This window comes from Macaca nemestrina, chromosome 12 (assembly GCF_043159975.1).
Source record: "Macaca nemestrina isolate mMacNem1 chromosome 12, mMacNem.hap1, whole genome shotgun sequence".
Lineage (NCBI taxonomy): Eukaryota > Metazoa > Chordata > Mammalia > Primates > Cercopithecidae > Macaca > Macaca nemestrina.
Window position 1 is genome coordinate 119,174,973 of NC_092136.1, and position 271,497 is coordinate 119,446,469.

The window sequence follows — 271,497 nt, forward strand, 5'->3', positions numbered from 1 at the left end:
CTGGGTGACAGAGAGATACTTTGTCTCAAAAAAAAAAAAAAAAAAAAAGTAAAGCTATGGTTTTTGTATGATCCAAAGTCAACAAAATATCCAAGATAAGTTAACTTAGCTATTATTGCATATATTATTACATATATTATGCCTGGGTACCCTTATGATGGACTAGCAATATTTAGATGAGTAATAAAGTGATACACAATTCATAATTATCTATTTATTCCATAAATTAATTTTCCTTGCCTTCACTTCAGGAAATTCCTTAATTATGTTGTTATAATAAAACATTTCTCATAATTCATGTTCTATTGCCAGTAATGCCAAATTAATTGGCCTTTCTTGAGTCATAGTTGTTCTGAGGTCTTTAAAAAAATAATATCTATATATTTCTTGAGACAGTCTCGCTCTGTTGCCCAGGCTGGACTGCAGTGTGTGTGACCTCAGCTCACTGCACCCTCTGCCTTCCAGGTTCAAGTGATTCTCCTGCTTCAGCCTCCCAAGTAGCTGGGATTACAGGCACATGCCACCATGCCCTACTAATTTTTTGTGTTTTTGGTAGAGACAAGGTTTCACCATGTTGGCCAGGCAGGTCTCCAACTCCTGACCTCAAGTGATACACCTGCTTTGGCCTCCCAAACTGCTGGGATTACAGGCATGTGCCACCGCGCCCCGGGCAATTTGTTTTTGTTTTTGTTTTTGAGACAGGGTCTCACTCTGTCACCAGACTGGAATGCAGTGGTGCCATCTCAGCTCACTGCAACATCTGCACAGCAGTGCAACCTCTGCAACATGGGCTCAAGTGAGTCTCCCACCTCAGCCTCCCAAGTAGCTGCGATCACTGTGCCACTGCACTCAGCTAATTTTTGTTTTTGTTTTTTTTTTTTTTGTTTTTTTTGTTTTTTTTTTTTTGAGACGGAGTCTCGCTCTGTCGCCCAGGCTGGAGTGCAGTCGCGCAATCTCGGCTCACTGCAAGCTCCGCCTCCCGGGTTCACGCCATTCTTCTGCCTCAGCCTCCCAAGTAGCTGGGACTACAGGCGCCCGCCCCTGCGCCCGGCTAATTTTTTCTATTTTTAGTAGAGACGGGGTTTCACCATGGTCTCGATCTCCTGACCTTGTGATCCGCCCACCTCGGCCTCCCAAAGTGCTGGGATTACAGGCGTGAGCCACCACGCCCGGCCTGTTTTTGTTTTTTTGGTAGTGATGGGGTTTTACCATGTTGCCCAGGCTGGTCTTGAGCTCCTGGGCTCAAGTGATTTGCCCGCCTCTGCCTCCCAAAATGCTGGGATTACAAGTGTGAGCCACAGTGCTCGGCCTTAAATAATTAATTAATTATTATTATTATTTTTTGAGATGGAGTCTCATTCTGTCACCCAGGCTAGAGGGCAATGGCACGATCTTGGCTTACTGTAATCTCTGCCTCCTGGTTTCAAGCGATTCTCCCACTTCGGCCTCCTGAGTAGCTGGGATTACAGGTAACCACCATCATGCCCAGCTACTTTCTGTATTTTTTTTTTTTTTCATTTTGATTAAACCAGTATTTATTAACAGCATGCCTGATTCTGCGGAAAGCAGACTTGAACCCTGGTCATTCCTACTCTCAGGGGCAGCATGTTAAGGATAGCAGCCTGCAAGTCTATCTCTTAAACTCCACTTGTGTGTACACCTTGGTGACGTCACTGTACTTGCCTTCAGGGGGCTGGTAGTTAGGGATCGGTGGTGTGTAACATGGCCCTTCCCTCTCAAAGGGGAACAGGTTGGGATCCCGCTTGATGGCCTCAGCATGGAGCTTCGGGGACTCGAGTCGCAGTTCCTCCAGAGCTTCCTGCTGGGCTTCTAGCATGGCCCTGATGGTGTCCCTCTCCATCTTATGCTCTTGCTGCTTGTACAAGGACCACTTCTTCAGAAGCAGAGCTCTCCTCTCAGTCTCCTCAAAGGTGGGCTCCACCTGAGGCCGCTGTCTTGCTTTATCCGAGAACTTTAGAGGGGTAATAAAATCTTCAATAGGAATTAGCTCTTGACTAGCCTTTTCCAGTTTTCGGATCCTTCTTTTCAAGCGCTCCTTTGCTGCTTGGTCTTTTTTAGGATCTACCTTCTTCTTCTTTCGAAGAGGTTCTGATCTCATGGGAATGAGTTCCCAGAAAGACAACAATGATGCTCGCTGGTGAGTATTTCTAATCTGCGTCTGCCAAGTTCCCAGAAGCCCACTCATCGGGCGCAGGGTTACTTTCTGTATTTTTGTAGAGAGGGGGTTTCACCATGTTGGCCAGGCTGGTCTTGAACTCCTGACCTTAGGTGATCCACCTGCCTCGGCCTCCCAAAGTTCTGGGATTACAGGCGCGAGCCACTGCGCCCGGCCAAAAAATTAATTTTAATATGGAGAAACTGCTCTGCTGAGGCCTTAGCAAATAAAATTATTACTAATATGTTAAGCAAGACTTAGATTCAGAAAGGAATCATAAATTTTGTATGTCATGTTCAAATATTTTAAGGAGGCTACATATAATAAATATTTGATCCCAGAAAATATTTGAAATATTTTTTTTTCTTCTTATTATTAGTTTTTTGAAACAAAGTCTCGCTCTGCCACCCATGCTGGAGGGTAGTAGTGCAGTCTCAGCTCACTGCAGCCTTGAACTTCCAGGCTCAAAGTGATCCTCCCACCTCAGCCTCCCAAGTAGCTGGGACTCACAGCATGCGCCGTCACACTTGGCTAATTTATTTACTTATTATTTTAACATTTATAACAAACCTGCACATATGTTTTATTTATTTATTTATGTATTTATTTAGTAGACACAGCGTTTCACCATGTTGCCCAGTCTGATCTTGAACTCCTGGCCTCAAGTAATCCACCCACCTTGGCCTCCCAAAGTTTTGGGATTATAAGCATGGGCCACTGCACCCGGACTCATTTTAAAATTTTTTGTAGTGTTGGGGTCTCTCTCATTATGTTGCCCAGGCTGTAAAATTGTTTAATCATATATAAATCTTTATCGTTTATGGTGTAATTCTTTTTGCCATCTCTTAAATCATTTCTTAGGTTTTACTTATTTCAAATTCTTTAATGCTGAGTTATTATAAAGAAAACCTCAAAAGGGAGTATGTGGCTACATTTCTTCAAATCTCTCTTCATTTGTGACTGCAACTTGGTGTTGGCCAGAAAATTAGTTTGGTAATTATTGGCATGTGGATTTTTTCCTTCATAGGTTATGGAATATATGGAGAAAGAGAGAGAGAGAGATTGAGAGATAAATGACATCAAACTTAGAGAAAAGTTGCAAGGATAGTATGAAGAGTCCTCAGAGACGCTTTACCTAGAGTCACCAACTAATAACAGTTTTTGCTTTTTATTCATCACCATATCATATGTGTGTGCAACATGTGTATTTTTTTTAATGAATTACCTGAGAGTAGGTTGCATACATCATGTCTCTATACCCCTTAATACTTCAGTATTTCCTAAAAACAAGGATTTTCTCCAATATAACCATGGTACAGTTACCAGATTTTAAAAATTTAACTTACCCAGGCGCAGAGGCTCATGCCTGTAATCCTAGCACTTTGGGAGGCTGAGGTGGTGGATCACCTGAGGTCAGGAGTTCGAGACCAGCCTGACCAACATGGTAAAAGCCCGTCTCTACTAAAAACAAAACAAAACAAAACAAAACAAAATTAGCTGGGCATGGTGGTGTGCACCTGTAATCCCAGCTACTCGGGAGGCTGAGGCAGGAGAATTCCTTGAACCCAGGAGGCGGAGGTTGCAGTGTGTCGAGATTGCACCACTGCATTCCAGCCTAGGTGACAAGAGCAAAACTCCATCTCAAAAAAAAAAAAAAAAAAAAAAAGAAAATTAACTTAATGCAATAGTTATTTCTAATCTATAGTCCTTATTCCAGTTTGACAAGAATACCAATAGTGTTGGCATTCTTGATACTTTTCCCTCTGGTACTGTACCCAGTCTAGAGTTCTCTGCTGCATTTAGTTGGCAGGTCTCATTTACTTTCCTTTAGTCCAGAAAAATTTCTCAGACTTTGTCTTCCATGTTTGTCAATTTGGATTTGCCTGATGTATCCTTATGCTTAGATTATGGCTGTGTACTTCAGGTTGGAGCAATGCGTAAGTAACATGTAGATTTAGCATCCCTTGGTGGTTCTAGCCTGAGCCAGTCTTTACTAGGATGGCTGTAAAATGGTGATTTTTTTTTTTTTTTCCTGAGATGGAATTTCGTTCTTGTCGCCCAGGCTGGAGTGCAGTGGTGCGATCTCGGCTCATTGCATCCTCCGCCTCTCAGGTTTAAATGATTCTCATGCTTCAGCCTCCCAAGTAGCTGGGATTACAGAAGCTCACCACCACACCCAGCTAATTTTTGTATTTTTAGTAGAGACGGGGTTTCACCGTGTTAGCCATGATGGTCTCGAACTCCTAACCTTAGGTGATCCACCTGCTGCGGCCTCCCAAAGTGCTGGGATTACAGGCGTGAGCCACTGTGCCCAGCCTAACATGGTGGTTTTAACCTCCAGCATGTTCCTCCATACATGCCAGCCCACATTTGACTATAAAGAAGAGCCCTCTCTTCTCGTTTGTTTATTGGTATCTTTTTATAATCAGTTTGGACTCATGGACTCCTATGTTATTAAATGGGTTTTAGTCCTTGACTCTTTATTTCTTTTGATGCTGAAATCAACCCAGATCGGGCCACCTCTGAGCTGGCTCCTATGTCCTTTGATGCCCCCCACCCCTTCCCCCAATAATTTTTGGGATCACTTTTTTTCTTTCTGGCACACTCGATGTTCCAAGCTTACCTTGTTCCTTCTCTGCCCCAGCCCTGGAATCACCCATTTTCCCAAGGAACCCTGGTTTCTTTTTAGGGGGAATGGTAATTAGAAATTAAGATCTGGAAGCCGGGCACGGTGGCTCAAGCCTGTAATCCCAGCACTTTGGGAGGCCGAGACGGGCGGATCACGAGATCAGGAGATCGAGACCATCCTGGCTAACACGGTGAAACCCCGTCTCTACTAAAAAATACAAAAAAACTAGCCGGGCGAGGTGGCGGGCGCCTGTAGTCCCAGCTACTCAGGAGGCTGAGGCAGGAGAATGGCGTGAACCCAGGAGGCGGAGCTTGCAGTGAGCTGAGATCCGGCCACTGCACTCCAGCCTGGGTGACAGAGCAAGACTGTCTCAAAAAAAAAAAAAAAAAAAAAAAAAAAAAAAAAAAAAAGATGTGCAGAATTGCTGAAGAGCTTCTTCGGCCCTGAACCGTGTTGTTTGCAGAGCTGATGTTTGGGGTTATAGGCTTTTCCATACCAGTAACGAACACTGGATCCTGACTGACAGAGGACCCCAGGTGCTCCTTTATGGAGACATTTTTGGCTATGTTTGTAATACTTGGGGTCCTCTGAAGCTTGGATGGCACTGGGAGGGAACAGGGTAGAGAGTACAAGGATGAGGCCGGGCGCGGTGGCTCAAGCCTGTAATCCCAGCACTTTGGGAGGCCGAGACGGGCGGATCACGAGGTCAGGAGATCGAGACCATCCTGGCGAACACGGTGAAACCCCGTCTCTACTAAAAATAATACAAAAAACTAGCCGGGCGAGGTGGCGGACGCCTGTAGTCCCAGCTACTCCGGAGGCTGAGGCAGGAGAATGGCGTAAACCCGGGAGGCGGAGCTTGCAGTGAGCTGAGATCGCCCCACTGCACTCCAGCCTGGGCGACAGAGCGAGACTCCGTCTCAAAAAAAAAAAAAAAGAGAGAGTACAAGGATGAAAGCAAACCTTCTGTGACTATATCTTTTTATAAAGTTTTGACTTTGGGACTCTGTAAATGATTTGCATAATTAAAAAAGAAAATATAAAAGACCAACCTAAAACCATGGCAATAATATAGATTTTACTGAATGATTGATGAGGAGACGATGGGGAGGGCCATAATCACACAATAGCACAAAACAAAAGCCCTGAATTAGACATTCTTTTCTGGTTTTTCCAATCTCTTAATCCTCAATCCTCATAGTCTCTGAAAATCCCTTCTATTGTCCCAGCTAGAATCTTACGCTGAGCAAAACAAAACAAAACAAAACAAAACAAAACAAACCATGAAGTTAGCACAACAGCAGAAATCAACTGCCGCCAGAGCAGGCTTCCAGAGGGCTTTACACTGCATCTTCCATTAGAAAATACTGCAAGGATAGAGCTTCAAGGTGTTCAGCTTTCTCAATATCTGGCTTATTTTCTTCTCAATCCCTGGGACTAACATTGTTAAACAATTTGAACTTCCTCCCTAAAGCTAGTTGGAGTGTTTGTCCCTGCCCAAAGCAGGATTACCTGCTAGGTTTCCTGGGAGTCAAGGGTTGTGGCTCATTAAAGATGGCTTTGCATTAGTGAGTCTCAGATCACTCAGTGGGGAGGTCTTGGTCCTAAACAAATGGAAATACTCTCTTAGAGGATCCTGCCAACTCTGAGAAGGCCTTTACATGCTTCTTGGTGTGGAAAACTGGCCAGTTAATTGCACATAGTGCAGGCACAGCACGTTTGCCAGGTTTGACTTTGGACATAATGAGTAGGAAGCACCAGTGGGATACCCAGGAACTCTTCATGTCCAGGAAGCAGCTGGAGCCTGAACTTTGCAGGACAGGTTCAGGCTGAAGACACAAATTTAGAAATTATTGTGTGTACAGGAGAGGAGGCTATGATGGAAACAGAAAGAATATAGGAAAGGGTAATGCCTCTGAGGCAGGAAGTGGTCAGTGGTGTCAAGTGCTGCAGGAAGATTGATTAATAACAACACAGTGTTCACTGGACAAGTAAGATCCCTGAAGAGGAGATGGTACGGGTGATGAGATCAAGTGTCTTGAAAGGGAAGTGGGCACATTCTCCAAGATTTGACACTGGCAGGAGGATGCAAGTGGGAAAATAAAAACATCAGCAACACATCACAACACAACAAACCATAACCTGGGCAGGGCCTGAGAGCAGCGAGAGAGAAAGGGTAGGAAGAAGCCAGAGGAGTTTCAGAGCCTGCAGTCCTTCCTCTGCACCGTAGCGTAGCCCCTACCACGACCCCACGGCCTCAGTAAAGGTTTGCTGCACACCTCAGCTTCTTATCAGTGATGCTTTGGAGAATGAAGGACTCCGAGGCAGTGTTCAGGGCAGAGTGAAGGGGGATGGACAATTTGAGGAGCCCAGGAGTGGAGATGGAGAATTCAACCCAAGTAGGAAATTCAGCAAAGGTAACCAGGGAAAAGATAAGTCCGCTAGGAGTCCGCTAAGTATCCTTGGAGTTAGTAGAAAATCCCAGGATTCCCAATATATTTGGGATGGGGTTTCAAATATATTTTGACTATTGTTTGAGTATTAAAGAAAAGGGCAGGGCCAGGCTTGGTGGCTGACGCCTGTAATCTCAGCACTTCGGGAGGCCGAGGCGCCTGGATCACGAGGTTCAGGAGCTGGAGGCCAGCCTGGCCAACATGGTGAAACCCCGTCTCTACTAAAAATACAAAAATTAGCCGGGTGAGGTGGTGGGCGCCTGTACTACCCGGGAGGCTGAAGCAGGAGAGAATCGCTTGAACCCAGGAGGCAGAGGTTGCAGTAAGCCGAGATCGCGCCACTGCACTCTAGGGTAGGAAGGCCCAGGGTAGCAAGCTGAGCTGTTTCGAAATCTGCAGCCACCTTTTCTCAATGACAATGAAGTAATCTTCCAAGATGTTGAAAAACCTGGTGCGGAAAGTTTGGAGTAGCAGTTTGGGAATCCCCTGTAATAATCCGCTTTCCCTTGTGAACCTCAGGCACTGTCTTAAAATTTTTTGTATCCTCAATGCACTGTAGGAGCTCAACAAATGATAGAATAGATGAATAAATAGAGGAGAATGAGGAGACGGATCTGAACAGGCTGCGAAGGAGGTGCTATTCCAAAGCCCAGCCCAGAGGCAGTGACCTCGGACTCAAACCAAAAAAAACAGCTCGCGTTCAGAGGCGGGGAGAAAGAACAGCTCCCAAATTAAGGGGAGTCCAAGGTCTTGCTCTTTTAGAGGGCGGGGCTAGGAGAACGTATTCCGACGCTGCCCGTCAACAAGCCAATCCCCGCCTCAAGGGGGAGGGGATTTAATCTGTCGCCGCTCCTTCCCTTTGGAAAGTAAATACGTTCGTGCGCCATTCAAACGGACCAATGAGTGATTGACGTTGTTGCGCTTGGCCCTCACCGATTGGCTGGAGTTTGTCGTCCCTCCCTCCTCGTCATCCCTCTGGCTCCACCCCTTTGCACACAAGATGGCGGCGCCCAGCGGAATAGGGGCTGCGCTTGGGGTTTGCTGAAGCTGGTTGCCTCTCCCACTCCCCTTTTGGGTGCAAAGCGCCGCTAACGGGAGGACGGGGGCCGGGCGGGGACAGGGGCACCTGCGTAGCTGGACTGCGAGCCCGCGCCCAGCTTGCGTCGACCCCACCCGGCCCCGGCCCGACCCGACCCGACCCGACCCGATCCGATCCAATCCGATCCCATTCCATCTGTTCCCCGTCTCCTCCCGGTCTGACCCATTGCCCGGCCGTGGTTCGCCACACCAGGCATCCAAAGCTGAGGTCGCTCCTACGGCCTGGGCTCGCCTTCGCTTTGGAGATGTTTGGGCTCTTCCCTCCCAAACAGCCCATCTTCAAAACCTGGACTCTTGGACTGGCACCTGGCCCCCTTTCCCTCTACCAAGACTCCTCTTCCCTCTTACCCACTTCTTCCTCAGATTCTTGGTACCGCCTGTGTTGGAGACTGCTCATTTTCCTTCCAAATTAATCCCAGACCCCCTAAAATATTGACAACCTTGACAACCCCACAACCGAGGAGCCAGACTTTCTTTTGGACTAACCTCCATAGCCCTATCATGGAGGCAGTGTACCTGGTAGTGAATGGGGTGGGCCTGGTGCTGGACGTGCTGACCTTGGTGTTGGACCTCAACTTCCTGCTGGTGTCCTCCCTCCTGGCTTCCCTGGCCTGGCTCCTGGCCTTCGTCTACAACCTGCCGCACACGGTACTGACTAGTCTTCTGCACTTGGGCCGCGGAGTCCTGCTTTCATTGCTGGCCTTGATCGAAGCCGTGGTCCGGTTCACATGTGGGGGCTTGCAGGCCTTGTGTACCCTGCTCTATAGCTGCTGCTCTGGCCTGGAGAGCCTAAAGCTCCTGGGGCACCTGGCCTCTCACGGGGCACTGCGGAGCAGGGAAATACTGCACCGGGGCGTCCTCAGTGTGGTCTCCAATGGCCATGCTTTGCTGCGCCAGGCCTGTGACATCTGTGCCATTGCCATGAGCCTGGTGGCTTATGTGATCAACAGCCTGGTCAACATCTGCCTCATCGGCACTCAGAACCTCTTTTCCCTGGTGCTGGCCCTGTGGGATACAGTGACCGGGCCTCTGTGGAGGATGACGGATGTAGTGGCTGCCTTCCTAGCCCACATTTCCAGCAGTGCTGTGGCCATGGCCATCCTCCTTTGGACACCCTGCCAACTAGCCCTGGAGCTGCTGGCCTCAGCTGCCCGCCTCCTGGCCAGCTTTGTGCTTGTCAATCTCACTGGCCTGGTGTTGCTGGCTTGCGTGCTGGCAGTGACGGTGACTGTGTTGCATCCGGACTTGACCCTGAGACTGGCTACCCAGGCACTCAGCCAGCTCCATGCCCGGCCATCCTACCACCGTCTTCGAGAGGATGTCATGCGGCTCTCTCGCCTAGCACTGGGCTCAGAGGCCTGGCGCCGAGTCTGGAGCCGCAGCCTGCAGCTGGCGAGTTGGCCGAACCGCGGAGGGGCACCTGGAGCCCCCCAGGGTGACCCTATGAGGGTGTTCTCAGTTAGGACCCGGAGACAGGACACTTTTCCTGAAGCGGGGCGCAGATCAGAGGCAGAAGAGGAGGAGGCCAGGACCATCAGAGCGACACCTGCCAGGGGCCGAGAGAGGCTCAACGATGAGGAGCCTCCAGGCGGGCAAGACCCGTGGAAGTTGCTGAAGGAGCAAGAGGAGCGGAAGAAGTGTGTCATCTGCCAGGACCAGAGCAAGACGGTGTTGCTCCTGCCCTGCAGGCATCTGTGCCTGTGCCAGGCCTGCACTGAAATCTTGATGCGCCACCCCGTCTACCACCGCAACTGCCCGCTGTGCCGCCGGGGCATCCTGCAGACCCTCAATGTCTACCTCTGAAGACTCCTTCCCTACCTGCCCACCCCTCCACGCTCCACGCAGGCACTCACGCTAGGACAGCATTAACAGCTCATCTCCGGGTCCTGGTCTGAATCCCTCCTACCCCTGTGGCTGTCCTGCCAAGCCTCCAAGCCATACATCCAGGACATTGAGATGGAAGACTATGATCTGGGTGGGGGCAGGATAACATAGCTTCTCCTTACCCAGTGGGTCCCTTCGATGCTGAGGGTGGTGAGTATGTCACTATGCAAGGGCCTTGAGACTGTTTGCTGTGGGCTCTCCTCCAGCTTGCCCAGGGCCCACCCAGCTGCCTCTGGGGTTACCCCTCTCTGCTTGTGGTTTTTCTGTTGGAGATCTGTAGGTCCTTTTCCTGCCTCCTTCACATTTCCTCCCCAGCTTTTGTGGCCACAACATATCAGTGTTATTTGGGTGTTTTGGCAACTCAGGGGCCTTCGGATGATCTTGAACCTTTGTGTTCAGCCAGAGCCCCTGTGCCCTGGTAGGCTTTGGGGTTAGTATCTCTCAGGTACCCTCAGAGCCACCTCTGCCTGTCATCGTCTGATGAGGCTCCCTCCCAACCTGATCCAAAAGCTGGGCTCACGAGTTTACCCCTGGGATGGGGGATGCATCTGCACTTGACTTTGGGACCATGTGCTCTCTGGCACCCCAGCTCACTGCAAGTCTCAGGAGGGATAACCAGATTTCTACTCATTCCCCTTTCACTCCCACATCACACAGAAAAATGGCATTCCTCTCTGTCTCTCCCTGGCATTGGAGAGGGCAGACTGTGCACAGTTCACTAGGGTCCAAATACAGAAGGGGCCAGGGCCCAGGGGCTTGCAGCTTCCTGAGGGGTCTCTGGCCCAGTTTCCTATGAATAAAGTTATCTTGACAGCTCTGACAGTCTCTTGTGCGTCCCTGCAAGGGAGCAGTTGGTCAAGGCAACAGACCCTGCATCAGGGTCCTTCAGCCCTGCCGGAGTCAGAAGTGTGGGCTGTGGGAGTACCTGGGCTTTAGCGGGGGAGACAGGGAAGGAGCTAAGATAGGCTGGGAAGACTGTGTCATGGGGAGAGTGCATGCCAGGCGTGGCTCTGTGAGCTGTCATCCCTTCTGATTTGTCCCCTTGCACACGTGGCTTTCGAAAAGCCTTCTGTATTTTTTCTATTTTTGCCCAAATTAAGCCCTTGTAGAGAGGAATGTGAACCATCTCACCCCTTGAGTCAGCCTTCCCAGCCCCTCCCCTCCCCGGACCAGTCTTCCTGGGAGGGAGCATGGGGTTCCTGCTGCCTGGATCCCAGGAGGAGCTGGTGTGTGTCCCTGTGTGTCTTAGCATGGGGTCTGGTGCAGGGCTGGGTTGGAGTGTGGCTGCGGGACCTCCTGATGGAGGCTGCCTGAGGCCTGTCTCTAGCTCACATTTGGGCTCAGTCCCCATTGGCCGTATCTGCCCTCACATGACCAGCGGAAGAGCAGGGGCACTCCCCCATAATTGTATGTTCTGTCTGGGACCACAGTGCCTGGGACTGCCTTCAGGAAGGGGGCGCCGGTAGCTCAGGAAGAACTCTGAGGAGAGGCCCCCCTTCCTTGGGTTGAGGCTGTGCAGATGGGGCTGGGCAGTCCTGGTTTGTTAGTCATTGGGTTGGAGGTGGGCCCCCCGGGTGGGGGAGCCTTGAGGGGCTTTGTGGCTAGCCTCAGACACAGTGGCTTGGCCCACCCAGGCTATGCCCAGAGCAGTGGGGGAGGGCTCCTCATCTCCACCTCAGAACTGGGAGGCCTAGGGAGGGTTTGGCACTTGCTCTTTCCTTCCCTCAATCCGGGACAGGGAGCTGAGCAAGGGGAGGACCGGCTCCTTCCAGTCTCTGTTTAATGTGGGGATAAACATTTTATGATAGAAGATAAACTTCCTGAGTTGGGAGTAAAGGACTCCCCTTTTCTTCCATCTGCATCTGGAATTCCTTTGGCCGACCTCAATACCCCTCCTCCCCCTCACCACCCATAGTCAGGAGCTCAAGCTTCCCAGTATCCCTGCGGCATTCTGGGGCCAGGGCACCCCCTTGTGGTCATCTCAGAAACTACTTATCTCTAGACGCCCAGGGAGGCCACTCACTCGGGTTACAGAGCAATAGCTTTCCAGTCATCTGGGGACCAGGCAAGCAGCCAGGGCAGTCATAGACGAAAGTCCTCGGCTCTTTTTTGTTGGATCAGGGCAGGGGCATGTGTGGTGCAGGCAGTCCCTATGTGGTTTAGTTGGCATCTTTGAATTAGAAAAAGGTACCCCCTTTCTTAAGGGTGGCTGGAGCCCTACACCAGGAGGGCATCCCGCTGTCAGACACTCCTACTCACAACCTAGGTGGTGGCTCTGTGGAGCAGCCTCTCATTCCCCTGGGCCGGCTTCCTGTATATCTGTCCCATATCTCTATTTCATCCAAGAACCCTGCCTTCTGCCTGAGCACCCCTCCACACCATGATCCCAGAAACAGAAGCCCCGCCACCAAAGAAGAAAGGCTGGAGCCAGTAGGAGTGTTCTCAGATTTATTGAGTGATCTCTGAGTAAAGGGCCGGCCCCATGCGCAGGAGGGGGTGAGGAGGATCCAGAGAAGCAGAGGACCAGGAAGAGAGCACCCCACCATGGGCTCCTGGGCCAGAGCAACTGGAGGACTCACACTTGCCAGCACAGCACACTCCTCTGGTCTTGGGCAGAAATCCAGTCACTGCCCCATGCTGCCATACCTGATTGCAGACAGCCACTGTCCCCATTCCTTGCCAGCGGCAGGACGGAGAGGCCCCTACCCCACCTCCCTAGTCATTCACAATATTCCAGGGGGGCCAGCCCTCCTGGATGACCTGGTTGTCAGCGTCACACCCTCCTCCTAGGAGTGAGCGTGAGCCCACTTTGCAGTGGCATTAAGCGAAGACTGGGGAGCTGTGCCAGTCAGAGTACACCAGAAATCCGGAGAAGGTGCTGTCTGTCTTGATGCTGGCATAGATGCCAATGTAGTCACCCACACCCACCTGCACCCACACTTGGTCCTCGGGCTCCAGCCTCACCATGGCGCCCCCCGAGAGTGAGGCTGGTTTGGGCCAACCCCCGAAAAACTGGAAGAAAGAGGCAATGGATTCGCCGTTCTTCACCAGATCAAACTGCAGGCTGGCCCGGTAGACAGTGGCATGGACGGCGAAGTAGTAGACCCCAGGCACCTGGCAGGTGAACTTGCCGGTGACGGCGTCGTAATGTCCCTGCTCGTTCACCAGCACGCGGTCGAAGGGCAGGGGAGCATCAGACGGCGGAGGCAGCCGGCTCTCGGAGCGCTTGGCGCTGAAGGCGGATCGCGGAGGCACCGAGCACTCCCCTGCAGGCCCGGTGGGCCCCGCGGGTCCCGCCTCTCCTCGCGGCCCGGGCTCCCCTCGAGGTCCCGGCAGCCCTGCGGGGTAAGCGGGGCGGCAGGTTGAGCGTAGCGGCCGGGTCAGCCCGCAACGGGGCGGCGACTCTAAGGTCACCGTACCCCTCCCCGCCCCTGCCTGAGCTTCGGCCAGCGCCTCCTCCCGCACGGGTACCTCCTCCACCCATTCCCGCAGGGCAGATCTAGGGGGCTGGCCAAGGGGGCGCCCGCCGCCTGGGCCCTTCCCCCGCTCTGGGCTGCAAAGCTCAGGGAGTGGCGCCCCCTGGCGGGAGCCCCGAGCCCCGGGCACTGGGAGTGGGAGCTGCGGCGGAGCCTGCTCGGACGTCGCCACCTACAGCTGCTGCGGTTCCTTCTTACCCGGCCTCCCGCCCTCGCCTTTCTCTCCCGGAGCCCCGGGCGCGCCGTCGCGGCCGTCGCGGCCATCGCGGCCCGGCAAGCCCTGGCTGCCGTGGTGGCCCGGCGTGCCTGGAAGGCCGGGGTGCCCCGGGCACAGGCTGGGGATCTTGTTGTCGTCCAGTGGGGGCGAGCCGGCCGCCAGGCCCAGGAGCAGCAGGACAAGGAGCGGCCTCATAGCGTTGGCACCGGGAGCCCGAACGCCGGGGTCCTCTCGCAGTCTGTGGGCCAGGCAGGACTGGAGTCGGGACCCAGAATCCTGGGACCTACCTCGATCCCCACCCCAGCGCGGCCCAGTCGGTCCCCACCCCACTGCTGTGCCCCTGAGGCTGAGCGCCCGCAGGGCCGAACACCCGGAGAGCACAGGCAGGGGAGAGCGGGTAGGAGCGGCCAGCCCTCCCTCCCACCGCCGGCCCGCGCCAGCCTTTCCCACAGTCCCCTCCCCAGCCCCTTTCCCCTCCTCCGCCAGACTCACCCCCCCTCCCGGCTCCCTGATGGCCTCCTTCGGGGCGCTCGCTGCTCCGGACCCTCCAGTCGGTGGTGCTCCAGCCCCCGCGCCTCTCCCCGGCGAGGCGCCCCCCGCCCTGCCGTCACCCCAGTCCTGGTTCGCTGCCTGCCGGCTCCGCTCTTCTCCTCCCAGACTCCAAGAGGAAACCAGTTGTTCGGGGGCCAAGAGCTCCCGGACCGGGAAATAGCTGGGAAATAACTCGTGGTGTCGCCCGGCGGCCGGCCAAAGTTTAGGGGGAGAAAGGAGGGGTAGAAAGACTTGAGCTGGGCACAGAGAGGCAGAACTTCGAGAGACGGACACACAGGGCACCTCCTGTTCCCAGGGCCGGAGGAGAGGCGGGGCAGTGGCAGAGACCAAGGACCAGACCCCATTTCAGGGAGAAATACGTAGGGAGATGAGGGTGGAGAGTTCTAGAGGCAGACAGCCAGTTGGATCCCTAAGGCCTAGGACAGGGCCTGCCACATGAGTAGATGCTCAGTACATTTCTGTTGAATCAAGGAAAAGGTCAGAAGGCAGGCGATAGAGAAGCTGAAAAAGCAGAAGGAAAGGGGAAGAGGCAGAAGGCGGGAAGTCTGGGTCAGAGGCCTGGATGGGAAGCGGTCTCGATTGTCCAGTGGCACAGTGTGGGGCCAGTCAGCAGCCTGGGGCCAGTAAGGGGACAGGAAGGTGCAGGGAGGGTCCCATGAGCCCCAGCTGAGGACTTCTCCTCCCCCTCCCTGGGAGCCCCAGAGAAGATAGTTAGAGACCCTGCTGGTGCCCCTTCCTTTTTCCCCTGTGTGCCAGTCCTGACGGGCAAAAGAGGACGGGCAGAAAGAGGGCAGGGGCTGGCTTCAGGGTCAGGGCTGGGAGCAAGCTTCCAGACCAGCTGCCTCTGGCAGTCTGTTGCAGTTGAAGGGCCAGGGGGTGCCCAGTAGTGCCAGGCCAGACTGGCACTGGTGCTCTGCCTCCTGGCAGACAGAGCGGCAAGGGGGCAGAACACTGCCTAGTGGGGTGCAACGGGGCACAAGCAGCCCACACAGGAGCCTCCGGAAATTCTGGTAGCAGGGCAGGCTTGTCAGGCTCTGCGGAGGGACAGCGGCCTTTAGGCACCTGCTCCCAGGCTCCCTCCCCTCCCAGGCCTGCCCTCCTTCCCTCCACCCAGAAGACCTTGTAACCGCTGAGGACTTCTACCACCTCCTCCTGAGTGGCCATGCCCACCCAGATGTTAGGGAAGGCCGTGGTGTTGTAGCTCAGACCGAGGCACATCTCCACCTGGACAGGCTCACAGGCCAGCTCTGCAGGGGTGGAGGGGAAGGCCACTGTGGGGACTGCTCACTGGCTGTGTGGCCTGTGGCAAGTCACCGAATCACTTGGTCCTGTGTGTACGTGGGTCCAATGGGGGTGGTTGTGAGGAAGCAAGAGGATAACAAGGAGAGAGGCTGTACACACACTGAGGATCCCTGCCATCCCTGAGAGCCTGCTCCAGCATCAGTTGCCGGCCCTGGGCATCATGCAGGCACGTCTTTGATCTCAGGGAACATGGGGCACCTGCGTTTGCAGGGACCGCTTGGGCATCTGGAAGAAACCCCCTGCTCCGTGTAAGAGGATGCCTTCATCTTACATGGGCTGTGGAAAGGGGCTCTGGGTGACAGAAGGGACTGGTTCTTGGAGTCCCACCACTGATTCCCAGATTCCCATTTCCCTTGGGGTGACACTCAGTGCCATTGCCACCACCAGCCGAGTGTCTTCCAGGACTCTGCGAAGTGGTCCCAGAGTCAGCTGGCCCCGCCCCCTCAGGGAGGATGGGATGGGACGGGACGCTATTCAGTACAGCAGCAGGGTTCTGTGAAGTGAGCACCCAGCCTATTCAGGGTCCCCAGGGGCAGGCTTCTCACCTGGGGGTGGGAACAAGGGGTGGCTGCAGTTGTCGTCGCTGCCATCGGTGCAGTCTCTCCACATGTCACACATCCACTGCACACCCTTACACCCTCCTGCCTGGCAGGAGAGCTCACTGGGCCCACAGGGGTCTGCAGGCACAAGGGGCATGGCAGTGCCCGGGGACATACCTACACTCCCAGTACCCCCAGAGTGTCTTGACCAGGGTCCAGAACCCTTCTCTGTCCCCCTGGAGGTGCCTCTACTGCCCACACCCACTTGCCCAGGGGCACCTACTCTCCGTGGCATTGAAGGCCAGGTAGGTGGCTGAGAAGCCTCCACTGTTGATGCCATGATCTGTCCTAAAAAGCACAGCCAGCTCATGGTGTGAGGAGACGAGGTGGGGGGGTGGCTCTGCTCCACAGAACCTGCCCAAAGCAGATAGCAGTTCTGGGCACCAGCCCTGGCTGACTGAGGGGGCACTGCAGCCTCCCACAGGCCTGGCTCTGAGCTGGAGCCCTGGATGATGCCAAAGTTGATGGGAGACACAGGGTTAGGGTCTGGTGAGGAAGACACACATATTCAGCAGACAAAACATTAAACAAACTGCTTGAACTTGAGCCACTTCCAGATGGGGAAAAATCAGCGGGGCAGCCTGGCGTTGTGGCTCACACCTGTCATCCCAGCATTTTGGGAAGCCAAGTCGGGAGGATCACTTGAGCCCAGGAGTTTGAAACCAGCCTGGGCGATATAGTAAGACCTTGTCTTTACAAAAAAAATTAAAAAAATAAATTATCTGGGCGTGGTGGCATGTGCCTGTGGTCCCAGCTACTTGGGAGGCTGAGGTGGAAGGAGCGCTTGAACCTGGGAGGTCAAGGCAGCAGTGAGCCATGATAGTGTTACTGCACTCCTGCCTGGGTGACAAAGTGAGATTCTGCCTCAAAAAAAGAAGAACAAGAAAAATCAATGAGGGTTTGTAAGGGAGGTGGAGGTGGCCCCTGCCGGTGGGGAGAAACTGGGGCAGGGAGAGGTTTGGGGAAGGACCTCCTGGGGACAGGGAGAGTGTGGGGTGAAGGTTTTGAGGTGAGAGCTGTCTTTAGGGTAATGGTGAAGAGACCCCCGGCCTAGAGTAGCAGAAGAAAGTGAAGCTGGGGAATGTGCTGGGCCGACATGGAAGGCGGGGCTGGCAGACTGTGAGGATGGAGTTGTCCGTGGCTCTTCCCTGGCTCCTGTACCTGCCCAGGAGGCTGAAGGCCCCTGAGCTGCTGGTCTCATACACCTCCACGTAGTCAAACTTGCACTCATCCTGAGCCTCCAGGCTGAAGTTGTGGAACTGCAGTTCTATGCTGTGTCCAGCCGGCACCGAGATATGCCAGGTGCAGAGCTGGGGGAGGGCACAGGTGGGCAATTCATGACCCCTTCTGTCTCATCCTGGGCACCCAGGCTGAGCTCCAGAAGGGTCTTCTTCCCCCACTGCTGGCTGGGGGGTGGGGTCGCGCTTTCATCATTGGTGGCTCTTAAGGGCCTGGTTTCAGAGGTGAGTTGACCCATTGTGGGCACATCTGGGTACACATCAGGCACTTACTAATATCCCCCATCCCCCGTCTGCTTGATCTGTGAGCTTCCCAAGTAGAAGGTAGTGTCTATCATGCCATTCCCATTACACTGACTTGGGTGCTCAGGTGCTTCCACGTGTGCCCCTCCCCCTCTGCATGGAGCACCGTGCTTACCTGTTGGTGAGGGTACTGCTGCAGGTAGTTGGGAGTAGAGAAAGTGCCCTGGAGCCCAGTCAGATTCCCCCCACACCCTGTAGAGAGATGAAAGGGCTCATGAGTTTGCTAGGATCCGTGCTTCCATCCAATAGTGATTGTGGGCAGTGACTGCAGAGCAAGAGTTTTGGCCATGCCCATGGGAAGCAAGTTCTGGGCCAAAGAATGACAAAGGAGGAAATGCTGGCAGAGGCCCTGGTTTGAGGCTGGACCAGAGCTGGGGGGCCCAATTTGAACCCAGATCAGATGCCTGAAGAGAGGACCCCCCATGCCTGGCCCGTACCTGAGAACTTGGCACTGCAGTTGGTCTCATCGCTGCCGTCAGCGCAGTTGGCAAAGCCATCACACACTGAGTCAGGTAGCAGACAGATGAGCTGGTCACAGCGGAACTCATCATGGGCACAGCTCCCTGGGTGTGGGCACCAGGAGTCAGGGAGGCCCCGAGTCTCCACCCCTTTGGCAGGGCTGGGAGTGGGTGGAGGGGAAGAAAGTGGACACTCAACAGGCAGCTGGGGACATGGTGGGAACACACTCACCATGCCCAGGGGCCACAGCCTGGTACCAGGCATGGAAACCAAATCCTTCCACACTGCTGTCAGAGATGAAGGCCACCAGGAGGTGGCTGGCATTGGTGTTGAGCGTGGGGGGAGGCACCCTCCCACAAATCCTGCAAGAAGCCGGGTTGGGGGTGATGGAGGCTCCAGGAGCAGGGCCAGCCAGAGAGGAGCTTGCCTGGGCCTTGCAGTCCTATTTTCTTAACCCCCAAACTGGTGACCATGTGGTCAAAAAGTCTCCTCTGATGTCCCAGGGAGCTCTGACCTTCTTAGCATCTGCACATTTATCCTTGTAGCATTTACTCATAGGAAGATAGAAAGGAGATCCATGTTACAGACTAGGAAACAGGTCAGAGAGGGGAAGTGATCCTCCTCACGGCACACAGCAAGGTGGTGGCAGAGCTGGGCCCAGAGGTCTAGTCGCTCAGTTTCTTCCTCGGTTAGCCCTTCCCCCTGCCACTCCCTGATTCTGCTCTTTAGATAGTGGTTCAGGACACGGTGGGATGTCCTGGGGACAGAGGGACCTACCTGAGGAGGGAGCCTTCAGGCTCAGGGGAGATTTCCAAGCGATCAAAAAGGCAAGAGGCCACACTCTCTATGCTGAGGGCTTCGATTTTGAGCTGTATTGCATGGTCTGTGGCCACCTGGATGCGCCACATGCAGTGGGTGTTGGGGGGGTAAGGGTCTGGGTAGTTGGGACTGCTGAAGAAGCCCCTTGGACCAGAGAGGAGGCCTCCACAGGCTGCGGAGATGGAGGTCAGAGTTCAGAGGTCAAAACGAGTGAGGTCCTTTATTCTCCAAGGTACCTCTTCCTCACCCTCCCCTCGCCCCCACCCCATCATCTTGGGCCCTTCTCCGGGAAGACCTGCCCTGAGTACTCACTGGCCTGTGGGGAGGGGCTCACACCTGACTCCTGCTGCCCTTTAGGGGTCCCAGCTGCCTGAGAGGTGGTGATGGTGGGGGTGGTGGTGGTGGTGGTAAGGCCTCCGGCAGGCAGTGGGCTATGGGAGGCCCCAGGTGGGGGTGCAGCCTGCAGCTCTGGAGGTGGGAAGATGGTGGGTGGCGTTCAGAGGAGCTGGATCCTGGGAGGCTGGGAGAGCGGCTGATGGAATTTCATTCCAAAGCCCTCCTTTCAAGTTGTCCCCAGGTACTTACGGGCTAGGATGATGGCCACCAGCAGCCCGAGCAGCAGGAGCAGCAGGCTGGCGAGCAGGAGGACACAGAGCCAGGAGAAACGGCAGTCTGGCCGCAGCCCTCGAGGATGCCGACCTGTGAGCCGGCAGGTGGGGTTTTGAGAGCCCCTTCTGTTGGGCATTTCTCATGCTGCCCTTGGCTCCTGGGCCTCTCTGTCCTCCCCCAGGTCACCCCCTGGGATGGTTACCGTGCCAGGGAGCTGGGACACTATAGCTGGCATCCTCTGGGAAAGCTGGGGGAGGGCAGGATGGCCCAGACTCAGGCTCGAAGGCAGGATTGCAGAACTCGGTCTGGAAGGGAGAGACTTGAGGGCTGAGGCAGTGGTGACCACTGGGGTGCTGGGTCTTAGGAGCACGATTCTATGTGGCCCTTACCTTGCTCGATTCTGTTGCCTCCACGCAGAGGATGACATCTGAGTAGTCCTTCATGGCCCAAGGCTCTGCATGGCTTTCTGGAGTCCCTGTGACAGCCCAAGACCCCCCAAGGGCCCACTCTCTGACCACAAACTCCCTATCAAAGGGGCAGCCTCTACTACCCAAGGGAAAAGGTTGCCAGGCTAGACCAGCTCTTGGGCTGTCCTTGGTAGAGTGGTTTGGCCTATGGGCTACTCCGTCTCTGTGTGAGGGAAGGGATGGCAGCCAGGAAGAATTCACAAAGGCACGAAATGGTCCCTTAATCCCACTCAGCTGAGGATGCCGAGGCCAAGTCCCTGGCACAGGGTGGCCGTTCTTAAAGGCACAGGCGGTGGCTGAGAACACCCAGCAGAGGTAACTAGGTACTCTGTGCGGGGGTGTGACGAGGGGAGCTCTCCATCCCCAGCACCCAAGGCACTGAGTGAGCACTTGGGGGGTCGCTGGGAGGGGAGAGAAGTTGCAGGCAGAAGGGAACCTTGGGTGGTCTGAGAAAGAAGCAGGGTGGAGGGGGTGGACAAAGCCAGCTGCCCACCTTTCCTCCCCACCAGGGTTACAGGGGCACTGGCCAGGTCGGGTCTTTGGAAGGGCCCTGGTAGATCACCAGTGGGTGTGACCAGGACAAGGAGAGAAGGACATGGCGTGAGCCAGGGACTGACTGCTCATTCCTGGGACCCCTAAACCCGCAGGAGAAAGGACAGGGAAGGGGGAGAAGGTGCCCAGGTCTTAGGGAGGGTTGGGGTGTGGAGTCTAGCCATCGGGACTGTTGCACGGTTGGAAACCCACACACTGCAAACAAGATTACTGCACGCCTCTTTCTCCATGGGCGAAGTCCTCTTGGAAAATCCCAGCCTAGCCCTGCTGTCCTCAGGGAGAAAGGAAAGGGATTGGTAATCTGTTTTGTGTTAGCCATGCTTAGGCCGAGAGTTTGGCAGGGAGGGAAGTGGGGAGAGAGCCTCATATTTCTGGCTACTATTTGTAGAATGTCTGGGCAAGAGGGCTACATGCAGTTTCTCTCCTTTCATAACTATAAGGTAGCGTCACCATTTTACAAATGCTGGTGCTGGGCTCTGAGAGGTTACATCACTTTCCCAAGGTCACACAGCTGGTAAGATACAGAGATGAGAGTTGAGCCTAGGACTGGATAGAGCTTAGGCTCACGTTTTCTATGATGTACCTCTTTCACCCCACGTTGGGGCTGAGGCATGCTGGGGTAGCAGAGGGATCAGAGTGACACGGGGGCAGAGTGAGGAACCCCTTGGGGTTGGAAGCAAAGAGGGCAGGCTGCCCTCCTTGCACTCAGGAAAGAAGATGCCTCCACCCACACGTTTTTCTCCATTTGTTACTGGAGGGCCTTAGTTTGCTTTTGTCTAGGAGGTCAAGCTGTTTCCTGGAACCTTGGAAGTCTAATGGTACTTGGTCTTTAGGGAAGAGACTTTTTGGGAGCTGTAGGGACAGGTGCTCTTGGAGAGGATCAGACAGTTCCTGACCACAAAGTACTTCTCATTCTGGCTGGATCAAGACAGAGCAGGATCCCCTGTCACACAGTATGTGAAGAGCCTTGCCACAGGGGCAGCTTCATGGACACAGTGGCCCTGCGCTGAGCTTTGAGGATGATTGGCTGGGCGAGCCATGCCCCTGGGTCTGCTCCTCTGAAGCCGCTCGTTCGCTGTCATCATTGAGAGAGAGGCTGCTGTGCCGGGGTTTGGCTGGGCACTGGGCTCTTGGAGCTGACTGAGACAAGGTGCCCTCGTCTCAAGGAGCCCCTACTCTGCTGTGACAGCTCTCAAAGTGGGGCCCGGGGCCTTCTTTTAGAGGGCTTGAGAGCTTAGAACTAGGCTCATAATAACACTAAGACATGATGTGCCTTTTTCACACTCATTCATGTTTTCCAGACGCTCCGTGACATGTGATATGACATCGGGTTGAATGCTGAAGGAGACGCAAGTCCAGCTGCCTTCTATTAAGCCAGATGCTAAAGAGATTTGCACAAATGTAAAACGATGCTGCCATTCTTACTAATTTTTTTTTTTTTTTTTTTTTTTGAGACGGAGTTTTGCTCTGTTGCCCAGGCTGGAGTGCAATGGTGAGATCTCAGCTCACTGCAACCTCTGCCTCCCGAGTTCAAGTGATTCTCCCACCTCAGCCTCCTGAGTAGCTGGGATTACAGGCGTGCACCACCAAGCCCAGCTAATTTTGTATTTTTAGTAGTGACAGGGTTTCTCCATGTTGGTCAGGCTGGTCTCATACTCCTGACCTCAGGTGATCCGCCTGCCCAGCCTTCCAAAGTGCCAGGATTACAGGCATGAGCCACTGCGCCTGGCCCATTCTTGCTAATTTTTTGTTTGTTTGTTTCAGAAAATATAGGTGGTTGTTTAAAAAAATTATTATTTTTATTTTTTTTTAGTTATACTTTTAGTAGAGACAGGGTCTCACTATGTTGCCCAGGCTGGTCTCAAACTCCTGGACTCAAGTAATCCTCCTACCTCAGCCTCCCAAAGTGCTGGGATTATATGGTTTTTAAAAAAATTATTGGCCGGGCACGGTGGCTCACGCCTGTAATCCCAGCACTTTGGGAGGCCAAGGCGAGTGGATCACGAGGTCAGGAGATTGAGACCATCCTGGCTAACATGGTGAAACCCTATCATCTCTACTAAAAATACAAAAAAGTTAGCCGGGCGTGGTGGCAGACGCCTGTAGTCCCAGCTACTTTGGAGGCTGAGGCAGGAGAATGGTGTGAACCCAGGAGGCAGAGCTTGCAGTGAGCCGAGATCGTGCCACTGTACTCCGGCCTGGGTGACAGAGCAAGACTCTGTCTCAAAAAAAAAAAAAAAAAAAGAAAAAAAGAAAAAAGAACGTAAGGGGGTTGGCCGGGTGCGGTGGCTCATGCCTGTAATCCCAGCACTTTGGGAGGCTGAGGTGGGTGGATCACCTGAGGTCAGAAGTTCAAGACCAGCTTGGCCAACATGGTGAAAGCCCATCTCTACTAAAAATACAAAAATTAGCCGGGTGTGGTGGTGAACGCCTGTATTCCTGGCTACTTAAGAGGCTCAGACAGAAGAATAGATTCTGTCTCAAAAAAAAAAAAAAAAAAAAAAAAAGAAAGAAAGAATGTAAGGGAGTCTTTTGAGAAGTGTGGTTCACTGGACAGAGATGAAGACAGTTTACTGGGCCGTAAGTCCGGAGATTAAATGCTGTGTAAACTGAAGAAGCAATGGCTTCCTCTGATGGGGCCAGCAGGAGGACTTCCTGGAAGAGATGAGCCTTTAAAGTTTGAGGGTTGAAAAGGATTTGAATAGGCAGAACTTGGGGGTTGGGTAGGAAATTCCAGGAAGGAGGAGAGGCTTAGCACTGCGACCTGAGGAACTTGGTCACAACTGGCCTGTGAGTGGGGGGACAACAGAAGGGAGGCCAAGGGAAGGCCTGGAAGACCAGGAAGTTTTTCTCTGCTTTGCTGTTGCCCACGGCCATCCTGGACTACACCCAGGACTCTGCGGGCACACGCACTCCTGCACCTGGCTGTGTTATGAAGGGGTTTCTGGAGGAAAGGAAGGAAGCCAGAGGCCAGCTCAGGGTTGGGGAGTGGCACACCTGAAACACACTGAGAGTGAAATCCACTGCAGACCCCTCAGCTCATCGCCTCATTTCACCCTTATTCCAGCCCTGACGGCAAGAGGAGGGAGGTATTTTCCTCTCATTTTCTGGATGTCACCAAGGCTCCTGGACGTTAAATGCCTTTGCCCAGAGTTGTACAGCTGCCCAGGGGCAGGGCTGGGTTGCAGAGCTGGGGCTGTTGGAGTCCTGATTTCCACTTTTTTTGTTTTTGCTTTTTGAGACAGGGTCTTGCTGTGTCACACAGGTTGGAGTGTGATCACAACTCACAGCGGCCTCCACCTCCCAGGCTAAAGCAATCCTCCTACCTAAGCCTCCCAAGTAGCTAAGACTACATGTGTGCACCACCATGCTTGACTCACTTTGTAGAGAAGGGGCCCCCTATGTTGCCAGGTCTTGAATTCCTGGGCTCAAGCAATTCTCCTGCCAAAGTGCTGGCATTATAGGCTTCCCTGGTCTTTAGAAGCGTGGGACCTAGGAGCTCAATCCCATTACTACCTCCAAGAGGCAGGTGCCCCCAAATATCGGGAAATTGGAAAAGCCAATTCCTTGATTTTGGAATGCCTATTTAATGGGCATTCTGTTTAGTTTGGGCAGTGCCATACTTACCTACATCAAGTGTATTGTTCCGGAAAAGAAGGTAGAAGCATCCAGAGAGATGAGAGGAACTAAATATTTGCTAAATAGGGACAGTGTTGGTTAAAAAAAAAAATTTGCTGAGGATCACCCACCATGAGAATCTCAATGGAGCTTCAATGGCGTAGTCCTGGAAATGGAAGTGGGGGAAATGGACATTTGTGGAGTTGCTGAGTACCTACTATGTGCCAGACACCCACCCCTCCCCTCCCCTCCCTTCCCTCCCTCTCTCCTCCCCTCTTTCCTTTTTCCCTTTCCTTTCCTCTCTCCCCACTTCCTTCAGGGTGTGTGTGTGTGACAGGGTCTTGTTCTGTTGCTTAGGCTAGAGTGTACTGGTGTGACCATGGTTCACTGCAGCCTCAACCTCCTGGTCAATTGATCCTCCCACCTCAGCCTCCCAAGTGGCTGGTACTATGCCTGGCTAATTTTTGTACTTTTTGTAGTGACGGGGTTTCACCATGTTACCCAGGCCGGTTTCAAACTCCTGGGTGAAAGTTATCTGCCCATCCTGGCCTCCCAAAATGTTGGAATTACAGGCATGAGCCACCGTGCCTGGCCAGACACTGTTTTTCTTAACTGGCACTCACAACTCTGAATAGGTAATGTTATGCTCAGATTACAGATGAGGAAATTGAGGCTCAGAGAGATTAAGTAACTTGCTTGGGCTGTGAATGCCAGTCTCTTTCTGCTGCCTCCTGCATTCCTGCACAGGTGCTTGTTTCTGCTCTTACAGCAATGAAGGATGGGGACCCTCAGAGGTGCCCAGCTCAGACAGTCCTACTAGGGCCCAGGTAGGAGGCAGATCATGCTGGTTTTGCTGTTGGATGTGTGTGAATGTCACACTGCTGTTTGGCTCAGCTCCTAATAGACGCAGGCTTGGAAAATTTGCTGCAGAAAGTCCTGCAAAATGCTGTCAATTATTCAAACTAAAGGCAGAGTACTCAGATGGAAAGAGAACTGGATAGGCAGTCAAGATACCCAGGTTCCATCCTGTCTCTGCTCCTGACATGCTATGTGGCCTTGAGCAAGCCTTACTCTAGGGCTCAGTATCCTCACTGCCAAATCAAGATCATGGACAAGGTGACCTCTATGATCTAACTCTAAAGCTTTATAGAGGCCGGGCATGGTGGCTTAGGTCTGTAATCCCAGCAGTTTGGGAGGTCAAAGTGGGCAGATCACCTGAGGTCAGGAGTTCGAGACCAGCCTGGCCAACATGGCGAAACCCCATCTCTACTAAAAATACAAAATTAGTCGGGCATGGTGGTGCATGCCTGTAATCCCAGCTACTCGGGAGGCTGAGGCAGGAGAATCGCTTGAACCTGGGAGGTGGAGGTTGCAGGGTTGCAGTGAGCCAAGATTGCGCGACTGCACTCTCAGCCTGAGTGACAGAGTGAGACTCTATCTCAAAAAAAAAAAAAGAAAAAAGTATATGTATATATATATATATATATATATATATATATATATATATATATATACACGACTTTACAGAAAGAAACAAGCATTCTGAGCATTGGTCACTTAAATAAATTCTGTAAACTGGAACCAGGGAACTAGAGCTAAGTTCCCTATCTTGGGACTTGAGCATGTATTTAGAGAAAAGTGACATAGAATGATTGATAACACGGGAGTGGAGAACTTCAAGACCCACAAGTCCCATCTCAGTAATTTGCAGATGAGGCACAGAGGCCCAGAAAGAGGGAGGTTCCTGTTCAAGGTCACACAAGAGCAGTCGAAGGGGAAGCCCCTCCCCTAGGGAGAGGCCAGCTGGATCAAGAGCAAACAATGAGGGAAGAGAGCCAAGTTGCTAGGAGGCAAAGCTTGATGGACAAAAAAACGTGGGGGCAGACCTGTGTGTGTTTGTGGTCTGTGTAACACTAGGACCTGTTGCCATGGGGATGAGAAAGCACCACAGATTAATTACTGAAGAGCTGGGAGCAAGGGTGGCGGGCCTGAGTGGAGCCCCTGCCCTCAATGTCACCTAGAGTCCATCTGTTCCCCAGTGGAAGACAACAAAAATTATAGGGCTGCTTCTACCTCCAGTGAAGAACTAGTCAGAGTACAGCTATTCACTTTGCTACAAGCCTAATGTTTTTATTTTGAGGGGATCCTGTTTGCCTGTGGCTTGGGGGCAATCATCAGGTTAAGATTTCCAATCACACCCTGGATCAGGCCACCCTCAGGGCAGGCCAGGGAAGTTTGGGTCCCTCAGGAAGAAATTCCAAGTTTTAAGTCACTTATTTTCAATCCCTCTTCTTCACTCTTGGGAAATGCTTAGAAAAATGCCTGTCTCCCTCCATGCGGCGGGTTTGATAGCAGCACACAGGCCTTAAGTGACAGCAGGTGCTTCTGTCTCAGCAAGGATGGAATAGTCAGGCCTTTATTTTTTAGTGTCTGGAGCAGTGGAGGCAGTGAGGAAGAATCCTCATGAAACACTCTAGGCTCACCTGGTGGAGCCTTCGGCTTCCCTACTTCTAAGACCAGCAGCAGAAATGGAAAAACTGAACAGTGCTAATGAAGAGGTGAGACCAAAGGAGACATGGGTCACCGAGTGCACCAAAGACATCACCTCTTCAGGGGTTAAATCTGAAGTCTTGAGAAAAAGCACTTTAGGGAACAAATCCTATAACATAAAGGTAACTGTTTCTAAGTATTAGGGGGGAAAGCTGAGATCTTTGATCAAAGACTAAGCCCTGGCTGGGTGCAGTGGCTCACGCCTGTAATCCCAGCATTTTGGGAGGCCGAGGCAGGCAGATCACCTGAGGTCAGGAGTTCGAGACCAGCCTGACCAACATGGAGAAACCCCGTCTCTACTAAAAATACAAAATTAGCTGGGTGTGGTGGCGCATGCCTGTAATCTCAGTTACTTGGGAGGCTGAGGCAGGAGAATCGCTTGAACCCAGGAGGCGGAGGTTGTGGTGAGCCGAGATTGTGTCACTGCACTCCAGCCTGGGCAACAAGAGTGAAACTCTATCTCAAAAAAAAAAAAAAAAAAAAAAAGAAAAGAAAAAAGACTAAGCCCTGGTCACTCCACATCCAGGTAATGATACTCGACTCTAACAGCAAGTTTTGCTATATTTGACATCTGCTGGAGAGATGTATTTTATCTCATCATAGGTCTGTGAAGACACCCAAGTGTTTCTTTTTTCATAGAGACAGGGTCTCACTATGTTGCCCAGGCTGGTCTCAAACTCCTGGCCTTAAGCCATCCTCTCACTTCAACCTCTTGAATTACTGGTGTGAGCCACCATGCCCGGCCCCAAGAGTTTCAACAAAGAAGACAGTAGCCCATACCAACATTAAAAAGTAGACAGTTCATTAAAAAAAAATGGATATGTAAAAACCGTGTCACATAGGAGAATGTCCTGATTCTTAGGAGATGTATACTCAAGTATTTAGAAGTGGTGATATAACACCTCACCTGTAAATGTTTCGGCAGAGAGAATAAAGTACAGTTGACCTTTGAGCAATGTAGGCTTGAACTGTGCGGGTGGATTTTTTCAACCAAATAAGGATAGAAAATACTGCATTTGTGAGATGCAAAACCCACGTATATAGAAGGCTGATTTTCATATATGCAGGTTCTGCTGGGGTGACCTCAGGACTTGAGTATGGTGCAGATTTTGGTATGTATATCTTGGAACCAATCTCTCTGTGTGTACTGGGGGATGGCTATATATTTAAACGTGTATGTAAACAAGTGGTGAATCCAGATGAAGAATATAGTGTCCAAAAGATGTATTGTTTCAGTTTTTAAAAAATTAAACTTAAATGTTCAAACTAAAAAGTGGGTAACTTTTTCCAGAAACTTGGAATTTACAAACTGGTTGAAGCAATTAAATAGATGGCCCCTAATACACTAGGAGTCCTTCCTAGGTTCAAACACTCCCAAATCAAGATTCCAACATCTGCCAACTGATTTCTCAAAGCTATTATTTATTCTGTACAAGGTTCCACTGTACATTAGACATTCTTCTACTCTTGCTTACACAGTAAACAAGTGTACACTTGCCCTTGGGCTCAGGTTCACAGGTCTTCCCTGGAGAAGGGTGTCAGGCCAGTAAAACTCAGGGTGTCTTTCTCTGATGCCTCCACCTGGGGGCCTGGAACGTGCCAGGCTCCACGGGGCACAAGCCGGGCCCAGCTGTGTGGGTGAACAGCTTTACTCGCTAGGACAGCACAGAGTTTTGTCCAACTATGTAGGGCAAAATTGAGCCCACAGGTAAGAACCATACAACTGAGGCAAGATGGCCCCAAATACCCAGACTCCAGCTCCCAGGGCAGGACTGGAGACCAACGCCAAGAAGGGCTGAGGGGCGGCCTAGGCATCCCTGAGAAACTCGGTCCAAAGGGCCTATTGTCTAGGAGGCTCTGAGAAAGGGGCGGGGGCAGGAAGGCCGGAGGGAAAGGGGTATTAAGAGAATAAATAAAAGGGGAGAGAAGCTCTAGGGACGAGGGGCTTGTGCTATCCTTCAAACAGCTGGGGAGCAGACCAGGGGTGGGTTAGAGGACTTAGGCGGGAAGAACTTGATGCACCGTTGGAAGGAATCTCCTACCTGCTTTCTTCTTCGCCTCACTGCAATGCACAACGAGCCAGGGCTAAGGGCAGGATCCCTTTCCCGGGCGGGTGTGAACATGGCACTGGGGAAAAGGGAAGAGGCTGAGGGATATTTCAGGGAGGGGCAGTTACCCCCTGGTCCCCAAATGCTATAAGGCACAATTCTTGGAGGCAACTAAATTCCATTCATAACATTAAAAAAAAAAAAAAAAAAAAAAAAAATCCCAAACCCCCCAAACAGAAACTTGTTTTAGATCCCAGGTCTACTGTGGCTGTGCTTGGGGCCTGGCCAACGCCCACCTAGCACCATGGCTAGCATTAGAAAAGTTGTACTTGGAAAAACAAAGGACCAGTGCAATGTCCCAGCTATGAAGAGGCCTGAAGGAGAGCACTCCAGTCTGAACACTTTAGTTATGGAAATTAAAAAAAAAAAGTTGGACTTTTTAAAAACCAAAACCAGCGTTTTCCAAAGATGTCCTTTCGTCTGTCCCCTGGAGTTAGCAGCGTGAAGAGGGCTCTTGGCTCATGGGTGTTTTCGGGCTCTGGACCGGCGAGCGGTGCGGGTGGAGATGGGCGCCGGCTCCTCCGCGGCGCGGGCGTCCAGGCGGCGATGCTCCCAGCAAGCTCCAGAGGGCGCTGTCCCCTCGGAGGCGCGGGCACTGCGGCGGGCAGCGGCGCAGCGAGGGCCTGCTCTCCACAGACGCGGTTGTTTCTGACACATAGGAAGCCCACAAGTTTACAAATGCAAACGGAGACGCCGAGGGCACGGGGCGACGCTGGCTCCACGTCCAGGCGATCTTCCCTGCCGGGCCACAGCTCATGAACGCCCGGCTGCTTGCTCCAGACCCTGACCAGGCTGCGTCCACTCCTGCTCGGCAGCTTCAGGTTTGTTTTTCTCGTCAGGTTTGTGTGTTGTTGTTGTTGTTGTTGTTTTTGTCTTTTTAAGAAACTTAGGGAGCGGGGCCACCACGGGGAAGGGAGAAGGGACGTGGCTCCTGGCGCTACATTCGGGAGGGCGGGCTGGCCAGTTCGTAGAAGAGCAGGTAGGCGTCGCTGGTGCGCACTTGGCTGGAGGACATGGGAGTGACGCTGCGGAGAGTGGGGAGTCAGCCCGGAGAGGGGGCAGGACCCGGAGACCCCGCGCCGGCCTCTTCCGGTGCCCCCGAAGCCGGCCGGCCTTTCAGGGAGGCTCCCCACGGGCAGCGGCTTCGTGGCCCTGAACTTTCCCATCCATTCTAGGTGTAAGCCGTGGGGGGTTGGGGGTGGGGGAGGGTGGTGGGGGTGGGGGAGGGTGGTGGGGGTGGGGGAGGGTGGTGGGGGTGGGGGAGGGTGGTGGGGGTGGGGGAGGGTGGCTGGCTCCAGCCAGGGGCTTCCAGCCCTGCCCTGGCTCTCACCTGGAGTCGTTGAAAGTGTGCCACTCGCCTGTCCCTGGGCTGCGACAGTAGGCTGTATAGTGGCCACCCATGGTGGTTCCGGAGTGATTGGACACAGCATACAGGTTGTAAACAGCATGGTCTGAGGAGGAGGCAGCCGTCAAGCCCCAGAGGCCCCCCTGCCCAGACTTCCTCCCTCCAGCCTCTCCTTCCGCGTCTCTCAGCAGCTGGTGCTGGCAGCGCCCCTTCCTCCTGCCCTCCCTCCGGCCTTGCACACCTGCGTCTTCATTCTGCCCTGTCTACTGGAAGATACTCACTGGTGTTTTCTGAGGCAAATTCTCTTAAGTCCAGGTCTCTTAGGGGGAAGTTCACAAATGTTGTGAGCTTGCTGGTTCGGATCCTGGATTCTGAGAACCGCTTCAGATCTGGCATTGACGTGAGTCAAGGACAGTCAAACCAATGCAGAAGGGCAGACAACAAAAGGAAAGCCTACACGGTCTGTTTCTTCCGACTCTGCTCCCCTCACCTGTTGGCCCCTTGTCATCAGTCCCCCTTGAAAGTCATGTCCCAGCCCTGATGGATCTTAAGGATACGGAGCACCAAGATCTTTGGGAACCTCTGGATGGAGAACTTCTTTATACACCGTTTTCTGCCTCGGCAGCGACAGCATGTCTGAGAGAGAAGACAAACAGAAAGAACTTGTGGGGGAAGTCAGAGGGCCCCAGTCCAGTCACTCCTCAGCTGGATCTGCTGGTATCAGCCTCTTCCCAGTAGGTCCCATGGAAATTTGTTCTTGCTATTACTGAAGGGTGACTTACTGGCTTTTCATCTCCATCAAGCACATCCTCTTTGGTGAAGAGCCTCATGCAATCCATTAATGTCACCTCAGGATAACCTCGCTGGGAAGGGGAAAAAAGCAAAGGTCAGAGGTCAACATGAAAGGACGGGAGAGGGAGTTCAACAAGGTGGGCAACTGGGGTGCATACCTTAGCAATGGGCAGTGAGAGGTCCCAGAAGGGGTCGAAGACTGTAGAACAGTAACCACAATCTGTACACGTCAGGGAGCTCTTTAGCTGCCCAACAAAGAGATCTGGGGAAGAAGAGAAGGCCATGAGATGCTGAAATACAGGAAACAGAGCATGGGCTTCTGCACAGCATCTTTTATTTTTTTTTGAGATGGAGTTTCGCTCTGTCCCCTAGACTGGAGTGCAGTGGCGCAATCTCGGCTCACAATAACCTCTGCCTCCTGGGTTCAAGTGATTCTCCTGCCTTAGCCTCCCAAGTAGCTGGGATTACAGGTTCCCACCACAGCTCCTGGCTAATTTTTGTATTTTTAGTAGAGATGGGGTTTCGCCATGTTGGCCAGGCTGGTCTTGAACTCCTGACCTCAGGTGATCTACCCGCCTTGGCCTCCCAAAGTGCAGGGATTACAGGCATGAGCCACCATGCCTGGCCTGCACAGCATCTTCTTTCTTGCTGTTCCTGCTTTGGTTTGTTGGACACTGGGCAGAAACAGGCTTCCCTGGGAGAGTGATTCTTAGGGCTTTTTATGCTCCACTCAGGCAAGAGCAGGCAACAGTGAAAATAAGCATCTTCTCTTCCATGCGCTTACCCCCGATCCTACTGTCTTCCCGTTCTAGATATTTTCTCCACATCTGTCGGCCTTTCTCGTCATCACTGGGAACCGGAGAGAGAAGACAATTCGGTCAAAGCTCAAAACTTAAGTTTAAGGGTCTGTCAATCTAGATCCTTCATCTTCAAAAGTAAATCAGATTCTTCCCAAATCATTAACCCCAAAGTGGTGGGTAAAAATCTCGAGTTCACAAAAGTTTTGCTTCCCCACAGCATCTCCTCTTACTTACGGAAGATGATCGAGGTTCTCAGGGTTGGACTTAGGCCTCATTGTCACTCGGTTCACCTCATTATGGAGCCCATCCAGAAGAAAGCGAAGGAACTCCTGAGCGTCCTGCTGACTGAACCCAAAGGAAGGAGGGTGAGCAACACCTCTTATCCTAAGAACCTGCTCCTGCTGCCACCCACCCTGGAGGACATGTCTGCAAGGCCCTTACTTATAGCCGACAAAGCGTGGTGCGTATCTCTGGATCTGGGTCTTGAACTCAGATGGGCTCACCACATCATTGGGGGATGAAGTCCATATGGTCTGAATTAGTTTTGCAAACTCTATTGGAAGGAGAGAGTGTATAGGACAGCTAAGATATTTTCTATAAGAAACTCTGAAACTAGAATCCCAACAAAAAGCAAGCAGAGAAAGAAAGACAGGATAGGAGTGTCTAAGACACAACTCCTAGAACAGCCCCAGTGGAATGGAGGACCATCCAGGGGTAGGCAGGGGCATGTGACAGAGGGCCCCTCACCTTCCATGAGGGCTGTGTGTGCATTGCTGCTGTGGTGCAGGTCCCGCATGTAGAGCCTCTGGAGGCAGTAATCTCTCAACTCTCGGGTGTTGCTCAGGCACTGCAGAATTGAGTTCATGAAGCACTGCAAGAGATGACCAGGCAATCAGTGGGGAGATGAGAGTCCCACCTTCACCTCTGTTACTTACTACCAGAGGCTCTCTGGTTCATCTACCTAGAAATGAATCCTTTCATAGCCTCAAGTTCCTTTTTTCATAAGTGAAAGGGGTGAAGTGAGGCAAATCCCCACTCCAGGCATAGGTAACGTAATTGGTTATTTACTATAGGGGTGCACAAAAGGGCATGGACGCGACGGACAGAAGTGTGTGGGAAGTGATGGGTGTCCTTGAGGGGAAGGATCCAGGAGAAGAGCAGGCTGACGGGTAAAAGGGCAACTCCCTTTTAGCAGTGCTTCCTGCTGGGGATGGGTAAAGCACAGCCCAGCAATTCTGTGAAACACCAGCCGGCAAGGGCGAGTGCCAACTGGCTAAATGGGTAGGGAGTCAGCCACAACCAGGAGGGAACTCTGGTTATATGGCTCCAGTCAGGATAGTAGGGGGTGGGCCTGGGGAAGAAGCAGGCCAGGAGGAACTCACCGTGTTCCCAAGGTTTCGAAGACCAGCCAGACCCTGGGCACTCTTAGAATTCTGCAAGCAAAGAACACATGGCGATAAGGTGGAAGCAAAGATGATAGGCCTGTGCTGGGCTCTCCTGTTCAATTTTCTAACCAGCTGGGGTCACAGGCAGCAGGCCACACATAATATTCTTTCTTCAACTTTACCCGTCTATGTACTTTGTAGGAAAGAGAATTGAGGAATGCCTGTTATTTTCTTTCTTTTTTTTGAGACAGAATCTCACTCTGTCACCTAGGCTGGAATGCAGTGGTGTGATCTCAGCTCACTGCAACCTCTACCTTGTGGATTCAAGCGATTTTCCTCAGCCTCCTGAGTAGCTGGGACTACAGGTGTGTGCCATGACGCCCAGCTAATTTTTTGTATTTTTAGTAGAGATGGGGTTTCGCAATATTGGCCAGGCTGATCTTGAACTCCTGACCTCAGGTGATCCAACCGCCTCGGCTTCCCAAAGTGCTGGGATTATAGGCGTGAGCCACCGTGCCTGGCCTAAATGCCTGTTATTTTCAACACCCAACAAAAATATTCTTCAGGGCTTTGCTTTATTGAGTATGTATTGACTATGTATCTCCCTGTCCCCCGTATTTATGTTATTCTCCATTCTCTGCTATAGTGGAGACTGGGAATTCACATATTTGGTACATATTGACTCCTTACTATAAGAAATTTCGAGTCCCAAATCCAGGTGCTATCTCAAATGACCTATATTTGTACTCCTAGAAGTCCAATATATAAAGTAGCTCTCATAATAGACACTTTGAGGAGGTTTTGAAAAGTTAAATAACAAAACACCTTGAGTTTCGATCTTCATTTGGGAAAAACTCAAGCAAGCCTGCCATTCTGAATTGCCAGAGACAGGTGAAATTCCTTCCAGCTGAGATCAGCTCCTAAGGGCTGATTAAAGGCTGGGAGAATCCTCCCTGCCTGGCTCAGGTTTCAACATCCTGACTGGCCACCGGCTGGGAATCCTGGAGATGGCAGATCGGGCCCGCAGAGGCAAGGGCCTGGCTGAAAGTGCCACTCTTGCTGTTGGCCCTATAGCGGAGGCGGGTGAGGGGGCTGGAGAGAGAACAGGTGCTGGATCGAGGACTCTGAGCTTATTTGTCAAGGTCTCTTGGCTAATCCTGGGCATATCTCCAAGGAGTCAGAAAACCTTCAGGCTCAAAGGGTTAAAGAAACAGTTTGCAGATGAGTCTGCCACCCCCTCTCTCAGGGAGGGGACTGGGAGCAGGCAACTCTGGAGCAACACTGGGGCATGCGTGGGGCCAGCTCAGCCCTGATCAGAACAGGAGCCTGAAATAACTCAGCTAAAATTACTCATGCCGTGTGCTGACAGCCTATGAGGCTGTCAGCAGCTCAAAGCCCATGAGGTTGTCAGCTGGGGGGGGGCGGGGAGGGGGGTGGGTGGGGGAGGAGTAGGCTGAAGGAGGGCTTTTCTCAAGAACTGCCTTACCGATCCCACAAGTAAGAGGATCCCTTCCTGGCCAGCTGTCAGGGCTAGCCCTAACAGGTAGGGAAAAAAAATATACCCAGAAAAGAGACCCAGTTTAAACCTGCAGCTAGAGAGAAAAGCCAATTGGCAGCAGGTGGGATATAAGCATCCTTGGAGAACTTGGCTAGGGCTGGCAGTATATGGCCCCAAACAACATCTGAATCTGACTTATTGACAGTAACAAGAGGGCCGCAACAGAGATAATTCCCTGGGACAAAGACCTTCTCAGCATTTTCCAGAATAGGTGAAATGCTGCGAAAGTCTCCATGTTGCCCACTCGGAACTAAATGTTAAAGCTTGCCCCCAACAGAATACCCACCCTTACGTCTATTTTTGGCAGTGCTTTATTAGTTCTTAGCCCCCGTGCCTCAGATGACATCTGTCTAAACAGGCTGCAGGGGAAAGCATTCTACCACTGGTGACCATGTCAATGTTCACCAAAGCAGGCCCTCAGCTGAGACAACAGTCACTCAGCGCTAATGGGGGTGGGGAAATGGGAAAACGGAGTCATCTGTCTACAGAAGCACTCCTGTGGTGTTTTAAGATGTTGACACTTAATTCTCACCCAGCAGTGAGGGGCAAGAAGGACACCTTGTCACCCACGATTACTATTCTTGACGATCTAACCCCTCTGTTGGCCTGGGGAGTGGGGAGAAGGGAGAAGCTCCTTTAAGGCATCGTTAGGGCCCTTAGTTGTTATGTTTTAGGGTGGGAGTTGATGCCTTTGTCTAAAATTTCCTGAGCTGAAAACCACATGCCAATTTCTAGGTGCTCTGTGTAGAAGGTGGGTGGATAACAGGAGTGGGGGCGACAGAGGATGGGGGAGCGGGGCTGCTCTATGCCCAGCCAGATATTCTTCTGCCAAGAATAGGAAATCAGGAGCTCCAGGGAAAGTCAGCACTTTTCATTTCAGAGGGGAACAGAATGTCCCCAGAGTGACCTTTCTTACAGGACAAACAATCCTACCTCAGGGTCGACAGAGAGAAAAGGGGCTAGAACTTCAGAAGGTGGGAGACCCTGCACAGCCAGCCTCTTTTGGCGAAAGCCAGAGAAGGGAATGACCCCAGGTGTGTTATACTGGGACACATGTGCAAAGAGTTGAGAAAGTTTGGACCCAGTCTTCCTTCCGCTGAGCCATCAGCAAACCTAGTTTTGACTCAGTAGCAAGCACTGTTGCAGGGAGCAGATGGCACCTCCACCGTCAGCAAATAGCATTCACCTCTAGAGGAGGAGCGGGGGCTCAGGAGAGCCCTGCCTGGGTGAATGCGGAGGTAGCATCTGGGCACCCTTCGGTAGGAGAGGCCGAGGTTTGTGTCTTCACACTCGAGACCCCAGTCAAGGGCTTTCCCGCCTACCTCACCTGTGTGGTGAGGGTCGCCTCAAGTCCTGGCTGCAGCTAGGAAGCCTGGTGTGGCCCTGGCACGGGGCAGGGCACGCACTGCCAGCATGGGAGCTGGTGCCTGTTACATAAGACCTGTCAAGCTCGGGCCCCTTATCCCTTCCCCAGGCCGCAGCGCCCAGCCTCGGCCCTGGCATTCCCCTGGGGGCTGCTTCCTCGGAGGGACCCGCTGCCCGCTGCAGAAATGGAGAGGACGGAAGGAAGGGGAAGTTACCCTCTGTCACCTGTCTGCACCTCCTCTGCCCTTCACAGGGTCAAAGGACCCCCGTCACCAACCCTTGGGAAAGAGTCCTTGGTGGACAGTGAGGGGGAGGCGGCCCCTTTCTGCCCAGCCTTCCTGGCCGGGGTTTGGCCTCGGAGGAATACCCCCGCAGGGTCCAGCGTGCTGCCCTAGCACACCGACCGAGACCCAGTCAAGGTTATGCTTTCCTGCACCTGTCCTGATAGGTGCCAGGAATTGAGAGGCCAAGAGCCACCACCTGGTGCCGGGGTCACCGAGAGGGAGGGGGAAAGTGGGGCTCGTCGGACATCCACCAGGGGAGGGGACCGCGAGTAAGCGTGCGATCACCTGGGGAGGGGGCATTCCTTGCCAGGAGACCCTGGGAAAGGAGGGGTGGGGGCTGGGAAGAATCCGTCCCTTCACCTAGGGGCGCGTGGCGGGCAGGGGCCAGGGAGAAGGCGGGACCCCAGGCTCTCGGCGCGGGGGTCCCGGAAAAGGGCCCGCGTACCTTGGCTTTGTTGAGCAGGAGCCCCACGAAGGTGGAGAGCAGCAGGGACGGGGAGAGAGGGGAGCGCGGCCGCAGCTCCTTGGCGAGGGCGGGAAAGGGGGCGGCGGGGGGCTCCTCGGGCAGGGTCACGGTGTACGAGGTGCGCATGCTGGGGGGCGGGCGGCGGGCTTTGGCCCTCGCTTAACGTTGGCAGCTGGGGCGCGGGGGGAGTCCCCGCGCGGTGCCACAGTCCAGACGCCGAAGCCGGCGGGACCGCCACAGGACACTGTCCGCGGCGCCCGGAGGTAACCGTTACCGCGGGGCCCGAACGCGCGCTCTTCCGCCTCAACCTCCCCGGCGTGCGCCGCCAACCGCCCGGGTCCCTGCTCTCGCGCTCCGGCCGACTGGCTGCCGAGCCGGCGCCTCGGGCTCAGCGACGTCAGCGCTGGGGCGGGGCTAGGCCCGCAGCCCCGCCCCACCCCGCCTCCGTCCCGCCCCCGGCGCCAGCACGCGGACCCGAACAAGGCAGCAAGGTCGGTCCTCCCCCGCCGGGCCTTCCCCGCGCTCCGCGGTCCCCCCAGCCCGCTGACCCCCGGCGAGGCAGGCCCGCGGGGGAGGCAGGACCGGAGCCCGGAGGCCCTGGCCGGCCTCGGGGTTGAGGCTTAGCTCAGGATAAGTGATCTTTGGGGCCCGTAGAGGACGTCTCCCCAAGACCCAGTGTCAACCGGGTGAACTTCCCCGAAGGCAGCGTTACACTTCCTAACTCTTGGGGGGCTGCAAACCATTTGGAGAACGTGATGAAAGCTTTTCTCTCTTCAGGGCGAAATACGCATATGCACAAGCTTTTGTCTAGCGTTCTGGGGGTGCTCAGGCCCTGGTGAAGCCCAAATTCATGCAGTCAGTGGAGGTCAGTGGGCCCAGGTTAAGAAGATAGACCTGCACGGCCTAGGGGCTCAGCTGCCCTCCTCGTAACAGTCCTGTCTGGCCTCTTTCAAGAGAGGCAGTGCCCATATTTTATAAGGCCCAATAGGTCACCTTCTCACTTGGCTTCTTTTCTGGTCTCTTCTAACCAATTACCCAGCTCCAGCTCTACCCACTCTCAAATTTGACTTGTTGGGGAGCTGGGAAGAAAGTAATAAATAGTGGGGAAATAGGCGCTCAGCTGGCACGGGGGCGAGTGTTCTACTCTGACCCTAAGCACAGCCATGCTTGAAGATCAGGGGTCTTTAGGCTTCATTTCTGATGCTCCACCCCTCCACCTAACAGGGAAGCTCACGAATCTGCCTAGAGAAAGTGTCTTGTTTGGAGCTTGCTGGCTATTTTTAGCCAGTATTTTTAGCATTTAAAAATACTCCAAGAGGCAGCAGTGTATGCTGTTACTCATCTGTGGGCTCCTTCTGTTCCTTCTGGTGTGCTCATCCCCACATGTACACGCACACATGACCACAGCTACATGGGGACTGTGTCCAGGACACATGTATGGCGGTACCCTAGGCCACCCACAAAGCAGCAATTTCATGCCAATGAGAGAGGAGTGGGGACAGTTGCCCCCTCCCCTGTGTGCCAGCAGTGTGGTGGGAGGAGGGGGCAGGGGACAGGAACCACAGGCAGTCTGCTTGTGATCAGTGAGAGTGGGCATGTGAGGACGGGTGATCTCTACAGTCACTGTCCTCACCCAGACTCTGACTGAACCTGGACCGTGGACAAACTGCAGCAGCCTTTCTCCAAGCCTCCTTTCCAGCCAGACGCTTTCAAGCCAGCCCTACACCATCTGAAGCAATGTTTGCATCTGATCATCTGATCACAACTAGAGCACCTGCCCTTGCATCCAGTCCCGAAGCCTCAGGTAGCCTTTCTCCAAGGCTGTCTGTCCAAAGGCCCACCACCCTCAGTCTTCTCTGACCACTGCTCTCGACCAGCCTGTGCTTATCCTCTGCTGAAAAACCAAAACTGCCACTCATTAAGTACTTATTAGATCCCAGGAACTGGGTTAAGGGTTTTATATATATTATCCCAGTTAATTTCTATAATAACATCATGCTGTAGTAACTACTACCTCTATTTTATTTATTTTTTATTTTATTTTATTTTTTGAGACAGAGTCTCGCTCTGTCACCCAGGCTGGAGTGCAGAGGCACAATCTTGGCTCACTGTAACCTCCGCCTCCCGGGTTCAAACAATTCTCCTGCCTCAGCTTCCAGAGCAGCTGGGATTACAGGTGCGCACCACCATGCCTGGCTAATTTTTGTATTTTTAGTAGAGATGGGGTTTCACCATGTTGGCCAGGCTGGTCATGAACTCCTGACCTCAAGTGATCCGCCCATCTCAGCCTCCCAGAGTGCTGGGATTACAGGTGTGAGTCACCGCGCCCGGCCTATTACCTCTGTTTTATAGGTGAAGGACCTTAAGCCTAGAGAGGTCAAATGAATTTCCAGGACTGCAAAGTTAATAAATGACAATGTGGGGCTTTGTCTTACAGCAAAACCCACGCTTTTAACAGGAAATTCTGAGATGTACTTCTTGCTCTCTGCCAATTACCTACTTGTAAATTCTGCCTAAAATTTGCATCTTCCAAAAGACTTCCCTAATTAACTCCACCCAGCTCTAAACTCTCCATTACTGCATATCTTCAGTCTATGCGCATTCAGTTTGCATGGTGTTAATTTATCTTAATATGTTTATCTTTGTTTTATAAGTGTTTCAAAGAGTCCTATAAATGGTCTTAGATTGCGTGTGGCTTGTCATGGTTGTGCCAGCACACCGAAACCTCCTCAAGGGCAGGGTTGTGGGTTCGGTTCTCTTAGTGGGTTCTTAAAAAACGGTGTTGATCTTGTCTCTAAAGAGGGCCAGACCAGGCTCTGCTGGGAATCCTGGGAGTCCCACTAAGCCTCAGAGGGTGGGGTGTGAGTCTGGTTTTGCATGTTGAACACATGTGCTGCTGGGCTTGGGGGGACCTGCCCAAGAGGTGCTCACCCACTATAGCATTTGGCCTGTTTCCCCATGACTTAGACACAGTGATGTAAGCACTCCCACCCAGGACATCTGGGTGTTCTGCTAGCTTGCTCTCCCTCTTCCCTGGGATTTAGGAGGTTAGAGGGGTTGCTAGGAGCAGGGAGGGCCAGAGGCGAAAGCTTTAGTGTGGGAGCACTTTGAGAAGTCTGGGGTGGGAGGAAAGAATCCACACAGGGTCCAGTCTAGTCAAGCAGGTCTGACTGCTGCAGGACACGGCCACAAAGGACCTTGGCTCATCTCTCAGCCAGCCAGGTCTCTGTGAGACCCTTTCTCTTCACTGCCATTCTTGGAGTGGGATGGATACAAAGGATAGAGGCTTCTGGCATCTGAATCCGGCTCTGGCTCAGTGACTCTCTGTACTTCAAATACACTAAGCTAATCTGAGCTGGGCTCATTCCTGCATCCGGACTGCTGTTCCTCAGAACCTGGGCTTGGCCTGCTTCCCCTGTAGGATAAGTAATTGTTTTCACCTTAAGTCCTTCCTGGCATGAGATGGAGTGATATAAATGAAAGTCAGGGCTAGCTCTATGAGGGCTGGGACTGAGAGTATCCTGCTTCTCTCAGATCTGCGTGGGCAGCTTGGGCCAGGGTTTGGGGACACTGCTGGGGCTAAGGCAGATGTCTCAAAGCCTGGCTCCCAGCATGTGCCTGCGATTACCACAGCAAATGGACAGACCGGTGGCCTGATTGATTGATGGATGAAAAGGTAGGGGCTCTGAGTCCTTGTTAAGGGTTGGGCTTTTGCCCCACAGTGCACCTTGGGGAGAGAGGGTCAGCCTATCCTCCCCACTCTGTGTAGGAAGGTCTGCTTCCCTGCATGACATGGACCCCAAGAGGCCAAAAGCTCTGCACTCCTTTGAGGCCAGGCAGTCTGGCCTGAACCAGCTGGATTCCAGAGGCCCACACACCTCCTTCTTTTGCATATATCTCTGTCCGGGGTGCTGGTTTTATGTATATATTGAGGTGAGAAGGTACAAGGGGCCACGTGTGCAGCTGTGGGCTCTGAACATGGCGTTCATTTCTGCAGCCGGTGGTCAGTGGAGCGGCTCCCCCAGGGGCAAGGAACATTTTGCCAGGCTTGGATTAACTTCTGCATTGCTGAGCCCCACCCCAGCATCACATTAACTCATGAAGACATCCTGGAGTGGGGGTGGAGGAGGAGGCGGGAGGATGGTGCTGGGCACCGATTGAGAAATTGAGCCTGGATAAGGCAGCACCAAGGCTAACAGCCAGGATACAGCCCACAGCCGGTCTGCAAGGGATGGCGACATCAGTGTCTTGCTGATTCTAGTCACAAACCACAAACCCACTGCCCTTTCCTTCGCAGCAGCTAGGATAGCTCCTGGTCAAGGGGTCCCTCTGGCTTAAGGTCCTTTAGTGACCTTCTCATGCTGCCAACACAGATTCATGACTTCAGGAAGTTCAACCTCCTCAGGGTGGCTGAGTGAACCTGGTTTTGTGGGAGTAGGCGAGGACAGACCCCAGGATCTCAGGCTGCCAAGCTGGACAAACAAGGCAGCAGGGATGCAGGCCAGTATGGCTGCGTGAACGGAGCGAGAACACGAGGAACGAGAGGCGAGTTGTACTTCTCACCTAGGAGCTCCAGGACAGCCCCTGCTATCCACAACTTGTTCTCTTTGGAGTAACCTCCGCTCACTGCAGGGCAGCATTCAAGTCCAAAGTCCCACCCGAGGGAAAAATCACATGACCTCAGCTTATATAATCTCTCTGTCACTGAACAGCTGGAACCCAAGGCTTCTGAAGATGAGTCAGCAGCCCCAGTGGCAAATAGGACCCAGGTATTCAGTTTCCCAGACCTTTTGCTCCTAGAAACAGGTCCTGGAGCAGAGGGTAAGGGTGTTGAAGAGACTGGGTGGGTGAGAATAGGCTGGGCCAGACTCTGAGCCTCAGCCCTGGCTCTGCGTCCGAGTTGCAGGTGCCCAGCTTGCTGACTGTGCTCTGGAGGGCCCTGGGCCAACCCCTGGCTCTTCTTGGGGAGAGGAGAGGGTAGCCTGGGCAGGGCGGGGCAAGGGCTGGGCAGAGGCCAGCGGGCAGAATGCCAGGACTAGGGAGGAGCAGCTGGAAGGGTGGAGCAGAGGGGGATTAGGAAGGATTGTAGGGGTTAAAGCGCAGCCCTGGCAGGGCTCAGTGGGAACAGCTTGTCCTTCCATAGGCCCCGGGAACAGGAGAGGTGGGGCGGAGTGGGGAGATGACAGGGTTGGGACTGGGGCTCCTGGCTCTCTGCAGGGCTGAACCACCTGGACTGACTTGGAGTCCCCACTGGCGGTAGTGAATGCTTTTTTTCCACCATCACTTTTCCTCCTCTCTGCATTTTAAGCAGAAGGTGGAGTCTCAGGAGAGGCCCTCGTTATACAAGTGCTGAGCTGCACCCCCCTGGCCTGGCATTTTGTTGGTGCTTACACAAGCATGGGGAGGGGATAATTCTGAATTTATGTGGTGCCCCCTCCCCCCCGCCCCCGCCAGCTCTGTACTCATGCTCAGCTGAGTCTGTGATATTCAAAGGTTCGTTTTGAATGTTACTGTTAATGAGGGAAAGAAGTCTGGCTAGAACCGTTCTCCCTGGTCACAGCCTGCTGTTGACCTCCCTTAATGAATGCCAGCTGTCGCTCCGGTCAGCTACCCTGAGAACCCCCTGGGACACAGGATGTACTTTTTTACCTCTGTTTCTCCCACGGGGTTGGTACGGGGGGGACTTCCTACTCTAGTCAGCTGCCAAATGACCCCTTTCTATGATCTCTTTTCCCCCCTTAAGTTTAAATGACCTCTTCCGCAGCATTTTATTGATTTCACATTCCTCCACCTTCATTATTTGCTTTGAGCCTCACGGCATGCTTGTGAGGTGGGCAGGGCAGGCGTGATTGTTCCCTTTTATAGTCTGGGAAATACAGCCCAGCTGATAGGTATCCAAGGTTAGAGCAGCCAACTGTTCCTTCCACTGGTCACGAGCAGCCTGTCCCAGCCTCAGATGACCTCTCCCTTTCCCTCCACCTGTGACACTCAAGAACACCCAGGGCTGCCTTCCCATTGTACCTATTTAATAACTTATTTCTCGGCCAGGTGTGGTGGCTCGCACCTGTAATCTCAGCGCTTTGGGAGGCCAAGGCGGGTGGATCACCTGAGGTCAGAAGTTCAAGACCAGCCTGGCCAGCATGGTGAAACCCCGTCTCACTAAAAACACAAAATTAGCCTGGTGTGGTGGTACATGCCGCTAGTCCTAGCTACTTGGGAGGCTGAGACAGGAGAATCACTTGAACCCGGGAGGTGGAGGTTGCAGTGAGCTGAGATCACACCACTGCAGTCCAGCCTGGGTGTGACAGAGCGAGGCTCCATCTCCAAAAAAACAAAACAAACTTATTTCCCTAAGTGAATTGTGAAGGCACTGAGGGCAGGGACTGTTGCTCACACACATCTCTTGCCTCCCAAAGCACCGGAAGGGTACAAGGAGGACTAACATTTATAAGGCAACGTGCCAGGCCCTTTGACATACATTATATTTTCATTCCTCAAGTAATCTATGAAGTGGGAACTATGATCACTCATTTTATAGAGGAGGACACAGCTTCAGAAGCTAAGGGGCCTATCTGAGGTCACACTGCTAGTCAACTGAGCACCACAAATGAGTGCCTCAGAAGGCAAGATCCCCAGATGGAGATCTAGAAAGAAACTGGACCCAGTTTTAGAAAGAAGTGATCCAGGCCCCACTAGCAGGGTTGTTCTCACCTCAGCAAGATGCACTCTGCTCCAGGAAATGAGGATAAGAGGGGTGGAGAGAGCGGGGTGAGGTTAAATAAAGGTCTTGTACCATTGACCCTGGAGAGGCCTCTGCTGGTTGGCAGTATCTTCTGGGGCATGAGCTCAGAATGAAACACTAGCTCAACTGCAGGGCATTCCCGGCTAAAGCGCCTTATGAGTTGCTTCTGGATGAGGGTGGCAGAGTTTGTCCCAGGGCAATCTGCCACTTCTTTGAGATCCTCTCTCAAAATTCCCTTCACCTTGGCCCTGGAGCCGTGGGGAGGAGCCAGGGTTGTCCCTTCTGGAGAGGTGGAGGGCAGCAGACTCCCAGGAGGGTTGGGCCATGCCTGTGCCGGGAGGAGGCAGATTCCCAGTGGAATCTGACCCCCAGTAAAGGGGAATACTGACTGCTCTCATGGTTGGGGCTGAGGATGGGTCTGTAGTTTAGTCTGTGGTGAGGTTTTCCATCTCAGCAGGCCTAGAGATCACCCAAAGAGCTTGTGGAAAGAGCGGCTTCCCAGGCCCCATCCCGAGAGAGTTTGTGTCAGTGGGTTTGGGTGAATCGTTAAGCCCTGCAGTGACTCTGACACAGGCAGTCTGCAGACCCCACTTTAAGGAGCACTGCTGACCATGCAACAACCCTTCTCTTCTGAGCAAGGGGAGGGAGCCCTGCAGAGGCTTCTAGGACCCAAACCCCTCTGAGGAGAGCCATATTCTAATTGCCCTGGGGATGAACAGCACCAGCCGAGTCCAAGTGACTCCTGCTCCACCACAAGCCCAGCATGTGGCCCCCTGAGAGCTGATACTTTCCCCCCAGGCCAGCTGTGTTGTGACACATGTCTCTTCTCCACTCCTTTCTACAGTGGATCCAGCCCTGCCTTGTCAGGTTCTGAAAGTTCTGGGAGGCACCAGCATTTCTATCTCCTGTGCCACTTCACAGATGGCACAGCAAAGCCAAGACTCCCTAAGTAATATTATCAAAGTTGCCCTCTCAAGATGTTTACTTATGCAAGCTTCAAGGTCCTGCCCCTAGTCCTGAACCCCTGCTGCATTTGTCTGGATCAGCCCTCCAAGCAGCATTTCTTGCTGTGGCAGGCTGTTGTTTTCAAAATGTACTTGTCCTAGCAGTAGGGAGGGGTATGTAAGGTAATGGAGGAGACACAGCACCCAGCCCTTCTGTCCATATGCTTGCCTGTGCATCTGTCCACCTGCCACTACCCATGTATCCACCCACCCACCTATCCCACCACCCACCCATCCATCCATCCATGCAATCAGCAGGTCAGCTCCCGTTGTGGGAGGCACGTGGCAGGGGATCTAGAGATAGGATTTCGTTTTCCTCCTCTGAGAGCTTGCCACCTAATGGGCACACTAATAACTACAGAAAGGCAGATGTCGTCAGTGCCCCAAGAGAGGTGCGTTCAGAGATTAGTTGCGAGCAAGGCCATGCCAGCCCTTGGTCAGTCTCCAGCAGAGCCTCTTCTCTCATTCCAGCTGAGGCAGGGCTGGAATAGAGGTATTGGATTGTCTCAAGCCCTAGATAAAAATTTCTCCACTACTTTCTCCAAAGCCAGATGATAAGCCTTGCTGTCTGATACCCTAGTCCTGAGCATGCCAGTGTCACTCAGAGGAGAGTCCCTCTTCCCCTAATGTCTTATGTCCAAATATAAAGCCAGGCCTCGGGGCTAGGGAATAAAACCTGCACAAGAGGGGAGATGTAACCGCAGCAAGGACGCCCTCCTGCTACTGGGTGCACTGGTGGTCTGGGGCCCCTGCATCCAGCCCAGGTCGGGGCAGGGCCTGCAGGAGGCACTGGCATCTCAGATGGAAAAGGAGAAGGTGAGAAGAGTGGTTCACTGGGGGCAGCGGAGCATTCCTGAGAACACTACTGGACTGTCCTCGAGTGCACAGGCCCTGAGTGGGCTTTCTAGGCAGAGCAGGAAAGCCCCTCCCCTCGGCACGGAGCCCCAGGGGCACCAGACGTGCTGGGATGACCTCTCTTGTTTGTCTCCACCAGGAGCAGCCACCGGCTGCCGTCAATCAGTCAGGTTGGGAGTCAAGCCCTCAGCCTGGCTGTTCTGCAACAGTGGCTGCCTCCCCAGCCCATCCCCGGTCCCCAAGGGTAAACTCACCATGCTGTCTCTCCCCGGGGAGCTGGAGCGGCTGGGCCCAGGGGCCTGACCCTTTCCCTTCTCCCACAGCGTGTAGCGGCCAATGGGTCGGAAGGTTGGGCTGAGGATTTCAGGGACTCGTGAAGGAGGGGTCTGGGAGGGCACCTGAGATGCACTGCCCTTGCGACCATAGTTCTCCAGGTAGTCCACCAGGTACTCAGGGCGGCTGGCTGCCTGGTAGAGCCCCTGCAGGGTGCAGAGCTCCTTGCGCGTCCGGGCCAGCATGGGGCTGCGACCCAGATTCCCGGGGTCTATCCGGTAGTTATCTGAGGTCCGGAGGCTGGAGAAATCCCGGGCCAGGTCTGATTGGCTGTCCGACTTCTGGGTTAGGGTCACCCCCTGGTCATAGGCATTCATGGGCAGGTAGCTGAGGCAGTTGTTGCTCACTCCATAAGGGAATCCACTGCCCCCACTGAGGCCACTGCCTGAAGGCCGCTCAGTACCCCGGGTCTGGCTCTCTGCCCGCTTACCTCCCCCAGTGATGTTGGGTCTCAGCAGGGGGCGGCCCCGGTCATAGTCCAGGATGGAGGAGGGGCCATAGGTACGGGGACGGGTGAGGAAGCTGCTGGCGGGGACCGGCTTGAAACCAAATTTCTCTTTCTCCAGTAAGGAGGCAGCCAGGTTGGCCCCGTAGGAGGAGGGGGTATAGGCACCATAGCCCGACTTGGAATAGTGGGCATCTGTGTAGCGGGCTGATTCTGTGTAGCGCTTCAGGGTGGAGGAGAGCTGGGACATCCTTCAGGGTCGCACTCAGTGGGGACTGGGAGCCTCATGGGCTGAAAGACAAGGAGAGTAGTTGTCAGAGGGCCCTGCCAGGTGTCAGGCTCCCACAGACCCGCTCCCCATCCCTAGCTGGGCCAGAACCTAAGAGCTCCTAGTCCATTTCCACAAGAGACAGGCTGGCTGCTGAGAAACACACATGCACACAGGTGTGCACAAGGGCTTGCTTGCACCTGTGTGTTCACGCCTCAGTGAGAGTGCAAGGGATGAGGTGGCTTTTATATGCCACACAGGGAATCAGCGCATCCTGGCCATTCAAAGACTCAAACACACAAGCAGGGGCTACCCGACGTCCACAGCCCACCAAGCCGTGCAGTCTTCCAGCTCAAATCCCATTGCCTCAGCAACTGCAGAAACTCTTGAGCTGGGGGGATGCCACAGACCCCTGGGTTGAGAATGCTGGATATTTCAGGAGTTAAGACCACTTCTGTCCCTTCTGACTTATGTGATGAGCAGGTGTCTTTTTGGAAACCTAGACTGTGCTGGAATGACCTGAAGATCATTTGGTCAGATCCCCTGTGAGGCCAAGGAGGCTCAGGAGAGGAAGTAATGGGGTGTGGGTGGGCAGGGGAGGCCGTGAGTGAGCATGCAACAGCGAGGGGCCAGAACGTGGTCTCCAGACCTTTTCCCCAGACACCAGCATCTGCTGCTGGTCCCACAGTGAGGGACACTCGTGAAGTAGAACCCTCTCATGTCACTGAGCTAAGCTTCTGTTCTAAGTGGAGTTAGGGCCCTGGGCCTCCCAAGAGTTCCTCTACCAACACAGGGTTCCTCTACCGACATGGATCCGGATCCCAAATTGGTCCTGGTGATGTTTGTGCAAAGGGGGCCCCCTACAGTCCCAAATCTTGCACTGCACGTGGCATTCCCAGTCCTTCCCTGTTCCAGTCCAGCAGCTGGGGAGGGTCTAGTGAAGGAACTGCTGAATGTGGAGCTTTGAAAGCCCCAGAGGATCATGAATTTTAATCTATCTGTTGTACAGATGGGAAAAGTGGTGCTTATTTCTCCCCAGCCACACACCATTAGAGCCAGGACTGGAATCCAGGTCTTTGAAATCCTGGCCAGTGTTCTTTCCACTTAACCTTGAGTTACCACCCCCTCATCAGATTTAGGGTCAGTTGGGGACCCCCGGAGGCCTTCCATTGCCGTAAACATGCAGCCTGTATCCAATAGAGCTGGAGTGGCAGAGGAGCAAGTAGGGTCAGAAGCCTGTCCTCAAGGGCATCAGGGGCTCTTGGGGGGCTCTCTAGGGGGACGGAAGCAGAGCCATCCAGGACTCTCAGAGTGGTGGGACTTGCCCTGTGATAGACTAGCTGGGTGATTTTGCACTAATCATGCAACCTCTCTGAGCCCCAACTTCCTCATCTGTAAATGAGTAAAACCACCATCCTCATAATTCCTACCTCACAGGGCTGTTGTGAGGAATAAATGAGATAACAACACGTGAAGGGCTCCACAATGACAGTGGTTACCATCTCCTCCCCGAGCTACTGCGAGGCAGCCTGGCTCTGCCCTCTGCAGGTCTATGATAATATCAGGGCTGGCTGTCTCCCAGCCTGGCCAGCCTCTAGCCTCAGCTTGGGACACCAGGCCTCCCCATGCAGCCCCCAGCGAGAGAAGCAGGCAGTGGGCAGACATCTGGCCACTCAGCAGACACTGGCTGGGCAACCCAGCCCATCAGGGCAGAGAGGAGATGGTGCCAAACCCCAAATGCAAGGGCTTGGCAGAAAGCTCTAGAATCCCAGTCCACACAAGGCTTTGGGGTAGGTACAGGGGTGAGAGATGAGCAGGTAGCTTCTATATAGGACCCAGAACAGCATTTCTTGACCCTGCCTGAGAACTCCAGCAGTTTTCAGCCCAGGCTGACATCAGAAAGGCCTGGTCCATCTTATTGTCCTTTTGCCACCTGGCCCAGGGGGCCCCGGCCCTCCATGTATACTTCTTTGCCCACTGTGCCCAGCACAACTTTCACCCCTTTCTAGGGAAAGGTAACTGGGGGATGACATTACACAGGGTTAGAGGGAAACCGTAGCGGGAGAGACAGACAGAGGCACAAGGTGGGGGTGGGAGGCCCAGTCCTGCTCTATTTCGCTTTGGAGAACTCTATCAATAATGCAAAGTCAAAGAGATTCCAGGTCTCAGGAGCTGGGCTCTGGGACACCAGGCAGCCAATCAGATACAACCCCCACAACAAGGGTATGAGCTCATGGCTCCTCCCCACAGCTCTCCCTCCCCCTCCTCCACACTAAGGCTCTCAGGGAATTGGTATTCTACGGGCAGCGCCCCAAGCCCGTGACATCCCTTGGCCCTGCTGATGACGCAGAAGTGCTGGGGCCAAACAAGGTCCAGAGGACAGCGACAGACAGCTCTGAAAGGCTTTAGAGCTGGAGTTGGGGCCACACCTCTGGCCCACAGATTCCCAGGAAGGCTCCCAAATCCCCACTCTCCTTTCCATCTGGCAGGTGATTGCCAGACCCCTCCCCCTCCTCCCAGCGGCCCTAAGAGTCATGCCATCACTAATACTCCATGGAAGCTGCTTCTCGGCTCTGACATCTAGCTACAGTTCCCACGTCTGGGGAGAGGGTTCCTATTGGGGTGGGGGCCTTCCGCATGTCTCTCCCCTCCCACAACCCCCAGTTTCACTCTCAAAGGTCCTAGCACCTTCCAGGTGAAGGCACAGCCTGGGTTGGTGCCCCTTGGCATTACCTGCACAGCTGTCCCTGGAGGCCACAGAATGCACTATGGGCAGGAGAGCGGGCTGAGGCCCTGGTCGGAGTCTCGCCGCGCAAGACAGGGACAGGATGGGCACTCACATGGCTGCGAGTCTCCCTGTTGCCACAGGAACAGCCTGAACTGAATGGCCCTTTCATGGGACAGTGGGAGGCAAGCCGATTGGCTGGGATCCCCCATACCCCTCCCTGCCCAGTGCGGGGCCCCTGCTGCCCAGCTTCTTTCACTGTTTACCCAGAGCTGGCAAGTACAGGCACGCAGCTCCAGGCAGCGCCTCCCCAGGTGTCCGCCACCTTGGACAACGGGGGCAGTCCCCTGCCCAGCTCCTCTTCCTGGCCATCTTCACTGAGGTGTCTGGACCCTTCCTTCTCTGTCAGAGATTCCTGTCATTTTGCACAGTTTCCCTCTCCTGGGAGGTGCAGCAGCACTCCTCTGCACAGAGGCCTGGGCTTCCTGTCAGGACATGTGAGCCAAGCAGCTGTCACCCCAGCCGGCTGGTGCTGGTCACCTCTGAACCAGGCCCCAGGCATGCTGAGTACTTCACATGCAGCTTCTGAGTCCATCTTCTCTGCGGCCTCACATCAGCTCTCATGGGCCCTCGCCATGTAACACATTCTTCTAGGTGTGCTTCATACACAGAGCACCCCAAAAAGTCTTAGTGTGGGTTTAAGCTGGAGTTCTTTCAGACATAAATGTCTCCAACTTACACACCTCTTTGGACAGATTAAATTATTTAAATTAAAATTAAAAAAACATTCACAATTAGAAAATAAATATATAAGACATTTAAATATGGAAACTTTCAAATGAAGTTTTTAGCATTTGTATTTCTGAAGTTATTAAAGCTTAAAACTGCACTAAGGCTTGGGACACAGTGTATTAACTCACTGAACCCTCCCGACTCCTTTAAGCGGTAGGTGCTGTTATAATATCCATTTGCAGATGAGGAAATTGGCGATGCTGGGAGTGATGTGGATTTCCCAAAGTCACACTGGGACCAGTGGCAGAGCTGGGCTGGACCTGTGCTCTATGCTCTGTCCGCTATAGCTGGCCTGAAGCCCAGACCCCTGCTTCACTCTTCCCTGGCTCTCCATGGGACGAGTCGGGACTGGGACCTGTAGGTGGGGTTTGAGGGAAGGACCTCCACAGGATCCAGGTGTCCGCCCTCCGGCATCTCTACACTTCCAAGACAAGGCAAAGAAATGGGCCTCCAGGCAGTCCTGGATCCTTAAATTCTCTTTTCCAACCACCTCTGCACAAGTACTCTCCTGGCGTCCCCTCCCCACGGGAGAGCCCTGGTCTCCTTCCCTCTCCTCTAGGTACATGGGGTGTACAGACTCCGGCAGGAGCAGCCCTCTGGATTTTCCACTGCAGGCGAATGAAAGTGAAGCCAGGTGCAACTCGAGCCCTAGAACAATACTGATCGGCCGCGAGATGGTCCAGGAAGCCTCCATTTCACCTACTGTGCCAAGCCCCTGTGTGTTCCCTGGCAGCAGCATCTACCCCAGCTCAGAGCCTTGGGTCCCTGGCCTGGTTATGAGCAAGTCCCTAGCCTCCTACCCTGGCTGCAGCTTGGCCCACTCCTCAAGGTACCCATGCTGGGTGAGTCAGGGTTTAAAATGAACCCCGTCCCCCTGGGGCAGCCAACCCCTTTGCTTCAGCCACTGTCACTTCCTGTTGCTCATGTGAAGGGCTCCCTAACCTGCCAAGCCAGGGGAGGAACTTGCTCCCCAGGAATTCCAGGCACTCCTGGCCCTGGGGGCAGGGGATGGGTGATGCCCCACATCACCCATCCCCTGCCCCCAGGCTTCTCTCTGCCTTCATGGCTTCTCTCTGCCCAGATCTGCTTGGCTTTCTGAGGGTGAAAGCCTGCTTTGCTACTGGGGCCTGGATAGAGAACCTCTAGCTGAGTTTCAGAAGCATGCCTAAACAGGGTTAAGTCTTCCCTCCTACTCAGGTGCCCAGAAAAGGTGAGTGGGGAGTCCCAGCCAGTCCCGCCAGGTGGCTGGGAGTCTCCACAGTGGTGACCTCAGAGCCTCCTGAAGCCACTTGCTAACAGCATCAGAATGTGCTGACCTTGAAGGACAAGGCGGGTGAGAGGGGCCCTGTCTCCTTCCATCTGCACTTTGACCCGCCCTCCCAGCTGCTCCGGTCACCTGCTGCACTATCTGGGCACAAGTGTCTGGTCCTAGAGGATGGGATGAGGGAATCCTGGCAGGTGTAGAGGACGTGGGTAGAGTAGGGGATTGTGGGGGCAGGGGCATATTTATGCTCAAACAGTCCTTGAACTCAGCCTACTCCTCTCAGGCCCCAGGGCCTCGGCTGGCCCACTCCTCTCCAGCCTGTCACTAGGCTCTGTCTATCAGGGGCTAGCACCCACTGATCCACCAGCTTAATCCTCTTGCCTGCCCTGGCAAGGGGTCATCCAAGGGAATTTGGGTCCATTTCTCTTTCTCCTGCTCCCAGTAGTTACCCAAGAGCTGGGGGAGGGGAGGAGGTAAGATAAAGAGATTGGAGATTAAGGCAAGAATCCTGACTGGTGGAGAAGAAGTGGGTGGGCCCAGGGCAGTTTCTATAGGGTGCTCCTTGATTTGGGGTTGTGAGTGGGGTGGGCATCTCTATGCTTCCAAGACAAAGCAAAGAAATGGGCCTCTAGGCAGTATTGGGATCCTTAAATTCTCTTTTCCAACCACCTCTGCCCAGGTACTCTCCTGGTGTCCCTTCCCCAGGGGAGAACTCTGGTCTCCTTCCCTCTCCTCTAGGGCCTTATCTTTCCTCTGTTCTCAGCCTCCGGAGGAGCCTTTGGTCTTGCCCCTGACACCCACCAGGCCCAGTGGAGTGGCCTCTTACATGCTATCCTAGATACACTGATGTCTTTCCTCTAGGTAGAGTCCCAGAGAAGCTCAGATACCAAAGGGGCAGCTACTGACCTGTGTCCAGGGGCACTGGATGGGAGCTGGGGGCTTCTTCTTCCACAGCAGGGCAGGGAATGCAGTGGAAAGTCCAGAAGCTGGAGCCTGACTCCGGGCTGGGTAATCCGGAGCTCAGGTTACTGACTCCGATATATATAGTATCTTATCTGACCTCGCACACTCGCAGAGATGGTGAGCGCAACTCACTTGCATTCCAAGCCCCGGGAGAATTAAAGGGGCAGTGGCGTACCCACCCTTGAGGGGCTGCCCTTTCAGGCCAGTGCCAGCCAAGGAGGTCTGTAAGGACTCTTGGAAGGGGGGCATTTTGAAGGGGAACAATGGGGAGATTCAAGAGGAAAGAGGACTGAAAAGAGCACGGAGGGGTGGGGGTGGAACTTGAGACAAAAAGACGGAGAAAGTGGATTTTCCAGAGCAGTCAGTCACAGGATTAGAGAACAGGAAGAAGCCATACTGTTAGCCCCACTCTTAATTTTGAGATAGAGTAGACCTAAAGAAAGAAAGCAGCTTGCTCAAGGGCATATACAGATAGCCAGAAGCAGAAAGGGGACTAGTACTCAGGTTTCAGTCCAACGTTCTTTTCTAATGGACTTCTCGGCCTGGGCTTGGAGGCTAGTTCTTTCCCTTATTGGCTCCAAAATAGTGGATAAGTCACTTAAGTTCTCTGAATCTTAGCTATTTAATCTACAAAACAGGAATAATAATAATAATGGTCTATCTCAGTTGTGAGGATTAGATAAATTAATATTTGTAAATTTCCTGGCCCATAGTAAGAGTTCAATAAACATGATGATTATATTGAATACTTCCACTTATTATAATTAGTGGTATTATTAGTAATGGCACCTTACCAGGAGAACTTTCCTAGGGAGAAAAGGAAGGTTACTCCTGGGGAAGGGTTCTTTTCTGTCTTTCTTTCTTTTCTTTTCTTTTCTTTCTTTCTTTTTTTTTTTGAGACAGAGTCTCCCTCTGTCTCCCAGGCTGCAGTGTAGTGGCATGATCTCGCCTCACTGCAAGCTCTGCTTCCTGGGTTCACGCCATTCTCCTGCCTCAGCCTCCCGAGTAGCTGGGACTACAAGTGCCTGCTACCATGCCCAGCTAATTTTTTTGTATTTTTAGTAGAGACGGGGTTTCACCATGTTAGCCAGGATGGTCTCGATCTCTTGACCGCGTGATCCGCCCGCCTCGGCCTCCCAAAGTACTGGGATTACAGGCATGAGCCACTGCTCCTGACCGGACGTGTGCCTTTCTAATGCCAGAGAACAGTCCCAAGGTTTTTTGAACTGACCATGTCCCATAACCGGGAAGGGCAAACAAGGCTTGCCATCTTCCTAGATGTCCAGTCCACCAAGCAGAGAAAGGCCAAGCCCATTTGGGCTCCTTCCCCCTTTGCCTAGAAAAATACGGCAAGCACAGCTTCCCCCAGACCACCAGGAGAATGCTTGGCCCCTCTGGGGTGGTTCCACTCTACCTGTGGGAGGGCTCAGGATTCCAGGGCCACAGAGCCGGGCTGGGCAGGGTCACAAGAGGAAGGAACAGGGTTCTTAGCCTCTCTGGCCTTGGTGCACTTGTCTGCTCCCAGGACGTTTTCTCGATGGCTCTCCCCCAGGACTGGGAGTACCCAGCTTGGTGCCTCCACCCTGTCTTAGCACAGGCTACTGACTCAGCCCAGGTCCTGATGATGCACTTCAGAGGACGCCCTCATTCCAGTCCTCATTCTGACTCTAGTCTGACTTGCATCTACAGCATCAAAGGAAGGGGCCTGCCTCGACCTTAGTCCAGTCAGTTCTCCTTTCCTCTGCTTTACCGGGGTCCATCTGGGGGATGTTCTCATGCCCATTCCGGGGGAGGTGAGCAGCCCCTACCACTACCTCCAGCTCAGTCCCATTCTAAAGGCAGCCAGGTCAGGAGGTAGGATGTTCACTCTTCAGGGAAGGGCTGGAATGGGTTGGCTAGGGCTTCCCTTGACTGTTGAGAAGTTGCTCTCTTCGGAACACCGCGTGCATGCTTCTGGTTTGGGATTGGTGAGAATTTCAAAGCTGCCTTTTTCTGGTTAGGGATTGGTGGAAAATCTCCCCTTCCGCTTAATTGTTGCACACCCCATGCCCCCAACCCCCTTTAGCAAACTGACCAGATACAACCCGGGGAGCTTTAAGAGCAGCGAGTGAGCTGCACGCACACATGGGGAGGGGTGTCAGTGTCACTCTCGGGCCACATACCACCGATATACCAGGGCACAGCGAGGAGGACCCGCCGAAGCAGCATTTCCTTAGAATACACTGATCAACACACAGATGGCTTTTCCTGGCACCCTGGGCTGTCAGCAGGCAGCCCTCACACAACTGGCAGACACAGCTGGAGCGTCCCTGCACAGCCGGCTCTCTCCCTATATTTCTAGTGTTCACTCTGCCCAGGCTGTCGTGAACACCTTACTTTCTGAGCCCCAAACCGGCACTGATCCCCGAATCCCCCCTCCCCGATTCCCGACAGGTGGCACGTACCTGCCTCTTCTTGGAGGATGGACGAGTCGAACCGGGCACAAGCATGGAGCTGCGGGTGAGTCCCGGCTGGCGCTGGCGCTGGCGCTGGCGCGGCGCAGTCCGCAGCTGACGCAGAGAGCTCCCCGGCCTCGGCTCCTGCCTGCCTCTCTCCCACCTCCGCCGGGGTCCCAGAAGGGACCTCCCCGGGAAATCGGCGCCACCCAGCGGGCAGCCGCCTCATCGCGCCTGGGCCGGCAGAGCCACACCCCCGCGTCTCGCGTCACTGAGTCGCGTCACGGCTATTGGCTTGTTCCTATTGTGGCGTCATTAGAGCCCGGCCCGGCTGGGGTCTCCCAGGCAACCGATATACACAGAGAACCACGTGGAGGAAAAGCACGCGAGTTTGGAGTGGGTGGAACAGGAACAGAGGTGGACTGGAATGTCACACGACGGGGCAGCTGGAAGGTATTGGGAAAGAAGAGGGGTCATGGGAGAAGGCTCGGAACTTGAGCCCCGGGGCATATCAACTTCCAGTTTTTAGGGAAGGCTAAACATCCCCCACTCCCCTTCTCACCGGACTGGGGGAGGTCCTGTTCCTCAGCCTCTTCTCTTTTTCTTTACTCTCAAAGACACTCGCCGCTCATTTTACTTCCATGGGACCAGTGATTAGTGATGAGTGCCCGAGTGGGTAAATGGAGGCACTGAGTCAATGGAAGGAATTCTCTTTGGTCTTTTCAAGAAAAAGCCGAGACAACACTTGAATTTTTGCTGATCCCGTTACTTTTGTGTAACCTTCTCCCCACTCCCCGGATGTTGATGAGGAAAACTGCACAACCAGGTAGCTGGGTACCAAGGCAAATCCAGGTTTTCAACTTCAGCTGCTCCATCAACCCTTGCAGGTGCCCTTAACGCCTCCCATCTTCACCATAGACCTCTCTCTCCATTGCTACTCTCCTCAAGTCCTTCCTTCTCTTCTATTTCCCAGAGAAATCAGACGCAATCAGGAGGAGAATACTTAAATTTCTACCTGCAAACATGTTTGAATCCATTCTTTTTTTTTTTTTTTTTTTTTTGAGACGGAGTCTCACGCTGTTGCCCAGACTGGAGTGCAGTGGCGCGATCTCGGCTCACTGCAAGCTCCACCTCCCGGGTACCCGCCATTCTCCTGCCTCAGCCTCCTGAGTAGCTGGGACTACAGGCGCCCGCCACCGCGCCCGGCTAATTTTTTGTATTTTTAGTAGAGACGGGGTTTCACTGTGGTCTCGATCTCCTGACCTTGTGATCCGCCCGCCTCGGCCTCCCAAAGTGCTGGGATTACAGGCTTGAGCCACCGCGCCCGGCCTGAATCCATTCTTACCAGGAACAGTGAAAGAGGCACCCCTGTTCTTGTCCAAGACGATTCCCTTCTCGATTTCAACTCTTTTTTTTTTTTTTTTTGAGACGGAATGTCGCTCTTGTTGCCCAGGCTGGAGTGCAATGGCGTAATTTCAGCTCACTGCAACCTCTGGGTTCAAGCAGTTCTCCTGCCTCAGCCTCCCAAGTAGCTGGAATTACAGTCACACACCACCACACCCGGCTGTTTTTTTTCTTTCTTTTCTTTTCTTTTTTTTTTGACAGAGTCTTGCTCTGTTGTCCAGGCTGGAGTGCAATGGCACAATCTCAGCTCACTGCAACCTCCTCCTCCTGGGTTCAAGTGATTCTTGTGCCTCAGCCTCCCGAGTAGCTGGGATTACAGGCACCCACCACCATGCCTGGCTAATTTTTGTATTTTTAGTAGAGACAGGGTTTCACCGTGTTGGTCAGGCTGGTCTCGAACTCCTGACCTCAGGTGATCCACCAGCCTCAGACCCCCAAAGTGCTAAGATTACAGGCGTGAGCCAGTGGGCCTGGCCCCAGCTAATTTTTTGTATTTAGTAGAGATGGGGTTTCACCATGTTATATTTCCTTAGGGCCCTCATTCCATCACTTCATTTTACAGATGGATATTGGACATGCCAGTCACTCGTCTAGAAACTGGAGATATAGCAGGGAACAAAACAGGCACAATCCCTGCCCTCAGGGAGCTTACATTCTAGTAGAAGCAGGACAATAAATAAGTAGAATATGTAATATGTTAGATGGTGCTAAGAGCTATGGGGGCACATCAAGCAAGGAGGAAGTGTGTTCAGAGAAGGTAACATTCAAGTGACCTGAGGGAGGCTAGGCGTGAACCACATGTAAATGTAGGGAAAGAATCTTCTAGGCAGAGGGAAGAGTAAAAACAAAGGTCCTGAGGTGGGAGCAACCTGCCACTTTCGAGGAAGAACAAAGTCAATGTGGCTGGAGTGAAGAGACAGAAAGATAGGGAAAGAGTGGGAGATGTGATCAGAGAGGTAAGGGAAGGACCAAACCTGCATGTCCCCAAGGTCTTTCTGAGGACTTTGGCTTTTATGGAGCTATTGAAAGGTTTTGAAATAGGGGTGTCCAATCTTTTGGCTTCCCTGGGTTATGGTGGAAGAAGAATTATTGTCTTGGGCCACATATAAAATACACTTAACATTAAAGATAGCTGATGAGCTTTAAAAAAATCACTAAAGGCCGGGTGCGGTGGCTCACGCCTGTAATCCCAGCACTTTGGGAGGCCGAGGCGGGCGGATCACGAGGTCAGGAGATCGAGACCATCCTGGCTAACATGGTGAAACCCCGTCTCTACTAAAAATGCAAAAAATTAGCCGGGCGAGGCGGCGGGTGCCTGTAGTCCCAGCTACTCGGGAGGCTGAGGCAGGAGAATGGGGTGAACCCGGGAGGCGGAGCTTGCAGTGAGCCGAGATCGCGCCACTGCACTCCGGCCCGGGCGACAGAGCGAGACTCCGTCTCAAAAAAAAAAAAAAAAAAAAACCACTAAAAAACCTCATAATTTTTTTCTTTTTTTTTTAAGAGACAGAGTCTTGCTCTGTCGCCCAGGCTGGAGTACAGTGCCCCAATCTTGGTCCACTGCAAGTTCTGCCTCCCGGGTTCACGCCATTCTCCTGCCTCAGCCTCCCAGGTAGCTGGGACTATAGGCGTCTGCCACCACACCCAGCTAATTTTTTGTATTTTTAGTAGAGACGGGGTTTTACTGTGTTAGCCAGGATGGTCTTGATCTCCTAACCTCATGGTCCGCCCACCTCGGCCTCCCAAAGTGCTAGGATTACAGGCGTGAGCCACTGGGCCGGGCAAAACCTCATAATGTTTTAAGAAAGTTTATGAATTTGTGTTGGGCCACATATGGCCCGCAGACTGCGGGTTGGACAAGCTTGTTTTGAGCAGAGGAGGGACAGGGTTCCTACCTTTCGCTACTGTGTAGAGAACAGATCTGAAGACAGCAGAAGCGCGAGACCATTGCTGAAGAGAGCAGAAGCAGGAGACCATTTAGGAGGTCATTGTGAGCCTCTGGTTAGTGTGGTAGCAGAAGAGGTGATTCAAAGTGGTGGATTTTAGAAGTATTTTGAATGTGGACTAACAGGATTTTCTGATGGATTAGGCAGTGTGGGGAGGAGGGAGGAATTTTTCACCTGAACTTTAACTGAGAAGGGGAAGGCTGTGGTAAGAGAATCGCTGGAACCTGGGAGGCAGCGGTTTCGGTGACCCGAGATGGTGCCACTATACTCCAGCCTGGGTGACAGAGCGAGACACAGCCTCAAAAAAACAAAAAACAAAAAACGTATGTCTCCTAGGCATCCAAATGGAGATGTCAAGAAAGCAGCTCATGTGCAAGTTTGGTGTGGTCTGGGCTGGCGATAAAAGATTGAGAGTCATCAGCATATGGAAGTTATTTAAAGCCAGGAGATGAGAAGAATTACCAAGGGAGCAAGTGTAGATAGAAAAGACGTGCAAGGACTAAATTCTGGAGCTCTCCAATATGAGCTTGAGATCAGTTGGAACCATCAGAGAGACGGAGGCATAGGTCAGTGTAGTGAGGAAAAAAACCCCAAGAGATGGTGGTATGCTGAAGGCCAAGAGAAGGAAACTTACTGAGGAGGAGGGAAAGGTCAATTGTGTCAAATGTGGCCCATAAAGTAAGTAAGATGAGTTTGAGAATTGAATGATTGATTTTTTTTTTGTTTTATGTTTTGTCCCTCCCTTGCCCCCCCACTGGAAATTATATAGAGCAAAGATAATTGATTGAAGGTCATTGGTGATTTTGACAAGAAGAGTTTTGGTGGAGTGGTGGGGGTAAAAGTCTGATCGCTGATAAGTTTAAGAAAGAATGGGAGGAGAGGGATGGAAACAACTCTTTGGAGGCAACTCTTTGGAGGAGTTGTGTTGTAAAGGAAGGAGAGAAATTGGCTGGGAGCTAAAAGGAGAAGTGAGGTCAAGAAAACTTCTTAAGTGGGAAAAAATAGTTATATGTTATATGCTGATGGGGAAGAGCCAGTAGAGAGTGAAAATTGACAATGCAGTGGGGAGTGAGGAGAACGTCTGGAGAAATGTCCCTGATGAGGGGAGAAGGGATTGGACAGAGTCCAGAAGCAGAGGGGCTGGCTTTGGTTAGAGGACTGATGGCTCATGCAAAGTAAAAAGAGAGAAGGCATGATATTTGGGCATAGATGTGGGAAGGCGGATTGATGTGGGAGAAGCTGGTGGATATTATCTCTTCGAGGCCTTTTTTTTTTTTTTTCCTCTTTGTGAATTAGGAAGCAGGGTCAGCTGACTGTGAGGATGAAGGGAAAGGCTTAGAAGTTTGAACCTGGAGGAGGAGTTCTAAAAAAGTCACTGAGAGCAGTGATTCTCAAACTTTAGTGTGTACCAAAACCACCTAGAGAGCCTATTAAAGCCCTCCCACAGTCTGGGCAACATAGAGCGACCCTATCTCTTCAAAAAATAAAAAAATTAGCCAGGTGTGGTGGTGTGCGCCTATGGTCCAGCTACTCAGGAGGCTGAGATGGGAGGATTGCTTGAGCCTGGGAGGTCAAGGCTTCAATGGGCTGTGATTGTGCCACTGCACTCCAGCCTGAGCTACAGAGTGAGATGCTATCTCAAAAGAAAAAAAAAAAAGGCCCTCCCTTCCCCCAGACATTCTGATTCAGTAGGTCTAGGATGGGCCCGGGAATCTGCATTTCTAACAAGTGCCAGGTGATGCTGCAGTCGCCCGTACGGGGATGACCCTTTGAGAACTGCTGTGTGAGAGAGTGGGGCAGTGACTGGACTCGAATTCCCACAAATGCAGTGTGGTTGTCAGGCAGCATCAGGGGCCCAGCTGAGGTTAGAAATCATGACTTGAAAGTGTCTCCAATCACATCCCACTCACAATTGCTTGCACGTGTTTGGAGTCCTATCTCTTTAAAACTTCCATTTTCTACTGACTTTTCCTTTGCCGTGTAAAAGGCTCCACACCCTTCCTCTTTAAAAAATGAAAATCTTTAACTTAGGTTCTAGCTCTCCCCTCTTCACAATTTTCTTGGCAGAGTTGTGCATGCTGTATTTCCCCACCTCCTAGTCTATGCAGCATCTGCAACACGTCTGCTCTCCCTCCAACCTCAAGACACTTCTGTTAGGCATCATCACTGATCTAGATGCTAATTCCAATGGGCACTTTTTAGTTGTAATCAGTCACTTGACCACCTACAAATCTGATACCTCCAACCATTTCCTCCCTCAGCTGTCTCCTCCTTTAGGTTTTGTGGACACACTGCTTTTCTGGTTTTCCTCCTGACAGCTGTCACCTCCTCATTCTCCTTTTCCCCTGGTGTTCCTTTATCCTCCTTTAAGGCAGTATAGCACAGTGGTTGTTATATGTGCAGGTTGTAGATTTACTGGGATAACTTCTGATTTCTCTGGTTCCTAGCTGTGAGACCTGAAACATTTATATCCATTTCTTCATATATTTACCAAAGTGAGGCTGGGCATGGTAGCATGTGCCTGTGGTCCCAGCAGCCTGGGAGGCTGAGGTGGGAGGATGGCTTGAGCTCAGGAGTTCTAGTCCAGCTTGGGCAACATAAGGAGACATCGCCACTTAAAAAAGAAAGATAGGCTGGGCGCAGTGGCTCACACCTGTAATCCCAGCATTTTGGGAGGCCGAGGTGGGCGGATCACGAGGTCAGGAGATAGAGACCATCCTGGCTAACACAGTGAAACTCTGTCTTTACTGAAAATACAAAAAAATTAGCCAGGCGTGGTGGCGTAGTCCCAGCTACTTGGGAGGCTGAAGGCAGGAGAATAGTGTGAACCTGGGAGGCAGAGCTTGCAGTGAGCTGAGATCGCACCACCGTGCTCCAGCCTGGGCAACAGAGCGAGACTCTGTCCCAAAAACAAACAAGCAAACAAACAAAACCCAACATAGTCGTAATACCTGCTTCACAGGGTTCTCATTTGAGGATCCAATGAGTCAGTAGGCATAAAAAGCTTACAACAATGCCTGGCTCATACTGAGTATGTAAGGTCATCACTCGGAGCTACTACTCATCTGTCAGGTGCTATTTGTATAGGCGGATGATGCAAAAAATCTGTATTTTCAAGCAGGCCTCATTCCTGAGCAGCAGTCATAATTATCCACCTGCCTCCTGACATCCCTAGATGCCTCATCAGCATCTCAGCCTTGGCATGGCCAAACCTTCAACTCAGCATTTTTCACTCAGTTTGCCCCCTTTCTTTATTCCCCCACATCCATGAATGGCCCCACCATCTGTCCAGTTCCCTGGCCAGAAATTTGGTAGTTTCTAGCTTCTCTCAGTCCCTTGATTCTTTTCTTTTCTTTTCTTTTTTTGGAGATGGAGTCTTGCTCTGCTGCCCAGGCTGGAGTTCAGTGGCGTGACCTCAGCTCACTGCAACCTTCACCTTCCCGATTCAAGTGATTCTCCTGCCTCAGCCTCCTGAGTAGCTGGGATTACTGGCACCTGCCATCATGCCTGGCTAATTTTTGTATTTTTGTAGAGATGGGGTTTCGCCATGTTGGCCAGGCTGGTCTCGAACTCCTGACCTCAGGTGATCCACCCGCCTTGGCCTCCCAAAGTGCTGGGATTACAGATGTGAGCCATTGCGCCTGGCCACAGTCCCTTGATTCTTATAGTGGTATTACCTTATTCTACAGACTCAGATATGTGGGAGCATACATATAACATTGTTTTTCTATAATATAACTATGTTTGTAAATTTTTTTTACACATTTTTTATTTTTCTGGGACTGAGTCTCGCTATGTTGCGCAGGCTAGTCTCGAACTCCAGGGTTTAAGGGATCCTCTGACTTCAGCCTCCAAGTAGCTAGGATTACAGATGTATGCCACAGTGCCTAGCTCTTATGTTTCTATTCTGAGCCAGCTCCTGTTCTCCTGGAATGTTGGATGCTTAATTTTAATCCATTGGTGGAATCTCCCCTCTCTCCAGGGATTGCCTTAATTCTGGGAGGCTGTCTCTTATGTATGTATTTTGCCAAAGCACTGGCGGAAGTGGGTCCTGTTATTAAGTGGCCACCCAATGTCCTCTGACATATCCTCTGCCTGGCTCCTGCTTGCATGGCCTCTTTAGGTCTGGTGTCTCTGTGCTACCTCTCAGTTGCTCTTGGACACAGGGTTCATTCTGCTGCTCCCATGCCCTGGGGTAGCATGAGACAGTGTGGCACTGTCCATGGTTCAAGCTGCCTCCACAACAGGCTACACTCTGCAGCCATGTCTTCTTTTGGAGGTCTTGTCTCCTTAGGTCTGGGGTTCCACTGCCATCAGATCTCGAAAACCTACTTGGGGGTTTTGCTGTCTGTCTGCACTCAGGTGCCTGAGGACAGAACCTACCACTGTCCGTGCTGTCACTGCATTCCCGTTGGCTCTTGCCTGTGAGTTGTGCTCGTGCCATGGAACTGGGGTGAAATCAATGCGAGGCCTTGCTTTATCCAGAATATTTCCTGCACATCTTCTATCCAGACTGGGGGTCCTTTCTGTTTTCCTAAGGGCCTGCCTAGGCGATTGAAATTCAAAAGTCAGAAGTGGATTTCCATTTCCCCTCGTTTTTGTTGTTGTGTCTTTTCACTAAGGCATCAGCACAAAAGCTGGGCTGCTCAAAGTGAGGCTATAGGGGAGAAGGGGAAGAAACCACAAATAATATTGTAAGATGTCATCATATTCCCTATATCCAGTGGGGGCCATGGATTCTACATCTTTAGCCCCCCCCTAAAATTTCCCCCTTTTCACCCACATTGCTTCTGTCGTAGTTTGGGGTTTTATTGTTATACTTCTCCTGGTTTGAGAGTATTCCCTTCCTAATCACAGGGTTAGGTTGCTGAAACAGTGGGAGGTTTTGCAGGTGAAGATTCTTGATAAAAGATAAGATTCAGAAAACTGAATGACCTATGAAATGCCTGATAAATACTCGATCTTCACTAAAATCACAACTAAAATTTTGCACAGTAAATAAATTATCAACAACAGATCTGAAATTAGCAGTAGTGTGTATTGTGTAATTTCCACGTATACCTGGGTGATTTAATGTTTTTAGGATTTCCCTGCAGTTACCGTTCTCGTAAATCCAGTTTGTTTTGATGCAGATGATGTATAGTTAGATGTTCTCTTTGGGTCAAGTTGTTAATCCAGACATCCAGTACCTTCTGATTTGAGGATTTCCAGTTATTGCCCTCACTGGCCCCATCATGGTCTTCAAAACAGCTTTTGGGGGACCTGGCTTGAGATTAGATCCTATGATTTTCAAAACCTTGGTAAGGGGAAGCAGGAAAAACTATTTAAAAGTTGCAGGCTGGGCGCGGTGGCTCACACCTGTAATCCCAGCACTTTGGGAGGCCGAGGCATGTGGATCACAAGGTCAAGAGATCAAGACCATCCTGGCCAACATAGTGAAACCCCATCTCTACTAAAAATACAAAAAATTAGCTGGGCATGGTGGCGGGCGCCTGTAGTCACACCTATTTGGGAGGCTGAGGCAGGAGAATCACCTGAACCCGGGAGGCAGAGGTTGCAGTGAGCCGCGATCGCGCCACTGCACTCCAGCCTGGCAACAGAGTGAGACTCCATCTCAAAAAAAAAAAAAAAAAAAAAAGAAAAGCTGCAGCCAGGAGTGGTGACTCACGCCTATAATCCCAGCACTTTGGGAGGCCGAGGTGGGTGGATTGCTTGAGCCCAGTAGTTTGAGGCCAACCGGGGCAACATGGAGTAACCCTGTCTTTACAAAAAATTAGCCAGGAGTGGTGGCACAGGCCTGTAGCCTCAGCTACTTGGAAGGCTGAGGTGGAAGGATCACTTGAGCCCAGAAGGAAGAGGTTGCAGTGAGCCGTGATCATGCCACTGCACTCCAGCCTGGATGACACAACGAGGCCCTGTCTCAAAAAAAAAAAAAAAAAAAAAAAAAAAAAAAAAAAAAAGATGCAAGCACTTTTCACTTTCTAGAGGAGGAGACTTCGGTTTTTCAGTTCTTCTTGGGGCTGACTGTTCTTTGCTTTGGGAAAATCACTACAAACGGCTTTATTTCCTAAGTACAAAGCCAAAGCCATATCCACCAGTGATCTGAGCGCAGAATGTTAAATGCGTGAGTGGGAATTGTGTTTTTGTGGCTTCTTGCTTTTTAGACGGTGATGGGGGAGAGAGGCGTTTCTTCTCCCCGAGTGTCCAGTGCGCTGGGTGGAACACTGTTGCCAGGGCTTAGCCCAGCAGGTGTTCACAGGAGCTGAGGAGCAAGACAGAGAGGGCTAGGGAGGGCTTCGCCTCGTCAGAGAGCCAGAGGTGAGAAAGAACTGGGTGGTCTCTAGATGTAGGGACCCGATAGACATTTCTGGATGTTCTGACTTGACATGTGCTGTGAGCACGTGAGTGGTTTGCTGGGGCGGGGGCGCTGTGCCTGTGCGATGTCCGTGCTCCTCTGGTGGAAGTGGACTTCTGCTGTCAGCTGTGCTGAGGCAGGAAATAAGGAATGGGGGAAGTGGTGGGCCTTGGGCTAGCTGTAAAGAGAAACCTCCGGCCGGGCACGGTGGCTCATGCCTGTAATCCCAGCACTTTGGGAGGCCAAGGCGGGCAGATCATGAGGTCAGGAGATTGAGACCATCCTGGCTAACACGGTGAAACCCTGTCTCTACTAAAAATACAAAAAATTAGCTGGGCGTGGTGGCGGGCGCCTGTAGTCCCAGCTACTCCGGAGGCTGAGGCAGGAGAATGGCGTGAACCCGGGAGGCGGAGCTTGCAGTGAGCCGATATCGCGCCACTGCACTCCAGCCTGGGTGAGAGTGCGAGACTCTGTCTCAAAAAAGAAAAAAAAAGAAAAACCTCCCCCTCTTCGGGCCTCATGGCGCTGTGTCCTGGACTCTGAGGTGGGGGTGCGTTCAGAGCATTCCTGGGCTGAAGGTAAGCTGACCTTTGTCTCAGGGAGCCAGGCAGAGAGGTTCCTACAAGGGCCCTTACCTCTTGTTCCGCCTCCCTACATGAGTGCAGCGACCACGGAGCAGCTCTGCCTTGAGAAGGCAGTGGTTCAGACACCCCATATGCACGGTCTAGTCCAGCGCTGTCCAGTAGAACTTTCTGTGATGACGGAAAATGATTTCCGCTCTATCCAGGACGTCAACCACTAGTCTCATGTGGCCACTGAGCACTTGAAATGTGGCTGGTGTGACTGAGGAACTGAATTTTAAATGTATGTAAATTTAATTGGTTTAAGTTTAGTCTCATGTAGCTAGTGGCTACCATATTGTACAGCAACATGGATGGCAGGAACTATAAAGCTGTAAAGTTCCAAAGTCTGAGCCCAGAGTAGTCTGGGCTGATGATGGCCATCATCAGAGATCACAGAGGATCAAAGAGGCTGAGTCACAGCTGAGTAAATGGTGGAGCTGCCTCAGAAGGCCCTGCAGCAGGAGGGTGCAGTCTCCTGACCATGCCAGGGCCCCTCTCTGCAGGTGACCACACCACAGAAGGTGCAGCGACTCCCACATGGTGGAAAAAGTATCAGGCCTGTACTGTAAATGGATTACCTGTCCTCTCAGTGACTGTCTCACTTGACTCTGTCATACGGGTCCTCCCTGTCCATCTCAGTCGCTATGAGTCTGGAGAGCCCAGGTAATCCATAATCACCACAGCTCGCGTCTCTCCTGTTGCATCTCCTTATTTGAGCCAGGCCTCACCCTTTCCTCTCCCCCTGCACCCTCTCATGGCCTTGGCACTGCTCTGGGCTGAGCAAGCCCCACTTTGTCCTCAAGCCCTCCTCCAAAGCTTCTCTTGATTTTCTTGGCTTAAGTGAAACTCACTTTCCCCTAAGGACATTATTCCCCCCGAAGCCCTCTGAAACAGAGCCTGCTTTTCTCTCACCCTCACATGCCACAGAGTCAGGAGGTGGGATATTTGTTTGCATGGGCTGCCATACAAATTACCACGACCAGGTGGTTTAAAATGACAGCTTCATTCTCTCCTAGTTCTGGAGGCTGGAAGTCTGCAATCAAGGTGTCAGAAGGGCCATGCTCCCTCTGAAGCCTCCAGGGGAGATCCTTCCTTGCCTCTTCCAGCTTCTGGAGCCTCAGGTGTTTGTTGATTTGTGACTGCATCACTCCAATCTCCGCCTCCATCTTCACATGGCCTTCTTTTCTCTGTCTCCTGTTTCCCTGTGTCCAACTTTCCCTTGTTTTATGATATTAGTCATTAGATTAGGGCCCACCTCATCTTAACTTGATTCCACCTGCAGAGCCCGCTTCTAGGTGAGGTCACATTGACAGGTGATGGGGATAAGTGTCTTGCTTACCTCTCTTCTGGTAAGCAGCCCTGCTCTCTGGAGCTCCTGGTGTTTGGTTTTGGCATCGCCATCTTTTGTTGCTGGCAGCTGCTGGCTTCAGGGAACTTCATCTCCTTTACAACTGGCTCCTGGCCCATTGTCTTCCTCTCTGCCCTTCTCCTTCGTCATCTTGGGATGTCTGCAGCCATGTGGACGATCCTTCCAGCTCTCTGGCCTGCCACTTTGGACCTCTTGAGTCGCTTTCTCATTGTGGGTCATCTGCCCACCTGTCAGCATCTTCACATCCTTACACAGCAGACTCTACAATGCCTCATTAGACTCTCTCCTTTGCCAACTTCCTTCATTTTTTGCCCCTCCTTCTCTCTGCTGCTCTTGCCCAGAAACACCTGGACCCTTGCTGAAGCCATCTTCTCCACCTCCCTGTGCTTGCACTCATGCAGTTGGAAGATACAGATCACCTGATTAGGTCCACTTTATGTTCACGACCACAGACCTCAGATGGACGTACTCAGCACTGCCCAGCATTTCTATTATGTTTTCCTGGTTCATTTATTTTCCCACCATGTTTTCTATTGCTGTATAACACATGCCCCAAAATCTAGTGGCTAAAAAACAATACCCATTTATTTTATTATCATTATTTTTTAAAAAAATGATAGAGATGAGGTCTCATATGTTGCCCAGGCTGGTTTCAAACTCCTTAGTTCAAGCAATCCTCCTGCCTCAGCCTCCCAAAGTACTAGGATTACAGGTATGAGCCACCGCACTTGGACAATATCTATTTCTTATCTTACAGGTCAGAAGTCCTGGTGGGCTCAGCTGGTTCTCTGGTCAGGGTCCCACAAGACCAAAATCAAGGTGTCAGCTGGGCTGGACTCATGTCTGGAGGCTTGGGGCAAGGATCCACTTCCAAGTTCATTCAGGTTGTTGGTAGACTCCAATTCCTCATGGCTGCAGGTGTGTGGCCCCTAATTCCTTGCGTTAAAGAAAAATCTGAGGCACGATAATATTTTTGAGTTTATTTGAGTAAGAAGCAATTGATGAATTGGCAAACACCAAACTGAAGAAGTCTGTTCTGGCGGCAAGCCATCAGGGGCAAGTATTTATGGGGTAAATGCAGAAGCAAAATCAATACATTATTTGATTGGTTGCAATTATACAATTGCCTTATTTGGCCTATCCTGTTGGAAAGTCCTTGGTTATATAGTATAAGTGTGTTGGCTATTTCTGACTGGTTGAGCTTATGATTTGTTTTTCCTTAATATAGGCATTTATAAGAAAAACGTCAAGTTCCACTTATGTTTGCAAATCAAGCAAGGTTTAGGTCTCGTAACGAAGCCTCACTGGTTTTGTCTGCTCGGGGATTCTTCAGGCCTAGTATCCCTTTAAATTTACTTTAACAGTTCCCCGCTTTTGGTCATTCTCCCAGCAAGCTGAGAGTATGACCAAACAGTATAGCATTACTCTCAGTAACCAGGTTACCATTATTGACTAGTTACTGGAACAAAGAATTGTGTAGATGTCATTCTCATCAGTTGCGTTGGAATGGAAGGTCAGGTAGTCATCATTATCTGCAGTTGCAGAGTCATCATAGGCTTGAGTGGTGGGGTTGTTGAGTTCTTCTAGTTGTCTAATCCTGATAGCAATTATTTGATGTGTGAGTGGTTAGGGTCTCACACCTGAATGCTGCTGGAAAGCATTCAAACCCCTTGAGAGGATACAATGGACTACAGAGCTGGAAATCATGATTATAAGGAGAATAACAGCCAAGAATTGAAAAATTCTCTGGAGCAGACACTGAGCTCAGGAGTTCAAGACCAGCCTGGCCAGTATGGTGAAATCCTGTCTCTACTAAAAATACAAAAAGCCAAGAGTTAATCAATTAAATAAATCAGTGGATCAGGTAGACCACACCTATCTGATGAGGAACTTAAATTTGTTTAAGATCCTTTGAATTGGGGGCAATAATTTCTTTTTTGAACAATTTATTTCCATAGGTTTTTGGGGGAACAGGTGGTATTTGGTTACATGAGTAGTTCTTTAGTGATGATTTGCGGTATTTTGCTGCATCCATCACCTGAGCAGTGTACACGCAACCCAGTTGGTGGTCTTTTATCCCTCACCTTCCTCCCACCCTTTTCCCTGAGTCCCCAAAGTCCATCGTATCATTCTTGTGCCTTTGCATCCTCATAGTTTAGCTCCCACTTACGAGTGAGAACATATGATATTTGGTTTTCCATTCCTGAGTTACTTCACTTAGAATAATAGTCTCCAGTTCCATCCAGGTTGCTACAAATCCATTAACTCCTTTTTATGACTGAGTAGTATTCCATCACATATATCCACTCATTGATTGATGGGCATTTGGGTTGGTTCCATATTTCTGCAATTGTGAATTCTGTTGCTATAAACGTGTGTGCAAGTATCTTTTTTGTATAATGACTTATTTTCTGGGTACTCAGTGGTGGGATTGCTGGATCAAATGGTAGTTCTACTTTTAGCTCTTTAAGGAATTTCCACTCGGTTTTCCACAGTGGTTGTACTAGTTTACATTCCCACCAGCAGTGTAGAAGTGTTCCCTGATCACCGCATCCACACCAACATCTATTATTTTTTGATTATGGCCATTCTTGCAACAATAAGGATGTATCACGCTGGGTTTTAATTTGCATTTCCCTGATCATTAGTGATGTTGAGCATTTTTTCATATGTTTGTTGGCCATTTGTATATCTTCTTTTGAGAATTGTCTATTCATGTCCTTAGCCCACTTTTTGATGGGATAGTTTGTTTTTTTCTTGCTAATTTGTTTGAGTTCCCTGTAGATTCTGGATATTAGTCCTTTTTTGGATGTATAGATTGTGAAGGTTTTCTCCCACTCTGTGGGTTGTCTGTTTACTCTGCTGACTGTTCCTTTTGCTGTGCAGGAGCTCTTTAGTTTAATTAAGTCCCACCTATTTATCTTTGTTTTTGTTGCATTCGCTTTTGGGTTCTTAGTAATGAAGTCTTTGCCTAAGCCAATGTCTAGAAGGGTTTTTTCCCCAGTGTTATCTTCTAGAATTTTTATAGTTTCAGGTCTTAAGATTTAAGTCCCTGATCTATCTTGAGTTGTTTTTTGTTTAAGATGAGAGATGAGGATTCAGTTTCATTCTCCTTTATGTGGCTTTCTAGTTATCCTGTGGGGCAATAATTTCTAATTTATTGACATAGAAACAACATTTTTTTTTTTGAGACAGAGTCTCACTCTGTTACCCAGGCTAGAGTGCAGTGGTGCAATCAAGGCTCATTGCAACCTTGACCTCCTAGGCACAAGGGATCCTCCCACCTCAGCCTCCCAAGTAGCTAGGATTACAGGCATGTGCCACCACACCTGGCTAATTTTTGTATTTTTTTTGGAGATGGGGTTTCGCCACGGTGCCCAGCCTGGTCTCAAAGCTCTAGGCTCAAATGATCTGCCCACCTTGGCCTCCCAAAGTGCTGGGATTATAAGTGTGAGCCACCATCCGTGGTAAAACTTTTTTTAAATCAATAAAAGCACAAGCTCTTCTTTGTTAAACTGTGCGGTGTCAAGCACTTCTGTTTTGGAGTACTTTTGAGGCTAAATTGTTCATTTCAGATTATATTGCTTGAAGAGAATTCAAGTTATTATTCTATGAAAACAAAGGAAAAACAAAGATTAATATTTGGAGCAAATTATGACCTTCGTCTTTGTGTCTGGAGGGTCAAGATTTATAGATTTGAGTTTGAAGTATCTAGATGGTGGAATGGAGATGGCATTTGAGAGCTGGTTGTGTCATCAGCTGGTGTTCTGGTGAACTCATATAGCGGCAGGCATAAAGGCTGTCTATACATGGTCTGTTGCAGTGATTTTTTCTGAAGTTTGAAGTCATTCAGTTTCAGCTTTTAGGACTTGAGAAAAGGGCAGTTTTAGTTTTTAATGAAACTAGAGAACTTCAGGATTCAACCCAGTTTATAGATGGATAACAAATCTTAAACAGGACTAGAATTTGGTAATTGGTGCTCTACAGTTTTCTATTGAAATGTAGTCTTTTTAATAGTCACTCTCATTTTTATAAAAAATAGTCACAGTTAAATTTTTTTTAACAGAATAAGTCTAGTTTCATCAAGGTAGATCTGTTTATATAAATGCAACACAGGTATTAATTCTATGTAAGTTTTAAAATATGATATTTTAGTCAGAGCTTTGGTAATATCCAAGGGGCTTTACTGACTTTATATCCATCAACTTTAGTTTTTTAAAACTGCCTGGTATCAACACTCCCTTAGCCACCCCAGCTGATGTCTCAGTAAGTTGTGTGTCTCCGCAGTCCAATGACTTTGGGCTCAGTTCAGCACTAGGACTCGCCTAGGAGTTGCAGTCCTTGTAGCCTAGACTGCCTTTCAAGTTTCTTTAGAGCCCCAGAGCACTTTAGCCCATTGTGGCGAGGCTTGCAGGGACTCAAGTTCACACTGCTGGGATTGGCAATTCCCCTCTGGCTAGGGCTGCTTTAAACGCTCCCCCCATGGGTGGGCATTAACTGAGTTTGGTCTGGTTTTGTTTTCTGCTATAACAGGGCACCACGGAGTTAGGTACTTCAAAATTGCTGTGCTCTCCCTCTCCCCAGTGCACAGAAACACTCTCCACACCATGCTGCTGCTGCTGGGGGATGGAGGGATGGCGTCAGCGATTTAAGACTGTTTTTCCTACCTGTTCAGCCCTTCTTTCAGCAATATGAAGTTAAATCCAGGTACTATGAGTGCTCACCTGATTTTTAGTTCTAATGAAGGTGCTTTTTGTGTGTTTAGATAGTTGTTAAATTGGTATGCTTGCCAGAGAGGAGGGGACAATTAGTGGTCTCCTATTCTGCCATCTTGCTCTTCCCTCAATATGCCCTTTCTTGCAGATCTTTTACAACTCTCTATATTTGTTCAGTTTGTGTCTTACTTGTTTTCTTCTTTATTATTCTGGAACAATCATCTTGTTTTCAAGATAACACCATTCTCTTTTTCCTTTAAAGGAAACACATTCCTTACATACTTTTTCTTGCTGAAAACACACCTACTTTTAAAATACATTTTTAATATACAGTTGCTTTCTTTCTTTCTTCTTCTTCTTTTTTTTTTTTTTGATACAGAGTCTTCCTTTGTCACCCAGGCTGGAATTCAGTGGTTCAATCTCAGCAGTTCACTGCAGCCTCTGCCTCTCAGGTTCAAATGATTCTTGTCCTTCAGCCTCCCAAGTAGCTGGGATTACAGGTGTGTGCCACCACACCCAGCTAATTTTTTTTTTCTATTTTTAGTAGAGAGAGGGTTTTGCCATGTTGGCCAGGCTGGTCTTGAACTCCTGGCCTTAAGTGATTCACCTGCCTTGGCCTCCCAAAGTGCTAGAATTACAGGCTTGAGCCATCACACCCGGCTGAGTTATTTTCTTTCATCTTTACTACATCTGGTAGTCTTTATTACATATATTAATTAGAATTCTTTTTTATTAATTTTTTTTTTTGAGATGAAGTCTGTGTCACGCGGACTGGGAGTGCAATGGTGTGATCTTGCCTCACTGTAACCTCTGCCTTCTGGGCTCAAGTAGTCCTCCTACTTCAGCCTCCTGAGTAGCTGGGACTACAGATGTATGCCACCAAGCTGGGCTTATTTTTTTTCTTTTTTTTTGTATTTTTGGTTGAAAAGGGGTTTTACCATGGTGCCTAAGTGTTTTGTTTTTTTTTCCCCCTTTGAGACAGGGTCTCATGCTAGAGTGCAATGGCATGATCTTGGCTCACTGAACCTCTGCCTCTGGGGCTCAAACCATCTTCCCACCTCAGTCTCCCAAGTAGCTGGGACAACAGGCACGTGCCACCAAGCCTGGCTAATTTTAAAAATTTTTTGTAGAGATGGGGTCTCACTATGTTGCACAGGTTGGTCTTGAACTCCTGGGCTCAAGCAAATTAGAATTCTTAAACATTTGTTTTTTAGAGACAGGGTCTTGCTCTGTCACCCAGGCTGGAGTGTAGTGGTGTGATCATGGCTTAAGTGCAGCCTCAACATCCTGGACTCAAGCAATCCTTCCACATCACCCTCCTAAGTAGCTGGGACTACAGGTGCACGCCACCGCACCCAGCTATTTAAACATTTTTTTTTTTGGTAGACAGGGTCTCATTATGTTACCCAGGCCGGTTTCAAACTCCTGGGCTCAAGTGATCCTCTTGCTTTGGCCTCCCAAAGTGCTAGGATTACAGATGTGACCCACCACACCTAGCCTAAAATTCTTAACCCCTAGTAACCTTAATATCTAGTGAAAATTCCTTTCTAGTGAAAAGGAAGCACGTGATTTTGTAATTTTGATTTTTACATTTTTATTTATTTTTATATTTTATTTTTGGCCTTTATTATTAGTTTTAATTGACAAATAATGATTGTTTAAACATTTCTCTCATATAGATATATAAAGTGTATATATGTAAAGTATGTAACATATAAAAGTATATATATAAAGTATATATAGAACTATTTCTTGATTTTTTCAGTGTTAAGTATGATCTATTGACTTTTTTTTTTTTTTGAGATGGAGTTTCGCTCTTGTCATCTAGGCTGGAGTGCGATGGCATGATCTAGCTCACTGCAACCTACACCTCCCGGGTTCAAGTGGTTCTCCTGCCTCAGCCTCCTGAGTAGCTGGAATTACAGGCATCTGCCACCACACCCAGCTAATTTTTGTATTTTTAGTAAAGATGGGGGTTTCACCACGTTGGCCAGGCTGGTCTCGAACACCTGACCTCAGGTGATCCGCCTGCCTTGGCCTCTCAAAATGCTGGGATTACAGGTGTGAACCACTGCGCCCGGCCTTTATTGACTTTCAACTATTGGAACTGTGGTTTTAGCTTTCTTATATGCCCATTTTCTGCTTCACCAAATACATACACTTAACCTTTTCCCATCCTTCAATATATCATCATCATAATTTTTGGTTAAAATCGTTATTTAATGTTACCTTAGTTCATTCATACTGCTGTGACAGAATACCACAAACCGGGCAGCTTATAAACAACAGAAATTTATTTCTCAGAGTTCCAGAGGCTGGGAAGTGTAAGAGCTGTTATATCCACCAGCAGTTGTGTATTAACCTAGAGAGGGGCTAAGGCCTGTCCTCAGACTGAACCCACGATGGCTTCCTCTCCCTTTTCCCTGATTTTGCAGAGTATAGAAGAAATAACATAAAATTTCTTTTTTTGCAATTAGTTTACAAAATAGTAGAGACTGCTTTTTGCCCTCTTACTCATGACTTCTCCTCTGGGAAGCTACTTTTGCCTGGCAAAAGGGCCCTACATATGTGTTCCCATAGCACTTTGATAAGGTGTAATTTATATTCAATGAAATTCACCTATTTTAAGTGCGCAGTTTGATGAGTTTTGATAAAGAGTTTCCTGGTACCTTGGCTTATTCTATTTATTTAATATTGTGATAAAATACACTGAATATAAAATTTACCATCTCAGTCACCTTTAAGTGTACGATTCAGGCTGGGTGTGGTGGCTTACACCTGCAATCCCAGCACTTTGGCAGGCTGAGGGGGAGGATCACTTCAGCCCAGGAGTTTGAAACCAGCCTGGGCAACATAGTAAAACCCCATCTCTATTTTTTAAAAAGTGTATGGTTCAGTGGCATTATGTACATTCGCACTGTCGTGCTACCATCCCCACCACCCATCCATGGAACTGTTTTCATCTTGCAAAACCAAAACTCTGTGCCCATTAAACAATAACTCCCCATTCCCTCTCCCCACAGCCCCTGGCAACCACCATTCTATTTTCTGTTTCTATTAATTTGACCTTTGACTTTTTAAACAAAGTTGTGGTTAAAAAGTCATAAATTACTATCTTAACCATTGTTAAGTGTACAATTCAGCAGTGTTAAGTAGCAGCTTCTTTTTTTGTTTTTTGAAGACAGGGTCTCATTCTGTCACCCTGGATTGCGGTGGTATGATCTTGGTCACTGAAGCCTCAACCTTCCAGGCTCAATTGATCCTCCCACCTCAGCCACCCAAGTAGCTGGGACTATAGGCGGGTGCCATCATGCCCAGCTAATTTTTGTATTTTTTTTGTGGAGATGGGGTTTTACCACCTTGCCCAGGCTGATTTTGAACTCCTGGGCTCAAGCAATCCACCGGCCTCAGCCTCCCAAAGTGCTGAGATTACAGGCGTCAGCCACTGTGCCTGGCCTGCAGATTATTTTTAAGGTAGTTTTAGGTTTAGTTAATGATGAATGCAGAAAAGCCCAAATAACAGTCACTTTAAAAAGGTTGGCCGGGCGTGGTGGCTCACGCCTGTAATCCCAGCACTTTGGGAGGCCGAGGCGGGCGGATCACAAGGTCAGGAGATCGAGACCACGGTGAAACCCTGTCTCTACTAAAAATACAAAAAATTAGCCGGGCGCGGTTGTGGGTGCCTGTAGTCCCAGCTACTCGGGAGGCTGAGGCAGGAGAATGGCGTGAACCCGGGAGGCGGAGCTTGCAGTGAGCCGAGATCGCGCCACTGCACTCCGGCCTGGGCGACAGAGCCAGACTCCATCTCAAAAAAAAAAAAAAAAAAAAAAAAAAAAGGTTGTCCATGGCTGCCCTGACAGCTCCACCATCACCAAGGACTCAGGCTTCTATTTTGTGCTTTGTCATTTGCAACACACAAATTCCATCTATCTCTTAGTCCAAAATAGCTGTTCCAGTTCCAGCCATCACCTCCACATTCCAGCTAGCATAAGGCGAAAGTGGGGAGAAAGGCACACTTTCTCTCTTCTAGAGCCCTTCATAGAAATTACACATACTATTTTGTGCTTATATCCCACTGGACAGAACTTAATCACATAGGCCCATCTCACTGCAGTGGAACTGGGAAATAGAGTCTTTCTTCTGGATCACACGTTTCAGTTCTAGTTTATGGGTCCCATTGCTGAGAAGTAAGAAGATAATGCAAGACACCCGCACTGGTGTCTTCCACAACTTCCCTTCCTCATAGTGCTTGCTGATCACTGCACTGAAATTGATTCCTCCATCTTGTTGGGCTGTGGACCCCTTCAGTCAGGGGCTTGTGTCTTTTATAGCTTAGCACAGAGCCAGGTGCATTTAGGTGCTTAATGTTTGTTGTACAAATACATGATTTCAGCCCAACCAGCTTATTGTTGGTTTTTAAGAGTTATTGTTTTATTATTTTTTTGAGACAAGGTCTCGCAGTGTTGCTTAGGATGGCCTCAAACTTCTGGGCTCAAGGGGGCCTCCCAGCTCAGCTTCTCAAGAAGTTGAGATTACAGGTGCCTGCCACCGCACCAAGCTCTAATACTTTTTTTTTTAAGACTGAATCTCACTCTGCCACCCAGGCTGGAGTGTAGTGGCCCACTGTAACCTCTACCTCCTGGGTCAAGCGATTCTCCTGCCTTAGCCTCCCAAGTAGCTGGGATTACAGGCGTGTGCCACCACACCTAGCTAATATTTGTTTGTTTGTTTATTTATTTATTTATTTTTTAGTAGAGACAGGATTTCTCCATGTTGGCCAGGATGGTCTCAAACTCTTGACCTCAAGTGATCCACCTGCCTTGGCCTCCCAAAGTGCTGGGATTACAGGCGTGAGCTACCACACCCTCATTTTAAGACTTACTGAAGTGAAGCCCTAAAGGGGGAAGAGACTAGAGTCCTCTAGTCCATGTTGTCACCAAATTCAGGAAACTGCTTTACTGCACACTTGGCAGGTGGCCTCCACCTGGCCACGCCCGCTGCCAGGCACTCCCCGCCTGCACTGCTGGGCACCTCCAGCCATCACAGCCCCTTCCTGGTGCAGAGTCACACTTGGCCTCCATGGAGCTGCTACATTGGTCCTGCACCACCCTCCATATGGTGTGTCTACATCCACAGGTCCCACTGACCCCAGCTCTTCCTTGTGCTGGGCAAAGATGCCTCCTATGGGTCTGCATAGGACATGTTTCTCCTTGAGTGTGTTGGGGACATTCCAGGCCTGAGAGTGTCCTGAGGCTGAGAGCCCCTGTTGAGCAGAAGTGAGCTGATGGCCCTCTTGCCTGGCCAGGACTCTCTGAAGGACTCCAGCTCCAACATTTTCTCACCAGTGAATGAGGTGATTTACTCTTGACTTGGGATTTATTTCTTTCACATGTAAAGACACCTTCACAGCACGAAAGCTGCAGATTCAGAGAGGGACATCAGGTTGAGGAGGCGGGAGGGATGTGTGTCACAGGTCCCTGGATGCTGTGTAGATTTCTTTGTTGGCCAGTGAAAGTCCCCACATTTCACGGAGATCCCCATGCCCTACCCGAGGAAGCCTCTAGATGTCAGAGGTGCAGACATTGCACTTCTCAGTGGACAATCCAGTCCAGAAATGGGGGTGCAGAGAGGGGCTTCTGTTGCTCTTGAGCGGGAATTCCACAGCCCTAGGTATAGACTTAGGTGCTGAAGGGGGACCCAGGAAAGAGGTGAGGACTGGCGAGGGAGTGGATGGGGAGGGGTTTGGGGCATGTGCACAGGAACCAGGGCTGGCCCCAGCCCTCTATAATTACCTGAGTTACCACAGACACCCCACAACCCCACAGGGCCTGCTGACTTGACCACAGAGGGACCCATGGCTGTCGCGGACTGTGGCTGAAAGTCTGCGGGCTGCCAGCCCTCAGCATGGTCATTCTGGATAGGTTTATTTTATTTTTTATTTTTTTGACACAGAGTGTCACTCTGTCACCCAGGCTGGAGTGCAGTGGCACAACCTTGGCTTACTGCAACCTCCGCTTCCTGGGTTCAAGTGATTCTCCCGCCTCAGACTCCTGAGTAGCTGGGATTACAGGTGCACGCCACCATGCCTGGCATTTTCGTATTTTTAGTAGAGATAGAGATGGGGTTTCGAAGCTAGTCTGGAACTTCTGACCTCAAGCGATCCACCTCCTCCAAAAGTGCTGGGATTACAGGCGTGAGCCACCGCGCGCAGCTCTGGGTAGGTTTGTGTTGTGAGGCCTGATGCTCTGTTCTTCTCTTCTTTCCTAAAGTCCGTGGCCCTCTGGTGGCCTCTGTGGCTTCTTGAGCTAACCTCACCCACTGTGGGACTCAGGTTCTGCTCCCCTAAACATGGCTGCAGAGGGTAATACCATCTCCCAGCACCCTTCAGAGTGTGGCTGCTAAACTCTTCAGGGACACAGTACTAGAGTGTGACAAAGACCCCATAGGAGGAGTCACACAGGTGCGAGGCTCACATGGTGCCACTCATTTCCTTCCAGAAACACCTCCATACTCTCTTACTACCCTGAGGGTGGTGCTCCCCACATTTCTCTGGCATTTGATCTCCCTTCCCCCACAGCAGCTCTTTTCACCAAGATGCCTTTCCTTGGCACGGCGCTGGCAGCCCAAGCAGGGCTGAAGGAGAGGGGCCTGTGTCTCAGGGGTGTTCCTCCCTTTGGAGCACTCTGGGTTGGCAGCATCTTGCTAAGGGGCTGTCAGCCTCCCAGCCTGGGACAGGGACAGCTCCTCCTCCTCTCTTTGTGCATGGTAACTACAGGGGTGGAAGGCAAGGCAGAGAGGTTGACAGGAGGTAGCAAGAGTGGGAGCCGGTGGCATAATTTAGATCTGAGGCCTTTAAGAAAAATGCTCAGAAATAATCATCCTACCCAGTGCTAAATTATCAGATGAGTCAGCTTCTGGGCAGCTGTCACCTTCCTCCCCCAAATTCCCTGGCAAAGCAGGGAGGCTGGCTTGGGGCTGTCTCTCTAACTCTGAAAGCAACTGGAACCCACAGTTGCCCTGCGATCCCCCTCTAGCCCTCAATCCCAGGATGCTCGCTCCCATTTTACTCTACTTTTAGGGGAGGAGCCAGGGATGGGGCTCAGTGTTCCCTCCCTACTCCCAAAGGGACAGTATTTGTCCCCAGTCCTTTCTCCTGCCAATGCTTTTGGATTTAGGAAGCGATGCCTCGAGGACATGGACGTCTCCCAGTAGCGGATGTGCCTGGAGGGGGCATTTCTGAAGAACTACCAGAGCTGAGAATTAAAAGCAGACTGCGTAACTTAGCGTAGGTTCACGCAAAGCCACTTGTGCATTCAAGAGCCAGGGCCAAGTGGTTCGGCCCATGTGTTGGCAGGTAAGCGTGTTGTTCTAGCCAGGTGAGTCAGCAGACATGGGATGTTTGTTTATTTGGGCAAATGTGTCTCATTAGGGTCATTCTGAAAATAAGCCCAGTGTGCAGTCATTAGCCCCTGGGGCAGCGTCGCTACTAAGTGGTTGGGGAGAAGTCAGGAAAGAGGAAGAGGTGGCATCCCCCAGCCTCACCTGTGGAGGCCCCAGCGAAGCAGGGCAGGCAGGCACTGCTGGAGGAGCAAAGGCCAGGTGGACACGAGGACAGATTCCAGAGGCTTGGTTTTATTGTGCAGTTTTCTTTTTCCTCAATGAGATGCCATAAGCTGTGGTGGCACTATGCACAGTCACAGAACAGGAAGAACCACCGGGCGGGGGCTGAGGGTTGGGAAAAGCCATTTCCCGAGAAGTGTCCAGCTCCTGGGTCTCACTCCATGGCCTGCCTCAGGCCCCACAGAGGTCCCTGAGAAGGCAGGCCTGCGGGGCAGGGGGCTGTCTGAGGGGCTCAGGCACCAGCCAGCAGGGGCTGGCACTGATGGGCGAGGGGAGGAAGTACCTCCCTTAGAAACTTGGGCCAAACTCTGTGCAGCTCTGGGACTCCACCCCACCTGACTTGGAGGCTGTGGGTCAGAGCTCTGGAAGCTCTTGGGAGCTTGGGACAGCCTGAGAGGGTCTTGTCCTCCTCTGTAGCCCTCTCCACTGTGGGTGGAGGCAGGGAGGGGCAGCAGGCCCATGCTTTTAGCTTCCTTAGGCAGGGAGGGATGATGAACCCTCATCCTTTACTTCCTCCTCCAACCCTCTACTAGCGCTGCTTTCCTGGTCAAACCTGCATCTTCACCGGCTCATGCCCCAAAGCCCTTGGGGAACTTGCACAGTGGTAAGGAGGGCTGGTTTTATTTTTATTTTTTGGTTGTGGCTGAGAATGCTGGAGATGCTCAGTTCTCTCCCTCACAAGGTAGGCCACAAATTCTTGGTGGTGCCCTCACATCTGGGGTCTTCAGGCACCAGCCATGCCTGCTGAGGAGTGCTCTCAGGACAGACTGTGTCCGTGCTAGGTTTAGGCACAGCCCAACCACTCCTCATCCAAGTCTCTCCCAGGTCTCTGGTCCCAATGGGCAAGGATGACCCCTCCAGTGGCTGGTACCCCACCATCCCACTACCCCTCACATGCTCTCACTCTCTATCAGGTCCCCAATCCTGGCTTCCCTCTTCACGAACTCTCAAAGAAAAGGAAGGATAAACCCTAAATAAACCAGACAGAAGCAGCTCTGGAACAAAGAGTACAAAAAGACAGCCAGAGGTGTGTGGAGAGGGTGAGGTGCCGCGGGGATGTGGGTAGATAATCGCATGCAGCACTGGGACTCCTGATGAGGGATGGGGTCCCCACTTCTCCTCGAGGTGTGAGGGACTGTGGGGAGGGGGTCAGCCGATTCAGAGAAGTAGGATCTCTGCACTGGAATTTGAGGCTTCCTATCTCCTCCATGGGCCCCACCAGTCACAGGGACATGAAATCCGTGGCCTGGAGAAGGGAGAGGGAGAGCAGGAGCAGAAGCAGCCACGAGGTGTTCTGAGCCAGCAGGCTGATGCCCTCACACTTGACCAGTTTGTCTGCCGAAAGAGAAGAGGGCCGGGGGAGGGGTAGGAAGGAAGAGGGATCAGGACTCAGTAAGGCACAGGCCCAAAGCAAGGGTATACTCCCTTTGAGAGGCAGGTAGCGTCACGTCTTAGGTGGGACCAGGAGCAGCCTGGCCTCAGAACCAGCCATCTTTCCCGTTTGTAAATTACTTACCTCTTGCACACATATCATCTTATGAAAACCTTACTAAACATCATCACAAGAAAACTGGCTGAGGGAAGTGGTGTCATCCCTGTTTTCCCGTTGGGGAGAGGGAAGATTAGGGAGGCCCAGGGCCTTGCCCACAGTTCTGGTGGAAGCATCTACCACACTACTCTGCCTGTCTGACTGGCCCTGAGCTTTTCACCCCATTCACACTGAAGGCAATGGTTCCCCAGTTGACCAGGCAGCAGTTGGGAGAGGGTGAGAGAGTTATGGGGCTATTCTCCTCTCCAGCCCAGCCAAGGAAACTGCCTGCTGTCCCCGAGCCTGGCTCTCCCAGTTCACTTGGCCTTTTTAGGAGTTTGCCTCACCTCTGAGCACAGTGACGTTCTGGGAGGAGATGGGCGGGGAATGGCCAGAGTGGTGGAGTGCACACGTGTAGGTCCCCTCATCCTTGCTGGTGAAGGCGGATAAGTAGAGGACCTTCATGTTGTATTTGCTGGTGAAGTTGGTTCGGGAGCGGTATGTGTGCTCAGGCACCCCCACGGTGCCAAAGAGCACGTGCTTCTTTGTCTCACGGGTCAGGCTGAACTCGTACTGGATGGGTGAGCTGGTGGTATTCTCATGGCGGCAGTCCAGACGAAGGCTCTGGTCCACTAGGCAGGCCGTTAGGCTGGTCACCTTCTGCCCTCGGGAGACCTGCAAGACTGGCACCAGCAGTGCCTCCTTCAAATTGGAGGGGCCTACAGCGTAGGGGCCTCCCACCCACCTGAAGTGGAGAGATGGGCCTGGCTAGGGAGGGGACTGGGGTCTGCTCTCTGAGTGCCTTTCCCCACTCCAGGGATCCCACTTCTCCTTTGCAGACCCCAGTCTTCCTCCCAAGTCTGCTTGAGCCTTGGATCCTATCAATGTGTTTCAAGGACAGGAGATTTTGGGGAATTGATACAGGTTCTGGGTTCTCAATTGGGGATTTTAGTTCAATATGAGGGAGGGCTCAGCAAACTGTGTTTCCAAAAACCACCTCAGGCTGTCAGAGTATCAGCGAGGTGGGTTGGCTGACTTTGGGATGAAAAGAGCCCTCTGAAAAACAGTCACCTGCGCTTTTCTGAGACTGTGAGGGAGAAGCCACTTCTCTGGAAGGAAGGAAGCCAGGGTGCCTGGAGCCCCAGCCCTGCCCCATGCCGGGTACCTGTTAGCAGGAGAGCGATGCTGATGGCCGGGTTCATGGTTCTGGGAGCTCAGTCCTGGATCTGGGTTGGGAACAGGATGGGAATCAGCCAAGGTGTGCCACACTTACTGCCAGGGCTGGGGGTCCCTGGGAACATGACATAATGGCTATGGCAGACATCTAAGTCCCTCTCTCCATCCCCCCTCTTGTCCCTACTTCTCATTGAACATGATACAGCCACTGGCTCTTTCCTGCTCAGGGAAAGCAAGTAAGGAGGGAGAACAAGCCCTGTCATGGTGTGTTTCTGTGCTTGGCCATGGAGCACTGACCAGCTGGGTGCCTTTAAGTGACTTTACCACTCTTTCTCCTCTTCTTACATTAACACAGTGTATGGTAATGTAAGACCTATGAGGGCTGGGGCTTCCTATTTTAAAAAAAAATTTAATCGTGGTAAAATACAAAAAGCATAATAATTACTATTTTAACCATCTCCAGAACTCTTTTTGTCTTTCAAATTAAAACTCTGGATCTGTTAAACAAAGACTCCCCATTTAGGGACTTCCCATTTCCTGTTCAGAAGAAAATCCCCAATGCTCAAAACCATTTCCATTTGCAGATTACTGGCATATAGCATACACTCCAAAGATATTTATTGTGAATGAATGAATGAATCTCTCTGAATCTTACATACCCACCGGGTTATGATGGGAGTTAAGAAAAACAACCAACATCTGGCGATGACTGCTTCATATAAGTGAGCCACAAATCCCTAAGTCATTCGCCGTCCCCAGTGGATGGCTAGAGACCATCCACCATGGCTAAGGATGCTCCCAGATAGGGAGCATCTATTCCTATCTGGATAGGGCACAGGCTAAGCGTGTTCCCGGAGGAGAGAAAGCCACAGTGATCTCCAATTGTATGTGAGTCAAGGACTCTTCCCAATGTCCAGCTCTCTGGAGTTCCTGGGACTGCAGTTTTCCAGCCCAGTTTTAACAGCCACCCTGGCTAGGCTGTCTGGTCTTTTTGTTTTTGCAGCCTTGGCTGAACCAACCCTTGGCGAGGCGAGGCGACGCGGAGCCGGTAGCCCAGCCTGTCCGCAGAGCAGTGCTCGCCCAGGAGAGGCCACAGAAGGGGCGTGCACCCGCGAGCGCGCGCAGGGCATTGCCTCGGTAGAGTGCGCCCGGGTGCGCAGGGTGCGCCACTCGCCGAGTTCAGGGTCCCTGGCGCTCAGCCCCTTGACGGGTGAGGCTAGGATCCTGCGGCGGCTGCAGCTACAATCAATGCTCTCTCTGTCCCGGGGTGGAGCTGCTGCCCTGAGTCAGATCCAGGAGGAAGGGGGGTCTGCATCTGGCTTTTGATTCGAGGACTCTTGTTTGAGATGATGTGCGGGCTTGGGATCTAGGAGGGGAAGGGGGAACAGTGGCAAGAGCAAGAAAGGGAAGAATTGGGTCTGGGGCTGGAGAGGGTAGAAGAGCCAGGAGAGGGGTGGAGAGCGGCTGGGGAGGTTCAGTCTGTATTCATTTCCTCTGATTTGTGTCCTCAGGCGGCTCCAGACCCGGAGAAGGTCTACTCTTCCTCCCTCTCAAGCCCACGGCGGGCCTCACCCTTATTCCATTTCCGTATTCCAATCCTCTCCTTTCTCAGCTGAGTCCCCCTTCCCCCTCTCTCATCCTTTTCCAGTTCTCCCCTCCCCCGTCCGCCCGCCTTCCACCCAGTCCCCGCCTGCGGCATTGCGGCTTCCTTCTCCTCCGGTGCCCCGCACCCAGCCCGCCGCGAGGTCACCGGGCAGATTCCCTCCACTCGCCATCCTTCGTCCTCTCCCCACAGTTTCACCCGTCCTCCTCCCCACCTCTGCGAGCTGGGTTTGGGGACTTCTGGGTGGAACGCAGACCAACAGTTTGTCCTTGGTGCCCTTCCTCCCTGTTCTCCAGCGCCCCAGCCCCAGACACCCGTCCCCCAGCGGGCGAAAGCCCGGGAGCGCCTTCCCCGAAAGACGTCGCCGTGCGACGGGGCCCCGGCCCTGCAGTAGCATCTCACTCCCGCCCCTGCCTGGAAAGCAGGCCCCTCCCTAAGCTCTGCGCCCTCTTCCCTGGGCGCCCTCGGACCGTGGCCCGCAGCCTAGTGTTGGGAGGGCTTGCATGGGCGCTTGACGGCAGTCCCCGAGCCCCAGGTCCCGCCGGCTCCAGTTCCCACCTGGACTGGGGTCTTCCGCTGCCGCAGCCTCGTCCAGACGCGCCGCCGCCTCCGGTTGCTGCACCCAGCTCGGAGCCCGCAGTTTTCACCGGGGATGGAGGAGAGGGGGAGCGGGGAGCCGGGGGCTCAGCCAATCAGAGGCGGAGATGGGGGGAAAAAGGATGGCAGGGTGGGGTGGGGGGGTGGGGAAGGAAGAGAAGGCGGTCCCGTATTGGTGTGAGAGTGGCAGGTTGCGGCGGAAGGGGGCCCTCATCCTGTGGCCGGAGATCAGGGTGGGGCAGCCCAAAGAACATTAGCCTCCTCTCTGAGCCCCCTTTTAACGCTTTAACCCTTTTCTTCTGACCTATTCTTCAGAAGTCTGTGGGAAAGCCACAGTGTAAGAGGTGCAGGATGCAGGCCGGGAGCGCCCACGCCTCTGCATTTCCTTTTCAGCTGGAGCCCACCTCCTCCGGAGCCTCCAGTGAGAAGTTTTGGAATATTCCAGTCTTTCTGAAAGGAAGCTGGTTGGGTGTTTTTCAATGTTGGAGCAGCCCTTTGGAAGCAAGGCAGGCCCTGGACCCACCCTGTCCGTCCCTGGTCCCCAGCCCCATTTCGCCCCCTCATCTATTCCAGAACACCCAGCCCTTCAGGGGGCCTGCGGGTGCTTTTTGCTCTGGGCATCACGTCTCCTTCAGCCCCTGGGCTGGCACCTGCTGGTCCAGACAGCTGGAAGGTTCTTCTGGCTTTCTTGAGTACAGTCTGCTTGTTTGGTCTTCAGAGCAGGGAGGGAGGGTTGCCTTTCAGCAGGCACTGTGCTGGGCACATTACATTCATGGCCACCTTTACCTCACGGCCGCCTGCTGGGTTCATCCCATCTCAATCCTCACCTCCTGTCTTGGCTGGTAAGTGGGAGAGCTGGAGAATTGACCTGGGCTATGGAACCCCAGTTCTCAAGGGTGAGCCATTCCTCTTGCTCATCCCTGCCCACTGGGAGAGGAGAGGAACTCTGGGAAAGAGGAGGAGACAGCGCCACAGAAAGGACTCAGTCGAAGCCAGCTTCTGATCACCTGGGGCACTCCTGATAACCCACCAACTGGATGTCACCAGAAGCCCTAGGTTCATTTTTGTAGACAGTGCTGATGACTTGTCTCTCACTCACAGGTGTGGTGAATTTTTTGAACCAACGTTTATTTGGTTGATTTGTATCCTGCCGGTCTCTATGAATTCTGGTAGAGACATTCTGTGGGCTGGCCCTGCCTCTCCACTGTCTGCCTGCCTGTTCTCCTATTTCTTCATGGAAGTCAGCCCTGGCACCTTCCCTGCAGTTTCTGATACTGCAGTGGTACTGTTGGAAGCCACTGTTGGAAGCTTGCAAGTGGGAGGAGATTCGCTTGGTTTCCCAGCATTTAGGGTGATGGAACGTTCTAACTGGAATGAGCCTTGCAGACTGTTAAGTCCAAAGGAGCTATTCACTTTGGTAAACCGCAGAGGCTTCTAGGGCATTTTATGAAAAATGCAGCCCACCTTGCCCACCTAGGACCTCCTTAATCTAGTACTAGAGCCAGCTGAGTCTGCACTTCTCTCATGCTCCCCAGGATCTGGGGACTCTAACACATGATCTGGTAAGACTGTCCCTCTTCATAGGCGAGCTAACCTGGCTTCTTGTTTGTAGGGTACTTTTTAAGGCCATGGATGTCCTTGCCCCTTGCTGCTGACTTCCCTCCTCCCTCCAACTCCATCCCAGCCATCTTCCCATTCATCTACCTGATGCATTCCAGACATGCTGGCTCTGGCTTCTTTCTATCTCTTCATGGCAGTGTGTTCCTTCCTGCTTAACAGCTTTCTGATTCTGAGTCCAGGGATCTTAACTGCAGAAGGCATCTGGGCTCTGCTGGCTGAGACCCTGGATGCTCCGTTTCCCACTCTTTGGCCCTGTCTCTGAGTGTTGCTGCGTAGAAGGCCTAGCAGTGCTATTTTGATAAGGTTATGAGGACCTGGCCTAATTTCTGGGTCCCCAAGCACCTTGCTTTCAGGAAGCAGGGGGGGGGGAAGTATAGACTGTAGAAGGTGTGGCAATTCTGTGTCTGCCAAAGCAAGATCTCTGATTGGATGGAATTAATGGCTCAGATGAGACATCTGAGGTCAGGGGATAGACCACAAAGTGGTGGAGGGAGGGAAGAGATTTTAAAACTCCATTTACTGTGGATAGGATCGGAGTGCTGAAAGCAGCAAGGCTTTAGAGGGATCCAGCTAAGGTGTGACTTCCTGCCAGAAGACTGTGGCTGCCCTGTTGGTCTCTTAGATCTCTCTTCTCCCACCGTCTGCTGTTGTTCCACTCAGAAACACATGGGGATAAAAAGTCTTCTAAAAACACACAGCCCTTTAGCATGACCTAAGGACTGCCAGCCATTCACTCATTTCATCAGATTGTCTTTGTAGAATCACAGAGGTGGCTACAGCTTTCCCATCTTTTACATTTTATTTTATTTTATTTTTGAGACAGGGTCTCACTCTGTTGCTCAGGCTGGACTGCAGTGGTACAATCACTGCTCACTGAAGCCTTGACCTCCTGGGCTCAAGTGATCCTCCTGCCTCCGCCTCCTGAGTAGCTGGGACCATAGGCACTTGACACTGTGCCCAGCTAATTAAATTTTTTTTTTTTTTTTTTTAAGAGGTGAGATCTCACCATGTTGCCCAAGCTGATCTTGAACTCCTGGGCTCAAGAAATCCTCCCGCCTGGCCTCTCAAAATGCTGGGATTACAGGCGGGAACCACTGCACCTGGCTTGCCCCACCATTTTATAGCTGGGACTTGAGGCCCAAGAAAGGTAATGATTTGTCAAGGTCAGACAAATATTTTGAAGAATGGTCTGGACTATTAGATCTTAGGTCTCCTGACTCCGTGTACAGTGCTCTCCAGTGCTCCCAGAGTGGATCCTCAGATCTCTGCTAGACTCATTTCCCTGGTTCATGGTGAAATAAGTAAAACGAGGACAGTCCGGGGTACTCTGAACATAGCTGTCAGGTTATCACCTTGTTTTGATTTTATGTTCTTCACCCTATTGATGAGGGAGAGATTCCCACCCCCTAAAGTTAGGAGGATCACAACATGACCTCAACACTGGACGAATGAGATCAATAGCAGTTTATTAGTCACGTATGCTCATACCCAGGAGGATAACGCTGCATGCCATGGATTGCTACATGGGAGTTGCATTCAGGGATTACCAGGAGCTGTGGGAGGCAGGCTTTGTAATGTCAAAACGGTGGAATACCCCTGTTTCCTATAAGAGAATGTGATTGGCTGTTTGCGTAATTCTGTGGGCTGGCACGGTGCTGAAGCCCACTACTCAGGGATAAGCAGAAATTGTGCCTGGCTCCCACAATAAGGAAGGTGGTTTGGCTGGGGGACCTCATCAGCAAAGTAGGGAGGGGATCTTGTAATTAGGCCATTTGAGGTCTCCCTGATATCAAGGCAGCCATAATATTGAGCTCTAATCTTTGACTAATTGCGACTATATACCTGCCTTTCCTATACTTTCATTCCAAGATTATACCTTTCCACTTTTCTGAAGAGGTGGTGGTATTGATATGTGTGTATGTATGTTTTTAATGTCCTGCTTTATAAAAAAAAAAAGAAAATTGGCAACTTTCTGTTAACCCTCACACTTCTTTGGAAATGTGACTAAGTCTATGAAATTAAAAAATCTTGGAACTGCTGTTCTACACTCTGCTACTTCTCCTAACCTCTAGTCGAGGTCAACTTCCTGAGCGAGGTTAGCTCCCTGAAGAACTGCATGTTTGGTTGGAGAATGTGACAAATACAAACTAAACATTATCTCTTGGAATGCAGGGCAGAAGTTGAGAGAAAACACCAATGGAGATAATTTAATCTTTGATAGTTATTTTAAAAACTTTATTCATGGATGGCTTAATTGATCAAATAATTAAGACATTATTGATACCAATAATGTTCCAAGGCACGGGGCTAGACTCTAGGTATACAAAGATCAATAGAACACAACCTCAAAGGCTTGTTCCAATGAGGGAAACAGAAATGATACATACATAATTAGAAAAAAAGAGGGTAGGGCCGGGTGCGGTGGCTCAAGCCTGTAATCCCAGCACTTTGGGAGGCCGAGACGGGCGGATCACGAGGTCAGGAGATCGAGACCATCCTGGTTAACACTGTGAAACCCCGTCTCTACTAAAAAATACAAAAAACTAGCCAGCCGAGGTGGCGGACGCCTGTAGTCCCAGCTACTCGGGAGGCGGAGGCAGGAGAATGGCGTGAACCCGGGAGGCGGAGCTTGCAGTGAGCTGAGATCCGGCCACTGCACTCCAGCCTGGGTGACAGCGCGAGACTCCGTCTCAAAAAAAAAAAAAAAAAAAAAAAAAAAAAAAAAAAAAAAAAAAAGAGGGTAGATACAGAGGTAGAGATGTGTAAAGGGTACTGTGGGAGTCCAGAGGAGAGACAGGTGATGACCCAATCTGTCAGAGAGGGCTTCTTGGAGGCCAGGCATGAACTGAACTTTTAAAGATAAATGGGAGCTGCCCAGGTATGGTAGACTGTCGCACCAATGGCCTCCAGTGAGTCATGCCCCCCGGGTGTCCATGCTTTTGTGTGATCCCTTCCACACTGATTCTGGGGTTGGCCATGTGCCCTACTTTGGCCAATGGGCCATCAGCAAATGTGATGAAGTCAGGAACTTGTGAAATGTTTGTACATTGGGGCTTGCTTTTTTGGAGTTCAGTTGCCACTTGAGGAAGTCTGAACTATCTCAGTTTACATCAATCACCGTTTGGGATCTGCCAGTCCCCAGTTTATCTGCCATGGGACCACACAGGCATGTGACCTGCCATGGGACCACAAAGGTATGTGGAATTCCAAGTGATGCCACACAGAAGAGATATGACCCACCCAGATAAGGCTACTGTGGTGATTCTAAAATGTGGACGCAAATTCTTTGACATTCCTTCATCAAGAGGTGACATCTATGTCCACTTGTCTTAAATCTCAATGGGCTTGTGACTGCTTCAGCTAATAGGGTAGGACAGATATGATGCTAAGAGACCTCTGTGCTGAGGCCTTAGAAGGCCACATAGCTTCTATCCTTTTTGCCAGAACACACACTCTTGGAGCCAACGTGGAAAATGTCTGGCTATCCACCTGCAGCCACCATGCCTGGCTCCAGGCAATTTCAAGTAAGGAGAGACTCTCTGGTGGCTGGAACAGTGTGAATCAGGTAGTGGTGAAACAATTGGCAAAAACAAAGTTTCTCGTGGTAACTTAGACAACAGAAGTTGTGCTTAATGAATTTGTAGATTTGGCTAAAGGGACCTGGAGACAGAATCTCAAAGTGTCATTTGGGTGCTTCTAGTTGGCATGATAAAGTATTAAAAGAGAGCTGAGCTACAAAAGGACCTGCTCAGTTTGTTAGGTGGGAAAGAAAACCAGCTCTCATTGCCAGTCTCAATATCAGGCAATGGTCTCTCAAAATTAGAACTGGCCTGAAGGTAAAGATTAAATAAAGGGTATCAAGGGTATGATTTTGCAACCTTTGTTAAGACCCCAGGGGATTTAAATGGTGTTCGGTAGACCTTCTTGACAAAACAGAAGAGTTTCTAAGAATGTTAAGGACGTTGTCCTTGCCAGACACAGTGGCTCATGCCTGTAATCTCAGTACTTTGGGAGGCCAAGGCAGGAAGATCACTTGAACCCAGGAGTTTGAGATCAGCCTGGGCAACATAATGAGACCTCATCTCTACAAAAAATAAAAAACTAACTGGGTGTGGTGTCACATGCCTGTGGTCCTAGATACTTGGGAGGCTGAGGTGGGAGGATCTCTTGAGCCTGATAGGTTGAGGCTTCAGTGAGGCACCCTAGCCTGGGCCACAGAGCAAGGCCATGTCTAAAAAGAAAAGGCATTGTTCTATAGCTGAAGTGGAGTCTTTTTTAAATTGTGTGTATGTAACTTTTGGTGCATGAAGTGGACCCCAGTAATATTCACAGAAAACCCATAAAGTTTTAAGGAGTATTGTATTGGCAAAAGCTCCGCCAGTTTGGAGTAAAAGGAACTGAAACAGTTCAAAATGAAAAGAAGCCTCTGGGCCTCCAACTTTCTATGGGCAGGAAGCTGGCCCCTATACACAGGTCCTTCTTTTAGGGAAAAGAAGGATGTCTTGGAAGGCAAAACCAACAGCCCAGAGAGTATAACTAACAGCCAGGGAGAACTGGGTCCTATTCAAGTAACATTCTCTGCCTCTAGCTTAGGGGCCCCAGTGACATGTGCCTGCCTGGATTTCAGAATTGCTTTGAACTAGTGATTGTTCTGTTCTTCTCATTTCTCCCCTTTTAATGGGAGTATCTATTGAACTTATCCTGTCCCTGTGTCACCATTGTACATTGGGCATGTGGTCTTGTCTTTTTAGCTCACAGGTCCCTAAGTGAAGAGGAGCTACCCCTGAGGAGTTGTACCCAAGGAGACTCAGCCACAGCCAGACCTACTGCACATTTTGAGATCATGGTCTTGGAGCCTGATGTCGTGATTGGCTGCTTTGGGAAGGATGGGTGTATTTCACAAGTGGGAGGACAGCGCATCTTTAGGAGTAGCGAGCAGACTGTGGTAGAGTGCCACATTAATGCCCTCAGCCAGTCATGCCTCTTTCACACTGACTCTGGGCTTGGCCATAAGACATGTTTTGGCCCATAGAAGTTCAGCAAACGTGGTGTAAGCAATTTCCTGAGTGCTTGTCACCTTAGGCAAGGACCCTGGGGCCCTGTGAGGAAGCTCGAGTTGGTCACAATGGACAGACCTGAACAGAAGTACTGTGGCTACCATCCCTCACCCCAATCTGGGAGTTGCCCATCACTGAGTAAGCCTTTCCAGGATCACCCAGTGTCCAGCCCGCTTGTCACCTAGCCACACATGCAGGAGTGAGCCCAGACAACCCCGTATGAAGCTGTTCCCTGACCAAACTGCTGACCCACAGAATAGCTGCCTTTGGTTACTAGTTGGGGTGATTTGCGACAGAGCAATAGCTAAGAAACCAGGTGAGGAGAGGGGAGAGGATCTAAGACACAGGAGGCAGTGTGAGCAAAGGAACAGAAATACAGCAAAGCAAAGCAGAGGCAGGAAAAACAGGCAGTTTGGTTTCTCGTGGCAGTGAAGACTGGGAGAGGATAATGGAGAAATGGAGAAGAGGCAGTTGAGGAAGTCCTTGTCTGTCTGGACTTGGATAATGAGGCATCATGATGGGTTTACAGGAAGAGTGTGAAATGGTTGGGTAGGTATATTCTTTAGAAAGATTACTCTGGGAGGTCGGGGTGCAGTGGCTCAGGCCTGTAATCCCAGCACTTTGGGAGACCGAGATGGGCAGATCACCTGAGGTCAGAAGTTCGAGACCAGCCTGGCCAATGTGGTGAAACCCCATCTGTACTAAAAATACAAACATTAGCCAGGTGAGGTGACAGGCGCCTGTAGTCCCAGCTACTCAGGAGGCTGAGACACAAGAATCACTTGAACCTGGGAGGCGGAGGTTGTAGTTAGCTGAGATCGCACCATTGCACTCCAGCCTCAGCGACAGTGAGACTGTCTCAAAAAAAAAAAAAAAAAAAAAAAGAAAGATTACTGTGGGGGCAGCCTGGTGAGTGACTGGAGGGCCTCATGAATCCTCTCCTACCTGTGGTTCTTTGCCTTGCAGTGCACTCAGTGCGGAGGTAGGGAGGTGGGAGGTGGCTTCTGGGGAGGAGGGTGGTGTGATGCACACTTCCTTGGGGTCAAGACCCGTATTCGTCTTATTTACTGCTGTAGCTCTGGGGCTTCCAGTTCCTGACACAAAGTAGAGTCACACAATAAATGTTTTTGGATAAACCTAAGGAGTAAGGGCGTTCAAGTATCATAGGTGCTGCCCATGAGGCAAGAAGGCGGGAATTCAAAGAAGGGTTTGGGAGAAAGCAGTGGTTGTTTTCTGGAAAGGGAAAGAAAGGCATTCCCGACAGAGAGAGCCCCAGAAACAAGGGTGGAGGTGTGAAGTGCTCCTGGGAGCTGCATCAGTGAGGGGAATGAGGGTCTGAGATGGGTCAGGAGCAGTGGAGGTGGAGAAGGTGGGGCAGATGGGAGAGACCCAAGTCAGGGGATGTTCAGTGCCTTCCTGGATGTGTTTGGGAGGCATCACAAAGACTCCCAGATTTTGGGGGTGGCTTCTCTGAAGGATGAGAGAGAGGAAGCAGCTTCAGTGCAAAAGATCATGTATTCAGTGCTGGCCCCGTTGAGCTTGAGAGCCTGTGGGATGTGCACATGGAGAGGTTCAGATGCGAGCTGAGGAGTGAGGTCGGAGGAGAGGAGAGGTTAACTGCTGGTTGCTGGCAATTAGGTGGTAATGAGCACCCCGGGAGCATGTGTAGACCTAGAAAAAAACGGAACCCAGGACAGGACCCTGAAGAGCACTGACACTTAAGGGAGCGGTTGCAGCTGAGGAGTCTGGGGAGGTAGCCAGAGGATGGATAATGAGGAGAGGATGAAGCCACAGGAACAGATGAGTTCAGTGAGGGTGTGGTCAGCAGAGTGAAGTACAGATGAAAATGTATCCTATCCATTAGATTTGGCCACAGGAGGTCACCTGGCGAGGACAGTTTCAGAAGAGTGGGAACCGAGGTCTGAAGTCATTGTTTCAAAGTACAGTTTTTATTATTAGGTATGGCAAAGGCCGCAGGGCAGGAGGCGGCCTCCATTGAAAAGATGATTTGTTAAACTCATAAATCCTGAGCTGGGGGCACACCACACAGTGGTGGCCACTGGGAAGCACTGGGCCGGTCAGGAGGCACATGGGGAGGGGGCAGTCATGGGCGGGAGCCTTCATTGTGGTTTTCAAGGGAACAAATGGGCAAGGCAGGGTGAGCAGGCTTAGGATTGGCTATGTTGAATAATTGCAGTGGGCTCTGGGCATAGGAGCTGTCCTAGTTGTGTGGAACCTGGCCTTGGGCAATCAGGGCAGGTGGCTGGTGGCTCTGAGTGTGAAAGTCAATAAAGGAGGCGTTTGGAGCGTGCACTCTGGACTGGTTGAGTGGGAGAGTTATCTCCGATCTCTACGAATTGGCTAACCGTGGGAGGAACAGTCACCTCAGATGTTAAAACATCATAATAGAGAAAATAAAAGACATGGTTAATATAGTCGTGGGTTGAGGAGCAAGTGGGGAGACAAGATGGAGGCTGCAAAGCAAAGAGGAGCTTTTAAATGAGCAGCAGCTGCTTGAGGGCCACAGGGTCCCTTCTTCTCCTGAGGGGCTGGCCTGGGAGGTGGCTTGCAGGATGGCTGAGAGACAGCCAGCATCTTCTGTGGAGGCCTGGGCCTGCCTCCTGGTGAGATCCCCCTTGTGACTTCCGGCCGGGCAGCACAGCATCTGGCATGGACACTCCAGGCATGAGGTGTGGGGCCGCTCAGCTTCAATCTTGTGGTTTCGGTTTGGCTGAGCTCAGCTGTTCTCAGTGTGCACCAAGCCAAAGGAGAGCCAGACAGGGCTGTCTGAGAGGTGAGGATAGCCCCCGAGACTGAGTCAGTCTCTCCAGCACAGAGAAAATGAGTTAGCTTTTTTTTTTTTTTTTTTGTCAGGGACAGCTATGCCTAGGGAATAAGCAAGACTCATCCTTGTGGAATGTGAGCAGTTAGTTTTTTTTTTTTTTTTTTTTTTTTTTTAACGTCTTTTGAAGAAAAAATACACAAGCAGAGATCCCACGGTTGTCCGAGGCCACTTCTACCTCAACTGTCCACAGCCAGGACCCACCAACAGCAAAAGTGCTTTGTAAGCAAGCTGCTGCTCCCTGATATACAAGCTGTAGCATCCCCACCACCTTCCAAAGAAGCCGACAATCCCCCAACGTCCCTTGCCAGCTGGCTTCAGTTAGTAGTTGCAGAATGCAAATGAAGCATGCTGCAGCGACTCTGGATTGGGCTGCTCCAAAGGGGGGGGAAATTCACCTCCCAGTAGGGAAGAGGAAGAAAGTCAGAAATACTTTCTTTATATTCGAGGCATTTCTGCTGCTCCTTGGCAGGAAGGAAAGGAGAATGTCGTGGGTGTTCATTTTTCCAAAGTGCACTGTGTAGGAAAGCATGTGAGTTTCAGCTTCTCCGGGTGAGAGCATGGGGAGCAGCCTGAGAGTCCATGTGATGGTGTGCATGTGTGTGCGTGTGCACACGTGTGTGTGTGCACATGTGTGTGAGTTGGCAGCAGTCGGAGCTCTGCTCACTCAGGTACAACCTCAGCCCTGGATACCCCTGTCTTCAGCTCACCCAGGCAGATCTCTGTCCTTTGAGCCTCCCAGAGGGTATTGGAGGAAGGGGCAGACCTGAGGCAAGTGACTCCAAGCCTGAAATCTTTCTCAGCCAAATCCTGTGGGTCATCCTTTCTCATCTTCACTGCCTATATCCAGTCATTCATCCAACTTTGGATTCTATCTGCAGAATGCTCCTTGGAGCCAGATCTTTCTCTCCATCCTCACTGACACAGCCTTAACCCCTAGTCTTCATCTCTCTTGCTTAGACCATTGCAGTAGCCTGCTAGCTGGTATCCTGTCTCCAGTCTCTTCCTCCATGCTGCTACTAGAGTAATTCACCAACCCCAACCATGTTTTGTTTTGTTTTTTTTGAGACAGAGTCTCACTCTGTCGCCCAAGTTGGAGTGAAGTGAGTGACGCGATCTCGGCTCACTGCAAGCTCCCCACCCTGGTTTTATGCCATTCTCCTGCCTCAGCCTCCCGAGTAGCTGGGACTACAGGTCCCCGCCACCATGCCCAGCTAATTTTTTTTTGTATTTTTAGTAGAGATAGAGTTTCACCGTGTTAGCCAGGATGATCTCGATCTCCTGACCTTGTGATCTGCCCGCCTCGGCCTCCCAAAGTGCTGGGATTACTGGCATGAGCCACTGCGCCTGGCCTATTTGTTTTTTTTTTTTTTTTTTAAAGAAATTGTATACTTAAAAAAAGTCTAATACATGTATGTGGTTCCAAATACAATGGAAGTAAGAACATAGAGTAAAAAGTACATCTTTCATCAAATCCTGTCCTCTAGCTATTGCTACAGTTGTTAGCAACTGTGTAACTTCCAGAAATCTTCCATGCATGTAACAATATTAGCAAATCTATTTTTTTGTTGGGAGTAGGGAGCACACAAATGTAGTCTATTATACACTTTATTTTGCCTCTTGCCTTTTTTTCACTGAACAATGTCTCTTGGGGGTCGTTCTGTATGACAACATATGCAGTTGACTTATTTTTATCAATTGTATAATATTCCATTTTATGGACATATTACTGTATATTTGATGAGTCCTATATCAATGGCTATTTAGGTGATTTGCAAACTATACTATTACAAACAATGCTCTAATGAATGATTTATGCAAATGTAATTTCATATGTTTGATCTATCTGTAGGACAAATTCTTTAGAATTTGGGTGCCATTATTATTATTATTATTATTAGATAGGCTCTTGCTCTGTTGCCCACACTTGTGTGCTGTGGCACAATCATAGCTCACTGCAGCCTTGAACTCCTGGGCTCCAGTGATCATCTACCTCAGCCTCCCAAGTAGCTGGGACTACAGGTGTGTGCCACGATGCCCAGTAATGATTTTACTTTTTTGAAGAGATGGGGTCTCACTGTATGGCCCAGGCTGGTTTCAAACTCCTGGCCTCAAGCCATCCTCCAGCCTCAGCCTCCCCAAATCATGGAATTACAAGTGTAAGCCACCATGCCCAGCTCCTTTGACTATTATTACTAAATATTTAATTCCAATTAAATTATTTAAATGTTTTCTTTGTAAAAGATGAAGAACAGACCTCTATCTGCAGTCCAGAACTCTTCCCCGAGCTCTGACCCATCGATTAGCAATGACTTAATATATCTACATGGCCATATCAAATCGTTTACTATGTCCTAAATTGACGTCCAGTCTTTGCCATCACATAGATGGGAGCCTCCCCGCCCCATGCATGCAATTGCTTAAGCCAAGCCCCTGAAGTTGTCTGCGATGTCTTCATCTGCACCTGCTTGTGTAGCCCATTGTGGTTCCTGTGTGCTTCACCTCCTGTTAGCTTTCTTTTTTGCCTACTTCTCCCCATGCTCTTGCACCATCAGTAACCCTTTTAACTCCACAGCCGCTTCAGCTGCAGCCCTCTGCAGGAGTGATTTCACTGCCCCACTCAGAGCCTGCATCATCTCCTTCTGGACTAGTGCAGTCATAATAAGAGCATGGCATCCAAAGTGCTTGCGGTGTGTCAGCACTGTGCTGGGTACATTGCCCATACCAGCTGCTTTTCACCCTCACAGTCACCCTCAGGGTAGCTGTACTATCACCATCCCCCTTTCACAAACGAGGAAGCTGAGGCACTGAGAAGTTCATCAGCTGGTAAGGGGCTGAGCTCTTCAACACTATTCTTGAGTGTTCTTTGAACCTCCTAAATGATCCTCTGCCTCCATTCACACCCCTTACAGGCCATTCCCCAGCATTCCGCAGATCATGGCCCGCCCAACTTTAAAACCGTCAGTGGCTCAGCCTCCCATGTTTCTTAGAAGGAAACTCAAATTCCCACAAGGGGCTGCATGTGGAGACCTCACGACCCTCTCCGCCTCGCCACCATCTTCCTCACCAGCATCACACCTGACAGCCTTTCTTTTGGTCCCTAGAGGTTTCAACCATTTCCCACCTCAGGGCCCTTGAACACACTCTGTTTTTAGGGAACAGTGCTTCTCTACTTGGGTTATTCTCCCACCCTCTACTCCCCTCCCTTCCTCAGGGGATATGAGGCCATGTCTGGAGACATTTTTGGTTGTTGCAATTGGGGTGAGTTGGGGATGGTATTGGCATTTAGTGGGCAGAGGCCAGGGATGCTGCCTAACATCCCACAACATGCAGGACAGTCCCCAGCAAAGAGTTGCCTAAAATAACAACCAATAGTTGGTAAACCCTGGTCTGGAAACCACTGCATCTTTGCCTGCTTCATTCATTTTCATGTGGCAGATGTTGGCGAAAAATATCACCTCCCCAGAAATGTCTTCCTGACTCTTCTATTTAGAAGAGAGCCAGCCTCAAGCCCTATGCAAGTTATCACTATCATTTCCCTAATGATTAGTACTTTTGCTTTTTTCTGGTTTTCTGGGTTCAGTGCTGAGGCACTGTTGCTAATCTTCATTAAAAAAAAGAAACAAGCAAGCAAAACTCCCTAGTGAGCTCTTCTAGGTTTCCTTAGTTGGAAACATATTTTTACTGTACCTTTTCTGTGTTTCGATATGTTTAGATGCACACATACTGACCATCGTGTTACAGTTGCCTGCAGTGTTCGGTACAGTCACAGGCTGTACATGTTTATAGACTAGGAGTAAAAGGCTGTCCCATACAGCCCGTGTGTAGTAGGCGGTACCATCTAGGTTTGTATGAGTACACTCTATGACGTTCCCCCAGTGATGAAATTGCCTAATGATGCATTTCTCAGAATGTATCCCTGTTGTTGAGTGAAGCACGACTATATACTTACTTAAACAGTTTCTATTTCTTTTTTCTTTTTTTTTTTTTGAGACGGAGTCTCGCTCTGTGGCCCAGGCTGGAGTGCAGTGGCGCGATCTCGGCTCACTGCAAGCTCCGCCTCCCGGGTTCACGCCATTCTCCTGCCTCAGCCTCCCGAATAGCTGGGACTACAGGCGCCCACAACCGCGCCCGGCTAATTTTTTTGTATTTTTAGTAGAGACGGGGTTTCACCGTGGTCTCGATCTCCTGACCTTGTGATCCGCCCGCCTCGGCCTCCCAAAGCGCTGGAATTACAGGCGTGAGCCACCGCGCCCGGCCTTTTTTTTTTTTTTTTGAGGCAGAGTCTCGCTCTGTCGCCCAGGCTGGAGTGCAGTGGCCGGATCTCAGCTCACTGCAAGCTCCGCCTCCCGGGTTCACGGCATTCTCCTGCCTCAGCCTCCCGAGTAGCTGGAACTACAGGCGCCTGCCACCTCACCCGGCTAGTTTTATGTATTTTTTAGTACAGAGGGGGTTTCACCATGTTAGCCAGGATGGTCTCGATCCCCTGATCTCGTGATCCGCCCGTCTCGGCCTCCCAAAGTGCTGGGATTACAGGCTTGAGCCACCAAGCCCGGCCAAACAGTTTCTATTTCATCCAAGGGAAAGTAACACAGTCTTAAAACTTCCCTTCATAATGGGAGGATCTAATTTCATAAATGAATCCTCCAAGAGTATTTTAATTTTAACTTTTAAATTTTACTTTAAGTTCTGGGATACATGTGCAGAACATGCAGGTTTGTTACATAGGTATACATGTGCCATGGTGGTTTGTTGCACCTATCAACCTGTCATCCCTTTAAGCCCTGTATGCATTAGGTATTTGTCCTAATGCTCTCCCTCCCCTTGCCCCCCAACCCCCAACAGGCCCCGGTGTGTGATGTTCCCCTCCCTGTGTCCATGTGTTCTCATTGTTCACCTCCCACTTACAAGTGAGGTATTTGGTTTTCTGTTCCTGTGTTAGTTTGCTGAGAATGATGGCTTCCAGCTTTATCCATGTCCCTGCAAAAGACATGAACTCATTCTTTTTTAAGGCTGCATAGTATTCCATGGTATATATGTGCCACATTTTCTTCATCCAGTCTGTCATTGATGGACATTTGCATTGGTTCCAAGTCTTTGCTATTGTAAATAATGCTGCAATAAACATACGTGTGCATGTGTCTTTTTTTTTTTTTTTTGAGATGGAGTCTTGCTCTGTTGCCCAGACTGGAGTGCAATGGTATGATCTCAGCTCACTGCAACCTGAGCCTGCCAAGTTCAAGTGATTCTCCTGCCTCAGCCTCCTGAGTAGCTGGGATTACAGGCATGTGCCACCATGCCTGGCTAATTTTGTATTTTTAGTCAAGATGGGGTTTCTCCATATTGGTCAAGCTGGTCTTGAGCTCCTGACCTCAGGTGATCCGCCTGCCTTGACCTCCCAAAGTGCTGGGATTACAGGTGTGAGCCACCACACCTGGCCGTGCATGTGTCTTTATAGTAGAATTATTTATAATCCTTTAGGTATATACCCAGTAATGGGACTGCCAGCTCGAATGGTATTTCTGGTTCTAGATCCTTGAGGAATCGCCACACTGTTTTCCACAAAGGTAGAACTAATTGACTCTCCCACTAACAGTGTAAAAGCATTCCTGTTTCTCCACCACGGGGACTTCTTTTATAAGGGCAGTAATCCCATTCACGAGGGCAGAGCCGTTCGGACCTAATTGACTCTCACCTCTTAATGCCATCACCTTGGGAGTTAAGTTTCAACATGAATTTTGGCGTGACACAAACATTCAGACTATATATAGCAAAGGGGATGCCAAAAACCTCAATAACCAATATAAATACTATTATGAAAGCCTGGTGAATAAAATATCAATATTCTTTTTTTTTCTTTTTTTTTTTTTTGAGATGGAGTCTCGCTGTGTTGCCCAGGCTGGAGTGCAGTGGTGCGATCTTGACTCACTGCAACCTCTACCTCCCAGGTTCAAGTGATTCTCATGCCTCAGCCTCCCAAGTAGCTGGGACTATAGGCACACTCCACCATACACAGCTAATTTTTTTTTGTGTGTGTGTGTTTCAGTAGAGACGGGGTTTCACCATGTTGCCTAGGCTGGTCTCAAATCCCTGAGTTTGGGCAGTCTGCCTGCCTTGGCCTGGAGTGCTGGGATTACAGGTGCGAGCCACTGCGCCTGGCCAAAATATCTTGATTCTAAACAAAGACAGGATCTGACCCTGCACTTGCATGAATCATTTCATGTTACCCTCACCCTGGCCCTGTCACTGGATAAAAGCTACTGTTACCATCTTAAATGCAGCAGGAAGAACTTCCTTTTTATAAAAAGAAAGCAAAACTTCCTTTTGTTGGAGTTTAAAACACATAGACAGCATGTGCAGATCGCTGGTATATGGCTTGATGACTTTTGGCAAATTCACACACAGGTGCAACCAGAACCCAGCCCAAGAACCTGAGTTGACCAGCCCTTCAGGAGCTACCCTCATGCCCATGTTCCAGGCACTAACCCCACTGCAAGGTGAGCTAATCCCTAACCTGGGTTTTTTTCTTGATTTTTTTCATTGAAGTGAAATTCACATAACATAAAATTAACCTACTTAAAGCATACAATTCCGTGGCATTTCGTATGACTCACAATGACCACCTCTGTCATGTTCCAAAACATTTTTATCTCAAGGAAAACTTTTAAAATTTTATTTTTTATTATTGCTTGGGAATGACTCTCACAAAAAGAAAACTTTTGTCACAGTTTTTTTTTTTTTTGGAGACAGAGTCTCGCTCTATCACCCAGGCTGGAGTGCAGTGGCATGATCTCAGTTCACTGCAACCTCTGCCTCTGAGGCTCAAGAGATTCTCCTGCCTTAGCCTCCCAAGTAGCTGGGATTACAGGAGCCCACCACCATGCCTGGCTAAATTTTGCATTTTTAGTAGAGACGGAGTTTCAACATGTTGGCCAGGCTGGTCTTGAACTCCTGGCCTCAGGTGATCCACCCACCTCTGCCTCTCAAAGTACTGGGATTACAGGCGTGAGTCACTGTGCCCAGCTTTATCATAGGGAAAACTTTGTGTCCATTAAGCAGTTACTGTTTATTCCCTCTACTCCCAGCCCCTGGTAATCATCAGCCTGCTTTCTATCTGTAGGAATTTACCTATTTTGGATATTTCTAATTACAATATGTAACCTTATATGTCTAATTCTTTTACTTAGCACAGTGTTGTCAAGGTTTACGCATGAAACCAATATCCCGGTTCATCCATATTCTAGCATGTATCAGCACCTCATTCCTTTTTATTGCTGAATTATAGTTCACTGTATGTCTATACTGTATTATCATTTATCCATTCATCTGTTGATAGACATTCGAGTTATTTCCACTTTTTGGCTATTGTGAATAGTGCTGCTAAGAGCATTTGTGTACAAATGTTTGTTTAAATAGCTGTTTTGGCCAGGTGTGGTGGCTCGTGCCCGTAATCACAGCACTTCGAGAGGCTGAGGTGGGTGGATCACTTGAGATCAGGAGTTTGAGACCAGCCTAGCCAACATGGTGAAACACCATCTTTACTAAAAATACAAAAATTAGCTGGGTATGGTGGCATGTGCCTATAGTCCCTATAGCTACTTGGGAGACTGAGGCAGGAGAAGTGCTTGAACCCGGGAGGTGGAGGTTGCAGTGAGCCGAGATTGTACCACTGCACTCCAGCCTGAGTGACAGAGTGAGACTCTGTCTCAAAAAAAAGAAAAGTAAATAAATAAATAGCTGTTTTAAATTCTTTTGGGTATATACCTAGAAGCGGAATTGCTGGGTCACATGAACATTTGGTGTTTAATTTTTTGAGGAAATACCAAACTATTTTGCACAGAGGTGGTACCATTTCATATTCCACTCTTAATGCACAAAGCTTCCAGTGTCTTCGTATTTTCATCAACAGTTACCAACAGTTATTCCTTCTTCTCTTTTTTTTTTTTTTTTTTTTTGAGATGGAGTCTTGCTCTGTCGCCCAGGCTGGAGTGCAGTGGTGCGATCTCGGCTCACTGCCAGCTCTGCCTCCTGGGTTCACGCCATTCTCCTGCCTCAGCCCCCCGAGTAGCTGAGACTACAGACGTCCGCCACCGCGCCCGGCTAATTTTTTGTATTTTTAGTAGAGACGGGGTTTCACCGTGTTAGCCAGGATGCTGTCTGTCTCCTGACCTCGTGATCTGCCCACCTTGGCCTCCCAAAGTGCTGGGATTACAGGCGTGAGCCACTGTGCCTGGCCTCCTTCTTCTTTTTTTTTTTTTTTTAAATTACAGTCATTCTAGTGGTTGTGAAGTGGTTTCTCACTGTGGTTTTGATTTGCATTTTCCTAATGACTAATGATATTAAGCATCTTTTCATGTGCTTATTGGCCATTTGTGTATCTTCTTTGGAGAAATGTCTATTCAAGATTTTTGCCCTTATTTTTTTCTTTTTTCACTTCCATCCTCTTAGAATGTGAACCCGTTCCCCTTTTTATTGGGTTGTTTATTTTGTTGAGTTATAAGAATGCTTTATGTATTCTGGATACTAGACACTTAAAATACAGGATTTACAAATATTTTCTTACATTCTGTAAGTTGCCGTCTTAGTCTGTTCAGGCTGCCATAATGAAATACCATAGGCTGAGTGGTTTAAACATCAGAAATTTTATTTGTCATAGTTCTGGAAGCCATAAGTCCACGATCCAGGTTTCAGACAGTTTGGTTTCTGGAGAGGGCTTACTTCCTAAGGCTTGTAGACTCTTATCTTCTCCCTGTGTCCTCATGCAGCCTTTCCTCACTGGGGGTGGGATAGGAGCAAGAGAGCTCTCTGGTGTCTCATATCTCTTTGTACTAGTGTTTCATGTTGCTGTAAAGGAATACCTGAGGCTGGGTAATTTATAAAGAAAAGAGGGCCGGGTGCAGTGGCTCACGCCTGTAATCCCAGCACTTTGGGAGGCCGAGGTGGGTGGATCACTTGTGGTCGGGAGTTCAAGACCAGCCTGGCCAATATGGTAAAACCCCGTCTCTACTAAGAATACAACATTAGCCAGGCGTGGTGGCGAGCGCCTGTAATCCCAGTTACTTGGGAGGCTGAGACAGGAGAATTGCTTGAACCCAGGAGGCAGAACCCAGTGAGCAGAGATCATGCCACCACTCTCCAGTCTGGGCATCTCAAAAAAATTTAAAAAATAAAATAAAATAAAAGAGGTTCATAGTTCTGCAGGCTGTACAAGCATGGCACCAGCATCTGCTCGGCTTCTGCGGAGGCCTCAGGAAGCTTTTACTCATGGCCTCAGGAAGATTTTACTCATGAAGGGGGAGGAGGTGCATCACGTGGGGAGAGCGGGAGCAAGACAGAAAGGGAGGAGGTGCCAGGTTCTTTTAAACAACCAGTTCTTACATTAATTAACAGAGCAAGAACTCACTCATTACCACAGGGGAGGGCACCAAGACATTCGTGAGGGATCCACCCCCATGACCCAAACACCTCCCGCCAGGCCCCACCTCCAACACTGAGGATCACATTTCAGCATGCGATTTGGAGGGACAGACATCCAGACTGTATCACTCCGTAAGGGCACTAATCCTATCAGATTAGGGCCCTGCCCTTGTGATCTCATCCAGCCTCTATTACTTCCTTAGAGGCCCCATCTCCAAATATAGCTGTACTGGGGGTTAGGGATTCAACAGATGAATTTGGGGGGACACAAACATTCAGTCCATAACAATTGTCTTTTCACTTAAAATTTTTTTTCATTTAATTGTTTTTAATTTAAAATTTTTGTGGCTAGGTGTATATGTTGTAGCAGGTATATATATTTATGGGGCATATGGAATATTTTGATATAGGCATACAATGTGTAATAATTTCATCAGGGCAAATGAGATACCTGTCACCTCAAGCGTCTATCCTTTGTGTGACAAACAATCCAGTGATACCCTTTTGGTTATTTAAAAATGTACAATTAATTTATTATTGAATAATAATCTGTTTGCTATTTTTTTTTGTTCCTATTGACCATCCATCCTTCTTCCCCACCCCCACACTATCCTTCCCAGCTTCTGGTAACCATCCTTCTACTCTCTATCTCCATGAGTTCAATTGTTTGAATTTTTAGCTCCCACAATTAAATGAGAACATGTGAAGTTTGTCTTTCCATGCCTGGCTTATTTCACTTAACATAATGGCCTCCAGTTCCATCCATATTGTTGCAAATGACAGGCTCTCATTCTTTTTATGGCAGATTGTACTCCATTGTGTGCATGTACTACATTTTCTTTATCCATTCATCTCTTGACAGACCCTTGGGTTGTTTCCAAATTTTGGCTATTGTGAACAGTGCTGCAATAAACATGGGAGTGCAGATATCTCTTTAATATACTGATTTCTTTTCTTTTGGATATCTACCTAATAGTGGGATTGCTGTATAATATGGTAGCTCTGTTTTTAGTTTTTTGAGGAACCTCCAAACTGTTTTTTATAGTGGTTGTACTAATTTACATTCCCACTAGTAGTGTACCAGGGTCCCTTTTCTCTACATCCTCTCCAGCATTTGTCATTTCCTGTCCTTTGAATAAAAGCCATTTTTAACTGGGGTGAGATAATATCTCATTGTAGTTTTGATTTGCATTTCTCTGATGATCAATGTTGAGCACTTTTTCATATACCTGTTTGCCATTCGTATTTCTTCTTTTGAGAAATTTCTGTTTTTTTCACATGATATCCTTTGATGCACAAAAGTTTTTAATTTTGGTGAAGTTCAACTTGCCTGTTTTTTCTTTGGATGCGTATGCTTTTGGTGTCATATCTATGAATCCATTGCCAAATCCAAGGTCATGAAGATTTACCCTTACGTTTTCTTCTAAAAGTTTTGTAGTTTTAGCCCTTACACAGGTTGTTGATTCATTTCGAGTTAATTTCTGTGTGTGGTATGACATAGCTTCATTCTTTTGCATGCGAATATCTAGTTTTCCCATCACCGTTTGTTGATGGTTATCTTTCCTCACTGAATAGTCTTGGCACACTTGTTGAAACATTAATTGGGTGTAGGTGTATGGGTTTATTTCTGGACTTTCTGTTCTGTTCCATTGGTTTGTATATCTCCATGTCTATTTTTATGGCAGTACCTCACTGTTTTGATTACTGTAGCTTTGAAGTAAGTTTTGAAATTGGGATGCGTGAGTCTCATAGCTTGGCCTTTATCACCAGGAATTAATTTTGCCTAGTTTAGCAATTTATATAAATGGAATCCTGTAACATGTACTCTTTGTGTCTTCTTCTTCCACTTTATATTATGTTTGAGAACTACCTTTTCAAGTTAAGTAAAAAAAAAAAAAAAAACTTCAATTAACACATTTAAATTATTTTAAACATTTAAAAAGGATGAAAAGATTAAAGTGAAAATCAATGCTGAGTACCCAGTGTGAGCAGTTTCTTGAGCATTTCTGGAGGGAAATGGTAGGCATGAACAGGCCTCTGACTGTGAACCTCCCCGCAACAAAGAGATGGCAACACATACTATACCTGGAAGACAGTAGCTCGTTAGACTTGCTTTCTAAATCTTCCTTCTGTTAACTTACTTTTATCTCCATTCCTATTGCCATTTTCAGTCCATTTTTTAAAGCATGCACGGCTGTTACTTTGCAGCCTGTCACTCAATTTGGGGGTGTCTGGCATTTCCTCATAATTATGTTCAGTTTACACATTTGGGCAGTGCGAACCACTGAAGTGACTGTGTTCTTCTCAGTCTGTCATATCACGGGTACCTCATGTCAGTTGCTGCTGTTACAGGTGAAATGAATTTTAACCACTGGGTGAAGGGGGAGTCTACCAGGTTTCTCCACTGCAAAATTATCAATTTTTCTTTTTCAATTAATAAGTAATCTGTGGGAAGACTTTTTGAGGTAATGTATTTCTTGTTCCTCATCAAACATTCACTTAAGGTTTTAACCTCCATTGACGATTTTTCCCTGAATCAATGATTACCCTGATGATGGCAAAATGGTTTGTATTAATTACATTTGCATGGTCTTTGAGCTCTCCTGAACTCTACAGCCAGACCGGGTCAGTAGCTCTGTAAGGTGCCTCTTGCTTCTACCTGTCTCTGGCTCCTGAAACCTGGCCTACCATCTCCAGGAGGCTCAGCTTCTAGGCCCAGGGGGGAATTGAAGACCCAGGAAGAGTGAAAGAGATATCTGGAGCCCAGGGCAACACTGTCAGATACACTGAACTTGCTTCTATGCTCCCACTCCTGGCTCCAGAGAAATCTGATGTCTGAGGGACAGAAGCTACACAAAATGGTGTATCTTGAACTGTCTCATCTCAGAGGTCATGTCTCTTATTTTTGTTCTAAGGCCTGATCAGGATCTCTTTTTCTCTGAGCCAGGATCTAAATCTAAATCTTTAATTTTGAAATGAAATTTGGACTCTTGGCTGTTAGAACCCCAATTTCCAGAGCGAGTTGTCCTCTGGAATCAATCCTAGAGTAAGGGTTGTTCTCACACACCTTGATTGGGGTATATAATTGGGAGAAGGTGTGTTTGGAACAACACCATCTGGCTTCTCTACCTTGAATCCTGTCTTCTGTCTTGTCCATGTCCTAGGTTTGGTTCTAAGGCCTCTGTAGGCCCTGGCCTTTTCTGGAGTAGGTACCCATATCTTCAATTCTGAAACCAAATTTGGGTTCTGGACTCTTCAGTGTTGCTTTCTAAAGCGAGTTTTTGTTTGGAAGCATAACCTGGGTAAGGTTTTTGGTTGACTATGTCGATGTGGATTTTCAGTGGATTCTCTGTGACTTCGGTGCGACTGCGCCTACCACGTGTGGCTGCATTCTTGTTTGCAGAGTTGTCCTGGGGCATGTGGGAAGAGCATCCTGGCATCCGTCCTAGGATACAACTAGGCAGAGCGATCTTTTAAAAGTGAAAATCTGACAAGTCCTGTGCGTGACTGAAGATCCTTAGATAGCTGCATCCCTAACTTGAGGCCGCCAGCCCCTGGGATCTGTGAATCCATGTGCAGCATCAAGCACTGTCATGTTGGCCTTTTTTTTTGGCCCCAGAGATATGAGATGTGAATTTAAAGGTGACTAGAGTCAATAACACACACACAGTTCATTGCCGTTTTTGTTGTTAGGCATTTCAATCTGTAGATTCTAAAAATGTGATTGTTGTATCAGGGGGATACCCAAATTATTTCAACATTAAAAAGGGGATTCTTATTCAGACAGTGAAATGTTACTCAGAGTAGAAAGAAGTGAGCTCTCAAACCATGAGAAGACACAGAGGAATTTCAAATGCACATTGTTTAGTGAAAGAAGCCAATCTGAAAAGGCCAAACACTGTATGATTCCAACTGCCTGACATTCTGGAAAATGCAAAACTATGAAGACAGTAAAACATCGGTGGTTGCCAGGAGTTGGGGGGGAGGGAGGAATGAACAGACAGAGCAGAGAGGATTTTTACAGCAGTGAGGCGACTCTGTCTGACACTGTCATGGTGGATGCATGTCAGTACATATTTTTCGAAACCCATAAAATGTACACACCAATAGTGGACCCTAATGTCAACTAGGGACTTTGGGTGATAATGATGCGTTAATGTAGGTTCATCCACTGCCATAAATGAACCTCTCTGATGAGGGATGTTGATGGTTGGGGAGGCTGTGTGTGTGGGTGAGGAGGGGAGTATGTGGGAACTGCCTGTACTTTCTGCTCAATTTTGCTGAGAACCTAAAACTGCTCCACAAAATAAATGTATTAATTTTTTAAAAAAAGGATTCTCGTGATCAAAAAATGTTTAGAAGCCCCAGAATTCTGGGTCAAGTCCAGACTCCTCTGTGTGTAGCACCGTGATGATTAGACTCTGTGCCCACCCTGCCCCACACCCAGTGGGACAGACTGTGCCCCGGCCACACGGATTGCCTTGTTGTCGCATTCTTCCTTGCATTGTGCCTCCATCGCTTCCTTTCCTGCAGGGCTCTGCCTGGTGGAATCCACAAGTTCCTAGGCTCAGCTCACATGCCTGGTTTACCGTGGAAGATTCCTTGGTGCATCCTGTTCTGGGCACCACTTTGCCCTCAAAGCCCTTCCATCAGCATGTTTTAGAGCAGCATCTTTTGGCAGACACAACTGTGCTTAGATTCCATTCTTGTTCTTTATCTATGATTTATGTCTCTTTCTCCCCAGCTAGATTTTCCTTTTATTTAAAGGGTGAGGACCTGGAATGGGGTGGGGTCCACAGATGAGAAGATCTGTGTGACATAGGGCCAGGCAAGAATGAAGTCCCCCAAATTCCAAAGCCCAGGCTGCTCATGTCTCTGTCTGCCTTTCATACATGACTTCTCATCCGATCCTTTCAGCAGCTCTTCAAGCGGGTTATAGTATCCCCATTTTACAGATGAGGAAACTGAGCCTCAGAGAGTTCAAAGGGCTTGCTCAGGTCACATGGAGGTGAGGCAGGGATATAAACCCGTGTCCTCTGACTGTTTCAGAGGACCAGACCCAGGACCAGAACACCATGTTGACTTCGTGTAGCAAAAACACAGCTGAGATCTTCCCTGCTTTGAGAGTTGGGGACATGGTGGCACAGATGGTCGAGGCTTGCTTGCTGGCTCCTGGGCATGCCCAAGTTGAGGGGAGAGCGCCAGAAAATAATCTCCTGCCTGATTTTCCTCCATTTCACCCAGCAAGTGCTGCTTCCTTCCAGCTTGGGCCTAGATTTCCTTTCTCTTCACCTGGCAACCCCTCAGAGAGCTGAGTCAGAGGGTGGAGCTGGGGGGTCTTGGGGCTTAGGCCACTACCACCTTTATGTGGCCTCAGACCAGAGGACAAATGCTTTCTTCATGCTAGGACAGTTCTGTTCCCCTCTTTTCTCCTCCAGCAACGTTTGGCCTGTGTGAGCCTGGGTGAGGTCTGTCCCCGCTCTGGCCTTGGTATCCTCTGAGAAGCGGGCTGATGTCTGCTCTGCCTACATCGCAGGCCTGGGGTAAGCATCCAGCATCATTCCGGGGCTGGATCTGGAGGCTGTGCTCTGGGTCCTCCCACATGCTGGGTCCTCAGAGAATCAACCTCCTGCTAGGATATTCTCAGACACAGCTTAGTTGAATAAATCATGACCAGGAAGAGAAGGGACTGTGACAGGCTCCTCTGAAGGCCCGGAGCTGGTTCCTGAAATGCCTGGGGGTGTTGTCTGGTTCCTTCCCCACCCACCTTTCTCTGCTCCTCTGCTCCTCTGCTCCAATCCACATCTTCCTCCTCTCCCAGGGCCAGCCCCCAGCTCCTTGGAAAGATTTTCCCACCTGTCTCCACTTGCCTCCACCTCTGAGCAGCGTCAGCTCTGTGTTTCTTGTTATTTTTGTGTCTTGACCCAGGGCCCATTTCATTCAATTTTTTTTGAAAAAACACCAATTGAAGCCGGGCGTGGTGGCTCACGCCTGTAATCCCAGCACTTTGGGAGGCTGAGGTGGGTGGATCAGGAGGTCAGGAGATCGAGACCATCCTGGCTAACACGGTGAAACCCCGTCTCTACTAAAGATACAAAAAATTAGCCGGGTGTGGTGGCGGGCGCCTGTAGTCCCAGCTACTTGGGAGGCTGAGGCAGGAGAATGGTGTGAACCCGGGAGGTGGAGCTTGCAGTGAGCTGAGATTGTGCCACTGCACTCCAGCCTGGGTGGCAGAGCAAGACTCCATCTCAAAAAAAACCAAAAACCAACCAAACAAAAGAAACACCAATTGAGTCCCTACCTGGGGTGAAGATGGGTTGGAGGCAGTGGGGTGAGTGAGGTGTAGTGTTTCACCTAGAGTTGCTCATCCCCCATGGGGATTTCGAGGCAAGAACACACATGCGAGGAAAGTAACACATGTGTGGTCTCATCAACGCCAGATGCAGCTCAGAAGAGGGGAACATGGCACCGGTGGGAAAGGTGGTGAGGGGCTCAAGGAGGTGCTGGCCCGGGCTTTTCCATGTCTGTCTTCTTTTTTTCCCATTTCCCTTTCCTATATTTGTCTTTTTCAAACATGCTGTTCTGTATTAGAGTCTGTTAGGCATTGGGAATCCAAATGCACTGATTTTAGTTAATTAGCTCAGATATGCAAGAAATAATGCATTTCTTTATTTTCTTTAAGGCAACTTACTTTAGACTCCAAGCCACCTTTCTGCTGGGCTGTGGGAAATGCATCTTTGTCCTCTTGGAGCCTCCCTGCCCCAGGTAGTGCAAAGGTCCCAGGTCACAGTAGAGCCAGGGCCGGGGTTGTAGCCCCCAGTTTGCTTTCTGTGCTGCTGAGGCTCCCTCGGGTCTGCTCTGCTGGGCTCTTCAGGTCTCAGGCTCAGGACATGGTAATCACAGGCTAGGCTGGGAAAGATGGAACTGGTCATCCACTGGGGAACGAATGGGGAGGTGGCCGTGGTCCACACTGCTGGCGATACTGGCTCATGCCTGTAATCCCAGGACTTTGGGAGGGCAGGTCAGGAGGAACACTTGAGGCCAGAAATTTGAGACCAGCCTAGATAACATAGTGAGACCCTGTCTCTACAAAAATTAGAAAAATTAGCCAGGCCAGTAGTCTCTACAAAAAAAAAATTAGCCAGGTGTGGTGGTGCATGACTGCAGTCCCAGCTACTTGAAAGGCTAAGGTGGGAGGATTGTTTGAGCCCAGGAGATTGAGGCTACAGTACTTTGTGATCACACCACTGTGCTCCAGCCTGAGCAACACAGCAAGATCCTGTCTCAAACATAAACAAATCTTCCTCCTTGCCTCTCTGGCTCAGGGGAATCTTTTAAAAAAATTTTAATTAGTTAATTTTTTTTTTTTTTTTTTTTTTTTTTTTTAGAGATAGTTCTGTTGCCCAGGCCAGAGTGCAGCAGTGTGCTCATAGCTCACTACAGCCTCAAACTCCTAGGCTCAAGTGATCCTCTCACCTCAGCCTCCAGCGTAGCTGGGACTACAGGTGCGCACCACCACGCTCAGCTAATTTTTAAAATGTTTTATAGAGATGGGGTCTTGCTATGTTGCCCAGGTTGGTCTCGAACTCCTGGCTTCAAGCAGTTCTCCCACTTCAGCTTCCTAAAATGCTGGGATTACAGGCATGAACCACTACACCCAGCAGGAGAATCTCTTTTTAGTTCAGAAAAATCTCTCTTCCCATGTTTACAAGCAAGTCTCCTCTCCCTCAAGGACACCTAGTGTGTTCACTCAGGGGAAAACAGGAGCCAGGTAGAAAAGTATATTAGTTGGTATTATGGTCTGGATTGTGTACCTCGCCACCCCCCGCCCCCCCGCCAATTATATGGTGAAGTTCTACCTCCCAGTATCTCAGAATGTAAAGTATCTGGAGACAAGGGCTTTAAAGATGGAATTAAGTTAAAATGAGGTCTTTAATGGACCTTAATCCAATATGACTGGGTCCCTATAAGAAGGAGATTTGGACACGTATGTGTGTGCACAGAGAGAGGACCATGTGAAGACAGCAGAAGAAGATGCTTTAGAAGAAATAAATGCTGCTGACATCTTGATCTCAGGCTTCCTGTTTCCAGAACTGTGAGAAAATAAATGTCTGCTATAGAAGCATCCAGTGTGTAGTATTTTATTATGGCAGCCCTGGTAAACTGAAACAGTTAGGGTTTGTGTTTGACTGCTGCAACAGAGGAGTCCAAAACACAGTGGCTTAAACCAAAGAGGTTAATTCTTTTCTCATGAAGTAGTCTGAACATGGGCATCAGGGCTGATATGGGGCTGGGGCTGGGATTCACACTTCTGATGTGCTACTCTGCCATCCTCTGGGACAATGTTTTTATCTTCCTGATCCCACAGAGCTCCCCATCTTGTTTCTTGGTCCACATCTGACTAGCAGGAAGTGAAAGAAGAAGGAAAGGGAGTGACCCTTTTTTTAAGAGCAAGAACTGGAAGGTGCGCATGTCGTGCTACTCAGATATTAATGGACCGAATTTAGTCCCATAACCACATCTAACAACAAGGGAGGTTGGGAAATGGAGTCTTTGTTCTGGATGTCCATGTGTCCAGCTAAAATGTGGGGGTTCAAACATAACAACAAGAAGATAATAACTACTGGGGAACAACCAGCAGTCTCTGCCCTCAAAGAAGCAAGGAAGAACAGGAATGGTCAATTCTCTTGAATAAAGGAAAGGGAAAAGGGAAGATGGCAAGGAAAAATCAGTATCTCAAAAACTTCTGCCTGAAGCTGAGGAACAGTAAGACCTGTGTGGACCCCACTCTCAAGTTGCTGCCAAATTCTCCCATTTCTAAGGAGCACCACTTAAAAACAAGCAACTGTAACACAATATGGCAATATACAATGGAGTGAAAACTCTTATGTTTACAACTTTCACTGGAGTTGCTCTTAGGAAGAAACCATGTCTGTTTGCAAAAATTTCTTGCCGAGTCACGTGGTGATGGATAGTGAGGGCTTGGAAACAAGGTTTAGCAAGATTCTGAGAAAGGAGAGCAATAGTCCAACTGGATCTGTGAAAGAAACATACAGGAATTGGTCATGATGGAGGGCAGAAGGCAAGACCAAGTCATAGGTGGGAAGGCAGAAAGGAAACTGATGCAGTTATTAGGACAGGATGCTTAAGTTCAATTTAAATTATTTGGGTTCTGTAGTGTAACTCTCCCCTACAAACCTTCAGTCAAATCCACTAAACTTGTAAAGATTTTTGTGTGGCATGATTTCATATCTGGGTCATTTCAGGGCAGAATGGGGCAGTGTTATGAGATCATGATGTAAATGTTCATTGAATAAATTAGGCAAAAGCAGGACTGAAGTGGAGGTAACTGGAGAACCATGAGCTAGTATCCCCTTTAGAACTCCAGAGAGACTGGGTCAGAGTTGGGAATGGGATTTTAGGCAATTTTTTTTTTTTCTTTTTTTGAGACAGAGTCTCACTCTGTTGCTCAGGCTGGAGTGCAGTGGTGTGATGTTGGCTCGCTGCAACCTCCGTTTCCCGGGTTCAAGCAATTCTTGTGCCTCAGTCCTTAAGTAGATGGGACTACAGGTGTGTGCCACCACACCCAGCTAATTTTTGTATTTGTAGTAGAGATGGGATTTCACCATGTTGGCCAGGCTGCTCTCAAACTCCTGACCTCAAGTGATTTGCCGGCCTCGGCCTCCCAAAGTGCTGGGATTACAGGTGACACCGCACCCAGCCTGGTCAACTTCATCAAATCTCAAAGAGTGAAGTACTTCAGCCAATGCCTGGATTATAACTATCGTGGTAGAAACCAGGTATCTGAGCAGACTTCCCTCTGCCCAAGGGAGTCCCAGGAAGTATTACAGATGAAGTGACACTTAAGGCTACCTTGAAGGAGTGTCTTAGCCAGTGGAAAAGAGGATCTCTCAGAAAAGGGAAGAGGTTTTGTTACAAGGCATTGGAAGGTTTTTTTTTTTTTTTTTTTTTTTTGAGACGGAGTCTCGCTTTGTCACCCAGGCTGGAGTACAGTGGCCGGATCTCAGCTCACTGCAAGCTCTGTCTCCCAGGTTTATGCCATTCTCCTGCCTCAGCCTCCCAAGTAGCTGGGACTACAGGCGCCCGCCACCTCGCCCGGCTAGTTTTTTTTGTATTTTTAGTAGAGACGGGGTTTCACCGTGTTAGCCAGGATGGTCTCGATCTCCTGACCTCGTAATCCGCCTGTCTCGGCCTCCCAAAGTGCTGGGATTACAGGCTTGAGCCACCGCGCCCGGCCAAGCATTGGAAGGTTTTAAACAGGGGCAACATGATTGGATCTGGGCTTTAAGAATGTATTGAGGATTAAAGTTTTTCGTGTGGATGTGAGTGGTCACATCTTCTCTCTTCCTCTGCTCGCTAAGGACAGTGCTGTCTTTTTCTCAAGATCTTCTCCCCGGTCCTGTCCTCTGGGGGATGGTTGTTTTCACCAGCTTGGCACCTGGGTTCTTGTGAAGCAAAAATCTGTTGAGAGTGGCAGAAAGAGAAGGAGAGAAGCCGGGATGGGGACAGGCACTGGGAAGGACTGAGATCCACCCATGGGAGATGTTTGGGTGTACAAGGTGACTCTCTAAGTAGTGTCCCTCTTCCTTGCCTAAATCTTGGAACAATTGAAAATTAAGACCAAAGGCTGGGTGTGGTGGCTCACGCCTGTAGTCCCAGAACTTCGGGAAGCTGAGGCCAATGGATTGCTTGAGTCCAGGAGTTCGAGACCAGCCTGGGCAACATGGTGAAATCCCATCTCAAAAAAAAAAAAAAAAAAAAAGGCAAGGTGTCAGGCTGGATGAAGATGGACTATTTACATTATGAAGGAGCCATTGTTGGAGATTGTGACTTTTTTTTTTCTCTTTTCTAATTTTTTAATTAAGAAGCAAAATAATAAAAAACAAAAACACAACAAGTTTAAGGCTGAAATAGCAATAAGCCAAATTGCTGCAGCAATTCATGGATGTACCTGGGGTACATGCTCCCTCACTGTGAGGCAGGATGTAGTTTCTTTTATTAACCCATGGGGCTTCATCATTAAGTCTTCGATCAGCCAAGGAGTTGTCTGTCCCCTCCCTGGGGAGTTGTTCTACAGTCTCATTTATCTTTGCATTCTCAGCACCTAGCACAGTGCCTGGCAAAATGGCAGGTACTCCTTACAAATTTATTTTGAAGGAAAGGGGAGACGAAGGAAGGCAGACATTGCCTAAGAGGAGAAAAGGGATTACGAGACAGCACCCTGTCATCCCTTGACTCAGGGTTAAACTGTACTTTAACCCACATAGAGAGATGAGGGGAGAAGCCCATATCTCTCTGGGATCTTGAGGAACGTAGACACGTCCCTCCCTTTGTTACTTCCCATGTTTTTCAAGGTGCTGATCAATTTAGTAGGTTATGACCATAATTTAAAATGAAGTTGAAAATATGAAAGGGCATTATATGTAGTGAGGTAGGAATTGTTTTGTGAAAATTGCTTTGTGTGTGTTTGTGTTTGTGTGTTTGTATTTGTACTGGGTTGCTGTGTAAATTGTATATTTTACTATGAGTTGCAGTTAAAAATGTCAAAACAGTGGACTTCTCCCATTCAGCAGTACTCAATGGCAACTTCTATCTCTTCTCCTATAAGGGAGTGAATTGTAAATAGTGGGGTACAAGTAATCAAGGGATGAGGAAAGAAGAGGGCACTTTAAGCTGAAAATAACAAGCCTATTGGTCAACCCTTCAGGGATTGTGGCCAAGGGCTTTGTCTGGGTGGTGTTTTGTAGCAGTGCTTGTCCAAGGCTAGGAAATAAAATTACGCTTGAGCAACCGGTTGCTGTGATGTCTCCACACCATTGCCAAAGCAGGAAACCCAGGAATTGTGCAAAGAATTCAATTTTATGTTTTTCCTGTGTCTGTGGAGCTGGTTCATGTAACTGGGGTACTGGTTATTGTGGTTAATTTTAGTAACAATATTGATACTAGCAGTACTGACGTTGTTGATTTGAGTTCTTTCCAGTTTTCGTAGGTCTTTTACATCAGTCTTCTCATTTAATTCTACAACAACCCTGGGCATAGTCAGCCAGGGTAGGATTACTTTAGAGGAAACAGGCTCGGAGAGGGTGGTCTGTGCTCATGCAGCCCCTGCTGTGTTTCCCAGTTCTCAGCTGGGTCCTTTTGGCATTTGAGGGGATCCAGTTAGTAATACCTCTTTCCATGCTGGAATTCAAAGCCTACTGAGAGACAGAAACACCAGTGAAGACAAAAATATCAGCTTAATTATGGACAAATGCTGAAATGAACCAGGATTATGACTACCAGGGGCTCTGGGAGACCCTCCTACGCCACCACAATTCAGTCCTAGATGGGACCCAATCTTTGAGGCATCACTGGTCTCACATAAAGAGAGGTCTTTAGGGATCCACCCTCTAAACCCAAACCAATCAACCAATCAACCAACCAACAAATGTGAGCTGGTTCTAGAGTGGCTAGGGGCGCCATTTGTTGCAGCTGGGACCTGGGATTTGGTGGCTACGAGTTGTGGAAGGAGCTCCCTTACTTCCTTCAGGGAGGGTGGGTGACTGGAAGCAGGAAGCTGGATAGGGCCGAGAGAAGCCAGAGTGGTGGGAGCTAGCCCGGATTAGGAGGCATGGGGAAAGAGAGCCTGAGCCTGGGTCCTACAGCAGCACTGTTATGTGTTTACTGACGTGGAAAAGCTCTGAGGTGGAGATACTGAGCCTGGATCCATTTTATGAGCCAAACTCTCAGTGGGGACTGAGGTGGTCTTGATCGGAGGTGCCTTAAGCAAACCCTCTCTGGAAGAAGGCATTCTGAAGTCAAAGGACCCTCCCAGCATAAGATCAAACAAGTAACTCATGAATAAAGATGACTAAACCCATAAGAAGCCACATCACTGTGCTTGAGAGTCGGCAGAAACAAAGGATAGCGATAAACAGCAGATTCAAGGGCTGCAGATGGTATTAAATACAGAATAGTTACATGGAAAATGCTTAAAGAGATTAAAATACCACCTTTTTCTGTACCTTTTCTACATTTAGATATGTTTAGATGTACGAATACTTACCACTGTTTTACAGTTGCCCACAGTACTCAGTACAGTAACATGCAGTACCGGTTTGTAGCCCAGGAGCAATAGTTTATACAATACAGCCTAGGTTCGTAGAAGGCTCTTCCACCTGGGTTTGAGTAAGTACACTCTAGCATGGTCACACAATGACAAAATTCCCTAACAACACGTTTCTCAAAACATATCCCTTTGTAAAGTGATGCATGACTTAACAAAGCATGACATATTTGGAAAAAAAGAAAACACTCCTAAATGTCTCATGCATCAATGAGAAACATTATCATAAACTTAAAAGTACTTAAAACTGAACAATAATGGTAATACTATATATAAAAACTTGTTGCATGCAGCAAAAAATGTTTCAAGGGGCTGGGCGCGGTGGCTCACACCTGTAATCCCAGCACTTTGGGAGGCCAAGGCAGGCGGATCACGAGGTCAGGAGATCGAGACCATCCTGGCTAACACAGTGAAACCCCGTCTCTACTAAAAATACAAAAAATCAGCCAGGTGTGGTGGCAGGCACCTGTAGTCCCAGCTACTCGGGAGGCTGAGGCAGGAGAATGGCGTGAACCTGGGAGGCGGAGCTTGCAGTGAGCCGAGATCGCGCCACTGTACTCCAGCCTGGGTGACAGAGCGAGACTCCGTCTCAAAAAAAAAAAAAAAAGTTTCAAGGGAAATTTATAGTCTTAAATCTTTATATTAGAAAAAATGAACTTTAGTATCGTGTGTCCAATCTGAGTGGCTGGGAAAAGAACAACAGAATAGGCCCAAAGAAAGCAGAAGGAAAGACATAGTAAAAATATAAGCAGTAATCATAAAATAGAAAACATCGATACTATAGAAAGGCTCCAGAAAGCTAAAAATTGGTTTTTTTAAAAAGAGTAATAAATAACAAACAGGTCGGGTGCGGTGGCTTATGCCTGTAATCCCAGCACTTTGGGAAGCCAAGGCGGGTGGATCATGAGGTTAGGAGTTTGAGACTATCCTGGCCAACATGGTGAAACCCCGTCTGTAATAAAAATACAAAAATTAGCCAGGCATGGTGGCACATGCCTGTAATCCCAGCTACTTGGGAGGCTGAGGCAGGAAAACTGCTTAAGCCCGGGAGGCAGAGGTTGCAGTGAGCTGAGATTACACCACTGCACTCCAGCCTGGGTGACACAGCAAGACTCTGTCTTGGAAAAAAAAAGACAAACATCTGGTGGAACTAGGAGGAAGAAAGGGAGGAAGAAAGAGAGAGAGAGGGAGAGAGAGAGAACATTAACAATATGAGTAAAGGGATGTAATTACAGATGTAACAATGTTTAAAAAGATAATATGCTGTCAACAAATAATACCATCAATAAATGTGATATTGGAAAAAATGGAAAAATTCTTAGAAAATGTGTAACTTACTAAAACTGTGTCAAAATAAAATAAAAATTTGGAATTTCCCTGTAACATTAAAACATCAGTTCCATATGTTTTTACAAGACAGTTCTACCACACATAAACAAAAAAAAATTAATTGTATTTTATTTTAAGTTCTGGGATACATGTGCAGGATGTGCAGGTTTGTTACATAGATAAACATTTGCCATGGTGGTTTGCAGCACCTATCAACCCATCACCTAGGTATTAAGCCTCATATACATTAGCTATTTATCCTGATGCTCTCTCTCCCCCCGCACCCCTAACAGGCCTCAGTGTGAGTTACCCTCTCTGTGTCCATGGGTTCTCATTGTTCACCTCCCGCTTATAAGTGAGAACATACGGTGTTTGTTTAAAATGTTGGAAAAACATTTTAAAAATCCCTCCCCTAGTTACCCTTTAACTATAATAAGCTCATTTAAATGGCTTACAGAGAGAGTTGTTACCTGCTGAATCTTACCCACCTTTTCTGGAAGGAGATTCATGCCTGTTACTGTTATTCACTCCCTGTGATTCCTGCATGTCCTGGTCATACATCACTTTCAACCCAGAGCCCAGACTTGTACACCTGCCATTCTATAAAGGAGAATATTTGGGGAAGTGTCCAGTCCCCAAAAACTTTTTCTGTTGCAAATGACAGAAAACCTGTCTTAACTTGGTTTAGGCAAAAAAGAGAATTTGTTGACCTAGGGATTATGTCAGTTTCAGGTGAGGCTATACCCAGGACTCTAATGATTTAATAGGAACCCGGTTTCTCTTTCTCACACTTGGCTCCTCTTTCTTGTGTTGGCTCCACCCTCAGACCAGCATTCTCATCATAGCCCCAGTATGGCGGCCAGTAGCTCCCCGGGGTCCTTTTCCTTGAGGATCAAGTGACTCCTCTTTCAATGACTTGAATGGATGAGGTGCCAGCACTGGCCAGAAGGAAAGGGTTTTCTGGAGTCTAGTGCTTGGCTTAAGCCTATAAGCTTCTCTCCTCACCCCTTACTTCTGGAAGTAGAGAATGGCCATCCATTCTGCTGGAAAGACCATAGACTGAGGATGGGGGAGAAGAAAATTGAGCAACAGTTATCAAAGCAGGGGAGAAGGATGCTGGGCAACAAAAAATGAGAAAACCCCTCATACTTGGACATGACAGTAGATAATAGGAGTATTGGTATTGCAAGATCAGCCACCATATCTCAACAAGGTCCAGGGCACAGAGACAGGAAAGAGAGTTCTGATCTATGGAGGACAAGCCCAGGACTGGGCTCCTGGGGTGGGTGCTTTGAGTTGGCATGGAGGGTAGAGCTGGAATAGCACAGCTGGGGCAAACGTCAAGGTTAGCTGTTAAAAAATGAACTTTTAATGAATGAATTCACACATGCATTCATTTATTCAATAGTATTTGAAAGGCCCACCCTGTGCCACACACTTTGTTAGTAGAAGATTGGATTTGTGCAGAGGACTTATACACTGTGAGAACCAAACAGACAGAAACTATCAAATGAGTGAAGCAGCAGGGTGCTACAGTAGGGCAAGGTCAGGGCTGTGACACCCTGCCTGACTGGCCAGTCTATTTCCAGTACTAGTTAATTGTTATCAAGAGAAAATGCCAGGGAAATATTGACATGTCTTCCCTTTTTTCCCCCAAATCCCCCCAAAATCTGTATTTTTATATAAGATCTAATTTTTATAAGTTAACATCTAATGCAAAGTTTTAAATGGCTATAAAGGCCAAGCAAAACATGTCTAAGGGCCAGATTGCTTCCTCTGACCAGGCTAGATGGTCTATACAGTCCTTCTGGCTTAATTAGTCCTTGTATTCCCTAGCAGAGGGAGGTAGGTGGGAGGGAAAGGGTGGTAGCATTTCTAGTGGAAGCTAAAACAACAATAACAACAAAAACCAAAACAAAACAAGCAACAAACAAACAAAAACCAAAACCCTCAAATGCAAGAAGATAGATGCGTGCAGAGCTGGGCTAGTCTGTCAATGGCTCCTGCTTTCCATGTTCTTTGGAGGCTGCCTATGTCCCCCTCTTCTCTTTACATCCCCTGACATCGCCCCGTCTCCATTCAGCTGAATCGGTCTTCATCTATGTCAAAATGGTGGGGAAGTGTATCCAGAAGAGTGTATACTGTTGAATAGAAAAAACAAGTAGTGCTCTCTCAGCTCATACAACACAATGACCAACCAGAAGATGCCTGTGACCAAATGTGTGTAGTTTCCTCCCCACAACAAGCAAGCAAGGAATTCTGCAGTGGAGACCAGTTGGGTGTCCTCCAATTCAATTCTGATACTACCTGCCTGGAGACAGTGTAAGATCCCACACGTTGAGGGCTCAGTCCCATAAGACTGCTTCTACTTCAGACACCATTTGCAATTCTGGGCCTCCAGAACTTCTGACCTACCTATTTCAAGTTGGGGCTGTCACAACCCCCTCTTTGGGTTCGATTAACTTGCTAGAGCAGCTCACAGAACGTAGGGAAACTTACTTACATTTACTGGTTTATTACAAAGGCTATTTTAAAGGATGCAAATAAACAGCCAGATTAAGGTAAGGTCTAGGGAGGGTCTGGGAGGGTCTTGAGTGCAGGAGCTTCTATCCCTGTGGAGCTGGAGTGTGCCACCCTCCCAGCAAGTGGATGAGGTCTTGTTCACCTTCCTGTAAGCCTCCATGTGTTCAGCTATCCAGAAGCTTCCCAGACCCTGTCCTTTTGGGCCTTTTGTGGGGACTTCATTGGATAGGTATGATTGGCAACTGTGCAGAAATGTGACTGGACAAAGGGTATGATCTACTACTAATAGGCTGAGTTGGTAAACCCAGTAAGGCCTGCCTGTTCAGATTCTTCTTGGCCTCTCTGTGTAGCATTCCTTCCTCCAGGATATGGGGCAGGACCCCTTCTGAAATGGGGGTCTTAGGACCTACAATTAATAAGGTAGGTCAGGGAATTTCTTTATGGTCAGCTCCTTGACCATAAAGGTGGGGTGGAGGGTGGGGACTGCCTTGAGGAGAAACGGGAGCGGGTCAAAGGAGGGCAGGAAAAGATCAGAAAGATTGATTCTGTTTTCTGAGGCCTGCTTCTGAGGTCTAAAGTGCCCCAACATTATAACAGGGTAATGGGAGCTTTGAGCCAGGAATCGTGGATAAAAATGAGGCCCTTCTAGGGATAGTGCTGAAGGAAAGAACTCCCCAAAAGGGAAGCTATTTCATTTTCATGCATCCATCCATCCATGCATCCATGTATTCATCCATCCATTCATCCATTCATCCATGCATCCATCCATGCATCCATATATCCATCCATCCATCCATCCATGAATCCATCCATGCATCCATGTATCTGTCCATCCATCCACCATCCATCCATCCATGCATGCATCCATCCATCCATCCATCCATCCATCCATCCATCCATCCATCCATGTATGCACGCATGCATGCATGTATCCATCCTTCTATCCATGCATCCATCATCCACGGACCGATGCATCCATCCATCCACCATGCATCCATCTATGCATCCATGCATGCATGCATGCATCCATCCATCCATCTATCCATCCATCCACCCACCCAGCCACCCACCCACCCATGCATCCATCCATCCATCCATCCATCCACCCATGCATCCATCCATCCATCCATCCGTCCATCCATCCATCCATCCATCCAGCCAGCCAGCTATCAATCCAGCCAGCCAGCCAGTGATTTATAAATTGTTGAATGTCAATTTATTTTTTATACTGCTAGGCACCAGGGACCCCACCAGCAATGGCCCTTTACTCAGAGCCCCCAAGCTCTTCATAGAATACAAATTCTTCTGCTAACTGGTTAAATCCTGAGGATAAAGACATTTTTGCAAATTGGTACATCATCATAATTGTTTTGTTACTGGCCAGATGCATTTCTCTCAAGCGGGAGCTGCAACTCTCAGGAGCATTCAGAGAACCAGCTCCTTATCCAAACATTCAGTGACTTAGGGACCCTTCCAACTTGCAATTCTTCCTTAATGTTTTGTGAAGGCAAATTTTCTACATTTTCAGGCCTCCAGAAAGGTCAGCAGATAGGTGTGGGGCCCATAGAGAATTTACACTACCTGGCAAATAGCAGTTCTTTGGAGGGTGATTTTAGAGTTCACAGCAGCTGCAAGAACCTAGTAGACTTATAACCCGTCTCTCCATTCATTACATTGAGTAAGTCACTGAAAAAGGTTTTATCATGTCACCAAAGCAGCCTTCCTTGGGCAGGGAAAAACCCACCATCCTGCTCACAGATAATCTCTGGCTACCTGTCTCACATCCAGGGAGGGGGTGCAGGGTGAGGTTTGAGGAATGGACCCCAGGGGTTGCCTTGGATATGACAATCTCAGGTCTAGCAAGGGGTACCCAGAGCTCTCACATTTTCTTTCCTTTATGTGTGGTTCCCAGGGCCAGGAGACCCAAAGCTAATGTCCTGTGGTGGGAATGGTGTCAAGCTATAGAGAACCACATTCCTATTTCAGTCCTGGCTGACCGTGAGGCCTCACCAGGGCTCCATGCAAGCTCGTTAGCATGAGAACCCATGTGAGTGCTAGGCAGCTGTGTCTGGCTTCTAGTGCTTGCTGGTAGCTCTTAGTAATCAGAGCTTCCCAAGTGGGGTGTCAGGAATGGGTTCCAGGTATGCAGAGGTATTGATCTTGGTGGAGCCCAGGGTGGTACAAGTTCCCAAGCCTTTCACCTATAGCTCTGACCAGCTTTGTCTGTTTATGCCAGAGTGCCCCAGTAGTGTTGTCTTCTATGCATGTTGGATGTAAGAGTTTGGAGGATACTGTCCTGGTTATCTCTAATCAGATAGCAGCTGACTATCTCATCCTGTGAGGCTGGCCTAGTAAGGACTGGGATGAGCACCGGTCTAGACCAGAGATGCTCAAGTTTCACTGTATATGAGAATCTCTTGGGGGAGCTTATTTAAAATGCAGATCCCCAGCCCCCAGCCCCAGAGGGTCTGATTGTCAGACTCGGAGGTGGGGTCAAGGTATCTTCTGCCACCACTAGCCTGGTTACCCCACTTTGAGAAGATATGGCTAAGGTGCTTGTCCCGTCTTTTGTCCTCTCTTTCTTTCAGCTTTTACTGAGGCTCTTCTTGATGCACAGGGACCTGTGTTGGGCCACAGGACTGCAAAGCTAAAATGACACTTGAAAGATTGAACAAGTGATTACAAGGCAGTGTGGTGAGTGCCAGCACCCAGCAAATGCAGACATTCTGAGAACTCCAAAGAGCCTGGGAGGCCTCCCAGGGAAGGCACCTACTGTCTGGTCTGAAGGAATGAGAAGCTCATTGGACAGAGAGGAGAGAAGTCTATTTAAGGTAGAGGAGGCTGCAGGGGCAAGATAGACATCAGTGGGTGGAGGCAAGCATGGCTGTTCTTTCTGGCTGGGGTAGGGTGTGGGCTGGGACAGCCTGGGGAGAATCCTGGACACAAGGCTGAGGAGTTTGCATTTCACTTGGAGAGCGATGAAGAGGTAATGAACTGGCGTGACCAGGTCTGCATTTTGGGGAACAAGAAGGAAATGAATGGGGCTGAGGCATGGGACTGAGGCTGACCCAGGCTCCAAGTGCTCGAGGCTCTGCCCCTGGTGGCTCTAAGACTTGGGAAGGTTGCTTATCCTTTCTGAGGCTCCGTTTCCCCACAAGTAAAAGTGAGTGTGTTATAGAACTCAACTAGGTCTAGTCGTCTGGCACAGTAAGACTAGACATCCACACTGAGGTTGTGCAGCAGGAGAAAAGAAGGTGTTTATTGCAGGGCACCCGCAAGGAGCACCAGGCATCTCATGCTAAAATCCTGGCCTCCCCGATGGCTTGGAGGTAAGGGTTTTTAAAGGCAGGGGTAAATTTCAGGGAAGCAGAAGTTACAGGTAAAATCATAAATGAATATATGGAGGTCACACATTGGTTTTGGTCTGAAAGGGTAGGATATCGTGAGGCGAGGCTTACGGGTCACAGGTAGATTCAAAGTTTTCTGATTTGCAGTTGGTTAAGGAAGAGAGAAGCTTTGTTTAAAAATTTGGGACCAGGGGCCAGAGAAGAATGTTAACTCTGGCTCATGGGTGTGACTCCCTTCAGGCCACGCAGGAAGAAATTTAGAACCAAGAACAGTGGTCGGCTCAGTCCCCACTTCCCCCTTAGCTGCGGCCTGTGTGCTGGTGGATCTGTTTGATAGGGGTCCAGGTGTTTGAAAAACAACTCAGGGACATATGTTAAGATGTTATCTTTAGTCTCTATAGGGAACCAAACATCTGACCCTAACTTTCTTGGCTGTTATTTTTAGTTATTATTACCTTCTTGCTTATCAAGTTGTTTATTTATGTCTCAGGACTAGCTAGGTCCCTGAAATTTCTCTTGAAGGAATTCAAGATTTTCCTTTATTTCCATGCTTGGGGGGCCTGTAGGTCCCTAAAAAAGGGGTCCTTGCTCCATCTCAACTGTAATAATATCTAAAGTACAGGGTCATTGGAAGAGTAAATGGCATGGCATATGAGAAAGCTTTTGGCACAGTGCCTGGCATCTAGTGACTGTCAACAAAATAATGTCCCTTGCATTCTCTAGCTATATGACTGGCAGCCAGTAGGCAGGGGGAGGGGCTGGGTGAGGGTCTCTGGGCAGGAGCTGGTAGGAGGCTGTCTCTCCAGGCCTGGACAAAGGGAATGCAGGTGGATGGAGGGCTGGGGACACTGTGGGGAGGGTCACTGGCACATCAGGCAAATAAATGGATGTGGAAGCCTGGGGCACCCTCTGCATCTGAAAGGAGAGGGGAGCAGGGGGTAGATTTGAGGTCATCCCGGGAGGTGACGGCGTGAGAAGTGGATCTAGGACAAAATTCTGGAGAACATCGTATTTGAGTAGCTGGCTGAAGAGAAGTCAGAAAAGGAATACAGGGAGAAGCAGGAGAGGCCACATCATGCAAGCTGAGGGCATGGCTGTGGCTGGCACCGGGCACTGTGGAGCAGTCGGCAGGAAGCTTGTGTCACTGGACCAGGCTCCAAAGGTCATGGCCGTCTTTGTGGTGCGGCTGGAAAAGCAAGGGCCCAGAGGGCACCGGACAGACTGTTGAGAAGATTCAAGGTCATGGGAGGAGGGCTTAAGAAAATGAAGTGCTGTGTGCAGGTTCTATGCCTTGGGGAAGGAGCCATGGGCTGAGAGCAGCTTTGAAGTGGGGAGAGGGGAGGAAGGAGGCAAGAGGCAAAGGCTGAAGGTTTCGTGGGCGGGTCAGGCAGGGAGTTAGTGGGGGCTGCCTGGAGGGTCCCAGTTGTCTCTGAAGGAGCAAAGACTTGAGCTGCAGCTTGACGGAGGGAAAGCATCAAACAGACAGGCCAAAGGACATCGTGGATTAGGATGAGGAGGAAAAGGAGGGACGAGGTGTGGAGGTGGAAAATTGGTTAGAAAGGGAGGGGATGAATTGCGGAGAGATAGCCTGACAGCGCAGGACCAGCATGGTAGCGAGGGAAGGAGGATAGCGTATCACTAGCCAGGTCTGGTCACTCCCTAAGGGCTGGGGCCTTGCAGGCCAGGAGGTGACTCTGTGGGCCGGAGAACCCTCCCAGTGCACTCAGGTGGGGTGGCTGCCACGGGAGATGGGCAGGGCCCCTCCTTGCAGACTGGAGGCAGGGCCGAGTTGTTGAAACGGTCCCTGATAGTTTGCTTTTCTGCCTTCTCTCTCCTCCTGGATTCGTGGTTTGTTTGTTTTGGCTTCCCCCGCACCACTTCTCCCCGCACCCCACAGTCTCTGGAGACTGAGCCAGGGTCTCCACGTTGCAGTTACATCTCATGTATTTAATTTGGCCCCCTTAATAAACAGAGGGTGGAGCAGAGGCTGTGAGGGAAGAATGGAATTAAAACCACAGCCTGGCGTAATGAGATCTCCGTTTGGCCTCCTTCCCTTCTTTTCCCACTCCCAGGCTCTGCTCCTCTGTCCTCCTTTCTTGGAGAGAAACACAGCTCTGCTTGCCTAATGGAAGTCAGTGGGAAAATTCTGTTCACATTCCATATATAGTCGTCACTCAGTATGTGTGGGGGATTAGCTCCGGTACCCCTCACAGATACCAAAATCCACAGATGTTCAAGTGCCTGATATAAAACGGTGTCGTGTTTGCATGCAGCCTCCTGTATCTCTTAAATCACACATCCTCCTGTATACTTTAAATCATCTCTAGATTACTTAGAATACCTAATACAATGTGAATGCTATGGAAATAATTGTTATACTGTATTATTTACAGAATAATGACAAGGAAAAAAGTCTGTACATGGTCAGTACAGATGCAGTTTTTTCCAAATATGTTCAATCCTTGGTTGGTTGAATTATGGACACAGAATCCATGGATATGGGGGCAGACTCTATAACCTTGCTGGCATAAACCCATTCCACGGTGAGAGAGCTTTGAGGAGTGGAATCTGTTTATGAATGTATTTATAATCACATTTGGATGACTGCAGGCTTGCTCTTGGGCAGAGCAAAGTTGGGCTGTAAAAAAGGATGGGAAGATTTTCCCATCAATGGAAAACTCCCTGTTTGCCCTGACCCTTAGAGAAGGGAATGGCAGAAAGCTCTGAGTGATGTGGCCTTTGGGAGACCTCATGGTAGGGAAAAGCCAGGGAGCAGATCTGAGCTGCAGGGAGACGATCTGTACAGGAACTGACTTGTAATAAAATCAAATCTCAATTCTCCAGGCTTAGCGTTTACGACTCAAGATTGGATTCTGAAGTCTCATTCGTCTTCCGGGATTCTGCTCCCCTTGGCTCTCTGATACAGGGCTCTATGGCCACTCCCTGCTAGCTTTAGGTGGCTGGCCCAGCCCAGGTTTGATCTGGGATCATTGCTTCAATTTCCCTAAATACAGCTGAGTCAAGATTGGGGTACTTAACACAATATTGTTCAAGGTTCAGGAATGACAAAGGGGAAATAAACACAGAAAGGAACATAAAACCAGCCCAGGTGCCAGGAGCAAGGACAGCTGCTTCTTCTTCCCCCTCCTGCCCAGGGCTCTCTCCCTGGCTCTGGCCCTTCACAGAGGCCACCTTCTTCCACCTCTCCTGTCCCTGGGACATAGCTTTGCCTTGTGGGCCCCAGAGAACAATTTCCTCAGACACCATAAAATAAGCCTGTAGAAGGGAGAAACACAGACAAGCTTGGTTGGCTACTGCAATTCTTCTTTAGCTGTTTTCCACTCCCCAGCTTCAGTGGCAGCAGAGGGTCATGAGGTCATTTGTTAGGACAAGGTCCCCATTATTTGCATCTTGAATTTTTTTTTTTTTTTTTTTGAGACAAAGTCTTGCTCTTGTTGCCCAGTCTGTAGTGCAATGGCGTGATCCCAGCTCACTGCAATCTTAGCCTCCTGGGTTCAAGAGATTCTTCTGCCTCAGCCTCCCGAGTAGCTGGGGTTACAGGCACACACCACCATGCCCAGCTAATTTTTGTATTTTTAGTAGAGACAGGGTTTCGCCGTGTTGGCCAGGCTGGTCTTGAACTCCTAACCTCAGGTGATCCTCCTGCCTCGGCCTCCCAAAGTGCTGGGATTACAGGCTTGAGCCACCATGCCTTGCCTTTTTTTTTTTTTTTTTTTTGAGACAGGATCTCACTCTGTCACCCAAGCTGGAGTACGGTGCACAACTTCAGCTCATTGCAACCTCTGTCTCCTGGGTTCAAGCGACTCTCCTGCCTCAACCTCCTGTGTTGCAAATGACAGGATCTCATTCTTATTTATGGCTGAAGAGTACTCCATTGTGTATATGTGCCACATTTTCTTTATCCATTCACCTATTGATAGACACTGATGTGGTTTGGCTGTGTCCCCAACCCAAATTTCGTTTTGAATTTTAGCTCCCATAATTCCCACGTGTTGTGGGAGGGACCCAGTGGGAGATAATTGAATCACAGGGATGGTTCCCCCATACTGTTCTCATGGTAGTGAATAAGTCTTATAGGACCTGATGGTTTTATAAGAGGAAACCCTTTTGCTTAGCTCTCTCATTCTCTCTTGTCTGCCACCATGTAAGACATGCCATTTGCCTTCTGCCATGATTGTGAGGCCTCCCCAGCCACGTGGAACTGTGAGTCTATTAAACCTCTTTTTCTTTATAAATTACCCAGTCTCAGTTATGTCTTTATCAGCAGCATGAAAATGGACTAATACAGACACTTAGGTGCTTCCAAATCTTGACCATCATGAATAGTGCTGCAATAAACATGGGAGCACAGATACCTCTTCAATACACTGATTTCTTTTCTGTTGGGCATATACCAGCAATGGAATTGCTGGATCATGTGGTATCTCTATTTTTAGTTTTTTGAGGAACCTCCAAACTGTTCTTCATAGTGGTTGTACTAATTTACATTCCCACCAACAGTGTGCAAGGGTTCCCTTTTCTCCACAGCCTCACCAGTCATTTGTTATTGCCTGTCTTTTGGATGAAAGCCATTTTAACTGGGGTGAGATGCTATCTCATTGTAGTTTTGATTTGCATTTCTCTGATGATCAGTGATGTTGAGCACCTTTTCATATGCCTGTTTTCCATTTGCATGTCTTCTTTTGTGAAATATGTGTTCAGATCTTTTACCCATTTTAAAAACAGGATTATTAGACTTTTTCCTATTTAATTGTTTGCTCTGTTTATATACTTTGATTATTGATCCCTTGTCAGGTGGATAGTTAGCAAATATTGTCTCCCATTCGGTGGGTTATCTCTTCACTTTATTGATTGCTTCCTTTGTTGTGCAGAGCTTTTTAACTTGATGTGATTTCATTTGTCCATTTTTTGCTTTGGTTGTCTGTCTGTGCTTGCGGGGTATTACTCAAGAAATCTTTGCCTGGTCCAATGTCCTAGAGAGTTTCCCCGATGTTTTCTTATAGTGGTTTCATAGTTTGAGGTCTTAGATTTAAGTCTTTAATTCATGTTTATTTAATTTTTGTACATGGTGAGAGACAGGGGTCTAGTTTCATTCTTCTGCATATGAATATGCAACTTTCCCCATACCATTTGTTGAAGAGACTCTTCTTTCCCCAGTGTATGTTCTTGGCACCTTTGTCAAAAATGAGTTCACTGTAGATGTATGGATTTGTGTCTAGGTTCTCTATTCTGTTCCATTAGTCTATGTGTCTGTTTTTATGCTAGTACCATGCTTTTTTGGTTACTATAGCTCTGTAGTATAACTTGAAGTCATTTAATGTGATTCCTCCATTTGTGTTCTTTTTACTCAGGATGGCTTTGGCTATTCTGGGTCTTTTGAGGTTCCATATAAATTTTAGGATTTTTTTTTTCTATTTCTGTGAAGAATGTCATTGGTATTTTGGTAGGGATTGCATTGAATCTGTAGATTGCCTTGGCTAGTGTGGACATTTAAAAAATCTTGACTCTTTCAACCCATGAACATGGAATATCTTTACTTTTTTTTTGGTCCTCTTCAGTTTCTTACATCAGTGTTTTATGGTTTTCATTATAGAGATCTTTTACTTCTTTGGTTATGTTTATTCCTAGATATTTTATTTTATTTGTAGATGTTGTAAATAGGATTATTTTCTTGATTTCCTTTTCAGATTATCCAGTGTTGCCATATAGAAATTCTACTGCTTTTTGTATGTTGATTTTGTGTCCTGCAACTTTACTGAGTTTGTTTATCAGTTCTAATAGTTTTTTTTAAATAAAGTCTAGGTTTTTCCAAATATAAGATCATATTGTCTGCAAAAAAGATAATTTGACTTCTTCCTTTCCAGGTTGGACGCTCTTTATTTCTTTCTCTTCTCTGATTGCCCTAGCTAGGACTTCCAGTACTATGTTGAATAACAGTGATGACAGTGGGCATCCTTGTCTTCTTCCAGGTCTTAGAGGAAAGGCTTTCAGTTTTCTCCCATTTAGTATGATACTAGCTGTGGGTCTGTTGTATATGGCTTTTATCGTATTGAGGTACATTCCTTCTATACCCTATTTTTTGAGGATTTTTATCATGAAGGGATGTTGAATCTTATCAAATGCTTTTTCGCCATCAATTGAACCAATCTTATGGTTTTTGTCCTCTATTCTGTTGAAATGATGTATCCCATTGATTGATTTGTGTGTGTTGAACCGTCTTTGCATCTCTGGGATAAATCCCACTTGGTCATGATTAATGATTTTTAAAAATATGTTATTGAATTTGGTTTGCTAGTATTTTGTTGAGGATTTTTTTGCATCAATGTTTATCAGGGATATTGGCCTATACTTTTATTTTTTTGATGTGTCTTTGTCTGGTTTTGGTATCGGGATAATCTCAGCCTTGTAGAATGAGTTGAAAGTATTCCCTCCTCCTTTTATTTTTTGGAATAATTTGAATAGTATTGTTAATGGTTCTTTAGTTCTTTAAATGTTTGGTAAAATTCAACATTGAAACCATTGGGTCCTGGGCTTTTCTTTGATGGGAAACTGATTAGTATGGCTTTGATCTCATTACTTGCTATTGTCCTGTTCAAGTTTTGGATTTCTTCATGGCTCAATCTCGGTAGGTTGCATGTGTCTAGGAATTTGGCCATTTATTCTAGGGTTTCCAATTTATTGGCAATTTATTGGTAGGCTTTCCTGTTTATTAATAGCCTCTAATTTAAATCCTCTGAATTTCTGTGGTATAAGTTGTAATGTCTCTTTTTTCAGCTCTGATTTTTTATTTATTTGAATCTTTTCTCTCTTTTCTTAGGATAAAGATTGGTCACTTTTTTATTGTTTCAAAAACCAATTTCTGTTTCTTAGATCTTTTGTATTTTTTTTAAATTTCAATTTCATTTATTTTTGCCCTGGTCTTTATTATTTCTTTTCTTCTACTAATTTTGGGTTTGGTTTACTCTTGCTTTTCTATTTCTTTAAGATGCATTGTTAGGTTGTTTATTTGAAATCTTTCTACTTTTTTGATGTAGGTGATTATTGTTATAAACTTTCTTCTAGTACTACTTTTGCTATACCCCATAGGTTTTGGCATGCTGTGTTTCCATTTCCATTTGTTTCAAGAAATTTTAAAATTTTCTTCCTAGTTTCTTCATTAACCCACTGGTCATTCAGGAACGTACTGTTTAATTTCCATGTGTTGGTATAGTTTTCTAAATTTCTCTTTTTTTTGGTTTCTAGTTTTATTCCAACATGGTCAGAGAAGATACTTGATATTGTTTCTTTTTGTTTTTTTTTTTTTTGAAATTTTAAGACCTGTTTTGTGGCCTAATATATATGGTCTATCCTTGAGAATGATCCAGGTGCTGAAGAGAAGAATGTGCATTCTGTAGCCATTGGATGAAATGTTCTATAAATATCTATTGGGTTCATTTGGTCTATAGTGCAGATTAAATCTGATGCTTCTTTGTTGATTTTCTGTCTAGATGATCTGTCCAACGCTGAAAGTGGGGTGCTGAAGCCTATTATTGTATTGAAGTCTATATCTCTCTTTAGCTCTGATAATATTTGCGTTATATATCTGGGTGCTCCAATGTTGGGTGCATATGTATTTACAATTGTTATATCCTTTTGCTGAATTGATTCCTTTATCATTATATGATGACCTTTTAAAAATCTCTTTTATAGTTTTTGTCTTGAAATCTGTTTGGTCTGATAAAAGTATAGCTAAACCTGCTCTTTTTTCAGTTTTCATTTGCATGGAGTATCTTTTACCATTCATCTTTTTATTCTCAGTCTATGTGTCTTTATCGGTGAAGCATGTTTCTTGTAGGCCATAGATCATTGAGTCTTGTTGTTTTATTCATTCAGCCACACTATGTCTTGATTGGAGAGTTTTGTTCATTTATATTCAATGTTATTATTGATAAGTAAGGACTTACTCCTGCTATTTTGTCATTTGTTTTCTCTTATTTTTGGTGATCTTCTTGTCCTTACTTCCTTCTTTCCTGTCTTCCTTTTAGTGAAGGTGATATTCTCAAATGGTGTGTTCTAATTTCACGCTTTTTATTTTTTATTTATCTGTTGCAATGTTTTTCGAGTTTACCATGAAGTTTGCAAATAATATCTTATAACCTGTTATTTTAAGCTGATGACAACTTAAAACTAATTGCATAAACAAACAAGCAAGCAAAGACAAAACTAATACAAATTCTACACTTTAACTTCCTCCCTCTGATTTTTTTTAACTTTTTGTTGTTTGTATCTTATTGTACTGCCTATGTCTTAAGAAGTTGTAGTTATTATTTTTGATAGGTTTATTTTTTAGTCTTTCTACTTAAGATATAAGTAGTTTACACACCGCAAGTACAGTGTTATAATATTTTGTGTTTTTCTGTGTACTTAACTGTGACCAGTTTTTTTCCTTCGGATGATTTATTGTTCATTAACATTCTCTTTTTTCATATTGAAGAACTACCTTCAGTGTTTCTTGTAGGACAGGTCTGCTCTTGATAAAATCCCTCAGTTTTTGTTTGTCTGGGAAAGTATTTCTTCTTCATGTTTGAAGGATATTTTCACCAGATATACTATTCTAGGGTAACAGTTTTTTCCTTCAGCACTTTAAATATGTCATGCCACTCTCTCCTGGCCTGTAAGGTTTCCACTGAGAAATCTGCTGCCAGGTATATTGGAACTCAATTATATGTTATTTGTTTCTTTTTTCTTGCTGCTTTAGGATTCTTTCTTTATCCTTGACCTTTGGGAATTTGATTATTAAATGCCTTGAGGTAGTTTTATTTGAATTAAATCTGCTTAGTGTTCTATAACCTTCTTGTACTTGAATATTGATATTTTCCTCTAGGTTTGGAAAGTTCTCTGTTATTATCATTTTGAATAAACTTTCTACCGCAGTCTCTCTCTCTACCTCTTCTTTGAGGCTAATAACTCTTAGATTTGCCCTTTTGAGGCTATTTTCTGATCTTTTGTGTTTGCTTCATTCTTTTTTCTTTTGTTTCCAATGTGTGTTTTCAAATAGACTGTCTTCAAACTCACTAATTCTTTCTTCTACTTTATCAATTCTGCTATTGGGAGACTGACGCATTCTTCAGTATGTTAATTGCATTGTTCAGCTCCAGAATTTCTTCTTGATTCTTTTAAGTTATTTCAACCTCTTTGTTAAATTTATCTGATAGTATTCTGAATTCCTTCTCTGTGTTATCTTGGATTTCACTGAGCTTCCTTGAAATAGTAATTTTGAATTCTCTGTCTGAAAGGTCACATATCTCTATTTCTCCAGGATTGGTTCCTGGTATCTTATTTAGTTCATTTGGTGAGGTCATGTTTTCCTGGATGGTGTTGCTGCTTGTGGGTGTTTGTCAGTGTCTGGGCATTAAAGAGTTAGGTATTTATTGTAGTCTTCACAGTTTGGACTTGTTTGTACCCATCCTTCTTGGACAGGTTTTCCAAATATTCAAAGGGATTGGATGTTGTGATCTAAGTCTTTGGTCACTGCTGCCATATCTGCTTTAAAGGGTACCCCAAGCCCAATAATGCTGTAGCTCTTGCACTAGTAGAAGTACTGCCTTAGTGGTCTTGGGTAAGATCCAGAAGAATTCCCTGGATTACCAGGCAGAGACTCTTGTGCTCTTCCCTTACTTTCCCCAAAACAGAGTCTCTATCTCTGTGATGAGCTCCCTGGAGCTGGGAGAAGGGTGACATAAGTACCCGTTTAGCCACCACCATTGGGACTGCACTGGGTCAGACCCAAAGCCAGGACAGCAACTGGGCCTCACCCAAGGCATGCATTGACCACTGCTTGGCTAAAAAGGCCCAAGAATCCCTACAGTTAGCAGGTGGCATACTGAGCCAGGTTTGTGTCCTTTCCTTCAGGGCAGTGAAGGACCCTCCTGGCCCCAGGAGGGTCCAGAGATGCCATCCAAGAGCCAGGACTAGAGTCAGGAACCTACCTGGTGTTCTATTCAACTGTGGCTCAGCAGGCACCCAAGCCGCAAGCAGAGAATCCTTCCCACTCTTCCCTCTCCTTTCCTCAAGTACAGGGGTCTCTCCCGTGACCACTGCCACCCCAGACCTGTGGTAAATACTGCCTGGCTATGTTCAGTTGAGACCCAGGCTTCTTCAGTCAGCTTGTGGTGAATGCTGCCTGTACCTAGCCCCTCCTTTCTAGGCAGCAGGCTTCCCTCTGGCCCAGAGCAGGTCCAGAAATGCCATCAAGGAGCCAAAGTCTAGAACTGGGGACCCCAGGAGCCCATTTGATGCTCTACCCTACTTGGGCCTAGCTGTACCAGGTTCTTAGGATTTTCGGTTCTTATGAAGGTGCTTTTCTGTGTGGATAGATGTTTAATTTGGTGTTCCTGCAGGTGGGACGAATGCTGGAAGCTTCTATTCAGCCATCTTGCTCTGCCTCCCCCTCATTGTGTTTTCTTGTCTTTTTCTTTTTCTCTGAGATGGGGTCTTGCTCTGTCACCCAGACAAGAGTGTAGTGGTGTGATCACAGCTCACTGCAGCCTCCACCTCCTGGGCTCAAGTGATCCTCCCATCTCAGTCCCCCAAGCTGGGATCACAGGTGTGTGCCACCATGCCTGACTATTATTATTATTATTTTTTATTTTTATTTTTTGGAGACGGGGTCTTGCCATGTTGCCCAGGCTGGTGTTGGGATTATAGGTGTGAGCCACTGTGCCTGGGTCCATTGTGCCTTTCAATGACACATTTTAAAAAGTTTCCTGGCAGGTCCTTGGTTAAGGCTTCCTTCTGGGAGTTGCTCTTTCCATAAATCATGGTAAGGAGGTTGCGTCCTCTGAAGCTGAGCCCACCCCGGCCCTCCTGGGCATGCGGAGAGCAAAGCCTCCTCCCAGTTCCCTCAGGGCTGAGGGAGGGCTGGAGAGATGCATGTTTTAGAACAAGGGCATAGTCTGTCCCTTTGGGCTTCTCAGAAGGCCATGATCACAGTGGCTGTTTTCTGGCCTCTGGGTCTCCCCTTGAGCTGAGGAGGAGGAGATGTGGCCACCTGGTTAGGCTTGGAGATTCATGGCCTTTTCCCTGGATTTTTGAGGGTCTTATTTATTTTCTCAGGCTAAGTTCCCACCTGGTGGGAAGCACTGTGCAGGTTCCTGGGGATGCAGCCCTGCACAGCCCAGACTGGACTCCTTCCCCATGGGGCTTACAACACACGGGAGAGGCAGAGAGATTCAAGCGCACAGAAAAACACATGAAGATTCAGCCCTGTCATCTTGTGCTAAGTGAGTTCCACATAATTCAATTATAAAATGAAAGATTGTGTTTCTGTGAGCTTCATAAAAATGAATTATTTCTCTGTCACAAAAAGTAAAGATAGTGCAAATGACACTGTGCATTGTAGTCCTTACACTGAATTGAGAACATCTCAAATGGTCCTGAGGCCACCACTTTCTGGACATTGCATCTCCTGTCCCAAGACACGAGCTAGGGCTTTGCCTCCTCTAGACCGGGACTGGGTGCTGGCTATGGGAACAGCATGTGCAAAGGCCTGGAGCCTCCTCTGTGTCTAGCCTGATGGGTGCCAGGTGCGGACGCCAGGACCACTAGCATCTCCTGGGCAGCCCCAGCACCCAGCCTGGTGTCAGCATATAGTAGGGCTCACGGGTATTTCTGGACTGAGGGAAGCTCTAAGGGGAGGTGCTCAGGGCCCAGGAGGCAGGGCTGGCCTGGGAAACATCACTGCACTCCTTCCTGGCAGCATCTTCTCTCTTGCCTTGGCAGATGTTCCAGGAAAGCTGGTCCACGCCCTTCCCGCAAGCCTTAAGATGGCTGCCTTTTGCCTGCATTTAAATGCAGCGTACCAAATGTCAGTTGGCCACTGACTCATAACCTTTCTGAGGCCATGCATGCCTTTGAAATGCTTGGGAGAGCACTTCTTACAGAAAATCCGTATACTGCACCCACCCAATTAGATATGGAGTGTTCTGGGGTCCTCTCCGCTGGCCTGCCTGTGAGGCGGCCCCACTGTACAGCCCAGAGACCCTGGCTCCCACCCCACCTGGCCCCTCTCCCTCCAGACTCTCTGATGCCTGCTGCGTCAGGTGTCCCAGCCTGCCCTGGGAGATCTCCCGACCAGGCTCTGCCTCTCTCCTGTGCCCACAGCTGGGCCCAGGGACAGTAGACAGTCAGACCAGCCCCACCTGGTAACTCAGGCTCCTAGACCCCAAACCTGAGGGGCTGCCGTGATGGCGCCCCCAATAGCTCTCCCTGTCTCTCCCTGGCTCTTCCTCCTCTGAGAGGCCTGGGAAGGTTCAGAGGCTCCAGATGCTGGAACACTCGCCTCCCTGCAGAGGCTCAGCCAGCCCTGCTCTCCCCTTCTCTGTGATCCCTGTGGTGCTGCCCCGCTTGCTGGCTTCTAGTGTCACGAATGCCTCTGCTTTCACTCCGTCTCCCGTCTTTGCTTTCTAGTCTGCACTGATTGCGACATTTCCACCACTCTCTTGTTAGAACCCTGGACTCCCTTACCCCTCTGCCTTTGCTGCTCCTGCCTGGTGAACCCCTAGCCCTAGATGGCCCCAAGAGGGTGTCCTCCCCAGCAACCGGTCTGGCTGTTCTTCCTGTGCTTCCCTCCCCCTTCCCTGTGCTCCTACGTCACCTTTCCTCCCTCACTACCAGGCTGTCTTCCAGGCTGTCTTCCATTTCCCAGGGACTAAGGGAGGTGAGAGGGGCAGTGGCACTCTGAAAAAAGACCAGAGGCAGCAGGGGGTGGGGGGAGGAAGAGACTCTGAAAGTGAACAGTACTCAGCCGTACCCAGCAGGACTCAGGGGCCTGGTCGTATCCGGCAGGACTCAGGGTGTCCAGCACACCCAGCAGGACTCAGGGCCCCTGGCTGTATCTGGCAGGTCTCAGGGTTCTCAGCCGCACCCGGCAGGACTCAGGGTTCTTGGCTGTACCCAGCAGGTCTCAGGGTTCTCGGCTGTATCCGGCAGGTCTCAGGGTGCCCAGGCATACCCAGCAGAACTCAGGGCACCCGGCCATACCCAGCAGCACTTTAGAAATACTCAGCAGTATTTAGGGTGCTCTAGTGTGGACTTTGTCCCCCCAGTGCCTTGGGCTGAATTGTGTCCTCACAAAATTCACATATTGAAGTCCCAACCCCCAGCCAGGACATCAGAATGTGATTGTACAGTTAACCCGTGAACAACAAGGGGTCAAGGGCACCAACCCCCTTGTAGTCAAGACTCACATATGACTTTTGACTCCCCCCAAACTTAACTGCTAATAGCCTACTGTCGCCTGGAAGCCTTACCAATGACAAACAGTTGATGAACACATATTATGTATGCTATATGCATTACGTACTGTATTCCTACAACAAAGTAAGCTAAAGAAAATGTTATTAAAAGAAACACAAAGAAGAGAAAATCTATGTATTAGTTATTGAGTGGAAGTAGATCCTCATCAAGGTCTCCATCCTCCCGTCTTTGTGCTGAGTAGGCTGCGGGACGGGGTGGGGGGTCCTGCTGTCTCAGAGGCAGAAGAAAAACCTCATGTAAGTGGACTCACAAAGTTCAAACACATGTTGTTCCATAATCTCCTGCGTTTGCAGATGGGGCCTTTACTGAGGTAATTAGGTTACCATGAGGCCATATGGGTGGACCCTAATCCAATAGGACCAGTGTTCTTATGAGAAGAGGAAATGAGGGCATAGATTTGCACAGAGGAAAGCCTGGGCGAAGGCGCAGGGGAAGGCGCTGTCTGCAAGGCAAGGAGAGAAGCCTCAGAAGAAACCAGCCGCGAGGACGCCTTGATGTCAGACTTACTTCCAGCCTCCAGAACTGTGAGGACATTTTTGCTGAGGCCTCCCAGTCAGTGGTGCTGCGAGCTGGAAGAAACCTTGGAGGACATCTCATGATCCATCCACTTCTGTTTACTGATGGGGAGACGAGGCCAAGAGCGGGAGTGCAGGGCCACAAAAAGGGTCAAAGACAGTGCTCCCAGGCCAAGGCTGGCTTCTTAGCCTGGGGGACGCCAGGACCGAGGTGCTGGAACAAGAGAAGCTGGGGGAGAGAAAGGAGGGGTGCAGGTGACTGGATTGTAACTATGACATGGTCCACATCGCTCTTCCTCCTGCGTTACATTGGCTGTTCCAGAGCTGTAGCCTGAGGACTAGGCTTTATTGCTGAACACAGTCCTGTATCCAGACATTTTGTTCTGTTCATGCAGCCCAAAGCTGCACTTGGCTGCTGCTGAGCATGGGGTCAGCCAAGATCCCTCTGGATCTATGTGAAGCGAGCCTTGCACCCAAGAGCCCACGAGGCCCTCCTCATGGACCCGGCCACGTGGCAGGAGCTGAGGGCAATTCTCAGACCTAGAATCCTCACTTGCCCTTTTCAGGCAAAGACAGAGAATTGATGGACATCTTGAGGCTCCGTCCTTCAGTGCTCTGCGAGCCCAGGCAGCTGTCAGGAAAGGGACAAGACCAGGGACTGGGGATGTGGAGGGAAGGGGCAGGTTTGAGGAGATCCTGGGTGATGAGAGAGGGACTCTCCAGGCTAGGGCATAGATGCTCTGGGTCCGCCTATCCCAGCCTCTTCACTGTCAGTGAAGCCATGTCCGCTGCCCATGACAGGGAGCCTGGCTGTTACCATCTTTTGGAAGTTGGACGCCTGCTAGTGGCAGTGGCTGGAGCAATGCTACTGCCTAGTGGCCTGATCTGCAAGTGCAGTCAATGGATGTGCCAGAGATCTCAGAGCTGCCCTCTGGGACCCCCACCCCACCTCTCCTGGGGTCACAGACTGCCTTTTGGTCAGCCTGTCTTAGTCTTGTCTGTAGCCACCTGTCAGCCTGCCTCCAGCTGTGTTTACCTCGGCATGTCCCTTCCGTTCTGGCTCATGTTAGCCACTGCTCTGTGGCGTATCTCTGTGGCGTATCCCTCTTACCCTGTCTGCCCTGCTGGCTTGGGCTGGCTGTTCCTCCGTGTCTCATTCCATCAGTTTCCGCCTCACCCTCTGCTGGGCCCTGGCTCTTTATTCTGCTCCTCACCTGTTTTAGACTTGCTTCTTGCCCCCCATACCCCATCCCTGTGTGCCTGAGTTGGGATCATGCCTGGGGTCATGTCTGCCCTCTTATTAACATTGAAGCTGGTTCTTGAAAAATACAGAGGCTTTTCTGCTTTTTCCAGGATGAGTCAGGAACTCCTGGAGTGAGCAGGGCTCAGGCCTCACCCAGAAGTGACCTCAGAGAGGGTGTGCAAGGTCAGAGGAGCCTCTGGCTGAGCTCAGCACTGTGACAAGGGACTTTCCAAAATGCTTAAGGGTCTGGCCGGGGCTAGGCGTGCTCCAACAGGTGTCAGGGAAGAAGAATGAGTGAGCTGGCTGAGTCGCCTGGCCCCACCTAATGTTGTCTCCTCCCTGAAGCCTCCCCTCCCTTCTGTGCTACCGCAGCTCTTAGATCTGTGGCGTCCCATCCTGAAGCCACTGGTGCCATGTGATGGTTTGCATTTAAATTAATTAAAATGAAATGAAATGAAAGACTCAGTTTCTCAGTCACACTAGCCACATTTCAGATGCTGAATGTTCACACATGGCTAGTGTCTATTGACCATATTGAGTAGCACAGAAGAGAACATTAGCCGCATCACGGAAAGTTCCATTAGTCAGCACTGTCTTAGAATAATCTTTGGAAAACCTCCCTTTCCTCTTATACTACCCTCAGAGGGAGGATAGGATCATGATGTGTCCATCTCAGGATCCCTAGGGTCCAGCATGTCAGGTTATATACATTTGTTGGCTGGTTGGCTAGATGGATATAAGGATGGATGGATGGATGGATGGATGGATGGATGGATGGATGGATGGGTGAAGGGAGGGAGGGAGAGAGGGATGAGTATATGGGTGGGTAGATAAATAGATGGATGATGGATGGATGGATGGCTGAATAGATGGATGATGGGTGGGTGGGTGGAAGGATGGGTAGGTAGAAGAATAGATGGATGAATGATGGATAATGGATGGATATATAGATGGATGGATACACAGGTGGATGGATGGGTGGGTGGGTGGGTGGATATATGGATGGATGGATGGGTGGGTGGGTGGGTGGATAGTTGGATAAATGAATGGATAGATGGATGGATGGGTGGATGGATGGATGGGTGGGTGGCTGGACATGTGGGTGAGTAGATGAATGGATGGATGGATGGATATAAGGATGGATGGATAGATGGAAGCTTGAATTCCTAAATTTCTATGCCATGGAAGTCCCAGGGGGACCCAGGAAGCGGGCAGAGTTGCCTCTGAACTGGCCAGGTGAGCTGGTTTGTGGAGATGTTGCTCTGCTCCAGGTTCTGCAAATGAACAGAGGGCCTTTGATGACCCTCAGCCTGAAAACTTGAACTTGTAAGTAGCTCTCAGGGGACTTAGAGCTACAAAAGCTTGAGGGTTTCTGCAGGTAAAGCGAAGAACTGAAGGGCCAGCTGTGGAGACTTCATGTTTCAGGGCGAGCACCTACCTGTGTCTAGGGTGGAAGTAGCCAAGGTGGCTGGGAGTGGATGAGCTGGAGGAAGGGTGGCCAGATCCAGACCTCAGGGATGGGCGGTCTGGGCTCACCCTTCTGCAGCTTGAACCCAAGGAGCGGGGCCAGGCTTCTGGGAGAGGGATGAGGCAGCTGCAAGGCTTGAGTCCAGCTCAGTCCAGGGCAGACAGGAATTGAGGTCGACCTGGGAGGAACCCTTCCCAACACAAACCCTTACCAGCAGCTGGACCTGGACAGCCAGGGCGGTAGTGGTCTGACCCAGAGCAGGAGTCTGATCCAGCAGGAGCAGGAGCTCAGTGGCAGCCTCTGTTCTATCCCCGCGGGCTGCTCTCCATTCAGTACTCCCGAGGGCTCCTGAGCAGCCTTGCTGCCTTGTTCGGACTGCTCTGAAGGGAAAAGGATCTGCTCATCCCTGGGCAGGAGAGAGGGTGGTGCAGGCCACAATTAATTCAACAGACACCTGCTGAGCACTCACTGGCTGCCGGGCATGTGTCAGGGCTGGGGGTCTATGTTGAGGATGCCACAGTCTTGCCCTGGAGAGTACCTGACCCTAGCAGACGTCACGTGACCCAGAGCCACAGAAGAGCAGAGGAAGGAATGAGGAGGGCGGGACTGTGGCTTCGCAGGGGCACGGCTTGCAGAGACCAGTGTGCCAATTCTGCAGCCTCACTGTGCAGGTTCCACTTACAGAAAGATGGTAGCATCATGGGCAAATTACTTGGCCTTTTGTGACTCCTATTTGTTTGTTTGTGTTTTTAAAATCTACAATGAAGGGTAGTAATAGTGTGGAACCCATAGAGCTGTTGTGAGTTCATTCATGAGAATTGTTCAGAATGGTGCCTGATACACAGTAAGCATTATATAAATCCATGCTATTAATCCATTATGGAGCTACCTCTCTCACCTTTGGTTCTACTGGATTGATCAGATACCTTTTTCCCCAGGGAGGTAGCTGGAGGGGAGCAGCGGTGGCACGAGGGGAGGAGACAAAATGGAGGTTTGGGTGCTGCAAGTGTTCCTGCTTTTCTGAACCTCATCCGTTGTCTGGGGGTGAAGAGAGGTGGGCAAAGGGAAAGCCCAGGCATCAGGACCCGCCATGATCTCCAGGGACCAATGCATGGCATTGTCTGGGCTAGGGAGGACGCTGGCCTTCCAGGGTCCCCCAGTCCAGAGAGAGAAAGAAGCCCAAGAGGGCACAATGAGTTCTTTCCTTTTTATTTATTTATTTATTTTTTTGAGAAAGGGTCACCTTATGTTGCCCAGGTTGGAATGCAGTGGTGTGATCACAGCTCACAGCAGTCTCAAACTCTTGGGTTCAAGCGATCCTCCTGCCTCGGCCTCCCAAAGAGCTGGGATTACAGGCATGTGCCACTGAGCTTGGCCTTCTTTCCTTTTTAAATTTCCAAAGCATATGTACTCCATGTTACATGTACAAAAGGCATAGTTCAAAAAACATAAAAAGCACACAATGAAAGCCTCCCTCTGAAATCCCTTCGCCTCATCAACCCCCCTCAACCTTTCCCGCAAAACCTAGTTCTCGAGATTAACAGCATTAATAATTTAGAGGGCATACTTTCCAGGCCTTATGTATATTTTAATAATCTAAACACACACGTGCATACATACCATTTTGTATAAAAAGAAAGGAAAGAAAATTATATAATATGACACACATTATTCTGCAACCTGATTTTCCACCCATGATATGCCATGGAAATCCTTCCTTTCATGTTAGTATGTCTGGACCACTTCATGGCTTTTACTGCTTCAGAGTATTCTATCGTGTGGATGTATCATAATTTTTAAAAACCACTTACCCAGTAATGGACACTTACGTGGTTTCCCATCTTTGGTGATTGCTAACAATTCTGCCTTGAGCATCCCTGCCTATGCAGCTGTGTCTGCGTGCAAGTGTTTCTGAGACTGAATTCCCCAAGAGGAATTGCAGTGACAGGGAATGTGCATTTTAAAAGGCGATGGGTAGTAGGTAGGCATATTTTTAGGGTTTGTTTCAAACTCCCATGGGAGCCCCTGTATGTCCAGGGAGTGGGTGGGCCGTGTTATGGGGGGAGCACAATGCTGGTGACCCAGGTCTCCACACTCTCAGGCTGTTGGGCCCACTCAACATGGGACCACCGCCCCCCAGCACATGTTTATTGCACCTTTGCTTCCTTCCCATGGGCCTGCCTGGGAATCCTGAATCTCCCTGGCCCATTCATTTCCTCTTGCGGCGACATACCCGTTCTGTCTCTGTGCTCTTCCCTGGAGCCCCCATGTCTGCTCTCAGCTGATGATGTAACTTCCTGTCTCACTGAGAAGATAGAAGCCGCCGGGAGAGAATGTCCATAGTCTCTACCCCCACGCCACCCACCTGCTTGCATCTGCCTGAGTCTTCTGCCTCCTTCCTGGGCCGAGGCAACCCCTCCACTTCGTATGACCAGATCTTAAAAAACAAATTGTTATTGAGACATAACTCATACTCCATGAAATTCATCCCTTTAAGGTGTACAATTTAGTGCTTTTTAGCATATTCACAGAGTTGTGTAACCTTCACCGCCACCTAATTCCAGAACATTTTCATCCCCACAGGAAACCCCATTCCCATTAGCAGTCAGTCCCCATTCTCCCTCCCTGGTCCCTGGAGACCACCGATCTATGCTGGCTCTGAAGCAATCTGGTCTCTCCAGACTCACCTGTTCTGGACATTTCATATAAATGGAGTCACACACCATATGGTCTTTTGCGACTGGCTTCTTTCACTTGGCATTTTGTACACGACTCATCCATGTTGTAGCCTGTATCAGAACTTCGTTCTTTTTTATGGCTGAGTAATATTCCATTGTATGGATAGACTTTATTTTGTTTATCCCTGCGTCAATTGATAGACATTGGGGTGGTTTCTACTTTTTGGCTCTTATAGACAAGGCTGTTATGAATATTTGTGTACACGTTTTTGTGTGGCTGTATGTTTTGAGTTCTCTTAGGTACACACTTATGAGTAGAATTGCTGGGTCATATGGTAACTGGCAGGTTTAGCTTTTTGAAGAACTGCCAAACTGTTATCCAAAGTGACTGTATCATTTTACATTCCCACCAGCAGGGCCTGGGGGTTCCAGTTTCTCCCCGTTCTTGTGATTGCCTGGCCTTCCATTCTAGCCCTCTGGGGACCGTGAAGTGCATCTCCTCTGGAAGCACAGTCAGATCTTCTCACCTGCTTGAGGACAGCACTCTCATTTCTCCCCAGCCCCTCCTTCAACACGTTTTCCCCTTTGTATCCCAATCACCTGTCAGCATGGAGATAAGCTCTTATTTTTTCCCACCTTTAAAAAACTCTCTCGATCCATGGCCCCTCCAGCAAGCACCCCATCTCTCTTCTCTCTTTTACAGCAAAACCCCACAAAAGAATTGTCTCAACTTGTCTCTGATTTCTCTTTTTTCATTCTCCTTTGAACGCACTCTTGTCAGACTTTTGTCCCACTCTGACTGCAATCAAGGTCACCAGTGACCTCTACATTGCAACCCCAGGGGACCTTTCTCAGCCCTGACTTAAGTATCAGTGGCTTTTTACATGGTTGGTCGCTTCCTCCTCTTTTCTGACTCGGGTTCCTGGGAGCCCCTCTTCCTGGTGTCTTCTCCTTTGCTGGCTCCTCCTTCTCATTCTCCCCAGTTCCTCAAAATCTTCCTGATCTGGAAATGTCAGAGCGCCCTGGGGCTCAGTCCTTGGTCTCTCCGCTCTGCTTTCAGAGTGTCTGAGATCTCATCCAGTCTCACTCTGAATGTCACCCAAATGCTTACGACTTGCAAATGGTAGCTCCAGGCAGGGCCTCTCCTCTGAGCTCCACACTCATTTATCGACAGCCCCCTGTGACATTTCCCCTGGCAACTCTGACCACCAATTCCCAAACAGAACTCCTGGCTTCTCCCATTGAGCCTGCCAATCCCACAACTCAGCAAAAGACAGTACTGAGACAGCTTCTTTCTGTACCTAAGGCCAAAGGCTTGGCATCGTCCTTGACTCCTCTCTCTCTCTTATACCTGGGAGAATCCTGCCGTTTTTCACCTCCCCACTGTCTCTGCTACCCCAGGGCCAAGGTGCTTTGAGGTCGCAGTGGACTCCTAACTGATGTCTGTTTCCACCCTTGATCCCACGGTCTGTTCTCAACACAGTGCCCAGAGGAATCCTCTTAAAACACAAGTTAGGTTACGCCATCCCCCAGCTCAGAGCCTGGCCATGAAGCCACATGTCATGGAGGCCTCACAATGGCCCACAGGGTCCTTCAGGGTCTGCCCCTACTCCTGCCCTCTCCACCCTCCACATAATCCTCAGAGCCTTTTTATGTTATTCAGACCCTCCAGGCAGGCCTCAGGCTTCACACTTGCTGTGCCTGCTGTCTGGGCTGCCCTAGCTCAGAAGTCTGCTCGACTCTCTCCTCGTCTCCTCCCAGGCTTTACGCAAATGTCGCTGCCTGGGTGAGACCGTGTCTGGCCACTTTGTGTAAAACCACAACCTCCCCGACACTACTCACCGCTTCCGGCTTTATTTTTCTCCTGGGTGCTTATCCCTCTAATACACTGTCTGTTTTATGTGTTGACCTTACTTATGCATTACCTCTTTCCCCCATTAGGATGTAATCTCTGCAAGGGCAGGGCTTTTAGTCTGTTTCTTCACTGCTGTATACCCAACCTCTAACATCACTCCTGTCCCAAGGGAGGTGCTGAGTCAATATTTGCTGGATGCCTGATCCAAGGCCTGCGGTCTGGAAGTTCTCCGACGGTGGAGCGGCCCCTACGGCCACGCCGCAGCCGGCCAGGAGGTGGCGCTGTGACTGCAGAAATGGCGGGCTCCGGCTGCCCGGCCGCTTCTCAGGAATGCACCCGGGACTCCCTGTTTCAGAGGCAACGCGCTGGGGGTGGGGGGCGCGGGGGTATGGCTGTGTGTGCCCCCAGGTCAACCTGCTACCTTTCTCATCTGCGGCAGGACTCCGGGGAACCTGTGCTTATTTCTGGGCTGATAAGAGTCACTAACACCACCCTGATCCCAGGCCCGGTGACGTCTGCACGGGGCAGCCTCTGGAAGCCGAGTGGATTTGGTTGGACGCCGGAGTCTTTCCTGGGCCCTGGGACAGGGGCGGGGCTTCCCTGCCTGCCTGCTCTTGCTCTCAGCCAAGGGACCTGTCCTGCCCTGGCCTGCATCCAGCTCTGAGCCTCCTCAGCAGCTGGGAGAGGCCCTCGGCTCAGGGCTCCTTATAGCTGTCTTTTGGAGGCGCCAGCGAGAACACTGCTGTTCCTGACGCTGCCACTTGCCGGCTGGGTGACCTTGGGCAAGTGCTGAGCCTCAGTGTTGTCATCTGTTCGATGGGAGAGACAGGCCTGCCTTGACGGTCGTGGGGAAGGTTAGATACTTGTAAAACCCCATTTGGTTCTGGGCAGAGGCGGAGCAGGTGCCCTCGGCCAGTGCCAGCTCCCATTGAGGCAGTGTGCAGTGCCAGGGCTGGCTGGGCTCTGGGGTCCGACCCAAGGGGCTGTCCCAGGTCCTGCATGTTCATGCACTCACTCAGACACCTGTGCAATGTGGCTCCTACGTGCCTGGTGCTGTGTAGGGGATTGGGGGAACCATAGGGATGAAAAAGACATTGCCCCTGTGTTCCAGAAGCTGAGAATTAATGGGAGAGATGGGAATAATCCTACGTGAGACAAAGTTAAGTAACAAAGATGAGACAAAGCACAAGAGGTGTGGGCAGGCTGCTGGTGATGAATACCCGCGAGCAAGACAGACAGGAAGTGCTTCCAGCCCTGCCAGAGGAGCAGTGGGCTGTGTGGTCCTGGGAGGTCACTACAGGCTTGGGGCTGGGAGACAGGCAGAGATCATGGCCGTGGCTATGGAGGGAACCAGCCTGCAATGAGGCCCGCTGTGCCTCTTTCCCCCACTGACGTCCTCCCCCCACGGCCTGGTCTTGGGCTAGTTTCCAGAGGCTGCTCCTGACTGTAATCCAGGGTTCAGGCTTTTGAAAGGAAGGGTGGGCTGGAGGGCGTCTGCTGCCTGCCGGGGACTGGGACTGGGACTGGGGCTGGCACCAGCTGAGGCCCCCTGGAGTTTGACCTGGACCTTGCTCAGAGAAGGTTCCAGGGATGGTGCTGTCCGTGGACATCGCAGAGCAGGAAGGTGCCCTGAGCAGCACCTGGACCTACTGAGCATTGGTTGGGGTGGGGATGGAGGAGCTCGTACCACCAGAATGGGGGGTCCTCCTCTGGGAACAGGGGTCAGTTAGGACACTTCTGCTGGACTCTGAAGATGGGGAGCGTGATGACGGACATCACCACTCTGCCCGCAAAGTCCTAGTGTAACTTCTGGGAAACAAAACTGCCAAGAGCCTGTGAAAGCCGCTACATTTAAGGGATGAGAAAAAATGCAGAGGTCGCGGGCACAGTCTCCTGGTGAGACTTCTAGCACCACGTCCAGTCATCCTGTGGCCCACTTTCCTCCCATGCATTTTCCAGGTTATGCCCAAGCAGGAAGCCGTCAGGATCTTGGGTTAGCATGGGGTGAGTCTTGGGGAGGGTGGAATGGCTCCAACACCCTCCAACTGTTTGCCTTCACAGACCTGTGGCCACCATCCCTGCCAACATCAGTGCAGTGCCCAGCCTGTGGCCAACTTCCCGTGCCAAATCTTAGACCTGCTGCCTCCACTTTTCCCCCCTCTTTTACCTTGGTCCTGTCAGTTTCCCCGAGGGGGTGATTGAGACAGCTGGGAAGGACCCAGGAGCCTGGGATGCTTCTCATCACCAGAGATCCTGCCCTGCCAATGCTTGCCCCTCCAAGCAGCTGTCTCTGGGTCTCCTTGCCAGGGAAGCTGTCATCTTGGGTGGCCCGGCCGGCACTGGGCAGAGTGGCTCAGGCTGGTCCTGGAGGGTCTACTGCCTCTGCCCCTCCCGCCCGTCTGGACTTGGTGTTCAGCTCTGCCCATGTCCTGGTGTGGCCCAGCTGCCTGCCTGGCACAGAGGACCACTGCTTGGTCTGTGGCTGGGACACGAGCCTGTTTGCTCCACTGCACCCTCCCTCATGGCACAAAGCAGAGCAGGCGCTCACTTAGATTAATTAATCTGCTGCCCAGCCTGCTCCTCCGACCCATCTTTTATTCATGGACAAGCAGCGCTCTCTGCTTTACTAGGACTTGGGCATCAATATTTCATCCTTGCTTCGCATGCCAGCTTCCTGCTCCCTCCCTCCCACCTCCTGTGGCTCTAGGACCCACAAGGTGCTAGGACCTGGGGCACACTGGCCGTGCCTGGCTCAGCCTGGATGCCAGGAGGGCTTCGTGGGCCTCTCGACTGCCTTCCATGCACCAGAAGCCTTTCTGAATCAGCAAGCTGGGGAGGCAAGGCAGAGTGGCCGGACATGGAGGAAGGGGTCCCAGGAATCTGAGGGGTGCAGGGGATCTGGTCTTGGGGAGGCTGGGGCTGGCTGGCCCAGTCTTGCCTTGGTGTTGCTGGGTTGTCAGGATCAGAGCTGAGGGCTGTGCAGTGCCAGGCACAGGTCCTAGCATGGAGTCCTTCCCCTTTCTACCACAGTATCTTGGCCAGTGCTCGTAACCCAGGTCTGTGGAGGGCCTTCTGGAGGGTCATGAGTCCTGGAAACACAAAACCAAATGTGATGTGTGTGCATGTGTGCAAGAGTGAGTGTGTGAGTGTGAGTGTGAGAGAGAATGGGGGTGAGGGTCCCGGGCTTTCACTGAGTTCCCAGCAGGGTCTATGAGCCATAAAAGGTCATAAGCCACATGATTCTAGGCAGGTCCAGCCTCCTCTTTTTAATATAGAAGGAAGAGAATTACACACCCAGGGAGCCCCAAGGAGTAAGTATGCTTGGCAATATGGGCGTTATGGGGGTACAAATACACACCCTGTGTGTGGGTGTGACTGTGTGTGAGTATGAAAGCACATGTAAATGTATGAATGTGAATGTGAGCATGCAAAATCATATGTGTGAGCATTTCGAGTGTGCAAGGGCGTGGGAGCAGCTGTATGTGAGTGCATGTGTATGAGGGTGTGTGTGCGTGTAAGCATGTGTGTGTCTTGTGTGGTGGCACTGGGGTCACAGACACGCATTGCTGTCCTGTGCTGGAGGAGCCCAGTGCAGAGCTAATGAGGCAGTGACACCAAGGCGCTGGGGACAGATTGGGCCTCCCTTCCCAGGCTGGCAGTGCCCTCATCTCCGCGGGGGGCCTGCGGTCAGGGGGTGCCAGCTGGGCTGAGATGAAACCTGGGGAACTGCTCTGGCCCGGGCTGTACTGGGCAGGAGTGGGGATGGGGGTAGGGGGTGTGGGGAGGCAGCGGCAGCAAACTCCCCTTTGAGCTTAGTGTGGAAGCTTCATGAGGGCACCATGAAGGGCTGCACTCGCCGCTTTTCCTCACACCCTATTCCCAATCGGCCAGGAATTCCTGCCGCCAACCCTCCAGCTACACCCAGAACCCAACCAAACCCGCCCTGCCTCGGGTCCCTCCATGGCCCCTGCAGTCCCTGCTTAGCACAGCGGCTCTACCCTGCCTCTGCTCCTAGGAGAGCCAGGCTCTCAACTGCCCGGAGCCCAGACTGCTGCCCTGCAGGCCTCCCCACCGCCTGCACCTCGCTCAGGCATGCCAGCCACCCCTACCGCAGACGCCTGCACACCCGCACACCCACACACTCTCACACCCGCATTCCCGCAGGCTCCCCCAGGGGCCTCTGCATTTCTGGCTCCCCACATGGCTACCTGGCTCCCTCCCTCACCTCCTGCAAGTCTGCCGCCTGACCCTGTACCTTTTATTTCCCTCCACAGCACGCATGACCTTCTCACACCCCAGTCCATCGCTCGTCCGTGTTATTGCACTGTCTTCTGCCAACACAACAAAAGCTCCCTGAGGGCAGGAATTTTTATGTTTTGTTCACTGATTCATCCTAGAGCAGTGTGCACTGGGAGGGGCTCAACACATGTTGGAGGGTGAATGAATGGGTGGATGAATAAATGAATGGATGAACTGCCCATCCCATTCCTCAGTGGCCTGTTTGGAACTACCCATGGGGGATGTATTTTTTTCCTCAGGCTTAAGGGCTAACGAAACCTTAGCTGTGTTGAAAAGCTGGTGTTCATTCATCAATGATTCGATATACTTACCGTGCACCTACTGTGTGCTGGGCACTGACCTCGCTGCGGCTAGAGGGTAATGAACACACAAGTAAACACCACTCCTTTCTCCCAGGGAGCGTTTGTCTGTTGGATCCTGAGGACCTTGTCACTGTTTTCCTTTCTGTGATGACTGCCCCCATGCCCAGAGCCAATTTTCTGAAATGTTCTGAGTACAAAAACATCCCCTCTGATCTCACCTCATTATTCTATGCTGCTTCTCCCTGTGTCTTGGTTGTTTTTGACAGAAAAGGGAAATTCATGACAAGCATGTGGAGCACTTGGTGGCCCAGTGCAGGCCTGGGGAGCTGCTGAGTTGAGGCGTTCTTGTTTCTCTCTGGAACCTCTCGGTCGCTACCTCTACCCCTCACCTCTGTCTCTGGGTCTCTGCCACCTGCCTCCTCCTTTCCTCCCTCCCAGACCTGCTTTCCCTCTCACTGGCTGAAGATGAGGCCCCACCACTCTTGCTTTGATGAAATCATCCATTTATCTGTTTAATCGTATAGTATTATATGCATTCTGTTACATGATTTCAAAATCTTTTGGCAGCAAAATATGCATAAATGACTGCTTATAGATGAATGCACGTGCACGTGTGTGTTTGCGGAGGGGGTGGCGCTGGCTCTCACTGGAGAAGTCTCCCTCCCAGTACAGATGGAAGATTCCCTGGAGAGGAAGCTTGAGGTGACAGATGTCTTGCATTACAGGGGAGGTCCCTTGCTGCTGCTGCCCCTGACAGACCCCTTGGTTAACAGTCCATGTGACTTGCTCAGCCACAGCCTAGCATTGCTGGGTCTGGATATACTTTTGGCACCAATCTGTCATCTCCTGGTTAGCTCTCCCCTCCCTGACCCATCAGCCAGGCTTGAATGTCCTGGTCGCATTCCCAAGTGATGTCACTGGTCCTTTTGTCCTTGGCTCCCTGTGAGTGTCCAGTGGCTGGGGTGAGCCTGCCATCTGAAGCTTGGTGCCAGGAAAAGGGATCCATTCAAAAAAGGGTAAGGGAAACAGGGGCAACTGGCACAGAGAGCCAGAGATGGGGGACACCCAAAAGGGAGATTGAGAAGCTCCGGGGTGGAGTGGAAGGAACCAGGGAGACTAACACCAAGCAACCATGTGTCCCAGGGTATCCAGTCCACACCCACTCCTTCAGCACTGCAGCCTTGAACAGCATGGACTATGGGTGTATGCTGGGTGTTGGGGCAGAGGGGTATGATAGACAGAAAAGGTGATTTTGACCTGAAAGTCGGGGCAGAGGCACCCCTAGCCTCCCTGTGGGTCCTGGGTCTGGGGTTCTTACTCTGACACTTAGCCCCCCTTTTATTCCTTGTCCCCCAACTCCCACAATGTACATTCTGGTTCAGGAAGAGGAGTCAGTGGGAGGAGAAGCAGCTTCCTCGGTGTCATGGCTGAGGCTGTAAGGGGCTAGTCACGTGCCTTTGAATGCCTTAAGCAACCTCTCTGTACCTCAGCTTTTCCATCTGCACACTGGAGATGATAACAGTACCTGTCTTAGAGGATTGTAAGAATTAAATGAGTTAACAAGAGAAAGAATTCAGCAGAGTACCTGCACACAGTTAGCCACTGCATAAGAGTGGCTAGCAAATGACAATAATAGTGGCCAATCTGTGCAGGCTGTGTGCAGGTTAGGTTAGCACACAGCCTGCACAGATTGGCCACTATTATTGTCATTTGAGGAATTCTAGAAGTTCTCCTCAACCCTGTATCTCCACCACACATGCATAGCCTGAAATTCCTCCTTCACTTATCTCTTGGAATGATAATTGTATTAGTCGGTTTTCATACTGCTATAAAGAACTGTCCAAGACTAGGTAATTTATAAAGGAAAGAGGTTTAATTAACTCACAGTTCCTCATGGCTATGAAGGCCTCAGGAAACTTACAATCATGTTGGAAGGCGAAGGGGAGTCAAGCACCTTCTTCACAAGGTGGCAGGAAGGAGAAGCTCAGCCAAGGGGGAAGAGCCCCTTATACAACCATCAGATCTCATAAGAACTTACTATCACGATAACAGCATGGGGGAAACTGGCCCCATTATTCAGTTACCTCCACCTGTTATCTCCTTGACATGTGGGGATTATGGGGATTACAATTCAAGATGAGATTTGGGTGGGGACACAAAGCCTAACCATATCAATAGTTCTTCAAAGGCACCTTGAACAAAACTCAGACTAGCACTTGACAACACAGTGTGAACAGGGTTAAGAACAGGGACTTGAGATCTTGGCAGCTGTGTGCCTTTAGGCAGTTCCATGGCCTCTCTGAGCTTTGATCCCTTCTTTTTAGATGAAATGACAATAGATCCTCCTGGAAGAGTCTTGTGAAGACAAAATGAAATTACGCACTTAAGCACTCAGCATAGAGCATGGCACGGCATGAGTGGTCAGCAAACAGCAGCTGCATTCTTTACAAGGCACCTGCACCTGCATCATCCCATCTGATCCTGGCCCCAACTCTGGAGGTGGCCTCGCTTCCGGGTGAGAAGACTGAAGCAGAGAGAGCAGTGGCATTCGGAGCAGGGCTGGAGCTCGGGCCCCCTGGCTCAGGCTGGTGCTTTCTTGAAGGGGTGACCTTCAGAGGCCTGGCACAGATGGCATAAAGGGAGCAGTAGATGTCCTGGATGTCCTGTCTCTGACCTGAGACCTGTAGGGACCTGGAGGCAATGGAGAACATTCCTGGAGGAAGAGGGGCATCAGGAGACAAAGTGAGACTCTTACTTCACAGGTTTGCCCGACTCTCTCTAGCCACAGGCTCCCCCTGTTCCCCCAAGTCTGCCCTCTCCTGCATCATCCTGGACTTGGCCTCTGGGCTTACGGAGCCCTGGAGTAGAGCCTGTCTGGAGGAATGAAGCCCGGTGCTGCCCTAGTCCAACTGATGCCTTCAGGCCTCTGCAGAACTCAGGAGGGAGAAAGGCTGACCAATGAGGAGGCCCGCTTTAGACTGTTCTCAGTTTTTACTGAAATTGCAAGGGCGAGAGGTTGGGGAGGGGCAAGACAAGTAAAAAATAGCCTCATTTGGACTGAGAAGGGGAGAAAGCAATTTCCTTCTGAAGTCTCTTTTCCTGATTCTTGAAAGATGTAATTTGGAAATGTCCTGGTGGCTCTGGCTGGAGTGTGGGCCAGACCACCCATAAAGCATGGAGTGGGGACCTAGGGGTGGGGAGCAGGGAAGGCCAGTGGAGGAAGGGGACAAAGGTCTTGCTGATAGTTTCGGCCCAAGCCTCAAGGACAGGTCAGCCAGGGGGAGATGCGGTAAGAAGGACTGTCAAGGCACAGAGGACAGCTGAAGAGTGAGGTGGCAGAGTCTGACTCGAGAGAGGAAGAGGATCTGGGGATCCTGATGGACCAGGCTGGTGGGGCAGATACACTGGGGAGAATTCCAGGTCTGCCTGGGGTAGGAGGGTGGCCCAGTACCTAAGAGAGGTCCATGCTCTGGGGTCTGTATCTCAGGACATTTCATGGGGCAAAGGCACAAATCCATCCTGAAGGACAATGCATCCTCAAGTTTCTTTGCTGGAAAGTCATCTGGGTGCTGGGCAATCTGGTGGAAACTTGGAGGCTTATTCAGAGCCTGCAGGAGAAGCAGGGCCCTGGCATGGGGTGGTAAAGGGGCACAGGGGAGCCTTGACACGCCCAGGGTTCCTCTGCTTGTCGTCCTTTGGAATCATGCTCCAAGTTCCTCCACAGCCTCTTCTGCAGCCCTGCCACCTTCCAAGCCACCATAGTGTGGCTCTGAGGGTCCCAGCTTGGGGCGCAGCATCGGCTCTATGAGAAGGCAGAAATGAGACCCACCAGCACTTCAGGGGCCTCCCTGGGATTTGTCCTTCCCTCTGACATGATGCTAACTCCTTGTCCTGAAGCATCAGCTCATCACCCCATCCTTCAACTAACCCATCAACCAGCCAAGTCCACCAGCCAACGAGCCAAGCCACACCCCACTCACCAATCCACCGGCCACCACTCTACCTGTTACCCTACACCCTGCCATGCCACCAACTCAGCAAGTTTCTAAGAAACATACCAATGCACCAACCAGATAATCTACCAACCAGCCTATTCTTCCACCATCTAACCACCCCACTAACTAGCCTATCAGCTAACTCACCAACCAACTCATTACCACACTGTCCAATCAGGTGATAGAAGCTACACAGTGCTATGAACAGAAAGGTTTAATATAAAGAATTATTAACTATAACAGGAAATCACCCACTAACCATGACAGGAGATCACCCAGTAACCGTGACTGGAAATCACCCACTAACCGTGACAGGAGATCACCCAGTAACCGTGACAGGAGATCACCCACTAACCGTGACAAGAGATCACCCACTAACCATGATGGGAGATCACCCAGTAACCGTGACGAAGATCACCCAGTAACCGTGACGGGAGATCACCCACTAACTGTGACGGAGATCACCCACTAACCGTGACAGGAGATCACCCACTAACGGCGACGGGAGATCACCCACTAACCGCGACGGGAGATCACCCAGTAACCGTGACGGGAGATCACCCAGTAACCGTGACGGGAGATCACCCAGTAACCGTGACGGGAGATCACCCAGTAACTGTGACAGGAGATCACCCGCTAACCGTGACGGAGATCACCCAGTAACCGTGACGGAGATCACCCAGTAACCGTGACAGGAGATCACCCACTAACCGTGACAGGAGATCACCCGCTAACCGTGACGGAGATCACCCGCTAACCGTGACGGAGATCACCCGCTAACCGTGACAGGAGATCACCCAGTAACCGTGACGGGAGATCACCCACTAACCGTGACGGGAGATCACCCACTAACCGTGACGGGAGATTACCCAGTAACCGTGACGGGAGATCACCCACTAACCGTGACGGGAGATCACCCACTAACTGTGACGGAGATCACCCACTAACCGTGACAGGAGATCACCCACTAACCGTGACAGGAGATCACCCAGTAACTGCGACAGGAGATCACCCACTAACCGTGACAGGAGATCACCCACTAACCGTGATAGGAGATCACCCACTAACTGTGACAGAGATCACCCACTAACCGTGACAGGAGATCACCCACTAACCGTGACAGGAGATCACCCACTAACCGTGACAGGAGATCACCCAGTAACTGTGACAGGAGATCACCCAGTAACTGTGACGGAGATCACCCACTAACCGTGACAAGAGATCACCCGCTAACTGTGACGGAGATCACCCACTAACCGTGACAGGAGATCACCTACCTAAGCAACACTTCTGCCTCTAGGGCTGAGGCCAAGCATTGAAGGCAGTAAGAAACCTGGAAGCATCTTCCCGCAACCCCAACATCCAGGACTGAGACCCAAACCTTGTTAGAGAAGGTACAGCCGAGGTGTCCTGGCAGCAGGAAAGTTTGCTGAAGCGCCGGTGCCAGTGGAACTCTCTGGCAGGCCACTCTCTGGGCTGCTGCAGGAGGCTGGATGCTGCGGGACACCTCACTGCCGGAGCCTGCAAGAGAAGCCCTTCCTCCTTCTGTGCTGTTCCTCCAGCACCGTCTCCTGGGAAAGCCGAACATACAGCCAGCTGGTTAAAGAGAAATATTGACAGGGTCTAGCTCCACGATCACAGACCAGGCCCTGGAGAGTAGATCTGAAGCTGAGACACAATTCGGTAATAACTGGCACACCTGTTCTCTTGCTTCCCCACCAACCCTGCAAGCCACTAACTAATATGCCATTCATCTACCAAGCAAGCAATCAGCTAACAAGCCTACCCTTCTGCCATTTCACCACCCCACCAATTGCAGTCCTCTGACCAGAATACCCATCTACCCACCTACCTGCTACCCCAGCAACCCAGTTTTCTTGAAAGTTCCAGGCACTGTGCTGAGGGCAGTGAGGAATACAGCAGTGAAAGGGAAGTCTGCACCCTGAAGGAGAGACACTCATTTATTCAAATTGGGCGACATATGCAACCTATGCCTATGATTTACTCTGGGCCGACAAGGCCCTGTTTCACGCAGGTGACATCCATTAAATGGACAAACAGTGGGCAGACAGCATGCTCTGAAGCTAGTGGTGGGAGAGATCACTGCGGCCTGATGGTAGGGAGCAGCCTCGTGGAGGAGGGAAGTGATCTGGGCATTGAAGAATGAGCAGAGTAGAGATTCCGATTTGGAAAAGGAAAAGAAAGGCACAGGGGCAGGAATGTCTGGTATCTGTGGTGCGAAGGAGGACTCGGCACAGGGAGACTTGCTCACAAGAAGGGCTCACCATGCTGGGGGGGCCACAGGCCCCAGCTGCACGGGCCTGTAGGGAGCACACGTCCATTTCGTCCGTGACAGGCAAGAGCTGTCACACCCCTAGGAGAGGCTGATCCTATCACCAGCTTCTTTCTCAGGCAGCGAAGGGGCTCCTCCTTTTCATCAAGGGCTAAACTGCAATTCTGAAAAAAAAAAAAAAAAAAAAAAAAAAAAAGAGGCTCACCCAGCATCAAGCAGACATCAGAAAAAACTTCCAGTCCAGACCAGCAGGAGGCTCAGGAATGCGATTCTTCCAATTGTCTGGGGTGGCTGAAATATTGACCTGCTCAGAGGCAGGGGAATATCTGCAATGACCCTTCCTAACCCTGTTGTTAAAGGGCTCCTTGTGGCTCAGGTCCACCTGCTCCCAGGCTTCCATCAGCCCAAGTGCCATTAAGTATCTCAGAATAAAAATCTGACTTCAGAATCAATTGATGGAGAGAGGTTCTCCAAACATTCGCCGGCGAAGGTAATTAAATTCCAATCGGAGAAGATGGAGCTGTGTGACGGGGCGGTGGGGGCAGCGGCTGGCGCCTGGCTGCTGAGCAATGAAATCACAGGCGTGCGCAGCCCAGAGCTGGCAGCGGCACAAAGGAAATTGGAGCAGTCAAATATTTCCCTCCTCGTTGAGTTCCATTTACATGTTTATAATAGAGGTTCTTAAGGCCCTAATGAGAAGGCTGCTCATTGCAGGCAAGAGGATGATTAAGGCTCTGCCAGACGAGATCAGGGACAGGAACAAAGGCCTGTTAATTACTACAGAGGGACAGGAGGAGCGCCAGGCTCCGGCTCGCTGCTGCCCCAGAGCCTCCCCAGCCTGGTGCCTTCCGGTTCACTGTGGCTGCCTCACCTTTGCTCCCAACCCAGGTGACCTCCCAGGGTTGGGCTAGATAGATTCCCTAGAGCTAGAGTCAGGGGTTCAGGGACCATTCCCACTTTCCCTCCCTGGGGGGTGATTTCAGGCAGTGCCCCTGGCATATGCAGATTTGTCCTGCAAAGGTGCCCTGTTGGGGGACATGGCTCAGAGGAAGCCACACTGCTGAACTGCTTGGCCACCCCCTGAACCACAAGGTTCACCTGCCCACCAGGGGGCTGCTCACTTGAGTTTCCAAGCCCTAGAGGGAGGACCACCCTGGGCGGATGACAAAGCCCCTCTTCCCAGCCCTCAGGGCATCCAAGAGACACAGTTCTACCTGTGGAGACCCAGGCCAGAATTAGTGATGGATGATGTCATCTGGTACGAAGGCAGAGGGTTCTTGCCAAGTTGATTTTAAGGCCTTTCTAGCAACTGGAGTTCATGGTATGGTGGAAAAAGTATAGGCTTTGTGTCAACAGGCTTAGGGTCAGGCAGACCTGGGCTCAAATCCCAGGTCTTCTGTTTGCTAATGAGGTGCCCTGGACAGGTTATTAACTTCTCTGAGCCTCAGTCTGTTTATCAGTTAAAAGGGGGTAATACCTACTACACTTCGGCTGGTTTTATGATGCAATGAGATAATGTTGAGTAGGTCTGGCACAAAGTAGGTGGTTCGTTCATATTGGTGACCTTGTCCCCTATTCTGTGGGGCTGGGTTGGTATGCTTTAGAAGTCCTGCCCATCTATGACCTGCAGGACATGGGGCTGAGTGTGGGCAGTATCTGGTGTCCTTTACCTGGTGCTGCTCTGCAGTGCCTCTTCTTGTGACATGGCATCTGGCACTATTGAAGGAAAAGAGGAGATTGTCTGGCCAGGGCTGGGAGGAAATCAGTCTGTGCACTGCTTGCCCAAGTGCCCCTCACCTGTGTCCCACTCTACCCCTGAGGCCTCCAGAGGTGAGGGGAAGAAGAGAGGAGGGAGAGGAGAGTCATACGTTTGGGGAGCTGCCTGATTTCTCCACGAGAAAGAAAAATCAGAGAAATAAATTATGCCACGCAAAGTGGAGTGAATCTGGGAGTCAAGAGTTGAATTTGAAGAACTTTGATTTTTAGGAAAATGGTCATCTTGTAAAGGCCCAAACCAGAGCTTTCTCAACTAGAATCCGATTTTAGGCCCAGGGGATATAGGGTCTAAGAGGAGAACGATTCTGCGGTTAACACAAAGACCTAAAGATGAGAGATCCCCAACTCCCCGGAGGATATGGTGCCATCTTGGTCTTCCCGGGGTCAGCGTTGGCAGCTGGGAACATCTCAGTGGCTTCTTAGCTTACTAAGGTGCTTCCCTTGGAGCTGTCCACGGTGCTGGCCTCAAAGCCTACCTGGCCCTGGCTGCCTGGCCACACCTACCTCTCCAGTTGGCTGTCTGCCAGGCCTGTCACCTGCAGAGCTTCTGCCCAAGTCCACAGCACTGAACCTTGCTGCAAACCCCAGGATTTTCAGACACACCTGATGCTAAGATGCATTTTAGCTCGAGCCTTAGGGCTAACAATAACCTAGTCCCTAGAGTCCACCTTAACCAGAACTCTCACCAGAATCCAGACTTGAATCCATACCAGTCTGAAGTACAGCTCGAATCGTCATCCATTCCTTCATATGAATCTTAAACCCTATTCTCATTTCTAGTCTCCAATCGAGTACTGGTCTGAAGTTCATCTCTTACCCTAACCTCAGAATGAACCTGAGCCCTAAAGACTTGATCTTGGGCAAAGGATTGGCCCCTCCCCTCTTCTCTCCCTCCTTGTGAATGTGGCTGAGCCTCTGTGGTGAGCACCGCGGGTAGAGAGACGTGTCCTGTGCTGCCCCTGCTCTCCAGGAACTTGGCTGTGTGCCCCTACCGCCCTCACTGTCAGACAAATTCATGTCAGTGTCAGCACTGACAATATTCTCCTAAGAGGGAAAGTCTTTAGAGAAGATATCACCATCATTTACAAGGCAAAACCTAGAGGTGGGTCATGGAGCGCTCTGAATTCTGCCTACTGTGCACCACCTGCCAAGAGCCTCTGGCTCCTGCCTCTTGGTCCACGCTGCATGCTGGTGTGGGTGGGGAGTGAAGAGTGGAGGAAACTTTCATAGGGGCAAGGCCCACCTGTCTCTGTGGAATATGGTCCACGTAGTTGTAGGTAGATGCTGAGGAGGCCCAGGTAGCACAGGAAGTACCAGACCCTGAGTACCTACCGTTACCAGTCCCCTCGCTGACCTTCACAACATTCACTGAGTGGGGCTGAGGAAGCTGAAGGGCCTTTATATCCATTACAATGATAACAGGTGGAAGAGCTGGGAATGAAATACAGGTCCTCTGGCTGCTGAGTCTTAGAGGCTGGGGATGGTGAGGGAGAGGCTTTCTAAAGGAGGTGAGGTGCAGGCAGTGGGGACACAGGCAGTGTGGGGTGCAGCGTCAGGAGGGATGAGTGGGGGTTGAGGTGAGAGGTGAGGAAGAGATGTTGACCAAGGCTGGGAGATGCAGATGGGATGGGGATGGCCCCAGGAGCTGGTCTGGACTTTCCCTGTGCCCAAGGCCAGGCACTGGGGAAAGCTCAGGGAGGGAAGAGAACTTGCAACGTGGAGTCACATCCTTCTCTCCCGTGGCAGGTTCCTCCTGAGGGGCCTGCTCTTGTGGGATGACATGAAGAAGGGGAATGGTGAGAATGGCAGCTGGGAGAAGACATACGACATTCCCCAGGGTCAATGGTGCAGCCCTTGTGTCTGTCTACTGGCCCTCCACTCCTCCTGCACCCACTTCTTCTTTCCCCACAGCCAGCATCCTAGTCCAGGCCATGCCTGGCCACTGTCTGCAGCCTCCATTGCCTCCCTTCTCCATCCTTTGGGTCCTCTGCCCACAGCCAGAGGGACCTGCCTGAGGCCCTCATGAGGACCCTCTTCCCCAAGAAGCTGGGCTGCTCCCTCTTTCCCGCCACATTCCACTCACCTCTCCTCCTTGGCTTTCTGTCACTTGTAGTTGGGGCAAACGCATCCGAGCTGGGACACTGATGCTGAAGGCAGTGCTGTGGATGATGATGAGGGCAGCAGGCCTGATGCCAGGATGTCCCCTGACTCCTGCCTCCTCTCCAGCTGACCCCCCAGGGCTTCCCAACACCTCCCTCAGCTCCTCCAGATCCTGCCAACTGCTAGGCTCAGGCCCTCCCGCAGCTTCCCGGGCCTGGAAAGGGCGCTCAAATGGGAGTCAGAGGAACAGAGCCCAGTTCTTTACTGACTGCCCTGAAGCCCTGGATAGGGCTCCTCTGCTCTCTACTGCCTCCCCTGTAAAATGGGGATAATCCCTCCTGCTCCACTCCTCTCCCAACGAGACGCAGACTATGGCAGCACTTGGTAAGTAACCACACTGCATAACGAGGCCTGCTGGAGTTACTGGCCCCCATTCCTGCCTACATTTTGGCCCCATTATTTACATTTAGTTTTATTCCCTTCCTCCTGGAGTCTCGGTTCCCTGCCGCGGGGTGTGCAACTCGCACCCTTTGTGTCCTCCAGCGTTCTCTGGCTGAGTCCGCTGCCTGCCACTGTTCAGGCCCCTGATTAGCCACAGCCTGCCAGCCCTGTGCAGGGAAGGTGGTGCCTTTCTTCGCTGCCAGTCTTAGCACAGTCCTGGGCTCGCAGGGGAGCTCCGTCTAGTTGACTCGATGTTGACTGAACCCAGCTTTAGATCAATGGTTCTCAAGCTGAAGCATGTATCAGAATTACCTGGTGAGCTCATTAAACCCCAAGTTGCTGGTTCTCTCCCCAGTTTCTGATTCTAGAAGTCTGGGTAGAGCCTGAGGATGTGCATTTCTGACAAGCTCTCGGTGATGCTGATGCTGCTGGTCCAGAAACCACACTTTGAGAACCACTGTTGTTCTCAGCGAAAACCTGGATGGCCCTGCCGGGAAGTCTTCTGTCTAAGTGGGCTGGGATGAGATGGCCTCATGGGGAGGGTGTGTGTGGAGGGGCCTGGGGCCGGGGCACCCCAGACACCAGGAAGTGAGCGCCTCTTGCCTAGAGGCAGAAGCAGCGTTGAATGTCCTCAGTCAGAGCTGTGAGATCTGAGTTTAATCTGCGTGGAGCAATTCAAGGGAGGGAGCCAAGGGTGGGGGGAGTGGGAGCTGGGAAGGCGGTGCATATTTCATACTGTTCCCAGCTTTGAAGGTCCAGGGAAGGCCTGTGGCAGTCGGTGACAGCTTCATCGTAATGAGGGATGGCGAAAAGCACCCTGCTTGGGGTGAGGCGCTCGTCAGAGGGGTGGAAGGATGGCCAGGGAGGGGAAGGGAGTTGGTGGTAGGTATAGATGGGAAGTGGTGGGGGTTAGAATCTGTAGTGTGGGCCCTTCCTCTAGACTTATCCCCGTCGCCCCAGCATATATGGGTGGTGATGAGATTCCTGGAGGGTTTTCAGATGCAGTCTCTAAGGGCCTGTATCCATCCCCAAGGTCACATCTGGAATATCCTTTCCCTCAAAGAAGTATCTCAACATCAGCAGAAGCTCCAGCAGGGCAAAAGCCCCACTGTTCTGAAACTGTCCGCGCTGGACCCTGGTGGTATCTGGAGCCTCTGAACTGCATGAGAATAGGGCTCATTACCATTCAGCCTCAGATCTGCACCCTGTTCGCTCTTTCTGTTCCATCCCCCATCCCCGACCTCCCACCAGCAGGGGACAAGGCCATTTCTAAAGACCTTATAATCCAGGACTTGGGAGGAATCTCTGAACATTCTAAAAAAGCATCCTCCTTTGTCTTAGTTTTGGGCCCCACCTGCGGTACAGCCCTGATGTAGGAATTCAGCATTCCAGATCTATGGCAATGGGGGAGTGGGGGAGACACTGCTCAGAGGCAGGGTTGGCTGGGGGACACTTTCTGGGACCGGAAAAGGGGTGTGCATAGGCTGAGTGTCCCCTGTTTACAGGCTCAAAGGGCTCTCAGCACCCAAGTTGGCTGTATTGACAAACATGCCCCTTCTGGGCTCAGCAGGGATTCAGGCCAGCCTCGGAGGAGTCACAGAACCATTAGAGTCGGTGACCATAGTTTCCTTACAGACAGCGGGGTATGCACAGAGGGATACCTGGGCAGGAACCACACAGACTTTGCTGCTCCAGAACTGCCCAGCCCTGCCCCATGACCAGGGCTGTGTTTGCTCTTCAGAGGCCTTTGCAACCACAGGGTGGGCAGGACCCTGGGAGGTAAGAAGGGAGGATGGCAATGCAACCCAGCTTCCCTCAGACAGACCCGGGCCCAGCCCTGCCTTTGCCTCCTAGTTTATAAGGATACGACCTTGGGCAAGTCATGTGGCCTTTCAGAGCCTCAGTTTGCTCATCCTCAAAATGGGAACAATTGTATCAATTTTGCAGGGCTGATATGAGATGACATATGGATAGCACTGAGCACAGTGCCTGGCACTGGTCTGCTCTCAATAACAGCATGTGCAAACCTGGGGTGGGAGGCATCCAAAGCTGCTTAGGGCCCCAGCCCCAGGGCCTCCTCCCTCCAGCCCAGACCTGGTGGAACCAAGGACCGGCCTTGAGCCCCCTCCCTCGGAACGGCTGGAGTGAGCATTCAATCCTGATTAGCTCCACCGGGCTCCCTCGTAACCTTTTCATTAGGAAATTATGTTTAATAGAAATTGTTCTGACACCTCTCAGCAGCATTTCCCTGCAATTCATTACTACTGGGGAGGGGCAGGTGGCAGAGCGGCTCTGGGGCCCAGCTCCTTGGGGGAGGGGCTGTCCCTCTCCCCACCCCTTTCCTGGTTCAGCCTTCGCTGTATGGGTGGAAGGGACGCAGGACAGAGGTGTTCCTGCTTGGCTTCCCCATAGAGAGGCAGGCTAGCTGCTGAAGCACATCTGGATGGGGCCAGTCACTCTCAGCACCCTCCCCTGGGTCTGATTTGGGACTACCCAGCTGTTGCCAGTGATGCTCATGTGTTAACAGCACTCTCTATTCTTGTTTAGTCCTCACTGTCCTCAGAAGGAAGAGAGGCACACAGCGCTCCCCAGCTGCTGGAATGCAGGAAGAATTGAGGTGCTCAGGACCCACCACCTCTTTGCGGCAAACTAAGCTCACTCTCCTGCTCCCTTGCTCCCAGAAGTGGCACTGGATGGATCCCATCCAGGTCAGCCCAGGCTGTCACTTCCCACCCTTCTGTACCTAATCCCAGCGCGATGAAGAGTTTACACCTGTTTCTCACTTGAATCAGGGAAGTCTAGTTTGCATTCTCCTGACTGGATGGGCCTGGGGAAGGCAGAGACTGCATTGAATCTTTCATCTCATTGGTCCGGGGATTTGGTTCTGAAGACCAATGCCTTCCAGAATCTTCCTGTCTCTCCCCAAATTCTGGAGAGTTCTGTTTCCAGCACTCAACCATGATGGGGGGCGGGTACAGGAAATGAGTGTTGAGGGAAAGGCATCCCACCTTCTCTCTGTTCCACCTTCCAGATCTGACAACTCACTGGAAAGTTCCTCTCTGTGTCCCTGCCCCCCATCTGCGTCTGAGGCCGCTGCTTTCCCCAGCCTTGGTGCCTTGGGTTTTCTGCTCTGTGAAAGGAACCAGGTCCCTTATCCTGTTCTCCCCTCAAGAAAAGAGGGTGTGCGGGGCTTGGCACAGGAAATGGCCCTTCCCACTCACAGGCTTTGGGGTCTGAGGGCAGCTCTGATGCCCCCGCATGCTTTTCGAACCCAGCAACTGGGGAGACCCCCTTGCCATTTTACCACCGAGTGTCTGAAATTAGCAGCCGCCTAATCTCTCTCTGCCATATCACTCAATGGTGTAATTGTGCAGAAAAAAATGTATTAAAATGCAAAACACTCAGTTGTACTTCTTTATGTTAAATCCCTTCTTCGCTCTATCTCCCTTTTAATTTTACAAGGTTTTTTCTCTCTCCCCCTTTCATAAAAGGGAGAACTGGGCACGCAGGGAATCATTTCAACTCCCCTATAAATCTCCAAAATGAATACTTAAATTCGAGGAAAAAAATACATTCTTACACCTTTAATTTCCCTGCTATGAAGTGTAATGAAAAAGCCTGATTATTTTTAATTCTTCCCTTTAATAATTTAGTGGCGGAGTGATTTAAGACTAGGATTCATAATTACCTTTCCGCTTTCTTGGCAAATGGAGTTTTAATAGAAATGAGAGCTCTGGCGACTGAAATGGATTTCAACAGGTCTCTGGGGGGTCAGGCTCAACACCAATTGGTGGAAGAATGTTCCTAAGGCCCCTCAGGTGTGGGGTCTGGACTGGTTACCTGGGCCCACGCGGACAGAGGAAGTATATCACCTTGTGCTCACTGGGAATCACCTGTTGTAATAGTAACAGAAGGTCACAGTGTGGGTGCCTAATGACCCATTTATCCTGGAAGGAAGAAACCAGTGAAAAATGGCCATCAGGACAGTCTTCTCGATTAGTAATAATAACTAATAACTATGATGTTAATGATAGCAGCTACCATTAATTGAGCAAATACTGTGTGTCAGGCAGTGTTAAGTGCTTCAGAGACATTCTAGGCAGGCATGGTGGTGTGCACCTGTAGTCCCACCTACTCAGGAGACTGAGGTGGGAGGGTCACTTGAGCCTGGCTCACTTGAGGCTGCAGTGAGCTGTGATCATCACCACCACCATCATCCAGCCTGGGTGAGAGAGTGAGACCCAGTCTCTAAAAAGAAAAAAATTGGGTCCTTCTCATGCTGTTCTCATGATAGTGAATGGTTCTCACAAGATCTGACGGTTTTAAAAACGGGAGTTGCCCTGCACAAGCTCTTTTTGCCCGCTGCCATCCACTTAAGATGTGACTTGCTCCTCCTTGCCTTCCACCATGATTGTGAAGCTTCACCAGCCACGTGCAACTGTAAGTCCAATAAACCCCTTGCTTTTCCCCAGTCTCAGGTATGTCTTTATCAGCCTTGTGAAAACAGACTAATATGCAGAGGACCTAGCAAGTTAAAATTAAGGAAGATGGCAGAGCTGGGGTTTGACCTACATTCTCTCTTATTCTAAAGCCACTACTCCACTGACTAACTTCCCAAGCACTACCCAGAGCTCATTACCCAAACATGGTACCTGCCTCCCAGGAGTAAGCAGAGATAACCAGACGCAGTGGTGGAGTAGAATTATAGAGAGACCTGTGGAAAGGGCACCAGGTGGGGTCAGAGTCGGAACCCTGAGCCTTCCTACCAGCTCCATGGCCTATGAGCTTGGAGACACTGGGAAAGCTGCCTTTCTGAGCCTCAGTTTCCTCACCTATAGAATGGGGACAATAAAACCAATTTGTCTAGTTCAAGGGATGGTAATGAGATTCAAAGGAGAAAATACATGTGAAAAAGCTTTGTAAATCCCAATTTGCTCTACAAGGGTGAAGTTTAATTAGTATTATTTGATAACAGAATATACTTAAAACTGACCCATGTCTGTCCAACCCTCCACAGTCATTTTTCCTGCTGTCTGCATGCCCAGCCTTCCCATCAAAATCCAGCTCATGCTGGGTGCAGTGGCTCATGCCTGTAATCCCAGTGCTTTGGGAGGCCAAGGTGTGAGGATTGCTTGTACCCAGGAGTTCGAGACCAGCCTGGGCAACAAAGCGAGATTCTGTCTCTACCAAAAAAAAAAAAAAAAAAAAAAAAATTAAAAAATCAGCTGGGTGTGGTGGTGCGTGCCTGTAGTCCCAGCTACTTGGGAGGCTGAGTGAGACAGGAGGATCCTTTGGGCCCAGGAGGTTGAGGCTGCTGTGAGCTGTGATTGTGCAACGGCACTCCAGCCTGGGTGACAGAGAGACACCCCATCTCAAAACAAAAAACAAGCAAACAATATCCAACCCAGACCTTACCTCCTCCACCAGAAAACCTGGGTTGATCTCTCTCAGGCCCCATTGTTCCATGACCCTCCACTCCCTCTTTTCCTACATTTCCCATTCAGTTGTTTTGAGTCCTTAAGTTCCCTGAGAGAGCACAGAGGTATGTGTGTGCACATCCTCACGTCCTCTAGATTGTCACATCCCAGGCCAGGGCTTTTTTATTCCCTTTGTTTTGTCAGCTCAGAACTCAGCCTCTGCATTCAGTGTATCTCATCAATATGGTTGATTCACTGCCCGAACAGAGACATAGAGGGTGAAAACCCACAGACAATCCCAAACCATGAAATATGGGTATTGGAGTGCTGAGGCACGAAGTGAGACGCCAGTGCAGACGCGCGCACATGTGCACGTGCGCGCGCACACACACACACTCCCCTACCATCACGCCTGTGCCTGGCTCACCTGAGCTTGCCTCTATTGTGGTTATCCAGTGGGGAAAATTGTACCCAGTGCTTATTTTCCAGTTTATCAAGTGCTTTCCCATACATTAAAGAACATGATTCTCTCAATAGCCTCCTGCAGAGAGAGGCAGGGCCGGGAGGGTGGGCTGGATCATTGTCTCCTTTCAGAGCAGGAGAGATTAGGTGGCTCACTCAAGGTTCCTGGGTGGAACAGGGAGAGCCGGACCTTCAGACGCCGGAGCCATGGCTCTCTCCAAGACAGCCTCAGGGCTGCTGCTGCGCATGGGGAGTTCTGGTGTATGTGCCGGGGAGGATCCTGGCTGAGGGCAGAGGGTGCTGCTCAGGGGGCTCAGGACTGCCAAGGCATGAGCTGGGAGATAAAGCCCTTCTTGAGTCCAGCAGGAATTTGAATTCAGACCCAGGCTCCTCACAGGCAACCCGTTGGGCTTCCCTGTACCAGATCTTACTGAAGACCAGGGGGTTGAGCCTCCCAGCTCTGGAGTCCCCCCCCCACCCCACCCACCCTGGGCTCTGTGCTTTGACTTGTGGGAGTTCAACCCCTCGGGGCCTCAGAAGGAAAAGAGGGTGCTGGAGTCAGAGGAGTGGGCTGTGAGGACCTCTGCCCAGACCCGGTGGGTTCCCCGCCTCCCTCCTCCTATTAGTGCTCCCTGGAATAAGAAGGCACCAGAGGGGCCCTCAGAGACACTTGAGGCCTGATTGGGAATAAGTGTCTGATAATGACTCCCATCAAATGTCAAGCGGCCGTGCTGCGCTCCTGGGTCTGATTGCTTCTCCTTGAGGAGGGTGCGTTTGGGGGACGTCTGGCCCTGGATGCTTTGCCACTGCGGAGATGCCACCCCAGGACTTTGTCTCTGAGGTGAGCTCTTCCTGGGCTGGGGACAGCCTCCACTCGTTGTCCCTGTGTGCAGCAAGGGGTCTCCACCTCTCCTGATACTGCAGGAGGCCTGCAGGCGGGTGGAAACGGTGGGGCTGAAGCTGGAGCTGACATCACTGCCCTGTGTGGGTCAGAGCCTCGCAGCTGGACAGAGGAGGTGGACGCTCAATCAGGCTCTTCACCAAAAAGGGTCCTCCTGCTTCTTCAAGGCTCTGGGTGGCCACAGGCCTCAGCTCCTCAAAGGCTATGGCTTGGGGGTCTTTCCTTTACTACTATTATTAGCTAGTACTTGGAGAAACTCAGTGACTTAAAACGATATGTATGACTTCTCATGAGTCTAGGGGTGAGCTGGTTGGTTCTTCAGTTCTTGGTTGGGATCACTTGTGTATCTGAGTTTGGCTGTGGGTTGAGGAGATGCTTGTGTTGACCTAGGATGGGTTCCTACGTTTGGGGGTCAGCTGGCCATCAGCAGGTTTAGAAAGGTGATAAAGTTTGGGTGTCGTCCTCTCAAAATCTCATGTTGCAGTGTGATCCCCTATGTTGGAAGTGGAGCCTCGTGGGAGGTGTTTGTGTCATGGGGGTGGATCCCTCATGAATGGCTTTGTGCCTCCCCATGGTAACAAGTTTATGTGAGATCCGACTGTTAAAAAGAGACTGGGGCTTCCCTCTCTCCTCTCTTGCTCCTGTTCTCACCATGTGACATGTCTACTCCCCATTCACTTTCTGCCATGAGTAAAAGCTTCCTGAGGCCCACCAGAAGCTGAGCAGATGCTGGTGCCATGCTAGTACAGCCTGCAGAACCACGAGCCAATTAAACCTCTTTTTAAAATAAATTACTCTTCCTCAGGTGTTCCTTTATAGCAATGCAAAATGGACTAATATAGAAGGCCTCCGCTGATACAACTGGGCCTTTCTCCACGGGGTCTGTCATCCTCCAGGTGGCTGGCCCAGGGTAGTTCATGGGGTACTGCAGGGCTCTAAGAGAGAACGGAAGGCTGCAGAGTCTCTTGAGGTCAAGCCTTGGAATTGGCTCACAGTCGCTTCTGGTGAGTTCTATTGGTCGCAGTGAGTCACAAGGCAGCTCAGATTCAATAGGAGGGGAATAGACTCCACTTCTTATTGGGAGGAGCTGCAAAACTATGCTGCAAAGGGACATGGATGTACAGAAGGGAGAATCTGAGGACATTTTTACAATCAATCTACTATGTCCAGTCTCTGAAGCCTCTGTCTCTGCTCCTCCAAGGTCTGAGTGGGAGGACTTGGCTTGGATGGCCAGGGAAGGATTGGCAGGGTTTGACCACATGACCTCCTAGGATTCTTCCACTTCTGACATTTTGGGATGAGTTCACGGTCTTCTGTCAGCAGGTCTGTCACCTCATTTTCCAGCTGTGTGACCTTGGGATACTCACTACTTCTTTTTCTGTCTCAGTTTCCTCATTGGGGAAATGAAATAGTTGGATTAGACCTGATGATTAGATTAGATGATGAATTGCTGGGGACCTACTCTGTGCTGGGGATAGGCATTATGGCAGGGAATGGGCTGGAAGAGCTCTAAGGGCCTTCCAGGGAGACAGAAGAGGACTGCAGAGCCCATGATGGGGTGGATAGGATGGAGCAGCTGGTTCTAATGTAAGGTCACGTCCTTCTCCACCACTTTGTGCAAGTCAATTCCCCAGCCTGGGTTCATTTCCGCTTTGGCACAAGTGGGCTGTGAAAGCATTTGGCAAGATAGTGAGACAGCCAGCTTGAGCAACAAGGCAAGACTCCACCTCTACAAAAAAATTTTAAAGTTAGCCGGGTGTGGTGGCACATAGCTGTAGTCCCAACTGCTTGGGAGGCTGAAGTGGGAGGATCTCTTGAGCCTGGGAGTCACGTGAGTCATGATTACACCATTGCATTTGCTACCTGTAAAGTTGTAAAGTTGTAAAGTGTGGTGCGCAAGTTCATTGCTAGAGTCACTAAACCCCTCCAATTTATATGGTGGAGGACTATTCTCTAGTCTTGGAGGCTCATGGGTTTTATTCACTTCTGCTCATATCTGATGTTGGTTTCACACCATTAAATAAATACTCCCCAGGCTGAAGCAGCATTGAGGAATTTGCTGAGCTAGGGTTGAGGTGAAGAAGGCTGTGGAAACAGGGTCATGGTTTATCCTCAGGTTGAGGCGGCTCAGGGGACTAAGTCTCACTCTCAGAGTGTTTGAGCAGATCCAGATTCAATTAACATCCCTGCCTGCCACATCCCAGGCATCTGCTTAGAGGATATTGAACCGACTTAATCCTCACCATGACTTTTTGGGGAAGGTGTTTTTTTCCTACTGTATAAACAGCCATGCCGTAGCCTGTGACTGGAGAAGTAGAGTGATGTCCGCATATCCATACAGCTAGTGATCATGTACTTGGAATCTGTCTTGTGCCAACTGGATTTACAGAGAATCATGGCTAATAGACCTGAGATGGGAGTTGAGCATAGCTCTTTGTTTTCTAGCACCATTACTCTTCCTGCCACATTGCACTGGAGACTGCTAAGCCCCATGCCCACCGGGAATGGAACAGGCTGGAATGGCCTTAATAGGCTGTGGGTAGGACTCAGATGAGATGAACCAGGAACTTCCTGACCATGGTGAGTCACAATAATAAGAATAGTTAATATGGGGCCAGGCGCAGTGGCTCATGCCTATAATCCCAGCACTTTGAAAGGCCAAGGCAGGAGTGTTGCTTGAGGCCAGGAGTTCAAGACCAACCTGGCCAACATAGCAAGGCTCCCATCTCTATTTCTAAAAAATAAAAAAAAATTTAAAAAGAATAGTTAACATGACTGAGGACTACCTATGTGCCAGGCACTGTGCTAAACCCTTTGCAAACAGTATCCCAGTTAATCCTCAGAAGGACCTGTGAGGTAGGTAGTATTTACGCAACTTGCCAAGGTCACACAGAGTGAGAAGAGGAGCTGGGCTTTTGACTCCAGGTGATCTGGCTCCATCTGTGTATAGCACTCATAGCTAAGGTCATGGGGCAGGTGCTTTCTCTTTTGGGCCTGCCTAGGCCCCTCTGCTGACGCAAGGCTGTGTGCTGCCTGAGAAGGGGAAATGCATAGTCTTGTCCATGCCTAGGGAGGTGCTGCTGGGCTTTGTGTGAGTCTGCTCCAAGCAGAGAAGTGTACGGAGAAAATGTTCGTGTGGAGAGAGCATCTGGACCAGGCTTTGTTTTTCAGGGAGTGACGCATCACTGAGCTACCCAAGGCCATTAGCTCCTGAGATGGGGGCTGCTCTCTGCTTGGTTATTTATCATGCCCAAGGGCATGAAATTGATTCCAGAAAGTCTGTCCATTTCCTCTGGCTCTTCCCGTAGAAGGGGTAGAGTGGGGAGTATGTGGGCAGGGCTGGCCAGGATGAGAGACACCCCTGGGTTGGCAACATAACCCCCATGGGAATCTCTCTCCAAGGGCCCTAGGAGCACCATCTCCAGGTCCAAGGATGCAGACCTTGTCCCGGGCTGCAGGTGGAATGGGAGTGTGTGGCAGGTGGAACGGCTGAGAGGGGATCAGCTGGCCAGAAGAAATAAATGCAAGGCATCTGTCAGGGGTGATCAAGGAGTTGGGCAGGGGCCAGAGGGCACTCTTGTGGTATTTTAGGGGACATTCTGATGGGGTCTGCGGCATCTAACACCCATGGACATAAGGCTCGTAGCTGATTCTGGAGAGAGTAAGGATGAGGTACAGGCCATTCTCTATGTGTATTGCTCAACCCAGAGTCAGGCACAGCAGGCTGTTTCATGTCAAATAATGATGACAGTGGCAATGATCACATTAGCAACAAATACTTAGTGAGCGCCTTAGTAAGCACTCTGGGTTCTAAGCTAGACCTGAGGATGTAACAATGAAAGAGACACGGTCCCAGGTCTCAGAGTGCTCAGAGGTGTGTGTGTATATGTGTGTGTGTGTGTGTGTGTGTGTGTGCGTGTGTGTGGAGTGTGGAGGGATAGTGGAGACTCACATAGAGGTTTATGCCTCTGTTCACACTGCCATGATCAAGGCATGAGGCTGGGCATGATGGCTTACACCTGTCATTCTGGCATTTTGGGAAGCTAAGGCTGGAGGATTGCTTGAGTTTGAGACCAGCCTGGACAACATAGTGAGACCCGGTCTCTACACACACAAAAAGCTAGATGTGGTGTCATGTGCCTGTAGCCCCAGGTACTCGGGAGGCTGAGGCAGGAGGATTGCATGAGCTCAGGAGTTTGAGGCTGCAGTGAGCTATGATCGCACCCCTGCACTCCAGCCTGGGTGATAGAACAAGCCCCATATCTCAAAAAGAGGTTGGGGAGGGTGGGGGGAAGAGGAATGAGCAAAATGCCTGGGCTTGAGGGAATTCAGGCAAGGTGCCACCCAGGCTGAGTCTTCAGAATTAGTCATTCTCATCAAGGGTGGGGCACATTTCTGCAGCAGTCAGTGCTATGGTCTGATTGTGTCCCCTCAAGATTCTTACGTTGAAATCTTGGCCCCCAAAGTGCTGGTATTTGGAAGTGATGGTATTTGAAGGGTGATTGAGGGTGGAGTCAAGGGTCATGAGGGTGGAGTCCTTGTGATTGGCATTAGTGCCTTTTGAAAGAGGCCTTAGAGAGACTCTGCCTGTGCTACAATGTGAGGACACAGCTAGACGGTGCTGTCTATGGACATGAAAGAGGGCTCTCACCAGAGACTGAATCTGCTGTACCCTAGTCTTGGCCTTCCTAGTGTCCAGGACTGTGAGAAATAAATTTTTGTTGTTTATAAGCCACCCAGTCTATGGTATTTTGTTATAGAAGCCCAAAAGAACTGAGACATCCAGGGTTCACAGCTTTAGGTAATAGAAGCCGATTCAGACTGGCTAAGCAGAAAAGGAATTTATTAGAAGAATATGGGGTGTCTCATGTAATCAATAATGTTAGGGAGGGCTGGTGAACCAGACTTAAGGCTACGCTTCCAGGCACGATGCCCACGACATACAGAACTAGATGGATGGGGAAACCACAGCTACTGCTGCCTCACCAGCTTCAGCTGCCACTGTCACTCCCCACTGATTGCACTTCCGTGCCAGGAACTTAATCTTGCTACTGCTTCTACCCCCCAGAGCTGGATGCATTCTTACCATCCTTGTCAGCATGATGAATTCTGGGTACGGTCTCCTTCCCCAAACTCCTCCCTTCTAGAGAGGAGTCTCTGGGGAGTGAAGCCAATGGGTGGAGTCAGAGTCACCTGCTGTGCTCCAGCTGCAATGGAGGTTGGGTAACCCAGTTTCTGCTTTCTGCTTTCAGAAGGTGTGACTCATAAAACTGGAAACTCCTGAACATAGCAAGGATGTTTACAGCCAAGCCAACTGACTACGAAAAGGATAAAGTCCATTACAAGGATGGAAAGTCCACAGAACAGAAAATGTGTCTGTTTTTTCACCAGTGACCTTCCGGCACTCAGCTATGCCTGGCACAAGGTAGACAGTCAGAATAACATGTAGAATGAGTGAATGAATAAATGGCAGAGAGGGGGGTGACGATCATGGAGCTTGGACAAGCAGTCCTTTTACTTACAGATATCCCAGGAAAGATTTGAGGCCTCTGGACAACTCTTTGAGCTTAATTTGGACCCGTCTTGCCACCCAGTCTGCAATCTGCATCATTGATCTGATTCTCTACTCTTTGATGAATGGGCAAAGGCCTGGCTCTTGGAATTAGGCAAAAAGAAATTGACCCAGCTCACGCGGGGAAGGTTGAAGCATGCATGGCTAATGATTAAAACATATATTGATTTCAGCAATCTCTACACATTTCCACCACTGTTACTATAGTGGACGTTGTTTAATCCAGCATCCAGTCCGAATTTCCTCCTTCCTAACAGGCCCTATTTTTGTTCTAGCGCCCCTCCTCAGGTTGTGTGTCTCAGGGAAGAGGTGGCCTCAGCCCAGCTCCTGAACCACCTGGTTGGTCTAAAGTAATCCTCTCTCTTTGCCAGCGATTGGTCAAGAGTGGGCCAATAAGATCCAAGCAGAGGTTTTTGGGGAGTGGGGGTGGGATGGAGGAAGACGTCTTTATGCTTTTCAAAGAGTCTGAGAAGGTTGCTCTATTCTAGTTTTTTTCTGGAATATTGTTGTGGGTGAGTCTAAGGCCCTTAATTACCCCAGCCATCTCTGGTCTAGTCATAGGATAGTGTACATACACACACACACACACACACACACACACACACACACACACACACACACACACACACACGTCACAGGGAAACAGGGCCAGGCTTCCAGACCACACCAGCCCTGAATTCTGTTCTACCTGCAGGTTTCCAGAGCTCCGTAAGATTGGGGCCACTTTGAGTTATTGGATATTTGGTGTTTTGTCTCTGAATACCTGCTGACAGCTACCTGGACCACTGGTCGCTCATGTGTGTGATGGCCCCAACCCCAAGGCAAAACTGGTATCTGGCTGACGCTGAGGGATTAATAAAGGATGGCCCCTGCCCGTTCTCAAATGCCCTCCTATGGGCCCATGTGAGTCTGAGATGCATCAGGGAGGGGCTTTCCTTTCAAGGCGGCCCTGTGTCTAAAGAACCATGTTTAGGATAGAAATGCTCCAAGAATAAGTGATCCACAGCCAGTTAGCATCTCAGAGCATGAAGGAACTGGTCAGGGAGATGTGAAGCCAGCTGCCGGCCACCCTCGGGACTTGGATGGAAAGAGACCTTGGGCAGAGGGAAGAGAGGCAGAACTTCCCTTCTGCCCAAGGTCTCCGTTGAGCAGACTCTGTTGAGCACGTGGCATGTCCTGTGACCCCAATTAGGAAAGCAGTTGTGGGAGCATTTCTGCCTCCACATCACCGCCCCACAGGGGCATGGACTGGTTCCACATTATTTAAAGAGAAAGGAGGGCCTGTTCTTCAGGTCTCCAAAGGGCTCCCTATTTCCCTGGGAGGGGAGTTGGGCAGAACATAAATAAGACAATTTATTCAGAGAAACCATCTCCCCTATTTACATTTAAATTGAATAATTTAAAACACCTTTACCCATTTCCATAAATTATCCCCCGTTGGACGGGCAGTGCGACTGTGCAGAGGGGGTTCCGTCCTGGGGAAAGGCCTAATTACATTCCCTGCTCCAAGGCTGGGTGGGAGAGGGTGCGTGGGGAGGTGGGCAGGGGTGGGCAGGCCTGGGAGGAGGGAGCTCCACGAGGGGCAGGTGCTTGCCTTAGAATTGGCAGGAAGAGGGAGTGAGGTAATAAGAAAGTGAAGTGCCTTTAAGAGCTTTAAAATCCAGGGGTAAAGGGCCAAAAATCTTCCTCTTCACAGGAGCAAAGTCACTGGGACCAATCCGCTGCCTCCCAGCCAAGGGCATCACTCAGATTTTGATCCTGGGTCATCTCTCCTAGTTTTACAACTTTTGCAGCCTCAACCTCCCATGCCAAGGGAGGAGGAGGAGGCGGAAGAAGGAGCAGGGTTTCCTCAGCGATGAGTTAGTCACAGTGTTTCCCAGGCACCTATTGTTTGCCAGGCTCTGAGCTGAGTGCTGGGGACACAGGGGTAACCAGCCCCAGCCCCACCCTCCAGGGCTCCCCGGGGATGGGGGAGGAAAGTGACTTTCGTACAAGCTGTGTACTCAGAGCAGAAGCGTGAGAGACAGAGAGGCCCACAAGAGGTCAGAGGAGTAAGAAGAGCCGTCCCCTGGGGGTATCCGGGCTTCATGGAGGAGGTGGCTGTTTAGGTGCCCCTTGGAGGATGGGTAGCCTTGGGCAGGTGCTGAGGCAGGGAGAGGGCATCACCAAGCAAGGTACAGAAGCAAGGAGGTCTCAGGCCAAGATGCCCACAGCAGACTGGAGAGGCTGGGGAGGGGAGCGTCTGGGAGAGGGGCCTGAGGCTGGGCTTTATCTTTCAAGAGAAAATGGAGAGGGTGCAGGAGGCAGAGCTGTTGCTGGGCTTGGTGGCCTTGCCATGGTGCTATTTTCTTTAACAGCACAGAGAGAGCTTGTGTGGGTGGAGCCTGGGTGTTTGGATTCTCTGTTATCGATTTCTTTTAAGAAGTCGATGCTTAAGAAGGAGAACCCTCCTATTGCCCAAATGCCTCCGTTTCCCCACCAAGCGCCCAGTGCAGCTGGAGGCTCTTCCCAGATCCTGCTGATGCAGAGGGGATCTGGCTCCTGGCAACTGCCTGCTAGCTCTTCCAGGCCCTGGTGTCTCTGTGCCTCCAGGATCTCCTGGGTCACTCTTGAGTCGCCCAGACACAAGAGCTACTGACCTTCCCCACCCTCGCCCAGGATCTCCTCTTGGCCTTTCCCAGAGATGGGGTTCTTGCCAGCTTCTCTCCTCTCTCTGGACTCAGATCAGAGCCCCAGATGACTCCACTCCTCCCGACCGAGGGGGAAATGGCTGGTGAACCGTGTGGTGATTTGGCTTAAAGAAGAGAACAGCCAAGGGTGGCCTGGAAGGAAGGCCGGTGACAGGCTTTTAAATGCTTTTTACAATACTGCAGGGCAAGCAGGATTAGCTCTGCCTAAGACTTGAGGAAACCGAGGCTCCAAGCTGGGGAAAGCAGGACTTGCCCTGCGTTCTGTCTGCCTTTGAAAGCCCCTGCTGCTGCCGGCAGGCTGAGCCGTGTCGCTCGCGAGGATGCTGACGGCAGTGGCTGGCGAGCAGGGCTGTGCTGGGGGCCCTGCGAGCAGATGGGGCATAAACCTCTCTGGGAAAACAGATTAAAGTGGCCGTGGTGGTGCTTAAAAGCTCTGCGGTCCCGTTGCATGTTCATGGAATCTATTCAGTGTGTTCCTCTGCCAACTTCAAGGGCCCTCCTGCGGGAGGAGGGGTGGATCCAGCAGTGAAAAATGCCTGTGGGACAAGGCACACCTGGTCGCGTCTCCTGCCTGTTCAGAGCCAACGCTCCTTATTTTAAGCTCCTCTATGCTAAGAAAGAGGTGTCTCCAGCAGTGCCCTCGGAGCTGTGTTTTAGCCTCTCCCAGCACCTGTCTCCTCCAGTCAAGTCAGTGGCTTGTTCTCTCCTACAGATCCAGACCTGAATCTAGCATTGACTGGCTATGTGACTCTGGGAAAGTCACTGTCCCTCTCTGAACCTGAGTCTTGCTTCAGAAGGTGGTCATGAGAGTTGGATGAGATTGTATAGTGAGTCACATGGCATGGAGTGGCACACCAGGCAGCTGCTCACTAAATGCCGGCTTCTGCTCTGACAGGCCTGCCGCCTGTTAAGGAGCTCCTCCTCGCCTTTCTCAAAAGTCCCAGGGAACCTTGTCTGGGAGACCTACCAGAGTGTACTCCCTGCAACAACTGTCACAACATTTGGTGTGCCCTGGCACTGAGGTGTTCAGTTTGCAGGTGTTCGCGTGTGGCTGGTGGTAGAGCCGGACCAGGCAGATCTGCTTCATCTCCTGGCTCCACTAACTTCTTGCCGTGTGACCTTAGGCAATTGACATAAGCCACTTGTGTCTCACTCTATTTGTGTCTCATTCTCCTCTTCTGTTAAAAGAGGCAAAATAATGGCTACCTTACAATGAAATTGTGAGAATTAAGTGAGAAATAACTGGAGTTAAGTAGATAGCATGGTGTGGAGTACACAGCAGTCACTCAGCAACTGCACCGTGTGTGTTGAGGGGAGTAGGCTGCTTCCTATCAGGCTGAGTCTTCCTGGGAAAGGACTGACTCCTCTTTGTCCTGGGTCTCCCCAAGCACCAAACAAAGACAGTCCCCATTCTGGAGGGTTCATGCTAATGGGGGAAAAAAACCACGCCCCTCCTACTGCTCACTTCCTAGGCTCCCAGGCCATTCATCTTATTAACTTGGTAATTGTGCATTAACTATTGGCAGAGGGCTTGCAAGTGTGACTGGGATAACAGTGGAGCCATTTGGGGATGATTATCATCCCTCTTTTGAGGTTTCCCATTTGAGTTTAGGGGATCAACGATCTACAAATGGAGATCTATTTCATAAGACTAAGAGTGATTGAGTATCTAGGATATGCAAAGCAAATGCTAAGCTGCATCCTGGGCTGGTATTGGGCATCAGAGATACCACAAGATTCTAGCTCCAAGGCGTCCCCAGATGCCATCTTGCTCATGCCAGCCCAGCCCCAAGCATGGTCAATTAGCCAATTTTTTAGCCCTGGGAGAGGGAGTCCAGCAACAGGCAAAGGATGGTTTTGTTGGGGAGCATTGCCCAGGTTGTCCTGGATGGTGGCTCAGCCACAGTCAGCTGTTTGATTTTTGAATGAGTTTCTAATTTCTCTTGGCCTCAGTTTTTTCATAAAATCGGGAATTTCATTGGATGACATTCAAGGTCACCTGTCAATCCTAAAGTACTGTATTTCTAGAACTTTAGGTTCTTTGGTGGGTCTGAACTGAATCCCTCTTGCTGCATTTGAAGCCAGTGGGAACTATATACTTGGTAACAGGTGAGCAACATGGGGTAGGGGTGAGCAAGCCTAGTTCTCAGCATAGAGGGCTGCATTATTTATTTATTTATTATTTTAATTTTTAAATTTATTATTATTATTTTCTTGAGGTGGAGTCCTACTCTGTCACCCAGGCTGGAGTGCAGTGGTGCGATTTCGGCTCACTGCAACCTCTGCCTCCCAGATTCAAGTGATTCTTCTACCTCAGACTCTCGAGTAGCTGGGACTACAGGCATGTGCCACCACATCCAGATAATTTTTGTATTTTTAGTAGAGATGGGGTTTCACCATGTTGGCCAGGCTGGTCTTGAACTCCTGACCTCAGGTGATCGGCCCACCTTGGCCTCCCAAAGTGCTGGGATTACAGGCGTGAGCCACCGCGTCTGGCCTGCTTTTTTTTAAGTCTTTCATAGTGAGAGAACTCTGGTGGGATTGCATTCTAATTAAATATTTAATGGAGAGTGTCTGTCTGTTAAAATTACTGCCACCGCCTTGGGGATGGGCCTCCTTTGTATTCTTAGTTGCAGCTTGCCTGCAAATTGCAGGACTAAGCCTAGCTGGAAATCTCCCCCTAAGACCACGTGAGATCTCTGAGTCCAAAGAGATTGTACAAAGGCCAAAGGAGCATTTCAGGGCTCTGATCCCACCCCTCCTACTCAACTTCTCAGAACCTATTATGGTACCTCAATCAGGAACCAGGAAATGGGCTCAGCCCCATGTTTGGAGCTTCTCTTTATTCTGCCTGCTCTCTGAGAGCTGGGGGGGAAAAAAGAGTGTATGCTTTTTTTCTGCGTTAATAAAACCCGAAATGAGTCTTCATTAAGGGCTCCATTAAGAAGCCACTGTTATTCTTGGCACTCATTAGCATTGCTGCTCACCACTAAATTGCCACACTGGCGTTTTCCCCGGGCTTCGCAGAGCCTCCTCCTGATGCTGGAAAGCTGCTCTTAAGATAGATCTCGACTTGCTGAGCTTCAGAGATGGGGGGGACTAGTTCCTGATGAGTTTATCTCATCCATTCCCCTGTCTCCATAAACATGCTTTTCCTTCTAGCTCTGCCAGCTTCTAGAGCCTCTCTCACTAGACTGAAGACTTAGTGGGCCCCCGGTGGAAGTTCTTCCCCTTGTGGAACTGCCCTGTTTTGCTGCAACATCACCCCATGTGGATCCTTCACTCTGACACTGAAGAATATCTTTCTTTCTAAGAGCACTTTGCTTTCTTCCTCCTACTGAATTCAGATCCTAGGTCAATTTTTGTGAGTGATGAAGCCCTGCCTCCTTCCTGTATCCCTGTGGTAAGACCCCACCCTAGACAATGTACTTCCCTAGGGTAAGTTTATCTTTTAGGTTCATGGCCCCCTATATTTGTGCCCTTTTTAGAGAAGAAAGCTACTTCACCCTTGCTTTCAAGGCAAGGCCTTTGACAATGGCCAGGCGTTTATCCAGGACCTGTGGCTACCTGACCCTTTCTCCCCAAGCAATCAACTAACACATATTAAATTCCTACGATGTGGCAAGCACGGGGTCAGGTTTTCCATCTCATTTAGCCAGAATCATAATCCCAACAAGTGAGATTTTGGTTACTAACATGTTATCAATGAAAAAAACAGACAACTTTAAAGGAGTTTAGGCCCTTGATCACACAGATAGTAAAAAGTAAAGGCAGAGTCAAACCCAGATCTCCTGGCTCCAAGTAGAATGCCTGCCCACCTCCCCAGACCGTCCTTGTCTTCTGTCTCCTTCAGATAATGACCAGTAAACATCAGAAAGGACTCTGAGATGCACTGCTAATGGCGAGCTGCTGATGTGACAATAAAAAGTTAGACTAAGGGTTTTGCTCACATGTTAGAACTTTTACATCCAAGTGGCATTGTTCCGTCAGTGTAATTCACTTGGAAAGCTCAATACCCATTCCAGTCATGTCACGCTGTCAAATCACTTTGGGAACTCCCCTTTGGAAGTCTGTGGCATGTGGTCTTGAATATTGGCAAATGTTTATTCTTTTAGGGTAAACTGTATCTTTGGAAACACCCCCAAAGGCATTTGTATTCAAGTCTGGAGAATAGGTAAGTCACCAAAACACGTGACTTTGCTTTGGGTCAAAAACCTCTTAAAACATTTATTAGTGACGTGTGGATACTTACTGTAAACAGGTCCCAGCTTCTGTGTTGTAAGAAAGATTTCTCAAGTGTTTCAGAATCTTGCCATGTGAAATAAAGCCTGACTGACCATTTGGTGGGTATGGGGTGGAGTAAAGGTGGGCACTGATACTTGAAACCAAATGACCCATATTCTCCCCTCATGCTTTCACCACTATTTTGGGTGTGGGAGAGATGTTGGCTCCCTGATCCTGGATCAGCTGGGGCATCAAAGGTCATTGATCACCGTTTTCCTGCCACAGGCACTGCCAGGTCTGGTTTACCTGGACGACACACTAAATGGAGATGCTCTGTCCATCACAAGAGTGAAGCTCAGCCTTTTATAAAGCCATTCCCTGTTCCTGCATTCCCTGAGCTCTTCAGCCATCATGGTCACTTTTTTTTTTTTTTTTTTTGAGATGGAGTTTCACTCTTATTGCCTAGGCTGGAGTGCAATGGCACAATCTCGGCTCACTGCAACCTCTGCCTCCCAGGTTCAAATGATTCTCCTGTCTCAGCCTCCCGAGTAGCTGGGATTACAGACATGTAATTACCATGCCCAGCTAATTTTGTATTTTTAGTACAGATGGGGTTTCACCATGTTGGTCAGGCTGGTCTCGAACTCCGGCCTCAGGTGATCCACCCGCCTTGGCCTCCCAAAGTGCTGGGAGTACAGGTGTGAGCTGCCGTGCCCAGTCTCACCATGCCTGGCCTCATGGTCACTGTTAATTATCTCTTCCAATGAACTGAGTCTTTTACCTTCTTTAATATTTTCATTAGTCCCAGAGAGGAAAGAGGAAGAGGGCTGGACAATTGCTTCTGGCTTCTGGGTCCTTGCTCCTCTTTCTTTAAACTTGGTGAGCCTGTGTAACAACCAATTGTTTTTTGACATGACTTCACTTGGACACACTTTTTTGAGATGCTCAGGTGTCCCCCTTTGAGCTCTCTGACTTTAGCCATGTTTCAACTTGATTTTCAGGCCTCAGGAATCCTCACTGGGGCTGAATACAGTGGGAACAGGAAGTGCGTGATGGGATGATGTTGAGGAATTGCTGCTATGGACTGAGAGCTGTTTGTCTCTCCTCCTCCGCTCTCAGGGGAAACCCATCTGGTGAAGTTACGGTCATATTAAGCATAGACAATTTAACAGGGACCCCTGGAATTAGATGCCCCTGTCTCTGTTATTTCAGGCAAACTCAATGGGAACTTGGGCAGTGACCATCCCTGTGTGCTTCTGTAGTTTTGTCATCTGTAGAGTGGGATAATGATACGTGTCTTCAGAGGTTGTGAAGACCAAGTGAGATGATTCATACAAAGAGCTTGGCTTGTGACTGGTGCATACCAGGTGTTCAAAATGAACGCCACTATGTATGATGATACCAGTGTATTAGTGACTCCAGCTGGCTGTGAGCTGGAGCTAACTCATCTGGGAGGGAGGGGAGGGGAGAGGTAAGGAGTGGGTGGGAGCTGTCCATGGTTCTGCATCCATTCAGCCAAGAAGCCATCTGACTGATTCAGTAAACATCAGTGATCACCTCTGTTGTGTCAGCACCCTTCTCTGCACTGAATTCTTCAGGCAAAAGGAAAGCATTTATCTAGGTTCTCAGAGTCTCATTCACACAGAGGTGAGAGTGTCGGCGAGCATGGGGCTGTCTCATGTACGTGCATCTCTGTGGGCACGATGTTCTAACACTGTGTGTGTACTGTGAGTGTACTCTGTGTGTGTGTGTGTGTGTGTGTGTGTGTGTGTGGAGAGAGAGAGAGAGAGAGAGGAGGGAAGGTGGGAAGGGGCCGCGTGGGTGGCAGCTGAGATGAAGGCAGGGTATTGCTGTAATAGAGCTCACCTGTGTAAACTGGCCGGTAAGGGGGCCCCAGCTGAGCCACGAGGAGAGGATGGCCTCCCAGAAACCCCTGAAGAGACTGTAGGGCACACTGACTTCCACCCCATCCCCATCCCAGCCCACCAGAACAGAGTAAATCTGAGGACAGAGCTGAGCTGTTCCCCTGCTGGGCACTCCAAACTAATTTTCTGGTACATTATACACTTGGCCTTTTGAACAATCAATGGCCTTAAATGCTGTTTGGTTCCCGCAGCCAAATCCAAGAGAAATAAGACTTAATCCATCTGGCGGTTATGGCCAGGGCAGAGAGGGAGGGAGGGAAAGAGGAGTCCAGAGCCGCTGGGACCAGACCTCTGCCTGGCTCAGGAGGGTGGGGTGGGACTGGGGGTAGAATTGAGAGGGACCTGCCTGCTTTGGAGAGAATGGGCCTTTAAGGGGTATTGATGGCCAGCTAATCACAGGCCCGTTTGTCTCAATACGTTCTGGCCACTCCAGCTGTCACTCCCTCAGGGGCTGAGCTCTGGCCGGGGAGGGCTGGGATATGGCTCAGGATTCAGGGCTCAGGGTGGGGACCCCAGCCTTGATGTGGATATCCTCGAGGCCAGGACAGATGTGTCTCAATCTGAAGTTAGATTTTGGGCAGAATCACCTAGAATCCCTGAGATGGCACCGGGCAGGATATCCTGAGGGCAGGGACTGGTGTCCCAGAACAGGTTAGGACTGATTGGAAGAACCCACCCTGGCTCAGGAGGACAGCGTGACCGCTGCCAGCCCTGGTCTGGGGCGAAGCCTGGCAGAGGGTGGAGTGGAGGGGCTGCATGTGGAGGAAGGGGCTCGGTTATTCCATAGTGAGAGGGAAAGCAGGATCTGCCTCCTTCAGAGCCTCTGGTGCCTGCAAGTGTGAGACCCCTGGAAGGACCAATAGCCCAGAGTCTCAGGCTGCCCTGCTGCCACCAATGGCCCAGCTAGAGGACTGTACCCCAGACACCCCAGGAATGAGGTGGGGGAGTCAAAGACCTGGCCCAGGGCCCAGTTTCCCATCTTTTCTGGAAACAATCACTGTCTAGAAACAGGTAGGTAGAGGATGCAGACCTCTGCTGGACCCATGGGCTTGGACCTCTGCTGGACTCAGGGACCCTGTGGGAAACTCTCTGGAGCTGGGATAGCTGATGTTTGCAGTGTGAGGTCAATTGACTCAGCAGCCTGCTGAGATGTGGGGGAGGTGGGAAGACGCACCATCCCCAAGGGCTATTTGGAAGTGGCTTCCCTGGGCAGGCATGTGGACGGAGGGGGTGGTGTGTGGGAGGTGGCAGCTCCCTGCACCTGGCTCTGGGGAATGGGACCCACCCTACCTGCCTGTCTGCATCTTCAAGCACTGCCTCCTGCCTGGGTTGCTGCTGACCATGCCTGAGATACAGGCCACACCTCAGCCCCTGGGGGGAGTGGGGGTAGAGGAAGCTAATAAGGGGCCCACCCAGGTGCCAGGGCAGAGACAGAGGGGACAGGGAGCCTGGGGAGGGTGAAGAGGGGACCTCCCTCGAGATGGGTAGGTGGGGGCTCATAGTGGGTGATGACAGGAAGGAGAGAAGCCAAGCTTGGCATTTATTTGGGCTGTGGAATTCCCTCCCTTCCAGTTATTCACAACCAGGGCCCACAAGTTCCCCTCCAAAGCATGGCCCTACCTGGCCCTACTTACCTAGAGAACTGCTCCTGCTTCCTTGGTTCGGGGACGTGCAGCCTTCAGCTGCTGCAGCAGCGACAATACAGTGGTGGCAGCAGCTCTGTGATAAAGGCGGGGCCTGTGCACCTCTCCAATAAGTAATTATGCCAAGAGTGTGTTCTACGGAGACACGGGGCTTGTCTGACAAGGCACACTCTTGTTCCTGCTGCCGAAGCAGCCGGGGAGCTGAGTGGAGAGGCCAGGGGCTGGAGGCGATGGTGCTGCCTGGGGACCCGGCATGGAAAACGGGCTGCTGATCCCCAGGGGCTCTCATCCAGGGGGTGCACCTGCCCCCCCCAGGCCAGAGGGAAGGAAAAGGGGGGCTAGGTCAGAGGACTCCCCAAACAGGGATGTGTAGAGGAGCTGGGGGATGTTACACACTTACATTAATACCTTGTTTTAACAGTTATTATAGTAGCAGAGATACCTAATATTTACATAGTGTTCTGTGCTTTTCAGAGCATTTTCATGTTTGATTCTTCCCATAACCCTTTCATGAAAGGACAGATCTTTTCTCCCATTTGAATGATGAAGAAGCCAAGACCTGAGAACATTCGGCGGCTTGACCAAGGTCGCCGGACAGAGCTGGGTTTCTTGACTAGCTGGTTGGGCTCCTTTCCTAGGTTGGCCAATCTCTCTGACACAGCCGAGCCCTCATGGCACACCACAGGCCCTGTGTGTGAGGTCCCCAGGCAGGAGCTGAGAGGAGAGTTCTGGAGGGAGAAGGGACCTGGGACCCTGCATTGGGAAGCTTCTGGCAGCAGGACAGGCCATTCCTGAAAGGCAGAATGAGGCGGCTCCACAGGTGTGGACGAGTGCGTGTTTCCGTGTAGACACGACAATGTCCTAGGAGGAGGCTGCTGACACTGATTGCCATCTGCGTGCCAGGTCTGGTGTAAAAGACACTGCATGACAAACAGCCCTTTCCACACTCTGCACATGTGAAGATGGTGCCAATGAACCCCACAGATTCTGCCCAGGAAGCACCAAGAGCCCAGAAGAGATGCCAGGCACATTCAGCGGGCCTGGGTGAGCCAGGGAAGCTTCCCTATGGAGGCAGTTCTGAGCAGAGTCTGGAAGGAAAAAAAAAGGACAGGCAACATCAGATGAGAAACAGAGGGCCTGGGGCAAAGGGATGAATGGGCTAGGACGGTGAATGTTTCAGCTTGGATAAACCCAGGGGTGGATGAGGGGCCCGGGATGGCTGGCAGTTGAAATAAAAGGTCAGGTATGAATTTGATATGCTAGAAATTAAGGAGCCCCTGAGGATCATTACAAGGGAAGAAATATGATCAAAACAGTGTGACGTGAGGATGGGAAGGAGGGACTGAAGACAGGCATGGGGCGAGCACTCTGGTCAGCAGCGTTCCATCTCACTTGGAATTCCAGGCCACCATGGAACCTGGAATTCTTTGGCTGGCTGCCAGGCTTTGGGACCTCTAGTGCATCCTGCCACCAGATTGGGCTGGGTTCTAGAAGGTGGGGATGGATGACTCCCACAGCCCATTGCCCCGACCCATGACGCCTTCCTCCCCCGAGCCAGGCCCCAGCCTTCCCTCGACAGGATGCCAGTTCAATGCTGGATTCTGCCTCAGGCTCCAGGAAAAATCTTGCTGCTCTGGGAAGATGCCCTGCTGCTCCTTCTGCTCTGCTCTGTGGTGATTGATGGCTGTGGGTAGGTGGGTAAGAGCCTTCCTTTCCCTGCTCCAGATGGTTGGAGTCAGTGAGGCAGGCTCCCGGAGTAACCAAAGAGGAGTGGATGGACCAGGGAGGTGCCCAGAGGTGGGAGGTGCTCCAAGGGTGGTTCTAGATGTAGTGGCTGGTTCTAGGGGCCAGGAGATGGCTGTAGAGTACCATACCATTCTCTTAATACTGAGTTCTTTTTATTTTTATTTTTATTTTATTTGTTTATTTATTTTTGAAGTGGAGTCTCACTCTGTTGCCTGGATTGGAGTGCAATGGCGTGATCTCGGCTCACTGCCACCTCTGCCTCCTGGGTTCAAGTGATTCTCCTGCCTCAGCCTCCCGAGTAGCTGGGATTACAGGCATGCACTACCACCCCCAGCTAATTTTTGTATTTTTAGTAGAAATGAGGTTCCATCATGTTGGTCAGGCTGGTCTTGAACTTCTGACCCCGAGTGATCTGCCCGCCTTGGCCTCCCAAAGTGCTGGGATTACAGGCGTGAGCTACCACACCCAGCCAATACTGGATTCTTCTAAGTAGGAGGAAAGTGACATTTTGCTGCCTAATTTCTTGGCTTTTCAAGGCCACCCCGGACTAAGGCCCTGAAGTACTCATGATGGTTAAGCAGGAAGGTCCTGCTATTGTCATAAAGGGGAACCAAGGTCCAGGGCAGAAAAAGGTGGTTTATCCTTAAAAGGGTGTGCTCTGTGAGTGACACTCTGAAGCGCCTTCACTAACCCGTCTGGGTCCCCACATTGTGAGGTAAGACAGGGTTTCTTCTGTCTCCCTCTGCCAGGCCTTCCTGGGGAATTTTAAAGAGACAAATTCTCTTCCCAAGACTGGGGGTGGAGGGAACCCAGGAGCTATAGGCACCTGTAAACCCAATTTGAAAATCAGTCTAGCCAACCAGCCCCCAAAGGAACCAGAGGGAGCTATAGAGTAACTCAAAAGCAGACACTAATGGAGGAGAAAAGAAATGTAGTTACATATTCATCAGCTTTTAAATATTCATGAGGATTGTAAAGCAGATTAATTTTCATGCCTCATTTCTCCCGAGGTTCCTGCTGTCCATATTTTACCACACCAAGAGAAGAAAAGGGAGCGATGGATCACCTGGTCACTGCCCTTACCATCACTTAAGGAGCAGCGTGCGTGCGTGTGTGTGTGTGTGTGTGTGTGTGTGTGTGTGTAAGGGCCAGGGAGCAGGAGCTGTGGTCGCTGTGGAGGTGTAGGCGCTAACCTCCTGAGGGACCAGCTCTACCTCCTGCCAGGCCGGGACAGCGTGAGAACAGCAGTGCACAGCTGCAGACAAGTGTGGGGAGGAGGTGAGGGTGTCTGAGGACAAGGGAGCATCCTGGAGTAGGGCAGACTCTGGAGCCATCAAGGTAATTTCGGGCCTCCCCAGGGTGAAGAGAGAAGAAAGAGGACCTTCACCAGAGTCAGCAAGAGCTCCACCTCCACTCCCCTCAACTCATGGTCGAGACAAATGATTGAGTGAGGTGAGGGAGCGGAGGAGAGGGCATGTGAAGGGGTGGAGAGGCATGAAAGAGACCGAAGGACATAGGGAAGGGGCAAGAAACAGGGACAGACAGAAGCCACAGGCGAGGAGAAAGCAAAAGGGTGAGGGTTGCAGTTGGAGGGCTGAGAATGAAAGGGCAAAGGGCAAAAGCAGTGGGAATGGAAGTTAGATATCTGGAAGGACTTCCAGATCTCAGGGTTATTGGACCTTCTCTCTATAGGGCATGGGAGAAATATTCACCCAAGCCATGCACCAGCGGTGAGGCACGATAGAGAGAACCTGAGATCAGAAATGTGCCAAGATTGCTTGGGAAACAGCCAACAAGTGTCCTGGCCAGCAGGGGCAAGGCAGAGTCGGGGGAGACTCCCTGTCAAATGCAAGATGTCCAGGTGAGACATCCCATGGGCTAAGGGGACAAATCTTGTTGTCCAGAGTCATGAATGGGAACCAGAGGGTTCTGTGAAGAGAAGACTATGGGCCCCTGGGGGACAGCTGCCCGCACAGCTTCTTGGAGGTCCTGGAGTGTGGTTCTTGGGTAGGGATGTGGTCCATTTAAAAAAAGGCCTGGCCAGCAGCCTTAGGTAGCTTGGACCCACTTTCTTGGAATTAGAGGAGGAATGGTCCAGACTCCGAAGGGGCCAGCTTGGTTTTCCAGCTCCTGCCACTTCATGGAGGCTGAAGGCTGTTCCATGGAGTGGGAAACACAAGGAGCTCTCTGGTGATGTTTGGGCATCACTAGGCAAGACCTTCACCGGTGGGCTCCTTCCCCAGCTACCTTCTCTCCACACTCTCTGGGATCTCCCCACTGAATTCCTAACTTGTGTGTCCAGCTGCTCGTGGGATATGTCCACTGGGAGGTCCAGTAGGCATCTCAAACCCAGCATGTCCACAGCCACGCTGACCCACGCACAAGCCTGTCTGGCTGCAACCTTCTCTATACCAAGCCAGTGCAACTCCATCCTTCCAGCTCCTCAGGGCTGTCAAAATCTAAAGATCTTAAATGGCTTTTATTTGTGGTTCTAGAATCAGGTGACACCTTGTTTTATAAAACAGAATGAGTGTTCTGAAGAACTGACCAGAGGAGGTGGGTTTTATGGACAGGAAGAGGCTGAGCAGAAACAGGGAATGAAAAGTGGATTGGTCATTTCAAAGCTCCTTTTTCTTGTAAAGGTTAAAGCAGAGGGGACTTCCTTTCTTGCCGATGAAAACTGGCCAGTTTGGAGACTTGGCTAGTATCTCTCTCTCTCTCTCCTGATCCCTCCCAAGGTCAGATAAAGACCTTCGTTTTGGCTTGGTGGCATGGAACTTGAGTATGAATGACTCCACTTTGGTTTGGTCTGTTAGGCCCAGTGCAGGAGCTTAGACCAAGCCATTGGCCGCCTACAAATTGTATTTAACAGGGCAAACAACTTAGGAGTCACCCTTGCCTCCTTGCTCCTTCAGCCTTTCAACATCATAGTCAGAACCCCACCGCTTCCACCACCTCTGTGGCTTCAGCTGGGCCCAAGCCCACATCTTCTCTCGTTTGGTTGCAACAGAAGCTGTCTGCTTCCCTCCTGACCCTCCCCTGTCTATTCACACAGCGGTCAGAGTGAGGCTTTTATCAGGGCAGAGCATGTCCTGTCTCTGTTCCCATGTAAGAGTCACAGCCCACATTCTCCATGGCCTAGGAGACTCTTTGCAGTTGGCCTCCCCATTTGTCTCCCTGCCTCGCCTCTTTCTCACGCACAGCCCTGCAGCCACACTGGGCTCCTTGAGCAAGCCAGGCCTGCTGCCACCGCAGGGCCTTTGCACGGTGCTCCCTTTCTCCCTCCCGAGCACTTGCCTAGATTTGCCTTCTCAGTGAGGTCTTCTCTAAGCCCTGGATTTAAAATAACCATCCCGTTCCCTGGCTCTCTCTCACCCTGCTCTATTTTTTTCCCCCATAGCGCTTTTTGCCCTCTCCCATGCTATGCAGTTATTTTGTTTGTTGGTATTATATACTGTCCACCTCCACCCACTGGAGTATTAGCTCTCTGAGGGCAGAGATTCTGTCCATTGAGTTCAGTGCTGCATCGTCAGTACCTACAGCAGGGCCTGGTACATGTGGAAATCCTGTGGGAGATTTCCACAATCAATATTTTTTTTTTGAGACGGAGTCTTGCTCTGTCGCCCAGGCTGGAGTGCAGTGGCCGGATCTCAGCTCACTGCAAGCTCCGCCTCCCGGGTTTACACCATTCTCCTGCCTCAGCCTCCCGAGTAGCTGGGACTACAGGCGCCCGCCACCTCGCCCGGCTAGTTTTTTGTATTTTTTAGTAGAGACGGGGTTTCACCGTGTTAGCCAGGATGGTCTCGATCTCCTGACCTCGTGATCCGCCCGTCTCGGCCTCCCAAAGTGCTGGGATTACAGGCTTGAGCCACCGCACCCGGCCACACAATCAATATTTATTCCACAGGAGGCATCCCCTTCTGACCATGAAGGGTTAACCACTATAGAAATTGCTCATCTACCCAGCACTTTGGGAGGCCAACGTGAGCGATGACTTGAGGTCAGGAGTTCAAGATCAGTCCGGCCAATATGGTAAAACCCCATCTCTACTAAAAATACAAAAATTAGCCAGGTGCGGTAGCACGAGCCTGTAATCCCAGCTACTCGGGAGGCTGAGGCAGGAGGATGGCATGAACCTGGGAGGCGGATGTTGCAGTGAGCTGAGACTGAGCCATTGTACTCCAGCCTGGGAGACAAGAGTGAGATTCTGGCTAAAAAAAAAAAAAAGAAAGAAGAAAAACGAAAAAGAAACTATTCATCTAATGCAAACAACTGAACACTGGATGAAATACAGGGCCAGGTGCGATGGCTCATGCCTGTAATCCCAGCACTTTGGGAGGCTGAGGCGGGCGGATCACCTGAGGTCAGGAGTTCGAGACCAGCCTGATCAATACGGTGAAACCCTGTCTCTACTGAAAATACAAAAATTAGCCGGGCATGGTGGCAGGCGCCTGTAGTCCCAGCTACTCAGGAAGCTGAGACAGGAGAACTTCTTGAACCTGGGAGGCAGAGGTTGCAGTGAGCCGAGATTGGGCCACTGCACTCCAGTCTGGGTGACAGAGTGAGACTGTCTCAAAAAAAGAGAAAGAAACGTAGGAAATGACTGCTTTCAGACAGAGGGCATCAGGTAGCATAGGGTGGTGGGCCCCAAGAGAAGGGAAACAAATTAAGTGCCCCCACCCCAACACACAGTACAGCAGCTTACTGCCTGGAGAAAGTTAGCAGAGCCAGGTAGTTGAGTGGTGAGACGGAGGTTGGGCTGGAGGAGGCTAGAATCTGTGAGGAAGAATCCTGGGAAGAAGGGAGCTGCAGGCAGAGTTCGGGAAGCCTGTAGAAAGGTCCTCAAAACTTTGGCTGAACACTGATCTGACAGAAAGCAGAAGGCTGAGCAATCAATTCCTGGAGCTTACATGGGGCTGTGGCTCAGATTTCCACCAGTGAGTGGAGAGTCCTTGCAGTACATGGTGCATTGGATAGAGGCCTCAGAAAGACGCTACCATAGCCCTGACGTCTGTCCTGAACTCATTCTGACAGAACTTGAAAACAAGCATTAAAAGGATCAAAGCAATTCCAAATAACTGAGCCAGAACAAAGTCCAACACTCTTTAAAAGAATAGAATAAGATCCAGAACTCAGCAATGTAAAATTCACAATATCCATCATCTAATAAAAAAATTAAATCACGCAAAGAAGCAGGAAAATATGGCTTATAACCAGAAGAAAAATCAATCAACAGAAACAGATCCAAAAATCAACAGAAACAGAAAAATGATGAAATTAGCAGAAAGGATACTAAAGCAGTGATTATAGATTATGTTCCATATGCTCAGAAATGCAGAGGAAAACGTGAACATGATGAGAAGAGAGATGGAAGATTTAAGAAAAACAAATGCAATTTATAAAGATGAAAATAGAATATCTGAAATAAAATACTGTTGAACAAATAAACGACTTTATTTCTGCTGTTGCTCCTATCAAAACCATACAGGTTGGGGGTGGGGGAGAGCGACACAGTGGTTCATGCCTGTAGTCCCAGCATTTTGGGAGGCCGAGGTGGGCAGATTGATTGAGCCCAGGAATTCGAGACTAGCCTGGGCAACGTGGCAAAACCCTGTCTCTACAGAAAAAAAAAAAAAGAAAAAAATTAGCTGAGCATGGTGGCATATGTCTGTAGTCCCAGCTATCTGGGAGGCTGAGGTGGGAGAATCTCCTGAGCCTGGCAGATTGAGGTCACAGTGAGCCATGATTGTGCCAGTTGCAGTACAGCCTAGGTGACAGAGTCACTCACTGTTGTTCAAAAACAACAATAACAACAACAAAAAACCCCACATGGGGTGTGAGAAGCATGTCTTTCCAAAAAGCTTATTCTCCCTGCAGACTGTGCTTGCCCCTCCCCCCACCCTGAGATGGCACGAGCTGGCTGCATTCACTTTCCCAGCGCTGCCGGACTCTGCAGAAACAGGCTTCTTTTCTATTTGGTCCTCAAATATAATCTAGATTTCAGGTTGCAAGCAGCAGCTCTCCTCAGTCACCTTTCAGCTGATATTTCCTGAGCCACCCCTCTGTCCTCTGAGCTGAGTGCACTCCACCTCCTATCCAGCATCATCATGAACCTCTCCTCTCCTTCAGTCCCACTGGATCCCACACTTAGTCATGGGGGTCTTGTAAGGGGATGATGAGCAAGGCCCGGCCTCTGCCCTGTGGAGCTCTGAGTCTAGCCAGGTTTGCACAACACAAGGCAGAGCGTGACAAGGTTCATGAGATCAATGTGGACAGGTACTTAGGGAGAAAGCTTCATGTGGAGGTCAGAGAAGGCTTCATGGAAGAGGTGGCATCTGTGCTGGGTTTTGAAGGATGAATAAGATTTGGGCTGCTGGGAATGAAGGGACGGGTATTCTGGGCAAACTGGGCTTCATCCTGCACTCCCTCACCTCTTATTTCCCCTTCTTTCAGCACCTTTGTCTGCTGCCTACTGGCACTGCCATGAAGCCTGGTCCCAAGCATCTGAGCCTCTCATTTCTCATCCCCCTCGCATTTCACCTCATCCCTTTCCTTCTCTCCCCATTTTGCATTTTGAGTGCAAAATATGAACAATTCCTAAAAAGGGCAGAGTTGTTCATCGGTTGCTTCCCACATATCAGCTGACCTTCAGGGTGCCCCGGGGTGTGGTGGGCATGTGCAAATGAGCAGGGCTGGAGGGAGGCTGAGCAGTGGGTGCCCATCCTTCAGGTATACTTGTTCTGGATAAGGATGAGCTTGTTATTGACAATGATGTCACTGGACAAAGTCCAAGGAGGGAGGATCAGGAGTGGGGGTTCCCTGTGGTGGGAGGTTTGAGCAAGATGGGGAGCTCAGACACCAGCTCTGAGGTGACGCACGCACCCCTCCTCCCCTCCCACCTCCCTGGGTCTACCATCTTCCCTGGAATGGCTTCTGCCTGTCATCCAAGCAGGTGTCCCTCCCTTCCCTGCCCCACAGCAAGGTGGAGAGGTGGGGTCCACGGGGTAGCAGACAGAAAGTCTGGGTGAGCTTTCGACCCCTCAGGAATTCCCACCTGAAATCTCAAGATCCAAGCTGGGGCAGTACTGGCCTGTGGCCCTGGGCATCAACTGAGCCAACCTGGGGAAAATCTGGAAAGAGGGCACCACAGTGGGGTGGCTGTGAGGCCTGATTTTGGTGCCCCGTGGTGCTGGGCCAGAATTGCATCTCCACTAAGTGCTTGAGGTGAGTTACTTAACCTCCAGTCTGCAGTGTCCTTATCTGTAAAATGGAGATTATGATACTGCCTACCTCTCAGTGTGGGCATGTTAAGCACTGCGTAAAGGCAGGTGCTGTTAGGATTATGTCACCTCGTTGTTCTTGGCAGACTTGCTGAGAGGACGGTGGCTGCACCCCCACACCTTGTCCTGGCTCCCCTCTCATCACCCCCTCCTCCAGCTGCTGTTTCTAAACCCCAGCTTCCTGACCCCTGCTCTGGACCCTTGTCTGACAGCCTCCAGAGGGACTCATCATGTCCTTAATTGCAATTCTCTTGCTTAGCAAAGCCATCAGCACCTAATGTCCCATGTCATTGCTGGTTCTCTGTCTGCAGACACCTCACTCCTCCTCGGAGCTGCTCAGCCACGCAGGGCAACTCCATCTGGCCAGGAATGGCCATGGCACGGAGCAGTGCCAGGACCTTCTAGGGATGCATTGGTGATAATTTGCTTACAAATAATTTAATATCAGAGGGCAAAAGACTTCATGACTCTATCCCTGGCTCTTTCTGCCACTATGAACCTCCACCCTATCTCCTCCTTGAAATCACAGAGGTACCGCTTCTCTCCCCACCAAGACCTTCCCCATCTCCTGCCGAGCTGGCCCCGAACCCAGTGAAGAACTGCCGCCCCCCCCGCCTGACTTGGCTTTGATGTCCTTGTTGAGTGTTTAAGATGGGGCCCAGTAAAGAGCCAGAGCTGGGGAAGGGGAACTTGGAGGAAGACTTGGAAGCCCCAGAAACCAGGATCAAGGGAGAACTTATCCCAGGAGTCTGAGTTCCCATTCTCTGGGCCCCAGCGCAGAGCCCCTTACCGTGGGCAGAATCTCTGCTAATCCAGTCAAGCCACTGCTGAAGCCGTCCTCGCAGGGTGAACAAGAATTCTGGACAGAAATATGGTGATAGGCGTTAATCAGGCTGCACTTTGACCCACTTCTTTGTAACTGACAGTCACGTAGCACTTGACACTGGTCATTTGCATCCCAATTATTCCTATAGGTAAGATTTCTGATGTTAGAGTCATAAGACTTTTGTTTAAGAATTACTTAAGCAGATCCTGAATTCTAGTGAAATAGCTGACATCAACCAGTCTGAAGACCCCCAAAGAGAAACCGAATCAGGGTGAGAACACAGTTTCTTCATCTTCCTGTCCCATAACTTCACCCTGCACTCAAATCAATCAACAATCTCCACACTCTGGCCCGCTCCAAAACCATTAAAAACCCTGGCTCCAGACTCCTTGGGGAGATGGATTTGAGGTTTCATTCTGTCTCCTGGTTTGGTGGCCCCACAGATAAACCTCTTTCTCTGATGTAACCTGGTGTTTCAGCACATTGATGTGTCATGCACAATGGGCAACAAACCCCTCCTCTCAGCCTCAGCACTCAGGGGCACCCAGGGTCACAGGGAGCAGCTTCCTCGGGAGTCCAAACCCAGGCCTGGCCTGAGAGTGGCTTGCTTAGGCTGCCTGCCCCACACCCCCAGGATGAGGCCAAAAGTATGTGGGCAGTTCTAACAGCCAGCCCAGTCCAGTCCAGGACAACAGACTTTGTTCCCAGGGACCCCAGGGACACCCCAGGTTCAAAGAGAGGCCCTTCAGGGGAGCAGGAGCCCTCCTGGCTGCAATCCTGGTCCCCCCACCTCCAGTACCCTCCACGTCCAGCCATGTTCTGGCCTCCTCCACTCCCAGGCTTGTGGGGGATTTGTCTCTCTCACCATGAGCCCAGGAGCAGACAGAAACTCCTTTGCTAGTTTCTCTCAGCACTGCTGGGATCCGCTGGCATTCTTACAAAGAACTTCCATAAATACTAAGCGAGAACAAAAGGGAAGTAATTACAGAAAATACAAACAGCATGAAAATAGTCAAGTTTTTAAAGTACTGGTTTTCCAGGCTCAGACAACCACCCTGGAGCCCCGGGGGCTGGTCTGCCGTCCCAGCAGGCCCCGTGCCAATGCTCCCACCTTCCCAGACTAGCCTGGTGCTGTCCATCAGGATCTTGGCACCTGCAGGTCTGGGGACCAGGACGAAGCCCCCATCTTTCAGTTCTAGTTTCCCATGTGAGGATTTGCCTCACCACAGCTGGCCACTGGAGCTGCAGTGTCTGACACACTGAATAACTCACCTTTCAGGTACACGCAAAGGCCTCAACCACCTGGAGAACACCTGCTGCAACAGGTAACACCCCCGTGTCCAGGCCCAAGGCCTTGTCCACTGCACACCCACTACCCAGCCCTGTTTTCACTACCATGATGGACAGCTGTTGGAGTTAACTCTCCAGCTATCCACGAACTCTGATCCATCCTGCTCACACACAGCAGTGAGCACATCGAAGCCATTTGTTCAATATGACCCAACCCCCTGAATCGACACTGGCTGGATTAGAAAAGGCACCTGAGCCAAGTTGGACCCATGAGAATTCAGTGTTTGGGGTACCGGAGTCAGGGCGCAGGGACAGTCTCTTCAGAGAGTTCTCTGTCTCTTCCACATACATTTGGGAGCTGTGGGTGGCCACTTTGGGTTGTGAGGTCTGCCCACAGAAAAAAAATGAGGCAGGTGTGCGGGAGAGATGGTGACCTGGAATTCCCAGTGCCTGTGGCTTTGCTGGCCTTGCTACCCTTCCTTGCTGAGGCTCCACCACACTCCTGCCTTTAGGTTCTACAAGACACTCCTAAATTCTTTCAGTAAATTGCCGCTTTGAACTTAAATGCTAGTTTGAATGGGTTTCTGTAACTTGCAACCCCAGAATTTCAACCCCTCACCACACTGTGATAAAAACATAGTGTAACTGGGGCCTCAAGAGGACCAAAGCTGGGCACTTGCTGGGGACTTGCAGGAGGAACTGAGATGGCCCTTGGAAACGGGTGAGAGAATGGAGGGCACCAGCTGTATCTCTCCTCTGTAGGGCAGCTGTTGGGGTGGGGACCCCGGAGAGCTCATGAATGGGGCAGGTCTAGCAAAGGAGAGAAGAGACCCTTTAGAGCACTGCTTGTCCCGTAGGATCAATATCAACTTGTCAGTAAACGGACTGCTGATACAGCAGGATCTTTAAGCCCGAGTCCCCACACTGTTTCCAGCATCCCACCTTCTGGCCAGGCCCCCACTCCCAACCTCTGCCTCCATGGCCATGTAACGCACCAGACTAGCCCCAGTTCAGCCACTGATGGACTGTGTGAGTTTGGGCAAGTAACCCCCGTCCCTGGGCCTTGGCCCCCTCATCCAAAACATGGCCCCCATAATGCCCTTCTATTATGCAAGGTTCCTTCGAATTCTGCCCTCCCTTCTCCGGTCCCTTCCTCCTTTGCCCCTTCCTTCTGCTTGGCACTTGCCTGCCCAGCAAGCCTCCCCTTCTGATCCATGCAGTTCAGCACACTCCCACCCGCTTCCTACAGCTCAGGAAACTGTGAGGGCCAGGCACTGGTGTGTACGGCGCCTTTGAATCTTACTTTCAGTTAAGATGCTCACCCAGTCTCCCCTTTCAGAAGGAGATCCTCTGAGGGCAGAGATCTGGTCCTCTTCTCCTTCTAGACCACTCAGCGTGCCTGGAACAGGGCTGAGCCCAGAGCGGGGTGCCTGGATGAGCCCTGCCCTGCTGGCCTGCTCCCTGACCTTTCCTCCTGACCTTTCCCATCCCCTCTCCTGGCAGGGAGGATGCTCCAGAGCCCGCATTCCAAACTAAGCCAGAGTTGGGGATCCCCAGCCTCACCAGAAAGCCAGCTCCAGCCATGGGAGGGGGCATTGTTGGCTGTTTCTTCCCCACAGGCCTGCTCTCCTCACCCCTGCACCCTTCTGTCTGCAGGGGAGGCGGTGTGCCTCACCTGAGCCAGTCACCACAGCTCCAGTGCAGCTGGCTCTTTCCCTTCCTCTCCCGCTCCCTGGCACGGACCGGAACACCGTTCTCCTCCCACCGCCCATCTTCAGTCGCCCCTCGCCTCCCCACCCCCGCCTTCGCTTCCCATGCTGGCGTGTCTCCCCCCCAGGCAGCTGGGAGCAGGGCGCCTTCGATTTCTCTATTCAGTCTGAGGCGTAGCAATTTTCTGCTCTCCCATAATTAGGGGAATTTTAAGCAAACTCCCCGACGGATGATTACAGCAGGTTCAATCCCGGCTCCTTTGATCAGGGAAGAATGAGGACGTTGTTGGAATATTCCTCAACCTGCTGGCCAGACAGGCTCTGAGGCGCACGCCCGGCTCTCGGGCTCCCCCTGGAGGGCTTTGAACTTGTGTCCTGGCATCTGAGTGTCCCTGGGTGCTGGAGTCTCCCCAGGAGAGGACTGGGTTCAAATTCTGCTTCATGAAGAATTATCCCAGATGTAGCTTCTCTAGCTTTGGGCCAATATCTGGGTTCGGAGCCAGAGTTGGAGGTGTTCTCTTGGGTAGGAAGGAAAATTAAAGGGTCATGTAGGGCAGACACCCAGGGTTGCGGTGAATGGCTGTGCAGGTCATACACCGTGCCCTCTAGGGGACATTATTCTCCCTGTAGCTTGCGGGAATGGGACTCCTAGGGATGTGCAGTGTCCAGCCTGCACAATACAACTGACGGGTTGAACTGCTTCAATGACTCCACTTTTCTAAAATGGCAGAAGAGCCACCTCCTTAGAGTTGAAAGGGGCTCTCCTCTGTTTAGTCCCTTTCCCTCGCCTGTTGTGCCTGTCCAAGGCAGTGTGGAAGAGAGAAAAAAGCATGGCCTTTGCAGCCGCAGACTAGAGGGGAATTCCAGTTTGAATGTTTCCTGGCCGTGTAACCTTGGGTTAATTAATGAACCTCCCTGAACTGTAATATCAATCTTAAAGGACTGTTTTGAGGATTAAGTAAGAAATGGACTAAAACATTGTTTGGACCTTATGGGTCCTCAATAAATATCTCTCCCTTCTCCTTTCCCTGCCCATGTCACACTTTCCTCTTAAACATTTAATCTTCCCAGGCAAACCCTATTCTCTTCTGTCTGCCCCAGCCCCGAGTCCCCCCAAAGGCTGTGCCAGATAGCAGACTGGATAGCTATATATATATATATATATATATATATATATATATATATATATATATTTTTTTTTTTTTTTTTTTTGGCGGGGGGGTCGGTGTCTTGTTCTGTCACCCAGGCTGGAGCACAACGGTGTGGTTTTGGGTCACTGCAACCTCTGCTTCCTGGGTTCAAACAATTCTCCTGCCTCAGCCTCCCGAGTAGCTGGGACTACAGGCGTGTGCCACCACATCCGGCTGATTTTTGTATTTTTAGTAGAGACGGGGTTTCACTATGTTGGCCAGGCTGGTCTCAAAATCCTAACCTAGTGATCTGCCCACCTCGGCCTCCCAAAGTGTTGGGATTACAGGCGTGAGCCACCGCACCCGGCCCAGACTGAGTATATTAATAGACTACTAATGTTTCTGGCATCCCCGAGCAGTGGTCCTGGCTTTTTCCGTAGGTTAATTAGGCCATATTTCAGGATAATTACGACTGTATATTCCTACACTAATTAAGTGGCTCTAAACCCTCTCCACAATGCAGCTCTGCGAATCATAATTAAGCCTTACCCCGAAGGTCCTGTGCCAGCCACGGAGCCCTGCGAGCAGCCTGTTGTCCCCACTCCCAGTCACAGGAAAGGCTGCATCTGAACCATGGACTTGAAAAGGACCTGTTTTCCCAGGATCATGTCGAGATGATTCCCAATGAATATTGGATGAGGCTTTGCCTTGTTCCTCTTTTGTTTTCACAAGGAGAGAGAGGAATAAAAATACAGTGTTGATATAGGTTTATCTCCTTCTCCTCCCCGCTCTGTTGAGTAGATGTAAGTGGATTCCCAGGGGATACAGGTGGGCAGGGATGAGAAGGTGACGCCTGCATGCCTGGGCATAGGGGTGTGTGTGTCACACTTCGGTGAGCGTACGTGAGAATGTGTCTGTTATAGCTATTGTTCACTAAGGACTTATGTCTAACATTAGCCAGCCCAGTTCATGACTACCCAACGGTGAAAACATGTGAACCAGAAAACACCTGTTGGAGAGGGCTACATCAGTCTTCTCATTCCCAGTTGTTTTGTTCTTTCATTTTTTTTTTTTCTTATTTTAGAGACAGAGCCTCTGTATTAGTCTGTTCCTCACACTGCTTTGAAGAATGACTGGATATTGAGTAATTTATTTTCTTAAAAAAGAGGTTTAATTGGCTCACGGTTCTGTAGGCTGTACAGGAAGCATGGCTGGGGAAGCCTCTGGAAACTTTCAATCATGGTGGAAGTGGAAGCAGGCACGTCTTACATGGCCAGAGCAGGAGAAGAGAGAGAAGGGGGAGGTGCCACACATTTTCAAACAATCAGATCCCGTGGAAACACACTATTACAAGAATGGCAAGGGGGAAATCCACCTCCGTGATCCAATCCCCTCCCACAGGCTCCTCTTTGAACACTGGGGATTACAATTTGACATGAGATTCGGGCAAAGACACAAATTTAGACCATATCCTGGTGGATAGTCTTGCTCTGTCAGTCAACCTGGAGTGCAATGGTGTGATCATAGCTCATTACAGCCTTGGACTCCTAGGTCTAAGCAGTCCTCTCACCTCAGCCTCCTGCATAGCTGGGACTACAGGAGCACACCATTGCACCTGGTTAATTTTTTTTTTTCCAGAGACTCAGTCTCACTATGTTGCCAGGCTGGTCTTGAACTCTTGGCTTCAAGCAATCCTCCTGCCTTGGCCTCCCAAAGTGCTGAGATTACAGGTGAGAGCCACTGTGCCTGACCTGTTTTGTCCTTAATGGACCTTGCAAATTAGGCTGCGCACACCTGGCGCTGGCCAGCCCTTCAGGCTAATGTCAGGATTAGCCTGAATTGTGGAGTTGTCAGAAGATCTAATTTTGAGTCTTGGCTCTACCACTTGCTGATTACGTTACCTTAAGGAGGTCATTTGGCCTCCTGAGCCTTAGCTTCTTATCTGGAAAATGAAAATATTACCAACTATCTCACAGAACTGCTGAGAAAATTAAATAAGACATGAGGATGGAGCCAGTGACCCCATGTGAGAAGGCCGTGAATTCTGAGCTGTTCTTTCAGCCATGGAGAGCGGCTCACGTGGAAAGGGCCACCCTCCCTTCCGGGTCCTGTATTTGGTGGCTCTTGGTCCTGGTGTGTTCCATCCGTGTTCATGGGCCACAGAGGGTCAGAATCCAGGACGTCATTGCAGTAGCACCAGCGTTCACCACCAGGGCTCACTGGGATGCAGGTGTTCTCCTTAATGAGGGAAAACACGAAGCCCCTCTCATCTTGTACTGCAGGAGCTTGGAGAGGCCACCATGGGTCAGGACAGCCGCTGGAGGATGGATATGAAATGTCCGGAAAGGGTTTCTGAATCAACAATGCACGGACCTCGATCCCAGGCTTGCAGTCCTTAAAACCCCTGGCCTCCCTGCCCTTGAGAGCAGCTTCATTCCCCAACCCTGATCCCTGTAGTCCCACCTCCCCTGCCGTTCTGGGGCCAGCAGCCCAGGCAGCAAAGAGGAAACAGCGGAGACATGTCCTTTTTCTTGCTCTCTTTCTGTGAAGAGGTGGCTCCAGGCACTCTGAGTAAGACACTAATCAAAGAAGGACAGGTGACAATACACCAACATCTGTGGAAGCCAAGGAGACACTCGGCTGTCCTCAGTAACAGGACAGGGAAGGGAGGCAGCGTTTATTTAACCTGGTTGTCACACACCGCCCCTGGCTTCTTTGACAAGAGAGCACTGTGTGAAGGCACAGATAAGCTCTGCTGGAAAATTGACAGCAATGAAGGAGGCCCCAGCCTCTCCACTGCTGTGGCCTGTGGATTATGGCTCTGTTCAAATAGAGGGAGGTGAGAGGCACGCGCAGCTTCCCCAAAACACGATCTGTAGGTGCAGGGGGAGTGAACCTTGTTCTCCGTAAGGAGGGAGGGAAAGCCCACCCTGGACTAGCAGGAAATAAGAGCTCAGAGGACTGTCCTAGCTGACTTTTGATGGAGAAGGGAACTTGCTTTCTTGGTAGAGATGCAGAGCAGGTCCAAGGTGGACTTTCTACTATTTGTGCTGAGGGAGGTGAGAAAGGGTGGAGCGTAAGGCGGAGGCTCAGCACATAGGAGTGGTGAGTGAGCTGGTCACAGTGAGCCTGCACGGCCGGACTGTGCCCACAGAGCTCCCTGGCAGCACAAACAAAGCTTGTAAGAGATCTCAGTCGAGGAGGAGTCTCTACTGAAGTGGGAGGTTGGGCGAGAGATGGGGGCGGCAACAGAGCGGAGCCACAGAGGCCAGGCTAGGGAAACAGATCCTCTTGCATGTGGCTCTCACACTCACTTCTTGTGCACAGGAAGGCATGCACGATGCCTATTTACACACTTATGCACGCCCATACGTGTACAAACATCTGTGCATGCACACTGCTATGGTGGTATATTTGTTTATTTTTGAGGTAGGGTCTCACTGTGTTGACCAGGCTGGAGTGCCGTAGTGCAACCATGGCTCACTGCAGCCTCTATCTCCTGGGCTCAAGGAATCCTCCTACTTCAGCCTCCTGAGTAGCTGGAACTATGGGCATGCACCACCATGCCCAGATAATTGTTTTATTTTTATTTTGTAGAGACAGGGTCTTGCTACATTGCTCAGGCTGCTCTCAAACTCCTGGACTCAAGTGATCCTCCCACCTTGACCTCTCAAAGTGTTGGGATTACAGGCATGAACCACTGCACCCAGCCACGGTTTGATTATATGAGCCCTCTAAATCTTATGTTGAAATCTAATCCCCAATATTGGAGGTAGGGCCTTGTGAGAGGTGTTTGGGTTGTAGGGTTGGAACCTTCAGCACCATTCTCATGGGAGTGAATGAGTTTCCACTCTTAGTTCCCACAGGATTGTTGGAAAGAACCTGGCACCCTCTCCCCTCTCTCTCTTGCTTTCTCTCTTACCATGTGACCTACACATGTGTCTCTGTTTGTCTTCTGCCGTGAGTGGAAACTTCCCAAATCCCTTACCAGAAGCAGATGCTTTGGTGCCATGTTTCTTGTACAGCCTGCAGAACCACGAACCAAAGAAATGTCTTTTCCTTATAAGTTACCCAGTCTCAGGAATTCCTTTATAGCAATGCAAATGGATTAAAACATAGACCTGGTGTTATGACTGAATGTTAATCCCCCCACCACGAATTCCTGTGTTGAAGCTCTCACCCACAATGTGATGGCATTTGGAGACAGGGCCTTTGGGAGGTGACTAGGGTTAGATGGGGTCACGAGTGTAGGGTACTCATGATGGTGAAACCAGTCCAATTTCCCCATAAAACTGAAGCTTGAGAAACTTACATTTGTTTTATTTGAGTTCCTTTCTCAGGAAACTGTTAGTCCTCTAAGATACTATCAAGAAAATAGAACAGGCTTGGCGTGGTGGCTCACACCTGTAATCCCAGCACTTTCAGGGGCTGAGGCAGGAGGATTGCTTTAGCCCAGGAGTTCAAGACCAGCCTGGGCAACGTGGTGAGACCTTGTCTCTTAAAAAAAAAAAAAAAATTAGCCGGGTGTGGTGGCATATACCTGCAGTCCCAGATACGCAGGAGGCTGATGTGGGAGGATCACCTGGGCCTGGGAGGTTGAGACTGCAGTGAGCTATGATTGTACCACTGTACTCCAGCTTGGGTGAAAGAGCAAGACCCTGTCTCAAAACAAACAAACAAACAAAAACGAACAAACAAAAAAACGAACAAACAAACTTCCCAGACCACCACATCCAATGAGACACACCTGCTCCTGTTGACCAACTCCTCTTCCTTACCACTCCCTAAGTCTCCGCTGTCTTAGCCCCTAACTTCACATTTTTCAGAACTAAAGAAACATATAAGCCCTCAGACAGAAGGGGTTAAAGGAGTACTGAACCAGATAGAAAAGGAAAAAAAACCTTATATATAGACACATTAGAGTGAACTTCTTAAAAATTGTTAATAGATTTTTTTTTTTTTGGAGCAATTTTAGGTTCATGGCAAAAGTGAGCAGAGTTCCCATATACCCCTGCCCTCCTCACTTGGTGCCGCTATCAGCATCCCAGCACCAGAGTGTTATATTTTTTACAACACACAACTATCATCAAAAATCCATAGTTTGCATTATGGTTCAGTGTTGGTGCTGTCCATTCCGTGGGTTTGGACAACTGTATAATGACATATATCCACCACTGAAGCATCACACAGAACAATTTCACTGTCCCCCAAATATTCTGTGCTCTGTTTGTTCATTCCTTCCTCTACCCTAACCCCTGACAACCACTGATCTTTTTGCTGTCTCCATAGTTTTGCCTTTTCAAGAATGCCTTACAGCTGGAATCGTATTGTATGTAGCCTTTTCAGATCTGCTTGTTCCACTTAGTAATATGTATTTAAGATTATTCCATGTCTTTTCATGGCTCATTTTTTTTTTTTTTTGGCAGAGTCACCCAGGCTGGAGTGCAGTGTCATGATCTCAGCTCACCACAACCTCTGCCTCTGGTGTTCAAGCGATTCTCCTGTCTCAGCCTCCTGAGTAGATGGGATTACAGGCGCCCACCACCACGCATGGCTAATTTTTGTATTTTTAGTAGAGACGGGGTTTCACCATGTTGGCCAGGCCAGTCTTGAACTCCTGACCTCAGGTGATCAGCCCGCCTTGGCCTCCCAAAGTGCTGGGATTACAGGCATGATCGTGGCTCATTTCTTTTTAGCAGTGAATAGTATTCCATTGTCAGGATGTACCACAGTTTGTTTATCCATTCACCTACTGAAGGACATTTTGGTTGCTTCTAAGTTTTACCAGTTATGAATAAAGCTGTTATAAACATCTGTGTACAGATTTTTGTGTGGACATAACTTTTCAACTCCTTTGGGCAAATACCAAAGAGTGGGCTTGCTGGATTTGATGGTAAGAGTATGTTTAATTTGGAAGAAACAACCTAACTGTCTTCCACCGTGGCTGTTCTATTTTGCCTCTCCACCAGCAGTGAATGAGAGCTCTCATTACTCCCTGCTTTCACCAGCATTTTGTGGTGTCAGTGTTTTGGATTTGGTCATTCTAATAGGTGTGTAATGATATGTCATTATTGTTTTAATTTGCAACTTCCTCATGACATTTGATGCTAAGCATCTTTCAATATGCTTATTTGCCATCTGTGTATCTTCTTTGCTGAAGTGTCCAGATCTTTTGCCTATTTTTTAACTGGGTTGTTTGTTTTCTTTTTGTTGTGTTGATTTTTTTTTTAAAATTCTTTGTATATTTTGGATAACGGTCCTTTATCAGATATGTCTTTTGCAAATATTTTCTCCCAGTTTGTGGCTTGTCTTCTCATTCTCTTGACAGTGTCTTTTGCAGAGCAGTTAAAATTTTTTTTTTCATTTCTGGAGATGGGGGTCTCCCTATATCTCCCAGGCTGGTCTCAAACTTCTGGGCTCAAGCGACCCTCCTGCCTCTCTGGAGTAGATGGGATAACGGATGTGTCCTACTGTGTCCAACTTAGAAGTTTTTTAATATATATATATATATTTTTTTGAGATGGAGTCTCACTCTGTTACCCAGGCTGGAGTACAGTGGTGCGATCTCGGCTCACTGCAACCTCCGCCTCCTGGGTTCAAATGATTCTTGTGCCTCAGCCTCCTGAATAGCAGGGATTATAGGCATGCACCACTATGCCTGGCTAATTTTTGTATTTTTAGTAGAGATGAGTTTTCACCAGGCTGGTCTCGAACTCCTGACCTCAAGTGATCCGCCCGCCTAGGCCTCCCAAAGTGCTGGGATTACGGGCGTCAGTCACTGTGCCCAGCCTAGAAGTTTTCAATGTTAACGTACCCCTGATTATCAATTATTTCTTTCATGGGTTGTGCCTTTGGTGTTATATCTAAAAAGTCATCACCGAATTCAAGGTCATTTAGATTTTCTCCTATGTTATCTTCTAGGAGTTTTATAGTTTCTGTGATCCATTTTGAGTTTATTTTTGTGAAGGCTATTTTTGTGAATGTGTCTAGAATCTTTTTTTTTTTTTTTTTTTTTGGCATGTGAGTGTCCAGTTGTTCTAGCACTATTTGTTGAAAAGGCTAAATTTTCTCCATTGTATTGCCTTTGCTCCTTTATCAACGATCAGTTGACTACATTTATATGGGTCTATGTCCTGCTTTCTATTCTATTCTGTTGATTTAGTTGCCTCTTCTTTTACCAATACCACACTGTCTTAATTACTATAGGTTTACAGTAAGTTTCGAAGTAAGATAGTGTCTGTTCTCTGATTTTGTTTTTCTCCTTCAGTATTGTGTTGGCTATTCTGGGTCTTTTGCCTCTCCATATAAACTTTTTGTTTGTCAATCTCCACAAAATAACTTACTTGGATTTTAATTGGGTTGCAATGAACTATAAATCAAGTTGGGAAGAATGGACAACTTGAAAATATCGAGTTTTCCTTTTCATGAACATGGAATATATCTCCATTTATGCAGTTTTTTGATTTCTTTAATCAGAGTTTTATAATTCTCATCATATATAGAGAGTTAGATTTATATCTAAGTAGTTCATTTTTTTTGAGTGCTAATATAAATGATACTGTATTTTTAATTTCAAATTCTGCTTGTTGCTGGTGTTAAAGTGAAATTTAAGCACACAGAAAACAAAGACAGAAAGATTCCACAGAGAAAAGCATATCACCTACAAATAAGGAGAATTAAACTGACACTGAAACAATAATCAAGCGACATCGAGAAACTGTTGGGAAAAAATAATTTGAACCTAGAATTTTGTATACCACTGATAACAGTGGTGGGCTGTCTGGAGCGGCTGCTGCCATCATGCTGGTTGCTGCTGGGAGAGTGCTGGGAGGAGGCAGATAGCTCCCTCACAGCCCACCACCCTGGGAAGAGAGAGGCCCTGAGGCGGAGCTGGGCCAGGGCCAGTGCTGTGCTTGCACACAGAGTGGGGTGGGGTGGGGGTGGGGGACCAGGCCCGGGGTGCATAGCTGGGGCTGTGTTTCAGGGGTTGGGGAGGAAAATGGGAGTAGCGCCTGCTTTAGGGACTGGCCAGTGGGGCACAGCCACTGTGCCTATGCCCCAAGGGTGCCAGGTTCCTGTGCCTCAGGAGGAGACTCTGCGAGGGGCCACCAGGGGCTGCCTGGTCTGTGTCTCTGGGGTGTGCCCTGTGATGGGAGACCACCGAGCCTGACACTCCAGATGGCTGGGCCCAGGTCCTGAGATCCACTTTGCCTTGGGCTGCCCCTGAGCACCAGGGCAATGCCAGGAGCTAGTGGCGATGCCGCCCTGCCCTGAACACTGGCCTGGGCTCAGTGAGGACTGCAGCCCCTGCCCCAGGCTGCCAGGGCGCATGGCCGGGGCTGCATGCTCCACAGAGCTGGCTGGAGCCAGAAGTAGGCAGCAGCCCTGCCCTCCCAGGTGCAGCTGCAGCTGCCCACGTTGGGGTTGTGAACTTGAACCTCCATATGCTCTTAGGGGCCCAAGAAGACCTCGCCACCCCCTCTGCCCTCGCAGGCTTGGAAGTGGCTGCTCCTGCTGCCTTGCTTCTCCCTGCTGTCTGTGCTGACTCTCATCTCAGAGCAAAGTCGGGGCCAAGTCTGGTTGTTGTCACAGCCCAGCTGGGTGTGCACATGCTTGGGGCAGTGCTGACACACCAGCCGTCTGCCACCTTGGCCCCTTCTGGACTTTGGGCACCAAGGAGCATGGGAGGGAAGCCAAGGGGGTGGTGAGGGCAGCTTGGCACTGGTCTGCAGGCACCCATTGGCACAAACAGCCTGGGCCCCGTGAAAGGCAGCAGGAGGCAGACAGACTCTTGGGCAGAAGCGGGTGGGTCCCAGTGAGGCCCCCACCTTCAGGCCAGGAGGGCCAGTCCTGTGGACCACATGCCTTTCCACCTGCCTATGGTCATCCATGGACCAATCAGCATGCGCTTCCTCCCCTCTGAGGCCCATAAAAGCCCCAGGCTCAGCCAGAGCTGAGATGTCTGATGACCAGCTGCAGAGGGAAGTAACCCACTTCAGGGCCTCCTCTCTGCTGAGAACTGCAGAGACAACTGGATGACCTGCCTGCAGAGAGGAGTTTCCCACTCCAGGGTCTCCTCTCTGCCAGGAGCTGAACACCTGTTGGGACACCCTGGCTGTGGAAAGGAGCCGCCCCCTGGGGGAGACTGAGCTGTTCTATCACTCAATAAATCTCTTCATCTTGCTCACCCTCCACTTGTCTGTGTACCCCATTCTTCCTGGTCACAGGAGAAGAACTCAGGACCCATCAAATAGCGTGGCTAAAAGAGCTGTAACACAAACAGGACTGAAACATGCTGCTTGCTTGCCACATTGTGAGTGAAGAGGAGAGAAGAGCTGCGGCCCTTCAGGGACCCCAGACCTGGGAGCTCCCCAAGTCAGGACTGTGACTCTCTTTTTGGGGCCCTGTGATTCCTGGTATCTCCAAGTTTCTAGGTGCCCTTGTGTTCCCCGATCCAGTGTGGAAGCTGCTTGCTGTGTGCCTTGTCTGGGTGCAGTCTCATAGAGAGCCAATGCCCATGCCAGCACCTGAAGCTACCCACCCCATTGCAGCAGCTGGCATGTCTGACTGTGAGCAGTGGCTGGACCCCATGCTTGCTCACACACCTTTCACCATTCCATGCCTGACTTGCCCTTGGCAGGCATGGGACCCAGATCACTAGCATGAGCTGAGCACAGCCTACCAGGCCAAGAGGGTGAAACAAGTCCAGCATTCTCAAACAAAACTTGGGCAAAGGTGCCACTGGCCACAGAGGTTTCCAGCCAGAAAAATGATACCCCAAAGATTCTATAACACTGCTAAATATTAATTTAAATATGAAGCCAAAGTAAAGTTATTTTCAGGCATAAAGATTGCATGAAAAATGTATTTCAGCAATTTTTAAAAAAAGTGGGCTGGTGCGCTCCTGTAGTCCCAGCTACTCAGGACTGAGGTGGGACGATTGCTTGAGCCCCGGAAATCAAGGCTGCAGTGACCTAGTATCGCACCACTGTACTCTAGCCTTGGTGAATAGCGAAACTCTGCCTCAAAATAATAATAATAATAATAATAATATAAAGTGACTCTAAGAGGTAGTATAAGAAAAATAGGATTGGAAAAGAACTTATTGGCCAGGTGTGGTTGCTCAAGCCTGTAATCCCAGCACTTTGGGAAGCTGAGGCATGTGGATCACCTGAGGTCGGGAGTTTGAGACCAGCCTGACCTACATGGAGAAACCCTGTCTCTACTAAAAATACAAAATTACCCGGGCATGGTGGCACATATCTGTAATCCTACCTACTTGGGAGGCTGAGGCAGGAGAATCGCTTGAACCTGGGAGGCAGAGGTTGCGGTGAACTGAAATCACACCATTGCATTCCAGCCCGGGCAACAAGAGTGAAACTCCATCTAGAAAGAAAGAAAGAAAGAAAGAGAGAGAGAGAGAGAGAGAGAGAGAGAGAGACAGAGAGAAAGAAAGAAAGAAATTTATTAAATTTTATTGATGCTTGAATAAATGATGAATATATATCTACAGCTAATATCCAAATAATATCAACATGATAGTAGTCAAGAGAGACAGGAGGTGGGAAGAGATGAAAAGAATAGCCAAACTATCTTCTATGTCTGAAAAATAAAAACCTACTACTTTCTGGCCTTTGGATTAAAGAGGGAATCTTAAGGGAAGTTATGAATTACTTAGAACTGAATGTAAAAAAAGCTCTATGTATCAACAATACTGCTAAAGCATAGCAAGAGGAAAATTTATAGCTTTAAGTAAATCTCTCAGAAAACAAAAAATTCTGAAAGCAAAGGAACTATGTACTCAAACCTAGAAGAGAAAATAGTAGAGAACACCCAAATAAACAAGAAAAGGAGAAATGATAAGGTAAGAGCAGAAGTCAATGAAGTAGAGAACAATATCAAGAACAACAAAAACAATATGAAGGATGAGTAAAAACAAATTTTTTTGAAAACACTCACAAAATAAACTTCTTTAAAAATACTGATAAAAGAAACATCAAGAACAGAAGACAACATTTCAAATAACCAAACCACAGAATTAAACAGGGGCTAAAACTAATATTTTAAAATATAAAAATAATACTAGAACAATAATACACATATACAACTATATACATTGAAAACCTAGATGAAATGCACAAATTTCTGGAAAATATATAATGCTGAAATTGATACAAGATAAATAGAAAAGTAATAGCAAAATAGCAGACAGATTTAAATGGCAATTATAAAAATCTCCCTGCCATCTTGAAAGTCCAAAGGCTCAGGCTATTTTATAGGTAAGGTCTACCGACATTTGAAGAGACAGCTAATTATGCACATTATATATGTTCAGTGTTTCATATTCCAATTATACCTCAATAAAGCTGAGGTAGTGGGAAGAAAAAAACTCAGCTAATTGGTATGTAACACAAATTGTTGCAGAAATAGAAAAGAAGGAAAGCTGCTCAGGCTGTTTCATGAACTTGATATAACTTGTATAAACTTAATTCAAAAAAAGAAAAAGACACAATACAAAAAGGAAATGTTAGGCCACTTTTTTTTGAGATGGAGTTTTGCTCTTGTTGCCCAGGCTGGAGTGGAATGGCATGATCTTGGCTCACTGCAACCCAACTTCCGCCTCCCGGGTTCAAACGATTCTCCTGCCTCAGCCCCCCGAGTAGCTGGGATTACAGATGCCCGCCACCACACCCAGCTAATTTTTGTATTTTTACTAGAGATGGGGTTTCACCATGTTGGCTAGGCTGTTCTCAAACTCCTGACCTTGTGATCCACCTGCCTCGGGCTCCCGAAGTGCTGGGATGACAGGTGTGAACCACTGCACCTGGCCTAGGCCACTTTTATTTACAAATATAGGTAAAAAACCTTTAGTAAGGTATCAACTGAATCTAATACTATATTTTAAAATGCATAATTTTTCAAATAACATAATACTAAATAATATGAAACATCTAACTACCAACATACATAGTATAATTGGATCCTTACTGTTCAGTGAAAAAGTCAGACACGTAAGACCACACACTATATGATTCCATTTCTAAGAATTTCAAGATAAGAAAATGGATCTATAGCAAGGGAGTTCAGAATTGTTACCTTGAGGGTGAGGGGGTTGGCAGTGTAAACTGGCTGAGAGCATAAGAAAGCCTACTATATTGCTGGAAATACTCAGAATCTTGGTCTGAGTGATATTTAAATGTGTATACATATGTAGAAATTCATCAAGTTGTACATCTAAGATTTGTGTAATTTCCTGAAGTAGGTTATGCTACAATGAAAAAAAATTGACTGAATGGAAAGGATTTATTTCAGTAATGAGAAAGTAGTTCAGTATTAGAAAGTACAGTATATCAATGTAATCCATCACTTTAAAGCAGAAGTTAGACAACTTTTTCTTGTTTAAGACCAGATAATAAATCATTTAGGATTTGTGGGCTAGCTGGTGTCTATCTCCTTATGCAACTTTTCCATTGTAGTGTGAAAGCAGCCATAAACAATATGTAAATAATGGGTGTGGCTCTGTTCCAATTAAGCATTGTGAAAAACAGGCAGCAACCCAACTTGGTCTACAGCCTACATTTTGTCAACCCTGATTTAAAGGAATAAAAGAGAAAAATTATAGGGTCTTCTGGGTGGATGCAAAAAACTTCTGATAAAATTCAACACCAAAAGTTGAGTTTTTAAAAAAACTCTAAGAAAACTAGGAGTTTTCTTAACTTCATAAAAATTAGCTAACAAAACCCTGCAGCAAACTCATGCTTAAAGAAGACACTTTTGATGAATTCTTATTAAGGTTGGGAACAAGAAAATAACATCCCCTGTCACTGCTATGCTGTTCAACAGAATAATGAAGGTCATGACCCATGCAATACATCAAGAAAAAGAAATGAAAAATATAATATTGGGGCCAGGTGTGGTAGCTCATGCCTGTAATATCGGCATTTTGGGAGGCTGAGGTGGGCAAATTGCTTGAGCCCAGGAGTTGGAGACCAGTCTGGGCAATATGGCAAAACCCCATCTCTGCAAAAAAAAAACAACAACAACAACAAAAATTAGCTGGGCATGGTGGTATGTGCCTGTAGTCTGTAATCCCAGCTACTTAGGAGGTTGAGGTGGGAAGATCACTTGAGCCTGGGAGGTGGAGGTTGCAGTGAGCCGAGGTGGTGCCACTGTACTCCAGCCTGGGTGGCAGAGCAAGACCCTGTATTAATATATATATATATTTATATATATATAATATTAGAAAGAAAGAGATAAAAAGTCACTATTTGCAGATGATATGATAATTTGATGAGAAAACCCAAACAAGTCAACAGACGAACTTTTAGGACTAGTAAGAGAGTTTAGTAAGGTTGCTGGATTCTAGATCAAAATAGAAATTTGAATACACAAAACATCAATACCATTGATAATATCCATGGACAAATTCAGGTGTCTTTTTTTGTTTTTTGTTTTTTTTAATAGAGACAGGATCTCACTATGTTGTCCAGGGTGGCCTCAAACTCTTCACCTCAAAAGATCTGCCTGCCTCAGCCTCCCAAAATGTTGGAATTATGGGTGTGAGCCACCGGGCCTGGCTCAAATCCGAGTTTTAAGGAGTGGAAGTTTGTGCAATTTGGGGAGCTCTCTTTCAGAAAAATAAAATAAAACTACAGATTCAAAATTAGGTATAAAATAAATGTTTATTTAGAGCTAGAAATCACAACTAATTACAATTTTTAAAAACTGAAAAATGTAATGAGCATGACAACAGAAAAGCACATTAAAAAAATTAACTGCTGTCTTTGCACTTTTATGTTCAGATATCCAGTGAGTCAGGAGAGTGGCTGGAATGAATTCCAGGAATTTCTGAAAGTCACTCTGACACCAAGACATCTAGCCATGACTTAACTAGACCTGGATGTGATCCTGAGACATATAAATACATCCCATCAACCCCAAGTTAGTGTGTCCCCATCTCAAATTCCTCTCAGCTGGCGCTCCAAAGCACTTGTGATCACTCCAGTGCCGATGTTAAGGGAGATGTGATGGAGGGGAACTTGGGATGGAAAGAGACAGAAGCCTTAACCAATTGTGGTTAAAATACTCTACTTTTAAATGTTTACAATGATAGAGGCACTTTTCTGGCCCCCTCCCAGGATCCTGGAAAGTAAACTTGCCTCTGATAATGGCGATGAAGATCACAAAGTTCCTAAGAATTAAGATAACAAAGAAGGCCCAAGCATAAAGGAAAAAAAAAAAAAAAAAAAGTGAACTCTACTAAAGGCCATTATATAAAAGACCTAAATAAATAGAAGTACTATATCCATGTTTGAGATAATTTAATCTTAGAAAGATGCCTATTAGCCCCAAATGAATTTCTACATTTAATTAAATTCCAGGAGGATTTTTGGAGAATAAAACAACTCGATTATAAAATTTGTAGAGAAGAATTGAGATCCACAAATAGCAAATCCAATTTTAAAAGAAAAACAGGCAACATTTGTTCTGCTGATAATCAAACTATGATGACAAGGTCATAATAGTAAAAGCAGTGTGTTATTGGCATAGGGACAGACAGGCTGAAGAAACAGAGTAAGAGACTAGGGACAGATGTAGACGTACATACATATATTTACTAAATAAAAACAAGTCTAAATTAAAAAACTACAAGGGAATGCAGCATATGATAGAGGACACATCACAAATCAGTGAGGGAAGGATGAGTTGCTTAGTGCAGAGTATCAGTAATAGTGGTTCACTGCTTTGGAAAGAAGTTAAGTTGGGCTACTACTTGATACAACATTAAAAAAAAAATCCAACTGGAGAAAGACCTAAATGTGAAAAGTAAAATGATAAACAATAATATTAATAAAAGAAAATGTATTAAAAATAACTCTGGCCAGGTATGGTGGCTCAGGCTTGTAATCCCAGTACTTTGGGAGGCTAAGGCGGGTGGATCTCCTGAGCCCAGAGTTCAGGACCAGCTTGGACAACATGATGACACGCCATCTCAACCAAAAAAAAAATTAGCCAGGTGTGGTGGCACACCTGTAGTCCCAGCCACTTAGGAGGCTGAGGTAGGAGGATTGGTTGAACTTAGGAGGTCAAGGCTGCAGTGAGCCGAGACTGCACTACTGTAGTCCAGCCTGGGCAACAGAGCAAGACCCTGTCTCAAAAAATAAATAGATAAATAACTAAAAATAAAAATAACTCTGAACCTCAGAGTTAATATTTTTTTATTCTTTTTTTCTTTATCAGTCAAGATTCAAGTTAGTCTTTATTTGAAAAGATTAAAAATAAAAAATTACATAAACCATTAGACACAAAAATAAATGGATTTGATTACATCAACATTAGAGATTTCTGTTAAAAAAAAAAATAAAAAAAGACAAACGACAACCAGTATAAACAAAGTTAACAATGGGATGACAGAGTGAAAGCAGATTTTTTTTTTTTAGACAGAGTCTTGCTCTGTCACCCAGGCTAGAGTGCAGTAGTGTGATCTCAGCTCACTGCAACCTCCGCCTCCTGGGTTCAAGCGAGTCTCGTGCCTCAGCCTCCCAAGTAGCTGAGACTACAGGTGCTCACCATCACACCTGGCTGATTTTTTTTGTATTTTTTTAGTAGAGAGGGAATTTCACCATATTGGCCAGGCTGGTCTTGAACTCCTGACCTCAAGTGATCCACTCACCTCGGCCTCCCAAAGTGCTGAGACTACAGGCATGAGCCACCGCACCCTGCTGAAAGTGGATATTTTTAAAAGTCTAAAACTGGCAAATGTTTACTCTCCAGCTTCTATAAATAAGAGCAAATCCATAAGAAAAACACATGAATCCAATGGCAGGAAAAAAGGAAGAGTATTTAAATCGGCCATTCACTGAAGTGGACATTTGAATAACTAATAACTGTAAAAAGAATTGCCTCATCTCTTTAATTCAAATTAAAATAAGAAGGTACCATTTTAACCCCTCAGATTGGCAAAAAACAGAAAATTGTAATCATATCGAGTACTAGTGAGGAAGTGGGAAAGGGAAAACCTTTCAGTCCCTCTTGTTAGGAAATGTGAACCAGGACAGCCAGGTTGCAAAGAAACCTGTATTATTAATAGCTTTGCGTTGGGAGGTAGAGATTGCAGTGAGTAGAGATCATGCCACTGCACTCCAGCCTGGGTGACAGAGCAAGAACTAGTCTCAAAAAAAAAAAAAAAAAAAAAAAAAAAAAGTTAAGCATGAACCTTCCCCATCACTGGTACTTACCCTTGGCATACAGCTTCAGAGAGCGGCACACAGGCCCACGAGAGATGTGTACAAGGATGAGACAGTCGTGCTGGTCTGGATCTGTGTCAGCCTGGTGTCCTTCACTAGGGGATGGGTAAATAGAACATGTTTGTGCAGGGTGGAATACCACGCAGCCGTCAGAAGTAATGAACTGGGTCTTCATTGAGCAACTGGGAAGATCTCCCAGGCAACCCAGAAGGAAGAAATGTAAGACACAGAATGGAATTGATAGCATGAATTCATTTGCTTAAATTTCAGAAACACAAACAGCACGGTGCTTTTAAAGGGCATCCATATGTCTAAATAACCAAAACCCCAAACATTAGAATAAAAGAATGTTATGACCCCTCACGTTTAACACAGGAGACATTTCGATGGTGGCTTATTATCCAGAAGTGTTTGCTATAGAGATGCTTGCCTCTTCCTGTGCCCCTAGCGTGGGTTTTGGGGAAGGGATGAGGAGTCTGCTTTGCTGTAACTTGGCAGAAAGAGCAAACTATAAGTTTAATGGCTGCTTTAGAGGCCACATCAAGTGTCTTCATGTCAAAATGGTTTCATCAAGATGTCACTTACTCTCCCAGAAATAAGTTAAAAGCCCTGTTCCGGTAAGCCCTCTGGGCTGTGGAGGGGCTAATCTTATCTTCTCTGTGAGAGTCATTTGCCCTGTGAATCTCTGCGTTGCTGAAATGAGTCATTTTAAAGTGGGAATGGCAGCCTTTCCTGGAGGACCATTCTGGGGCCAAAGCTCATGCCCTGGGGTCCCTGGCCTCAAGATCCAGCCTCATTAGCCCGGGAACCTCCCTCTTGGCCTCTCCTCTGTGATTTTGCTGTCTCCCTACTTGCATGTAAAAGCAAAAGATAAAAAAGAAGAAAAGTAAATAAGACCAAAAACATTTTTTAAGCTAAAGGATGACTTAATAAAATGGTAGAGATTGGCTGGGCGCGGTGGCTCATGCCTATAATCCCAGCACTTTGGGAGGCTGAGACAGGAGAATCACTTGAGGTCAGGAGTTTGAGACCAGCTTAGCTGACATGTTGAAACCCCATCTCTACTAAAAATACAAAATTTAGCCAGGTGTGGTGGTGGGCACCTGTAATCCCAGCTACTCAGGAGGCTGAGGCAGGAGAATCACTTGAATCCGGGAGGCGGAGGTTGGATCTACAGTTTTGGGCTGGAAGTACAGTTCTCACCTCCCGAGGCACCCTCCTGGGCCCCTGCTTGTTCAGTGCCTGCCTACCATCTGCCTTCCTCCTCCCCGTGCCTGTCTGCCCATCATGGAGGGTGGAGGGGCCACAAAGTTTGGGCTCGACTCCCACTTCTGTCACCTACTAGCTGTGGGACCTGGGAAAATGGCCAAGTCTCAACTTCCTTCTCTCTATAAAGGTGAAAATCGTCACAGGCGTCCTTTGGAATCCTAGGGCACTATGGAAATGGGAGGGTTTTTTGTGAATGGAGGCTCAGTTCAGGATGGCCTCCTCCTTGAAGCCCTCCAGGAAGGAAAGAGCCTTCAGGCCTCTTCAATATTGTCCTAACCAAACCCCTTGCCGCCCAGGCTCTGGAGCACTTAGAGTGCACTAGTTTATACTTTAACATAGTGCTATTAACACCTAAGATATCCCTTGTATGCCTGGAAAAGTGTGGTGGTTATTAGTTAGTGTTTAATAGATATTAATTGGTTGATTGAAAGGTCTTCTATTCTCTTTGTTTTCCTGCTTCCCCAACCAGATTGTGAATTCTTGGAAAGACAAACCTCTTCTTCTTCCTGCCTCCCTTCCATTTATCCTATCAATCAACAAATACTTGGACATCTACTAATATTATGTTCCAAACTTTGCTGTAGGTCTCAGAGATACCAGACAGACACAGCCCTGTCCTCATGAAGCTTACATTCTTGGTGGCAGAGCGGGGAGAAGGCAGTTAAACACTTTAAAAAGAAACAAATAGATAAAAACAACTACAAATTTTGAGAAGCACAATGGATACAAAAAAAGAGATTAAGCTGGGAAGCAACTCGGGGAGGGGATCTACTGAAGCAGGGTGGCCAGGCCAGGCCACTGCCTGGGGAGGGCACTTTAATGGGAGAGCTGGCTATTAGGAAGGGATGGCTGGTGGCTGCTGGCAGAGGTGGGAAAGAGTGGCGTTCCCGGCAGAAGAAACACTCTGTAAGGCTAGAGGCAGCAAGCAGCCTGTGGTTTTGAGGCAGAATAGGGTCCGGAGGCAGGGAACCTAAGGCCAATTACACTGACTTCCTAAAACTAAGTCAAAAGGAAAACCCCAACACTCCACACCCTAGTAACAAAAGAACAAAAGTAACAAAAGGCTACTCCTTTTGCAACCCCCCATCTTTTTGTGTCCAGGTGAGAAATGGAAAGTATCTCTGACTGGTCCCCTCCTACAACCAATCAGACTGGTCACGGGCCTAGTCTTCATTTGCACAGGGGTATAATTTTGTAACTTCACTTCAGGCTCCCATTGGTCCCCTCCCACAACCAATGGGATGTTTGCGTAGGGGTGTAACTTTGTAACTTCAGTTCAGCCTCTGACTGGTCACCTTCCACAGCCAATCAGACTGGTTGCAGGCCACTACTTCATTTACATAGGATGTAAACCAAGAAACCAATGGGAAACCTCTAGAGGATATTTAAACCCCAGAAAATTCTGTAACAGTGCTTTTGAGCCCCCTGCTCAAGCCTACTCCCACTCTGTGGAGTGTACTTTGGTTTCAATAAATCTATGCTTTCATTGCTTTATTCTTCCATTGCTTTGTTACAGCATTTTTTACAATTCTTTGTTCAAAATGCCAAGAACCTAGACAACTCATAGTCAAAACCCTCCACCAGTTACAGTTCCAAAGTAGGAAAAGGAGACAGAGGGGACTGGAGCAAAGCTGAGGGAACAGGACAGAGGGTGGAGAGGTGGGAGGTGAGGTTTGACCGATCATAAGGGCAGGTCCTTGCAAAGGCCAAGAAAAGGGTGTGGATTTTCTTTTCAGAGCAACAGGAAATTGTAGAAGGGTTTCAAGCAGGGGAAAGATGTAACCATTTTATATTTCTGTAAAGATCTTTAGGGAGACTGAAGAGGATGTTAAATAACATCATGAGAATGCAATAAGTCACTGAGAATGTGGGACATTCCACAGGACAATGACCTATTTAAGGTGGTGGGGGCAGGAGGGAGTGGGGTGAAGAGGCCGGGGCAGTTAAAGATTCAGGAGACATCAACCCCATGCAATGGACAGGCCTCGTTTGGATCTTGACTTGTTTTGTTTTGTTTTTGAGACAGAATCTCACTCTGTCTCCCAGGCCAGAGTGCAGTGGTGCAATCTCAGCTCACTGCAACCTCTGCCACCCAGGTTTAAGCAATTCTCCTGCCTCAGCTTCCTGAGTAGCTGGGACTACAGGCACCCACCACAATGCCATACTAATTTTTGTATTTTTAGTAGAGATGGGGTTTCGTCATGTTGGCCATGCTGGTCTCAAATTCCTGACCTCAAGTGATCTGCTCGCCTCACCCTCCCAAAGTGCTGGGATTACAGGCATGAACCACCACACCTGGCCTGGATCCCAATTTGAACAAATTAACTGTGAAAAGCTATTTAGCAGGCAACTGGAGAAATTTGAACGTAGAGTATTACATAATATTAAAAAGCCATTGCTCATTTTGTTAGGTGAGTTAATGGTGTAATTAGGTTAAGGGAAAAGAAGTCCTTATGCACACTGAAATATTTACAGGTGAAATGAAAGAATGTCTGAGATTTGCTTAAAATCTTCAGAAAAAAAGTGCATGAGGGAGAATAGATGAAATAAGATTAGTAAATGTTGATAATTTTTGAAGCTGGGTGATGAGTACATGGGAGTTCACTATACTAGTTTCTGAAATTTTCCATTAAAAAGTAAAAAAAAAAACAAAAATAAGTTCTCTAGTTTTCTGTGGTGGGGTATGTGGTGGCCAGCATGTGCAGCACCCTGGCACCAGTCCCAGAGAGTGGGACTCTCTCTAAGGATGAAGTGAGGACTGTGGTCTGGAAGATGACATGCATGGGGACACTTTGTGAACTGATGGGGGAGGAAGTGATAGGGAGCCATCTATGGACACTGTTCACTGCCTCCAGGCATGAGCCCAGCCTGCACCCAGTCAGAGGCAATGGAGGAGATTGACTGTGAGCGGTGGGGTCAGACAGACCCAGGGCAACCCCCAAGCTGGCCAGTTGCTTTCTGCTACCTTGGGTGGATCCTCTGTTTCTTAGCTGTGAAATGGGAGTACTTGCAGTAGCTTTCTCATTGGGTTGTATATTAGTCTGTTCTCATGCTGCTAATAATGACATACCCAAGACTGGGTGATTTATTAAGAAAAGAGGTTTACATGGCTCCACATGGCCTGGTGAGGCCTCTCAATCATGGTGGAAGGCAAAGAAGAAGCAAAGGCACATCTTACATGGTGACAGGCAACAGAGCTTGTGCAGAGGAACTCTCATTTATAAAACCATCAACTCTCATGAAACTTATCCATTATCACAAGAACAGCATGGGGGAAACCACCCCCATGATTCAATTATCTCCAGCTGGCCCCACCCTTGACAGGTGGGGATTACTACAATTCAGGGTGATATTTGGGTGGGGACATAGAGCCAAACCATATCAGCTTGTTACAAGCATTAAATAGAATGGTGCATGTAAAGCCCAGAGCTCAATGCCAGATGAGGGTCACTGTTCCCTTCCTGGCAGCCATCAGAGGCATGACACGGGCTGCACTGAGGCACAGCAGGACTGGGCTCTGGACCCTCTTGGGACTGGTCTCCAGTATCTAGAAAACTGAGAGCTAATACATGTGTTGAAGTACATGCATCATGCGTGTGCACACACCTGTGGCTGCATTCATGCACACGCACACACACAGACATCCCTCCAAGGTGGGGGTGGGCTCCTCATGGCAGACCTGAGCAGGCCTGGAGCTTGGCATCCAGGAAAGGCTGTGGATGGTCCTCCCTAGAGGACCCAGCATGGAGGCGAAGGAGGGTGATGCTCAGAGGAGACTCGGCTAGAGGCCTAAGGATAAACCTGGGCCCCTGGTGAGCCCAAATGGGAGAACAGAGCTAGGCACAAGGGCAGCACCAAGGGGTAAGCCAGGGACTGAGGAGGTGCTGTCCTGACCAGAAGGGTATAGGCTGGGGCATGGGAAGGGCCTTGCTGGAAAGTCTTTAAATATGAGGGAGAGCATCACCACAACTACAAGCCCCATGAGAGTGGCTGGGTTTCCTGGGGCCTGTTTAGAGCCCTCAAGTTGCTAACCTTGAGCTGCCAAGAGCTGGACAACCCTCACAGGCCCCTTGCTGCTCCTGCAGCCCCCGCATGTCTCCACAGCTTCTTTCTCTGTGGTCAGGCCAGATAAATGTAAGCTGGCCAGGCCTCCTGAGACCCTTCCTCTCTGAAGAAGCTTCTGGAACTCAGGTCTGAGGGAGAGGAGGGTTGCAGAGAGAAGTTTGGGGTATCATGCTGGGGCACCCCTGGCTCCCAGGAAGGGATACCAAGGAGGCAAGGTAGAGAGGACAAGCACCCCCCTTCCTGAAGCCTCCCTTCCCTAGACCACAGGCACAGGACAACAGCCCACTAATTCAATCCTGTCTCTATCAGTGGGAAGAAGCTTTTAATCAAATCCTAAGTTGAGTGGTGGGGGAGAGGAGATCCATTCTTCCTTCACTTGCTCTATTCCAGATAACAATTTGGGGAGTCGCTAATCCTGTGAACATCACATTAACACCAATAAAACACCCCTACAGTTCCCACTTGCTAAATGTCAACATTTATTAACTTCAGAACCCAGCACCATTTCAGAGCGGCCTCCCTGCAACACAGGCCTGGTGGGAGGAGCAGCTGGAGTGGGCCCTCAAGGAGGGAGACCTGTGGCCGTCACCGCTGGACCTGCCATGGGTCTTGCACTGAGCCCTGGGCCATGCCAGGATGGGGCTCAGAGCTAGCAAAGGCTGAGGCAATATCCCCCTGGCAGAAACTTGGGGACACCCGTGTTGGGGACGAGACTTCCCTTGCTTCCCCTAATTCAGAGGACCTTGGGGAAGTTCCTCTCCCTATCCCTCATCCTAGGAAAGAACAGCTCCCCTTCTAGCTTGGCCCGTGCCCTCCCCTAATTTCCCACTCCCTCTCCTGGAAAAGAAATCAAGGTATTTTTTCTTAGACATATTTTGAGTTGGGTGTCAGAGGGCCAGGAAACAGAAGTGGCCCTGCAAAGCTGCCTTTTGGTGGGAGATTTGCATCTGCAGAGAATCTGCCTTGATGCAGCCCAGCCTTCCCTCATCCTCAAGGCAGTAGATAAGCTTCTGCGCCCCATCGTGGGGGTGGGTCTTCATTCTGAAGGCTCTTGTGTCACACAAAACTATGATCAAATAAAGTTGTATGTCTTTTCTCCAGTTAATCTGCCTTTTGTGAGTTGATCTTTTAGTGAACCTTCCAAAAGTGAAGGGAAAGCTTTTCTCTCCCACTACACCTGGGAAGGAGTCCTGGTGACATTTGAAGGAGAGTGTCCGGCTTGCACTTGGGCCCTCCCCAGGCCAAATATGACTGGGACCTGTGGCTCCTTTGACACAAATCAGAAGACCAGATGCAGAAGGCTAGTGGGTCTGCGGGCCTGGGGCTCAGGGCCGGGAGGGCAGATGAGCTCTTCCTCTGTGCAGTCCCCAGCCAGCACCACCTACCTCAGGGCACTCAAGAGCCTTTGCAGCTGAGGAGATGTCCAGGAGGCCCTGCAGTTTCCAACAGCTGAGCTCTTGAATCTGGGAAATCACCTTCAAATTTTCCTTCTTAGGAACTCTTCCCCCACATGGGGGTGAATATGAATACCCCAAAGGTGGTCACTGCAGTGGGGGAGTCTGAGGGCACAGTCCAAAACAACCACAGCTTTTCTTTGAAGCTCCTTCTTTCTCTTTCTTTTCCTCTCCTTCTTTCTTTTCCTCTCCTTCCCTCTTTTCCTTCCTTCCTTCCTTCCTTCCTCCTCCTCCTTCTTTCTTTCTTTCTCTCTCTCTCTTTCTTTCTTTCTTTCTTTCTTTCTTTCTTTCTTTCTTTCTTTCTTTCTTTCTTTCTTTCTTTCTTTCTCCTCAATTCAACAGAGTCTCAGTGGATCACTGTAGCCTCAAACTCCTGGGCTCAAGCCATCTTCCCACCTCAGGCTTCTGAGTAGCTGGAATTACAGGCACACACCATCATGCCCAGTTAATTTTTTGTACTTTTTGTAGACACAGGGTTTTGCCATGTTGCCCAGGCTGGTCTTGAACTCCTGAGCTCAAGTGATCTGCCCACCTCAACCTCCCAAGGTGCTGGGATCAGGTGTGAGCCACCATGCCCAGCCTCAACATTCTTAAAGAACAGAAAGTCCAGCTCAAAACTTCATGTCTGGCCAAATTAACCTAATAAGGAAAGGAGAAATAAGATTCTTTTCAGGCAAGCAAATGCTGAGAAAATTCATTATCACCAGACTTGCTTTACAAGAGCTCCTCAAGGAAGCACTAAATATGGAAAGACTGTTACTAACTTCTAGAAAAACACATTTAAGTATACAGACCAGTGACACTATAATGCAACCACACAAACAAGTCTACATAATAACCAGCTAACATCATGAAGACAGGATCAAATCCACACATATCAATACCAACCTCGAATGTAAACAGACTAAATGCCCCAATTAAAAGGCACAGAGTGGCAAGCTGAATAAAGGACCAAGACCCATTAGTATGCTGTCTTAGAGTCCCATCTCACATTTGATGACAGCCATAGGCTCAAAAAAAGGGATGGAGAAAAGTTTACCAAGCAAATGGAAAACAGGAAAAAACAGGGGTTGCAATCCTAATTTTAGACAGAACAGACTTTAAACCAACAAAGATCAAAAAAGACAAAGAAGGGCATTACATAATTCTAAAGGGTTCAATTTAATAAGAAGACCTAACTATCCTAAATATACATGCACCTAACACAGGAGCACCCAGATTCACAAAGCATGTTCTTAGACACCTTCAAAGAGACTTAGACTTTCACACAATAATAGTGGGAGACTTCAACACCCCGCTGACAGTATTAGACAAATCAGCGAGGCAGAAAATCAACAAAGATATTCAGAACCTGAACTCAGCACTGGATCAAATGGACCTGAAAGACATCTATAAAACTCTCCACTCCAAAACAACAGAATATACATTCTTCTCATCACCACATGGCATATATTCTAAAATTAACCACACAATCACACACAATAAATGCAAAAGATAATAAATGCAAAAGATAATAAATCCTCAGTAAATGCAAAAGAACTGAAGTCATAACAACCACTCTCACAGACCACAGTGCAATAAAATTAGAGATCAAGACTAAGAAAATTATTGAAAACCATACAATAATATGAAAATTGAATAACCTGCTCCTGAATGACTTTTGGGTAAATAATGAAATTAAGGCAGAAATCAAGAAATTATTTGAAACTAATGAGAACAAAGATAAAATGAACTAGAATCTCTGGGACACAGCTAAGGCAGTGTTAAGAGTGAAATTTATAGCATTAAATGCCCACACGAAAAAGTTAGAAAGATCTCAATTTAACAATCTAACATCACAACTAAAAGAGCTAGAGAACCAAGGGAAAACCAACATCAAAGCTAGCAGAAGACAAGAAATAACCCAGATCAGAGCTGAACTGAAGGAGGTTGAGACACGAAAAACTAGCCAAAAGATTAATGAACCTAGGAGTTGGTTAATTGAAAAAAGTAATAAAACTAGATAGACCATTAACTGGACTAATAAAGAATAAAAGAGAGAAGGTCCAAATAAACACAATTAGAAATGACAAATGGGATATTACCACTGACCCCACAGAAAATGAAATAATTGTCAGAGAATAACATAAACACCTCTATGCACGCAAACTAGAAAATCTAGAAGAAATCGATACATTCCTGGACACACACACCCTCCCAAGACTGAACCAGGAAGAAATTGAACCCCTGAACAGACAATTAATGAGCTTTGAAACTGAATCAGTAATAAATAGCCTACCAACCAAAAAAAAAAAAAATCCCAGGACCAGATGAATTCATAGCTGAATTCTACCAGATGTATAAAGAAGAGCTGGCACCACTCCTACTGAAACTATTCCAAAAAATTGAGGAGGAGGAATTCCCCCTTGACTCATTCTATGAAGCTAGCATCATCCCGATACCAAAACCTGGCAGAGACACACCAATTAAAGGAAACTTCAAGCCAATAGGCCAATATACTTGATGAGTGTTGATGCAAAAATCCTCAACAAAATACTGGCAAAACAAATCCAGCAGCACATCAAAAAGTTTATCCACCATGATCAAGTAGGCTTTGTTCCTGGGATGCAAGGTTGGTTCAACATACACAAATCAATAAATGTGACTCATCACATAAATAGAACTAAAGAAAAAACCATGTGATTATCTTAATTGATGCAGAAAAGACTTCAGATAAAATTCAACATCACTTCATGTTAAAAACTCTCAATAAACTAGGTACTGGAGGAACAATACCTGAAAATAATAGCCATCTATGGCAAACCCACAGCTAACATTATACTGAATGGGCAAAAGCTGGAAACACTCCCCTTGAAAAATGGCACAAAACGATGATGCCCTCTCTTACCACTCCTACTAAAAATAGTATTGGAAGTCCTGGTCAGAACAATCAGGCAAGAGAAAGAAATAAAGGGCACCCAAATAGGAAGAGAGAAAGTCAAATTATCCCTCTTTGCAGATGACATTATCCTATATCTAGAAAATCCCATAGTCTTGGCCCAAAAGCTCCTTACATTGATAAACAATTTCAGCAAAGTCTCAGGATACAACATCAATGTACAAAAATCACTAACATTCCTATACACCAACAACAATCAAGCCAATCAGGTACATGATCCCGTTCACAACTGCCACAAAAAGAATAAAATACATAGGAATACAGCTAACCAGGGAGGTGAAAGCTCTCCACAAGGAGAACTACAAACCACGCTCAAAGAAATCAGAGATGACACAAACAAATGGAAAAACATTCCATGCTCATGGAGAGGAAGAATTAATATCGTTAAAATGGACATACTGCCCAAAGCAATTTATAGGTTAAATGCTATTCCTATCAAACTACCAATAACGTTCTTCACAGAACTATAAAAAACTATATTAAAATTCATATGGAACCAAAAAAGAGACTGAATAGCAAAGAGAATCCTAAGCAAAAAGAACAAAGCTGGCATCACGCTACCTGACTTCAAACTGTACTACAGGGCTACAGTAACAAAAACAGCATGGTACTGGGACAAAAACAGACACATAAACCAATGGAACAGAATAGAGAGCCCAGAAATAACGCTGTGCACCTGCAACCATCTAATCTTCAGCCAAGTCAACAGCAACAAGAAATGGGAAAAGGATTCCCTATTTAATAAATGGTGCTGGGATAACTGGCTAGCCATATGCAGAAGATTGAAACTGAACTCCTTCCTTACATCATATACAGAAATCAAGTCAAGATGGATTAAATATTCAAATGTTATAGTTTTGGGTTTTACATTTAAATGTAAATCTAGGCAATATCATTCTATATATAGGAATGGGAAAATATTTCATGATGAAGTTGCCAAAAGCAATTGCATCAAAAGCAAAAATTGACAAATGGGATCTAACTAAACTAAAGAGCTTCTGCACAGCAAAATAAATTATCAACAGAGTAAACAGACAACCTATAGAATGGGAGAAAATATTTGCAAACTATGCATTTGACAAAGGTCTAATATCCAGCATCTATAAGGAACTTAAATTTACAAGAAAAAACAAACAATCTCATTAAAAAGTGGCAAATGACATGAACAGACACTGTTCAAAAAAAGACATACATGGGGCCAACAAGCATATGAAAAAAAGCTCAACCTCACTGATCATCAAAGAAATGCAAACAAACCACACTGAGGTGCCATCTAACACCAGTCAGAATGGCTGCTATTACAAGGTGAAAAAGAAACGAAAACAAACAAAACAGTTACTGACAAGTTTGCAAAGAAAAAGGGACACTTATACACTGTTAGTGGGAGTGTAAATTAGTTCAACCACTGTGGAAAGCAGTGTGGAGATTCCTCAAAGAAATACCATTCAACCCAGCAATTTCAATACTGGGTATATATGCAAAGGAATATATATTGTTCTTTAATAAAAACACATGAACATATATGTTCATTACAGTACTATTCACAACAGCAAAGAGATGGAATCAACCTAAATGTCTAACAGTGGTAGACTAGATAAAGAAAATGTGGTACATATACACAATGGAATACTATGCAGCCATAAAAAAGAATGAGATCATGTCCTTTGCAGGAATGTGGATGGAGCTGGAGGCCATTATCCTTAGCAAACTAATGCAGGAAAAGAAAACCAAACACCATATCCTGTCACTTACAAGTGAGAGCTAAGTGATGAGAACACAGAGACAGAAAGAGGGTAACAAGAGACACGAGGGCTCGTTTGAGGATGGAGGGTGGGAGAAAGGAGAGGATCAGGAAAAATAACTAATGGGTCCTAAGCTTAATACCAGGGTGATGAAATAATTTGTACAACAAACCCTTTTGATACAAGTTGACCTATGTAACAAACCTGCACATGTACCTGTGAACTTAAAATAAAAGTTAAAAAAAGAAGTATATTTTGGGGTGAAATATTTTGGTTTCCCTTAACCTCATCTCAAACCTATTTCCAAACAGAATCACATTCACAAGTACCAGGGGTTAGGACTTGGACATAGCTTTTTAGGGGCACTATTCAATCCAATACAGGAGCCAATTTTAGCCACACTGGGTGGTGTGAAGACACAAAGTGAAGCAAGGCCCACACGCTGGAGTCAGACAGGCTAGGGCTTGAGCTCTTGCTCTGTCACCAACACTTACCACCTGTCTGGGTGACTGTGCAGGTCATTAATGCTCTCATTGTTACAGTATTTAACGTGGGTATAATAATAACCCTGATACGTTATCTCATGGAATTGTGGTGAAGGTTAAATGGCTGAATGGTTTGAATGTGTTCTCCAAGATGCATGTGTTAGAACTTAATCTCCAATGTAGCAGTGTTGGGAGGTGGGGCCTAATGAGAGGCGTTTGGGTCATGAGGGCTCCACCATCATGAATGGGTTAACGATTATTATAAAAGGGCTTGAGGCTGCAAGTTTGGTCTCTTGCTCTCTCTTTGCTCTTACACTATGGGAAGATGCAGCAAGAAGGCTCTTTGTAGATGCCAGTCCCTTCATCTCGAACTTTTCAGCCTCTAGAACCATGAGCCAATCAATTTCTGCTCATTATAAAGTACCCAGTCTCAGGTGTTCTGGTACAGCAGCACAAAATGGACTAAGACAATGACCTAATGAAATGAAAGATCTTGGAAAATTATGACGTGCTATCTATGTACAGGGTAATTAGCAAGCATCTCAACTTACTCATTGTGTGAGCTTAGGCAAGTTTCCTCACCTCTCGGAAGCTGTTTCCTCATCAGTAAAATGGAAAGTACTCACCTCACTGGGCCGCCGGAAGGACTCAGTGAAACTGCATGCGAGGCACTTAACACATAGAAAGTGCTCTTAAAGTAAAAGCCATGAGCATTGTGGTGAGGCCCTTCCAGAAGGATGGGCTGGCTTAAATGTCCAGAAGAGAAGTGAATCAGACTCTTGATTTTTGAGATTTTCTGTGGTTTTTTGGAGACAGAGTCTCCCTCTCTCGCCCAGGCTGGAGTTCAATGGCACAATCTTGGCTGACTGGAACCTCCATCTCCTGGGTTCAAACGATCCTCCTGCCTCAGCCTCCTGAATAGCTGGGACTACAGGCGTGTGCCACCACACCCGGCTAATTTTTGTATTTTTAGTATAGAGATGAGGTTTCACCATGTTGGTCAGGCTGGTCTTGAACTCCTGACCTCAGGTGATCCACTCGCCTCAGGCTCCCAAAGTGCTGGGATTACAGGCATGACCCCCCGTACCCGGCATTTTTGAGAATTTAGGAGATTAAGCACCTGTCCCCCACTCCTTGGGGATTTGAAAATTAGGTGGGAAGAAGCTGATTCTGGGTTTTGCAAGTAAAGGGGGACCTGATACTGCTGGGGCCAGCTTGCACCCAGGAAGCGGCTGGTAGCTGAGCAGAATGAGCCGCTGATGACAACTTTGGCTCTTTGGCCTTAGGCCTAGTGGGTCCCCAGGGTTCTGCTGATCTGAGCATTTTGCTGGGGAATTCCCTTTTCTGAAAGAGCTTCACACTAAGGTGGTGGCATCAGCTGGGGCCGAGGCCAGGCGCCTTCTGTCTATGGACTCCAGCCTGAGTTTCAGGGACATCTTGACTCACAAGGGGAACTTTTCCCTCCCACCAATCATGGCATTGGGGGTGGAGGGTGGGCAGCCACCCTGGATGACGTCACTCAGTGCACACCATTGCTGGCCCCTGTGGCTGTTGCATGAAGAGGAGATGAGGCCCCATTTTCGAGAAATCGTCTGTGCTAGGCATCTCAGTGAAGGGGGTTGAGCCAACTGCTAGGTCTCCTCTAAGACACCAGGAAGCACTGGGGGAACCCTGGATGCACCCAAGTAGGGACTGGATCCGGGAGGCTTGAGGATTCGCTCTTTTCTCCTACACGGGTTGGAGGCCACTCTGCCTCAATGCCATCCTCTACATTTGCATGACTACTGTCCTGTGAAAAATCTCTGCTTGTGAGCCAGCGCAAGTATGACTCGGCGTGTCTCTTTAATTCCCTTTGGGCACGACCATGAGAGTCAGTTTACAATAACCAGACACCTGGCTTTACAATCACTCCTCATTGTTGACCCAAAACAGTATCCCGCAGCTCGATCACTGCCCATGTGCTAGACTTCTCGCAGAATGACTCTTATTAAAAAAAAAAAAAAAATCCACATCTGGTGCATTTAGTGGCCTACAGCACATGCCTTTGAGAATTCATCAAGGCAGAAAGTATTCGTTATTCGAGGATGGGTTTGATTTTTGGCAATGATGTTGAGGCTCTCTGGGTCAAGTTGGAAGATTATGCAGCTGGGAGAGCTCTTTGCTTAGACCACTGCGTCAGACAGCCCTCCTCAGTCTCCGTGCTCAGCTACCGCTTCCCTTCTATAGCTCCCCCAGTCGCCATGGCAGATGTGGCCAGACACCTCACTCTCTTGCCATCTGCCCAGGGTTTCTCTGCCACCAGGGCCATGCCCAGCTCTTCCTCGTCTCAGATGCATTTTGCACGGTTCTTCAGAGGTTCCCTAGCAGGATGGAGCCTCAGTGACCCACGGTGATGGCCAGCTCAGTTAAGACACCTTAGCTTGGCCTTTCTGCTTCCCTGTTTTATGCTTCCCAATCCCCCTTGGGATTGTAGGGAACCATTGCTTTTCCCTGGAATCTCTTTCCAAAATAAGCTACTTGAACCAAAGGCTCTTTATGTGGGGGAACCCAGGCGAGAACAGCTGCCCTGCTGAATTTTTTTGTAAGACTTTCAACAGAGTTTGAGGAAGGAGTTACGGGGAGTCTATTGAGATACTGGTCATAGGAGTTCATAGTGTCCCGAGGCATCATATATATGGGCCATCTCTTTTGCTCTCTCTCTGCCCTTTTTTTTTTAAAAAATTATTTTTTAGACATAACTCACTTGCCATATAAGTCCCATTTAAAGTGTGCAATTTGGCCAGGCATATGACTCATGCCTGTAATCCCAGCACTCTGGGAAGCAGAAGTGGGAGGATTGCTTGAGTCCAGAAGTTCAAGACCAGACTGGGAAATACAGTGAGACTCCATCTCTATACAAAAAAAATATATATAATAAAGTGTGCAATTCAGTGGTTTTTAGTATATTTACAGAGTTGTGCACCCATCACCACATCGATTTTAGAACGTATTTATCACCCCTAAAAGAAACATGGTACTCATTAAAAATCACTTTCCATTTCTCCCACAACCTCATCCCTCTAGGCAACCACTGATATACTTTTTGTTTGCCTATTGTGGATACTTCACTTAAATGGAATTGTATAATATGTGGCTTTTTGTGTCTAGCGTGTTTACTCAGCCTAATGTTTTCGTTATGAAGGAATGAAGGAACCTCAGCAGAAGGTTCATCTGTATGTGGCATGTGGCATGTATCAGTACTTCATTCTTCTTTTTTTTTTTTGTGAGACAGGGTCTTGCTCTGTTGCCCAGGCTGGAGTGCAGTGGCATGATCATGGCTCACTATAGCCTCGAACTCCTAGGCTAAAGCAATCCTCCTGCCTTGGCCTTCTGAGTAGTTGGGACCACAAGTACTGTTCCACCATGCTGGCTATTTGTAGAAGTGAAGATTTGCTATGTTGTCCAGGCTGGTCTCAAAACTCCTGGGCTCAAGCAGTTCTCCTGCCTTGGCCTCCCAAAGTGCAGGGATTATAGGTGTGATTTCATTCATTTTATGGCTGAATAATAATCCCTTGTATAGATACGCCACATTTTATTTATCCATCAATCAGTTGATGGACATCCCAGTTTCGTCCACCTTTTGGCTATTAAGAGTAATGCTACTATAAATATTTGTGTACAAATTCTTTCTGTGCAGGTGTATGTTTTGGTTTCTTTTTGTTATATACCTAGGAGTGGAATTGCTCGTTCACTTTGCTCCTCTTTTAATTTTTAATTTTACTGTTAGGTTAGACAATACATTCCCATGCTATCTCACAATTTAAAAGGTACAAAAGGAGAATTTCTATTGTCTCCTTAATCACAAGCAATATTTCCCATTTTAAATGTATTTTTGGAGATATCTCTAGCATATATAAACAATTACGAATATTTGTTCTTTCTTTTTCTATCACAAATAGTGATACAATATACACTGTTCAGTACCTTACTTTATTTGTTAAACATTAAATCTTAGAGATTGCTCCATATCATTACAAAAGAAGCTTTTCATTTTTGTATCTATGTAGCATTCCCTTGAATGGAGAGAAATAGCTTATTTAATTTAAATGATTTATTTAACCAGTCCCTAATTAAAAGGCATTAGGTTGTTTCCAATCTTTTGTTATTACAAACAATAGTACAATGAAAAACCTTAAACAAATACCATTTCCCACATGTGTGAGTTCATCATAGGATATATTTCTAGAATTAGAAAAACCATATCACAATGTATGTGAACTTGGCTGGGCCCGGTGGCTCATGCCTGTAATCCCAGCACTTTGGGAGGTCAAAGTGGGAGGATCATTTGAACTCAGGAGTTCAAGACCAGCCTGGGTAACATAGTAAGACCCCATATCTATTTAAAAAAGAGAAAGAAAGAAAGGTATGTGAACTTTAAATCTTGACACATATGCCAATTGCCTTCCATAGAGGTTATACCAATTTACAGCTCATCAGCAACGTGTGACCTCTTTGCACATACCCTCACAACTTTGATGGGTGGAAAATGATATCTCCATGTCATTTTAATGTGAAATTATGAGTGAGTTACAGTGTCTTTTATTCCTTTTTGTAAAATGCCCGTTCATATCTTTTGCCTGTTTTTTCAATCGACATGATCATTTTCTTGATGATTTGGAGTATTCTTACTTATCGGAGAAATTAAACCTTTGTTTACAAGATGAGTATCTAAAACTTCTCCCAAAGGGTCGAGTCTTTTGCTTTTGTGTACTATTGTTCATGAATACCCAGTGTCCCTCCCTGAAAAGGCATTACATTCCCACCCTTGTGAACCAAGGTGTAGCTGTGTGACTTGTTCTGGTCAGTTAAATGTAAGTGGAAGCCCACGTGACACTTTGGGCTGAAGTTTGAAGTGCTGGTGCTTTGCTTACCCTCTTTCTCTCTGACATGGGAATTGGCATCAGCAGATGATGGCTGTGCCTTCAACTTGGGAGCCTAAAGTGAAAATGACAATACTGACAACATGGGAGTGGAGGCCCCAGCCATTCCACAACAGGATATGGACTGTGGGCCAGAAATAATCCCTTGTTGCTTTATACCCCTCAGATTTTGGCTTTTTTTCTTGCTGCAGTGTAACCAGCCTATCCAGACTCATATTTGCCACAAAGACTTTTGAAAAAAATTTTATTTTGATAAGGTTAAAATGATTAGTCCTTTATTTCATGACTTCTAGGTTTGTGCCAGAAGATCTTCCTCAATCATGCAATGAAAAATCTTAAATATTATTTCCCTGCCAGGCATGGTGGCTCACGTCTGTAATCCCAGCACTTTGGGTGGAGGGCTGAGGCAGGTGGATCACCTGAGGTCAGGAGTTTGGGACAAGCCTGGCCAACACAGTGAAACTACGTCTGTACTAAAAATACAAAAAATTAGTCAGGTGTGGTGGTGGACACCTGTAATCCCAGCTACTCAGTAGGCTGAGGCAGGAGAATTGCTTGAACCTGGGAGGCAGAGGTTGTGGTGAGCCGAGATCACACCACTGCACTCCAGCCTGGGCAACAAGAGCAAAAGGCAACTCCGTCTCAAAACAAACAAACAAACAACAAACAAACGAACGAACAAAAACCCCCCAAACCAAATATTGTTTCCCACATCTGGATTATTATTTTAAAAATCCTCCCATGGTTTGTTGAAAATGTATTATTTATCTTCTAATTTGAAATGCCGTCAGGTGCCACTCTCTGACTGTCATTGTTTCGTAGTTTGAGAAGTGGAGCTTAGGGCAGCAGCTGCTCTTGCCTGGGCCAACCACCATAATCCCAGTGTTTGAGACTGTGGCTGCTGCTGAAAGCAACTTGACTGCAGATGTGTATTCCAATCAGGAGCTTCTCCTGTCACACAGAAGCCTAGCATTGGGCATTTCAGGGCCAGTAGGGCAGCTCCAGGGCTGTTCTTATGTGGTTCTGTTTTACCCTCCTTAGGACGTGGCTTTCCCAGACGTCATGGTCCAAGATGTCTGCTGGAGCTCCAGCCATCAAGCCTGAGTTTCAGGCAGGAAGTAGGAGAAGGCAGGTGAGGCCAAAGGGACTATGCCAGTTGTTCATCTCCCTTTTAAGGAACTTTTTTGGATGTCTCACCTACAGTCTTCTGTTTATACGTTCTTGCCCAGAAGTTAGTCATACAGCCACACCTTGTATCAAAGGGGCAAGACATGCAGAGTTTATAGTGTTGGTGTGATGGAATGCTGGAGGTTTGATGAGACAGGGTGATAGATAAGTTCTCTGACAGGCTCAGAACTTTGGGGGCAGGGCCTGCTCCTAAAAAACAGAGCTCCCTGGTAGCAAATCCCAGCACAAGGCACCACAGCCATCCTCATCCCCTCCTTGCCTTCTGGCCATCTCAGGCCATCCCCAGCTTTGGGGACTTCCCAGAAGGGTCTGCACCTGTGAGTGGTAGCTGAAAGCTGGGAGGGAGCCTGGCCCCTACTCTGGGAGTCAGAAGCCCTCTTGGTCTTTGGTCAATTCACCTTTGGCTAGCGCTGACTAACTCTGGCTTGAATCTCTGAGCCTATTTTTCCTTCTGTAAACTTGGGAAACAGGAATAGCTTCCTAGGGCTGCTGTGCTAACAGAGAGAAACTACATCTAGGAAAGCCTTAGGAGGTTGCAGCTGTTGATTTTGGAAGAACAAGGGAAGACTGCCTGGGAGTTCCTGCTGCCATCAGCAGGGGTGGCCTGGGTGCCGTCAGAGAGACCCGGAGGAGGAGAAGGGTGTGGTGCTCCGTTGCTCCCACCTTTCCCACTGCTTCTTGATTGTCCTTCAGGATTGTTCACCTGTCCACACACCCAAAATCACCGGTACTTCCCAGCATCCTCACCCCAACTTCCCTGGCTCAGGCGTTCCTTCCATCTCAGCCACCCCAGTAGCTAGGACCACAGATGCACGACACCACACCTGGCTAATCTATTTATTTTTTGTACAGATGGGGTCTTGCTATGTTGGCTAGGCTGGTCTCAAACTCCTGGCCTCAGGCAATCCTTCCACCTCAGCCTCCCAAAGTGCTGAGATTACAGGCATGAGCCAGCATGCCCAGCCACATTTGTTTCTTGTTCTTATAAAATTCCCATGACTCTCTGGGACAGCTGTCCCTGGCAATCCAGACTAAAGCCTCCACCTCAACACTTGCCACAAAGAGTGAAGAGAGAATGAGGGCCTCATATCTACTCTTCTATGCTTCAGTCTGGAGGTAACACTTAGACCCATAGACTGCTGGCCAGAGCAAGGTGCACAGCTCTGTGACCTGCAGGCCCTGGGAAAAGTAGGGAGCACCCAGATTGAGTATCTGCAGTCAAGCCTCTGTTAGTAGCAGTAACAAATGTAGTAGCTGTGTCTGCTAAAAGCCTATAGGACCATGCTACCAGTCCATGTCCAAGTTCCTGCCTAGTCCTCGATAACTATGATCTGGCCTGGCCGATGCCTCCCAGCCCATCACCCCATCTCTCTTCAAATGCATCTCGCAAAGTCCTTCCTCCCAGCCCTATTCATGCTCTTCTTCTGCTTTATCAACTGTCACCACTTCTTTCCTCTTTCCTAAGTTCTTCAGGGCCCAAATCAAGCTCAATCTCTTCCTCAAAGCCTTTTGGCTTATCCCTTAGTGCTGTCCCTTCTTTGAGCTCCTCCAGGGCTGATTTTTAAGCTTCTCACTCAGCCCTGAGCATATACTCCTTCTATATGTCCTGTCTAGTGTAGGGGAAGAAAAATAAATTTGTCTTCAACCTTCATAGGTTCTTCGTTAGCATGAACCCCTGTAACAGAGGACAGATTAACAAGAGAAAATAAAGTTTATTCACCTATATATTTCATATATACATGGGGGACACCCAGAGAATGAGTGGTTCTCAAAGAGGCAGCTTTGAATTCTGACTCATAAGCATCTTCAACAAAGAACAGTCAGTTTTGTTTGTTTTTGAGATGGAGACTCGCTCTGTCGCCCAGGCTGGAGTGCAGTGGCGCAATCTCAGCTCACTGCAATCTCCGCCTCCCAGGTTGAAGCGATTCTCCTGCCTCAGCCTCCCGAGCAGCTGGGACTACAGGCGCCCACCACCATGCCTGGCTAGCTTTTGTATTTTTAGTAGAGACGGGGTTTCACCATGTTAGGTCTCCAACTCCTGACCTCATGATCTGCCCACCTCAGCCTCCCAAAGTGCTGGGTTTACAGGTGTGAGCCACCGCGCTCGACCAGAACAGTCAGTTTTTATGGTCAGGTGCAGTGGCTCATGCCTATAATCTCAGCACTTTGGGAGGCCAAGGCAGGTGGATCACCTGAGGTCAGGAGTTCGAGACCAGCCTTGCCAACGTGGTGAAACCCTGTCTCTACTGAAAATACAACAACTAGCTGGGCCTGGTGGTGTACACCTGTAGTCCCGGCTACTGGGGAGGCTGAGGCAGGAGAATCGCTTCAACCTGGGAGGTGGAGGTTGCAGTGAGCAGAGATTCCACCACTGCACTCCAGGCTGGGTGACAGTGAGACTCTGTCTCAAAAAAAGAAAAAAAGAAAAAAAACAAAACAGACTTTGACTCTCCAGGGGCAGCAACTTGTGGGTTGGCAAATAACTGGCAGATAAAGGTTATTAGTAAAGCTTGTTAATATAGATTCCTGTGGTACCATCTTCAGGCTGGTAAGGGTCTAAAGTTATCCTCCATGGTTAGCTTGCATTCTCCTAGGTAGAAGAGGGAGTGGGATATCTTTTGTCTTTGTAAATCAATGTCCTGCTTTTGGGCACATAGAGGAGAGTAGAGAGCTTTCCTGCATCTGCTTCTAAATTGCCTTCAGCTCAACAATCCATCTTTTGGGGTGGCATGTTCTGGTCTCCCCTATTAAACTATAACCTTTGGAGGTCAAGGGTTATATCTTTCCCTTCTTTGCCCTCTCAGTGCCCTACTCTGTAGGGCTCCTAATGACTTTAATTCCCAAATGGTCACTGGGCACCTATTAAATAGCAAACAGCATGCTAAGCACTAGGGATGCAAAGAACAGTAAAATATGACCTGGGAAAGGAATAGGATTTATATGCACCTGCTGTATATCATCTAATGACTAAGAAAGAAAGACAGCTCTGGAGTCTGCCTGGGGTTGAATCCTGTCTCTGGTGTTAAATTAACTACAAGACCTTGGGCAAGTTACTTAACTTCTTTAGCCTGAGTTTTCTCATCTTCAAAAATAGTAATGATCATTACCTACTGTATTAGCTCCCTAGGGCTGCTGTAACAAATCACAAACTGGGTGGCTTAAAACAACAGAAATTTATTCTCTCAAAGCTCTGGAAGCCAGAGTCCAAAATCAAAGTGTCAGCAAGGCCATGCTCCCTGGAAGGCTCTGGGGAAGAACTCCTTCCTTGCCTCTTCCTAGCTCTGGTGGCTCCTGGCAGCCCTAGGTGTTCCGTGGCTTGTAGCTGCATTATTCTAAGCTCTGATTCCATCTTTACAAGGCATCTCCTCTTACGCTCTCTGTATCTCTCTGTGTCCTCTCCTCTTCTAAGAAAGACACTAGTCACTGGAATTATTATTATTATTTTTTTTGAGACGGAGTTTTACCCTTGTTGCCCAGGCTGGAGTGTAATGGCGCTATCTTGGCTCACTACAACCTCTGCCTCTCAGGTTCAAGTGATTCTCCTGCTTCAGCCTCCTGAGTAGCTGGGATTATAGGCGCCTGCCACTATGCCCGGCTAGTTTATTTGTATTTTTAGTAGAGACAGGGTTTCACCATGTTGGCCAGGCTGGTCTCGAACTCCTGACCTCAGATGATCCGCCCACCTTGGCCTCCCAAAGTGCTGCGATTACAGGCGTGAGCCACCACAGCCGGCCCCAGTCACTGGATTTAGGGCTCGCCCTAATCCAGTGTGACTTCTTCTGAACTAATTACATCTGCAAAACTCTATTTTCAAATAAGGTCACACTGTGAGATTCTGGGTTGACAAGAATTTTTGGAAGACACTTGTTCAACCCACAGCACCTGTTTTGTCAGGTCATTGTGAGGATTAAATGAGATGATGCCTGTGAAGCATTTGGCACAATGCCTGGCACATAGTAAAATTCGTTGAATGTTAGTCATTTTTAGGGCAGTAAATTAATCAGCATTGTTTTTATTTGTGAACATCAGAAACCCAATTCAGTCCTTGTGTGGCTTAATGAGGCTATGGAGTGCCTTTCCCTCTTCATCGCCCAGCTTTCTTCATTGTCTTTATCCTTAGGCACACTCTCCTAGAGAGGTGGCAAGAAAATCTCTCAGCAAATCTGGAGCTCCATTAGACCAGCTAACCATGCTTGATGGAAAAGGATCACCTCTTTCTCAATAGTTTCAGCCAAAGTTCCAGGGCTGAATCTCATGGAACCAACTGGAACATGAGCCTATCCCAGAGCCAATCCCTGTGGCCAGGGGGATGCAATATCCTGAACTAGGGGATGGGGTGGAGGGTGAACCACCTGAGCTGCAAATGAGGGAAGGGTGGCTCCCAAAAGAGAAATCAAAATGTGAACCCTCAGATACCAAATCTGCAAAAACACAAATAGTCAACTATAGACTGTGACAATGTTGTGTGCCAGCTCCTAGCATGGTCTTTGGCACAGTATAGAAGTTCAGTAAATGTTTGTTGAATAATCGTATGAATAATGCAAGAAAACACGTTAGGCACCAAGTAAGATGCTCATGTTGGCGGGGCGTGGTGACTCACCTCTGTAATCCCAGCACTTTGGGAGGCTGAGGCAGGCGAATTACTTGAGGCCAGGAGTTCAAGACCAGCCTAGCCAACATGGCGAAACCCCATCTCTACTAAAAATCCAAAAATTAGCCAGGCATAGTGGCGTGCGCCTGTAATCCCAGCTACTCAGGAGGCTGAGGTGGGAGAATCGCTTGAACCTGGGAGGTGGAGGCTACACTGAGCCGAGATCATGCCACTGCACTCCAGTCTGGGTGACAGAATGAGACTCTGTCTCAAAAAAAAAAAAAAAAAAAAAACCAAAACCCAAAAGCTCATGTTTTCTCATTTTCTCATTACTTCCCACTGCAAAGAAGATATTCCACTTTGCAGGTGTGGAAATTGAGGCTGACTGAGTTTAAGTGATCTAAGATGACAGAATAAAAAGCAGTAAAGCTAGGATTCAAAGCAGGTGGGTTTCATTGCAGTGCCTGTGATATTTCTATTACACCATGCTGCCTTTGTCCACCAGACTCATAGCCAGGGAAGAAAGTTTGAACACACACCACTGTTGGGTGCAAAAACAAAATGAGTTTGTTGATGAAGGTGCTGATGTACAGCAGGTAGTGGAGGAGGAAGGAGACGGTAAACCTAAAGAGAATGTTGTAGGGATTTCACCCTGAGAAATTCAGATCTGCATTTGGGGCTGGATGAGGAGGACATTCCAGGAGCTCTGAAAGAGCCCAGTAAGTGGGTGAATCAGGTGACCTAATCCACCAAAACAGCTTCAGTGTCTCCAAGAGGGAGGGGGACATGAAGCCTGTGAGGGTCACCCATGCGTCAACAGTTCATCAATTATTGACATTTTTTCTTTTTGATTGCTATGTAGTATTCCATTGTGTAAATATGCCATAATTCTATTTTTTTAGATGGGATCTCATTGTGTTGCTCAGGCTGGAATGCAGTGGCCTGAACTCCTGGGCTCAAGTGATCCTCCTGCCTCAGCCTCCCAAGTAACTGGGACTACAGGAAACATGCCATAATTATTTTCTCCATTCTGTTGTTGATGATATTTAGGTTGTTTCTAGTTTTTTGCTATTAGGAATAAGCCACTATGAACATTCTTGTGCATGTCCTTTTGTGGTCATAGCATGCATTTCTGTTGGATACACTCAGGAATAAAATTGTTGGGTCATCCAGATGTCCCCCATTCATCGTTGGCTGTTCTTTGTCTTCTACCTCTCAAAGCCCCTCAGATAGTGCAGAACTCCTGCCTGTCTAGAGTTGTCTAAGCCTGGAGGCAGGGGGTTGGACAAGGTGATCCCCCGAGCCTCTCTCAGCATTTCTCTGAAGGATTTAGCCACGGGTCTCTGGCCCTAGCTCCCACCAGCATCACTGTTTGCTCATGAAAACGTTTCATGCGATTAGCCAAGTAATGACATCTTAAAACTGTAGAGCTAATATATTACATAATAAAACACAGAAGCAAATCTCTTTGACACATACTGGTGATTTACTCCGCCAGCCATAAAGATAATTACATTTCAGGTTGATATATAAAAGGCGGCAGGCAGAGCTTATGAAGAATTAGCATAGCTTTGTGTTGGACCTCTCCATTCATGTGGACCAGTTCATCATTCCTCCTGCAGTTAGCCAGCAAACATTGACTCAGCTGGGCCTTCCCAGTGACTGGTCACCGCTGCCACTGGCCCTGTTGGCAGCATGGAAAGGGCAGATGGAGAGGGCCAGGTCTGAGGTGTAAGGCATTCATTCCTACAGGCAGCTCTGTGACATTGAAGCTGTCTTCACAGGGTTAACAAGAATTCTGAACAGAAATATGGGGATGATTAAGCATTAATCAGGCTGCACTCTGACCAGCTTCGTTGTAACCAACAGTCACAGTAGGTCTAGATCCTGGCCGTTTGCATCCACATGGTTCCTATAGATAGAATTTCTGATGTCAGAACCACAAGACTATTGTTTAAGCTAGATAGGATCTCTGACTTTAGAATCACAAGGCTCTCATTTAAAAATTGCTTACCGTGTTTTTCAGATCCCCAATTCCAGTAAAACAGCTTATGCCAACCAGTTTGAAGACTCCCACGGAGGAACAGAATCAATATGAGAATACAGTTTCTTCATCTCCCTGTCTTATGGCTTCAACCTGCACTCTTTGACCAATCAACAATCTCCACACTTTCACTCCAAAACCCTGAAGAACACGATCCCCAGACTCCTCAGGGAGTTGGATTTGAGGTTTCCTCCTGCCTCCTTGTTTGGTGTCCCTACAATTAAACCTCTTTCTCTGCTGCAACCTGGTGTCTTGGGCATATTTAAAATTGTCTTTGCAGAGATTATGACAGTGAGAGAAGTCTAGCAAGGCTGACTCCATCTTGCTTCTAACCCCCCAGGCTGGCTGTCCTCCCTCATTCCTGGGCATAGGCCAAGCTAACCATGGGAGGAATTTAGTTTACAGTTTAACTTTGAAGTAAGGATGATAATAGTCCCTCTCTAAAACTGATCCCCTCCTTGTTAGGGGGCTGAAGCTGCCCTTGTAAGACCAATGGAAGGCCACAAGATTAGGAATATCGGAGGGGCCTGAATTCCACTTAAATGTAGGGCAGGGCTGGGCATGGTGGCTCATGCCTATAATCCCAGCACGTTGGGAGGCTGAGGCAGGCAGATTACAAGGTAAGGAGTTCGAGACCAGCGTGGCCAGCATGGTGAAGCCCCGTATCTACCAAAAAAAAAAAAAAAAAAAAAATTAGCCAGGCATGGTGGTGCATGCCTGTAGTCACAGTTACTTGGGAAGCTGAGGCAGAAGAATCACTTGAACCCAGCAGGTGGAGGTTACAGTGAGCTGAGATCACGCCACTGCACTCCAGCCTGGGTGATAGAGTGAGACTCTGTCTCAAAAAAAAAAAAAAAAAAAAAAAAAAAAAAAAGAAGTAGGGCATAGTTTCCATAATCTCTTATTTCTAAGGAGTTGTTGTGGCTAGAGGTCACAAGTTTTGTGACCTCCCCATTGCTCCTACAGATAACACCACTACCAATCCCAGAATCTAAGATTGGTCTTCTGAGATGTTTCTCAGACTTCTGCATTCTGGCAACCGACTGAGCCCACCTGGACTTAATGACTCATGACTCAACCAGTCCTGTGCCCTCACCCCAACCAGAGGCAGACACAGTGCATGAGGACAGTTTTCCACCAGGATCGCATCCCTGACCAATCAGCAGCACCCATTCCTTAGTTCCCTGCCCACCAAACTATCCTTGAAAAATTCTAACCTCCAAGCCTTCAAGGAGATTGAGCTGAGTGATCCCCAGTTCTCCCACGTGGCTGGCCTATCATTAATTAAATTGTTTACTGTAATACCACAGTATCAGTGAATGTATCGTTAATTAAATTCTTTAATACCACAGTATCAGTGAATGGGTTTTGTCCGTACAGCAGGCAGAAAGAATCCACTGGGCAATTACTTGCTGACTTGCTGAATACATCAGGCAATGGACTTACTACAGTTACAACACTGCAGAAGAAGCATCTGGCCTGGTAGACAGGGTGCCTTTTCTCTGGGCCTGATTTGCCACCACCAGCCTTAAGCAACTCACCACCTCTCTTGGAGTCAACATACATGCTGGGAGCAAGAGGCTCCCAGCTCCTCACTGATCACCCAGGAGAGGTTTACAGTAAATGCTCTGAACTTCCAGGACCAATTTTCTGAAGCAAAAGTCAGGTCTCTCAGTCTGACAAGTTTTCTTCTTCTTCCTTCTTCCTTCTTCCCTTCCTTCTCCTTCTCCTTCTCCCCTTCTCCTTCTGCTTCTCCTTCTCTTTCTTCCTCCTCCTCTTTCTCTTCTTTCTTTCTTCCTCTTCCTTTTTCTTCATCTCCTTTTCCTTCTTCTTCTTCTTCGTCCTCTTCTTTCTCTTCTTCCTCTTCTTTCTTTCTCTTCTTTCTTCTTCTTCCTTCTTCTTCTTTTTTAAATCAGGAAGGCTCCCAAGCCCGAGTAGGCACAGAGAGGTTACTGGTGCATTTCTAAGGATGAAAGGACAAGGAATTTGCAACTGAGCTGTCCTGGTGTCATTGACCTCAAGGATTCCCTTCCCCATTGTGGCCGTAAAGGAAAAAATGGAGGCAAAATTAATATAAGAAGAGAGTTTGTTTGCATCAAGTTTGAAGACTGCAATCAGGGAGCATAGATTTAAGTTGCCCTGAACATAAGCTCTTAATTAGCAGCAGTTACAAGTGGGTTTTCAAAAGAAAAGAAGAGGCAGTTCACAGGTTGTTTACCAAGAATGTATACTAAGATAAGCTGGGCAACAGAGTGAGACCCTTGTCTCTACAAAAAAAAAAAAAAAAAAAAAAAAAAAAAAGGCCTGGCACAGTCTCTCACACTTGTAATCCCAGCACTTTGGGAGGCTGAGGCTGGTGGATTGCTTCAGCCCAGGAGTTCAAGGCCAGCCTGGGCAACATGTCAAAACCCTGTCTCCACTAAAAATACAAAAAATTAGCCAGGCGTGGTGGCACATGCCTGTAATCTCAGCTACTGGGGAGGTTGAGACATGAGAATTGCTTGAACCTGGGAGGCAGAGGTTTTGGTGAGCCAAGATTGTGCCACTGTGCTACAGCCTGGGTGACAGAGTGAGATTCAGTCTTAAAAAAAAAAAAAGTTATCTGGGTATGGTAGTACCTGGCTGTAGTCCCAGCTACTCCAGAGGCTGAGGCAGGAGGATTGCTTCAGTAGAGGAGGTTGAGGCTTCAGTAAGCAGTGATCATGCTACCACTCTCCAGCCTGGACAACAGAGTGAGACCCTGTCTCTAAAAAGCAAGTAATAATAATAATAACAGCAACATAAGCCATTCATTCGTCATTTGCTATTCTTTGTATCACAAATTTAGGAACCTGAAGATAATGGGTGAGGCAGCTGGTCAGGAACAGAATCCCTTTGAACAATTGTTCCTGGGCCTGGGTGGAATATGAGGAGAGATGTGTATGACTGAATTCCCAATTCCTGTCTCTCAGGGCCTGATCAGTTTTGCAGGGCTTAGACTGCTCTGAGCTATTTTTCTTTTCTTGCCATGTTCTCTACTGCCCTGCACCAAGAGGCAAGGGCCCAGAGGGATTTAGAGAGAAAAGAAGTTGGAAAAACCCTCAGGCACCACTATTCAAAGTCCTTGTTTAGAAATAGGAAACTGAGGAAGACAGGAGCTCCTGGGTCATTCAGATTCTGTAGGGGAAGAAAAGTACCTTTTCCTTTCACCTTCCTTAGGTTCATTGGCTGGAACACCTGTAACAAAAGACAGATTAACAAGAGAAAAACAAACAGAAGTTTATTAACCTCTATACCTCATGTACACATAGGAGATGCCCAGGGAAAAAGGAGTAAATCTCAAAGAGGTGGCTTAGAATTCAGGCTGAAATACCGTCTTCAGCTGAAACACAGAAAGAAAGGTATGAGGGAGGCCAGTTACGGGAGGTGACCAGGAAAAGCACAGTCAACAAGGGTAAGGTTTGCTATGCATATTAAAGTCAGTGCCTTATCCATTGATAAGTCTCCAGTGGTTTGGAGACATCCTTCTCTTCCTGGCACACAGAGGGAGACATCCTTACAAAGGGAGATTTCCTTTGTAAATGTAAATTTCCCATACAAAAGGGTAACTTCTACTCTGTTTTCAGTTTCTCCTGTGTCTGCAGTTTCTCAAAATAATCCTTATGCTAGAAAGGCATATTTTAGGGTGGCATATTCTGGTCCCCTACAGTCATATTTTGGTCTCCTACAATTCACAGAGAAAATTAGTGTCAGAGTCGAGACTAGAAGCCAGCACGAGATGTATATAGCCAAAGTCATGCTGCTGCCATCCTGGGTAAATGGAGCCCAGAATCTAATATGGTATCTGCTCCTTCTCTTACCTAGGCACAAACTGAGAATTTTTTTTTTTTTTTTTTTTTTTTTTTTTGAGATAGAGTCTCACTCTATCGCCAGGCTGGAGTGCAGTGGTACGATCTCAGCTCACTGCAACCTCCACCTCGTGGGTTCAAGCGATTCTCCTGCCTCAGCCTCCTGAGTAGCTGGGACTACAGGTGCATGCCACCACGCCCAGTTAATTTTTGTATTTTTAGTAGAGATGGTGTCTCACTATGTTGGCCAGGCTGGTCTTGATCTCCTGACCTCGTGACCCACCCACCTTGGTCTCCCAAAGGGCTGGGATTAGAGGCATGAGCCACCGTGCCCAAACTGCAATCTTAAAGGAAACCCAGCCTCATGCTTCGTCTTTTCTCATGTTTCCCCACCCCTCTTCTCTTGCTCAGGTGCTGGTGGCCTGTCTAGTGGAGGGTTGCTCTGGATGCAGCAAGGTTGGACAGGATGAGCTCTAGAGAGCCAGGGCTTTTGATCCTTAGACTTGGGGAGAGGTGGGACCTGGGAGGTCAACTGCAGGTAACCCAGCTGCAGTAGCCATTAGCCAGCTGTGAGCCCTTGGGAACTGGGAACCGGGACTCCTGGGATCTGCCTCCCTTCTCTCTCCTCCCTGGTCTTCTGAGGCCAACTCACCTTTGGTTTTCCACTGGGAAATGTGTTCATCTCTCCAAACCTGGACAGAGCGCCTCCTCCTGGCTGAGTGGGGATGTTCTCCAGCGAGCCTTGGGACGTTGGGGAGCAACGCTGCACACATGGGGTTCATCAAAAAGCCATTTGCAGGCCAGGTGCGGTGGCTCACACCTGTAATCCCAGCACTTTGGGAGGCTGAGGCGAGTGGATCTTCTGAGGTCAGGAGTTCAAGACCAGCCTGGCCAACATGATGAAACCCCATCTGTACCGAAAATACAAAAATTAGCTGAGTGTGGTGGCATGCACCTGTAATCCCAGCTACTCGGGAGGCTGAGGCAGGAGAATGGCTTGAACCCAGGAAGCAGAGGTTGCAGTGAGCCAAGATTGCACCACTGCACTCCAGCCTGGGTGACAGTGTGAGACTCTGTCTCAGAAAAAAAAAAAAAAAAAAAAAGCCATTTGCAAGGGTGAGAATTGCATCCTCTGAGCCCCCAGCCCCTCCTCCTTGGCCTGAATGCAGGAATGGCAGGCTTGGGCACTAGTTGGATGGTTGGAGGAGAACTCCAACTCAGCAGAGCAGCACGCGGGGCCTAGAAGGCAGTATGGGAACCACTTCTAGGTTCTGGAATGTGCAAACTCAGCCACGCACAGACCTTCAGCTTCCGGCCCAGCCTCCTGCTGAGTTATTGAGGCAGATAATGGAAGAGGCGGGGGAGCGGGGGGGGGCGCCTAGAAACCCCCAAGCCCCTCCTCCTGCCCATTGTTCCCTCGGAATCCCTCTCCCGCGGCTCAGCGCTGCGGAGCTCAGGGGCGCAGGCTCTTCGAGCTCAGGAGCGCAGGCTCTTAGAGCTGCGGTGGGGCGGGTCCGCTGGGCGTCCGTTTGTTCTCCGCGGAGGAGGCGACGCGCCGCCAACGACCGCAGCTCACGTCCTCGAGCTTCTGGGAGCCGCCCCAGCGGGAGCCAGGGAGAAGATGAATCGCGTTGAGTGACACAGGACATGGCAGATTGGATGTTTAATTTGGGTATCTCTTTAGAACGCCCCCAACGCCCACCTCCTCTGCTCCCACTTAGCATCCAGCCGGCGAGAAAGCCCTGCTCCTCACAAATTGCCTTGTCGGCTCAGAGAAAAATGCCAGCGTGACTGATTGCTAGCTGGGTCCCTCCAAGTGCGCGGGAAGGAACCGGCACGACCGCACAGTGCTCCTTCCTACAGAGACGCGGCGTCGTGCCAGAGCCGGAGATTTGAGTCAGACACCGGGAAGGACTGCCTGTGGAGGAGGGCCGCTCGTGGGGCTAGGGGTTTGTTTAGGGGTCTCTCGGGGCCAGAGGGAGGGCCAGGCGACTCTGGCTGGGGTCTGGCGGCTGTGGGGGGCCTGCGGGGCCTGGAGGCAGGGGCCGGCACCCGGTCCGCGAGAGGGGGGACTTGCAGGGCGCGGAGGCGGAACGCAGCCCCCAGCAGGCGGACAGCCTTCCCCAGACTGCTTGGAGCTTGGAGCCCGGCGCCAAAACCTGCAGATCATAACCTGTCAGTCGCGCTTTCCCGGCAGCCTCACCTGCCTCCAGATCTTTCCAAACAAGGAAAGGAGCTGCAAACATGGCAATCACCTTCCTGGCAGCGGCAGACAGCTGCCAGGGAGCAGCAGGCGACGAGCCAGCCCAGTCCGGGAGGCGGAGACGTGATCAGGCTGTGGCAGCCCCCCATACCCAGCTAGAGCTCGGGCGGACCCCCCTCCTCCCGCAGGGAGTGTGGTGGATGTCCAAGGTCACCCTCGGCTCGGCAGGGGTTCAGCACCGGAGCAGCCACCTGTTCAGGTGGCAGTTTTGGAAGGACCCCTCGGGGCTCGGGGAGGGTGGGACTAGAGCCGCACCCTGGCCTTTGCTAACCATTTGTGTGACTGGGGCAAGTGCCCTGGCCTTGGACTCTGACCGCACCGCACAGGGCCTGGGGTCGCTTCCATGCAGCTCTCTCATTCTGATTTTGGAGATCTCTTGGGAAGAGCTAAGGGTGGCTTTTAGGCCCTGAAGCTGGGGAGGGCCCAGAAACCAGGCTTTCTAGGCTGTGGAGTGGCCCTGATCCTCTCATCATTGTCCAAATGATTGCTTGAAGCCAACTCAGTGGGGTGTTGAGGTGGCTAATCCAAGCTACTTGAGATGAAGAGGTGTTGGAGGTCTGACCCTGGTTAAGCCTGAGTGATCTGGGACTCAGGGCTCCCAAAAGGTTGGAATGAAGAACTTCCTTTGGAGGGTTAATATAGGATAATTTAAGGGGTCCCTACCTTCCTTCCCATCAGCCTGTGGGGTGTTACTGCCCATGCCAAGGACAGCCCGATGGGTGCGCCAGCTTCCCTTAGAACTGACTGCCTTTTACTCCATGAACTGTTTGAGATTGCATGGGTTCCTCTGAGTTCTTGAAAGTATGAGGACAAACAGAAGGGAGGATGCTCTCAACATGAATGTGGATAATTTGCCCCCAGTGAAGCCGCGGTGTAGGTAATTTACCTGTACAAATTAAGAGATGGATACTTTTCCATCTGGTCTCATTCAGATGTATTCTCAAATCAGAAAATATCTACTCTTTAGCTCCCAGGCCAAGTGATACTTACTACTCCTTCACCAAGCCCACCTTCCCAGCTTCCTCACATACAGTAGTGGATGAATTGCGCCCCCTTGCCACATGGAACAGGGCCATCAAAGTGGCCCTAGGCCAAGGGGAGGTCTCTGCCGCCTTCCCCTGGGTTACCCTTGGGTCCTGCTCCTCAGGCCACTCCCCTGTCTCTGGCCCTGTGGGGAGGAGGCTGCCCTGGTCATGGCCGCCTGCCTGTCATTCCTGACTCACCACTGTCCCCAGGTGTACCATTCCTGCCCTCTCCTCAGCTACAGTTGAAGCCTTTAATTTTGCACACTTTGGGATCATGGTTGTGTCACTGGAATAAATCAAGCAGGTCTCAATGCCCGCTCCCACCCTGGCAAAAAAAAAAAAAAAAAAAATGGCCCTAGGATGAGAAAGCTGGAGGGAGCGGGCAGGAATCCACTTAAAAATATTCCATAAGCTTAAAATATGCTGTAGGTGGGGAAAATATCATGATCAGATGGAAGTTAGGGTGGCAGAGAATGTCACCAAGTCACCTTGATCCATTGCAAGAAAGAGGCTGGGATCTGGGTGCCAAGGAAACTTTCACCAAGCTGTGTGAAGACTCAGCCTTTCCTCAGTATCCTAGCTAGCTCCCCCTTCCCGTGCCACACCTTCTCTACTCTATAAAGGGGCTTAACATCCTCATGCTCTCTGCTTGCTCACCAAGTTTTCAGCGAAGTATCTCTAATAGTCATTTACACCTGCATTAGAAGATAAGTTCCTGGGTGACAGCTTATGTAAATGTTCAGGTCAACTTTTCAGAAGGTATTTGCTATGGTTTGAATGTGTCCCCCCCAAAAGCATGTGTTGGAGACATAATTGCTATTGTAACCGTATTAAGAGGTGAGCCTCTTAATACGGTGGCTCATGCCTGTAATTCCAGCTATTTAGGAGGCTGAGGTGGGAGAATTGCTTGAGGCCAGGAGTTTGAGACCAGCCTGGGCAACATAATGAGACCCTATCTCCAAAAAGTAAAAACATAAAAAATTAGCTGGGTGTTTGTGGTATGGCTATTAGCTGGTAGTTGGTGCCAGCTACTCAGGAGGCTGAGACTGAGGTGGGAGGATGGCTTGAGCCTAGGAGTTTGAGGCTGCAGTGAGTTATAATTATACCATTATACCCCAGCCTGGGAAACAGAGTGAGACCTCATTTCTAAAAAAACAAACAAACAAAAAAGAGGCCAGGCGTGGTGGCTCACACCTGTAATCTCAGCACTTTGGGAGGGTGAGATGGGTGGATCATGAGGTCAGGAGTTCGAAACCAGCCAGCCTGGCCAGCATGGTGAAACCTCATCTCTACTAAAAATACAAAAATTAGCTGGATGTGGTGGTGTGTGCCTGTAATCCCAGCTACTCGGAAGGCTAAGGCAGGTGAATCGCTTGAATCTGGGAGGTGGATGTTGTAGTGAGCTGAGATTATGCCATTGCACTCCACCCTGGGCGAAAGAGCAAGACTCTGTCTCAAAAAAAAAAAAAAAAGAAAAGAAAAAAGAAGAAAGAAAGAAAAAGAAAGAGGCAGGATCTTTAAGAGGTGGTTAGGCCATGAGGGGTCTGCCCTTATGAATGGATTAATGCCATTGACCATTGTCTTAGGAATGGGTTCCTTATAAAAAGAGGAGGTCAGCCCTTCTCTCTGTCTTCACCCTTCTCCTCGAATCTCTCTCTCTCCCCCACCTCCTCTCTCTCTCTCCCCCACCTCCTCTCTCTCTCTTTCTCTCTCTCTCGCTCACCCATGTGATGCCTTCTGTCATGCTATGATGCAGCAAGCTCTTACCAGACGCTGCCCCCTCAGTCTTGGACTTCCCAGCCTCCAGAACCATAAGCCAGTAAATTTCTATTCACTGTAAATTACCCAGTCTGAGGTATTCTGTGGGAGCAGCACGAAACAGACAAAGATGATATTCATATTTAAATAATCTAAGACTTTTTATATCTAACTCTGGGCTTTCTTCTCTGGTAAAAATAAGATCAATGTTGATAGCACTTGGTCTCAGAGCCCCTGACGTTAGCACTAAGTTACAAGCATTTACTCTGCCATCAGATATGGTGTCCCTGCTGAGGCTCTGGCAGTAAGACGAGCCCAAAACAAAGCAAGTGGTCCCAGTGCCTTTCCCTACTTCCACTTCCTGTTCCAGGTTGATGGGCTGGACATAATGGTTAAGATTAAGGGATCTGGCCAGGCACAGTGACTCACACCTGTAATCCCAGCACTTTGGGAGGCTGAGGTGGGAAGATCACTTGAGGCCAGGAGTTTGAGACCTGCCTGGGCAACGCAGTAAAACCTCATCTCTACTAAAATTACAAAAATTAGCTGGGTGTGGTGATGCACGGCTGTAATCCCAGCTACTCAGGAGGCTGAGGCACAAGAATCGCTTGAACTCAGGAGGCAGAGGTTGCAGTGAGCCGAGATTGTGCCACTACACTCCAGCTTGGGTGACAGAATGAGACTCTGTCTCAAAACAAAACAAACAAACAAACAAATTAGCTGGGTGTGGTGGCACACACCTGTAATCCCAGGTAGGAGGCTGAGGCAGGAGAATTTCTTGAACCCAAGAAGTGGAGGTTGCAATGAGCAGAGATCACGCCACTGCACTCCAGCATGGGCCACAGAGCAAGACTCTGTCTCAAAAAAAAAAAAAAAAAGAAAGAAAGAAAGATTAGAGAGTGAGGCTCAGAGATTCCTGAGAGGAGCTTTGTCAGTTCCCCCTAGTCCAGAAAGGACTGAGTAAGCCCACTCTTGGTACTTTTCTGAATCAGCCTGAAAGTGACCTCTCTTGGTTGGGGCAATTTTGGAGAGCGAATTGCAAGGGGCAGAAGCTTGGAAAGGACTGGAAGGAAGGAAGGAGGGTGTTGTTGCAGCCAATGCCAGCTGTTTCCCCTCCCAATCCGATGCTGTGAACTGCTGGCTAATGGGTGCAAATGCTTTTTAGCCTCTGGCTCTTCTCTGCCATTCCCACCCCACAGCTGGACTGTGCTTGGCAGAGGCACATAATTGGCTCTGTGCATTGGAGCCAGTGAGGGAAGAACTACAGTGGGAGGGACAGAAGGGAGACGTTAGGGAAAGAAGGATCCTACACCTTTCTCTCTGCCCACTCACTGTGGTCCCCTCTGCCCTCAGGTGGGTCACAGAATGGTGGAACGGAAAGCTCAAGAGATCTGCAGTCAGAAGACCTGAGACCTCTTCATGTGCTAGCTGTTACCTAACTTTATTTAGCCTTATTTTTCCCATCTGTAAAATTGCGATATTGGTTAGGGTTACAGACAAACACAGGTTGGGAGGATGCTCTTTGGTGTGGGAAGGAACTTGATAGTCTGTAGAAGGATGTGCAGATGTGAGTTGTTATTCCTACTCCTGTCTTGCAGGAAGCGGGATGCCTGGCCAGACACCTCAGCATGCATATCACTCATCAAGCCACCCCCACCCCTGCACATACAGGTGCATGTTCCACAGTAAACCAAAACAACAGCCTCAGAAACAGCCAACAAAAACTGAAGGTGTGATGTTTATCCACGTGGGTTCCTCCTAATCCAAGAAAACTTAGACTTGGGCCTCTAGGACTCATTCCAGTGAGGATGCTCTGAGCACTCATGAAGCTTTCATGGGAGTCTGCAGGAGGGAACACGGGTGGAGGAGGGACAGGATCTCTTCAAAGGGCAAATTAATGCATGCCAAGCTAACACATGCCAACCAACATTACTGAGCATCCCCTGAATGCCCATACCTAAGCTAGACATTTCACAGGAGCCAAGATAACTCTGAAGGGTTTTACAGTCAATGGAGATGATAACTAAACCTTCCTTCAAACAGAGAAATAATGGGAAACATAGATTGCAGTACCCACAATTGTAGAAGGAAGGAAGCTGTTCTCCTCAGAGCCCCAGGCCCATCCCATCAAACAATGGTGCTCCCAGGGTAAATGGAGTTCTCTTTGGCTGGGCAGAGAGCATGAGGCCAAGAGGGAAAGATGTTGGGGTGCCGGGCATCACAGCAGGCTCCCTTTCTGCCTTCCCACACCAGTCCCCTGACACCAACTGGATGTCACTCAATTCAATTCAATTCAATTCAATTCAATTCAATTTAATCCAATTCAATTTTGACATCAGCTACCTGAAGTTAGCACAAATCCCACAGGTTAAGGGGCTTAGTCCCGCAAGACTGCCCACTTCAGATACCAACTACAAGTCCTGGGTGTCCTCAAGTCACCCACACTTCTGCCTGCCCAGCTATAAATTCAGGGGTTCCTCTGCACCCCCATTTTGAGTTGATAACTTAATAGAATGACTCAGAGAACTCACTGGAAGCATTATATTTACAATTACCATTTTATTGTAAAGGATACAAATAAACAGCCTGATGAAGATGCACACACAGCAAGGTCTGTAAGAGTCCCGAACACAAAAGCTTCTGTTGGAGTCAGGGTGTGCCACCCTTCTGGTATGCCAATATTAGTATGTTTACCAACCAGGAAGTTCTCCAAGCCTTGTTGTTCAGAGTTTCTATTGCGGTTTCATTATGTAGGCAAGATTGATTTAATCATTGGCCATGTGACTGGACTCCATCTCCATCTTTTCCTGGAGGTGGAAGGGAGAAGGGAGGGGCTGAAAGTTCCAACTCTTTAATCCCTTGGTTGGTTTTCCTGAGAACCAGCCTCTGTTTTGAAACTGTCTAGGGGATCTGCTGTGAGTCATCTCATTAGCATAAACTCAGGTGTGGCTGAAAAGGGCTCATTATGAATAACAAAAGACATTCCTATCATTCAAATTTCTGAAGGTTTTTGAAGCTCTGTGCCAGGAACCTGGGACAAAGACTAAATATATTATTTTTGACTTTATCCCACTTTCTTACTCATAGAGAAGAAGGAAGAGAATGGGGGAGCGTCCTGAGTGTTTTGTGACTTCATTGTGGGAGGAGGTGCCGGAATTGTATGAGTGGTTGAAGGAAAGTATGAAGAAAACAGAATCACAGATCGTCTTTACTTAACTGGAGGTCTAGCCTACAGAAGAGGGAGCCTCTGCCAGGAGGACTTTGGACCAATGAGTGAAAGTAATGGGAAACCAGTTTTCAGCAGGAGGTGATGGGGTAGGCTGCCTTGAGAAGTAATAAGCTCCTCGAGGATATTTTAACAGAATGCAAGTTCCATGTGAGCATCAACTCAGTCGGACTTGACTTCTGCTGTGTGCCTGGGGCCTGGATATTACCTGACAAAGAGTAGATCCTTACTAAGTATTTGGTAAATATTTGTTGAATGCACATTTGTCAAGAAGAAGGGAAGTTAGTTTAAATAACATGAAAACCTAGGCCCAGTCATAAGTCTTTAGTATCCAGCCATTGTGCTGGCTTTTGAGGCAAAAAACAAAAACCAAAACAAAAAAATTCTTCTTGAGAAGCTCACCACAGTAAGTGCTGTAAGTGGGGAGATAGACATTTATGTCTAGAGCAAAGTTTAATAGCAAACAAATCAGTTCCAGTTAAAGATGGCAAGTTGAACCCATCCATTAGTTTACACTCCCCAGAGCCCATGGAAATAACAGCAAAAGGATTTTATTAAAAGGCATAAGCCCTCCAGCCTGGGCGACAGAGCCAGACTCCGTCTCAAAAAAAAATAAAAAAATAAAAATAAATAAATAAATAAAAAGGCATAAGCCCATCAGTTCAAAGGTGGAATGCAGATGGAGACTTCCAGGTAAAGATGGTGAATTGAATGCACACAATTCATCTTGCTCTTCTTGAAAACCCTAAAGTGACAATAAAGGGATTTTTAAAAAATCAGAAACCCACAAAGATGGAGGTGAGACAGAAATTCGGCAGGACTTGTTTTACAAGATACAGGTCACAAGGATACTGCTGATAAAACAGGATGTGGCAAAGAAACCAGTCAAAACCTGCCAAAACCAAGATGGCAACAAAAGCGACCTCTGATAGTCCTCACTGCTCATTATATGTTAATAACAATGCAGTAGCGTGCTAAGGACACTCTCACTAGCACCATGACAGCTTACAAATGCCATTGCAAAGTCCAGAAGGTACCTTACATGGTATAAAAGAAGGAGGAACCCTCAGTTCTGGGAAATCTCTGCCCCTTTCCTGGAAAACTCATGAATAATCAATCCCATGTTTAGCATATAATCAAGAAATAACCATAAATATAGCCGGCCTACAGCCCACAAAAGCTGCTCTGCCTATGGAATAACCACTTTTCATTTCTTTACTTTCCTTCTTTTTTTTTTTTTTTTTTTGAGATGGAGTTTTGCTCTGTCGCCCAGGCTGGAGTGCAGTGGCACCATCTTGGCTCACTGCAACCTCCGCCTCCTAGGTTCAAGCGATTCTCCTGCCTCAGCCTCCCGGGTAGCTGGGATTACAGGTGCACGCCACCACATCCTGCTAGTGTATTTTTAGTAGAGACGTGGTTTCTCCCTGTTGATCAGGCTGGTCTGGAATGCCGGACCTTAGGCAATCCACCTGCCTCGGCCTCCCAAAGTGCTGGGATTGTAGGAGTGAGCCACTGTGCCCAGCCTATTCCTTTACTTTCTTGATAAACTTGCTTTCACTTTATTCTGCTTCCTCTTGAATTCCTTCCTGTGCTTGAATTTCTTCCTGCACAAAGCCAAGAGCCCACGTGGCCTCCCGGGCTGAGCCCCAATTTTGGGGTTTGCCCTGTGCCAGAAATAATGGGAGAGAAGACAACAGCAGCACAAGTTTGGAAACTGTAAAGCAATGAATGAGTAAACTGAGTAGACTGGGAAAAGCTGAAGCCTAAACTGAAAGAGGGGAAAGCTAAAAAGCCAATTCCCACCCCCTTTCCCCAAAACCCCTCCAGAATCTCAGGCATTGGTGACACTACTATTGCTGGAAAGTAGAGTGAGGAAGGGAGCTAAAATAAGGAGATCTTGGGCCGGGTGCAGTGTCTTATGCCTGTAATCCCAGCACTTTAGGAGGCCGAGGCAGGCAGATCACTTGAGGTCAGGAGTTCGAGATCAGCCTGGCCAACATGGTGAAACACTGTCTGTACTAAAAATACAAAAATTAGCTGGGAGTGGTGGCAGGCACCCTGTAATCCCAGCTACTTGTAAGGCTTAGGCAGGAGAATCGCTTGAACCCGGGAGGCAGAGGTGGCAGTGAGCCAAGATTGTGCTACTGCACTCCAGCCTGGGTGACAGAATGAGGTGCTGTCACAAACAACAAAAACAGAGATGGGGTAATTTATAAAGAAAAGAATTTTTTTTAAATAATTCTGGAGGTTGGGAAGTCCAAGAACATGGTGCCATCATCTGCTCAGTTTCTACAAGGACCTTCTTGCTGTGTCATAACATGGTGGAGGGCATCACATGGCAAGAGGGCAGGAGCATGCGTGTCAGCTCAGGTCTCTCTTCCCTGATGGGACTGGTGGCTTTATAAGAAGGAGTTTCACCCTAATGATGTTACTTAATCCTAGTAACCTCCCAAAGGCCCCACCTCCAACTGACGTATAAATTTGAAGATTGTTTCCAACACATGAAACTTGGGGAACACATTCAAACCATAGCAGTGGCTGGGCACAATGGCTCACGCCTGTAATCTCAGCACTTTGGGAGGCTAAATCTCAGCATAGGGGTGGTTTCTCCCATGGTGTTCTCATGATAGTGAGTTAGTTCTCATGAGATCTGATGGTTTTATAAGTGTCAGGTTTTATACGAGGCAGGAAAATCACCTGAGGCCAAGAGCTTGAGACTAACCTGGGCAACATAGTGTGACCCTTCTCTCTCTCTCTCTCTCTTTTTTAGACAGAATATTATTCTGTCACCCAGGCTGGAGTGAGTGGTGTGATCTTGGCTCACTGCAACCTCTGCCCCCCAGGTTCAAGCAATTCTCCTGCCTCAGCCTCCTGAGTAGCTGGGATTACAGGCACCTGCCACCACGCTTGGCTAATTCTTGTATTTTTAGTAGAGATGGGGTTTCACCATGTTGGCCAGGCTGGCCTTGAACTCCTGACCTCGTGATCCATCTGCCTTGGCCTCCCAAAGTGTTGGGATTACAGGCATGAGCCACTGCACCTGACAGTGTGACCCTTCTCTACAAAAAAAATTAAAAAATTAGCTGGGCATCGTGATGTACACTTGTAGTCCTAGCTACCTGGGAGGCTGAGGTGGGACGATCCTTTGAGCCCAGGAGATGAAGGCTACAGTGAGCTGTAATCACATCACTGCACACCAGCCTGGGCAACAGAGTGAGACTCTGTTTCAAAAAAGAAAAAACAAAGTAAACTATAGCAGTGGATAATTGTTTTTTCTCCATGCTGGCAGAAGACTGAGGTTTGTTCTTGGAAATGGTAAAACAGGATCTCTGGACTGGGGGATGCCAGGTTAAGGATGGAGATACTATGTTAAAAAAAAGAGGGGGAAAGAGATGACACTGTTGGCGGAAAAAACTTCCTCTCTACCAGCTTGGGTCTGTGTAGTTGGTGCCCTGCAAATGAATGGACATTAGACAGATTAACAGGAGAAAAGACAAATGTGCAGAAGCAGTCAGTAGCGAGTGCCTTGCTGGACAGCCAGAGTAAAAGGTTCATACATAGTTAACAAAAGAAGGGGTTAGGGCTTCAAGGATGGGAGGTTCTGATGAAGTTTCTTTACACAATTTTTTTGGAATGTCGTAGTGTCCAAGGTCAGTTGACCTCCCTGGAGGGTGGGAGGGGGGCAGGGTTGTGGCCGCTGACTCACATAAAGCTGTGTTTTAGTCAGATAAGGAACATACGGATCATATATCTTTCTGTTTCTCCTTTTGGGTTTTTGGTCTCTTCAAAATGAACGTATGCAGATAGGAGCTTGAGGCCTCCATATCCCTCTCCTGAGAATGCTGGCAGTCAGGCCTTTACCTTCTAAGCCAAAGACTGGAAGAGTTTTTTTCTGGGGAATCTGGTTAGTTCAAGAGGAAAGACTTAAAGATACAGACATCAGAGGTTCCCCAAATACATAGCCATTCACCCTACAGGGATCTCACGGTCAGACAGGTCCCACCACCCACTAAGAGCTTCCAATTAACACTTGGTCCCCAACTCTCACACAGGCGCTAACAGTGCGGGAAAGTCAGGACAAACAAGATAATAAGCAACAGAGCAGTGCTAAGTGCAATGTAGGAAGAAGACAACTTCTGAAGAACTATTATTAATATCCTTAGATAAGTGAAGATAATTGCATGAAATAAGAAATGGGTGCTATATAAAAGAACAAAAAAGAGCTCTTAGAAATTAAAAATATAACAGGAGAAATTGAAAATTTCAGTAGAAGCATTAGAGGATAACGTTTAGGAAATGTGGGGGCCAAAGCCCTCAGACCTCTGGACTTTTGTGGAAAATTTAACATGCAAAAGGTGAGTATGGACAGCTGTGTAGAAATATAATCAAAAGAAAGAGGGTCTGACCTAATGCTGATAGACTGAGTGGGGAAACCCAGCAGGGCTGTCTGTCCAGATTCTTCTCGGCCTCTTTGGGAACGCATTCTTTCCGCTGGGTGTGCATCAGGACCCTCTCTGGATCAGGGGGCCTCACAACCTACAATCTAACAAGGTAGGTCAGATAATTTCTTTATGGCCAGTTTTTTTACACAGAAAAGCAAAGGGAAAAGAGAGTAATCTTTTTAGGTTTCATGGCTGGCTTTGGGGAAAAGGGATTCTTGTTTCTGTGGCTGGCGTTGAGGGAGAACTGGACAGAGAGACAGAGAGCAGGAAAAGATCAGAGAAGAGCTTTTGCTTCTGAGGCTGCTGCTGAGGACGTCATTTTGGGGTATTGTTTCCTGAGCCCAAAGAAATCTCTCAGAAAGTGGAATGATATGGTTTGACTGTGTCTCCACCCAAATCTCATCTTGAATTGTAGTTCCCGTAATCCCCATATGTCATGAGGGGGAACTGGTAGGAAGTGATTGGATCACAGGGGCGGTTTCTCCATGCTGTTCTCATGATAGTGAGTGAGTTCTCACACGAGATCTGATGGTTTTATAAGTGTCTGGCATCTCCCCCTCCTGGCTCTTCTCTCTCTTGCCGCCTTGTGAAGAAGGTGCCTTGCTTCCCCTTCACCCTCCACCATGATTGTGAGTTTCCTGAGGCCTCCCCAGCCATGCAGAACTGTGAGTCAATTACACCTCTTTCCTTTCTAAATTACCCAGTCTCAGGCAGTTCATTTTCATTTTATTTCATTTTATTTTTTTATTTTTTTGAGGCAGAGTCTCACTCTGTCACCCAGGCTGGAGTGCAATGGTGTGATCTCAGCTCACTGCAACCTCTGCCTCCTGAGTTCAGGATTCTCCTGCCTCAGCCTCCTGAGCAGCTGTGATCACAGGTGCATGCCACCATGCCCAGCTAATTTTTGTCTTTTTAGTAGAGATGGGGTTTTGCCATATTGGCCAGGCTGGTCTTGAACTCCTGGCCTCAAGTGATATGCCTGCTTTGGCATCCCAAAATGCTGTGATTACAGGCGTGAGCCCCTGCACCCAGCCCTCGGACAGTTCTTAATAGTGGTATGAGAATGGACTAATACATAGAACAAAGAAGACAAAGATGTAGAAAATAGAAAAGATAAGAAAATTAGTGGAGTGGTCCGGGAAGTCCTCTATATGAAAGAAAGAAAACCCAAACAGAGGAGGGGAAGTTGTAAACTAACTCAAGAAAAGTCCCAGGCCAGAAGAACAGGAGTTTCCAGACTGAAAACGCCTACCAAGTGTCCAACATGGTAAAAAAATAGCTCACACCAAGGTGCAACATCATGAACAGAAGATTCTACAAGTTTCCTAAGAAAGACAAGGAAAAAGCAATCACTTACAAAGGAACTGGTATCAGAATGGCATCTTTAGTGTCACAATCATGTAAATACTGATCTAACAAAAGTTGCAAATTACATAAATCGTCAGAATGGAGAGGAGGATTAGTGTGTGTGTGTGTGTGTGTGTGTGTGTGTGTGTGATGGCAGGAGGGGGAAGATGGTCAAATCTTCATGCTATATAATGGAAAGTCAATAGATAATGCTAAAAATGGAATAACAAAGACATAGCAACATAAGCACATTTTAAAGAGATTTGGAGGTAAATATCAAAAGAATCAGCTAAAAGCATTGAAATAGTTGCCTCTAAGGAGTGGTTGCCTCTGCCTGGGGTGGGTGAAGGGTCGGAAAGCAAGGGATTACTGTCGTGTTTTGTTTTTAATTTCAAACCCAGTAGAATTATGTAACTCTTTAAACCTTGTGGATGCATAACATTCATAAAATTAAAAAATAGAACTGAAAAAAGGTTGGGCACATGTTTTTTGCTATGATATGTATTTGTATGTCTGTCATCTTTCATAAGCAACTGCTGACCTAGAGGAGAGGTTCGAGGTGACGGGCTACAGTCCACTGTGACAACCGACATGTTTCTCAGGCTTTGCAGCCTCAAAGTCCTTTCTCAGGCCCAGCCTCATTCAGCTCTGTGAGAAGGAGAGGCAGACTTATCTCCATTTTACCAAAGGGGAAACTGAGGCTCCCAAGAACTTACCCAATGAGCACATATCAAAAGTCTCATTTTTTGCCCAAACCACTGTGGTAGGTGATAGGAGTGGATGTTGCCCCTGAGGGAGGTGTGTGGAGGGAGGAGAGCAGAGGGTACAAGGGCTGAGCACCCCCAGGTGGAGGGCAGGAGAGGCAGGAGAAGAGTCAGACAGGGAGACAAGAGAAGGGAGAGGCTGGTACAGATGGGGAGAAAGCACAGGGTTGCAGGGGATGTCAGGACAAAAACAGCTGCAAATGAGATGTACTAGGTTCATGCCCCAGGCCGAGCACAGTGATCAGCTCCTTATCGCATTTGGTCCTGATGACAACTGTATGAAATAGGTGAGGAATTAATGAGGAAGCAGGAACTAAGCCCTTTCCAAGCCCACTCATCAGTGAGTGCTGGAGCCAGGACTTGAATCCCAGCATCTGACTCAGAGACCTGGAATCTCAACTCTGCGATGTTGCAGGCCATAGGCCTGCCAGCCTAGGGGGTAGGAGATAGGAGCAGTGCTTTTTTAAAAATTTAATTTTTTTTTTTTTTTTTGAGACAAACTCTTGCTTTATCGCCAGGCTGGAGTGCAGCGGCACGATCTCAGCTCACTGCAACCTCTGCCTCCTGGGTTCAAGCAATCCTCTTGCCTCAGCCTCCCGAGTAGTTGGGACTACAGGCATGTGCCATCACGCCCAGCTTTTTTGTATTTTCAGTAGAGACGGGGTTTCACAATGTTGGCCAGGGTGGTCTCGATCTCTTGACCCTGTGATCCGCCTGCCTCAGCCTCCCAAAGTGCTGGGATTACAGGCATGAGTCACCACGCCCGGCCAAACATCTGTTTTGTATTAAAAAGATAGATTTTTAAACCATTTACCAAAAATAGTGATGCCTATCATAATAAATAAAAGTAAACCACTACCGAAAGCCAGTAGGACTTCCTCCTTCACCCCCTCTACCCCCAGACAATGGTGCACTCACCCCACTAAAGGTAGGGATGGGACTGCCTGGGACCCCAGATTAAGGGACAAGCTTCGGACCTGGGTGGATTTCATAAAGGACAAAGCCCTTGGGATGGTGTGTGAACGTTTGTGTATCTGCAGACACAAATAGCATGGCTGTGGGGGGCAGCCCTCAGCATGGGGGACCCTCAAAAGTTAAAAAGCTACTGATGCTGCCTTGTGGCCTGGCCTGCTCTGCGGTGGGCGTCCTGCCTCTGCAGGGAGAGGGGAGTGTATGTGAGAGAGTGTGTGTATCAATGTGTGTGTGTGCACATATTTGTGAGTTTCATTGTGTGACTATATGTGTGGGTCTCGCTTGTAATGATGAATTGTGTCTGTGAGCAAAGGGTTGTGTATGTGCCTATAAACCCATGTCTGTGTGTGTGTATGTGTGTGCAAGTATGTGAGTGTGTAAGTGAAAAGTGTAAGGATGTCAATGGTGATAAATTGTGCATCTGGGGATGGGTCTGTTTGTGCATGGGAGTGCCTGTGTATTAATGTGTGTGCATATGTGCATGTGAACAGAAGTGTGGGATGCGTGTTCTGTGATTACGGGTCATGTGTAAGAGGGCAGATGTATATAAATATGTGTGTGAATTATGTGATGTTGTCTGTGGATGGAGTGTAAGGTGTATGTGGTTATGAATCATGTTCCTGGGGCAGCTTGATTTGGGGTGTGTGTGTGTGTGCGTGTGTGTGTGTGTAGTGGTGCCTGGGCATGAGTGAGAGTGCATAGGTGCAGGTCTGTTTATAGCCATTGTCATTTACGTGCTGTGTGTGCTGGGAAAAGACGTCAGAAGTCCTTGCCATTCCCTCATCCCAGCCCCCAAGCTCTCAGAGCCAGCTCCCATTTGGGTCTAGAGCAGCATGTTCGAGAGAGATGTGAACATCCTTTCAGCTGCCTGTAGCCGGCCTGGGGAACAGTGACAAGGAAATGTGCTTGTTTATACCCAAGTACCTTAATAAACCATCAAATTTACATGTGTGTTGTGGGGAGAGACGGGAACAGGCAGCATTCAACTTGCAGGACATGCAGATATTAAACTCAATGTGAAAGTTAATTTGTAAGCCCAGAGAGTGAGTCGTGCTGGAGACAAGACTACCAGGCCCCTAAGAGATCTGGGGCACCATTTCCTTTTTCGCTCCTCTCTCCCTTGCACGGCTTTTAGCAGAGCCTTGGAATAACATTAATTTGTCTAATGCATGCACGCCATAAGTTACTTTTTTAATTATTATGATCAAAATATTGCTTAAAATTGACGCCAGCTGCATGTGTTTCTGTCGGAGTTCATAATTGCAATTGTAAATTGGGGAGCAGCTCGGCTCCAGGAGCCTCCCTGAGTAACGGCCCCAATACCATTACCGAGAGGTGGATAAAAATAAAACTGCAGATCGTGCGGCAAAAATACACCCGTGCGAGTTAAAAGGATAATTAGTGAAGCAGAAAGGGAAGCAGGACTCTTGTCTGCTCTGTGGCCCACGGGGGCGAGGACTGTGCTGGAGGCTGGCCCCAGGCTAGGCTAGGGCTGGGTGGCAGGATGGCTCCCAGGGAAGGACCCAAGCAGGTCTCTGCACCTCAGTTTCTCCTTCTGTAAAATGGAGATAATAGGAACACCCAGTGACTCCAACCAGGTGATGCATGTGAAAGTTTTCCAGAAACCCACAAGTTCCCTATCCAAGTAAAGGGATTATTCATGGGCTAGGGAGACAGTGCTTTTTTCACCTTCCCCATCAGGAATGGTTTAGGTTGACTTTGACTTCCAAAGGAAACTGCAGGTCTAGGACCAGAAGGCTGCTTTCGAGTGCAATGGTAAGGAGCACAAGCCTTAGAATTCTTTTATTCCTCCATGCACTCACTAGACAATGTTTATTGTGCGCCCTCTATGTTCCAGGACCTATCCAGGCATTAGGGATAGAGCGGTGAACAAAACAGAGATCCCCGCCCTGCAGAGCTCACATTCTAGCAACAGGGCCAATAAGCAATGAAGATAGTGAATAAACTGGGTAATACAGAAGTAAATTATATGGCACATTACAAGTGGACACATTGTAGTTGTATGACTTTATACAAGTTACTTAACCCAGCACTGCTGAACCTTTTTCACATAGTGACCCATGCCATCATCATCGCAGTGACAACGCAACCTACTAACAATCCATGTGATTATCATAGTGTTAATAGTAAGAACAATCGCTTATATGGCATCGACTGTGTGCCAGACACTGTTCTAAGGACCTGCCATATAAGTGATTGATGATGATGGCATGGGCAAGGCTATCTTTCTTGAACCTTCATGCTGTGCCATTAACCCTCACAAGGAATCTATGAGGCAACGACGTGATTATATACTGTAGGGCTGGTGGGGTAGACCCATGGAGCTGCCTTTCTACAGCTGAGAAGAATGAATTTCCATATCAGAGAAATGGGAACAATAACAGTGCTCAACTCCCAAGGGTTGAGAAAATGCCTGGGAAATGCCCAGCACAGTGCATGGCACGGCATGAAAGTTCAAGAAAGACAAGCTTGTTTTTGTTACTAACCAGTAAGCCCTGAGACAGGGGAGAGTCGGGAAGCTGGTTAGGGGCATAGAGGGGAGTTCATTAACCCAGCAGTGAACCTGGTTACCTGCAGAGCTAATACGTCACCTAAGGGACTTGTTCTTGAAGTCCTCCACCAGCCCCTGCATGTTGCCAAGCTCCGCCTCCAGCTTCAGCTTCTCCTGGCCCAGAGTCTCCAGCAGCGGCCTAAGGTTGTTGATGTAGCTCTCCAACATGTTGTTAGTGTTGCTCCGAGCCATCTTCTGCTGCTGCCGGAGGCTTCACTTGGTCTCTAGCATCTTGTTCTGCTGCTCCAGGAACTGTACCTTGTCTATGAAGGAGGCAAACTTGTTTTTGAGGGTCTTGATCTGCTCCTTCTCCTGGGCGCGCACGGCCTGGAGGTTGGGGTCCACCTCCAGGTTAAGGGGGCTCAGCAGGCTCTGGTTGACCGTGACAGTGGTGATGCCTCCCGTGCCACTGGCCCCACCACAGGTTCCGCCCAGGCCACCCCGGAAGCTGCTGCTGCCCACGCGGGAGAAGCTTGAGGAGCTGATGCAGGCACTGGGCCCACTCGTGTAGGAGCGGCTGCTGAAGGCCTGGGGGCCAGAGGTGGGTACCTTGTAGGACTTCTGAGTCACCCTGATGGACATGGTGGAGGCAGGAGTGGAGGCAGATGGGCTGAACCACGTGGAGATTCCAGAAGGAGCAGAGAAGCTGCTTCTTGGTCTATTATTTTTAATAAATAAGGCTAAAAGGAGCCAGGTGTGGGGAGCGGGGCCAGCAGGTGGCCTGGCTGGCAGTTGATGCAGGAGTGTTTGCCCCTGCAACCTGGGAGGGGGCGTTGAGAAGGGCGTCCTGAGTTCCCATGCTGGCTCAGGCTGAGGGTGGGGTAAAGTTCAGGGCAGAGACGCCTGACTCAAGTGTAGTCGGGTCAAGCTGGCGGCATTTTGTCTGGATTGGCTGCTGGTTTGGCTAATCAGTTATGAGACAAAGGATGGGACTTAGGAGTGTCTGTGCCTGGCCTTCTCACACCTAAGCAAGGAATCTTGGGGAAGGGGACTTCTTGGCAGTGGGCCTTTTCCTAGAACACAAAAGGGTGGGGAGTTTCTTGACCATCGGGCACAGGGCTCAGGAGCACTTAGCATTGCCACTGGCCACTGCAGGCTGGGGTGGAATGGAACAGCAATTCAGTCCCACCTTGGACATGGGAGGGCAGGGATGGCGGGTGCTTTAGAAGCTGGTCCTGGCTAGCAAGAGGTGGCATGTGGTAAGAGGAGGCACTCCCCACCTGTGGCCCAGGGAGACAGTGGGGGCTGGGCCACCACCTGGTCTACGCCCTGGACCAGGAGAGGCAGAGTCCCATCCCTCTGGATGGGAGCAGAGGCTGGAGGTGGGAGCCCAGGAGACTGGGCCCTGCTCTCTCCCACCAAGTTTACAAGCTGCCCCATGTCTGACCTCTGCCCAGCAGAGACAAGGATTTTCTTTAGCCTCTTCCCTCCCAAGCCTTCTTTCCAACCATCCTGTGGTTAGAAGTGCAGGAACTGGCCGTGGTTACAGAGTGCCCTGAAGCTGGCGGGGGCCTGGAGGCTGGACCGAGAGGCATCCACTTTGTCTGGAGCCTCTCACTCTCACCCTCCCACTGTTCTTGCTGTGCCAGCCATGGGTTGTGTGGAGCGACGGATGCCTCCCCACAGGGAGAGGGCAGGAGAGGAGCTCCGCTGCTGCGCTTTCTCCAGGCTCTGCTCTCCAGCCCAGCCAGTCCTGCGGCACTCCCAGCCACCTCCGGCCTCCCGGGCTGCCGATGTACCACTCGCTTGTCTCCCCGTCGCTCAGGGTGACTCCCTAATGACTATAATCAGAGTCTGCACGGAGAGGTGAGGGAGGGACGGCGAGTGCTTCCCTAGACAGCCCGTCCATTAGTGGGGCAGTGGCTGTCACAGCTGTCCAGAGGTAGATGAGCCCGGACCAGGCCAGAGAGGCCTGGGGAGGGAGACCAAGAACCCCTGTCTTCTCCATCCCTTCTTCCCCTCACCTCTTCCTTGGCCTTTTGCTTAGGAACTCTGCTCTAATTATAAACGGTTTGACAAATTTAGGCCAGGCTTTGTAATTAAAAATAAAGACGACAGGCAGCATTGTCTCCTAACGATGCCTTTAATTGGTGGAGTTAATTTTAACGGGGCCTAGTTCAGTGCCTTGGAGGAGGGAATTCCAGAATTGGGACTCCTACTGGCATCCCCTGAAAGGCTCCCCCAGCCCATTTACCTCATCAGCCAGGGGCTCCTCAGGCAGGGCGGGGGGCAAGATATTTATATATTTATTTTTGTCTCCAGTGCCTTGCACACAGTAAGCAGAAGAAGGGGCCTGTGATGAGGAAGTCCCAAAGCATCTGGAGCTTCTGACCAGTCAGGAGGATTGCCTGAGGCCAGAAGTTCAAGACCAGCCTGTGCAACATAGTGAGATCCCCGTCTCTAAAAAATAAGTACACAATTTAGCCAGGGGTGGTGGTGCACACTTGTAGTCTCAGCCACTCAGGAGGCTGGAGAGGGAGGATCGCTTGAGCTCAGGAGATCCAGGCTGGAGTGAGCTGTGATGGTGCCACTGCACTCCAGCCTGGGCAAGAGAGCAAGACCCTGCCCTCCACTCCAAAATAAATTAATTTAGAAAATAAAAAGAAACACATTGGGATGGTGACTTGCAAGGAATAGAAGGAAAGCCTCCCAGACTGACTCAAGTGACAAGGGAGACATTGCAAGGGCAAGGGGGGGCTCTTGTGGATACCCCAAGGAAGGAAGGGAACAACAGCTGATCCACGCAGGAGCCAGTGTCGGGGAGGGAAGCCCCTCCCTCTGCCTCTGAGACTTCCATAATTGAGTCTATGACATAAACTGACAGCAGGCGGATTAACAGGGGAAAAGGTAGACACATTTTTTGTATGCATAGGAGCGTCACGTGAAGGAAAAGTGCATACCCCAAACCCAGTGAGATCTAGAAGCTGAGTTGCATTCTTCATGGAGGAGAGAGAAGGGGGGATGCAGGCAAGTGAGGGGCGAGTATATGAGGTTTGGAAAGATGAATGGGCCTTTGGGAGAATAAGTGACAGTCTGACGAAGTCTGCCTGGGTGGGTGCTCCCTAGACCCCAGTTTCCTCTCTCTCCTGTGATAGGAGCCGGTCTTCACTGGTTGATGGATTCCTGGGGAGGGATTCATGACAATTGGCTTATTTTTGGAGGACCTGTCTTTAGGCAGATGCAGGGAGTTCAGAGAGAGAACCCCTGACCGCATTTACTGTACCCCAAGTGCTCTCAGTTTGAGGTAATCAGCCTACCAGAGCTGAATATTTTGGGGTGACATTTCCTGAACTTTTTTTTTTTTTTTTTTTAGAAACCAGGAAAGCCAGAAACCCAACCTACTTTCTCCATCTCTCAAGGCCTCCCCAGTAGCCAAGACTTCTCTCTTTCGGGGTCTCACATCCCTTTGGGGACCAGCATCTCCAGAGGTAAGCGACGGTTTTTCCCGTTTAACTTCAGCTCATGCTGAAATTAAATCCTTTCTTTAGTTCTTTTAGCACTGCCAAAGACAGGCTGGTATTTTCAAATATAACTGTATCTGTTAAAAGCTAGAAAATAGAAATAGAAAATACAAATAGCAGAATCAGTTTTTCAAAGGGCAGATTCTGAGTGCTAGGAATCCTGGAAGAAGTAGAAACTCAGTTTTCTAAAATTCCGAGCTACGCAATAACCTTTCTCTAAACTTCCAGGAGCTGGGACAATCCTACCCCTGACCCCATGAGATAGATGCCTCAGGTGGAATCTAGAGAAGTAGAATCATCCCAGTCTTTTCGAGGAACCCCTTTGAGAAGAGAGCCTGGCACATAGTAGGTGCTCAGTAAATATACGGCATCCTATTTCCATCAAGTGGAACAGTTTAGCAGGATATTTTATTCCCTCCTGGGAGGAACAAGAAAGACCCCCCAAAGACAAACTCTTCTGTAAATTAAACCTCTTGGATCTAAGCCTTCCCTCATCCCCATTACTTAAGCTTCATCCCTAAATCTTGCCAGTTTCATAAGAGGCTGGATAATGTTTTTGAAATAGTGAACCTACGTGTACCCATCGCCTGGTAGCCCCGCACCCACTGAGTCAATGACATCGATGCCTCTGGGGAGGGCGGCTACAGCCTAGAAGTCAATTGAGTTGCTGAATGGATTTTTTTTTTTTTTTTTTTTAACTTGAGGCAGATGCAGATACAATAGTCTATGGGCAAAGCGATTTTGATTTGCAAGAGCTAGAGCTTAAGAGAGAAACAGTTTAGCTTTAAATTCCAAGAAGGCTTAGTTGAAACTCAGGACTGATCATTGAATTTCTGAAAGTTAACTATAGAAGGTCTGGGGATGTCGTAGATGTTTGTTGATGGAATCAACCTTTCCCTATGTGCAAAAATCCATCTATGTGACTAAACTTTTATTCACATGCAATGCTTTAATGAGTAGTAGTAGTCAACATTGTGATTACCTTGTGCTAGGTACTGTGCTTGTTATGCCCAGACCGTTTATTCCCCGAAGAAGACCACCAGAGTCCAGAGTCAAAGCTAAGCAGCAAGGATCTTTACTACAGGTTCGAACCTGGAGCTCTCACTTGCTCGTGAAACGAGACGGGCAGGAGAGCTCCCCCACTGAGCTCCGAACATTGTTATATAGTCTAAGGAAAGTAGGCATAGAATCATTATACAAATTAGAGGTATGATTGGCTGGAGTTTGAACAAAGCAATTTGGCAAACTATGATTGGTTCCCGCCATTTCTGATATTTCAGTACAACCCTTGAGGCGGAAGAGCAGTTTTACACAAAGGCAGTTAATTATATTGCATCAGGTTGCACGACCAGTTTATGGCTATCTTGCTTAAACACACCTTGTGACCTGGCTATCTTACTTAAACATTCCTTGTGACCTGGCCTCAGAAAGAAAAACATGTACTTACAGAACTTACGAAACCTCTGGTACGTGCAGAGATTAGAAAGCAGAACAAAGAGTTTGGCAACACTGGTGGGGGGAAGGGAGGGTACGCATTTTTGTATCTTTGTGTCCTTTCATTTCCCCCTCCCATAAGTAACTGGATGTCCAATCTTGGATTTCCAGAGTCTTATAATGTAGCCTCACTTTCTGGGTGCAGGAGAGGCTGGTGATGGCTACGGAGGACCATTAGTTGGATGGTATCAAACCTTTCTCTGACAAATTGTAAAATTTTATTTACCACACAGGGGCCTATAGTGAATAGAAGTAGTAAAGACATTAGCGGGCCTAAAAGGGGTGCCAGAAGGGAAAACATTGAAGAGCTCCACCAATTGTTAGCGGCTGTAGTGAATTGTTGCTTTTTCATTTCTAAGCTTAGTTTGTGTAGGTGTTGGACCCTTTCCTCAACTAACCCTGACTCATTTATATAGAAACAGCATTCTTCTTTGAGGAACATACAGGTACCTCCTTTCTCAGCCGTGAGTAAGTCTAAGGCTCTGCGGTTTTGAAGGGTGACCTGTGCTAGGGAGGTGAGCTGCCGCTGAAGGGAGGCTAGGGAATAGGCGGAGTCTTCCATAGCAACAGAGAATTGTTGTAACAGCTTGTCGTTTTCTATCATGGAGTGTTGTAGGGCCCCTCCTGCTAACCCCGCTGCGACGACAGAGGTGGTTAAGGATATTCCGGCAATTAGTGGTAGAAAAACTGCTTGTCTATGTCGCGCAGTTTTAGTTGGGGCGGTCCCTGCCCAGCCTATGAACTCTGCCGGGGTTAGCAGTGTCAGTCGGGGAACTAGGGTAACAGGGATACACAACTGTCCGTCAGAGATGCTTTTGGACAGAGTTTTTAACAGAGTCATATTACACCAGAAGAACACACCAGGGGGAGCATATATGGGACTATTAGGGTATGTAGCCGATTGGTTACAGAGGCTGTTGCTAAATGCCGAATAACAATAGGGGTATTTCTCTTGGTATGGGTCACGGTACAGGGCCACATCGGGTATCGTGACTATCGATGAGTTAAAACCTGTATAGTTTGTGGGAGGGGAGGATAGAGGAACAGCCGTTAATGGTGGTCTTCCTAGGGTTGCACACATAAAGCAAGAGGACAGGTCGCCTAAACCAGTGAGGTTGGCGAATGCTAGCCCTTCCTGTAATAGAGTTAGCCAGGAGAAGGGCTGCAAGTCTTGTGATAGCTTGGTTTCTTGCCTGTGGATTTGTGTATGGATTAAGGGTTGAATCTGGACTAGACTTCTCCACAGATATAAATGGCTACTGGGCCAGGTACTAGTTGATGAGTAATATACTCCCCCATGTTGTGGGGTTGTCCACCGAGAGTCCCATGGGTCTCTAATTATCCAAGTGTAAGTGACGGGAGACTCAGTTTTGTAAAAATACCACCCTTGTTGTTCTCTCCAGTATCAGACAGAGTGCGTCTTACAGTAGCTATATGGGCAACCTGCACTCTGGTGCCACCAATAATTTTTACAATTATATTCAGTTTGATCATATTCAAAACAGATCATGGGTATTGCTGGTTGGGCAATCTGGAACCTAGTGAAATTGAGGTAAACTATAGTATTACACCCTGAGGGGGGGCAGTCTGCGCTAGCTAGCAGTTTACCCACTTGGGGGGTTTCCCCGGGGTGAGTTTTTTTCTCATAGAGCCAGAACCTCCAGACATAGGGATTAGACGGCACAGCAGTGAGGAGAGTCAGATGCATAAGGCATAAAAGCATAGGTAAGCTAGACATGGTTACGGCTATGGGGATGACGGCGCAGGGTTAGCTTTAAGGGATTGTTCTTAGCTTTGTCTACAGTCCATGTAACCGGTGCTCCAGACGGCCCGAGAAGGTCGGATGCTGGGTCCACTGGTTTGACGTGTGTGTAGTGGATCCACGAAGCGATGCCTTCTACCTTGAGAGCGGTGGGAGTAGTCAGGAGTACTTGCAGTGGTCCTTTCCACCTGGGTTGAAGAGTTTCTTGCCGGTGGCGCTTGACTAGGACCCAGTCTCCTGGCTGGAACGGATGAGGCGTCGGCGGAGGTCCTGCCTCGTACAGTTCTCGTAGTCTGGGCCAAATTTCCTGGTGAATTTTCTGTAAGGCTTGTAAGGAGAACAAGAGCTCAGAGACATTTTCAGTTTCAGATTTGAGTAAGTCATCTTTTAGACTGGGACCAGGGGTGGGGGTCTGCCATACATGATTTCATATGGTGTGAGGCCCAGTCTGTAAGGGGTATTTCGGGCCCGGAACAGAGCGTAGGGGAGAAGTACTACCCAATTAGCGCCAGTCTCCATGGTCAATTTAGTTAAGGTCTCCTTTAGAGTCCGATTCATCCTTTCTACCTGTCCTGAGCTTTGGGGCCTATAAGCACAATGTAATTTCCAATTTGCCCCAAGAATGGAAGCCAAATCCTGACTTACCTTAGCAACGAAGGCTGGTCCATTGTCTGACCCTATTTGGATGGGAAAGCCACACCTGGGGAGGATTTCTTCCAAAATTTTCTTTGCTACAACCTGAGCAGTTTCTCTCTTAGTTGGGAATGCTTCTGTCCATCCTGAAAAAGTATCTACAAAGACAAGTAAGTACTGATACCCATATTTTCCAGGCTTTATCTCAGTAAAGTCTATTTCCCAATAGATACCAGGCCTAGTTCCTCTACACCTGATTCCTGCGGCAGTCTGGGTTTGGGGGCAAGCGTTGTTCAGTTGGCAGGCTTTGCAATTTGTTGTCACATCGCTGGCCAGTTCAGCTATGCATCTGATTCTGAACTTGGCGTGCCTGATTAAGTCTATCATTCGCCGGGCACCCAGGTGGGTTGTCCGGTGGATATGTTCCAACACCTGCCGTCCTAATTTTTCTGGTAGGATGGTTTGGTCATTTATATCAGTCCACCACCCATTTTGAGCCTGTTTTAGGGGAAGCGTGTCCATCCATTCGCGATCCTGTTCGGTATAGTTGGGAAAACATGGCAAATTTCACGGGCCAGGATCAGGGAGCTGGAGCGCGAGGAGCTGACTGGGAGCTTTTGCTATGCTCTTTGTGGTTTGGTCGGCTAAGAAGTTGCCTCGAGCAATTGGCGTAGTTGGTTTCTGATGCCCAGGGCAATGTACAATAGCCAATTTCTTTGGTTTCCACAAAGCAGTTAATAGAGCTAGGATCTCTTGCTTGTTTTTTATTTCTTTGCCTTCAGCTGTTAATAGTCCCCTCTCTCTGTAGATGGCCCCATGTATGTGCGCAGTAGCGAAAGCATAGCGGCTATCCGTGTATACTGTTAGTTTTTTCTCTGCCCCTAGGGTGAGGGCCTGTGTGAGTGCTATCAACTCGGCTCTTTGGGCCGATGTCCCTGGAGGCAAGAGTTCCGCCCAGATTACCTCAGTCTCTGACGTTACAGCTGCTCCTGCATACCGCTGGCCTTGGTGGACGTAGCTGCTGCCATCAGTGAACCAGATGAGTTCTGTGTCGGGGAGCGGACGATCTTGCAGGTCCTCCCGCACCCCATGCACCTGAGCCAGTATCTCAGTGCACTCATGGGATGGGGCATCCAAGTCTGGATTTGGCAGCAGTGAAGCAGGGTTTAGAGAGGTTGGGGGCAGAAAAGTTATTCTGAGGGGGTTTAATAGCAGTCCTTGATAGTGGGTGAGCCGGGCGTTACTCATCCATCGGTCTGGCGGCTGCCGGAGGACGCCTTCAATGGCATGCGGGGTTATAACGCGCAACTCTTGCCCCATGATAAGTTTATCGGCGTCTCGGACCATTAGGGCGGTCGCCGCGATTATCCGGAGGCAGGGTGGCCAGCCAGCAGCCACTGAATCTAATTTTTTTGACAAATAGGCAACTGGCCTCTGCCAGGGGCCTAGGTACTGTGTTAACACGGCTTTTGCAACACCCTTACTTTCATTCACGTATAAGTGGAAGGGCTTGGAGACATCAGGGAGCCCCAGCGCGGGGGCTGATAACAAGGCAGTTTTGATTTGCTGAAAGGCCAGCTCAGCCTCTTCCGTCCAATTGAAGGGCTGCCGTTCCTTTGTTGCCTGGTATAGGGGCTTGGCTAACTCAGCAAATCCGGGTATCCATAACCTACAGAACCCTGCCGACCCCAGGAATTCTCTCACTTGCCGTGTTGACTGGGGTCTAGGGAAGCGTAGGACTGTTTCCTTTCGGGCTTTGGTTAGCCAGCGTTGCCCCCCTTTTAATAGGTACCCCAGATAAGTTACCTCCGACTTGCAGATCTGAGCCTTTGTTGCTGAGGCTCGGTAGCCTAGCTCCCCCAGAGTCTTCAGGAGGTCCTCAGTCCCTTGCACACAAGTTTCCGGGGACCTGGCCGCTATTAAGAGATCATCAACATATTGCAAAAGAGTTATTTCAGGGTGTTGCCGCCGGTACTCACCCAGATCTTCATGAAGGGCTTCATCGAACAGGGTTGGCGAGTTCTTGAACCCTTGTGGCAGTCTGGTCCATGTTAGCTGACCGTTGATGCCCCTCTCAGGATCCGTCCATTGAAATGCAAAGAGTTCTTGACTTTTGGGAGCCAGAGGAAGGCTGAAGAAAGCGTCTTTTAGATCAAGAACGGTATACCACTGTTTTTCGGGACGTAAGGCACTCAGAAGGGTGTATGGATTGGGCACAGTGGGATGTATGTCCATGACCCTTTTATTAACTTCTCTTAAATCCTGTACTGGCCTGTAGTCCATACTGTTGGGTTTACGAACAGGTAACAGTGGAGTATTCCAGGATGAGTGGCAAGCCCGTAGGACTCCCTGGTCTAGGAGTCGGCGGATATGGGGCGTAATTCCTTCTCTTGCCTCCAGGGGCATAGGATATTGCCGAACCCGAACCGGGTCCGTCCCTGGCTTAACTTCCACAAATATGGCAGGTCGATGTTTAGCTAGCCCCAAGCCCCCAGTTTCTGCCCACGCTTCAGGGAAACGCTGGAGCCAAGAGTCAATTTCCTGATCGGGGGGCTTTTGCTCTTGATGGAGTCGGTACTCATCTTCTAAGGTGACAGTCAGGATAGATATTGGCCTGTTTTGGGAATCAGTTATCTTGGGCCCTTCTGGCTCAAAGTGGATTTGGGCCCCCATCTTTGTCAGCAAGTCCCTCCCTAGTAGAGGGCAGGGGCTCTCTGGGATGACTAGGAAGGAATGGGAGACTTTTCCCGTTCCTAAGTCTACAGTCCTCTGGGTTGTCCAGGGGTATTTTTTGATGCCTGTGGCCCCGTGCACCCAGGATGTTTTCTTAGACATTTTTCCAATTGGTTTGGTTAGGACTGAGCGTTCCGCCCCAGTATCGACCAAGAAGCGAACTGGGGACCCCTCCACTTGCAAAGTTACCCTGGGTTCGGGGAGGGGGTCCGAACCCCGTCCTCCCTAGTCAGAGTCCTGGGTAACGAGTACGGAGGTAGGGTTAGCTGGTCTCCGTTTCTTTGGGCAGTCTTTAATCCAGTGGCCACGTTCCTTGCAATAAGCACACTGATCTTTTTCTAATCCTTGCCTAGGGCCTTGCTTTTTCTGCTTTCTGTTTTGGCCATTTCCTGCCTGGGGGAAAGCTGCTACTAAGACTTTGGTCATTTCTTTGGTTGCCTTGAACTGTTTTTCTTCTGGAGTATCCCTATTATTATAAACTCGCTGGGCCATCTGAAGGAGGTCCTGAATCTGCTTTCCCTCTAAACCTTCTAATTTCTGGAGTTTTCTTTTAATATCTGGTGTTGCCTGGTTTACAAAGGACATTACTACTGCTGCCTGATTTTCCAGTGCTTCCGGGTCCATAGGGGTAAACTGTCTGAAGGCTTCCATTAATCTCTCTAAATACACAGCGGGGCTTTCTGTCTTACCTTGTAACACAGAATATACTTTAGCCAAATTGGTGGGCTTGCGAGCTGCAGCCCGGAGACCCGCCATTAGAGTCTGGCGATAAATGAGCAGTCGTCCCCTACCTTCTGCCGTGTTGTAGTCCCATCTGGGCCAGGTCAAAGGAAAAGCCGCGTTAATGAGGTCAGGATTTGCAGTTGGCTGGCCGTCATCTCCTGGAACCAGCTTTCTGGCCTCAACTTGAATTCTTTCCCGCTCCTCCGTTGTGAACAGGATTCGGAGGAGCTGTTGACAGTCATCCCAGGTCGGCTGGTGAGTAAACATGACACTGTCTAACAACAAGGTTAGATCTTTGGGATTATCTGAGAACCGAGCATTTTGGGACTTCCAATTGTATAAATCACTGGTAGAAAAAGGCCAATACATGAGACGGGAGAGCCCGGTATCATCGAGCGATCCTATTTCTCTGAGAGGCAGGGCTACAGTGGAGTCAGGGAGTCGGGAAGCTTGGTCCCGCTGTACGCGGCCTCGTGTTTGGCCGGCCGGCCCCCCCAGGTTACTTTCGCTCTCGGCTGCTTCCGCTTCTTGGTTTCCCTCTACGGAAGCACCACCCTGGGGGACTGGGTCCTGCGGGATAAGGTGCGGATATGGTGGGGGAAATGTGGGTTCTAACATTAGGGGGTCCTGGCTGTCCGGCAGCACAGGGGCCGAGGGAGCAGAGGGAGTCCTTTGTCTTGTAGGTCGCGTTACTAGGACCTTGCAAGGCTCAAGGATGAATGGAGTTATCCAGGGCGGTGGGTCTTCCACAAGATTTTGCCACACTAGAATATAAGGAATTTGATCAGGATGTCCTGACTGCCCTGGCAGGAAAATCTTAGTTTTTACCTTAGTAATAATAGAGAGACAGAAAGTTCCTTTGGAGGGCCACCCTACGCCGAAAGAGGGCCATTCCGAACGGCAGAAAGTAACTAGCTTTCCCTTCTTTAGTTCTACGCTTAAGTTACGCCCCCGAGCCTTCACATCCTTAAAATTGGTAACAAGGAGTGAGAGCGGCGTGCTCTGGTTGTTGCCCATCTTTGGACTGCTCCTACAAAGAGAAGGGGGGACGAAAATGAGTGTGAAGCAGAGGGGAGTATCCGACAGGTCCGGTCCTGGAAGGGGAAGAAAAGGTTTTATGTTTCGTTTTGGGCTTACACTTAACACTTAACAATAACGGACAGACAGTGAGAAACGATGAGCCTTCGCGAGCGCGTGTCGGACTTCCGACCTGAGTCAGACGGGGCAACCAAGGATGGAGGCCCCCAGATGGGCACTGGGGAACGTCTCCCACCAGTCCCGAGTGGCTGTCTTCTAGTGCGTCCGCCAAGACCGTGCCACTTACAGAACAGA

General features: G+C 49.0%; 7 protein-coding genes and 1 long non-coding RNA gene across 40 annotated transcripts; 2 read left to right on the forward strand and 6 right to left on the reverse strand.

Moving 5' to 3' along the window:
- Positions 1 to 1,560: 1,560 nt before the first annotated feature.
- LOC105476369 (large ribosomal subunit protein mL40) lies at positions 1,561 to 2,214 on the reverse strand. The gene has a single exon (XM_011732217.2). The coding sequence runs from the start codon at positions 2,204 to 2,206 to the stop codon at positions 1,631 to 1,633; it is 576 nt and encodes a 191-aa protein (XP_011730519.2). The 5' UTR covers positions 2,207 to 2,214; the 3' UTR covers positions 1,561 to 1,630.
- A 6,033-nt stretch (positions 2,215 to 8,247) lies between these two features.
- Positions 8,248 to 11,057, forward strand: LOC105476368 (ring finger protein 26). The gene has a single exon (XM_011732215.2). It carries the CDS (start codon positions 8,858 to 8,860, stop codon positions 10,157 to 10,159), a length of 1,302 nt encoding a protein of 433 aa, XP_011730517.1. The 5' UTR covers positions 8,248 to 8,857; the 3' UTR covers positions 10,160 to 11,057.
- A 1,617-nt stretch (positions 11,058 to 12,674) lies between these two features.
- LOC105476363 (C1q and TNF related 5) lies at positions 12,675 to 15,156 on the reverse strand. Its single transcript, XM_011732207.3, has 3 exons — positions 14,426 to 15,156; positions 13,915 to 14,171; positions 12,675 to 13,578 (listed from the first exon to the last, which is right to left on the reverse strand). The coding sequence occupies exons 1-3, from the start codon at positions 14,827 to 14,829 to the stop codon at positions 13,061 to 13,063; spliced, it is 1,179 nt and encodes a 392-aa protein (XP_011730509.3). The 5' UTR covers positions 14,830 to 15,156; the 3' UTR covers positions 12,675 to 13,060.
- A 138-nt stretch (positions 15,157 to 15,294) lies between these two features.
- MFR (membrane frizzled-related protein) lies at positions 15,295 to 24,524 on the reverse strand. The gene is made up of 14 exons (XM_024791121.2): positions 24,461 to 24,524; positions 20,204 to 20,289; positions 20,017 to 20,119; positions 19,791 to 19,904; positions 19,518 to 19,673; positions 19,164 to 19,377; positions 18,618 to 18,748; positions 18,365 to 18,490; positions 18,043 to 18,119; positions 17,548 to 17,696; positions 16,610 to 16,740; positions 16,333 to 16,464; positions 15,605 to 15,732; positions 15,295 to 15,519 (listed from the first exon to the last, which is right to left on the reverse strand). Exons 2-14 carry the CDS (start codon positions 20,255 to 20,257, stop codon positions 15,295 to 15,297), a joined length of 1,740 nt encoding a protein of 579 aa, XP_024646889.2. The 5' UTR covers positions 20,258 to 20,289; positions 24,461 to 24,524.
- Positions 24,525 to 28,403: 3,879 nt separating this feature from the next.
- On the reverse strand, positions 28,404 to 55,079 carry LOC105476365 (ubiquitin specific peptidase 2). 3 transcript variants are annotated; one of them, XM_011732209.2, is made up of 13 exons: positions 54,940 to 55,079; positions 45,960 to 46,774; positions 33,429 to 33,479; positions 32,794 to 32,917; positions 32,488 to 32,599; positions 32,281 to 32,391; positions 32,031 to 32,095; positions 31,405 to 31,508; positions 31,237 to 31,317; positions 31,012 to 31,090; positions 30,736 to 30,843; positions 30,440 to 30,560; positions 28,404 to 29,128 (listed from the first exon to the last, which is right to left on the reverse strand). In XM_011732209.2, the coding sequence occupies exons 2-13, from the start codon at positions 46,731 to 46,733 to the stop codon at positions 28,960 to 28,962; spliced, it is 1,899 nt and encodes a 632-aa protein (XP_011730511.2). In that variant the 5' UTR covers positions 46,734 to 46,774; positions 54,940 to 55,079; the 3' UTR covers positions 28,404 to 28,959. The 3 variants fall into 3 exon arrangements, with proteins under 3 accessions (XP_011730511.2, XP_011730513.2, XP_011730514.2); XM_011732211.3 differs by lacking the exon at positions 28,404 to 29,128 and adding an exon at positions 29,438 to 30,134; XM_011732212.3 differs by lacking the exons at positions 28,404 to 29,128; positions 45,960 to 46,774; positions 54,940 to 55,079 and adding exons at positions 29,438 to 30,134; positions 37,084 to 37,444.
- LOC105476367 (uncharacterized) lies at positions 53,573 to 172,020 on the forward strand. 29 transcript variants are annotated; one of them, XM_071075693.1, is made up of 7 exons: positions 53,573 to 55,383; positions 67,382 to 67,542; positions 99,788 to 99,879; positions 122,366 to 122,471; positions 134,240 to 134,406; positions 151,126 to 155,579; positions 161,954 to 164,280. In XM_071075693.1, exons 1-2 carry the CDS (start codon positions 54,733 to 54,735, stop codon positions 67,517 to 67,519), a joined length of 789 nt encoding a protein of 262 aa, XP_070931794.1. In that variant the 5' UTR covers positions 53,573 to 54,732; the 3' UTR covers positions 67,520 to 67,542; positions 99,788 to 99,879; positions 122,366 to 122,471; positions 134,240 to 134,406; positions 151,126 to 155,579; positions 161,954 to 164,280. The 29 variants fall into 29 exon arrangements, with proteins under 29 accessions (XP_070931794.1, XP_070931790.1, XP_070931793.1 ...); XM_071075689.1 differs by having other exon boundaries at positions 122,366 to 122,608; positions 161,954 to 164,279; XM_071075695.1 differs by lacking the exon at positions 67,382 to 67,542 and adding an exon at positions 78,515 to 78,693 and having other exon boundaries at positions 53,642 to 55,383; positions 122,366 to 122,608; positions 161,954 to 164,276.
- On the reverse strand, positions 78,952 to 83,972 carry LOC105476366 (Thy-1 cell surface antigen). Its single transcript, XM_011732214.3, has 4 exons — positions 83,825 to 83,972; positions 81,653 to 81,713; positions 80,835 to 81,170; positions 78,952 to 80,294 (listed from the first exon to the last, which is right to left on the reverse strand). The coding sequence occupies exons 2-4, from the start codon at positions 81,687 to 81,689 to the stop codon at positions 80,182 to 80,184; spliced, it is 486 nt and encodes a 161-aa protein (XP_011730516.1). The 5' UTR covers positions 81,690 to 81,713; positions 83,825 to 83,972; the 3' UTR covers positions 78,952 to 80,181.
- A 66,465-nt stretch (positions 172,021 to 238,485) lies between the features above and the next one.
- On the reverse strand, positions 238,486 to 243,787 carry LOC139357607 (uncharacterized). Of its 3 annotated transcripts, XR_011611114.1 has the most exons (4): positions 242,293 to 243,787; positions 241,643 to 241,901; positions 239,782 to 240,524; positions 238,486 to 239,126 (listed from the first exon to the last, which is right to left on the reverse strand). It is a non-coding gene; the product is annotated as an uncharacterized lncRNA (long non-coding RNA). The 3 variants fall into 3 exon arrangements; XR_011611113.1 differs by having other exon boundaries at positions 239,782 to 240,379; positions 241,643 to 243,787; XR_011611112.1 differs by having other exon boundaries at positions 241,643 to 243,787.
- Positions 243,788 to 271,497: the final 27,710 nt, after the last annotated feature.

Excerpts from the sequence above, each read along its gene's own strand:
- MFR (XM_024791121.2), bottom strand. The coding sequence starts at position 20,257 with ATGAAGGACTACTCAGATGTCATCCTCTGCGTGGAGGCAACAGAATCG. Across the intron at positions 19,674-19,790 it reads GGTGGCCATCATCCTAGCCC|AGCTGCAGGCTGCACCCCCA; the intron begins GTAAGTACCTGG and ends TCCCACCTCCAG. Across the intron at positions 15,733-16,332 it reads CCCCTTGTTCCCACCCCCAG|AGCTGGCCTGTGAGCCTGTC; the intron begins GTGAGAAGCCTG and ends CCACCCCTGCAG.
- LOC105476366 (XM_011732214.3), bottom strand. The coding sequence starts at position 81,689 with ATGAACCCGGCCATCAGCATCGCTCTCCTGCTAACAG. Across the intron at positions 81,171-81,652 it reads CATCGCTCTCCTGCTAACAG|TCTTGCAGGTCTCCCGAGGG; the intron begins GTACCCGGCATG and ends TGCTGGTGCCAG. Across the intron at positions 80,295-80,834 it reads GAACGTCACTGTGCTCAGAG|ACAAACTGGTCAAGTGTGAG; the intron begins GTGAGGCAAACT and ends CTCTTTCGGCAG.
- LOC105476365 (XM_011732209.2), bottom strand. The coding sequence starts at position 46,733 with ATGTCCCAGCTCTCCTCCACCCTGAAGCGCTACACAGAATCAGCCCGC. Across the intron at positions 33,480-45,959 it reads CCCCGGGGAGAGACAGCATG|AATTCTAAGAGTGCCCAGGG; the intron begins GTGAGTTTACCC and ends CTTTGCTTGCAG. Across the intron at positions 29,129-30,439 it reads CACACTTTCAACGACTCCAG|TGCCATGTTCACACCCGCCC; the intron begins GTGAGAGCCAGG and ends CCTTTTCCCCAG.
- LOC105476363 (XM_011732207.3), bottom strand. The coding sequence starts at position 14,829 with ATGGGGTCTGGTCCTTGGTCTCTGCCACTGCCCCGCCTCTCCTCCGGC. Across the intron at positions 14,172-14,425 it reads TCAGGGAGCCGGGAGGGGGG|ACTGCGAGAGGACCCCGGCG; the intron begins GTGAGTCTGGCG and ends CCTGGCCCACAG. Across the intron at positions 13,579-13,914 it reads AGGCGAGGGCGGGAGGCCGG|GGCTGCCGGGACCTCGAGGG; the intron begins GTAAGAAGGAAC and ends CTTACCCCGCAG.
- LOC105476368 (XM_011732215.2), top strand. The coding sequence starts at position 8,858 with ATGGAGGCAGTGTACCTGGTAGTGAATGGGGTGGGCCTGGTGCTGGAC.
- LOC105476367 (XM_071075684.1), top strand. The coding sequence starts at position 54,733 with ATGGCTTTTCCTGGCACCCTGGGCTGTCAGCAGGCAGCCCTCACACAA. Across the intron at positions 55,384-134,239 it reads CACGACGGGGCAGCTGGAAG|GCTAAGTTCCCACCTGGTGG; the intron begins GTATTGGGAAAG and ends TTATTTTCTCAG. Across the intron at positions 134,407-161,953 it reads GCCCTGTCATCTTGTGCTAA|TCCTCACTGTCCTCAGAAGG; the intron begins GTGAGTTCCACA and ends ATTCTTGTTTAG.
- LOC105476369 (XM_011732217.2), bottom strand. The coding sequence starts at position 2,206 with ATGAGTGGGCTTCTGGGAACTTGGCAGACGCAGATTAGAAATACTCAC.